Genomic DNA, 215193 nt, shown 5'->3' with positions numbered 1-215193 from the left:
TTGGATCTTTTACTTCTTAATTTATTTCTGTTCCCATTTTCCTGCCTCTAATTGCCAGAGGGGGGTTAGCTAGGCGCAACTGTCGTTCCTGGGCCCCCTCCAGGGACCTGGACTCTGTTTGTACGTTTTGATGTAATACCCCATTTTGCCTGCCTCAAATCGCCGGCAGAGGGTGAGCTGGACCAAACTATGTCGTTACCGAGCCCAGCAACCAGGACTAAAGCTTTTTCTCAAGACCCCATGTCTCTGATCCACTCTCTATATGCTCTTCTTCTTTCTCTGTTAGAATGTCCCTTGCCAGTTTTTTAATTGCCTTCCATACAATAGTATCAGGGGAGACATCCCTCAGATGTGTTATCTCTCTGATTTCCTCCCATCTTGAATATTCAAGGAAAGTATGCTGAGTGGAGTCTAAAGCCCACAATACACACAGTTGTGTAACTCTTCTTCAGAATTTACTTACAGTCACCAGATTCTCCATGACCAGAGAGGAGCTGGGAGGTGTAATATTCCACCTCCCCATTCTCTCTCCCCAGCCATGGCCCCAGTTTGGGTATCAAGCGGCACATCCAGGCGCTTGTCTGCACAGAGTCCCATATTTCTTGCCATTCTTGGATTAAAAGTTTCTCACACAAAAGAAGTCCCCTTCATTGTCCATTCCTTCATAAATACGCTCTTATTGGAGGGCCAGTAGCTGGATCAGTGGGACTCCCACCGCTGCAGTGGAGACCATTTGATACACTGTAGTGATTTTCAAGTTGGCTCTTCTTTGGAGTGCATTTAAGTTCCTCACATTTTTCTGGCTATTGAAAACGGCAAACCAAGCAGGGACGGCATAAAGAACCACCGAGGTTACAGCAGACAGCAGCAGCCTCCACTTTGCTGCCTGCAGTCCCCATGTGCCACCCATCAGCCATCCCAGGGAGTTGACTACTTTCTCTGCTTTCAGAAATTTCCTGAAGGTGCTTTTGGTGTAATCCTGACTTTTGAAACCACAAACCTAAGTATTTCATAAATGGTATCGTTCCTACTTGGTGACTGTCTACCAAAATGTCGATCCATTGAATTCTGTGCCGTCCAACTACTGCAAGCACCTAGGTCTTTTTGGGCTCAAGATACAGTCATTGTGACTTTAACCATCTGCTCACATGATTTATAGCTCTATTACCCGAGCTCTCCACTTCATCCTCCATTCATCCTGACATCAACATCGCCAGGTTGTCGGTGTAGGCGATTAATTTAACTTTTTCAGCGAATTCCATCCTCAGAATCCCATCGAAGGTAAGGTTCCAAAGGAGAGGGCTAAGAACAGATCCCTGTGGCACGCCCCCTCATCTGGAACCTGACTTCACCCTCCTCTGTTATCACAAGTAGTTCTCTGTCAGAGTAGAAATCTCTTATAGTCACTCTCAGATATGAACTGTTTCTGTTGTGCTATTCTTTCAGCACCACCTCCCAAGGGATGCTAATAAAATCATTGCAGACATCCAGGAAGACCATCAAGGGAATCTTTCTGGTCCCCACCCAGCTCATCTCCATCCAGCTCACCACTCTACGAAGGGCATCCACAATGGATCTGCCCTTTATATACCCATATTGGGCTGGCAAAAGACTCCCTGTCTCATTTACTTTGGTCCAGATTCTCTCAGCTAATAACCTTTCGTACAGTTTGCCCAAAGTGGGCAGAAGACAGTTTGATTGATACGTCCAGGTATAGTCAGTCGACTTTGATTTAGGAATGAGCAGTAGTCTGCCTTCTTTCCACATCTTCGGGAAACAACCCATACTCAGAGCTCTGTTTAGAGCCTCTAGTACCAAGGGTGAGTTTCCATTAGACCTTAGAGAAGTAGGCTCACCGTGCCATCTGGCCTAGGACTTTCCTTAGTGGTGATACGAGTGATCACCCAGTGCAGTTCATGTATGGAGAATCGTCAAACCTGTTCCCTTGCTGATCAATGGTTGTCCTGTCAGTAAGTTGAGGGTCATTATGTTGAGAGAGCAGCTAACTTATACCCTGTTTAGGTTGATCTTGTCCCTGCTAACTCAAGGGACTCAGCATTAAAACCGCCTGTAAGTACCATCGGCTGATTCATTGTACGGATCAAATTTCCTAGATCTGCTAAAAATTCATCAAACCTGTGTCTTCTTCACACTTTGGCAAAATGTATCCACTAACCGGGGGTCAAGGCATTAAGGACACTGCTACAAAACCTCTTCTGGCCTTCACATCAAGAATTGCAAAGCAGTTAGTAACATTCACTACCGCCGCATCTCCTGTCTCTTCCAACTTCCAGAGATTACTCTGTGATTAGGTTCTGAGATTAACATAAAATATATTCCATGATTTATCACTGCTCCCAAACCAGATCATTCGCTCATGATCTATTTACATTGATTCTATTTACATGATATGAAGACACTTCATGGTCGGAACTTCACACATTCTCGGCCTTCAGTCTGGTGTCCACATGCGCCACATTCAAGGCATTTCATGGGTTTAACACATTCCCCATCCTGTGTCCTGCATCTCTGCAGTTGACACAAATCTGAGTGATTAGGTCCGTGACAATCCTTCGGCCAGTTCCCCAAGTTCCAACACCTATAACACTTCCTATCATTTGTTCTGGCTTCTGTATGGCAAGAATGCCAGCCAATTTTTAATCTATGTTTGTCTGGCATCACAGGCCGAGAGGAGCACCGTCGCTTTTTGTGTTTTTATTCCAAACACCACCCCCATCGATGCTGCTCGAATGGAATTATCAGTTCCCAACTCTTTCTTGATAGCATCCATTACCTTGTCAGGGGTGGCATCCATATCCAGATCTTTAACATGGAATGCTTTCAGACTACTATCTTGTGACCATTCCCCAACGACCACATCAGCTACCTGTGATGTGGTTCATCACAATGTCCTCATGTTTATTTGATGAATCAACAACCCTAATCTCGATTGTATCGGGTCTGCCTTTTTTCACAGAAAAAATATCTTCAGGAAGGTCCTCTCTCAAACTGCCTTTTACTTGTTTCAGTAATTCGGCATAAGTCATCCCATTCTTCTTGACTGTTAGAATTGAAGAACCCAGTTCCTGGGGTATCTTCTTTTTATGCTCCTAGTCAATAAGAAAAAGTGGACATGTATCTTCTATCCTTACTTCTCTTCTGGCCCAATATATTGTCACCTTACAGAAAAAATATCCAGTCATGCCATTTAAGACATAAAATGACAGCTTTCCTGTTATGGTATTTCCAACTTTACGAAGCAAATTTATGACTTAACTAAGTATTAATTCAGAGTTCGAGGAGTAAACATCGGGAGCGATTAGTGTGTTGGTGTTTGTTAAGTGGTGAAATGCGGAGTCTTATTTTCGCGGTAGTGATTGATGGTAATTGTATAATGAAACGGAACAGTATTTTTAGGGAAACTTAACTTTGTGTTCGATGTGAATACATATCAACAGAGGATCTATACGCCGTCTATTATTCAAAATTTATTATCGGTTTATTATGCTTCATACATTGTTCTTTACGCCAACATCATGCCTAAATGTGGAGTTTGTAATAAAAATATAACCACTAAACATAGTAAAATAGCTTGCATTGACTGCAAGACATTATTTCATGCAAGCTGTGAAAATATGAGCAAAGATGACATTGAATTGTTGATATTCAATAATGAAATTTGGAGATGTGAACATTGTGCCTTAAGCAAAAGAAAAGACCTTCAACTAGAAACTGCTGTACAAAGAAACAACTTTACACTTGATGACGTGATGTCCGCTATAAATGAATTAAAGAGAGCCCAAAAACGTATGATAAGTGATATGAATGAATCGTCAGACCTCCTACACAAAAAGATTGATGATAATTCAAAAATAATTGCTGACCAGACACTAAAATTAGTAGAGTATGTTCAAAAAATTGAGAATTTGACAGCTAAAAACCATAATCTCCGTCAACAAGTTAAACAGCTTGAGTTCAGACTTGAGGATGTGGAGCAATATAGTCGTAAAAGTATGATAGAAATTCATGGTATCCCCAAAAAAGATGATGAAGATGTTGTTGATACAATTAAAAAAGTGGGAGACGTAATTGGTTTCCAAATTACGGATGAGATGATCGATGCTTGTCACAGGTTGCCAGGGAAAAATAATATGTCCGACGGAATCATTGTCAAGTTCGTCAGAAGGCGGGATAAGGAAAATTTCATGAAGAAGAAACGAGATAAAAAATTGATCACTACATTAAACATGGGATTTACAACTGATACTCCGGTGTACATAAATGAGTCGCTCTGTCCACCAAGGAGACGGCTATATGCGCTCGCTCGGCAGGCAAAAAAGTATAAAGGTTACAAGTACATCTGGCTACGAGATGGGAAAATACTTATGCGGAAGAATGAAAAAGACAAAATTGTGCAGATTAGGAATGAAGAGGACTTAAACAAATTACCGTAAGCATACTTATTTATGTTAAAATAAATTTTTATTTCTAATGATCTCTACCAATTTTAATAAATTAATAAACTGTGAATTTAAAATTCTGCATCAAAACATTAGTAGTCTGCGAAAGAACTTTGATGAATTATTAGTTAATTTATCTAAATTTAAAAACATGCCAGATTTAATTGTTTTATCGGAAATTTGGATAATGTCAAATGAAGTATCTTTATACGAAATTAAAAATTATGATATGATAGCTAATTGCAATAAAGATTATAGATCAGGTGGAATAATTGTTTATATCAATTCTAAATTGAACTACTGAAGGGTTTCTTTATCTCTGTCTGCATCTGATGCAATACTTATCGACCTAGTGCACAATGGTATTGAATATACAATACTTGCACTATATAGGTTACATAATAAGGATAAGAGGCACTTCTTAAATTAATTTAATGATGTGCTGTCTAAAATTAATTCTAATAACTGCATAATAATTGGTGACTTTAACTTAAACCTACTTTCCGAATCCCACTTAATAGATGAATATAAAACTATTTATAACTGCCATGGATTTGAATCATTAGTCAATGAACCCACACGACTTACAAGTGGAACATGCATTGATCACTTATTGTTAAGAATAGAAAATAAAAATAATTATGAAATAGTTTCAACTGTGAGTCATTTGCAGATAACAGATCATAGTCTTATAGGTGCCGGGATATTGCATATCTTTAATGTGAAACATTCCAATACTATTAAAAATGAGAATGATAAGAATGCTATTAAAATTGATTATCATAAATTCATTTCCCTTATCGCTAAAGTAGACTGCCGGGATGTTTATATACATAACGATGCGTCAGCAGCTTTTGATATTTTCATAAGAAAATTTACTGAAATTATAAACGAATCTAAAACTCAATTAGTCATACAGGGTAAGCAATTCAAAAAATTAAAACCGTGGATAACAGATAAACTGTGTGAAATATCAATACGCAATTCATTATACAAAAAAACAACAGCGCACCCTAATAATGTACATTTAATTAAACATTATAAAACATATAGGAATAAACATAAAATTAAGATTACATCGGCTAAACAAAATTACTATGATAACGTGTTTGACAGATGTAAAGGAAATTCTAAAAAGGAGTGGGAAGTAATTAATTCCTTAACCGGTCAAAAAAGAAAAGATAAAGTTATTGAACTAAATAATGGAAATAATAAAAATATCTCTGAACCATTTCAAGTAGCCAACATATTTAACTATTATTTCATAAATGTTGTAAGTGACTTACGTAAACAATTAAATGAAAGTTGTAACGATACAAATAATGATCTGGCAAATATAAAATGTGAAGCGTCATCAATGTTCGTTGAACCTGTCCTTAATGCTGAGATTGAAAATATTATCAAAAATCTCAAAAACAATAAATCCCCTGGTATCGATGGAATAAGCTCAAAAATTGTTAAATTAGCGGTAGATCATATATCACATGTCTTAACCTTTCTTGTAAATATAAGCCTCCAATCTTAAAAATTCCCGGATGCTTTAAAAAAAGCAGTAGTAATACCTGTCTTTAAAAAAGGAGATAAAAACTCTGTTACTCAATATAGACCAATATCTCTATTCTCTATCTTCTCTAAATTCTATGAGAAATGTATGAAGAACAGATTAATATCGTACCTCAATAAAACTTCTTTTTTTAGTAAAAACCAATATGGATTCATGGCTGGGAGCAATACTGAAAAGGCGCTCTTAAATTTTACTACCCAAGTATTTAAGGGCATAAATGATAAGAAATGTGTGAGTGGTCTATTTTTAGACATAACAAAAGCTTTTGACTGTAGACCACAATGTCCTTCTACGCATTCTGTGGCTGAATGGCATTAGAGGTGTTTCATTTGATTTGTTTGAGACCTATCTGATCAACAGGCGACAGTGCATGAGAATAAAAGGGTGTTTAAGTAACTTTGCTGGGGTACAATATGGAGTCCCACAAGGATCCGTATTGGGAGCCATACTATTCATAATATATGTAAATAGTGTCTGTTCGGCCCCGCTTAAAGGTAATGTATATGCGTTTGCAGATGATACTGCCTTGTTTTATGTCCGCAACACCTGGATAGAAGTGACTGAGGACATGCAATCAGATTTGGACGCACTGCGGTTATGCTTTTCAAATCATTATATGAACATGAGCGTTGAAAAAACTTTGTATATCAACTTCTGCTTAAAGGGGAAAATAAAATTGCCACTTACAATAAAATATAAATGAAAAAAATATGAGATAAATAAATCCGACTGTTTAGAATTTAGTGAGATCGAACAACGTGATATTTGTAAATACTTGGGCATTGTGTTAGATAGTGGTCTAACCTGGAAGAATCATATTGCGCTATTAAAGCAAAAACTTTTAAGCTATCTTAGGATATTTTATTTTTTAAACAAACTATCCCCAAAAATAACCACGAGAAAACTTTATTTTGCTATTGTGCATAGTCGACTAGACTACAGCATCAGCTGTTGGGGAGGAACTTATATTACAAATTCAGATTCCATAATTAAAATCCAAAAAAGATTCGTTAGAATGATAAGTAAAAAAAGAACTACGGATCATTCTTTGCCAATATTTAGGGAATTGTCTATATTACTGCTACGTTATTTATATGTTTATAAAGTAATGAAAATTTTTTTTATCAGAAGTATGATAACCGAGTACGAACTTAGAAGTAAAAGGAATGTATATGTCCCCAGAGCAAATAAAACGAGTTATATGAAGTTCTTTTCAAGTACTGCTCCTAGATTGTATAACATACTTCCTAATCATATAAAGACCAGTAGGAACCTAAACACTTTTTTAAAGCTACTAAGACGATGGCTAATTAATATTGATGACGCTGAAAGTATGTTCCATGTAATTACATGATTTATGATTACATATATAATTAATTATAATGCTTTATACTATTAGTCTTAACATAGTAATAGATTTTTTACATGTATAACTTAACGAGTAGCACTGGATGAAGTGTTTATTAGTAAACATAAATATTTGACGACGATTGATCTTCTCTATACTTAACTGCAGAAAAGATGAGTTTCCACCAGAGTAAATCATGAATTGAACCAAAACTAATCCTCCTATATAAGATAAAACTGTTTACTTTTCCCCTTACTTTAACTAAAAACATTAATAGAAAAGGGATGGTGCCACAAAACAGGCAAGACCCTTGTAGACACCTAATCTTTCATCTTTTACAAATAATATAAATTAAGTTAAGTTAAGTAACAAATATTAAATTGTATTATAAAACAATGTTAAATTAAGTATGATTAAGTTAAGTAATATTATAATTAGTATTAGGATTACTCCATTAATTATTAATTCTGTAAAAGTGAGAGAAATAAAAGAAATTAAAAAAAAAAATAAAAAAAGTCAAGTCATCGCTGTTCTGATCTACGACGATTGTGAAGACTGTAAATTTGTTTTTGTCTGCATGTTCTGGATAAAATATTTCTGTACTTCTACAGTCCTTAAATATCATGCCACTTGTACAAATTACCCTTAGGTACTAAGAAAACTCGGGATCCACACATCATCTTAACTTCTCTCAGTACATCGTTTTGCCAATGGATCCTTATGACCTCTGCTAGATCATTCTACTTTTTCTCATTAGGATATTCTTATTTGTTTGCCTCTAGATCTGGATCGATCTGTACATCCTTGTTGTGTGTAACTTTCAGAAATGATAGCTCATATAGGCTACTAGAATATGGGCTCATGTCATGATCTCGACCTCTCTTGCTCTATCAAGGATTCGGTATGCACATTTCTTCAATTCTCTTGACAACTAGATATATCTTGACAACAATAGATATATATCCTGCAGCAAATGATCCATATCAGTGCCATCGGTCTGGTCACCATCACTACTATCTTCAGTCACATGTACCTTCATTTTTAGCACCCACCCATTAGGGTCCTCTGTTACCTCTATGGTGACTCTTGTTTCGCTTTTAGCAGAATGGCAGGGATCAATACTCATCAAGCTTGCTCTTCTTGACTGTCTTGCATCACCGTCTCCACTTGGGAAGCGTGCCAGTTCCTTCTAGGTCTAAAGGTTTGTTCCTCCATTCATCTCTGAACTGGTATATGGTATTGAAAAAATAGCAAATTCTTCTTCAGTGTTGTAAAACCCAAGTAAATGACATCCTCACTAGCATAATATACAAAAACAGGCACCTGCCTCACAAATAACTCTGTATGTAGTACAAAATAAATTTATATTAATAATAGTGAAGTAAAATTTACTTATCTTTGTATGAAAATAAAATCAAATAAAATGAAAATTAAACTTATTAAGAATGTTTAGATAACAAATAATAATGTTATCAACCAAGATAACAGCCACCTGTCTTCCTTCAACAAGTAAACAACAAAGTTAATGACACACAATTACAGCCCTTATTACCAACTGGCAATAAGGGTAAAAAACCACACGCACTATAAATACAAAACGATATCCAAAACTATATAATAAAAAACAACACGTCCAAAGTAACGAACCAACAATTCCCGTTGCACAATCCAAACTGGAAAACCAACCAGAAAATAAGAAAAACACGGAGTGCAAAAAGAAGATCCACACTCAACGAAAACTCCCACTCATTTTCTCCTTCAATATTGGTGCATTCTTACAGACAGTGCATAAAATTTGTCATTTTGTGGCAAATTTTCTCTTTCACGTCATTAATGTGTGAAGCCTGGTGGAAAAAACTTGACTTTTGAGATATCTCCATAGAAAAAGTCATTGGCTTAGAGAACTGGCCATGAAATATATCTTTATAATGGGAGATGACTGGAAGCAGGTTACATAAATAAACAAGCTCTGTTGAGCATGTAGCTGTACAGCCATCTTGCTGAACAGTAGCTGTTGAAAGTTCTCCATTTCTTTAAATTTCCTGACATTTCACAGTAACGACTGTGCTGTAACAGTTATTGTTACCCATCATCATCTTCAAAGAAATATGGGCGTACAATTTTAAATGCTGAAATCATCTGTCGTACTATGACCAGGGTCATAGTATAAGGTGAGCGGGCATGAACATTTTTTTAGAAATATGTGAAATAATTTTTCAGCTCAAAGAATTTTCTGTAAAAATCTAGGTAGTTATTTTGTATCATGATAGCTGAATACTTGAGTGCTTGCTATCTTCTAAGGATGCAGTTTAAAATCATGTAACTTATATTGAACCCTAGGCTCTGATAAATACACAAAGAGTGTTTGAAAAGTTTTCACATTTCAGTTTGAGGAGTCTTCCAGGAAGTTTGTCATCTAGAACTGAGCCAGAAGAATGATTTTACTCTAAAAGAATTGAGTTACAACTCTTTGCACTGTAGCTATTAAAATTCACTGTAATTCGCCTTTGTATTATTATAATAATTTACATTTTTTGAAAAACTCAATACAAGGGACAAAATGATTCACATTCCACTAATCCATTTCAGTGACTGTCAATATATATACTATATGTTTATGTAACCACCATATCTGTGGTTTTATCCCCACTACATTTCAGAAAGAAATGTATCTGTTCTTTTTAACTGGTTAACAAAATGCTAAAGTTTAATTTCTTTTGGCCAAAAACTTAAGTGAATGAAAATGTACAGTTTTACAAGATGTTCCCTTTCTTTTAAAATAATACATGTATGAAAAACATAATTTATTTGGTAATAAAAATGACTGATTAACCTTATTGGAGACAAAAAATAATTATTTGTTAACAGCAGAATTAGGTATAGTATAAACTGATATGACCTAACAATAGTTTCTCTATGTTATTGAGAGTTTGTTACCATATTTTCTCCGTCAAAAATTGGTATCTTAGCTTGAAAATGAAAAAATAAAACATAAACTATATTTGTATTTTTTTTTGAGAAAGTAACTTATTTTTCTCAACTTCCTCTATATTAAAAAGTCAGATGTGCTCAGAAGAATGTTTCCAAAAGTTTTTTTATTGTATTAGTAGACAAATATAAAATTCTGTGAATTTAATTGTGAATGCATTTATGAAAGGAAAATAGAATTAGTAAGAAAATGTTAAATGTATGAAAGTTTTGAGTATTATTTAAGGGGGTTATCAATTTATTGTTATTTTATTTTACTTAATGAATTTTGTTTTTTATTTATAGTTACCACATCTCGACTTATATTGTGAATTAAAGGAAAAATTATTTCTCTGTCTGTTGGAAAGAATTATTATATAATATTAATTTAAATTTTAATCTTCTAACTAAAATTTAGAAATAAGAAAATTATGCATAAAAATGATGGATGGAGAGTGTTAATGGAGAATAATGAAGTATTAATCTGATTAATATTTGTTAGAAAAAAAAATTAAGATAAACAAAAATAAATAATTGTAAAAATTTAATAATTTTTAAATATTTGGGTGGATTGTTGTATCAAAGATTGGTAAATATCAATAAATACTTTAATTTTTATACTTAAAAAATTGTTTATGCAGAATAAAAAGATGTTCAAAATGCAGCAAAGTACATCAAATTGTTTTTGACAATAATAGATAGTACCCTAGCATTATTCTTACAAGTAAAAATATGAAAGAATATAAAAGTGTAGAATAATTGACCAAACCATTCAATTTGTGATAAGAAAAAATAAATTGAAAGAACAAATGAATTTTCATTATTTGAATTTTAAGAAAAGGTTTTTCTGCTGCCATTATAAATTATTATAATTTTATCTTAAATTTTACCACTCCCAATATTATTTTAATTTTTTAGCATTTATTTATAACTGATATTATTCCTATCTATTTATTTATTGTAATTGTATTAGTGTTTACATGGCTGCATTCACATGTGATGGTTAGAGGAAAACAGTTTAGAATCCCATTTTTATAATTTTCTACTTTTCATAATATTGTAATAATAATTCTTTTTTTTAATTAATTTATTAGTTTTATAAAATATATTATAAGTTTGTATTTAAAGTAAGGTACAATGGAAAAATAGTTATTGTAATACTTAGTAATAACTTACATATTGATTGTATTTACATATGTATTATTTATTACAGAACTTTATATATTGTATGAAATGATCCAAAATCATGTATCCTGCAAATAAACGATTATGAAAAATACAGGATTTTGAAAGGAAACCATCCGCAAACTTTTCAATAATTTACAATCATACACTTGTATGTTTCTTAATCTTATTTAGTTCATTACAAATTTTGAGATGATTCCAGTTTAAATATTATTTTGTATTATTATTCTATTAAAGCATTTACGTCATCTGTTACAAGAGTTGAAACATACTTAACTGCATCAGTCCTTTCTTGTTTGATCATAGATCATGTAACACATAACATTTTACTAATATTCTCCTCCATTTCTTTATACACATCATTTTATAATGAGCATTGCACTTTCAGAACATTCCAATATAAAGTGTATACTACTTTTCTATATATTTTGTGTAGGAAACAATTCACTACAACTACATTCTTTATTTAAGACTTACTTCCAGCAGAGATGAACAAATTTTAATATAATTTTTTAATTTTATGTTATTTGCTAAAGTGGTAGTAGAATTAAGTGTTCCATTACATATCTTTTATTGCAGATTACTTAGTTGGAACAAAATAGATATATGTCTTATTTCGTAAAAGTAAAGAGTAGGACTAATAGATCTTAAACCTACTGTTTGTGTAGTCTGTAATATACTACAGAATAAGACTTCCTAATATTTATCATATTTAATTTCTAGTTACTAAAATGTAGTAATAAGATTTGATTTTTAAAAAAATTATATTTACAGTATCTGCATTTTTTCCACTTCTTTTTGAGTCATTACTGCAGACAGATTATGCATTTATATGTATGTGTAAAATGTGCTTATCTCATTATGACTTATATAATAAGTGATAATGAGTATAACATTACTTATATTAATATTAGTAAGATAATATATAAGATAATAAATTACTTATATAATAAGTAATAATATACAATAAATAATATATTATTATTCATATATGTACATAATTATTCATTAAGCAGATTTTTGTCAAAAATAAATAGGTTTGCTAAATAATAGTAGGTTCAGAGTTAAAAATAGGAATGGCCCAACATTTGCATAGAAAAACCTTGCATAGGAAGACTTTGATCAAAACAGCACCAAAAAAGAAGATATTTAGGCAGTTACAGTCAAAAGCTATGATACAAAGGGCACTAGGAAAGTTTCGCAAAATAACTTTATTTTTTATAATTTTTAAAAATAATGTCACCATACATTATACTCTTCTCCATGCTTTGAAACCAGTCTTTAAAAGAAGCCTTGCCATGTTTCATCAGAGATCTGGGCAAATTTATTGTCCCAAGCCCTTAGGAAGTTATCATCACTTGTAAAATGCCTTCCTTTAATTTGGGGGAATAGCTCAAAGTCAGGACTGTAAGGAGGGTGCTCTAACAACTTTATTCCAGTGATGGCCAAATACTCAAAGCTGACTAGAGTGGTGCACTGAAGCATTATGTGGTGAAGAAACCATGTGTCCATTCTTGAGTTTGGACACAGAGTTTTGACAATTTTAGGCAGACATTCCTCTGTATACCACTTTTCTGTAACTGTCTTCCAAGTTTCCAGCATGACTCTAATCTAAGGGTGCTCACACACTAAAAAATACATAATTCTCGTCTTCACTGATCTGGATTTTCGAACAGCCACGGGAGTTTTCCCATCTTCTAACACCCACACTTTGTTCTGAGCCTTAGTCGGGATATAATAATAGTACAGCCAAGTTTTGTCACCTGCCACAATACTGTTCACATAGGGAGATCCCATTTTCAAACATTTCATCGCACCATGAAACACAACCTACCATCTGATCATCGTCAAGTTAATGCACCATCCAAAGCATACAAAGCTTTCTAATGTAAAGGTGATTCACAGAATAACATGAACTGCTAGTGCATTATTGGTGGTAGGTTACATGCCTACCTGTCTCAAGTATTTTTCATACTGCAGTAACATTTCCCTCAGTCACATATGAAGACAGTCAACCTGAACTTGGAGCATCCTCAAGGCTAAGATTTTCTCTTTCAAACTCTCAGTACCATGTAAATATTGTTGAACAATGTGGACAATTGTCTCTAAGCACAGGAGTCATTTCCTCTAAATCTGATAACTCTTAATGTACTTGCAAAATTGCCTGGTATTCAGTTTTCGACCATGACGACATCACTACTTCTTTCCATAACCCAGCTTAAAAGCAAACAACTAGAGCAGCAACACTGCAGACTGGAACCTATCTAAACACAGGCTAACTTGTAACTGCTCGTGATGATCCGTTCCGTCATATTGCCAATCTTTCCTAGTTAATACTACGCATTGTACTTTTAATACTATTAGTGGTATTGTAATATTATTTACATTATATTTATTAAAAATAACAAACTTTAAAAAATAATTGTATCAATACTCCCTATTTACCAATAAGTAATACTTCTGTTTAGTAATACGATTCTTTATAAATTTTTGCTTCTCATTTATCACAAATAAAAAACATATGACAATATGAAACGGTTTTCTCCGTGAAGTTACATTTATTTTATTGAAAGTGATTTGACTAATCACTTAAAGCTTTATATTTTAAGTTAATTTATTGAGTCTTCTTCTCTCAGTTAAAATATGCTGCCTTCTTTTCCTGATAATTTTATTTTTTAACATCACAATTTCCTTTCATCTTTTATTAGGCAATTTTCTTTTCTTTTTCAAAAATTGGGTTGCATATGGTGATTAATTCTGGAATTTCTTGAATAAGCATAACTTTTTGATATCAGTCTATCTCTTTATTTAAGTGGAAATCCTGCTATCAGTCTTAAGACCTGTTCTTCAGTAATGTGTTCTTCCAAAAAAACTTTCTTTACAAACTGCTAATGCTTCTCTTAGTACAACAGTTTGGTTGTGATCACACTAGTCCATATTTTTTGCAATACTGCATCAATAGAAATATAAAAACAAATTTAAATTGTCTTCATTTTTTCTATTATAATTCAGTTTTCAGTCTGTTGCATGGAAGCATATTATTACAAGCATTACTCGTAAAAGTATTACAAATGTTGTATTCAAACATATTATTTGTTAAGCAGATAATTATAAAATGATATTCAGAAAAGATGGTTTGAAATCATTGAAATATACATTAAATATTGAAAAATGATATATTGAATATATCAAGCCATGATGGCAGGAAAATAGACAAAATAAACAAATAGAGATTGTGATTTAAACATAGAAGCAACACAACTGTGGCAAGCAACTGGCTTTTGGAAGTGTTAAGCATTCAAGCTTGTTAATATGTTAATCATGTACAAAAAGACTTATACTTCTTTATGACTAACAGTACGTCAATAAAATTAACATGATCGTAGGCATACCAACAAGTTTCAAAAAGGAATATTTCCTCAAATTTGTTTGTGTCCATAGACTTGAACAAAATGTATCCGCTACAAATGTTTTACTTATGCATAAGATGTAAGACTAACTTTTATTTCTCTTGTACATACTTAACTATATAATTTTTTTTTTAAATATAAAAAAGTCAATAACAGATGTAACATCACTAAACACATTTTGTTGAGAGCCATACCTGTGTAAATAAACAATTATTGTTTCTTTTCTTTTGAAGTTTTCCTTCAAAAATATAAAAAAACATTAACATGGATTGGATGCATCTGCATTGATACATATCCACACCTATTTTTACATGCACAGATATGTATGCATGAACAGAGTTTATGAAAATAAAAATTATTTTAAAAAAAGTAATTATAAATGCTAATTGTTAGAATAAAATTGATTAGCAATTCAGTCTCTGTTGTGGTTACCTTTTAAACAAAAGAATAATTAATACCATCACATTACAAAAATTTGAATTAAACCACTACTAGTTCTTGCATTGTCTTTATATGATACAAAAAGGTTTTTACACTAAAAATTAAATCACCAAATAAAAATGTTCACAAACTGAAGGAGACATAATTGAAGTAATCATTGCAATCATCTTTGATTTAGCCATACACACCTTACACTTTGTTCATCTTTTACATTTTGTTCTTTCTTGGTTACTCTATGCAAAGTGGCTTCGCCATAAACCCTTCTGAATTCTTCTTCCCTTAGGAAGAATTCAGAAGGGGTGGAGATACTCTACCTTGGCTTTTCTAGAGCACTTAATACCAAATTAATACTTTCAATTTAAACCATAATTTTGCTGGTTTCAAAACCAAATACTTAACTGGCCTCAAAACAAATGCTTAACAGCTAGTGAAGTATTCTAACCACCATTTTACCTCCAGCCTTTTCTTTTACTTAGTATCATATATTTCTTCCAACTGCTTTATTGGTTGTTCATCGCACCTAGGACTTCATCTACTAAAATTTCCCAGCAACCATCAAAGGACTCAAGCGTGGTCTTACTTTAACCTCTGATCACCTTTTTTGTTAATCCATGTATTTTATTTCATTACTGAGATTTTTCTGTAAAGAACACTAAAAATTCCTTTGTTTTTAGTGATTTTTAATTCAACTTGACTTTAAATGTATACAAAAAAAAAAAAATAAAAAAATCTGCCCTATAGTAGTTTAATAAGTAATATTTTCTCATTGGCAATTTAGACATTTCTGAATAAACAGATGTCTAGCTAGTAAGCAGTGTCCAAGAAACAGCTATTTTATCTATAAATGGATATTTTATAAATTAAAAACATTGGTAAGTTCACTTTGAAAAACAGAATAAAATAAAAACTGGATTTTATTTATTATTATTAACTAAGATTATTAATAGATGGATAAATAAAAATATGATTTTAATATTTTGTGCTAAAGTGGGTGATGTGCAATAACACTCAGAAGAAAATGGTTAATCTATGGCAGCATTAAACAATAGCAGTTACAAAATTACAATGTTATGTTGTGATCATTACAGTATAGTACTTTCCTCTCATCATCTGTAAGTGTAGTAATCTTTAAAATAATGTTTTTCTTTAAATGTAATTTTGTTCCTGTTTTAATAATGAAATTATTTTTTAAATCAGCATATTAAATGAATGGACCAGCTTTTTTTTTAATTAGAAAAAAATAGCTACTACTAGCTGAAATAAGCATTAGTTGAAAAATGACCATAATTAGAAAACCACCAGTAAAAACACTTCCAAACTGGGCAAGAACAATGGGAAAAGATAAAATAATAACTATATGACAATTTTAATGGGACACGTTTTTAAATTTTTTTTACTTTCCAGTGGGTGTTCAGTTGTAAAAACTGCAAAACGTTTTGTAAACAGAATTTTTTTCTTTAATTTTTCTGGAGTAAAATCTCAGTAATAAAATGAAATATAATAAGGCTACATAGTAGTTGAGTGGTAAGTTAAATCACCCTAAAAGTTTTTAAATTCCCTTTAAAAAGTTAATTTTGTAAGCTTCAAACTCATCGGCAAAAATATTGTGTGCCAAATGTAGTGTCTAAAAAAGCCATTATTGTGATACAGAATTTTTGTAACATTATTACTTATTAAATGTGCGTTTTTATTTAGTTATTTTTGTTTATGTACATGAATTCAATATTTTTATGTTAAACTTTGATAATAAATATTCAATAAATTTTTCATTGCATTATTTTATTTTTTTTTATCATTACAGCATTACTCCTGTTTATCATTGGTTTTGTTTTTCTAATTACATCCAAAAATATACTTTGTTCATGCACAAAAAAATTATTTAAGATCACCTTACAAAGAAATATTTAATTACACCTTAAAAAAAAATTACTTTAATTTGTTAATAATTTCATATGAAAAAAATGATGGGTTTTAACTCTGCTCTAAAGAATGCATTCTTTGCTGTGCTGTGTTTGTTTCTTTTTTTTGAATGAACATTACTTTGTCAGTGTACTAAACTTTACAAGTAACAAGATAAATGATTCGCAAAATACTGTGCTAACATTTAGGACACAGCTTGCATGCAGAAACATTTTCTCCATTAAGATTTCATCTGGAACAGTATGTAACACACACTGTTGTATATTGTAAAACCGGAAATGAACAAATCTGGCTAATTCTGTTAGAACATCTGTGGTCATTACATACACGAGTAAGTTGTGCATATTTAAAACATGTTATGTCACCACACACTCAATATTTGTACAAAGTTATCCATTGAGGCTATTGTTGCTAAGTGCAGCAGGCCGTTTGTAAACATGTTTACAGACACAATTTAATCTTACAGGAATCTACGTCCATGTCCCCTTAATCTGAATCAGGTCCAAGACCAAATTAACAGTAGCTTAACAGACAAACAGATTTTTTAGTTATTGGTAGAACTTTAATGCCTACAATCCTACAGTTTTAATACTAGACTAATTATAAAAATTCCTGATATATATATATAATTTTTTCTGTGATACTTCTCTAATGACAAATTTTTTTGCCCAAAATAGTATTGTATCTTGATATTGTAATTCTTTTAAAGCTATTTGTAACGAAGAAAAGGGTCTTAAATAATTAGTAAAAGAGTAAATTAATTACCTAAAAATATAGTAATTAGCGAGTATAAAGTAAATAATGAAAGAAAAGTGACTTTATTTGTTAGTATAGTTCTTTTAGATCTAACTAGATTTTACGTCTTGGGTTTAAAATCCACCAGGTTGGTCTACTCGGAGTCGAGTTGGAGACTCTGCCGTGAGTAGACGTGCTTAGTACCACTCTGCGATTTCGTTATTTTTGATCTGGTTTTTTGTTGATTTTTATTGATTTGTCGATTGGGATTATTAGAGTTTTGGATACTGATTGCGGACCATCATATAAGAAGATTTTTAGACACGGACTGATTGTGTTTTTTAAGAGTTTTTGATAATTAACAAGTGACCTAGTTAATTGGTGTTTTTATACCTTTTTACTATTTTATAGTAGAGGGTATCAGTGAAATAATACATTTGGATTAGTGAAGTGTGGTATTATGTACTAAAACTGTAAGTAGAAGTGCTTTTTTAACTCTTTTTTTAGAGTGAGGTAGGGTTATAAATACACTTATTTTTGCGAATTATTTTAAGTCGAAAGACAGGAATTCAATTAGTAGTAAACAAGGACTTGTAAATTTTTTAAGTTTAGTTCTAGTAGTAATAGAGGTCATTTTTCTCTAAGTCCTGAGAGTCGCTTTAATAGGGGAACAGTTTTTTCCTAATATCTCCTGTACTATAATTCCTACATCCAAATTTCCTAGTAATAAATCCGTTTCATAACTTTTTCTATCTCCTGACCCCCCAGAAAAACACCCCCCCAAAAATTTTTGACACCTTTTTTGGATTGATACATTTTACCTCCTCCCCGATCACCACCAAAATTTTGGGGCCCCTATTTTGGCGAGTGGGTACTCATTGGATGCGGAATTGTCCCCTGAGTGCAACAGTGTACAATGCGTAGAAGAGGGTGCGCTTCCAACGGAAGATATGTCCACGCAAAGAGCTGGAACTTCCAGAAATGTTGGTACGAAAAAGGCGACGGAACCAAAAAGCAAGAAGAGAGTAAGACAAGGCTCCTCAGAGGAGGAGGAATCAAACCCGAATAGTCTGGGTAATATTACTTACCAGTTAGGTCTGTTAATGATGACATTGAAACAACACATGGGACCTGGCCTCTCCAGATATATCGGAGAGCATGAACAGGAGTTGAAGAAGATTTATATAGGGCTGAAGGCTTTGACGGAGATGTCTCCCCCATTAAACGTAATAACCCAAGCTACCCAGACGGACTTGGAAGTAACTGAGGATAACGTTGAAACAATACTTTCAGGGAAAGATACTGATGATCAATTGATAAATCTGCTGCCTCAATGCACTGAAAGATAAAATATATTATTAAAATTCAAGGAATTATCTTTTAACTTCATATGCAGTTGAATTATACCTTCCGATCGTTAGAAACAACTTTATTCGACTTTTTAAAAACCAGACCCCTTTTGGTAATGAGATAACTGGTATTGAGCAACTGATTTAAAATTCAGTAGTTTAGTAGCTCTTCTAGAAATTCATGAATTTCTTCTGTAGCTATACAGTAGAAGGACCAAGATCCAAAAAAAAGTTTTTCCTTTTCTGTAAAGGATATATGAAAAAAACGAAACGATATTTTTTTGACCGTACTAGTTGAAACTACGATAACCGCCAGACACATTCATTTAGTCTAGTACCACTTGGTGCTTTGTTTTCTTATAAATAATATTTTTTGTTATCGACGTATTTTGACGTATAAAGAAACATTTTTAACTGGATTAGCAATATTATTTTTGTGAGATTTGAGAGGGGTCGATAATGATTGGTGAATTATGTTTCTGATGTAAAATTTGAATTCGTTTCTATCGAGCTTTTTTTTAATTTAAAACTCAAGACTCCATGTCCCATATAATGAAAATTGAGTGGTTTCCTTGCCATTTACTTTTATCTCTTAGTTTGTATTTAATTACTAAAACTTAATGAAGACTAAATCCCGCAAAATCTGAATGCACATCTGTCAGAAAATATTTTTGAAAATGTACCTTTTTTTTAACCTCCGGATCCACCGTTAGGCATTCTTCAGAGGATGAGAGGAATGATTTGTAGCGTGTGTGAATGTCATACCTGACCGGGATTCGAACCCGGGATCTAAAAATGTACCTGGAGCTCAAATGTTTCCTGATTTTTCAGTTTTATAAGATTTATGAGTTAACGATAAATATAATACGTTTTTTTAAAACGTATATTTATAACATTATAATAATATGGTTCTTAACTCTGATGTTTACCAGACTGGAAGGATTACCGGACCGGAAAAAGAACTTACAGAAAAACGTCAGGGCACGGACAATGAAAATTATTACGCTTCAACAATCAAAAGGACGGTCGGGTACTGGTTCTTCAGGCCAGGAGATGTAAATAGTGCAGAGGACCAACAGACAGAGTCAGTAGTTTCGTAAGCTCGTGTTCGGTGCGGTTGCGATAATAGTAAAGCGTTCGGAAACAACGAGTAAAGAGTAAGTCACGAGTCCATTGTGGACAGTCGTTGAATGCAAGAAGTTTTTCGGCGAGTTATTGATAAACAGCAGTGAAAGTGACAGAGTTCTACACATTCATAAAGCGTAGGGTTCTTTAAACAGTAAAAGTAATAATACTTGCAAATGTGAATTGGATGAATTTCAGTTTTTTCTATTTTTATCTTATTGTTTGTGCTATATTAGTATCTATTAGTCATTATTACGGTTTTAGTAAATTGGATCGTATTTTGATATTTATAATTTAATTGTCAGTAAATCAATTTTGTATTTTTATTTGAGTTACAATTTTGTATGTTATATCTATTTATTACTGCTTTTATTATTATTTAATTTATTTTATATATTTGTAGAGTAAAAAATTGTATTTACAAGAAATGTTTACGTTTGTTAGTCCCTCAATATACTTGTCTCAGCAAACACGTGGTGTCAGAAGTGGGATATTGAGAGCGCTAGAGTGTCAATGGTAGTTTTTATTTGTTTAAGTGTATACTGGTCAAAATCTATTTTAATTATTTGTTTGTAATTGTACCTGCTTGCTTACTTTACTTTTTATGTTATTTATTTTTAAAAACAGTATTATTTAACTCATTAAGTTACTGATAAGGGTTTTCTCCCAATTTTTTGTTTTTGTATTTATAAATGTAATTTATTAATAATAAGATGGTTGTTACAAGTAAGGACATAATTGCATTACTAACCCAAATAAGTGAAAGGATGAATGTGGAAATATGTCCCGAATGGAATGGAATATGAAATAAAATATAGATAAAAATGTGAATAAACTAAAAGAGAATATGGACGAAAATGTGAATAAAATGAATGAAAAATGGAAAATTATATGTCTCATATTGAGGATAAATTATGTAGCTGTTGAGGGTAAATTAGTTAGATGGATGATGTGCTGTCTTGCATAAGTCTCACCTTTGAAGAATGAGTCAACTGCAACGAGGAGTCAGCAAATGACATCAAATTTATCTGTTTGTCTAGCTTTAAGATAGATATTATATGAATTTCAGTATTACAAATCTAGCCCACACATAAAATCAGCAATTTGTTATGTTGAAATTTTTTTCTTCAGTTTTTTCTAACTTTCTGAATATTTAGATGAGAAATGCCATTACCATCATTAATGTTAGCAGGGCAGGATAACATTATGTTCAAAAAGAAAACTGTTATTATGTCAATTGGGTGTACCAGGCATATTAAAAACAATTATTTTTTTTAGTTAGTTATGATTCATAATCTGATTTTTTATTTACAGTAATAACATTAACTTCAGTTAGATTTTAATCATGGAAGATCAGTAAAGAAGTTAAGGGGAAAAAGTTTTCCACAGACTTTAACTGACAAGGGTTTGCCCAGAATAGCTTTACCACAGGAATTTAGATCCAGTGTATGATCAAGTGCTACATTAGAGTTACATTCAGATCACTAATGAAAGAGAAAGTCAAAACTTTTTCAAAAAAGTTATGATAATAAGGATGTAAAACCTTAGTATTTTGACTAAGGAAAATATTGCTGAAATAAAAAAATTTAAATTAGATCATTTATAATAAACTAGAGTGCTTGTCTGTCTGTGGGCTTGTTTGTAACAGCATCATGCAAGAACCAACTGACTGATTGCTTTTAAATTTGTCAGGTACATTCATGTTATCCCCGGGAAGGTTTTACGCCATACCAAGGATCTAGCTCCCTTGGGGGTGAAGTTGTGAATTAAAGGTGAATTAAAGAAAAAAAAATTAATCTTTTTATTTCATTATTATATTTCTGTCACCATGGCAACAGAAATAAGTTATGAATTTTTTGTCATCGATGGTGTGTACTTTAGTTACCATAGTTACTAATACTGTGTCTTGTAATTTAGTTTCTTAAAGCCTCAACACTTTAACTGTTATTTATTAGTATTGTTCCCACAACTATGCAAGGGTAATGAACACTGCGAGGGGACAAGGCGAAGCCCTCTGACTGGACAGGAATGGTGACAGAAGTGAGCTCTGTTACCATGGGGTGAGCCCTGTGGTGCCCCTGGGTTGTCTGGGGTTGGAGCTCCGACCGGCTAGTATTATTATAAACCAAGGCTAGATAGTTTTTCCACCGCAAATTATTTTGTCACCACTCAGTGGCTTATTTTTCTGATCACACTTTTGAGGAAGGAGATGGCAGAGTGTAAGGGGACCTTGCACTAAAAAAATTATAACTTATATTAATCATCCTTCATAGACAAGCCACTAACAGAAAATTTTTGCTGATTCTTAATTCATTGTTCATCCAGTGGGCCTACTTTTAAACTTTTATTGTTTTTTATTATAAATTTAAACAAACTTTTTTTATTAAAAACCATTATTACAAAACACAGTTCCACTTTAATAGATAGCAGCACACTGAATATGATGGAACATTTTACAGCTTTATCTGACCTTGATGAGAATTGTTTTGCTTTATATTTATTTATGTTTTATTTATTATAAAATAAAAAAATATATATATATATAATTTTTTTTTTTTTTTTATTTATGGTGTAAATTTGTTTTATAAACAAAATCCATATAATGTATATTACCATCATAAATATGAGTACAACTTTTGTTTTTCAGATGTTCTATATTAATCTTGACTACAGGTATCACTAAACAATATTTTTTAAGCTAATGTGTTATCATTAGCAGTTCAAAACATTTTTACTGGTTAGAATGTAATCATGTAACTTAAAATATGAATAAAACCATTACATTGTGCTTCTAGGTAGTTGTAACATATTTCTGATCACATAGATAAAATTCCCATTAATGTTAAGGCTAATATTTCCCATAGGTTACTTTAAGACTTTAGTTACCCATAAGACAAAATTTCTGTTTATTTTATTAGATGTCAAGTTGTCTTCAGATGATCAAATTCAAAATATTTTGTAATAGTACAGTTTGATTTTGTTTGCAACAAAATACTATTTTGCTTTGAAGTGCCTTAATGAAATGCTAAACTAGTCATTACAATTAAACATCCAAATTAAACAACAGGCTTAGAATTTCTTAGTTCACATACTAAGAAATTATTAATTTCGATATTACTTTTAACTTTTTTTATTTCTTTTAAGATTTCTATTTTCACAGAAATTGATATATTTTATTTGGTAATCAATATACATTTAATATCTAAAAGACATTGATCAACTATCTTAATCTTAAGTGGTTTTGAGAATTTGGTGAAACCAGGCAAACATCTCATTATTTAATTCATTAATTATTCTCTTGATAATAGCATAAAGCTGAAAGCACTCACGTATTTATCTAGATATATTATTTTCATGTAACCAACCTATATTTATTTTTAATATTTAATTGATACAATGGACAATGCCTGAGTTAATGCCATAAGTGTTTTTTCTTCATCTTACAGCAATGTTCTGGTCCTTTTGAAACTCCCAAAGGTTGTTCAAAGTACTTGGCATCGATAATCGCTTCACTATTACAGGATTGCTGAATCATTTCAAGAGTTTCAATTGTACATTTTCTGAGTTTGATGCTGAATTTAATATTACCTTTGCAGAATTTGAAAATCACAGGTGCATCTCTACTCATGATCACAAAACCACATAATACAGAACTTAATGTGTGTGGAATGAGGGTCAATACTAACTACTGATTGTAATCTCTCTATTTGTTTTATATACTACACTCACCTTATTTTTAGCCATAACTTTTCCTTTAAAATGTGTTTAAAGTGAGAGTAAAGATGAAAATAGTACTCCAATATTATTGTATTTTTTATTTTCTCATTTATTTCTACCAGCTAGCCCCAGCAATATAATATTACTCTGTTTAAGAACTAAAGTCTATCATTGATATCATCAAAGTAAAAGAACTTGTATATTTGATTCTTGTAATCACACTCTTCTTAACATTAAGTAAATTTATTAGGCATAGCATGACTACTGTTTTGCTGAGATATGGAAATAAATAAATGAAAAAAAATGAAACAATATAATATTATGAAAAGAACAAATTAATAAAAGTAGAGATATAACTGTGGTTTCTGCCCACAGTTTTTTTTACTTAAAAGTGTTTAATTATAATATTTTATACTGAGCTTGATATTTTACCAAACTATCTCATATTTTGTCATCATTATTCAGTTTAATTAATGGGATTTCAACATTGAATTCCTTGTTTAAATTCTAATTCATGGAGAGTTTTCTTAGCAAGTGTTCTCATTACTGATCCAGGAGAATTCATAGGTTCATATTTCAATATATTTGCAGTTTGTGTTAACAGAGATTTGGCTTCTTCTATAGCATTTGATGTTTTGCGATTTGTAAGTTCTACAATAGCTGACTGTAATTCGTACATTAACACTGCTGAATAAAGACACAGGCGACCGTAACCTCGATCCAATATTTTGTTTATTGAAAGTAGTTCTCGGCAGATACCTATATTAACAATACACTAAATACTATACAATATACAATACTAACAATACAATATACATACATAATAAAACATAATATATATAATATATTGTATATATATATATATTCAATATATATATATAGTATACATTATACTATACTAACAATATTACTAAAAACATAATTTATCTGTAATAAATAAAAATTTAAGCTAATATAGTAGTAGTTATAATAATTATTAACATTTTTTTTAATTGGCATTGTATCATATTTAAAAAAAATTAAAACTTGAAATTAATTTGAGAACTGTAAAGGAAATATGTTTTATTACATTAATCAAGTCTACTATTTTGTTTTGTAACTGCATCAGTGGAACTTGTCTCAACAATAAAAGAGAATTTATGGGGTAACTACTGCATAATAAAAAAAAAAAAAATTGGAAGTGAAATTCAACTTTTCAATAGTCACAATCTCTAATCTTGTTATGGTTGTTTGCAATAGTGGAAAGTTGCTGCAGACGGATCCTTTGACACTGACACAGAACCATAAGAAAAATAATATGGGCATATACCTCACTTTTGTATAGTTTAAATAAAATGATTTCTTGTACCAAATAGTTGCAGGAACTGAAATATGAGTTCATAGTGTGAAAGCTTTCAGGGTTGCCCTATTGTCAAAAAACTTATGAGCTGTGGATTTAAAAACAGTTATAATAGTATAACAGTAGGTAAGAACTGCTACTGGCAAAAAAGTTACTTAAGATTACATTTTTTTTAAAAATATTGTAAAATATTATCATTTGAGGGGATTTTTGCCCACGAAAGGTCATACATACCCTATAGATTTTTTCTTGTTTAATGCATTAGTGTGAATTTATTACGAGAAAGGACTAATCTTGATATCCTGCCCTAATACCTTTTACTCCATCTTAAATTTAGAGTGGTAATAATTTTCTAGTTATCATATGATGTTGTTTCAGTGTGCAACACAGTTTTTTAAACTGCTGTGGTTTATGTTTAAGATCAAATCATTTTTCTAATCAAACCTGAAAATTTCTCCACATGTGTTATTTTGTGATATATTTTAGTAAGTTTGTAAATTTTATTTTGAACTTGCAAGTTCTGCTCATAACATTATTGAAAAGAAAGTGAAAGAAGGAAATTTGCAATTTGTAAGTTCTACAATAGCTGACTGTAATTCGTACATTAACACTGCTGAATAGACACAGGCGACCGTAACCTGGATCTAATATTTTGTTTATTGAAAGTAGTTCTTGGCAGATGACTACTGTTTTGCTGAGATATGGAAATAAATAAATGAAAAAAAATGAAACAATATAATATTATGAAAAGAACAAATTAATAAAAGTAGAGATATAACTGTGGTTCATTTTATTTTATTTTTTTTCATTTTATTTTTAATTAACAATATTACTAAAAACATAACTGATCTATAATAAATAAAAATTTAAACTAATATAGTAGGAGTTATAATAATCATTAACATTTGGTGAAATTCAAAAGAAGTTCTTTTCAGAAAGACGATTACAGTTAATTGTTAATACTGATGATTCAATAATGTTGGTGAATTACATCATAGTAATCATGATATTAATTCAATAAATATCTGGAAAGGAATTTGACTGTGTTAACATAAAGCCTTCAAACAGACTGAAAATAATAACTGAACATATTTATTTTATATTTGTCTGGCTGGCTTAAAAAAGATTTCATAGGAAACATTCATGCCAAAAATAGTATGATCCATGACAAGTTAATTATAATGTGACTGAATAACGTGGCACAGAATTTAATTTTTGCAAATTTATATACTTTTTCTTATTTACCACATCAGTTTAATATGCTTTTATTATTATTTTAAGAAAATAACATCATAAGTAATGTTGTATATGTAAGGAGGGATTAAATTTTTAATTTATGCAAGTTTTGTGCTGGGAAAGTTCAGCAATATTAATATCAGATTAAAAAAAAAATAATCTTTATGGTTTATATTAAGATAGTTTTTTAATCAATTCTTTACTACAAATATGAATTGACTGAATCATCATTTTCTATTTCAATCACACTAAACTCTGTTTCTCAGTGGACTTGCTGGATTCAAATATCAATCTACCCAGGTCTCCATGTAATATCTGACAATGTCTGTCAAACTCAAAAAAATGCCAAAGAGTATTGATAAAGAATAACTTTGTTTAATCTAAATCTTGAGAAAAATCCTTCAAAAATATTTAAGATGCTGATCTCCATGGTAGTGTAGTAGCATCTCCCTTTCATTTGGAAGATTCTGGGTCCATATTATAATCAGAATTGGAATTTTTCATATGCTACAAATTATGTCAATGTAAACACGGCTATAATTGGGTATAAGCCTGTTATTGCTTTTGGAACAAATAAATTAAGTAGTTTCTAAAAATTAGTATTAGTTTGTTCAATTATGTGTTACAGTTTGTTCCATTTAGAGTTACCATAGTTAGTATGATGAGTGTATTATATTTATTTTGTTTAATAGAGTCCGTTGGTATATATATTATGTAGAATTATAAATTATAAAACCATGATAATTGTTGGTAAGCAGTTTTATAACTTATAATTATAATTCTATTTATTATCACACTTAACAAAATCTGGTATATATGTTTAAGAAAACTGATAAAAAATATTTAATCACCCTTATGGAAAAGTATGTATTATAGTACGCTATAATAAAAATTTTAAAGTAAATATTAAAAGTGTGAGCTTTTTTTATTATTACTTTCCAGGCAATAGTAGAGCTAAATTAAACTATGTTCAATACGTTTTTGAAAATTACAATATTTCAAGATCTCCCTTAGAGTAAAAAACAAAAAAAAATTGTAGAAATTTATAGAAAATATATGTATGTGTCTTGGCCTGTATTTTTATTAATATCTCTGGACTGGCTCAACACAAATTCTTAAAAATTACTCTATTCGGGGCACTGATGATATTAAATTTTGGACAAAATTTAAAAAAGGGAGGAATGGCTTTTGCCATTTTTAATTTTTTGGTTAATGTCATAGAAAATTTATTTTTCATATGATGAAAGTACTGAAAAGTTATTTAAAAGTTTTTTTTTCAATTTGTGGCTGTTATTAAAAATGTATGAAATAGCTGTCAAGCAAAGTGGTCAAATGGAACCTAAATTTTTTTACTAAAAAGTTTTACTTATTTTTAGCAATTATATCCCAAATTTGGTAATTTTGGCTATAAAAAAGATATCAAGTCAAAGGGGTCAAATGGAATCCAAAATCTTTTACTAAATTGTTGATTTTTTTTCTTTCAGTTATATTTTTAATATTAGATAATTTTAAGGTAAAAATGCCAAGGGGTCAAATCAGACTAAAATTTTCTAACTAAACATTTTTAATCTTTTTCACAATTTTACTCTAAATATTGCACAATTAGGTTGTGCAACCCTTTGCCAGCTTTTTTTTTAAAGCTTATCTAACAGCCAAAGGAAATATGTTGAATGGACTGATAATTTATTTCTGACAATGCAATTTTCTACTTGATAGCAAATTTTTATTGTGATTTACTTAATGATTATTTTATAATTCCTTAAACTGATATAACAAATGAAAAATTTGGAGTAATTTTTTTAATGAACATTAGTAAAATTGTTGGTAAACAGTTTTATAACTTATAATTATAATTCTATTTATTATCACACTTAACAAAATCTGGTATATATGTTTAAGAAAACTGATAAAAAATATTTTATCAGAATATATTTTTATATATATTTTTTATCAGAATAACAGAAAGCGTTATTAAAAATCTATTTTTTTAAATTTGTTTCAAGTGTTTCTAGATTTAAATAACTTTTACTGTTGATAATCATGGAAATATACATCACTAGTTTTAAGTCATCATTTATAGTTTTTAAGTTATCAGTTTGCAAATTTATTGAAAGTAGTAATATGAGAAAACTACATCTTAGTAATTTAAAATTTATTGTAGTCATAATTATGTTGTTAAATAAAGATCACAAGAAATTATCATATACAGGAATGGAATAAATGTTAATAAGTATAATACTAGCAAACATGTAGTACTGTTCAGAGCATTGTACATTTTCATAATGTAAAACTTTGGTCTACTCATTGTGTAATGGTTAATTCATGATTTATAAAAATTTTCAAAGAAATGTGAATTGTACTTAATTTAAATGCTAAATACAACTTAGCATATCAATGTTTTTAAAAATAAAAAATGGAGAATTACAAGAAATAGTAAGCTATGTAATTTGTTTGGTGTAATCATTGTATCTAAAACATAACTTAAAATAAAATCAACAGTTGTGTATTTAAACATAAAAAAATGAACATTTATAACTATGTTACCTTCTTTATTTTGTAGTTGTTCTACTGTAAGTTCATGATGAAGAAAACCAGGCTGATGTCCATAAAGTTGAATCAGAAGGTGCTTTGTTTCATAGCACAGATAATGATGTGGATGTAAAAAATATTTTAGTTTCTTTAATAAATCTGTGACTTGTCCAACTGGTGGTTTAATCTTTACAAAAAAAGATTTGATTTAAAAAACATGAAAGAAATAATCATCATTAATTTATAGTCTAATATACTTCAAAATAGAATGAAAGATAAATGTTTTAGTAAATTACGAGTGTTAGTAAATTATTATGTTTTATAATAATTTAATATAACTTTAACTTTTTTTAACTTGTTTTATAATATTTATAAACTTTAAAAAAGCTTATTTCTGCTTTAATAAGAACTTTAAAAAATAAACAGTCTAGCCTCAACCAAACTTTAGTATTTAATATGGACAAACTTTCTCATAAATTAATGTAAACTTTATAGTGTGTATATGGCATAAAAATAGTTAGTTAATAAGTAAATCTTTTATTCTGATGGGTATAGAATAATACATTTCATAGATCACATTTAGATTTACAGTTAATTATAAGATAAAAAATAGGCAAGATTAAAATCTGTATTGATAAATAAATTAAATATATGAAGATGTTAATTATAAAAAAATAGCTACAAAATAATTCACAATTATAAAGGAGTTATTGAAAATTACTTACACACATGGATGCAGAAAATTCAAGATTTTTAATATAATTAATTTGTATTATTTAAAAATTCATAACAGAACATGTACAGTCGCAGGGATGTGAGACTGCAATGGAATTTGCAAAATCATTCATGGAGGGCATTTCAGTGGAGATCCAACTTCACCAGTTGTCATGAAATTTAATAGAAAAAAACAAAAAAGCATTGTCCTCAATTGTTTTTTGCATCATTTTTTCCAGCACACATGATTTAGTTCTCAGAGGCAAAAGTCTGGATGAACACATCATACTAATCACCTGCCAACCAAAATAAAATAATTGACCTATGGTGCTAAAATTAGGCAACAGATCATTACAAGGGTTAAAAAAACTTGCGTTTACAGCACTATTGCTTAATTGCTTTCATATCACATTTTGAAGACATTTTTGAATGCTTTTGTTTTTTAAGCATTCACTGACAAAGGGGTTTTCGCTAAAAAGGAGCAATTAGTTAAAGATGTAGTTAGGCAATTTTCATCTAATCCTTGCAAACTATTGTCCCAAAACTAGTTTTCTTTTTAATAAATAGTTTATTCTTCCTTTTGTTATTGTGTATTATTGCATAGCATCCACCTCATGGACTACTCTTCTCCCACAAGAGGTTAAATTCACAAAGGTTCCCCCCTTCTGTATTGAGTTGGTTACACCCTTGGTGTAATATCTAAATATTTTTTTGAGTTCAATCATTTGACTGGTTTGATGCAACTCTCCAAGATTCCATATGTAGTGCCAGTCATTTCATTTCAGTATACCTCCTACATCCTACATCCCTAAAAATTTGTTTTACATATTTCAAATGTTGTGTGCCTGCATGATTTTTCCCATCTATCTGTCACACCAGTATCGAAGCAACTATTCCTGAATGCCTTAATATGTAGCCTATAAGTCTGTCTGTTCTGTTAGCTATATTTTTCCAAATACTTCTTTCTTCATCAATTTGCCGCAAAACCTCTTCATTTGTTACTTTGTCCACCATCTGATTTTAACATTTTCCTATAGCATCACATTTCAAAAAATTTTCTAATCTATTTTTCTCAGGTACTCCGATCATCCAAATTTCACTTCCATATAAAGCTACACATACTTTCAAAAATTTTTTCCTGATGTTTAAATTAATTTTGCCGTAAGAAAATTATATTTTTGACTGAAAGCTCATTTTCACCTGTGCTATTCATCATTTTATACCACTCCTCCATATTTAGTAATTCTACTTTCCAAATAACAGAATTCTTCTACCTCCACAATCTTTTCTTTTCCTATTTTTATATTCAGTGGTCCATCTAAATTATTTCTACTACATTTCATTACTTTAGTTTTGTTGTTGTTTATTTTCATGCGGTAGGTATTGTGTAGGACTTAATCCATGCCATTCATTGTTCCTTCTAAATCTTTTTTACTCCCGGCTAGAATTACTGCACCATCAGCAAATCATAGGATCATTATCTTTTCGCATTGCACTCTTACTCTGGATCTAAATTGTTCTTCAACATCATTAATGGCTAATTCTGTATAATGATTAAAAATTACAGGTATACCCTGTCACACTCCCTTTTTTATTACTGCTTCTTTCTTATGTTTTTCGATTATTATTGTTGCAGTTTGGTTCCTGTAAATATTAGCAATTATTCTTCTATTTCTATACCTGAACCCTAAATTTTTTAAAATGCTGAACATTTTATTCCAGTCTACATTATCAAATGCCTTTTCTAAGTCTACAACTGCTATGAATGTTGATTTGTTTTCTTTAATCGTCCTTCTACTATTAATCTGAGAGCTAAAATTGCTTCCCTTGTCCTTATAGTTTTCCTGAAACCAAATTGGTCTTCTCCTAGCACTTCTTCCACTCTCCTTTCTATTCTTTTGTACAGAATTCTAGTTAAGATTTTTGCTTTGTGAGTAGTTAAGCTGATTGTTCTGCATTCTTCACATTTATCTGCTCCTGCTTTCTTTGGTTTCATGACAATAACACTCTTTTTGAAGTCTGACAGAACTTCCCCTTTTTTGTAAATATTACACCATCCAGTATAACCTATCTATGCTTCCTCACCTGCACTGCTCGGTAATTCTGCAGGTATCCCATCTATCCCAAGAGTCTTTCTGCCATTCAAATTTTTTAATGCTCTATTAAATTCAGATTTCAATTTTGTATCTCCCTTTTCATCCTCTTTGACTTCCTCTAAAACATCAGTTTCTAATTCATTTCCTCCGTATAACTCTTCAATATATTACACCCACCTATCAACCTTTTATTTCATATTATAAATAAGTATATCATCTTTATTTAACACATTATTAGATTTTAATTTATGTACCAAAAAATTGTCCTTAACTTTCTTGTGTCCTTTGTCTACTTTACTAATGATCATTTCTCTTTCCATTTCTTAACACTTTTCTTTAATCCACTCTTCTTTCGCTAATTTGCACTTCTTGTTTATAGTACTCCTTAATTGTCGATAGCTCCTTTTTTATCTTCTTCATCACTAGCATTCTATACTTTCTCTGGTATACAAGGTTTTCTACCAGTTCTCTTTATTCCACCTAAATTCATTTCTGCTAATTTAAGAATTTAGTTTTTAAGATTCTCCCATTCTTCTTCTATATTTTCTATCTAATTGTTTTTACTCAACCTCTTGTGATGGCCTCTTCAAAAATCTTCTTTACTCCTTCCTCAAGCTTCTTTAAATTCCATCGATTCATCTAACACCTTTTCATCAGGTTTTTAAAGCCCAATCTACATTTCATTATCACTAAATTATGGTTGCTATCAATGTCTGCTCCAGGATATGCTTTGCAATTGAGAAGTTGATTTCTAAATTTTTGTTTAACCATGATATAATCTATCTGATACCTTGCAGTATCTCCAGGCTTTTTCCATGTGTATACTCTTCTATTATGATTTTTAAACTGGGTGTTGGCAGTTACTAAATTATACTTTGTACAAAACTCAATAAGTTGATTCCCTCTTTCATTCCTTTGGCCAGCCCATATTCACTCACAATATTTCCTTACTTGCCTTTTCCGATGCCTGCATTCCAATCTCCAACTATTATTAAATTTTCATCCCTTTTAATGTGTTTAATTGCTTTGACAATTTCTTTGTATACACACTATACCTCATCATCATAATGGGTACTTGAAGGCATACAGACGTTAACAATCATTGTTGGCTTAGGTTTTGATTTTATCCTTATTACAATGATTCTGTCATTAAGCTTTTTGAAATACTCTACTCTCTTCCCTGTCTTCTTGTTCATTACAAAACCTACTCCCACCTGCCCTTTATTTGATGTTGAGTTAATTATTTTAAAATCACCTGACCAAAAGTCATTTTCCTCTTCCCATCGAACCTCGCTAATTCCTATTTTATCTACAGTTAAGCTATTGGTAGATTTTAGAGCGAGGTTGGACTGTATTTTCATAGGTGATGAATGAAGACAACGCCTTGTTGCTTGTTGAATAATGATTTAATGAATTGTCATCTTGACAGTTAATGAAATGAATTGTAACATAATGAATAACTTGACATATAAAAATAAAAAATGTAAAATTAAATAAAACATTAAAGCTAACGTTCATTTGGACAAAGGATGGAGTCCATCCTGACTAAGCGTATGACGTCTACCACTCTGATCCAATATGATCCTTGGATCAGATTTGATCGCCGAATGCTAGTAACTATGAGTAACACTAATTGACCATCTAGATGAAATGAAAATGCGACTGCACTGTGCAGGATTCTAACATAGAATGCTTTCTTTTCTTTTTCCTGTTTAGCCTCTGGTAACTACCATTCAGGTAATACTTCAGAGGATGAATGAGGATGATATGTATGAGTGTAAATGAAGTGTAGTCTTGTACATTCTCAATTCGACTATTCCTGAGATATGTGGTTAATTGAAACCCAACCACCAAAGAACACCGGTATCCATGATCTAGTATTCAAATCCGTGTAAAAATAACTGGCTTTACTAGGACTTGAACGCTGGAACTCTCGGCTTCCAAATCAGCTGATTTGGGAAGACGCGTTCACCACTAGACCAACCCGGTGGGTCAACTTAGAATGCTAGTAAGATTTAACTTTCCGGTGATTGTTAGCACCCACTAGATCGCAGTACCGGACGGCTCAATGTGGAATGGAACACCTATCCATTTCCTTCTTTAAATTTTCTAACCTACCAACCTTTTTGGACTTCTAACATTCCACATTTCAACTCGTAGAATATTATTTTTTTTATTTTCTGGTGATCACTTCCTTAGTAGTCCCCACCCAGAGATCCAAACAGGGGACCTCCAGAATATTTTACCAAGGATGGTGCCTCCAACTTTGCTACATGAAAATGCAGAGATCTACATTTTCTTGGGAAAAAACAGCCATAGTTTTCCATTGCTTTCAGCTACACAGAACTCTGAGTGATGTTGATATGGCTGTTTAAGACCTCCTGACCTACGCCCTTAACAACTACTTAAAAAGCTACTACCCTCTTTCAGGAATCACTCCTTAGTCTGGCTCTCAACAGATACCCCTCCGATGTGGTTGCACCTTCAGTCCAGCTACTCTGTATCACTGAGCACTCAAGCTCCCTCACCATCGGCAAGGTCTCATGATTCATAGAAGGAGATAACTGCAAAATGTACTGGAAAATCCTTTTCTGTGATTTTAAAGTTTCTTTACATCATATACAACTGGTCAATATTATCAGATTCTGGAATATGAGTCTGCAATAAACAGTTAATACCCAACATCAAAACTCATTGCAGTTATTCATTTTCCTTTTCCAGAGCTTTTTCACAGCGCATAAAAAATGCCGTAACTGACTGGGATTTGAACCTAGGACCTTCTGGATGAAAGGCTGATATGCTATCATTCCACCACTGAAATCAGAAGCTTTTATTAGCAGTTTTCAATTGTATCAACTGCTTATGTAATTTTAACTATGTACATTGTATCTAATACAATTTTGGTCATTAGCTAGCAATAAAAAAAAGTTTGCATATTACCTGTTTAATTGTTGTGTCTGTCTCCATTGAAAGCATGGATACTAAATTTTTAGCCTCATCAGACTTGAGTGTTACTGGACATTTATCACATTTCCATTCAGAATCTTCAAGTGGTGCTATTGGTAACTGCCATCCACTGCAGGTGTTATCCTGTTGGCATTTACTATCATTAATAATTATTTATTTAAGAAAACCTAAATTTGTATTATTACTTCTGCAGCTCTAGTATAACCAGTTAGAATTCTTTTTAATACTTGTACTGCATAATAAACATATTACCAGTCAGAACTTGCTATTATTATTGAAATCTTGATTAGTCTTCTCATTTTTTACAATAATTTGATCATTTTTGAACTGTTTATGTCACTTGTAAAGATTTGTACAAATTTATCATATTTCTTATCCATCAAACAGAAAAATATCATACGGTTTTAAAATCTCTCATGTTATAAATCTTATCACTGAATGGTGTTCTTGAGAAGTGAACTTTTCAATGAGAGAAGAAGTGACAACAATAAAAATTTTTTAATATTGACCATGTCTTGCATATTAAAATCACTACCCTCAACTGTTTTAACCTGATGAGAATGTCCCACTTCTTATTTAATTTTTTTTTAACTGCATTTAAAAAATTTTTTTTTATGTTTGCTTTTTAATTATTGAATGATTCAAAAGAATTTGGCTGAATTGAGAGATTAGAATAAAATTTGTTATGATTAGAGTGATATACTCTTCTTAGGTTAAGTGGCCATTAAAAGAAAAAAAATTGCTTTACTTTTCCTTCCAGTAGTAATCAGTAACTATTTTTTTATTAATTTAAACAATATAAATTAAAAACAAAAGATAAATAAATAATTCATAATATATAAAAGTTTAGCAGTTTTTTGCTAAAATTTTTAATGATTAAATAGGAATACTAAGATAAAATGGGTAATTTTTGAGTAAATCATTGAAAATATATTAAAAAACTCTTTAATTAGATAATGACATTGATCAATTTATTTAACTGATTATAAATAATTATAACAACTTTTGTGTAACAGACGATTTATGATTAAGTATCAATTATCTAAACACTTTCTTACTTAGTACCAACCCCACATTGTCTAAGGATGAGGGTGAAGGATTGATCTTTGAGTTCTGATATGTGAACTGATGTCAAGTATGTACTGCCCTGAAATATCTGTAGTATTTTTCTGGTGTCATAGACAAGCAAGATTGACAATCTTGCCTGTCTATGACAGCAGAAAAATGTAACTTAAACATAGAATATAAATGTAGACCTAAAAGAGGAAATTCCCTAATAGAATATTCCTGGTTTCGCAGGTTATCAGCTCAATACTTAAAAAACTTGTTATGAAAACAATCAGTAAACCTTGAATAGGAGTGACCTAAATGGAAAGCAAAATCATACATGTAGGAAAGAGTTAAATTTAAGTTCATTTGAAAATAAGGAGCACATCAAAATTTCTCATTATTTTAAAAATAAAATAATAAGAAAGATCTTTGGGCTAGCTTTGGAAGATGAAAAGAAGGAATAAGAAAGAGTAGAGAGCTAAGAGAAACCTACAGTGACGTTGATATAATCAGAAATCTAAAGAATAGAAGATTGTGTTGGGCTGACAATATCCTCAAAAGAGCAAAGAATGACAAAATAAATGTAGTGACAGATAACAAGATTAAAAAAGGGAGATTTTTGGGATAACCATTGGTTAGTGTGAGAGATTACAAAAGCTGAATGTTTGGGAAGATGCATTAGACTTGAAGATTTAGTGGTAACTGTAGATGAGATCATTCCATTACAGTTTGAGACGCATTTATGTAAGTGTGAATTCTATATCTCTCTTTAATTATATATTTTCCTCATCACTTGATTAATCTGCAGAGTTAACATCAGTATTAAAGATTTTGTATGTTAGAGTACACTAGAAAAATTAACATTAATGATTATAAGTTTTCCTGTTTGGCTTTTATTCTCCAGTATGCTGTTACTTAAGATGTTCCAGTTGATAGGCACTGGAAGAATTAATTAGTCATCTGGGAACGCTTAGGCAGAAGCATTCTGGAAAATAAAAGTGTATAAAGGAAGGAATATAACCAAAGACAAAGCCAGTTTAATAAACTGATTCATAAATTAGTCAGTTAAACAAGTTGGCCATGGATTCCATGGTTTCAATAACTAAAAACATTAAAATTTTGTCCGGTGACTTTATCCATTGTCTCTTTTAAAAAGTAAATGCTTCTTAATTTAAGTCTGCTAATAGAGAGAAAATTTTGAGAACCAAAAATCTGTTATAAAAGAAATGTATTAAGATTGAAAGATTAAAGTGGAAATAGAAAAGTTTGTAGACTAGTCAGAAAAGTAGTAACATAAAAGTAATAATTTAGTATTAAAAACCAAAATATACTTATCTAATACCAGTAAGTTTTCTTATAACAAAGGTTTGATTAGTGTGTATATTTAGAATCAATGTAACTATTTGATACTTACTTGTAATAAACCATGACATTTTAAAGCGCTAATATAACTACCTAGTTCAGTTGGATCGCTACATCTTTCACATTTACAGTCAAAATATTTATTTTGCTTTAGATGTTCTCTTCTATCTTGAGTTCCCCAAAGAACATGGGTATATGATGTTGACAAATGTTCACCTCTGAAAAATTCATCAAAATTGAATAAACTATTCTTTTCAATCTGAAATTAATAACTACAAAAACAATAATTATAAAAAAGAAGGTTATGTATAATATTAGTATTTATGGTATTTATTTTATGATTAATACTATTCTATTAAGGAAAACATTTTAATTATATTCAGAGACAGTAAAGGGCTGTACTTATTGTGGAGTATGACGTTGTCAGCGATGAATTCAGAAGTGTAAATGAAAGAAATATAGTATACTATATAATTGTAGAAATAAATTCAAAATAGAAAACAATGAAAAAAAAATGTAAAAATTACAATCTAAATATCAAATTAAATGACCTTTTCAATTATTAAACAAATTCCTTGTAATTTTTGAAAACATTTGGCCAACTATGTTAAAAAAAAAATAAATAAATAAACTGTATAATAAACGCTAAGAAATATCTAAACAGAAAATAAAGTTATCTATATGATCTAAAAAATGAAACAAAGAATGGTGCAAGAGAAAATACATTGATTAAATTTTTAAGCTCATCTTAGAGAGTTTTAAAATTGTGTTCAAATAAGGAAACATCTCAGATTTATGAAAAACATTTTATCTAAAAATGATTTTGTACTGGTATGTTGAGAGTTTTAAAAAACACTAATTAGATAAAACTGAATATTTTGTGTACTTGTTTAACATGTTCTTAAGTATTCAAATATTTTCCAATTAATACATTTAATTATTCTCTTTTTAACGTGAATTGATTTTATTTATTTAATATCTCACAATTGCATTTCATTTCTCATTGATTTCATTTATAAACTACCCTGATTACTAAAAACTATCAGCTTAATTTAAGATGTATTTCATGTATTGTTTCTGAGAGATATTATGAAATATATCCTCATAAGAAATTATGTTAGTTCAATGGTTTTTGAGAAGTAATTATGAATATTTGAGTATTTGGAAAATTATGTTATTTTCTTTAAAACAGTAATCTTTTAGTTAAAGACACATATTTTAGTTACCTTAAAGACACACAGTCTTTTTTACTTTCATGTACGAAGTAAAGGAAGTATCGTGATCGCAAAAAATTTCAGATTTCAACGGAAATATCCATTTTGACCATCCCTGAATCCTTGTTGACTAATTTCAGCATGACCTCTGTATATATGTACATACGTTTGTATCTCACATAACTCAAAAACGATTAGCAGTAGGATGTTGAAATTTTAGATTTAAAACTGTTGTAACATCTAGTTGTGCACCTCCCCTTTTGATTGCAATTCACTGAATCAAAAACGTCCAAAAAAGCCCAAAATCAATCCAAAAAAATTTGGGTTTTGGACTTTTTCTTAACTGCAGTAAAATAGAGCTTTTCTAGAATATATCATAAGTGGTACTTATTTTCACTGGTTCCAGAGTTACAGCCAAATAAAATTGTAATTAATGAAATATTTGGATCTTACAATGGAAAGGCACATCGGTTCAAATCCAACTTCATTTCCTTTTTTTTAACTTTCTTTTTAATTTAAATAATATATTGATTTATTAATAATTATTAACCTCTGATTGTAAAAAAAATCTTTATGATAAATAATAATTCAACAATAACAATAAAAAAATGTGAACAAATATCAGAACTTATTAATGAAATAAGATTCTATGTACTTTTCATTTTAAAAATGGGTGTATATGCAGTTTAATAGGCATACAAGGAAGTCATGTGGTGTCTATGTCAGATTTTTTTATTAAAGCTTTACTATTTTTAGGAAATTTTAAGACAAATTTTTTATTTTGGTATTTTTATTAGAACAGTATTGGAATTGGAATTTTGCTATTCTTCATAAAGGTAATCTTATTTTTTTTTATTAATAGTAATTTTTATAATTATATGTATGAACTCAATTCTTTAGAATGGATTGAAATGATTAAGTAGTGATATGGTATTATATGACAGTGCACATTATTATAGATCCAGTTAATCAGTTTTAATCATAAGTTATTACATATCTGGCTGATGTTTAGAAGACCAGATTATTTTCACATAATTTTGAATGATTAAACACAAACTAAATGAATTATACATTCACTAATACATTTACTAATACACTAATACATTTACTAATACATTGCATTTTATTTTTTTTTTTAGTTTATTAGCTGACTTAAAAATTTGAAACAAACGTTAATTTTCATATGATCATGATGGATTATACTTTAATTTAGTAAGATCAAATTCTGTTTGATTTCATTAAATTTTCAGAATCATGCAGTTTTTAAAAATATATGTGAACAACATTTTTATCTGTACTCAGATATGAAATTTTTCATGCTTTTAGAATTTTTGATAATTCAAATAATCATTTACCATTTTGATAGTAGATGTGTGCAGAGTACATGCATTGATAAATCAGCACACATAAGTTGATACATAGAATATATACCATATAAAAAGTTGTTTTATAAAGAAATGTGTAAAATATTATACTCTTACTTTTTTATGTTTGCAATTGGCGATAAAGTAATCTTGAACTCTGGACTATAATGGTAAATTGTGTTAGGAAGGCAGTTATGTTCCAATAGACAAATAGTAGGATAAAGGGCAAGCAGCCCTATATCACCTGCACCTCTTATTTCTAATGCATTGACATCTAATACTCCACAAATTCTTTGTAGAAGTTCTTTTGAATAATTTAATCCTTCTTCTAACTGTTTTAGATAGTTTTCGATTAAATAATTCACAACCAGATCTTCGAGTTCTCTAAAAAAAAAATTTGAATTAACAATTTTCAATAAAATCTCATTTAATCTTTATTTGGTTGATTATTATTATTTATTACTTGCATTTCATGGAATGATGGTTCAATGAATTGTATAGCATGGTACAAACATGCTCCAGTACAGGAGGAGGCTTGCATTTTGTGACACTTTATATATTATTTGAGACAATAACTATGAAGAGAAAGAAAAAATTACAACATAATTAACAGGAAAATAGTAGGTGAATGATAACATATGTAAACACAAAAGTAATATAACTTTCAAAATATTTTTGTTTTATTCATTTAAAAGGAAATAAAATTTTGATAGTTCATAACTAAATTGTTGTAGTAATGACTTTAGTATCGAACTCATTATTTCGATTGTAAAATATATATTAAAAACCCCTTTTTGTGTAAGAAATGTATATTACTGTTTTAAATAAAATTTCAAAACACTTAAAAAGTAAAACTATTGAAATGGTCAAGTTTTTCAGGTATACTTTCTACACTGATAGATTTTAAATAAAAGTTATAAATAACAAATATTTTTTTAACATTCCTTGAACGAGTAAGGGGAAATCTACAAATGCAGCACTTATTTTTCTTACTGGAATCAGTGGATTAATGAGAAAACTGTATGATAAAGAGAAAAAAAATATTCATCCATCAACCTAGATAGTTTTTCTTTATACAATTCAAACTAATATGTGAGTGATATTTTTATCAACTTTCTCTACAAAAACTTTTCATTCAAATATTATTTAATTTTTAACTAATTGGGAGAAGGGACCAAAAGTGGACATTTTTAAAAATGTTGCTTGTTGATACGTTAATGAACTTCAATGTAAATCAGTTTGCTTTTTAAATTTTATAGAAATATTGGTCTAATAGTTTCAGAGAATATATTATCACAGTTGGAGTGATATTTTGGTGACATAGAAATTACTAAATTTATGTTATTTTAAAATAATTAGGATAATTACAAGCAATCAGTTTGAATGAATGATTTGTGAATATTTCATTATTTGTGTCTTACATCTAAAACAATGGGGCTTATCTTTAAGTGGGTTGAGTATGTATTATCATTATTTCATTACTTAATAAAAGGAATTCTTTAATTACTTAATACGGTCCAATTAATGACAATGGCACTGGTAACTCCTTGAAGAAGAAGCTATATAATTAGCTCAAAAAAGTGCTAATTAATTAATTATTTATAATTAATAAATATAATAATTTAAATAAATATAATTTATAATAATAATTATATTATTATTATTTAATAATTTAATTATTGATATTAATTATAATTATCTGTTAATAATTCTTTTAAAATCATATGTATTTAAAATTTATAAAACAATTTCATGAGTAATACAGAAGCAGTATGGAAAAACTAAAGATTATTTTAAATTCTGTGTTAGTCTTTTCATATGTGATATCAAATTTCTATAATAAAACCTAGATGGATTAAACAGCCTAACCAGTAAATAATGTGCCAGGATAACTACTTAAATCTTCACTGCTATAAACTACCAACACCATTAGTTCAGTTTGTGCATTGTCCTGCTTATATCTTATTTCAATAGTTTTGATTGTATATCTGTTACATTCATTTGTAACAAGTTATTTATCCACTACTATAGGACTTAAGAGTATTATTATTACAGATTACATACAGATTTGTTTTTAATTTTTGCCAAATCTGTGAATATTCAAACCCTAAAGTTAATTATTAAGTAAAACTAGGTAAGAATATAAATTTTTACCTATCTACATTGAATTAAGATAAAATTTGATTAAATTTAATAAAATTAAATGTTAATGATTTGAAATCTAGTTGATATATTTAATAAAAAAACATCAGTTGTACTATTATTTGAAGAAAAAAGCACTACTTACAATTTTAAAAAGTTATAGTTCCTAAGCCATAAAATTTTTAATAATTAATTTTGGTCCATTATAATACAAAACATTTTTATTATCAGATAACTAACTATACATAGTTATCAATTGCTATTATGATATAGTTATCAATTATTATAATTATCAAAATTATTCAATTGTGTTCACAAAGACAATAAAGGTTCACTGAGCATACATATACGAGGTCTGTAAATAAAGCAATGAGACTGGTTCAGAAAAACTTTTTATTTACAATCCAATTACACATGGACTCTATCACCTTCGAAATAGTTCCCTTAGGAAGCCACGCAATGCTTCAAACAGTTTTCCCACTCTTCATAGAAGTGCTGGAACTCAGAAACCAGAATATCTTTCAGATGGTCAATTACATTTCTTTTTATATTTTCTACTGTTCCAAAATGGTGTCCTTTGAGGAGGTGTTTTTTTAAAGTCGGGAACAGGAAAAAGTAGCAAGGACTCAAGTAAGGTGAATAAGGTGGTTGAGGAATTGCAGGAATGTTTTTCTTTGCCAGAAAATCATTAATTGAGAGTACAGTGTGACAAGGTGCATTGTCATGATGCAGCATCAAGTTGTCTTTGATGGCTGGTCTGACACAGGCAACTTTTTTTCGCAGTCTTTCAAGAATTTCTCAGTAAACATATTGATTTACAGTCTGTCCAGGAGACAAAAAATCCTTATGTACAATGCCATTACTATCAAAGAAACAAATTGACATGGTTTTGATTTTTGATTTGCTCATTTTTTCTTTTTTGGGACATGGTGAGTTTGAAGTGTGCCACTCCTTGCTCTGGCGTTCTGTTTCTGGGTCATACTCAAATATACAAGATTCATCACCAGTAATAACATTTTTTTAGAAAATCAGGATCAGTTTCAATTCACTGTAGAAAATTGTGGCACACTTCCACTCTGTTATTTTTCTGTTCAACAGTGACATTTTTTGGGACCAATTTTGCACAAACGTTTTTGACGTCCAATTCCTTTGTCAAAATTTGATGGACTGTGTGGTGTGGTTCAAATTCAATTGTTTTGGAGTAATTCTGACAGTTAATTGCTGGTCGTACCGTATCAAGTCTCTGATTCGGTCAACATTGTTGTCACTTTTTGACGTTAACGGTCTTCCAGAGCATGGATCATTTGCAACTGATTCCCGGCCATCTGAAAATTCTTTAAACCGCCTAAAAACTTGGGCTCATGACAGAATGTCATCTCCATATGCCCTTTTCAATTTTGAAAAAGTTTCAAAAGTATTCTTATCAAGTTTAACACAAAACTTGATTGTACAACTTTGCTCATAATTAGCATCACTCATTTTTATAATGCACAACAAAATTCATTTCACAAAAAGTTTGTTTACGTCTCATGTGGTAACAATAGACTAAAAATATTAATATGTAATATAAATGAACTGTTCATATAACCATATGTTTACTAGTAACTTTACAGTTTTGCTGCTTTGGCTGCCAAAAAACTAGTCTCATTACTTTATTTATGACCTCGTATCTGTCTATGTAATATTAGAAATTTATTATTAACTGTCATACAGTATACCTGGCATTGCCCAGGATCATAATTTCTTATAAGCCCATCAAAAATTTATATAATGTTCTAGATTGCTCCAAAATGCAATTACCTTTAAAAAATATTCTAGAATTCTCTAGAAACTTTTAGAGAATTCTACAAATTTGCAAATTGTAATAATGTTTGAAAATATTCTAGCATATTTCCAAATGTTCCAGAATTTAACATTTTATAATGTTCTCATCTGTCTCACAGTGTTTGCAGTAGAGATGTCTGACACCTAGTATTTTTGCTCAGTTAATTTTTTACAGTAATTTTTGCTCAGTTTGGTTAAAATTAGTCGTGTGATTTAGAAGGATATGAAGAACAAACATACATACATACATACATAAAATGACTTTTATTTGTATTAAGATGACATACTTGTATATTTCTGTTTCTGGGCCTCTAGAATTACTGTGCGCTTCCATTGTCATAATCTGCTGCCATTTTTTTTTATTCCTTTTTTGAAGTAACAAACATCTCAAAGGAGTAATGATTTCATACCTGCAACAAAGAAATAATAGTTTTAAATTGTTATCAGAGTTTAGATAATAAAGCATTAGATGCTAGCTTTCAAATTTCAAACAATTACTATCAGAATAATTTTCAGGATAATTTTGATTATTGTTATAGGTAGTATTATCTGTTATAGCTATTAGTCATAAAAAAATGTCAACAGCATGAAGTTATCTGCACCTAGCATTCAGCTATCTATTAACTAAATGTTAATATTAACTGAAGGGAAAAATAATTACTTATTAACTTCACTTATCTATGGATAAGTGAACAATTCACATGGCTCAATTTTCATGATGTTACTCGCTGAGATACTTCAGAATTGTGGAACTATTCAGTTTACCTTCTTACTGAGGATCCCAGAATTATAATACGTTGGGCTAATTGAGATAAGAAATTGTGACTAGTAATAATAACAATCATAATTGTTTCAATTCTAATAAATCTATTAGTTAATTTTCTTGCTGAGTTCCAGTATCACAAACACTGAGATACACCCAACATATTCTAGAATTAATATATACATTGCAGCCAGCTTCCTAATATTTTAAGATTATCTGTTCTTCAATGTTTTTGTTATCTAGCCTGCTTTTCTAGAATAATGAACTGACCACATCTTTTTGAAATTAATCTATATGCACTGAACTAATTATTTTTTATTATATTTAATCATTTTATGTTAAACTTAATCATTTTTTGCATATTTTACAAAGATGGTGGGATGTAAGTTAGATCCTTTTGGGTTTACTCAAATTTTAAAGAAACAAAAATGTAAGCTTTATCTTACAGACACAAATAAATATAATATATTATGTGTAATTCTAGACCTAAGGTATGCCTAGGATAATCCAATATGTGCCAGTGTTGCCTAGGCATACTATAATATAGGCTAATATATTGGTACGTAAGCTAATTTTTGCACCTACTAGTAAGAGTAAAATAAACTTTTAACCAGATAGATTATTTTTATGAAAACCCAAATTATAATTAATCTCTGTTTATCGTATATCAAATATCCTTAAATTAAAAAATATTAAATTAGTTATGTCATAATAAATGCATTTTTCCTTTCATTATTCATTTTCCTTCTCTGTTCTTTAGAGCCAAAGGATTCAAATATACATATATTATGATTTTTATTGCTATTAATTGCACTAAAAAGTCCTGTTAATCCACAAGGTATTTCTTTCATATTTTTAACTTGATACAAAATAAGTAATATCATATTGAGGTTAACAAATATATTTATGTTTCATATTTCCAAATCATCACTTATGAATTCATTATCAGTAAATTGTATTTATTGACGATGTAATACAATAAAAAATTTTAAAGCAAACACTATCCTTGGAATTTGGATTTCATAAAAATAAAAAGAGGGGTTGGAATCCTCCATACCTTTTAATCACAATACTTAATAAAGACTTACCAATAAAAAATAATTTTTTTAGTCCTACCTCAAAATTCCAGGTTGTAACGCAAGTGATTTTCCCAATGATAAAATAAAACATTCAACAGAATGATGATGGGGATCTGTTAATCCAGGACATTGTGGATGGCAAAATGGCCATAAACAATTAGGACATCTTACACCCGGAGTAGGAGGACGATAACATCCGAGACAGAGAGGAGTTGGTTCAAACATTTTTGGACCCAGTATTAGTGGTGATTCAGAAATAATTTTGTCGTTAGTTGATAAATCACGGCTTGCAATAAGGTAGCGTCCAAGTTGATTGTTCAATTTAACCTAGTAAATAGATAAAAAAAGGTTTCAGAATAATAATAATAATAATTATAAAATTTTTTTTTTTTTTATTATACAAAATAAGCGCTAATATCAGAGAATCAAATATGAGAAAACAGATTCAGACAAAACATATTTTTGCTGAACTCTCAACAGTAATTAAATTATAACCATTTAAATTTCTATATTAAACCATTTAAATTTGTTTACTTTAATTAATAAATAAAATTCTGTATCATTGCTTGGAATTATTATTTAACCTTAGTGCACTTTAAATGTAAGCAGACAAAAATTAGATATACATATACAATTCACAAAAAATTCACTAAAATAGAGAAAATTCTATTGTTGATGCACTCTTTTCATAACACTAGTATATATTACTTTGTAGCAATATTATTCTGTATTTCAAACAGAAAATGTTATTTATTTAATTTTTTTTAGAGTTTATTTTTTTTTATATTTTAAAGTATTAATATTTTTATGATCAAATAGTTTTCTTAATAACGATGCTTAAAACAGTCACTAATTTACTTACCTACAGTTTTCAATTACATATTTAAAAAAATCCCTTTCGGCACACCAGAAGGCAGAGATAGATTTCACCAGTGCTAAGTAAGGGATAAAAAAGATTTCCACCTTAAAGTTAAGAAAAACTTAAAATCTACTCAATACGACAATGGTTGCATGTGAAAAAAAGTTTCACATGTTAGCATATGACATGCCCCATTTTCTTACAATTCCAGTAATATTTTGGTCATTCTTTGCCGTAAGGGTTGGTCATATTAAAAATTGTTTCAGATAAAAGTTCTAGTTTATGTTTACAGGACAACTTTAAACTGATCACTTTAAACTGATTCGATACTGTGCCTATTAAGGGAGGTATGATTTTATTTTTTTATCTTCAAAATCCCATTTTTTCCACTGCTGATATCAAAATCTTTACTTAGATAAGTTTTAGGTCCTTACCCAAAGAAAAGTATGAACTTTAAACGAATTTGATATTTTACTTAATAAGAAAGTTATAGTGATATTTTGTTTTTTCAAAAAAGCCCCCCCAAATTCAATTTGAAAGTGATTGGCGCAAAATTACAGCAGTTATCGTGTCCACAAGAAAGTGAAATATATATGTATAAATGTATGTATAAACGTTTGAACTGATGTTGGTTTTGGGGTCTGGGGGATGTGAATCCAAAATTTTCTGGAAGTCAATTCATGATAACTATTACAATAGATAGCTTTCTTGTAAAATCTACCTAAAAAGTGTATTGATACATGAGTATTATCTTATCATTAATAATTTTTTTTAATATTAATTTAATATTATATATCTATATTAAATATTATATACGGTATATGAATAATTTTAATTTAATTAATTAGCATAATCTAATTATAAATAATTTTATCATTTACTAAAAGTAGGAAATTTTTTAAAAGTATAAATATTAAATTTTCTATTCTATCGAAAATAAAAATTCATTATTTTTGAGAAAAGTGTTTTGTTAAGTAATAAATTACTAATAAGATTTTCTTCATAAGTCTTTTTATTTAGTGCATAAGAAATGACATACAACTGCACTTTGTATTTGTTATAAATTTATTTAATTTCAAAAGAGTAGAAGTATGGGAGTTTATATAGATAAAAATTATACTTTTTAGATTTTGAAATAATCACTTAAAAATTCATGTGAAATAATAACAGCACAACAATATTAAATGCACTATAAAACTCTTCAATCAGCCGTGGTGAAAATTTAGTACAAATCATACAATAATATTTTACACAATCTGTAAAAGAACATTCATGTTTGTCTCCACATTTTCATATTTAATTGCTATACCTTTAGTAGAAGGAGAATTGGTAATATTTTATTACAGCATATAAAAATGAGCATTCCAAAACTGTTTTTGGAATTTGGTTTAGTCAGATTTAGATTTGAGGCATTCCTGAGACTGAACATATGATATAAACCAAACAGCTAGAACACACGGGTAACACTAGTAATTAAAATTTACTTCATTTAGTAAAATAAGATAAATTATATAGAATGGAAAAATGTTGATGGGTAAGTTCTGTTTAAATTACAAACAACTTGCTTTTAAATTATTGGAACTTATTTTTTTAAAACTGAAATAACTTGTTTTCTAACTAAAATAAGAGTATTAAAATGTTTTTATATAAAATGAAAAATATTTTATCTCTAAAAACATTTTAATACTATTATTACAGCTCCCTAACCATAAGAAATCAGACATATTTTCATATTATACTTAATATTTGTTCCTCATTAATCAACACTGACTACTTCACCATGCTGAATAAAATATGCCCATTGATTGCTTCATAAATTCTCTCTCTTAAAGCAACAACAAAGTAATCTCAACAATACTTCATTATTAAATACATGAAAGCTGCATAATTGAAAATACAATAATAATTATTACGGTAATAATTTATGATTTTAATATATTACTTTTTTATAATCATCTATTGTTTTTAAAGATTTTACTTATTTTTAGCTGATTTTTTCTTTTTTTCAATTCTATTGATCAATACTGCAAGTTATAAAAAAAAATTAATAAAAAGTAGTTTAATATACTCTTCTCTTAATGTTCTATAAAAAAATGTTATATAAATTATAAACTTATACTAACCTCATAAGAGTTACAAATTAATTTATGTTGCTTCCAATGCTGCTTTTGATGTTCTTTGCTACAGTAAGAAACAGCTCTGCAAACACTACACATGTGAGGTGCTTTTTCATTACAAACAGCACAATTTTTTTTTTCATTTTCTGTATCAATTTCTTTTATGTTAGGCATCTATAATTTATGATGATAATAATAACAACAAAAATGATTGTGTAATTATTCTTTAATGTCACCAACCAAATTATAAAATAAAACTGAACTTATACGTATGTTGTGATGAAGACTGTAATGAAAGTTGTTCAAATTAAAAAAGTAGTCCACTTATCTATTTTTAGACTATCTTGTTTCAAAAATAGAGTATTACAAACAAGTGAGATGCCTTTTATTCTTAATATTCTTATAACACATCTCCTCTATTCATATACACATACACACAATTAAATGATTGCTATTGAAGATTACTATTTTTTTACAAGGCATGCAGATGGATATTACTTCCAAATAATGGAAGGATAAATAAGATAAACAATGGATTATAAGTAATAATAACTCTCACACATTTATAAATAATTCTATCATTTACCAAAGTAAGACATTTTTTTTTAAGTATATAAATGTTAAATTTTTTATTTGTATTAAAAAATAAAAATAAATTATTTTTGAGAAAAATATTTTAAGAAATAAATTATTAATAGAGTTTTCTTCGCAAATGCTTTATTTTCTGCATAAGAAATAACATGTAACTGCACTTGGTGTTTGATGTCAATTTATTTAAATTAAAAAGAGTAAACATATGGTAGTTTATTTAAATAAAAATGATATATTTTTATATTTTGAATAAGCACTTAAAGATTCATATTAAATAATAATATACCACAACAGCACTAAATGCAATATAAAAATTCTTCAGTCAGCCATGGTGAAAATGGTAGTAGTACAAATCATACAACAATATTTGACAATGCTGTAAACGACATTAATGTTTGTAAGAGTACAATCTTATCATTATTACTTTTTGTTATTATTTGAAATTAAATATAGTATTATTATATATTATATGTATTTTTTAGCAGCCTCTTTCACATTTTCTTTTTTGTCATGCATGAGCTATACATATCTGAGTATATTTAAGTACTTATTTACTCTTGACAACTTGATGTTCAAGCTGCTTCTCTTTTTATGGTAAAAATTAAAAATTATTTTTAAAATGTGTAAAAAATGTTAAACCTGACTGGAATTTGTACATAGAATCTTCTTTTGAATGAAAGACAAACTCAACTACAGAATTGTGAGTACTACACATTTACAGAAATACCAAAATTCAACTATAACTCTGTATTGGTTATTTCTATTTAGAATTTTGATTTATGTATTTGGATGTGTGCTACAATTTTTTACCTATTTTTTCAGTACTGTTGTACATATGGAACTGATAAGGAATATAAATGTGAAACTATATGTTATACTGATTAACAAAAAGAAAAAAGTGATCGGATAAGGTGCTTTCTTTCTTTTTCCTGTTTAGCCTCCGGTAACTACCGTTTAGATAATACTTCAGAGGATGAATGAGGATGATATGTACGAGTGTGAATGAAGTGTAGTCTTGTACATTCTCAGTTCGATCATACCTGAGATGTGTGGTTAATTGAAACCCAACCACCAAAGAACACCGGTATCCACGATTTAGTATTCAAGTCCATGTAAAAATAGCTGGCTTTACTAGGACTTGAACGCTGGAACTCTCGACTTCCAAATCAGCTGATTTGGGGAGACGCGTTCACCACTAGACCAACCCGATGGGTCAGATAAGGTGCTATTTGTTTATGAGTTTCCTGATATGAGCCTTGCTATAGATTATCCTGATATTATGTGATATTTCGTAAGACAGATTATTCCATATTATGAATAAATAAATACTCTTTATTCAGTATTTAAGAAATAATACAGATCTACATATGCTCATATACTTCAAAAATGCATTAATGTGATAAAAGGAAAGTAATAATAAAAATTATAATTTTTAATAACTATGTAAATAATAAGAGTAATAATTATTTTTTAGTCTAGTCTATTTAAAAATAGTTTATTAGTTATCTGATATTTCTACTTTATAGCAGTCCATTTTAAACATATGATTTGGCCAGTTTTAAATAATGATAAAATAGTACATCAGATTTATTTATTCAATATATATCAAAAAGTAGGATATAAATATATATCAGAAGAGGACAGGCGACCATTGATGAGATATCTAGAGGTCATAGCTTTCATTAAAAAAATTTGGCAAAATCAATCCAGTGGCTGAGACTGGGGGACTCTGTCAAAGTTTTTGCCAATTATTTTAAATATATAGAAGTTATATAATTATTACTTTACCCTAAAACAATAACTGTGAGTAAATTTTGTCATTTTCTTTTTTTTCAATAATACTAATCTGACTTGGAAAAATTTCTGTTTTGCAGTAGTTGTCAATAATTCTGATTGTGATTTTGTATGATTAATATGTTTACCAGTCCATCTCAGTGTATTATTATGAACTGTATCAAAATCAGTAAGTATATTTTATTTAAAATTAACATTAATTAAAAACTCAATGTCAGAAAATTAGAAGATAAACATTTTGTTTATGTGTATAATTTAATATTTTTTTAAAAAGTTTTTTATAAAAATATTGTATAATAATATTATGAATTACATAAATAATTATCGTAGATAAACAAAAAAGGCCACTGTTGACTCATTGAACGAGCTGTACCCAATATTTGAATTTTCCCATAAAATGTGTTGGTGACAACTATAAAATTAATTTACTGGCCCACAGAGAATTTAGAAATATCCATTTGAAACTCTAAGCCAGAACTAAAAGACTACTATAAAAAATGTTCGAAGACCCCATTGAAGAACAATTATTGCAAACAACCAATCATAGGAAAAAGAAAATATTGCAATATTATTTTTATGTGTTGTATAACTACTTGTAAAATCCTCTGCTTGCATGGATGGAAAAGAGAAGGAGCTGTCTGTGTGTGTGTGCGTGCGCGGGTGTACATGCATATGCACAATTTTGTCAATAATAATCATTTTTAACTTGAACTTGATTGTAAAAAAGCTGGCTGTACAAAGGAGGTTGTCTGCAATATGCTTCTAGCGCATCCTTCCCTTTTTTGGCTATGTAGTCTATAGGCCCATCTAAAATCTTGAGAAGCTAGGCATACAGAGAAAAATCTAGGGCAGCAGGTCTCCATCTTTTCAGCAGAAAATTGCCATAAAGATGGCTGGACCAAATTGAAGAGGCGACTGGAGAAATGTTAGGCACATTGATTCAAATGGCAGAAGACCATGAAGTATGGTGAGAAATTGTCAGGAGGATATGAATCAGGTCACCAGCTAAGGATCGCTGATGAGACACAGTAAAATCACGATTTTATGTTATACACAGTATGCAGCTAAAAAGGTGTTAGCTTTATTATGAAAATAATATTCTTTTGTATTAAGTAATTCTTTACTGTTTCAGTCCTTAAGAATTTTGTACAGTTTTCAACTATATTGTAAATATATGTCTGCTTAACTCAATAAAACTACTAGCAATGACATAAGCTGACTCCAGGGTAAAGGCAGCAGTATCAATCAGTAAAGATCCAATAGCAACTAAAAATGTAATGACATTAGTTTTAAAAATTGTGTATTTAATAATTTTGTTTGGTTTATCATTCAAAAAGTTGATAGTTTTTAAATAATATATTGAAAAATTTTTATGAGCTCTAGTTTTTTTTGTCTTCAGTCATTTAACTCTCTCTTTTTCCTGTTTAGCCTCCGGTAACTACCATTTAGATAATACTTCAGAGGATGAATGAGGATGATATGCATGAGTGTAAATGAGGTGTAGTCTTGTACATTCTCAGTTCGACTATTCCTGAGATATGTGGTTAATTGAAACCCAACCACCAAAGAACACCGGTATCCACGATCTAGTATTCAAATCCATGTAAAAATAACTGGCTTTACTAGGACTTGAACGCTGGAACTCTCGGCTTCCAAATCAGCTGATTTGGGAAGACGCGTTCACCACTAGACCAACCCGGTGGATTTAACTGGTTTGGCAACTCTACAAGATTCCCTATCTAGTGCCAGTCGTTTCATTTCGGTATACCCCCTATATCCTACATCCCTAACAATTTGTTTTACATATTCCAAACATTGCCTGCCTGCACGATTTTTCCTGTCACTCCAATATCAAAACGACTATTCCAAGGTGCCTTAATATGTGGCCTATAAGTCTGTCTCTTCATTTAGCTATATTTTCCAAATGCTTCTTTTTTCATCAATTTGCTGCAACATCTCTTCATTTTTTACTTTATCCACCCATCTGATTTTTAACATTCTTTTATAGTACCACATTCCAAAAGCTTCTAATCTTCTAATCTTTTCTTCTCAGGTACACCGATCGTCCAAGTTTCACTTCCATATAAAGCGACACTCCAAACATATACTTTCAAAAATGTTTTCCTGATATTTAAATTAATTTTTGATGTAAGAAAATTATATTTTTGACTGAAAGCTCATTTTCACCTGTGCTATTTAGTGTTTTAAATTGCTCCTTCTTTGTCCATATTTAGTAATTCTACTTTCCAAATAACAAAATTCTTCTACCTCCATAATCTTTTCTCATCCTATTTTTATATTCAGTGGTTCATGTACATTATTTCTACTACATTTCATTACTTCATTTTGTTCTTGTTTATTTTCATGTAGTAGTTCTTGAGTAGGATTTCATCCATGCCATTCATTATTCCTTCTAAATCTTTTTTACTCTCAGCTAGAATTGCTAAATCATCAGTAAATTGTAGGATCATTATCTTTTCCCCTTACACTGTTACTCTGGATTTAAACTATTCTTGAACATCATTTACAGCTAGTTCAATAAAAAGATTAAAAAGTAATGGGGATAGGGAAGATCCTTGTTGGACTCCCTTTTTTATTACTGCTTCTTTCTTATTTTCTTCAGTTATTACTGTTGCAGTTTGGTTCCTGTAAATGTTAGCAATTATTCTTGAACCCTGAATTTTTTTAAATGCTGAACATTTTATTCTAGTCTACATTATCAAATGCCTTTTCTAAGCCTACAAGTGCTATGTATGTTGGTTTGTTTTTCTTTAATCTTCCTTCTACTATTAATCTGAGTGTTAAAATTGCTTCCCTAGCCCCTATACTTTTCCTGAAACCAAATTAATCTTCTCCTAACATTTCTTTCACTCTCCTCTCAATTCTTCTGTACAGAAGAAAATAACATTTTTTTGCATGATTAGCTAAGCTTATTATTATGTATTCTTTACATTTATCTGCTTCTGTTTTCTTTGGTATCATGACAATAACACTCTTTTTGAAGTCTGATGGAACTTCTCCTTTTTCCATAAATATTACACACCAGTTTGCATAATCTATCTATTAATTTCTCACCTGCACTGCATAGTAATTCTGCAGGCCTCCTGTCTATCCCATGAGCTTTCTCCCCTTCAAGTCCTTTAAATACCGTATTAAATTCAGATTTCAGTTTTGTATCTCCCTTTTCATCCTCTTCGATATCCTCTTCTTCCTCTATAACATCAGTTTCTAATTCATTTCTTCCATATAACTCTTCAATGTACCCCACACACTTTTCAACCTATTCTTTCATATTACAAGTCGATGTACCATCTTTATTTAACACATTTGAGCCCTAGTATCAGAAAATAAAAATAGATGCAAACCCTAAAATTATTTTACAGTTATTTTTTTTACTGGAATTTATTTAATTTGATTGTAGTTTATTATGATCTTGGACATATTATAAATATATTTTAATAAGGAAGATGAACTGGATAAAAATATACAAGAAAATATGTCATCCTTATCAGTAATCAAAACCAATACCATGTCTACCATGACTATGTCAGAAACTGACCAATTGACCAGTTTAATTATGTAAACAAAACCACTGAAATCATATAATTTAATTAATATTAAAAATAATTCCCTCTTAAACTTTTTCTAACTTCTTATTTGAGTAATTATATAATTACAATTTAAATTTTGTTTGTTTTATTTATACTAGCAGAGATGCCAAATTTAGTTGTTTGGCACTAATCTCTTATGTAACAGTGTAATATCAGCAAAAAATGTATCTGCTCCAATTGAGTTTAATAATCTGTAGTATAAAAATATATAATTAATTACTGAGATAAGGTTAACTGATTGTGTAAATTTATTGGTAAATTTATTTAGATATCTGGAAAATATTATATTTGATAAAAGTTACTAAAAGTAAAAAAAAGGTATTAATGATTTTAATATTAGAAGTAATGGATTGTTGAGTATTAATATTCATAAAAATTTTTATATTACATTTAAAAAATTAGTATTCGCTAAAAAAAAAAAAATAAAACTGTGATAAAAGAAAATAGTTTTGAGAACTGTCATCTAACCAATCATTTCTGAGTACTCTTTGCAGGCTATTTTTTTAATTGTTGCCACTGAAAAACAAGTCAGAAAATGAAAAAAAATTCAAATGTTCATATTGTTATATTAAATTATTTTTCTTAACTGTTTGTTATCCTACTTCATATATAAAAAATATTATATGGACACCACATGACTTCCTTGTACGCCTATGAAATTACATGCACACATTTTTTTTAAATGAAAAGAACATAAAATTTTATTTCACTAATAACTTCTGATTTATTTTCATATTTTCTTTGTTGTTGTTATTACTGAATTATTATTTATTGTAAAAAAAATGTTATAATCAGAGGTTAATAATTATTAATAAATCAGTATATTTAAATTTAAAAAAAAAAAGTTAAAAAAAGGAAATAAAGTTGGATTTGAACCGGTGTGCCTTCCCCTTCTCTGGAACCAATGAAAATAAGTACACTTATGATATATTGTTGAAAAGCGCTCAATGAGAGCTTATTACTGCAGTTAAGAAAAAGTCCAAAATCTAAATTTTTTTGGATTTTGGACATTTTTGGTCAAGCCGATTGCAATCAAAAGGGGAGGTACACAACTAGATGTTACAACAGTCCTAAATCTATCTAGATGGTCAAAATGGGTATTTCCATTGATATCTGAAAATCAAAATTTTACACATTTATACTACTTCCTTGTACAAGGAAGTAAAAAATGTCAATTTTATTGGGGAAAAAATAGTGTGAATTTTATCAGTCATTTCTCATCCTTTTGGAATGCATTTGCCTAATAAGCAATATTTCAATATTATAACCACAAGAATTATCTAAATGGACTCTTGATATGAAGCTCTTGCTCTAGATGATTACTATTCCAAGATAGTAATTTCTTACTTTTTCATAAAGTTACAGGTCTTATTTATTGATTTTGGCATTGGGGTTAGTAAACATCTCTAGCTGACATACTTAATACTGAGTTTTAATTACGAAAATGAAAGCTTTTCTACTGAAACTCACCTGGCTGGCCTTATTCACTTAAGATAATAAAATGATGGATTGATGAAAAATTACATAATGCATTTTTATAGTATTATACAATTTTCTCTTAAAAAACAATAACACATTTTTAATTCTTAATATGGATAAAAATAATTTCAGTATTTTTAATTTGTTTATCTTTATATTTATATAGTAGCAGTCATCCTAATGTATGATCCAAATCACTAACAAAAAATAACACAATAATTGTTAAGAACAATAAGCTCCTACGATAGGGTTAATAGGGAAAACAAAGGATAAAATTGTTTCTCATTATCTTCTTCATTGAACTGATTATACCATTGAAAGTCAATATGGTAAGATTACAAAAAAGTAGGTGTTACTACAGGACTGGCTATAGAATGAAATACATTGCTTAATTCGTAAGAGCAAGCAACCCGGACTGGTACTTTTACACATTAATCAGATGCTTTATATGCCATAGCCATAAGAAAGATTATAACAAACGGTGTAAAGCAACAAAAATAATGTACATTCGTTTTATCAAGGAACTATGTGTCATTCATCCCATAAAATATACAACACAACAGTAAACAGAATGTACAAATAAAAAATATATTTATTAATAATTATTAGAATGTACGGTATTTCCTTAGACATTGCAGAGACTTATCAGTATCATGAAAAATGTAGGTTCTGTAAACTGACTTATGAAAGAACTTTGATAATAATTAAATAAGTTTTCACATATTAGCATTTTTTAAAACATTTTTCTTAAAATCTTTTGTCTGTGTGTTCATAAACTAAAATAAAAATAAGAAGATACAATATAAAATAATGAAACCATTAGTTTTCTTTTTATTTATCCATAAGTACATTCTTTAATATTATTAGTAGGAACACCAATTATGAGAAGACTGATCTAAGAATTCTTTTTGAAATTATTTATACAAATAATCTGTTCATTTCTTTAAGAATAGTATAAATTCTATTTTTTTATGTTTATTAATATAGTGTAACGATTACAGTTTTTAAATCTAATTAAACAGTTATTCATTACTTTCAGTAACTAATTAATAATGCAGTTAGAAATTGTTAATAAATTTACAACAGTTTAAACAGTTGGTCATAAACACATCAGAAGGCTGTGTTATTTCATTATATTTTCTATCTAGGATTATGATTCCAGTTTTTAAATACATTTCACCTGATATTTAAATCAAGTTGACACATAAGGTCTTCTCAGTTTATTGCCACTAACTAAAAAAAAATATTTTAAAGCACTTGAAAGAAGTTGTTGACTGATAGAACCAATAAGAACGAGCAAAAAATTATAAGGAAAGCCATAGGATCTCAGCTTGTTTAATTAGGTAGATCAGGGCTGTAGTTTTTCTTTTTGTAGATGGGTCAGTAGAAATGTAAATAATCATTAAAATTGTAAAATATTAAACATTCACTTTCAAATTAATGGAAAATTCTCTTAAGGTTTTTTGGAGCTTATTCTCAGCACCTTTTTTACTGGAGTAATCCTAGTAATACTGATGTTCATGATATATAAAGGAAACTCCTTAAGTATATAATCAAATATAATCAGTTTAATTAATTATATCAAATAAATCTAATATGGTGTGCCTAATATGAATTAAAATAAATTTAATACAAATATTACTTCTTATATTCTATTAGATTTATAAATTATATAATTTGAATACATAATTAATGATTTTCATAAACTTCTTAACATAGTTTCATTAAAAATAGTGCTTTAAATAATACATTGTAGAAAATGTTGTCAATTAGCTCTTTGATAAGGAATTTGGAAAAATGAGTTTCACTAATCTGAAAACAAGCCGTTCATTTACATTCATAATTTTTAATATGTAACATTAACACATGATGACTGTCCTCATAAAAAATAACAGTGAGTTCTATTCTATTAGGAAATCTTTTATTCCATGTTTTTAAAATGATATAGTTCAAATAATTGGAGACATTTCACAGGCATATTAGTATAATGAGGTGAGCTTACATTAATCTATAAACTAAGCTGAAATTCTGAAGCACTTCTTCAGCATATCTTTAATTAAAAACACCTTCAGCAGTCATAATCAGTATGGTTTTAAATGAATATTTCTGGTTGACAATGTCAACTTGAAAGCAATAATCAAACAATAATAAACACACACACACACATATATATATATATACATAAAACTCTCTATTCATAATAAATGCAGTAATTAGGCAGTTAAAGAAGTATAAAATGAATTTTAAACTTAGAAATTATTAAAGTAATTGTCATAAGATTATATAAAGTTATGCAGAAAAAGATCTGGAGTTCTGATTTATTCAAAGGCATAATGATTTATTCAATATGTATATGAGAAATTCAAGCATTCTGTTTTTCTGATACTTACTTTAACATAAAAACCAAATGAAAGCACTACATTTGATGTGTTTAAAGAAAGATTACTTTTAGTTCAGTGTATTCTTTTTAATTTTATTGCCAATCCAGCATTCATCATATCAGGCAATCATTTCCAGAAAAATTATGACTAAGTTGAAATAAACTAAATGAAGCAAACTAAATGAAATAAAAATTGTAGCATTCAATAGAGAATTAATTTAAATAAAGTTATTTATTTATTTATTTATATAATAACAACAGGGCTTACGTCCACTTTCAGTTACCGATATTTGATCAGCAACTGTAATCCATTAATGCATTAATCCATTAATATGATGCAGAAATACTTAATACTTTTTTTATAGTTTTTGTACCTGAATTTTGTAATGTGCAAAATATGCTATGTCTGATCGGGATTTGAACCTCAGATCTCTGGATGAAAAGCCGAGACACTACCACTTTCCCATGTAGATTGACGAAGTTATTATAATAACAAAGATAGTCAATCAATAAGAAATATTAGATTTTTAGGTAAAATAAGTACGATTAATTTTTATTCATGCTTTATAATACATGCAGAAATACAGCCTTACATTAATTTTTCTTACCAATAGTTATCATTAAAACTCAATTGTAAAACACATTTTATTGAATTAAAAAATGTTTTTTTTTTTTATGATTGGTACCATGTTAATATAATAATACTTAGAAAAATTTTAAGTAAAGTTTGTGAAATAATATTATATTTACAAGTTTTTTGTGTTTTTTTAAAAATATATTTTGCTCATATTGTAAACACATAATATAAATATTTTTATACAATAAATATGTAATAATAAATAAATAAATAAATAAATTAATTAAATAATAATCTATACAATAATGTACATGAACTTATATATATGTATATATATAAGTTAGTTAATAGACTATTTTTTTTTACAGTATATGAGATAAGACAGTTTTTTCTATTAATCTCTCTAATTATTCTACATGGTCAATAATTGATTTAACCATAGCTTTAACAGCAGCAAATGTTTCTCTTCCAGTGGGTATTATTTGTGATGATGGAAGTAGAAAACCATACCTTCCTTTGTCTCTTAATTCAACTGTGTAACTGTATTTAATTCCTGCTTTACCCTTGGCCCAGTCATCAGAACTACCTGGAAATAAAATAAATAATTAATTGTCAAGTTGTAATAATATTATTTTTTAATGAATAATAAGTTATGCTGATATGTTGTGATATGTTCATTTTTTATAGTAACAATAATTTATTTACCATATTAAGTTTTTTAGTGTTTACTTGTTAGATAAATTGCATTGAATTCAAACCCACGTATATACAATAATATCACATACAGTATTAATACCTGGTACAACAGACTGCAGTCATTGCAAAATTATATCTGAATATGCTTATTATAATGAAATAAGGTTGTATATTATGTCTACAACCTTTATATAATTCATGAATAATAGTTGAAGCAGTTTATTAAAGTGCTCCATTTAGTTTGAATTTTTTTCTGGGGTTGATTAATAAAATTCACCACAGAATTTTAAAGCTTGTATGTGGGTATATGGAAATGAAAATTTTGTAGCATATGAAAAATGGCTTGCCTAACCGGGATTCAAATCCGGGACCTCCGACTGAATTAAAGGCCAAGATCTACCACTCCACCAGACAGACTGGAAAATTCTTGGAACTATGCATCGTACAAATTCAACAAGTCATTTCTGACTTGTTGAATTTGGTACCTTCTATCTGTTTACTTTTTTTATCTAGTCTTAATTTCATTAATTTACTTTTTATTCTTCTGACAATTTTTTGTTTTTGCTTTCATTAATTTCTGCTTTATTTTACTATCATGAACTTTTTAGGCTTATTTTAAAGTCTTATTATTTACATAACCAATTTTCTTAGAGTTATGTTATGTTATATTTATAATATTATATACTAATTAATTACTTATTCTAATAAATTAGATTAAGGCATAAATTAGCGTAGATTCACTAAATTGGAATGAATTCAATAATGCTGAAAGCAATTCCAATACAAATTTCCAATAATAAGAATACTAGTGTGAGAGATATCTCATGGTAATAATTGCATCATTGAACAAACATGTTTAATATTTTTATGTAGTTTTAGAAATCCTGACTGTCCATAGAATAGATCTAAATTTTTTTGACAGGTGTGTTTATATATATAAAATGGGTTTATTTAAAGAATAATTACATTTATGACAGACAATACAACTAATTTATAATAAAAGACCTTGGTTGATAACAAGATCATCTACTCTGTAGGGAGGCAATGAACGTGCATTTTCAGAATGAGATGATCGCATTTTTGGGATGAGGTGGATGAAACTTACATCCCCTTCATGACATTAGGCGGTATCTCAAAAATTTAAAAAATGGGACCAATGGTCATTTTTTTTTTTTTTTGCTTGATGATATCGCCACTAAGCTTGAAACTTTTGCGTGGGATATGGAAATGTAGCGTATGAAAAATGCCGTGCCTGACCTGGATTCGAACCCAAGACCTCCAGATGAAAGGCTGAGATGCTACTACTTATGCTACAGACACTGGCATTTGATATATCATTTTAAAGAGCTCGATGTTAAGAAAAATGATACAATTAAAACTAAATTCTGTTCGCCCAGTCCAAAATGGCGGCCAACAGTGTGTTTGTTTCAGATAGTTAGAACTGCGATTGTATGCTTCCCTTTAATTTTTTTGTTATTTGAATTATTCCAATTCTCTCATTTTAAAAATCTTCTCCAATAAGAGAGGCTAACTCAGCAAGCCCCAATTTAGAGTATTCAGCCTTCTGAAGGGGGAGGGGAGCAGGGGTTGCTTAAAAGTTTTAAATGGGACATGTGGTCATGAGATGGCTTGTTTGGTCTTGAGTGGTCTTGAGACCTTTGCAAGACAAGTAAAATGGTATCAAAATAAATAAATTCTGACTATTTAAACCAAAATAGCGACCACAAGCATCATTATGGTTATTAAAAATTGAAAAATTTATTATTAGATTTTTTTCAAATACTTCTTTTAATTAAACTTACAATCTCGAATTGAAAAATAATAAAATAATAATTTACTCATTTTTTAGCATTAAAATTTTTATTTCATAAGGTACTTTTAAGAAAGTAATTTTTTTTTCATAAGGTTGCATTGTCAGCAGCTGATCAACGATTACACAAAGGTAAGTTACATTTTTCAAAAATAATATTCATTGTTGTTTTTGTGATAAGTGGTTAACGTATGTTGATGTGTAACTGTATTAGTGTTATTTTGGATGAAGTTTTGGGTTTTTTTGCTAGTAAACTTAAAAAAGTTTAAATTATAATGGTCAAAAAATAAAAAAAGGTTAAAGAAATCAAAGTTTAAAAAAAACTTAATCTAGATTAAAAAAAGTTTAATCCTGTAGTGGTAATGCCATTTCCCCACACATAAATGGTAATGCGAATTCTCCCAGACTACTCTAGGGAAGGTACATGAAAACAATGTAAAAATGAAGTATAACTTTATTTTGAATACGTGCACTATAGAGAATACAATGTTTTACATACATTTTAATAGTTTTAGTCTTTTTTATACATTTTGGCACACTCCAAAATACACGCACAATACACGCAATGCTCCTCGATGCTCCATGCAAATGTGCTTCTTACATTTTATACCCTGGAATCAAGTCATTCTTATCTTTCTAGCTGAGCAAATTGCACAAATCTTTCTTGTTCCTGCTTCTTTAATATTTTCTGGCTGAGAAGTTAATGGACCAGCAACATCTTCTTTTGTGTTTCATATTTCTGGATAGGTTTGTCATCTTTTGTCTTTCCTGAATATGTACTGTTCTAAGTTCTACATAGATTTCCTTTGCGAACACCCTTCTTGTCATTGGTTTTATCTTCCTTGAGACTGCTTGATGTTTCTTGGTTTGTAAATTGTAATATCTGTTGTAAAATATTATCATTTAAAAATAAGGTAAATGCTGCTATTGGTCTTGTTACTCTCGTTCCTTCATTTTTGGGCTTCTGGGTAAAATTAACTACATTTTGAGCTGGTGAGCATGTTCTTGAAGGCTCTGGAGGTTTGGCTGACCACTTATGATGATTTTTACCTCTCAAATTAGTTCTTGGGACTTTGCAATGTTTGGATAGTGGCCTGTTCAATTTCAGTTGACTGGACATCGTCACTTTCACTGTTACTCTCATGATAATTTGGGTGTACTATATTTGTTGGCCTACCTTGAAAATTGGTTATTTCTTCATTGGAGGGATTGTAGTCAAAGTCAATATCAGTATTGTCAGCTTCAGTATCTGTATTGTGATGAGAAACTTCATCCTCTTCCTCTCCTTCACCAACCATTTCATCATAATCATTCTCTTGTTTTTCATTGTCATCCCTTTCTAATTGAGATAGTACATAATTTATTTCAAAATTAGAGTTCTATATATCACCCATGATAACTTATATAATTTTTATATTCAGAACAATAAAAATCACTACACAACTAATAATATATATTTAAAAAAACAACTATTGAAATTTTGATAAACAGAGGAAAAATAATTTTTATGGCAATGTGTAGTCTGACAGATGACAAAGGGCTCACTGGACTCAACTATGCCTATTAAGAAATGTGGAATGCTGAATGATATTGTCCTTGACTAGAAAGTGTAAGGTACTGTTGGTGGGGTTGTGGTCATTACTCCCCTTCCATTCTTACATCGGTTTTTGAGGGACCGTTGTCTGAGAGCCTACGCATTACCATTCTTGAGTTAAACTGACTTAGAAACCTGGCTTTGTTTTTTAATTTAGTTAAAAAACCATAATTTGCAAAAAAAATTCTTGGGTAAAGAACAGTATTTTTTTTTCAATTCAAGAAAGAGTAGAAAAGTACTATTTTTATCTGGAGAAATAAAAACATACAGAGGAACAGCCAATGAATGCATTTAATGTGTGGCATCTTATTCGTACAATTTCCAGGATTACAGTCACAAATTTAATAGAAAAATTTCAACGCACTAGTAGTATTTAAGATAATAAAAAATCTGGTTGATCCAGTGCAGATGAAATTATTGAAGAAGGAATATCAGCAGAAGTTTCTGTTAATAATCAACAATTGGTAGAAGCGATTCATACAAGATTCAATTGGTACAAGAACTGTTTTTAGATTAGTTTGTTAGGATAGCTGAATTCAGTGAAGTTTTGACACAGCGATTAACAGCAAGAGCTATTTCTTGCTACAACATGTTATTCACTGATGAAGCCTCATCTTCTTTATATGGGGCTGTTGACAGACGTAACAATAGGTACTGGTCCCAAGAAAACTGGTATTGTGAAACTCATACCATCATCCAGAGCCAATAAACTTATACGACAGGTTTTAAGCTTGATTTCAACACAGCACTGCGTCTTGTCTTAGGCAAACCCTTGTGGTTGGTGCTATTGGATTAAACTTTTACAAAAGCACATTGAATATAACATCAAGTGTTCAAATTCAGTTAAAAATAACAATTTTTTTTGTTGAATTTTATTTTCAATCTTGGGCATCACAAAATAACTGTAATGGCTGACAATGTTTATTTCTCATCCAAAACGGGTTTAATAATGTATATCCTCGAGTGACTCATTTTTTCTTTAATAAAAGTAAACTTCTTTTTTTTTGTTAATTGAATATCATTAAAAAATTATAAAACATAAACTATTGCCTTAATTTGAAATAATTTCTACATCAAATGAAGTCAGTAAGGAAAAAAGTATAAAGGTTGAAAAAAACAAAAAAGGTTTCTTATTACATTCTATATTTTGTGAAAACTTCACAACCAAAAATTACAATATTCATTTCCTATATTGTTAAATCATTCTTGCACATTTTAGATTCATTTAGAAAAATAGTCTGACGATTCTACAGATTTAATCAGGTAAAAACATTTCTTTTTTGAATTACGGTGTTGTACTTAGCCAAATATTTGTCAAGGAATATCAACAGCTTCAATTGTTTCCCAAGAGAAGGATTTTTGACTTTCCAAATAGATTTTTATATTTCTATCTGCTGAGTCCCAAATATTTAATTTTTGGTTATAAAATTCTGTGTGTGTGTGTACATATCTATTTCACTGTTTATCTCAGATATTTTTTAACAAAAAATCATGAAATTTTTATGTTATTACTTGTGTATTAGGAAATTCATTTTAATAAATTAAAAAAAAATTGATGTCTAAAGGTGTTTATTTTGGAGGACTTCATATAAATTTTACTTTATTGAGTTTTTACCTAATCAAAGAGTATTATTATTGAAAATACAAATTAAATATTTTTGAAAAAGGACATAATAGAAGTTTATATGTATATTTTAGAGGGGGTTAAATTTTATTGTTCATTCTATTAACTTTAATTATTTTTATTTTTCTCTAAAAAGAAGTGGGTTAAACCTTTGCGTTCTTTCCTTCGTTATATTTTTTTCTTTTTTTTCAGGATGTTATAGTAGTAGTTATAGTATGTAATAGTTTTTCAACATTTATCGCAAGGACAATAATTAAAATTTTAAATCCTTTTTAAAAAGGCACTGTCTACTTCAAATTTTTTTTAAACATTGTTATGCAAGGTGTTAAATTTTATAAAGTTTTACTATGTAGTAGATCAATGTACAATGTATTTATTATCTTTTATCGCACACAAAATGTTGTAACAGTAACAAATTTTTTTTACTTCTTCATTTTAGAAGTAAAGTGATAGATTACTTTTCATGCTAATACTTGAAAACTTCAGTAACACAGTAGCCAGCTTGAAAAACTCTTTATTTCTGCTACAGTAAAATATTTAATAGAAGTAGTTTTTGGTTTATTATTGCAACACATTGCAATACATTTTTTTCTGGGTTCTAAAAAATTCTCCGGATAATTTTTGTGATTTATTAAATTAATCAATTGACCAAATTAATTAAATTCATATAATATATACCTGCAATTGGGTAGAGAAGAGAAGGAGATGTACCCAAATGAAATTCAGTTCCATACATTTTTTGCAGTGCATTAACTGCACGCCGACCCATATACATTAGTTCATCATAGTCCTTAACTCTAGCTCTGGTGTAACTCCAAGGAATAAGCCACATTTGCGAATAAGCATGTAGCGTCAAATATATTTTAAGTTGGTCCTTAATATCCATAATGAAATTTGATACGGCTCTTGTTTCTGGTTCGCTGAACGGTTGTATACCGGCATAAGTCTCTCTGCAGGGATTATCACTCGATCCGACTTCGCCCCAATGGAATGCCCAGTTCCGATTAAGATCAACTCCATAGCATCTAGACCCACCCGAGAAGAAAAATCTGAAAAGTCACATTCTTCAAAATCATTTACTTATACTAAAACTTAAGACTATAAACCTTCCCAAGTGCTTTTCAAATCATCTGTGAAATATTTTTTATAAAATTTAGCAACTTACCTTTGATCCATTAATCCACACATTAAAATATCAAACTGATTGTGGCAGTTATCTGTTCCAGTTCCAGTATTTAATAAGTAGATGAGTTAAGAGGGGTTGAATAAAAATATAACAAATTTGATTCATGAAATCCATGTCCACTGGTAACTAAGAATTAATGGTTACTTTTAATTATTATCACTTTATAATATTAATAATAATAATTAACTATAATATTAACTTGTGTTTTATGAATTTTATTTCCATGCACCTGAGGAAAATCTAATATTTTTTTTGCAAATGAAACCAGAAAACCAACAGTCATTTTTGTTCATGACTATTGTGACTTATTATTGTCTGTTAAAATATTTACTATAAAACCCATTTTAATATGATGTGATATTTGTTAAAAATATCTACAAGTGTAATGAAAAGTAATGGACACGTCTAGTTATTTGAGTAATGAATGAAGTAGATCGAGGTGAGTACCGTTTCTATCTAGTTGAATTTCTCCATGATAACATGCCTAGTTATATATTTTTATTACAGCTGAATTGGCTAAATAATACCATCATATCATTTAAGAAGGTATCGCGATTAAATTTGCAATATTGAAAGATTGTGTTAATTTGATAATTAATAAAATCGATTTTCAAAAATTTTGTATCGAAGGGTACCACAAATATTATCAAAAGAAAACAAAAAAGGAGAGTATAAAATTTAGTATAACACTTGTGTTGGTGTTACAAAAAAGAGGATGGATTCATTTTTAATTCTGATGGAGCAAATCCATTAATATCATCTTACAGAAATAAGCATGAAATATCATCTTCTATCATTCCCTAGATAAAAAAAAAAAAACTTAAAATGCTACGTTCAGCCAAGAAGATTGTTTGAATGTTTTTTTTTTAGGGGAATAATTAATTGATAATACACTTATCTGGCTAATTATTTGAAGCAGTGTTTTGAATTATGCTCGATATATTTTAAACTTTCAATCACCTAAGAGAACATATTTGTTTTTTTCAAAAATGAATGACCCCATAAGTGGTGCTTCAGTACAATGTTAAAAAATACTTCAAGCTAACAAGAAAAAAGATGTTCTTAAAAAAATTATATTTTACCTCTTGCGATTTGGTGCTTTGAGATTTCCAACTAATTCTTAATTAAATATGAAGATCGAGAAAATTTATTTTGTTGAAGATGATGACATAAGAAAGCAATACATTTTGGCCTATATTTTAAGAATATAGATGAATTGAACCTTCTAACTTAAGTACGGATAAAATAGTTTCATTATGATTCACAGGTAGATGTAATACTGCTAATTGCTTGGATAGAAATTCCATTATGATAACAATAGTAGTTCTGTTGTCCACAGTATGAATTTCTTCGTTGTTAGATGTCAAATTCTAATTAGTTTAATTTTTTTTTAAACAAAAATACTTTACTGTTTTGCATTGAGGCATCTTAATAAAAAGTTATGCTTTTCATAATTATTAAATATTTATTTTCCGTATTTTTACTCCTGTCTAAAATATATCATATCTTTGGGCTTCTTAAAAGAGTCAGAAAGATTTTTCAAAATATAAAAATAAGATACAAGATAACTGTTTGGCACCCTTAAATGTAATCATATAAATATTCTACTTTATTTTATTTATTAAATTTTTATGATAGGAGGAGGCAGACAAGTACAGAAAAGCATCTATATTTTGATAAATTATAATAAATGTTCATCTAATTTAATCTCAATTATTTAATAAATAAATAAACTGGCGTTCAGTTAATTAAAACTTTTAACTTTTCCAGTAGCTTATATTTTTTTTTAATATAAAACTTTACTGAAGGTAATGGTCATTTATTCTTAGAAAATAACAATATCCATCTATATCAAACTGCACAAAAAAAAACTGTTTTTATATTACACAAAATACTTTTTACAAGAAAGTCACATTATAATTTTTTTGCCATTTTTAATAAATTATCAATCCATTTAAAAGGTTTACACATTTGTAATACAATTTTAATAATATTTAGACAAATAATTTTCATTAACACCTCTGGATTGTTATTTATTTTTAAGTTATTTTAATTATTAATTATCTTAAAAAATGTAATTTTTATATTATTTAATTAAATGTTTTAAATTATTAATGTATGCTCTTTAATTATTAATGTTTGCACTTTATTTAATTTATTTTTTGTTATAAGTTTTAGCATGGTTTCTTTCCACTTATCTAAATGCTGGGGCAATTCTTGTTTTCTGTCTATGGATTAGCATAAAATATACACACTTTTGATGTGATTTGTATAATTTATTATTAACCAATCGGAATAAAATATTTATTTTTTAATAGGTTACATGAATTTTTCATTATTGGAGAGCAAAAACATGTTACACATTGGGAGAAATGAATATATTATAATCTTAATTATTTCAAAAAATATACACATTATTTAAATTAAAAAATTAAAAACTGGGAGAGTTTTTTTTTTACTAAAGTGCAAAATCTAGGATTGTTGTATGGTCTGAAATATAGAAAGATCAGTTTATCAAGCCACTTCTTTGAAAAATTACTGAAAAGAAAAATAACTAGATTTGCTATAAAATTACTTAATAGATTTTATATATGATTTTTTGAAACATCACCACATTTTTCTAATTGTGAAGGATTTTCTAAGTAGAAAATAGTTTGGACACATCGGTCTTGCAAAATGAACACTCAATCACTGAAATTTTTGTCATAACAGTAAATATTTTATTCACATCAGTACATATACATTATGTATATATACCTGTGTGTCCTGTGTATCAGGAATGGGTAGATGTACTATTTCTGGGATTAATAAAGAATGTAAAAAAGGTAAGCAATCTATAGATTATTTTTTTGTGAAGCCATTTGAAGTTTGTTGTCTCCCAAACATGCCTACGAAATATTCTAAAACCTAATGAAAGAATTACAAAGAAATGCATTAAAAATAAACTGTAAATGATGTAATTCAGGAATGATGAAGTTACAAAATTAAAATGTGTTTACTTGTTGAAAGGAGTAGTAAACAGAAGTAAAACGTTTTTAAATAATAAAATATAACTATTATTATTGTTATTTCTTTTACCGTCTATTCATGGCTACGATCCATTCATGACTATTGGCTGCAATGCTTAATAATATAGCCAGTACAAAGCACCCACATAAACTGTCAAGTTATGTCGCATAACACACTTACAAATAATGATCACACATCATTTCTGTTTACACACGTCCACATTTCTATTAAAAAAAAAAAATTGATTCAGTGCAACAGGACAGGAGATTTCAATCCAGGATGACGGACAAAAATTTCAAATACATCATAAGTAGTAATTTTGCTACTATATAGATCTGCACTGTTTCTATCTCTAAGTATTCCTCAGTTTTGAAATATGAAGCCACTTCTATACTTTAATATGACTGCATAATTTGTATTCAACTATATATATATTTTTTTAAATTTACATTACTCTACTCTTTTATAGTTTATATAATTTTATTATATTTAACAAAAATGTATAACCTTATCAACTGGGGGAAGAGAGATGACTTATCCAATGTTCAGAGGAAGGTACAAAAGAACAGTATAGAAGATCCTTTATATAGATTTGAATACTAGATCATGGATACCGGTGTTCTTTGGTGGTTGGGTTTCAATTAACCACACATCTCAGGAATGATCGACCTGAGACTATACAAGATTCTATACTCATTTACATTCATACATACTTCTCTCATTCATCCTCTAAAGGAATACCTTACAGTGGTTCCAAAGGCTAAACAAAAAAAAAGAGAGAAGATCCTTAGTGTAATGCACACTATCTAACCAGAAACAGGAAGGGGAATAATTTGAAACAAACTACCTTAAACCATTGTTGAATTAGTTGTATATCTTAAACTAATCCAGTAATAGTGCTTATAGTGAGTATATCTTATAATCCAACACCAAGTGCTTCATATAACTTTATTTATTTTTATTATAATTTCTTTCTTCTATTATTTCTTTTTAAACACTTTAATTGATTTATGTCACGTATAATTTAAAAAATATCTTTTTGAAGAAATTCATCAAAAATAAAAACTAATCAATATAATTAAAATCAATTCTTAACTGCCACATAACTTCATGCCTTTAAGTCTATTTTTAAAAATGGATAGCCTTTGGTCAAAAATGTCTACATCCGTGCATTTTTTGACCTTGTTTAAATTCAATACATCTTGCAATAAGGCGACAATGTATCTCACCTTTGATTTACGAATAACTTGTCCCTCCAACTAATTACATAAGGCACTCTTACTCCCACTACAGAAACATCAATATCCATAAGTCTGTGCAGCTGCCTTGTAAGTAAACATTACATCATGAAGGCACCTCTTCCTCCAAGAGCTTTTAAACCAAGTAATTCACATTGTTCTTCATATGCTTGTCCTCTGTTACATAAACCTTGCAGGTGAAATTTGAATAGGAATTTTTTTTTAACTCTTTTATCTTCTGGTGTTATTAGCTTTATTATTATAATTTCAGATCATTCTGACCAATATTCTAAAACTGCTCTAACCATGTTTTGGTACAGCATCAAGATGGGCATCAATTCGCTGAAAGTGCCAGTTCATCCAAAGAAGCAGTCCAAGATTTCACTTTAGATGTTAACTCCTCTACATGGTGGCTATACAAGGCAGCTTCATATCCAAAATAACTCCCAGATCATGAACTTTCTCCACATGATGAATTACCATATCAAGAATTAAATAGCAGTACTTAACCATTAAAGTTTTCCTGACGTAAGGGATCACAACTGTTTTGTCCAAATTAATATAATTTCATTACATTTGGACCATACAGAAGTTTTATCAATATCCTTTTGAAGGGCTAAAAACTCCTATTAATTTTAGAATATAATTTGATATCATCAGCAAACATTAAAACATTTGACTCAACACCTTTCCCAATGTCATTAACATACAATATAAATAATAGAGGACCAAGAATAGATCTTGAGGAATGCCAGACATTGTAATCTATTCACTTGAGATTTTATTTGATACTTTGCCTTGAAAAATTCTATTTGTCAGGTAAGCTTTTATCCATTGTAACATTTTACCTTGAAAACCATATAGTTTTAACTTACAAATAAGTAACGTCAATGGGAACAGAGTCGAAGGCCTTAAAAAAATCAAAGTATATTGCGTCAACCTGTCCCTGATTTTATACTTCTGGCACCACATAGGACAGCATATCATTTAAATTTATGGCTGTGGATCTTCTTGGCATAAAATCATGCAACCGAAAATCTATGTATTTTTCTACATTGACATAAATTTGTGTAGAATTATCTCTCCAAAACCTTAGAAATTGTATTTAATACAGAAACAGGTCTATAATAGCATATTTCAAGCAAGTTGTTCTTATTTGGAATCGGTGATGCCAGAGCTTTCTCCCAATATTCTGGAAAAGTTGCAGATCGCAAACTAAAATGGCCAAGGTCAAGACTGATGCTATTAGTTCGACCCATATCTCACTAGCGTGTTCATTTAAAGACCTTTTACTCACTACAGGCTTTACAATTGATTGGTAATATTTACTAAATTCTTTACTTATTATTTTATCATCTGTTACAACACTATTTCCAATCTTAAGAGAACGAATCCCGTCAGATTCCTTCATGAACGATTTGTTGGATCTAAACAAATTAGCAGGTTTTATCTTCAGTTCATTCTCAATGTTCAATACTCTAGACTAAGTAACCTGTCTAAGCAGGGATTTGGCTTCTCTTGTAAGCTTGACAAAATCATTATAACCTTCATCACACCCAGTCTTCTAAAATTTCCTACAAGCAGCCCTTTTCATTTTGAGACGTCCTATGAGTGCTCGTGAGAACCAATTAGGAAAACACTTTGGGCTTGTTTACAGGCAAAACCCTTCCTGTTTATATGCACAAACTGAGTAATTTCAGATTCTAAAATCTGAGTAAAGTAACTAGCTGCTTCTTCACTGTTGAAGGAAGTACAGACCAAGCTGCAGTCTGTCTCTCCAATAGCGTCACACAGGTCAAGATAGTCACCTATGGCATAATTAAGTGCTTGTCTATCTACGAATGAAGATGTTAACTCATCAATTATTACCTGCAACTCAAGGTCGTCGTGTGGCCGATTGGGATGAAGAGATAATCAATTTTCAACCCCATATTTATGTTAGAGTTTGATATAATCAGATCTAAGATTGACTTCCTGCCCTGAGGAAGATGGAAATTATATTGCCACATGTTTAGATCACCGATGAACTCAAAAAGAGCCTCAGTTCTTCCTAGCGTAAAAACATGCATGCTCATTAAATGTACAATCATCCCAATTTATTCCAGGAATATTATATTAAACTATAATCTCTGGTATCTAACCTTTGTTGCCAAACAATCTAAAATACTTAATTAAAACATCGGGGCGTGATTCTGGACTGAAGTAATGATTTTCAATTAAAATCTTTAAACTATCCTTCATTGGCAGCTGAATCCATAAACATTCATTTGTAAACTCTAGGTCATCCATCCTCTAGCACAGGAGCCGATTATTTACAGTAATCAGAACGTCTCCATCTCTAGTAATTCCAGTTTCATAATGTTTATAATAACCCATTTATCTGTAAAATAATCTTCATTTATAAAATATTCATTAAACGCCCTATGTCACTGATTGCAATAACATCACGAGCTGTGCCAGCCACAGTTGCAGAAAGTCTGCCTTTGTCCTCAAGTCTCGAACATATTGATAAATAATACTTAATGTTGTAAGGCCCATTTCTGTTCTTTGTTTGTAACTTTCTCTGCTTGCTTCTTCAAAATTATCTACATTCTTAAAAAGTTGATCCGCTTTTAGTTTTCCATAAAAAGACAGTACCAAAATCCCTTTGGACCATGACTCAGAAGAGATCAATTTTAGTTTTTCAAACATGGCACCGTTTTATGATCAATTTGCTTTAATCCTCATCAACAAACTTCACATGAAAGAACCTGCAACCCTCTCTTTTTGTATATAGTTTAGTACGACGGATATTCTCGTCACTTGTAGCGGCTTTTATTAATTCCACAACATTTTCTTCAGTAGCCGTCAGCACAAATGAGTAACAAACAAAGCTCTCATTTTTGGCTTCTCGAGCTATCCATTCAATGCTAACGACAAGGAGACAGTCCCAGACATCGCGGAGTCTTCTGAATTGAAGAAGTTTGAGGTCAAGGTGGACCCGAAGCGAAAGCGTAGGCCTCGGATGATTGTCTACGACATTGACCGGCGGCTATCTGACGAGGTTGTTCTGTCCCTTATTACGGACCAGAACATTGAGTTAGATGAGACCGCGTTTAAGAAAGAGTGTAGGCTACTCTTCAAGACTGGAAAGCGTGGTGCCAACCGGAATCACGGTGTTTTTGAACTTGGTGCTGGTCTCTTCAAGAAGTTTATGTCCGAGGGTAGGTTGTATCTCGATCTCACGTCCTGTCGAGTCAGGGAGTACATCGATCTACAAAGGTGCTTTAAGTGCTGTCGTTTGGACCACAGAGCCAAATTCTGTAAGTATGCGTCAGTCTGCGCGCATTGTAGCGAGAAGGATCACAAGCGTGACGAACGTCAGCAGAAAGCCGAGGTTCCATCCTGCGTCAACTGTAAACGGTTGCACAAAGTGCAGACATTCGGTCAACAGTAAGGACTGTGGCTGTTATTTACGAGCGGTATAACTGAACTTCAATTCCCTGGAAAGTTAGGACTTCTTATTGATGCTTGATGTCTGTGTCTAGTGAAAGGTGAACTGTTGTTATGAGTCTCGGGGTTGCTTTTTTGAAGCGCCCATTACTAGCAAGGTGATCTACCAGGTCATGCGGTTTTTATGCGGTTAATGGTTTCTTCATATGCGTGATGATTTGCCCACTCCCCGATGCAGGAGGCTATTGGTTAAGGTCTATTGCGATTGCCAAATTGTTTCTTTGGCACGAGTTATAGTTGGAAAAATCGCAGAGAATGATTAATAGTGGGCTGGCTTTCTCAGTTTTCTCACGGTGAATAGATCATCTGAGGGGATCTGATTAGAGTAGTACCACGGATGGCTAGGGCGGAACCCTAGCCATCCTTCACCGGATACCATCGCACGGTAGTGCGGATGGTGTCCGCACTACCGTGAGGTGTGGGCTCCGCCTTGCCCAGGGCAGGCTGGTGTGAATGTGACGAAGAATAAATGTCACGCTGGACTCCACGATGGAGCTGAATGGAAGCCAGAGGTCTGTCCTCGATTCCCTAGTAGACCAGACCGGAGTCCATTAATTTGCATTAAAGAGTCTCTGCGATCAACAAATTTTTGAGGTATGCTTTAATGCTGAATTAACTCATGAATTACCGAAGTCTGGAACATTTACAGTCTCTAGTAGTTAGATATAAAGTATTGGACTAGACGTCGTGCCTTCGTGAACTCGGTTAGCTAGTTCATAGGGCAACAAAGTATGACAACAGAGAGAAGATGTCCAAAAGACGCCTGCAGCGAAGGCAAAGGTTAAAATTCACTAATGTAAATGTCTACCGAGGCATTTACATTGGTGGCAACCAAACTGAGGGCTGGCTGATGACTGTAAGATGTAAACAGTTAGAGGATCAAAAGACGTCCCTTCGTTAAATACCATAAGACTAGGAACGGGGGAGGTGGTGTGGCGACAGGAATCGCCACAAGGTGGGTGTTTCCCCTATGGGGGTTGGGATGTCCACTTAATGCACCGCTACCGATAATTCCTTTCTTACCACGTCTCGGCTGTTAGTTCTGGTTTAATTGATTGAGTGGCTCCATCTTTTCGACTCTCTATATTTAAGTTTAGTTTTCTATATTTAGTTTTCCAGTCATCAGGGGCACGTACTTGCTGGCAGTATTCTGTTCAAAAGCGATGACAATCAAAATTAAATATTCATCAGATTATAAAGAGATTTTTATGTTTGTCATTTTAGATGACTAAAATTTATTTAGGAATCTATTCCAAAAATATTAGCCAGTCGCAAAAAATGTATTACTTAATGCTATTTGTTGCCAAAATATGATAGATAACAAAAACTACTTAGAAAGTGACTAAAAACTCAATTTAGTTTTAAAATTAATGGTCTCCAGGTTTTTATTTGTACTTTTGTTGAGATACGAGTAATTCAAATACGAGTAAGTTTCAAATAAGGAGACAGGTGATTTTTGTAATTATATGCTTTCATAGTATTATTAAATATATCTATTTTATTTTTCTTAATGTTAATTTAATTAGTGTAGATCCTCTAAAAACTTTTACGGGTATGAATTGCTTAAAAAAATGTTTCACCTTGCTTGTCTGGATAATATACCGCGTAATGTTCCCGAGGCGCCACTCGGGGACTTGTTTTTACGCCAGAATCTATCAGTTGTGTGTGTATACTCGTAACCATCTGGGTTAACCAGCGGCATGATGTACCAGTCCATGTTATTCACTAGTTTCTTGTTGCCCTCATAACCTTGCACCAGTTGTTTTACAAGGAACAAGGCCACAGCCGGTGTGATCCATTCCCTACCGTGTGCTCCTGTGACAACAAAAAAAATATTATACAAAATTATAGCACAGAGTTAAAGATTATATTAAATAAGGCTAAATTTCTATAAATAAATTTATTTCAAATTAAGGAATGTTTATATTGTTGAAATATATAACACTGCTCCAATCTTGTAAACAATGATGTTAGTTTAACATTTAGAAAGTTTATTTTCAAATACCTTATATGACTGTCTCACAAGTATTCTTTCACAAATCCATGGTATGAAATTAGCTGACGAATAATCCTTATAGTTTTAATTTAATTTTTTACTTCCTTGTACGAAGTAAAGGACTATTGTGATCGTGAATCCGAAAAAATTTGAATTTTGGACTTTTTCTTAACTGCAGTAATAATCCCTCATTGAGAGTTTTTCAACGATATATCATAAACTGTACTTATAGCCAAATGAAATTTTAATTAATGAAATATTGGAATCATACAAAGGAAGGCACATCGGTTCGAATTAAATTTCATCTCCTTTTCTTTTTCTTAACTTTTTTTTAATTTAAATATATTGATTTTTTGGTAATTATTAACCTGTGATTGTAAAAAGAAACATTACAATAAATAATTATTCAATAATAACAATAAAAATTTTAAAAAATGAAAAAATCAGAAGTTATTAGTGAAAAAATTTTTATGTACTTTTAAAAATGTGTATATGTAATTTATAGGCATTTTTACATATATGTGTAATAGATTTGGTGAAACATCTGATTATTTAATATTAATTGAAAATTATAATTTAGAATCGTATTATTTTTGGATTTTCTACTTTAATTTTATTTAATTATTCTGGAATTCTGTTTAATTTTATCTAAATGACGTTTCATTTTTTCTTTTTATAATTTTGATCGTATTTTTTTCTAAAATATTTAATTTTTTTGTTTTGTAATATTGGAAATTTTGTTTCGTTTAATACCTAGTTAAAATCTATCAAATTTTGATATGTTATTAAACTTGAATGTTATTATAAATTACATTTTATTGAATGTTAAATTACATTTTGAATGTTATGTTGTTGAATATTATTGTATGTTATTATAGAGTCTTTATGTTAGTATTTAGTTTCTGTTGACTGGATTCATACCATTTTACTCATAATCAAATTCTGATTAAAAATTGTATTTTATTGCGCACTTAACAAAATTGTTATTTTACTTTGTTTACCAACACAAAATTCTTATGTTCTTCGATTCCAATCTTTTGTATTTTACCGCAGGTTTCTCGAAAACTATTAAAAGTACAGTCGTGGGACTTATCTGTTTTTCAATTTTTCACGTCAGATTTCATATAAAACAATTAAATTTACTTCTTAATTTGGGTCTCAAGAATTGCAGTCTGGCTTAATTTTACCGAAGGCCCAGAAATCGAGGCAAAATCTTTTCCCAGTTGACATTCGCTAACGAAGCATTTTTGAACCGATATTTGAATGAACTTTCTTATTTATTTTCACCAGTTTATTACTGAAAGTTTATTATATTTTTTATAATCATTCTGTACTTAAGACTTTTTCGGATTTTTTTAGCTATTAACGATACGGATTCATTCATTACTCTTGTATCAGAAAATAGTACACGAGTGGATTTTTTTTATCCTCCGGGACCATCGTTAGGTATTGCTTCAGAAGATGAGATGAAATGACAATTTTGTAGCTTGTGAAAATGCCATGCCTGACGGGATTCGAACCTTGGACCTCCGGGTGAAAGACAGAGTCGCTCGCTACGACTCACGCAACGGAGGCCGACACGTGAGTAGATGCTGAACCGAAAGAAAGTGTACTATTGTTAACTCAGACAAATTTTTAATTATTAAAAAAATGTTTCGATACAACATTTTTACTTTTAATAATGAAATAATATTTGTCAAGAGTTACATTAATTCCGTATAAATTTGATAGAAAGTAGGAAAATTAATTTCAAACTTTTTAAATAGATAACTTTAAAAATGTCATTATAAGGAATATTTTCCTTTGTTTAATTTACGGTAAATTTTTTATTTTTTCCTCTGTTTTTCATGCTACCTTTCACGCTTGCATAACAGATGGTAATGAAGCATGAAAACAAAATAAATGCGGTAAGAGTATTTAAATTATTTAAATTTGAAAAAATTATGTTAATATTTTCAACAATTGCGATGGGATAATTTTCGATTTAATATGCATTATATTAAAAAAATTAAACTAAGAGTTCCGACTTAGTAAAAAAGAAAAATTATAACAACCAGGGTGTCCCATATAAAACGCAACCCAACCTTATATTGGTAGGTATTGAAATAATAAAAAGGCATGTGTAAATGTAAATGTAATTTTTATTATTACCATCCATTACCTTACATTTAGAGTAAATGTTGGAAGTAGCCGCCATATTCTTGAATACAAGCTTCAATTCTTTTTACAGCGTTTCTTGCAACTTTTTTCAAAGTTTGTGGCTGGATATTTAATACAGCTGATTCAATATTAACTTTCAGCTGTTCAAGTGTTCATGGTTTGTTGCTGTAGGCTTTTTCTTTGAGGTAAGCCCATAGAAAAAAATCCGCCGCAGTCAAATCTGGAGATCTTGGTAGCCACAAGCCTCGACCGGTAACACGATTACCAAAGAATTCCTCAACGAAATCAGAAGTTGAACCTGCGTAGTGCGATGTCGCGCCGACATGTTGTAGCCAGCAGTATCTGTCTTCCTCTTCCAAGAATGCAATGAATTGAAATAAAATATCCTGATATCGTTCTGCATTAATGGTGTACTCGAAAAAAATAGGACCTATTATTTTCTTCCGCGATATCGCGCACCACACGCCCAACTTCTGCGGGTGTAATTGTTTTTCGTGATAAACGTGGGGATTTTCAGCACTCCAAATTCTACTGTTTTGGCTGTTTACTAGCCATCCAAATAAATCCGTGCTTCATCTGTGAAAAATAACGAATCCATAACATTAATTCCGTCACGCAGAAATCGACGGAACTATTGACAATATTGTAGCCGTTTTTCTTTGTCGGGCTCAAGAAGTTGATGAACCGTTTGAATGCGATAAGGTCGTAATTGTAATTGTTTGGTCGCCCGATGAACAGTTGATTTAGACAAATAAATTTCAGCAGACAAACGTCTGATCGATTTATTTAGCGAGGCGAGTAATCGGTCTTTGATTTCAGTGACTGTATCTGTATTCAACACTGACGCAGATCTTTTGTGTTCCTTGTTATTAACAGAACCAGACTCTCTAAATTTTGCAACTAACCTTAATACTGATGTTTTGTTAGGAGCTGGTTTATCTGGGTACTTATGGCGAAACAAATCTTACACTGCAATCACTGATTTCGTACTGAAGTACGACTCAACAATGAAAACACGTTCATCTAGCGAAAACGCCATCTTGTCTCTAGCAATACACTGAACGTTATGATTGCATTGTTGTTACTATCGGTAGTGTTCTATTGCGTCGCCGCGATGTTCAGATGTTGGACGAGTCCATTTCAGTAACATTACTTTTACGTAGAATTCCGATTTTCAGGAGTTGAGTATTAAATAAACTTTGCTGTAAATTCACACTAGTATTTCTTTTCATATGAAGTCTTTTGATTCATCGATCAGCGCTAAAATATAGCACTCCAACAAAAATACGGAAAATCCAACCAATTATTCCGTTAATCGCAAAGACAGATATTCGAATTAAATGTAAGAGCATATTCTTTAAATCATAAATTAAGAAATATATAGTAATAACAGCTTATCAAACGGATAGAGATAAATCTGCCTGTAAAGATTTGTCGGAATTCGATTCTTTGAAAAAAATAAACATAAAAAATATAAACGTTTATTTCAGTTATGACAAATACTTATTTAACGATCTATAGACATACGAGTAAATAGTGTGCAGGTTTATGCTAAAGTTTCAGAAGTATATTACATTAGAAAATAAAAGAAATCAGTTTACAATTATTCTGATTTTAGATATATTTATCCAATGAACATGGCTGACTGATAATTTGATACAAAACTAGTCTTACCATCTGATATCATTGATTCAAAAATTACATTAAAACTACAAAGATAAATATGATATATGTCTTTAATAATTTCCACTTATCTACACAACTGTGATCCAAAAAAAGGATTAATGGAATGTATACAAAATATAATAATTCTTGTTTTGGTTAAAATAATAATATTTCCTGTCACGTTTCGTAATTAGTTTTTTTAAGTTCAATTGACGTTACTTAAATATATTTTTTCCGAATTCAATTTTCTACTAATTTGCATAATTCTATTTGATTACTTGCAATTTATCAAAGTTATTGTACATCAAATCTAAAAAAATTGTGTTGTTAGACACCAGTTTTTTGTGTTTTGCAATAATTTTCTCAATAACTAGAGATACAATTGTGGAACCTGTTTTTTAAATTTATAAAATAATCATGTTATATGTTAATAGAAGTTTCACGAATTTTAGTATGGCTTTATTTTACCCTAGGAGCAAAAATCAGGAGCAATAATTGATTTCGTATGCTACAATTCGAAAACATCCAGGTTTAAATAAACTATTTTCTTTATTTTCGTTTGTAGAACATATCTTGAAATTCATTTCGTTTCTTCAGGAGACACTCTGCATATTTTATATACACATTTATACAATTAAATAAGGTAGTTATCCGCCAAATTATACAGGAATTAGTACAGAGCTTTTACTTAAATGTAAAAGTAATAAATATTTTCTTTTTAAAACTCAAATGCGTGCTGGATAAAAATAATTTGCTTTATAAATTTTTAAAAACACTTCTGAAAGGCAACTTAATTTGCTAAAAATTAATTCATATAACTGAAGAAAAGGTTGACATTCATAATAAAGAGTGTTTATAAAGAACTCCTCTGATTCAAGTACTATTTAAACAGCATTATATTTAAAGTATTACATGAGTATATGTTCTGAAGTTTGTTTTGGTGTTTAATGCACTTCGATGTATGCACTATTCGTTGCCCTGCACTTCTCCAGACGGTAATCTAGCTCTTCCCACGTACTCGCCAGCATGTTGGGTGTAATGGATGCTACTGCCGTAACAATCTTCTCCCGTGGGTGGTAGATATCACGAATTTTCTTCGAATATGCTATGTTTTTTCATAAGCCCCACAAGAAGAAATCTAGTGGGTCACGTCTGGGCTCCTTGGTGGCCATATGATCGGCCCTCCTCTTCCAATTCACCTGCTTTAAACCGATTGTTTAATGCAACAGGGAGATGGTTGCTGTAATCCAACGAAGCGCCGTCTAGCTGATAGAAAATTAATTATTTTTCTTTTGAATATCATTAATCTGTGGAAAGACCTAAAGTTCGAGCATATCACATAAAATATACCTATTACTTGTGCTTTCTAAAAAAATGAACGGGTCCACAATACGGTGATTCATCAGTTCGCATCAAACATTGACTTTGAAAGAGCAACGCCGATGTTCGATAATTTCATGCGGTGGCTCTGATCATCAAATCCTGTAATCGTGTCGATTTACTGACCCGCTAATGTGGAATGTCGCCTAAACTTAAATAATGACATTTTTGAAGTAGTCCGAATTTTCATCAATTTTGTTAAGCATCAAAGCTGCAAACTCCAATCTTTTCTCTTTGTCATTGAGCTTCGATTTCTTGTAAAAGTTTTATCTTATACGCACGTAGTCTAAGCTTCTTACGCACCACTTATACACTGTAGATTTAGGTATTCCTAACTCTAATCTGCTGCTCGCTAATAATTTCCTACGCGTTTAAGATGCTCGAATTCGTTCCACATTCTGTTCAGATATGGACGGTCTTCCTGGCGACTTCCTCTTTAGAACATTGCCTGTTTCTTTAAATAGATTAAACCACTAGAGTATTGTTTTATTCGTTTGCGCGGGGCACCACCATATTCACGTCCATAATTACATTGAACTGTGATAACCGTTTCGGTTAAATCACGCACTGAGCGTTTAGCTTCGGTGTCGTCATGACAGAGTGAACTGCCGACTGGATACGCAGTGAAGGTCACACAATGATGCCAACCGCAATAAATATTTGCGATGAAAAAATTAATAATATAACGAACAAAAATATGAAAACCAAATGCTTTTAACTGATTCCATTATTTCATTACGATTTTTTGGAACCAAGGTGTTCTTTTATAAACACTCCGTATAATGTAGGAAGTCCTACTAAGGACTTTGCAAAGTATTTCATCCGCTTCAGTTTTATTGGTTCTGAAAATTATTTAAAACTTAAAATCTATTCAGTCAAATACATAGTTTTTATCTAGTATTAAAAGCTAACATAATCAAAAATATTATTCCAACAAAGATAATAGTTATTAAAATTTAGGATATTTTGTATTGGGTGTTCCTAAAATAATTATGCACCTAAATAAAAACATCTGGATTGTATGCAGTAAAAAACGGATTAACTTGTTCTTTCATATTATTTTTATTATATTATTGAAAGTAACAGCTGGTTTCTATGGTTCAATGTTAACGATACTTTTTATTTTCATAACTTTTGAAACTTTTTACTTTTTTGAAAATTTTGTGAATTTTTGTGATAATTGTTTTAACATTTCAACTGGCATTTTTTTTTTTGAAAACGTGTTTCGATGTGGTTGTAAGAACACAGAATACGCCAAGGAAATATCTCTCAAAGGTTCTCAGAGATGAGTGCGATCAAGTTTCGTGAAAATGGATTTGTCAAAGACACGACCGAATCAAGACGACATCTATCCTGACAGAGGAAAGGGTGGATGATATTTCTGATTCCATAGCTTAAATTTCCAAAAGAATCTAACAGAAATAAGATAAAACCAGCAGAAATCTCAAGGTGTAGTACTCACAGATCATTGAAAAATCATTTAAAACTGCACCCGTACCAAATAACTGCTATGCATCACTTACATAATTTCAATTTTCCTAAACGTGTTGAATAATGCCAGCGATTTTTGGATTATATAAATTAAAAATTCATTCTCGATGTAACGTATATCAGGTGAAACGTTTTGTCAGCTATCGAGCCATGTCAACAGCCAAAACAGTGTGGTCAGTGAATAATCCATGAGAGATCTTGAAACAACCATTACATGACGAAAAAATTGGAGTTTGGTGAGTAATATCACGTAAGCGGATAATCATTTAGTTTTCCAAAACACAGTAAACTTAGAACGTTGTTACAATGAAATTATCTATCCTTTCATCGTTTAACTAAATGAGGAAGAAATTGCTGAAGCGTACTTCTAACGAGATGGAATAGAGGCACACATCACCAATATTTCGATAAATTTGCTGCGTGAAATCTTCGAGGGTAGGTTCATTTCAAAACACATCTAGTCAAACAGATCTCCAGACATCCTAAAACCTAAAGATTTTTATTTATGGGGAGCAATGAAAGGATTTTTTTTACAAGAACAAGCCTCATACTCTGGATGAACTGAAAAATAATATAACTGAATTTGTAAAAATAATCAATCTTTTTGTGTGTTTCACCATGTATTATCAAACATTTCAAACGTGTTCAGGAAAGCCTAGAGGATGCCTACGAGTATAAATAAAAAATTCATTGTAATATTATTCGTTTCAACAATTTGTCAACTGAATATAATAAATTAAACATTGGTGCACTGTTTCATTTTGAATATCCTAAATAATTGGTCTAAATTCGATATAATACTAGTATAACGTTGCATTTTGGGTAACACGACAAGAAAGGAAATGATTAAACAATTCTTCCACTGTGTTTTTACTCTAAGAGTTAAATCTTAATTGTTTACGTTCTTTCAATTCAAACATCACGAGAGTTCGTATAGTTTACAACGTACAGAGGTTATTTCATAATAAGGAATTATTTCAGATACTAAAAAAAGATTTCATACCATAAAATCTCCCAAAATTTCATGATATTTTCTGATATGCGGAGTAGATTAGTATTATCTCTGCTCGTATGGCTGTTCATGAGTTCGAATACCAGCCAGGTTTGGTATGTTTCGCACACCAGAAAAATCTCTCACAAGTAAGTAAAATCGGACATTAACCTATAGTTATTGAAAGGAAATGATTAATTTGAAATTTTTTAACGTGAGATAACTTTTTTTAAGAACATTAGATCGATATTTTACAGGAAAATATCCAAAACTGATTTATCTAAATCAGCGTTTCTCAACCAGGGTGTCGCGGTGATATGAAAGGGGAGTCGAGAAATTAACCTACAACGTTACACGAATACAATAATGAAATCATTTCATGAGAAAAAAGAATCATTTATTATAACCATTTTACTTACATTTATAAGAACACATGTAAAGAAAATGAGATCGTTACGTTTGTTTTTCATTGAAAAGTTTCTCCGTACGTGGGTCTATGTTAGAAACTACCAAATTCTGAAATTGAAAAAGACGATTCATATATTTAGTTTATAGTGCAACCATGAACGAAAAACCCTTTTCATAGAGGTAAGACGTGGCGAGGGAAGGCGTGGTAAGTTATTAATATTTTCAGTGTTTCCGGGACTAAATTTCCATATTCACTTCGACGAGCAAACCTAAACGGATCTAGATGTGAATTGTAGATGTAACGTTTTATCGGCAGACATTTCGATCAGCTGGTCGTGAGTTTCAACCGGCAACTTAGCAGCTGCAATAACGTTTTCAATTAATGGATTCATTACCTGTCTTTTCGAGAAATCATTCTCATCTTCCCGGAAATACTCCGCCAACTGAATTTTTAGCTCAGAAAATTTACCTTCATGCTACCCAAACTGTAGCGAATAATAGTCTCTTCTTCATTCAAATTTTTCTAAATACAATCGAAAATGAGTGGAAACATATAAAAATTGTTACTTTGAAGACGAATAATCCAGATATCTTTCATTAATAAAACGTTTTTATCACGTCCTTGTAAATTTATATTCAAGTCGTTTAAATGCAAAAATATATCAGTTAAGTAAGCCAACAGCAACATATACTCATTATTCTGTAAAAACATTGAGAATGGCGATTTATTTGTCCCGGAAAAATACTACATATTCATCTCACAATTCCAGTAACCGGAATAAATTTTCCCCTGCGATAATCACCTGACTTCTGTATGTAAAAGAAGAGATTTTTTTCTTTTCGCCCATTTCATCGCTTAGTTTAGAAAGCAATCGATTCTGTAACAGTCGACATTAATAAAATTAAAGTTTTACAAAGAAGTTTTTTGAGATTTTTCGGCATATTTTTTTGTCTGTGAAAGAAGCAGTGTATCCATTCCGCCCTTGGTATGACGATCTTTTAAAATTTTCTCAGAAATTCAGTGTTCTTTCCTATTATCGCCTTTGCATTATCACGATATATTGCAATTCATCCCGTCCAACTTTTGTTATAGTTTTTAGTAGCTTCATAAATAAACATCAAAAAGACATTGTCCTGTTGGATGAACAGGTATCGATGTGCAAAATAACATATTCTCTTTGATTGATCGTCCTTATCGCGTTCACATCTTACAAACAGAACTGAGAATTGTTTGCCCCATCTGATGAGTCATTAAATTCTATGCTGAAAAATTCACTTTAACTCACTTGCTGAATTAACTGATTGCTAATTATCTTACCATAGATTGTACTGTGACGTTAGAAAGCGGGATATTTTTCAACTTTTTTGCTTTTTCCACGCTTATTAAAACACTGACCTTATCAACTGCAGCAGGCAGTATGAGGTTTTTGCTATTGTACTGAGTTTGGACATCTCAGCTATTCTTAATGCTATGAGATAAGATGCTTCACAAGTAAAGTAAAGTGTAATTTTATCAGAATGGCTATATTTACAAATAGAAGCTTGTTGGCTTTTCAAATTATAAAATTTTCTTTCGAAAAATTCCAAGGGTTTGCTTTTATGATCCGGATGTTCATTCTCCAAGTGTCAAATTAATTTTGATGGCTTCATGCTTTTATCGGAGAGGACTTAAAAGCAAACAACGCACTATGGTTTTCCATCCAATGAGGTAAAACCATAAAATAACTATAATCGTACAATCTTGTCTTTTTACCGATCAATTGACTGGATGTAGATGGCTCACTTCGATTTTTCACAAATCCATCCATTTTGCATAAGAATCTAATTGAAAAAAAAAACAGTTACACTTTTTGACTGCTCATTAAAAACCGAAATCTCAATTTTCACCGAAACTACTCTTTTAAAAACTTAAAGAAAGGTACCAGACGCACGCTTCGTATTCGAAACTAATCTGATTCTGCAATCCTTTACCCCTCTTTTAGACTACTGACAGCATGACATGTTCAAACGTATCATATACATGTTCTCTCATAGCGAATATTATGCAAGCAGACCAAATTACAAGGTGTACGTACACATCAAGTTGGAATTTGTAAATTATCCATGTTTGTACACTTCAAACATGCATGTTCATACCTGTCGTTATCAACGCAGTAAAATATTTTTAACTAGATTTCATTGGGTTTGTGGTTGGGGGATCGCGGTATATTCATTATATATATTTTTTTTTACTTTTTGGGGATCGTAGAGCTCAACCAGAAAAGTTGAGAATCACTGATCTAAATATTAGGCTATATTTATAAAATATTTTAACATAAATTTTGATCAAAACTACCTGCATCAATCCATATAGCTGGTTTTTCTTTTTTTTCTTTACTTTTCTTTGCTGGTTCAGATATTTTAATCACTTTTAAACTTCTACCTTCAGCTGATGTTCCTATTGTTTTTATCTCAACTATATCAGGATAATTTTCTTCTAAATATGATAAGTAATCCATAATATCTGAAACAGTAAGTTTAAATTTTAAACTACTTTTAATAGTCTGATTATAAATAACATTATATAATTACTATTTACATCTGAAACAATTCTTTAACTCTATATTTATTTTTTTTTTTTGTAATTTTTTTCTGCTTTCAGAACATACATATACTAGCACACATTTTAATCTAACCCTCTACTAAGTTGAAACATTTTCATTACCGGAAGGTAAGATGATACATTAATTTATTGAAATATTAGCTGCTGTTGCATATGACCCATATGTCTTTCTTACTGATGAATATGATATATGTAAAATGCCTGAATCATAGAATTACCAATCATAACTACTTTCTTTCAGAGTACGTTTATTTATATTATCAGTTTGTGTAGTGAATATAAAAAATTATAAACAATTGTAAAGTCAGATTAATAAATCTGTATTTTGGTATAAATGATTTGCTGAAGTACATTCGGCTACAGTAAATTCGGAGAAACCAGTGGAAAACCACTATATTTCTCAAATTTCCTATTTATCCAGAGAAATATTGGTTAATTTTAAAAATAATTATATTTATTTATCGGTAGTACTTTTTCCATATCAACTGGCATAAAAAGATTACTATGATAGATTTTTATCGTTTCCGAATATGGAGTGTAACACAATCAAATTAGATTTTCTAAAGAAAGTAATACATTTTTTAAATGAGTAAATTTCGTGTGCATAAGGGAAATATTGCAAATTTAGTAAATATCTAAACAATTTCGTTAACTTTAAAAAGAATATCGTTAAGTTAAAAAAAGCCTCTCTAAAACGTTCATTGCAGTCTAATTTTTCACAATTAATTTATAAAAGAGCATAATGTAAAAGCTTTTCTCTAATATCAGATTAAAAAATAAATAAAATAAAATATTTTATTAAGAAGTTTTCATTTAGAGATATTTTGTATGCAATTGACAACATAAATGGTAATTAACAAGAAGTTTTCTATCGTTTCATTTTCTGACATTAAAAAAGTAATTTTTTTATCGTTTCTCATTAAAATCTATGTATAAACTGAGAACATCCGAGCATGTCTTATTCAGAAATCTCTTGGCCGGTTTCAAAATAAAATGTGAATAATATTTTAGCTTTATTCTTATTTAAATTTAAAGAAGATTTTCGTCATTAATTAATTTATTTTCTTGTTTACAATCACAGTTTAAGCAACTTGCCAGTTCCAACTCCAGAAAACTACAATATACACGAAGAAAACAGTATAGGGTGTCAAACAAAGAAACTTTCAGGAGCTGTTCTCCTGGCTAATAAAATGAAAAAAGTTCATATAAACATAGGTCTGTAAACGCTTTGTTTTCAAGTTGCGGCTAGCGAAAGATTTTTCTCGGATTTCAGCTCTTCTAATAAAAAGTAACTTTTATTAGAGTTATTCTAATTAAAATAATCTATATAAATAAAAATGTAAATGTTTCTTTGTTCAAAATCTTAAATCTCCGAAAGTTCTTCAACGATTGCTTTGAAATTTTGACACAACGTTGCATTCGATTACGCGTGTGTTTTTATATACCTACTCTTATATAGATGTCGTATCTGCAACAGGTAAAAAAATGCTATTTTTTTAAAAATAGCGCTATCTGTTGGACGTAAAAGCAATTCACGCTGTACTAAATATTTTACGATTCCATTTCAATGTTTCTGTTATGTGTGTCCGCCGTAGACTAAAAAACTACTGGACCGATTTACGCGCGGGGAAAGAGAAAGAAAGGGAAAAATTGAAAAGCTAAAAGGGAAGAAGGGTAAAATGGAAAAAAGAAAAAAGGGGAAAACGGGAAAAAGGAAAAACGGGATAAGAAAATGGAAACGGTTAAAAGAAAAGGGGAAAGGGAAAGAGAAAGAGAAACGGGGAAAGAAAATGGGATTAAAATAGGGGAATAAAGGAAGGGAAAGGGAATATTGTAAAATTGAAATTGAAAAAAGGAATTGGAAAAAGGGAAAGGTTAAATTTTGTGAAATTCCATAATGTTCATTTTGTTAATGTTTTATCATACTTTCAATTGTGTTCATTTAATCTAGATATATATATATACTCAAATCTAGCAATAGCAAAGCATTGCCGAGTCTGCTAGTTATAAATATTTTATTAAAATTATGGGTCCCTACTGTAATTTTTTGGACTCCAATCAAAGAGTACAGTTTGTAGTTTCTTATGTAATTTGAGGTGGGAAATTGGATAAAACAAATCCCAGAACTATAACTCCAGTAGTTTTTATGATATCCGACGTAAAACAAAATTCGGTTTCGAAAAACAATTTTTTTAGATTTGTAGTACAATATGTTAAATGATTAATAAATGCGGAAGATTTGCTGACAAAATTTGTAGAAAACTTAATTCTGAGAAAATTGATGTAAATATGTCCAATAAAAAGTAAATAAAAGCTTTTAAAAACCGGTTTTTTATTGAAGCAAAATAGACGAAAATAGACAGAAAATCGTATTATTCTTTCTCTACCTAAAAAATATTCTTTTTAATAGCAAAACAAAAAAATAAAATACATGACATGATAAATGGTAACAAAATAACAAACCTCAGTTACAATAACTGTTCAAAATTCCCATCTTCACAATGTACACAGCACTCTGCCCGACGTAAAATATTTTCAGTGGCTTTCTATAACATTCAGAATCGTTTCGTATAAATTTAATAGAATTTCGTATTTAAAAGAGTAACTATTCTTTACTATTAACGGTTTTTGTAGGTATACTATCGTTTTTATACGATCCCAAATGAAGTAATCTAGTGGCGTTAAATCAGGTGATCGTGGTGGCCAATTGATTGGTCCACCACGTCCAATCCAGTTTAAGAAATTCGCATTCAAGTGATTTCTAGCTACTAAAGAAAAATGTGACGTTGCACCATCGTACTGGAAAATCATTTGCAATCTAGTTTGTAAAGGTTCATCCTCCAAAAGAGGCGGCAAACTAATTTTCAAGAAATGAACGTAGGTACCTCCCGTAAGGTTTTCATTGAAAACAAATGCCAATCTCCTTGACGGAGTGGCAGCATCTCGGCTTTACATTCGGAGGTCCTGGGTTCGAATCCCGGTCTGGCATGGCATTTTTCATATCCTAAAAAATTCCATTTCCATATCCCACGCACAAGCTTCAAACTTATGTGGTAATATCAACAAGCTATAAAAAAAATGGTCCCATAAATAATGCAAATACCAAAAATTAATGTGAAATATATGCTGGAAACTAGTTTCCATAGTACCATAAGGAGTGTCTTCACTCCATAAATGAATACATTTAGAACTGGAAACTCCGTTTCTCATAAAAGTGGCTTATTCAGTAAATAAAACTGAATTTACCTGATCAGCGTTGTCTAGAAACCAATGAGAGGGGTAATTTGTTGGCCACAAATTTTGAATCTTCTACAGACGGAAAAGGTAAATTCTTTCCGTAGAATGCGCCACACTTTGTTTTTTGACAAACCAGTGCTAAATGAAATTCGCCCAGTACTAGTGCTTGGACTACGCTGAATATGTTGAATCACATGACGTTCATCATTAACACGATGTTTTACTTGGCGTTCAACAAAGAATGAACACGTTAGAAATGACCCTTTTGTTCGTAAATTCTGATACCGAAGAATGTTTAAAGACGATGCTTAAAAGAAAGCTTTAAAAATAATGTTAATTAGGTACAGAAAGAATAATATGATTTTCTATTTTTCGTCTGTTTTGCTTCAATAAAACCCGGATTTTTTAAAGTTCTTATTTACTTTTTATTGGTTATATTTACATTAATTTTCTCAGAATTAGATTCTCTACAAGTTTTGTTAAAATCTTCCGCATTTATGAATCGTTTAAAAAAGCTATTATACTACAAACCTAAAAAAACTTGTTTTTGACACCGAATTTCGTATTTTACGTCGGATACCTTAAAACTATTGGAGTTACAGTTCTAAAACCTTGTTAACCTTTTTTTCAGATCAAATTACATAAGAAACTACCAACTTTACTCCTTAATTCTGGTCCAAAAAATTTCAGTAGGGCTTTTTTTTATTAGAAGAAGTGAAATCCAGGGGAAATCTTTCGCTAGCTTGAAAACGAAGCGTTTCCAGACCTATGTTTATATGAACGTTTTTCATTATTTTCACCAGTAAAACATGTCCTGAAAGTTTCTCTGTTTATTTGTGGGACACTGTATAAAGTTTACAATGTTTCCGAGGTCTACCTATATTCTCCGACCAGAATTATAAAATATAGCCATCTTTGAAATTTATCCTTTATCATCCCACCCAGGTGTTGTCTCCATTGATTTTTGTTTTTCTCAATCGTATACAGCACAGCCATAACATTTAATAAATTTCTAATGATCATTATACAGCCTATTCTCTCTTGAGCAACTTTTAACTGTTCGTAAAAATTTCATTTCGGGAGCTTGAATCCTACATAGTTCTCTTTTCCGTGTCACGCAGATTTTGATTCCAGATTAAACAACGCGTACTGTCATCATTTTTTAAAACTATGAATTTATTCAGGGAACTTTATTGTTGGTTAAGCAGAGTATATAATATTTTATAACATAACTTCTCATGTAGTATGCATTTGGAATTGCTACAATTGCTAACATTCAGATTACGTTATTTAAAAGATACGGTTTCCGCTATGAATGAAATTTCGAGAAAAGAAGATTGGATTTCATTTTGATATTTATATTATTAAAGTCGAATTTATTGTTCTCAAGATATCAGAATAATAATCTTTTAGTGTTATTGTTATACAATTTTCTAGGTAAACGAAGATTTAATTTTTAAAAAAAATCTAAATAAAACAAAGTAATAGTTTTTCTTTCTTAATAGAAAGCATATTTTTAACAAGGAAATTTTGTACAAGTATTATTACAACAAATATCAACTATTTAAATGCAAGTAAAACGGTTAACTGCCACGGTATTTATATATTAAGTTTTAAAATACATTTTTAAACCTTTTATATGTAAAACCTACATCTAAAATTACAGTCGTATATTGAAAAAAAGTTTTTATAAAAAATAAATTAAAAGAAAAAGTGTCAATTTCATAAAAAAATTCTAAAAACAAATGATTTCTTATTTTTTATAAGCTTACCGAAATATGGGTATTAAAATTTGCCTTTTATTATTAAATTAATAACCGCAGATAGTATTTTAATTGAAGTATATGATTTTATAGTATTTTTCTCTGGTACTTGAAGTTGAAAAGTTTCAGGTAATTTATGCACTAAAATGACGTAAGAAGCCGACTTTCACCCATCCACTGAGATGGTAAGCATAACGGTAAATCTTTTGTTTCTCGTAACCTTAAACTATATGTACGTAGGTTATTAACGTCACTCCTTCTTTTTTCAATACACAATATATATGTGTATTTATGTATATGCTAATAATGCATTGGCTTTGATGACTGCGTTCCGTTTCGTAGAGCACGTATAGTAATCGGTTTCAAGTCATATTTTATTTTAAATCCATAGAAAGAGTAATTTAATCCTTGTAAATTGTCTAGTAAAATGTAAGTTAATTGATATCTTTTTAAAATAGAAAAACCAGATTTATATAAAATCGTACATATAGTACCGTTTGGTTCTGGCCTGGTCAGATTATAAGCAGCTTCATGTGTAAAAGCCCATGAATAATTTCTGCGCTTTAGTTTGAATAACTTCATTAGTAACTACGAAGCCCAAAATAAATTTATAAATTATTTAAGTTGTTAAGTTTTTTTAAGTTGTATTTAAGTTGTTACTCCCCCCCCCCCCATTGAAGTTCAGGACAATTGAGCGTCAATCGGGGGGAGTACGAAGCAATGTGACGCGTTATGGAAATTCCAAACTCCATTTCCACAGACATAAGGCCGAATTTTTAATTAAAAGGAAGTATTGTGATTATAAAACACGATTTCACCATTTATGACAAATTATAAGAGAGATACACAAAATTTTACGCGTGTTATTTTTATCACTATGTAAATGTTTACTAATTTTCTATTTTCCGACACCTAAAATACATCATTGAATGAATAAATATTAATTTTGAATAAATTTGATATGTTTTTGTGATTTCGAGGTGAAGCACCTCAACTAAACAATTATCTTTAAAAAAATCTACCTTGTGATGAGTTTTTAATTTTTGCCCGGCATCTTGGATCCGCCATATTGAATCAAACTTAATCTTTTTTAAATAGGAAGATAGACATATGACAGATGATTTCAGTTTAAAATTTTACAAGAAAAACAATGGTGAAACCCGTTTTTCTGATAATGCCTTCGTTGTCGAGTTATAAACATTCAAAAATGCAATGACGTGAATGCAAATATCGTGTTAACAATAAAACGAGGTAAAACGTGCTGCATGGACAATTTTATTGCATTTTACATTCATAATGCATAACAAACTTGAAACAGCGCTGTAATACTGATGATGATAATAATAAACAATAACTAATAATTAACAACAATTTAAACAGCTATATCAACTGATATGATTTTCTGATCTGCAATACATCTAATGACTTTTTATCAGTTGTAACAGTTTTTGGTCTACTGGTGCGAATATGATTCTTTACAGTACTGGTTTCTTCAAATCGTTGTACTGTCTTCATCACAGTTGATTTATTTATTGGTTCTTTGTTTGAAAATCTATTATTAAATAAATCATCACGCACTTCTTGTAAATGCCAAACTCTGTCATCATACCCGTACATCATCAATAGAGTTATTCTTTCAGTTACACTTAAAGAAGGCATTGTTCTTAGAAGCTTTAATATTTAAAACTATATAAATAAACGAGAAAACTAAGAAAACTTTCACAAAAAAACAAATTTAAACCGCTAGGCCTACAACTTAATTTTTACTAGCACTGTCAAATTTTACCGTTACAAATATACTGAAGTAAAAAGGTGAAATGAGGAGTTAATAAGCTGCATTGTAATTAATAGCTGATAAGTAATAAATATGAGCTGGAAGTAATATTATTTCATAGCTTTTAACATCACCCACAAATTTGTTGTGTTGTTAATTATCAGTAATTTTTTATCATTATAGTACTATTTAAAGTTCGTTATTGTATGTTTATGAATGTAAAATATAATAAAATTGTTCACGTAGCGCGTTTTACCTCGTTTTATTTTTAATAAATTTTTTCCGTCATTGCAATTTTGAATGCTTATAACTCGATAACGAAGGTATTAACAGAAAAGCGAGTTTCACCATTCTTTTTATTGTAAAATTTTAAATCGAAATCATGTGTCATATGTTCACCTTCCTGTTTAAAAAAATTTGATTCAATATGGCGGACAAAAATTAAAAACTTATCATAATGTAAATTTTTTTTTATTATGTAGAACCCTATTTTTTCTGCCTCCAAATATCTCTCAGATATACAGTATAAAGTTGTTTCCATACTTAAATATCATCCGGTATATACACACCACACATCCAGGGTATTAATAAAGTATAGAAACCCTTAGGTAACTCTTCAAATATTAAACATACAGTAATGAAATTTGGGAAAAAATTCTACCTTGAAATTTCCAATTTTTTTGTACATTCGCATGCGCTTCAGCCTATAATTTTCAGTACCATAGTGCATTCCTCGCATATTCGTACAATATTAAAAATAGACATTAAAAACATAAAATAATGTAATAGTATAAACAGAATTTGTTATTAGTATGAAAAATAATTATAAAAAACTTATATTTTTATTCCGTGACCATTGTAATAACATTCTTGTTAATGAATTACTAATCAAAATTAATAAATTATCCGAGTCGTTCGACCCTACAACACCCCAAGTCCCCATAGGTGTAATATAAACTTTTTAAATGGAAAAGTTAGGATTGTGAAAAATTATTTTAAAGAGCATTCAAAAACAAATATTTTGATATAAATAGCATCTGACCAAAACAACCCTAACCAAAATTACAGCCATCATAGTTTTTCACAGCAAGTTTCAAAAGTGGCCTTCAGTATTTCAAAAGTGGCCTTCAGTACACCGCAAGTAGTGGTCTCATACCATTTTTGAATATTTGATTTCTTTTTTTTAATGTTTTAAAACTAGCTATAAAAAGCATTAATGGTTGCAATTTTGGTAAGAATTGTCCGAACCCGATTTTTTTTTCATCAAAGGTTTTTTATCAATGATCTTTAAAATGATGTCACAATCCCACCCTTCCCATTTAAAAGGTTGAGTTTTACCCCTCCTTGGTACTTGAGTATGGTAGTCTCATACCAAAAAAGGAGCATTTGCTAAATATAATTTCTATATCCTTAATGAATAAAATGTTATTAAAGGATTGTCATACTTTATCAATCGGTATGTGCATATATATATATATAAATTAATTCCATAACTATATTATCCATATAGTTACTGCTTTTAATTATTTAAATTATTTGTAGTCTTAAATATATATATATTATTTTTTAAACCTCCGGGACCACCGTTAGGTATTGCTTCAGAAGATGAGATGAACGACAATTTTTGTAGCGTGTGAAAAATGCCATGCCTGACAGGGATTCAAACCCGGGACCTCCGGATAAAAGGCCGAGACGCTATCACTCGTGCCACGAAGGCCGGCAAATATTACTTATTATAACTGAAATATATATTTATTTAAATATATCAAAAATCAAGAAATATTGAGGGGGATTTATTCAGTTATTCCCTGTTATGAAGTCTTTTTTGTAAAAGGCCCGATTTTCAGAATCAGACATATTTCTAAAACTGATAATTATTATTAAATTTCAAACTCCTGAATGCAGGTAATTTTTTTCTTTTTGTAAAATCTCGTACATGATAACTCAAAACATTTTTCGAAATTCTATTTAGGTTATAAACAGTTTTTTTAAACCATAAAATACATTTTTCGGCCTCAAATAACAGATTTTTATAGGTTTAGGCTTAACTTATTACTCGTCCTATACTTAGTTCAGAGTTAAAAGGAAACGGCTACCGCATTTAAAATTATAAATAAATACGCTTATGGAACCGACTTTTAAGGTATATAAAAATTCTTTCCTTCAATCCTTCAAGTATAAACTGGAAATATATGCTGATCTAAAATTAAATAAATAAAATAAATTATTTTATTTAGATATAATAATAACAAATGTATTATAATTTTAAACGTATTTTAATAAGATATATGTATTCCGGGTGCACTGTAGTGATCCACTTGTAATATACAGATATATATTACAGATTATATATATTATATACATTTTATTTCCTAATAAGTATCACAACCATTTTATAAAATATGTTCTTAAAATTTAATAAAGATTTATGAGATAAACTTTATATGTCAATGTAGTCGCTTGTAGGTTATGGTTATAGCAGAGTTATATGACCTAACTGGCTTCCGTAGTAAATAATTAAAACGACGTTATGATATTGACACACATAATCATTCTCTGTATGACATTAGTGAATAGAAATGTCACATTATGACAAATACAAGAACAAAAAAAAAATTAAAAAAGACGAATTTGACACTTTAATAAAATAAAAAATAATAATGTCAAGTTATAAAAAAATGTTTCCTATTATTTTTCTAATAAGCCTAAATATAAATTGAGATAGTAAATTTAATAAAGTAATAATTAATTTAACAAAGCTAAGACAAAAAGAATGTATTTACTTTGTTTATATTTGTATAATAATATTTACATTCATATTACTCAAATGTGTGGATACAAAATGAGAAAATACGTTTTGTCCAATATCTTATCGATTTTTATAGAATCTAATAAATCTGGCTCGTAAATTGGAAAGTCTTCTTTGCTTTTTTTGTATGGATATAATAAAGGAAATAAAACATAGAAACTAGAAGATATAAAAATTTTAAAGAAGTGCAACAATCGACTCCCACATTTGCGCTTTACAATAATCATCTGTGAATACAATGTCTAAAAAGAATTAAAATTTATATTGTCTTAAACAATGCGTGTGTATACAACACAATTTTTAAAAGTTGCTAACATTTAACTTTGCAACAATATTACAGATCGGTTAAATTTTTAAGCCCGTTGACCTGAGCATGCGCACTTATTAAACGCTCGTATGCGCCTCTTGGGCAGTAATATTCAGTATATTCCGTGTAATATTAAAATAAAAATGACATTAAAAATAATGTAATACTTTACTTCATACACAATCTGTTATTAGTAAGTATTATAAAATAAGTATAAAAAGACTTAGTATATTTTTATTGCGAGACCGTTGTAATAATAACATTGTTCTTAATGTTCTTAATCTAATGTTCTTAATGTTCTTAAACTAATCAGAATTAATAAAAATTATATGGATGGTTTAAAAATATCTCGGCTTGTTAAAGAAAATACAAGATTTTTTCAGGAAATTTTATTCAGTTTAATCTTCTTGCAATCTGATACGTTTAGACCAACGACTTAACAAAATTTTAATACTCTCAGTATAATGCGATTTGCCCAAATTCGCAAAATAAGCGACAGTCTCAATTTTAACCTCATCATTTAAGTTGATCTTCGTCCTGAGGACTATTTCTTCAAGTTTGGAAAGAGAAAGTAATTTCTGAGAGCTAAATCCAGTGAATACGCCCATGTGGAAGCACTTCGAAGCATAAGCCGAGGAGTTTTACAGCAAAATCCGAGAGACGCGTATGTAGTCACATTATCATAGTGAAAGAGCACTATTTTTGGCCAAATGTGGATTTTTAGCCGGAATAGCACCCTTCAATCGGTCTAATGGTGAGGCGTAATGTTTCCCAGTGCTACTCCATCCTTTTTCCAGGTAGTTTTTGAGTACTATCACGAGAATTTAAAAAAAAAATACAGCCATGACGTTTTCTGCAAATGAAACCGTTTTTACTTCATTGGTGTATTTGCCCCCACTCATGGTTTTGTCAGCCGTTTGGTCTCTGGCATATAGTGGTGAATCCATGTCTCATTTCGTGTTATAAAACGTCGAAGAAGCTCAACGAATTGCGTTTAAATAAGTTTAAACACTAATGAGAATTATTCAGTCGAATGCGTTTTTGGTTGACTGTTAACAAATATGGTATCCATCGGGCGAAAAGCTTTTCCACGCCTAAAATATCTGTAAAATGTAGTGGACATGGTCACTCGAGATGGTTACAATGTCAGCAACCGAGCGTACCTTCACACGGCAATCAATTAATACAGGATTGTGGATTTTTGTTACACTTTCGTCGGCCGTACCGGTTTTTAGGCGTTCATCAACTTGAATGGGTGTATGACTACATTTAAATTCAGCTAGCCACTCCTCTTACCTTTAAAACGAAGAGAAGAATCCTTTAAAGTGGAATCTAACTCTTTTTTTATGTCCATTGGAATTAAAACCGTTAAATGAAAGTACTTTTTAAAACAGCTCAAACTTCAATTTATCCATTTTTTTTTTAATTTCAGAACTTATCAAAAACAAGCAACTAAATGCAGACTTCTAAAAATACATGCCATATTAAGGATTACACTTAATAAATATTACAATCATTTGTCACAAGTGTGACATCTGTGTGACACGCTGAGAATTTTCCGAACGACCTTCTCTCCTTTTTCTGTTTAGCCCTCGGAACCACCATAAGTTATTACTTCAGAGGGTGAATGAGGATGACATGTAAATTAAATGTAGTCTTGTACAGTCTCAGGTCAATCATTCCTGAGATGTGAGGTTAATTGAAACCCAACCACCAAAGAACACCGGTAACCACGATCTAATATTCAAATTCGTATAAAAGTAACTGCCTTTAGTAGGATGTGAACCCTAGAAGTATCGACTTCGAATTCGCTGATTTGCAATGACGATTTCACCACCAGACCAACCCGATGGGTTTCCGAACGACCATGGTATGTTTTAAAAGATCTGTATCTACCTATTCAGATGCAGAACACATGTTTCGCATGATTCCAAACTTCTTCATCATTCTACAACCGATTTTCATGAAATAAAAACATTTTTATAAAGAAAGGTTTGGCTTATTAAATTTCCTTTTTAAAAGTTTATTATCAATATCCGAAAATTATTTATTTATAGTCAAACTTGATAAAGTTTAAATCTAATTTACGTTAGATGTAATAAAAATATCCAAATTTGGATAGGTAAATCTAATATGAATCTTTTAAATTATATTAGTGAAAACCACAGTGTTGTATAATGTTTTATAAGACCGTAATTTGGGACAGCATAAATGCTTACAACTCGTTCAACAATAAATTTGTGAATAGAAATTGGAAGAGGGGGAGGAACACTAGACAGCGCCTTTGATAGAAAGATTTTCGGAAAGTAGTTTGATTTTTGCGAAGAAATACTATAATTTTATTGACCTGAGGTATTCGGTATCCAATGTACTTCAGCATTTTGCCACTACACTCGCAGGAATACGAGAATATCCTAGGAGCATAACACTCTTAATATACAAAGCTTAACGCTAGGATGCTACTTTTTGACGATTTATTTATTTTTTATTTTTTTCAACACCAGCTTTTTTACACAGAGAATTATTTACGTCGTAATGCGTACATCTTATCAATAAAGTTATAAAAGTTATTCAGTGATTGATTAACATAAAAAAATGTTAAATTGCATAACGCTGAATCATTTATACGAGTATTACTCACGTATACAATTTAAAATCAAGAAAACACAATGCACTAAAATTAATAAAAAATAATCACACTGAAGTTAATGCTCTGTAACCACGCCAGTTCTTGAGCCCGTCGCCTCAAGAAACGAAAATACAAGTGCAGCATAATGGCTTGCCATCTCACTTCCAGAAACATAAATTATTTGTAATACAGCAGTATTTATTATTTAGTTGTTATTTAAAGCTCCTGGTGTTTTGTTTAATCCTCCGTACATTATTACTTTAGATTATTTTGGTGGATATTCTTTTTTATCTAAGTGCATATTAGTTGTTAATTCGTACTTCATACCGTATATTATTATTTTTTAAAACTTTAATTAATTTTGATTCTATTTTAATTTAAAATGTCTTCTTGAAAAAATAAAAAAAATAATTCATTTTGAAGGCTGTGAAATAATTTCGTCAATTATTAAAAATTGTGATGGAGAACCGAGGAAAGGACTAAATCAAAATTCCATTAAAAAGGAATCACATTATTCCGGCGTTTCCGAATACATTTCTCATTTGTGTAATTGAAAGCCTACAAAAATATAAATTATCTGAACAATAGCATTTTATTATTAGTACACAGTAATTAAAAAAACTAAGAAATGAATAAAATATGTTATAAGAAGACATATTTATGTTAAAACGTTAAAACAGAAATAATAAGATTGTAAATAGCAGTGCAAAGGGTTTTTTTAAAAGAATAATGCTACCGGAATGTTTCGTTTTACAGTAGTGTTAAATGCATGACATCACACATTTCTCGAGGACTCATGAACTGGTAGGATGATAGTATTTATTTCGATATGACTATAAAATTTAGTTTCTATTTGAGCGGTACTTCAGTTGCATCATCGCAAGACCGTTTGTTTATTTTGTGTCTTGTAGACCAATCGGGGCTTTTTGAAATGGAAATTACTAAGATATAAGATATAAGAAATATTTGTAAATTTATCCGTTATTAATTTTTATACTAATGAATATTTTATCTTATCATTTCTATTTTTTTAACTGTAAAATTTTGAATTATTTTTTTTAAGTTTCTCGTCTGATTAGAGAGGTTTTATAAGTTTTTGAAACATAAATTAGTTATTTGTTTTTCCAGATAATATTATTAAAACACATAATTTGTCTCTTTATTTAATAATGATGCCATAACAAATTATTAAAAATATTTATTATGGTTCTTTTCAAGAATCGAATCTGTAATCAGTTGATTGAAAATCTAATATTGTTAACTAGAACACTCCAAAATATTTGCACAATCGAAATTAACAAAGGTCAGTTCTACATCATGTAGTGCTAATCCACAACGAACAAACAAATATGTGTCTAAGTACAGATCTAAAAATAAATTTAATAATTACTAAGGTTTAGATTATACCAAGATTCGCTCATTTGTTGCATTAAAAGTATTACCTTGGTAACGATGATATTTTTGCCATGTTAAAGGATGCTCTCGTTTCAGTTTGTTCTCTTTACCGTCTTTTGGATTCTGTTGATTTATTATTTTCTGTAAAAGAAGTATCGTTTTTTTAAAAACACAAAACAGAAAAAAAATTAAATTTATAAAATCTAATATTGTTTTTTTGCTATATAATTAGTTACAAGTATTATCTTAATATTTTATTGTTGATACCACTATAAAAAAAATAACTAAAAAAAAAATTATTATCATAAATTCTGCAAAATAAAACAACTTCCTACATTTTTAACTTCATTGATCTGTTTTATAACCAGTAATACTTGATTCTTTCAATTTTCGTACGGCAATCACTTTACTGCTGTAACAGTATTGAAATGATATAGTGATATAGTGATCAGAAAAAATGTTAGGACCTGAATTTTGCAGATTTTCTAGATCACCTTAGCTTCAAAAACACAAAAGAATTTAGAAAGACCTATTACGTAAGCAAGCACGTATGTTAGCCTATATTTTTATTAATATCTCGGCCGGGCTCAATATAAATATTTTAAAGATTGCTTAAAAAGTTCTATGTATTGTAGTAATATAAAATTTTACTTAAATCGCTGGTGATAAATCGGGTCCAATTTTTTTTATTGAACGTTTAATCTTTTTCGCAATAGAACTTTAAATATTGCCTAATAAAGTCATTATCATTTAAAAACCTTATGGTGTAATTGAAATAAAAATTTTTTGTGGGCAAACTGAATCATTATGAAATTGTTTTCTGACTTTTTTAAAAATTTTTTTAATAAGCATTGTAACTTATCATTTTATTTGTCCTCTTTCATTTTTTTAAAGTTATTTATTAAGTTATATTAGTGATATAAAAGAGGTGTAAATATACACAATTTTATGATATATCCTATTTTAACAATGATTTTTTAATAGTTACTTTTTATTTAAAAAACTCACAAATAATACAGGTTCACACTCATTGTAATTATTATTGTTAAAACGACTTTATTTATAATGATTCATCTTTGTAAATTCAACCTTTATAATATTTTAGGTGGTACTGCATGAAAGTAAGCAGTGGATTTCATAAACGTTTTATTGGTACTATTTTTTTTTTTGTAAGCAAAGGAACGTTATAAGATGAAAAATAGCGTTCATGAGTCTTCATGATTATATACAAAGTAATATTATAATAATAAAATACATAACTTTATATAAATGACGAATTCTTTTATTTTAACAATTATGACAATTGTGAATCTATTTACTCCGATTTGTAAAATAAAACGATTTTTAAAATAATTAAACCAAATTAAGATATATTTTTATGTAAAAAAAAAAAAAAACTTAAAAAATTATAAAAATTCGAAAAGTAAATATTTAAAGAACTGATCATTATATTCCACTTTTTGCAGTGCTTTTCTCGAGTTCAGCTGTAATATTTTATTTAAAATTAATTAATTTATCATGTTTAGTATTATTTTTATTTAAAAATAAACTAATCTGTAAAAAAAAAATTGCCATTAATATTAATATATTATTAATGGCAATATAATTATTAATTAATGGCCATTAATATATTATTATATAATATATATATATATATATATATATATGTTAAATCATAATTTTGAAAAAAACGTATATCCTCATTATTATTACAGTAAAATATAAAAATTTATTTTTTTATAAAATGTAAAATAAGTAAATTCTGAATAACAGTTAACTAAATTTAGGTATTAGCAATTTATTCTTTAAACTGGTTTTGATAGAAAATAAAAACCGTTAATTTTGTTGGCAAAAGAAACACATGTTTCATATAGGCACATTAAAATACAAGTTAAATGAACTTTTCTTTTACATAGAAAATATTACCTTAATTTTGGAATATACCCAATACAATAAATAAATGTATATATATATATATAAGATATATAAAATGTTATCATATAATGACATATTTTTTCTTAATGAAAATTCCCGGAAATATATTATTACTTCCTTGTACGAAATAAAGGAAGTATTGTGATCGCGAAAATTTTCGGTTTTCAGATTTCAACGGAAATATCCATTTTGACCATCACTGAATCCATTTTGACTAATTTCAGCGTGACGTCTGTACGTACGTAAGTATGCATCTCGCATAACTCAAAAACGATTAGCCGTAGGATATTGAAATTTTGGATTTAGGACTGTTGTAACATCTAGTTGTGCACCTCCCTTTTTGATTGCAATCGACTGAACCAAAAGTGTCCAAAAAAACCCAAAATCCAAAAAAATTGTATTTTGGACTTTTTCTTAACTTTAGTTATAAGCCCTCATTGAGAGCTTTTCAACGATATATCATAAATGGTACTTATTTTCATTGGTTCCAGAGCTGCAGCCAAATTAATTTGTAATTAATGAAATGTTTGGATCTTACAAAGGCAGGCACATCGGTTCGAATCAAACTTCATCTACTTTTCTTTCTTTAATTTTTTTTAAAATTTAAATATATTGATTTATACTGATTTATTTATATTGATTTTATTATTTTTTTATAATTATTAACTTCTGATTGTAAAAATCTGTTACGATAAATAATATTCAATAATAGCAATAAAATAAAAATTAAGAAAAAATATCAGAAGTTATTAATGAAATAAAATTTTATATACTTTTCATGTAAAAAAAAAGTGTATATGTAATTTAATAAGCGTACTAGGAAGTCATGTGTGGTCCACATCAGATTTTTTTATCGGTAAACATAATTATAAAAAAATTAAAAACTTCTTTCCTACATATTTAAATATTTTAGTGATAATTCCTTGATAGCATCTTTGAATTAAACTACAGATGTTGAGACATGAACTTTTCTAAAAATAACTTACAAACACACGAGGGCTGATAATTTAGAAATAATTTTTTTAATTTTAAAGAATCGGGTGGCCAAAACGAAACACGAAATTACATCATCTGGGAAAAGTAAGATAGTTATTGATACAAATTTCTGAGTGGATTATTACAACTTGGACAGAAATACCGGATAATTTGATTAAAAATGTTGTTTAAGAAATCTGAATTTTGTACGTTTTCGATGGAAGTGAGGACGGTTATTCGTGGTTAAATGATTATTAAAATAATTTACCATTTTACTGATGACGGAACTCTAGCGTTGATGTCAGTAATTAAGGTAAATACCTACATCTATAATTTCTATACTTCTAATTAAATACAGTATAGACTGATATATTGACATTATGCAAATAACAAATACTGTTTGTTATACGTTCAATCAATCTTCTATGGTGATTTTGTTAATAAATTCAAAAAAATAACAATATTTTTTTTTACTTTTTTCAATTTTCAATACCTTGGGGCCCGTAGTACGTGGACAAATGCGGTATATATTTTTTATTTAATTCGTATTTTGAATTAATTATTTACCACAGCAGTTAAAATCTAGCTCAATTTAACACTATTTCTATAATTACGGAGATAAATCTATACATTTTTTTAATCTTTACGCCTTTTTGAATGCCTTTGCTTTATCAGAAAAAGTTGATTAACCATTCTTAACCCACACTTGTTTTTTTCATGGAAATTTGCTTTAAGATCTATAATGCTCAGTCACTACTTTTTTTAATGTAACGTTTGTGAATATTTTTTTATAAATTTTTTTTTTGTTGTTGTTTTCTTGATTTTTTAATGTCTTTTATTTTTAATTAAAGGTAATGTTTATGGTTATGTATGTAATGATTTAAATTTAGTTCACTCTGGCGCCAGGGAGGTGGACATATTAACAGCCAGGCGGTAAGGCAAGATGGAGTACTTATATCCTAGGGACCGGGAGCTAGGGTACGGAAATTGGGAATAATGAAGGGGATACAAGGAATGTATAAAAAGAAACGAAACGTGGTCGTCGTGTAGGGTCAGGGAGGCAGCCTCTATGCCTAGGGTGTTCGGGCCTACTCATGCGCAAGAGTGAGTGGGTCGGAGCTTCCCGATGATGGCATAAGGGTGACCCTCGAGGTGTACATGGAGGGACGCGTAACTGTGAAAGGCAAGCGAAATGCGTATCTGGATCAGGAATGTTAGGGATGTGAAGGGTAACTCCCTTGCGGAGAAACATTCTGATCACCGGGAGAGGTGATTAGTATGTTTTCGAGGAGGCACAGGAGACCACGATGGGATGTCCGAGTACGGACGAGCTAGGGAGGGTAAACTGCGCTGCCACGACACCCTAAGGCGTCTGGTGTAAAGCTTTTTAGCGTAAGCTGGTCGTCTTCGGGGTGTTTAAAAAAAAAATTAGTTCACTACTATTATTTGGTTTATTAATCTATTTTGAGAATTTATTTGTATATTTTATACCTGATTTAATTCTTTGCTTTCAGACCCCCACGCGCGGGTGCAAAATTAGCAGTAAAAATATACACTTACTCCGTACTTTTGACTACAAAGTTCGTATGTATGCGGTTTGTTTGCTGTACCCGTCGTCTTCGTGACGACAGATGAGAGACAGCCAGCCTTGAGTTCGTAACTTCCGTTTTTCATCAATATTCCTAACCCCATTTACCGCTACGCATATTAGCCGGTAAAGGCTAACGCTTAGAACAGAAAGTTATGGGCAGTCAAGGAATGCAGTATATGTTAATACCTCGTTTGTACGTTTCATTCATTAATTTTCAAAGTATAATACAGTAGCTTGCCAGATGTTTTATCATGCAAAGTAAGTGTCTATTTTAGGTTTTTCTTTTTTAAATTATAGTTAAAAAAGTATATGAAATAATCATTTTAAAATGTAAATAATTCTCTTTGAAAATGAATGACCATCCAATTATTGATATCTTCGAACACGAAGAAGAAGTTACTGATGCTCAACGTATTGTTATCGACTCTTGACCAAATTCTGAAGAAGTTAATAAAAATAATATCGATACACTGTTACGTATATATAATCAAGTACATGTTCACCGTCTCAGAAGAAATTGAAGAAATCCTCAATCGTCAAGAAAACCTCCAATCGACAGAGAACTCTTTCATTTCACAACTCAATATCGAGGAATTTGAAAAAATACTCAACCCAGAAAAAAAATTGTAACACTCATGTAAATGGATGAATATAAATAACAAAATTACTAAATTATTTTTGCTAATAGCTTACTACACACTGATATAACTGAGCTATGCAAACGCCATTTGTTTTTCATCGCGTTTATAGATGACAAATTCAAAACGGACACTCTAAAAATGCGCTTCGTATTTTCATAGGTATATGATTTACATTGATAAGAGAATCTTTTGAGCAAAAATAAACGGACAAATTAATTTTTAAAACATATCTTTTAGGTTTTGAATTTTTGACTTCATATATTTTTTGTGTGTTGTTTAATTTAAAATTGCTGTATTTTACTAGCGCCTTGAATTATTTATATCTATCACGTCTTGTATTTATGAATTTATTATGTACATTTGTTGATAAAAAATTAAATTAAAATATTCTGTTCTTTTTGTATATGAAAACCAGTTTTCATGAGGTAAAAGCTTGATAAATTTGAAGACTATTTGTATTAAATTTTTTTGTTCGCTTCAACAATGAAGTTTATTATCACACTACCAGACAGGAAGCAACAGTCACCGAGCAGGTCCATAGACAGGCCATATTCTTCTAATACACCATATTAAGGATGAAATATCAGGTCCTTATATATCTATCAAACAGTCTTAAATTAGTTATTTCTATTACGTTATATATTTAAACATTTATTACGTATACGTGTTGATAAGCTGAGTTAACGTATTAAGTTTTACGTTTATTTTTTTAATAACTGGTTTTTGTTAGGTAATAATGACATAAACGTACAATACCGTATTTAGATATTGCGTTAAATTAAAATATTTGAATGAACTACTGCATTATGAATTTATTATAAATAATTCTAATAAATTATAATTCAGTTAAATAATTGAATTATTATGAAGCAGATCGTTCTTTATTTATAATTCTTATAAATTTATAATTCTTTTGTACATAATTACTTTATTACTAACGATTAATATTATTATAAAATATGATTTTGCTTTATGATTTTTAGATTATGTACTTTTATGGTATTGGAGTATAGACGAATGAAATGATAAAAATATAAAGAGGAAATAATTTTGAAATTTGAAGTTAAAAGAAAATTTTGAAAATTAGTTGGTGAAATTAGGATGAATTATTAGAAAAGAGATAGGATTTTGGTACATTATTATTTAGAGTAACAAAGATTAATTTTGCTTACTTTAAGATATTAATGATTAATTAATTTGGTAACATAAGCGCAGAATTAAGATGTACGGAGCATTTAATTAATTATTAATGTTTTATATATACATAAATGTATATATGAATATTAACTTAAATGTAATTCATTTAAGTTTATTTTCTGCTTGTTTGGATAGAATTAAATATAATAACAAGACATATTTTACTTTAAAATATTATCTTTATTAATCTCTTGGGTTAACCAATCAACAACGGGAACTTATAAATTAAATTCACTATGTTTCACTTAAAATTCGCTAAGCTTCCTCAGTTGACAATACACATTCATACACACCTCATACAAAATTCTCTTGCATACTAAGAAATTATAATAATATATTATTGTAATTTAAATAATATATTATAGTCTTGCAAACTATAATAATATATCAGCCAACCATCCTAATAAAAATAATAAGTTTGAGAATTATGTTGCATTACCATACGTTGCAGATCTGTCTGAAAAGATTACAACATTGCTAAAAAAGGATTTCTTAATAGCCCCTTCAAAATTGCACAAAAACTGAAAAGTATGTTTTCTAAATTAAAATCACCTATAGCAAAAAAATCAACAAGCCAACGTAGTATACAGCATTCCATGTAAAGATTGTAACGCGTTGTACATTGGATAACATCTTAATACCTTAAAAAAAGAATAGACGTCAATAAATATTGAAAAAAGGAAGTGACAGCGCTCACAAAACATACAACAGAACAAAAACACTCGTTTGATTTCGATAGCACCAAATATTAAACAAAGACAAAATACACATAAAAGAACCACTCTGGAAATAGCTGTACATCGAGGAAAATACAAACGCTGTCAATAATAGAACGGACATAGCCGGATTAAGTAACATATACGTTAATTTACTTTTTTTTTAAATCACATATTTATTTTATAAATTTATTTTTAGGAAAAATTATGTTTAATGTTTGTAATATTTGAGAAAAATATGTGCATTGTAAAGGTTTCAATACACATGAAATAGCAATCAAGTTATGTAAAGAGATACATATAATTATCTAAAGATAAGATGTGTCATATGTGAGTAGTGGGATCTATTACAATAAAGGTTGGGGGGAAAATATTGTTATCTAGGGTGGGTAGATCGGTTAATTTCTTAATATGCAACAGAATTCTGTATGACGTGTGCATGTATCATGTGAAACAGTGAATTTAATTTATAAGTTTGTATAGTTGGTTCGTTAACCCAAGAGATTAATAATCTCTTGGGTTAACTTAAGATATTTGTAATATTTTAAAGTAAAACATGTCTTATTATGTCTACATAATAAGACATGTATATATATATATATATATATATATACGAGGTGCGACAATAAAGTTATGAGACTGATTTTTCTTTTCTTTGCAAAATGTGGCAACCCTGCAGCTTGCGTAGGCACACCATCTTTGACCTTGGTCTATAAGCTACTTCTAGTCCAAGGGGCACATTGATGCAACTGCTCAGTCATGAGTTGTGCTGTAATAAGTGAACACGTGTTTGTGTCTCTCGTCACAGAAATGAAACCGCAAAATATTGCGCAACGGTATGCCATTTCTTTTTGCGTTAAATTGGGTTTCACACAATTTAACGCAACTTATGGTAAGCTTCAGAAGGCTTTTGGTGAGGAGGTTATGTCAAGAGCTCAAGTTTATCGGTGACATAAAGTTTTTTGTGAAGGCAAAACGAATGTTGAAGATGAAGACCGCAGTGGATGACCATCAACCTCACGGACAGATGTCAACTTGACAAGGGTGCGTGAAATCGTACGATCTGATCGAAGATTATCCGTGAAAATGATTGCAGAAGAACCCAACATCAATCGAGAAACGGTTCGTCTAATATTAACTGAAGATCTTGGTATGAGAAAGATTTGTGGAAAAATGGTCCCCAAAAATCTCACACAACAACAGCGAGAAACACGGAAAAATGTGGCAGCCGATCTGTTAGAGCAAACGGAAATCAATCCAGATTTGTTGAGCCGTGTTATCACTGGTGATGAAGGTTGGTTTTTTCAATACGATCCAGAGACAAAACGCCAAAGTTCGCAATGGTGCTCAAAGGGATCACCCAGACCAAAAAAAGCTCGCATGTTAAAGTCAAAAATGAAATGCATGCTTCTGTGCTTCTTCGATTCCAAGGGAATTGTTCATAAAGAGTGGGTGCCTCCTGGACAAACAGTTAACCAATATTTCTACAAAGAAATTTTAGAAAGACTTCGTAAACGAGTTCTTCGTGTCCGTACCAACATTGCTGATCATTGGATTCTGCATCACGATAATGCGCTATCCCATACTGATCTGTCAGTACAGCAATTTTTAACCTCAAAACAAATTTCAGTACTACCACAGCCACCTTATTCACCAGATATCGCTCCGTGCGACGTTTTTCTATTTCCAAGAATCAAAATGGCGGACAACGGACACCATTTTCAAACAACACAAGATGTCCAAAAAGCTGTGACGAGGGTCTTGGAGGATATTACAGAAGATGAGTTCCAGAAATGTTACCATCAATGGCAGAAGCGCTGCAATAAGTGTGTGCAATCAAAGAGGAACTACTTTGAAGGAGATCACACTAAACATGACTAAAATGGTAAGCAACATTTTTTTTCACATCAGTCTCATTACTTTATTGTCGCACCTCGTATATATATATATATACCTCTGTACCCCGCCCTAGATGGAACTTCAAAAACACTAATTGGGAAAATTTTTCTACGGATCTGGATAAATGCCTAGGCTGGATACCACCAATCAGCAAAAACTATAGCAGACTTATTGGAGCAGTAACAAGTACCGCTAAGAAGTGCATCTCTAAAGGGTTTTGCAGAGAATATATCCCAGGGAGGTCCCAAAATAGCGAAGTTCTCTACCGAAGCTTCCTCGAGACGGGCGATCAAGAGGTGGCAGACGAGCTTCTCCACAGCCTTGATGCTGCAAGACAACAGAAATGGTCAGAAACGGTGGTAAGCCTGAATTTTCAGACCTCGAGTCGTCATGCATCGACTCTGCTAAGAAAATTAGGAAGCGGATCTCCTAATCAGAGACCAAAAGGAGGTGTCTTCCTAAACACCGTGGCATCCCACATAGTGGCAACATCCAGAGCACCAAGCGACAGGGTGCACACAATTGAGATGAAAGGCAAACTAAGAAACTTGAGGAGGAAGGCAGGAGAGACTGAGTACGCTCACCCTTTTACACTTGAAGAGATATTTACGCTCATAGATATTGCTCCAGGGAAACCAGGGTTCGATGGTATCAATCCGGAATTTTTATTAAACTGCGGAAAATACGCAAAACTTTGGCTGGCCAGATTCTTTACTGACATAATGCAGACCGGTAGCGTGCCTAGAGAGTTCAAGCGATGGAAGGTAGTAGCCATTTTAAAACCAGGGAAACCAGCAAACTTACCTAAGAGCTACAGGCCTATAGCATTGCTATTAGTGACATATAAATTACTAGAAAGGCTTATCTACTACAGAATCTGTCAGAGGATATATGATGTTATACCAATTGAACAAGAGGGCTTTAGGCCAAAATGAAGTTGCACCGACCAGGTTCTCTTGCTCACGACTTACATTGAAGCGGGGTTCCAAAAAAATCTTAAAACCTCTGCTGCATTCGTTGATTTATCAGCCGCTTACGACACTGTCTGGAAAGAAGGCATGATTTGTAAGTTCCTCCGTGTAATCTCATGCAAACTAACAGCTCGCCTCCTTAATAACATGTTGAACGACAGAATGTTCCAAGTTATCATGGGATCCGATATAAGCTCATCGAGGAAACTCAAGAACGGCCTCCCACAAGGGTCGGTACTTGCGCCTCTCCTTTTCAGCCTCTATGTTACGGACATGCCAGAGACAAGATCTAAAAAGCATGGCTATGCTGATGACTGGGTGCTAACAATAAAATATAGATTATCTGAAGAGTCGGTGAAGGTCCTGATGGCTGACCTGGAGAAACTGGGAAGGTACTTCCGGAAATGGCGCCTCCAACCGAATGCTAATAAAACAGAGGTGTCATGCTTCCATCTGAGTAACAAGTTTGCTAATAGGGAGCTTAAAATTCTATTCGAGGATACATGGCTCTTTCACAATAAGACACCAAAATACTTAGTCGTGGCATTTGATAGAACGCTTTCATTTAAGGAGCACCTAATGAAAGCTGCAGGGAAATTGAGAGCGACAAACAACATCATACATAAGCTCTGTGGAACGACGTGGGGAGCATCGGCTTCCACTTTGCGCACATCGGCTCTGAACCTGGTCTTCTCGGCTGCTGAATATTGTGCGCCAGTGTGGCTTAACAGCCCTTATGTTCATAGAATTGATGCTCAACTTAATATAACACTATGAGAATGATTGCCGGGGTTATCAGATCTACTCCCGTGGAAAGGCACCCGATATTGAGCCACATAACACCCCGGAATCTGCGCTGTATGAACACTCTTATAAGAGAGTACAGGAAGATTATGGATAATAGAAACCTGCCAATACATGAGAACATTGAGGATGCCAATCGTGGTCGCCTTCGATCTAGAAAGCCACCTATCAAAACAACAATTGCTGCCACAGAGAATGGATTTAACCTAACTGATGCCTGAGGTCGAGAATGGACCACAAAGCAGAATAACCAAATCCCATGTATTACTCAAAGGCGCCGGGTTTTGATTTGCCACGTAAGACATAGTCAACGATTACAGAATACAGACTCAGCATGGTAGGTGCGCCTATTTCCTGTATAAATAGGGTAAAACACAGACGCCCTTTTGTGAGTGTGGTGAAAATCAAACTGTCAGACACATCACAGAAGTTTGCCCTAGCTTATCTGTTTGTTAACGTATCTGTTTTGAATGAATATAGCTCCAAGAGAGAATCAGGAGGAATTCCTCACTCTTGTACCTCTTCTGTCATTTTTATCTGGATAATCTTAACCAATACACCGTGTGCTACGATTGCTCGGACTGCACAATAGTCACAATGATATTCCTTGTGGTAAACACGCCAAATTTTAGTGTGCAAACTCTGGTTTGCTTCTCTACGTTGCAGGAACCGATCACGCACGAACACCGTGTGTTCTGCGGTATCCTCCTTTCACAGTGCAATAGTTGCACTCTGTGGAGGGTCTCAGCGTCCGCGCGTACATATATGCCTTAAAACACCCGTCACCTGTAAGGAACTGGGTCAGCTCATATCCCTGTTTCTTGTATTTGCGGGTCAGCCATCTCTGGAAGACTGGTATTAGTGTGGGGGTCTATTTGCCCTTCGTCGACAGATCCCATATTTCACTGGTACTGTAGACAACTTCTGCAACTATCTATGAAAATATTAAATGACCCAAAATTTGATTTTATATTTTGTGAAAAATTTTAATTTGCATGAAAATAGGAAGAAAACTGTCACACAGCATCATTTTTACGATCTATTTTATAAATTTCAACCACATTTCAGCTGTTTATCAAACTATTTGAAAAAATAAAATTGTCAGTTTTGTTCACATTAATTAACTTAACATTTTATCTAATGAAATCTAATTCGATAAAATTAGTATTTATAGAGCTATTTTTTAATTATTAAAAATATGAATGGCTGCTGTTTTGGAATTTTTAAAGGTAAAATTTTTAAACTTATATATTTTATGGAAAGTTTTGTTGGATATATGGTCACTAAAGGTCATTAAAATATCTCAATTAATTCTTTCAAAAAAAAAATATATATATATACACACACATAAAATCATGTGGACAAAAAACGTTTGTGAAAAAAAAAACAATAAACGTTCAGTGTACACTGAAAAAACAAAAAACGTCATTTGTCCACATGATTTTTTTTTTGTTTATTTTGATGCCAAAATTATTTCTTTTAGTTTGCCCAACACATCCCGGAATCCGTTTCTTAATGGAGAAATACTTCCACGAAATATCGGTTCAAAATCAGTATATCTAACTTCAAATAAGAATAAATTCCTGGCAAAATTTCGGAACAATTTTAAAATATACATTATCGGGTTGGAACAAAAGTTGTGTTAGTTTTTTCAAACATGAGAGCTTTAATTAAATGGATCTTTAATATTACCTAATTTAATTTAAAAACGTTTTTAAAATTAAAAGTTCCATAATATTATAATTAAAGCAACTGGACTGAAACTAGCAGTACTGGTCACTACATATTAAGGTGTGCTTAAGAATGTTGCATCTGAAATGAGAATTCTAAGAAGACGGAACGAGCTTCACATGCAACTAGGTTAAATAATTAAAAGTTGTTTGTTGTATTTTATATATACTCATTCACAAAGAAAACACAAACTCACACACATACACATATATATATATATGCATAATGATACGTTTTGTGAATCCACAGTTTAAACAATACAAAACACCGATGTAAATTATACGTGACATTTTTACTTATTGTAAATAATTTTTTAGACTTTTATTCTTTAAATTATATTCTAACGGTATAAGGAAAACTCTCCATGAATTATTAACTGTACTAATTTGTATACTTCAATGCAATGACATGAAGAACAGCGAAATATGTAACTGGTTATAAACATATTTAGCCTATTTATATAGTTTAACTGCGTAAGGCCTACAGTCAAAATATTATGTACCTTTATAATAAAATCTGCTGATCGTGTATTTAAAAACTTTAATAATGAAAAAAAATATTTAATTGGATCCATTTACTTTGTGTGCCAAACATTTTAAAATTTTAATAGTTCAATTTATGATATTTTAGTGTCAAATTTTATTTTATAAACTTTTTTGTTTAATGAACATAATTTTAACAACAAAATTGGAATTCTCTACTTAATTTTTTTTCTCTGTTTACATGTTCAGTTTAATAACAATAAGTACATCTGAAAAAAAAAAACTTTACATTCTACAGACTGTCTAATGAACTTATTATGCATACTCGTACTTGTTAATTAATTATATCAATTAATAAATGTTACCATAACATACGTGCATTTATTTTATGTTTATTCCCAAAAGGCATTAATAAATATAAAAAAACGTCTTTTTTTGTTATAATGTTCTCCTAAATAATGAAACTATAAGTAAATTGTACAGAGTAATAATGATATGAAAGAAAGGCATCCAGTGAGACCTCCTAAAGTAATACAATAAAAGTTGGAGCAAGTACATTAAAACAAAATTATAGCGAATAAAACTATACCTAACGATGCACACAAAATCCGTAAAAAGTACACATAATTCAACAAGTAATTATAGAGATCAACAAGAAAAAATGGAAAATATAACATAGCAATAAAGAACAAAGAGTTAAATTGTTAATAAAACAGAGCAAGTAAATGAGTTTAATAAATAGTCACAAGTCACATATGAGAAGAAACAAAGTTAAAACCACGAAACAAGATAATTCAGTAAACTTAAATATTTCATAAACAAAAGAAATCATATTACTAAACTAAAATAATCTATGATCAGCAATCTGTAAAACTTCACAAATAAAAGGACGATATTCACCACACAACAGTATCTAGATCCAATACATGGATATATCCATATATTTTTCAGTCGTCTTACATTTTCACTATTATCCAAAAGTTTAACACCCGATGATTTTCATCCGTGTTAAGCTTAAGTGTATACTTTGAACTTAGCTGGTGAATATCTTCGCGAATAGATGCCATACCTAGGTAATCGTGGACCTACTTGTTCTTTACAAATCACGGCTCTTCAGCACTTTCGATATGCTCTCCGATATGCTCTTCAGCACTTTCTTCTGGAGCCGTTGGATGATGTTAATATTGCTATTGCTTGCCGTACCCCAAAGTTGTATCCTTTAGGCCCATATTGGTTTTAAAAACGCCTTACATAACAGCAGTTTGTTACTTAACGACAACACGGACCTCAAAATCTAGGTCCTAGTAACCAGGTATTCATCTTAGTTTAATATTTAATTGCTTCCTCTTTTCCTTCACGTGATTCTTCCATGTTAGGCAGCGATCCAAATGAAAGGTTAGGTATCGTATGTTGTCTGTATGAGGGATGTAAACATCATCTAGACAGAACGATGGGTAGACTTCCCTCCTCATCGCAAAGATTACATGACTCGACTTTGCAGTATTAACCTGTATCTTCCATTTAGCTAGCCATTTACTAGCCGTTTAACTACGTCAACCATCATAGTCGTCTTGTCGTCAGCAAAAGAAGCAAGAGTGACATACAAGACAAACAAAGGAAGCAAGAGTTATCTTTCTAGTCCGTGCTAGAAAGATCACCATTGTAGATGGATACAAAACCGACCCCAAGACAAAATCCTGCGGAACCCCTGATCTGGTATCAAAAGGTCTGAAAACCACCCAATCAGGTAGTTACGTAATACCAAATAATATGGTTGAGGCAGGTTCATCTTAAGCTTGTTCAGCAGATCAGGCACAACTTATTGAAAGTCGGTCGGATATCCATAAAAACCGCTAAGCAGTAGTATCCCTTCCTTTCTAAACAATTGCTTATGACATCAACAATTCTAGGAATTTGTTCAGTGGTGGAGCAACCACTCCGGAAACAAAATTGTGGTCAGAAATAACAGCCTTTTTTACTAAAATACATCTAATTTGCCCGAGGAAGACTATCTGAAAAATCTAAGAGAAATTCAGCAAAACGCTGATAGAGCGTTCACATAAATTTATTATTTTCAAATGAATTTAATACGAACCCCGTCAATATTTATTAAGTGATATCACAAAAATCAATTACTCCATAAACAAAAGACATACTACGTTAATATATCTCCTGATCAATAAAAAATATAATATAATAAATTCATAGATATTAGTATAATAGATATAAATAATTGAAATCACATGTAAAACACATTTATAAACTAAAGAACATATAAAATAATATTTAAAAGAAATAAACATAATTTAAAATACAAATTCATAACCTGAAAGAAAAGGACTATCTATCGAAAAAAAGGACTATCTATCTTTTAATTATAACGGAAAGATTCTATTATTAATACAAATCATATTTTTATGGAAATAATTTAAATAAAATCTGTGAATTTTCTTTAATTTGTGACTGATATTACTTAATAAAAATCTAAAAAATATTTATATTATGGATCAGTTTACATTAAAATAACTTTGATTAATAAATATTAACTTAATTCCCTATTATTCTTAAAAATAATGTAAAAAAAATAGCATTTATTCAAAAGGTAACGGACTTTTGGTTCATTTTATCTTAAAGTATAACATACTAAACACGATAAATTATAAGTGGAATCTCCTCCATTCTCCTTGAATCATTATGTATGGTTCACGATTAGTTAAAGATAATAAAAAGAGATTAGTTATTAATTCACAGATTCTTTCTACCTTCTTTCCTGTAGATCGCCTAACGGTATAGATCCTTTTTAGGAACGCTTACCAATATGAAATTTTAACGACTGTTTGCAATTAAAAATAAACGTTTTTTAAAGACTTTAAGGGCTGAATAGCTTTCTGGGTTCTACTGAAATTTTGTATCCATTATCTAGATCCTACCTTGACCTCTTAAAGTAAGTTACTTATATTTAAAAAATAATAATTCGTTGATAAACAACCCTTGTTAAGATACTGGTTTGACAAAAATACTCCAATTAATAACACTCAGTTGCTTTATCAGTAAGTGATTTTAAACTATGTTGCTGTTTCTGTATTTATTGGTTAATCTTTGCTAATAATACAGGGCCAAAGTATTATTTTGAAGAAAGTTTTTCAGGAGATTCCCTTTATCCTTCCATCTAAATGGGTAGAAGAATTCAATTTTATTATCCGTGGAATACTATATCTATCATTTCTGATTTGATTTATTATTTGTATTTATTTACGTATTTATACATTGTGGGCAGACATTTTATACATGTCCGTTCAGTGGCAGACATATTACATAATATTATTTAAAATATAAATAATCGCAAAATCATAAAAAAGGAGCTGTACGTTAGAGCTATACTAGCGGTCCTTGTTGGGGGAGAAGATACTAACTAATGACAGTATATCTACTTAGCCACTAGTTTATTTCGAGTATTTTGTGGGGTAGTAGTGTGATTTTGCAAAACGTTTTTTTGCACAGTTGTTTCTGATGCACAGCTTACACACAATTTAAAATATTTATCATTTTACTTAGATATAATTTTTTCGTTTATTTAATTCAATGATTCTAACTAAATCGCACCGGCATACCGTATTTAATTCGCATGGATGTGGCGGGCCTAGCGGCGACAGTCGGCACTAAATAAACTAATGTAATTTCTTTTATAACTTACATAAAACAAATTTCGTTTGTACAGTCGGCAGACTGATGTATCCGTGAGGCTTAGCGCACCAGTACCGAGTCAACAGGCGATCGAGTTCGAGACCCAGTCAGACCGAGTTACCTTTTTACACTTTAAATATTATTAATTTATTTAATTCTGGATGGAGGCGCCTTCCTTGGTAAAATATTCCGGAGGTAAACTAGTCCCCCGTTCGGATCTCTGGGTGGGGACTACTAAAGAAGGGGTCACCAGAAAATTAAAAAATAACATTCTACGAGTCGGAGCATGGAATGTTAGAAGTTTAAAAAAGGTTTGTAGGCTAGAAAATTTAAAAAGGGAAATGGATAGGATAAATGTGGATGTAGTAGGAATTAGTGAGGTTCGGTGGGAAGAGGAAGGCGACTTTTGGTCAGGTGATTTTAGAATAATTAACTCAGCTTCAAATAATGGGCAGGGAGGAGTAGGTTTCATAATGAACAAGAAGATAGGGAAGAGAGTAGAATATTTCAAAACGCATAGCGATAGAATCATTGTAATAAGGATAAAATCAAAACCTAAACCGACAACGATTGATAACGTTTATATGCCTACAAGCGCCCATGATGATGATGAGGTAGAGTGTGTATACGAAGAGATTGATGAAGCAATTAAACACGTAAAAGGAGATGAAAATTTAATAATATTTGGAGATTGGAATGCAAGCATTGGAAAAAGCAAGGAAGGAAATATAGTGGGTGAATACGGGCTGGGCAAAAGGAATGAAAGAGGGGACCGACTTATAGAGTTTTGCACGAAGTATAATTTAGTAATTGCCAAGGAAATTACTGGCCAAGGCATCCTGGAATAGTCGCTTTAATATTGGAAGGACAGGTAGAAGGAAAAAATTGTGTAGGCAGGCCACTTTTGGAATATGTAAAACAAATTGTTAGGGATGTAGGATGTAGAGGGTATACTAAAATGAAACGACTAGCACTAAATAGGGAATCTTAGAGAGCTGCATCAAACCAGTCAAATGACTGAAGACAAAAAAAAAAAATTTAATTCTACCGCTAACCTGAGACGTCACAACTCAGCAGATGACTACAACAGCATTCTTTGGGGTGGGGAGTGATTTTACAAATGTTTTTTGCAAATATTGTTATTTTTTAATTGTTAACAAATGTGCCTAAGAAAAATATGACCTCAATTAGGCGAAATCTCGTGATACTGAGGGTGACCTTGCTCTACAACCTCACTCCCTTAATCTTTTAAGTTGAAAATTGAATGGCATCAGTTATGCCATTATAGAAGTAATCTGATCAAGTTTGATAAAAATCGGTCCAATAGTTCTGGAAGTATAAGATGATTTACAAGCCAACACTGACCGAACACACATACAGTCGAACATTAACATCAGGAAAAATTTCCATGAGGGTTTTTGGATTCCTAGCTGTTAAAACGTCAAGATCTGGTGAAAACCACATATGTCCAAATACGACTGATTACAGTATTTTCCCTTTTAGAGTTATAGCTATGCTATAAAATATTTGGACATATGTGGTTTTCACATATGTATATATATATATATATATATATATATATGAATGAGCTAATCTCTATTTGGCGAGATAGAGTTAATTCCAATGTACATCTTGGACAAGGAGTTTTTCTCAATTTTTAGTGTTTGCTTATGATGCAGTGATTATACAGGAAAGTGAAGGCAAGCTGCAAGTGACAACTCCTCAGCTCCATCTCCTCAGTAAAGAATTCAACATGAAAATTTCGCAGTAGAAATCTAAAGTTATGGCTTTTTGCGGAAAATGGCCCTTACATTCCAAGATAGTCCTCGATGGGGAAATTCTTGAACAAATGGGAAACTTAAAAAATCTGGAGTGTGACCTGTCCTTCGATCTCAAACTAGGTATAAATGAAAATTGGCTAAATTCTGGTGCCGTTTGTGGATCGATATGTCGTACTCTGAAAGTTCAAACCAGGAAGGAATCCAAATTAGATTTTATAAAACAATGGCCATTCGTTTACTTACATATGATAGTGAAGTGTGGGCCAAGATCGGATCGGATGATTCCCGTATAGAAGCGGCGGAGATGAGGTTCCTGCGGTGCGTTAAGGATTGTATGAGAAAGGATCGTATTAAAAATGTGGTCATTCGTGAAGAGAATAAGATACAATCAATCAACGAAACGATCAGACGATATCGAGAAAGATGGACGCGTCACCTGTTACGAATGCCTCAACATAGGTTGCCATTGCGTGTGTGGTATTACCATAAGCCGGATGGAAGGAGAAGTGTAGAGGATCGACACGTCGATAGGCACCGGAACAGGATAATGAAGCCTAAACTGTGAAGGAAGAGGAAGAAGAAGAAGAAGAAGAAGACAATATTTTTATAAGGAAAGAAAAGTCCAAATATAAGAAAGAATATATTTAAATACGATAAATTTATTAAAATTTACTTTTACCAGGCTTACGTCCATTTTTACTGTATTGAGAAGTTAGCATATGTAATTTTTTATAACTAAATTTTTCGAAATTTTTTTATTTTATATTTTAGAAATTTGTTCAAAAAAAAAGATATTCTAACATATTCAATTGGAAAAAAAAAGTCTTCTACTATATATGCAAAAAGAAATTGCAATATCACTTCCTGAATATCTTATATGAGTATATCTTACTAATTAAATCTTATTGGTTTTTTGTAAAACTGTATTAATTTAATACAGCGTTTCTCAATCTTTCAGTATTTGCGACCCAATTTTCAATCATAATTTTCATCGCGCCCCCTTCTCATACAATATCAATGTATACAATAGTAATATATTTTGAGTATTTTGACGCTAAAGCTACACTACGACCTTAATTACAAACCTTACAAATTACCAAGAAAAAGTAAATTTATTGATATTTGGCAACACCGACCCGCTGCATTGAAAAAACCAGAATCGATGCCTCTCCGTTGCTCTCTGTCTTAAATTCACCGTATCGGATGTTCTCGCGCCTTCACGAGAAGTTCCGATTTGTCTCGAACATTTTGGAACGTCTACCCAAACATGTATAAATACTGCACTTCGTTCAATTCCAGTCAGTCTCAGTCGAGTCGATCTTCTATCGTTATCGAATTTATCGTGAATGTGTAATTGCGGGTGCTATGTTGTAATTTGCATGTTAATTTCAATTCACGGTATTAAATATTCATGGCAATAGATTTATACAGAATCATGGCTGAATTTTTAAGTAGGCGAAAACGAGCATTAGACGATAGTGAAGCATCAAGAACTGCACAGATGAGCGTGGTTCCGAAAAAAAATGAACAAAATATTCTCAAAAATACTTAAATTTTGGGTCCATCAGTACTGAAATAAATGAAGAAGAAAGGCCCCTGTGCCTCAAAAGGTTTGGCAGCAGACAACATGAACCTAATAAACTTAAATGATATTTGGAAACGCTTCATAGTGACTACTTTAACAAACCCCGAGAATTCTTCGAATTAAAATTAAAACCATTTGAAAAGCAAAAATCATTTTAAAAAAATTTTATGAATGAAAAAGCTACTTGCCTCTTACAAAGTTTCATATAAAATAGCCAAATGTAAAAAGCCTCACACCATTGGTGAAGTGCTTATCTTACTTGCTGCAATTGAGATTGTAGAAACTATGTTTGGAGATAATTTTGCCAAACAATTGCAGTCCATACCTCTATGAAATGATACTGTTGCCCGTCGAATTGGTAATTTAGCTGAAGATATATAGCAAAGAGATTTTCGGGAAGTTGCGTGACAAATTATTTTCAATTCAGCTTGATGAGGCAACAGATAGCAACAAAGATGTTAATTTCATTGCCTATGTTCAATTTTGTGATGGTATGTCAGTAGTAGAAACTTTCAGTAGGTACTTTTCTGCAAACCAATAGAACTCAAAGCAACAGTATTCGCATTATTTTCTATCTTAAATGTTTTTATAAACGAGGCAAACATAGAGTGAAAAAATTGCGTCGGAATATGCACCGATGGTGTTCGTTCAATTCTGGAAGATTCCAAATTATACAAGCACTTGTGAAACAGAAATCTCCACAGTGTGTCTGGAAACTTTGCATGATCCACAGAGAAACTCTGGCTTCCAAAGAATGAGTGCTGGTCTGAATATAGTACTAACGACGGTTGTAACCGTAGTAAATTATATAAAAATGAGACCCCTAAAACCAAGAATCTTTCTGCACTTGTAAAGCCATGGATGTAGTACATTCAGCGTTACTATTTTATTGCGAGGAAAGATAGTTATCACGCGGGAAATTTTTGCAACATGCTTATGAATTAAGAAATCGAAATTTTTTAGAAGCGGAAAACCGACCGGAAGCCGAGAATTTTCGTGATGTTTTATTTGTAATGGAATTGAGCTACTTGGTCGATATCTTCAACTCCAAGGAGCAAATACACATATGTTGGATACGAGTGATAAAGTTATTTTTTTTGTAGAAAATTGGAATTGTGGAGCAGAAATTTAAAGCAAAAAAAAACTAGAAATGTTTGCAAATGTGGATGAATGTGTTAAAATTTATAAGGCTGAAGAACAAAATGTGAGAGTTGTTCTTGTAACCACTGAAAATCATTTAGCCGTTCTGGCAAAGAATTTTAAAAAGTATTTTCTTGCTGGCGACAATTTTGTAGCAAGTTACGAGGGGGTTAGGGATCCATTTCAAAATACTCCGGAAGGACTCTCAACTGTCGAAGAAGAAATCATCATAGAAACCAAAAGACAATTTAGTAAAAAATTACTCTTTTAATTTTGGGCAGGGGTGGATGATGAGTTTTCTGCACTGAAAATAAGAGCATTTCGTATACTATTACCATTTTCAACATCCTACCTTTGCGAAACCGGATTTTCTGCGATGGCTGTTTTGAAGTCAAAATATAGATCTCAGCTAAATATAGAAAAACAACTCAGAGTGTCTATTTTTAATATTAAACCTTAAAAAACTTTGCTCCGCAGGACAGGCCCAAGAAGTCACTATTAATTATTAAACTTGTTTTTAATTTAGTATTGATAATTTTTTAATACATTGTGCAATATTGATACAATCCTCTTAATAAGTGTATTAAATCAGTCTAAATGTGAATTTTATTATTTATTATGTCAGGATGTACTTTGTTTTGCTCTCCTTTCAGTAAAATAAATTCTTTTAATAACTTTTTTCGATATGCTCGCGCCTCCCATTTAATGTTGTCACGCCCCGCTACGGGAGCGCTCCCTACAGGTTGAGAAACACTGATTTAATAGCAAGATTAATATATTCATAAATAAAAAATAATTTTCATCGTACAGGTTTATGTGCACACCATAATTACACAGTTCAGTGCATTGTATTTGCTTGTATCTCTTAAAGCGTAACTCTGAAACCACAACAACAATGACATCAGAATAAGTAGCACGAATAAACATAGGGTATCGAATGCACTGATAAACAAAAAGTACATTAAAGTACTCGTATTATTACATTAACGGGAATAAATTACTAGTTCACAAAGGAGATATTTATAAAAGTAATTTCTATTACACATGTAAACAAATAATATATAATCAGTTACTTAAATATTACAACAAATACGAGTAAAAGCAAACATTGATGTATTCATAAATTTTAAAAACTAATCTAAACAATCGGTAACAAGTATAACTTAGAATGATGGACTTAGATTTATAATTATTTTATGAATTAAAAAGGCGCATATAGAACGACAGTATTCTGTTTCAAGAATCTGGCTGCCATACATTATGAATCTGCAATTGGTTAATAACTTGTAGACTATATTTATAAATAGTGATAAAGATTTATTTACGGTATTAAATTTATTGATATTTTTTAAATCTACATTTCATAATTAAATAAAAGCCTATTAAGTAGAAAACAAAAATTAATGTTTTACTATTTCCAGTTGAACTGCCATTCTGCGGGTGCTACTTTAATTCATTAAATAATTTAAATTGTACGTCCATCTCGCCTCTCTATAATTTGGTTTGGATTTTAAATTTTAAAATTGAATTCTTTTTGCGTTGACGATTTTAACATTACAATATTTATCACGAAACCCCATCAGATTCCGTGACATGTTTCGTTTGAAAAAGTGATGGACGTTTAAAATATCTTTTAATCAAATTATTACTCGGTAGAATGATAAATGACGTATTAGAGGGAGGAGTAATATGTTGAAATATCAAATCTTTATTGATGTCTCTTATTCTTTTATAGCTATCTAGATTTTATTTTTGGTATTAGTAAATAGTGCTTAGTATGCTTACACACACATATATATATATTATGTGTGTGTGTGTGTATGTGTGTGTCTCATGACTTAGGGACCCCAAAAAACAAAATAGGGAGTAATGTTCATGCGAACTTACGTATGTACGTCCATCTATGTGTATTGGCGTGTTTGAAGCTTAAAACTTTTGATTGGATTAACCAATTTTGATGAAATTTTGTACAGAGCCTAGTTTGTATGGGTCTATTTTTTGGTAAATGTTTGGAATCAGTATCTCCACGGGGGAAGGTAAATAATTTTTTGGGGTAAATTTTCTCAAAATGTTTCATACATATATTGTGTATGTGTATTTATGTGTACAATAAAATTAGAACTTAACTGTAACTATGTTGCAATATAAATTAATCAAATATCACATATAGAACCCAATGCTGAAATAACACAATACAAAAATATTTTATTTAATTTCCTTATACGTATACGGAATATAGACAACTACTTCAAATTTTACAAGTTATTTTTGTAGTAGCTATTATAATTAATGATTTTATTTGTAAAATTAAATTTATACTCATTATTTCAGAATACACACATTCTAATAATGATCCACAATCATACTGTTCCCATTACAAAATACTAATACTTATTCCCTAATTTGTATTTAAAGTTTTATTTTTGTATTATCCATAGCTGCACAATTAATAATAACTGCTGTATTTAATTAAATAAAACTAGCCAAATGAATCTTACATACAAGATGTTATTGAAATGAATTGGCTCAATTGCAAATCTAAAAAAATTATTTTATAAAAAAATGTATTTTTATTTTCCACTCCCACCATGAGTCCGAAAGTAATACCGTACTTTTCTTCGAAAAGTCGGTAAAATATTTACGCTTAAAATTAATAAAAGATGACTTGGTGTATGATATATCTGGGGAAGAAGTGCATAATGGGCACTAAGGTCTAAGTTGAACATATAATTTTTGTTTTCTTAGGGAAGGTTTTAGAAAAGTCTTGTGACAAATGAGTACTTTCCATTTATATTATATTATTATTAAGATAATATAAAGGCAAAGGAATCCTTTTTCAGAAAGAAAAACCTACTCCGCAGGAAGATGGATTTAAACCTGAGAAAGTAATTGATAAAATGCTTTGTTTGGAGTATTCTTCTGTACGGTAGTGAAATATTGACACTGAGGAAAAAGGGAAAAGATAAGGTCGAGGCTTTTAAGATATGGGTTTGGTGGAGAATGGAGAAGACAAAATGGGTGGACAGAATAATTAACATAGAAGTATAAAGATGAATTAATGAAGATTGAACAATATTGGTGACTATCAGAAGAAGAAAAGGAAACTGGATCGGGCGTATAATTAGGGTAAAAGGAAAATAACAAATACAGTTCTTGAAGGCTCCGTTAAAGGTGAAAAAAGAAGAGGAAGGAAGAGGTTGAAGTTAACAACTGACATAAAGGATAATGAAGGTTATGTTGAGACGAAAAGAAAAACATAGGACAGAAACAGATGGAACAGCGGTGGTGCCAGGTACATCCCCGTTAAAGCCCATCAGTGTTAGGAACATGGAGGAGGTGTGGTGACCGGAAGCCACGGGGCAGATGGATGATGGATCCCCTACGAGATTGGGATGGTGCCAGGTACCTGTCAACAGTCAGAACACCACATGATGATGATTATTAAGAGTTTTATCCATTTATTCTGTAAAATACTGGCGTTAAGAACATTTACTAAAAGAGTAAAACGGTCTTTTGCTTTATTCTACATGGGGGAGGTTTTAATTTTTTAAATATCTTTATACAGAAAAGTTTTTAAAATAAAAATTGTTGAAGATTTCCATAAAATTATTTTATTCTCGTTTATGTTTGCGTATTTTATCAATCATCAAACGTTCTTTCTACATAAAGGAATTTCAGTTATTTGAATTATTTGAAATTCTCCCGCTTAAGCCTATGATTTAGGTTTTATTTTAAAAGACACACTTGAAATAATAAGCCTAAAATAGAAAACAATCGTTAATATTAATAAGTAACAAGGGTGGTTAATTAGTATCAGATAATAATGATAATTACAGATAATTTATTTTTATTACTTACATTAAGATTTGAAATAAGTATTGTGTATTCAATTCCCTGTTCTTTTAAATATCCTTTAACATCGTCTACCATGTCAGGAGGTAATAAAACATCAGTGGTATGATTTTTTAATGGTGGAGTCCAGAATTGTACTCCCTCTTCATCTTCCAGCATATCTTGTAACTCATCTACGTGATCTTCTGTACGTGGATAAACTCTAAATAATTGGTAACCTTTGTACATTACAATATCTTCTGTTTTTCGTCCTGAAATATCAGAAAAACGTTTTAATTAAAGCAATATAGATGTAGTTATTTAAAAATACCTTTTTCCTATGTTACAAAATAAATGTCATAAATTTAAAAAAAAAATAATACTAAACCAACCTTTAAAAAACCGCAATGAAAAAAGAGTGTTTTTTATTCTTCTTTAAATTGAATCTTTTGAAATTGGGTGATAGATAAACACTAACAAAATAACGAACAGTAAGTTAGTTTTAACATGTATTTTGGTTCCTATTTCTTCAAAAAATTGAGTTATAATAACTCAATAAATATAAATATTATAACTGAAAAAGCTTTACTTTTTGCACTTTTTTTTTATCACAATTGAAAAAATCCTTTATCCGTTCTGGATGGAGTCAGTGTGTATAATACATTCTTTTCAATAGAGAAAGTACTTTATTATTATACTATATCCCAAACCCCGAGACGGCTTTCATGATGAGCAACTAGAAAATTTGAATGACAAGAGATAAATATTAAAAATTAAAAAAACTGCCAAAAAACTATATGACATCCAGATACTTCTGAACAGTGACATACCTAATCGGAAGGCCATCCATCAGGACCCGCGAGTGACGGATCGCGACTAGACGACCTTTAAGAAACATTATAGTGGTTTTCTCCACACTGAAATCCATTTTATGCTGAAAACTCGACAACCGTAGTACCTTACATGCTTATGTCGCCCTGAGGTCTACCTCAACACGCAAGTTACCCTCGACTAGCAGCAACCCATCGTCGCGATAAGCCACGATGCGGTAGCCACTGGGCATTCGCAACCGCATTAGAGAGTCAAACTTAACGACCCAGACGAGGGGATCTAAAACACTGCCCTGTGGACAACCTTTTTTGAAGTAGGGTCTTTCCTACTTCCGAGCCGCCGTCACGGACGACGGTTCTGTTGCTGAAATAGGTCGAGAGAATCTCAATCTCATTTTGCATGCAACCACGCTGCTGCAACTGAAACGAGGCAGAGGGCCACCAAAGTTATTGAAGGTCCCGGATACGTCAAAAAGACGCCGAGTACATATTTTCACTCACTGGTCAAAACTAAATCCATTACCCTAAGAATAGCGTCCTCTTTGCCCTTTCCAGGGCGAAAACCGGCAATCAGCAAATGGTTAGAAGTTAACCTACTCTTGATGAGGAGGTACAAGACCTTCTCGAAAACCTTATATACTACAGGCAAGAACATCAGAGAACGGTAAGAAGAAATTACAGTGGGGTCCTTGTCGCCACCTTTGAAGAGTAGTTTCAACTCACCACGTTTCCAACACGCTGAGAAATAGCCAGCAAACAGCATCCTATTAAAAACCCTACTCAGGGGACCAAGAATCACTGGCAACGTGCGAACAAGGAGTTCCACTGTGATACAATTATATCTGGGGGCTTTATTCCTAGCCATGCTAGCCACAAATTACTTGGCGGACTTCTGTCTCAGTAATCTCAGAAAACAAATTCTCAGAGCGAAAACCTACAACTTCCCTTCGGACACATCGATGATAAGAGGTTTCATCGATGATACTTAGGGTGTATCTTCTGGAAGCAGAAGAGTGAGGACACGATCTTTGTTTATTACAACACCATCCTGTTCAAGACAGCCGACAGAAGAATGTCTTTTTTCTTCTTATGACTACGTTAAGACACCCTATGGGTCTTTATTTCCCTACTCTTGTACAAAAGAGCGCCAGGAGTCACGCTTAGAAGACTTAACCTTCTGAAAATACTCGATCCTTTTCCGAGAATAGTCCGCAAGCAAGGCTGCACGCTGATCAGGATCACCCTCAAGGTCTTTTTTTTTCTTTTTCCTGTTTAGCCTCCGGTAACTACCGTTCAGATAATACTTCAGAGGATGAATGACGATGATATGTATGAGTGTAAATGAAGTGTAGTCTTGTACATTCTCAGTTCGATCACTCCTGAGATTGTGGTTAATTGAAACCCAACCACCAAAAAACACCGGTATCCACGATCTGGTATTCAAATCCGTGTAAAAATAACTGGCTTTACGAGGACTTGAACGCTGGAACTCTCGACTTCCAAATCGCTGATTTGGGAAGACGCGTTCACCACTAGACCAACCAGGTGGGTTAAAGGATCACCCTCAAGCTGGTCGGCTCTCCTGAACCGGCCCATAGTCCACTTTATCGAGGTCAACTCCCAAGTCCACCATCCAGCTGCTCTCTCTCGACCCGAACCTCTGGGAATCGACTGATCAGCGGCTTCAACTACCACAGAAGAAAGATTTTCTGCCAGGTCATGTAACGGGAGATCGTCCGGTCTTCGAGCAAAACCTCAAAGCCTGGCCACAAGAATATTAGAAAACTTAGGCCTATCCGCCCGCCTGTGCAGGAAGTGCCCCTGTTGAACAGGGACGTACCCCCTATAGACATCGTGTAGCAGTTTTTTGTCAGCAGTTTTTTTTGGGAATTTTTATAATTTTTAATATTTATCTCTGGTTCATTCAAATTTTCTAATTGCTCATCATGAGAGCCATCTCGGGGTTTGGGATAGAGTATCATATAAATAAGACAGGTCATGAGGAGGGGAGATTTGCTAAATTTTATTTTTTTATGTATAACTGTTAAAACGTTTTTAGGGGTTCCTATACATTAAAACACTCTTTATACATGAACATAAATATTAAATATTAGAAATAAACAAAAAAAATTATTTTCAGTTTACTGTTAAAAATATATGATTCCTTATGAATAAAAAAAAAAAACAAATATGAACAAATTATCTACCGTGCTTTTTATCTTGTATAAAAGAACATAGATGACGCGTGACAGTTGAAAATGTGAATCGACACGTGATATATGAATAAACGAAAGGTTAATCCGTAACGTATTAGTGTATTCAGTCTGATCGTACTTGAGGATACGGTTAAATAGATTTCTTTTCTATTTTAGTGTAACAAAGTAACTGAATAAATACTCAGAGATGTAAAAAAATTAATTTAAAAAATAAAAATTACTTTTTTGCCGATCAGTGTATCAAAGCTACTTACATACCGACGTTAAAATATGTTCTATAAAGTTTTTATTTAATATAAATTCTGCAATGCAGTAAGAGCATTACAATAGAGCAGAAAGTTCCAGAACATTCAAAATCATTGTTTATAAATATCAACTATTTACATGATTACTTTCTTCGTTTGTTCATTTTTAATTGTTTTTTAAAGAGTTTTTCGATAAAGAGTTGTTTTGAAAAAGTGGTTTATCTAATTTGAGAGCAATAGTCTTTTTTAAGTAAAATTTGTCAACAAATTCCATTAATACTTTGTATGTTCAAATAACGTATCAGTTCGAAGGCTAGTTTGATCTGGTATAATTCTACCTAGTGACACATAAAGCATAGAATTATTAGTAAGGCGAACAAAGCAAAAAGTTAAGTATTGAAATAAATTTCAAAATTATGTTTTACAAAATATAATAGTGTATTAGAAATGCCAACGAAAAGGTACTATAAAAACATTAACATCATGAATAAAATAGAAAAAACTAACGTTTTCAAAGAGTAAACACAAGAAGAGCATGGCGTGGTGGAAAGTTTTGTTCGAGCGTTTAAGCGATATAGACTATATTGTAAAGTAACATTTTAAATTGTTTTGTTCACAACGAGATTGCATTACATAATGTATTTGTGTATTAATGTTCACAATTACACACTGCCTCCTTATTAACATTAACGTAATTTTTTTGAATGAGAGATAACTATTTCTGCCTATGAAAAATGTCAACCTTAATCGAAATTTGAACTCAGAACCTTTTACAAAGAAAAGACTGGAATGTTTCAATTCGTCCTACGGTCGCCGTTTTCAGTTTTCCTTTTCCGTCAGATTTTTTAATCTGTATATCGTTATACAGTGTACTCTATATAAAGTAAATTATAGTAATCGAATCAAATTTTGCAAATTACGGTTTAGCAGATCTTGACGTTTCATGACTCCCTTTAACCAAACAAAAAACACAATTTTAGCATTGAAAGATTTCAGAAGGATGTTGACCCAATTTTTTTAATTGATATCTCCAGACCGGATGTACCGATTTACATGAAATTTGACTCAATGATTTCTTTATATAGGGTATTGATGCCACTTAAGTTTGATCTCAATCGGTCAAGGGGACAGGAAGATACGAACCTTAAGGTTCTTGTATCTCAAAAGTTTACTCAAAGGATAACTAATGTGTTTTTAAATAATTTAATCCCCTTTGGTAACTAAGATATTTTATGATACTGTTTTTATGATAGTGTCTTATTGAAACCCGCATAAAGGTAGGAAAGTAAAAAATACTTTTTTAAATTATACTTTTAAGAAGATTTAACTTCTTAAAATAAATTTTTTAATTGTTATTTGTTTGGTTACTAAGTAGTACTATAACCATAGTTAGTAAATTACACTATTAGTTTAAATCTTTCTTTTTACCACTAGCCTTCATTTATATATTGTGATTCCCTTTCATTTTAGAAAAATAGAATAAATATCCGGGTTAACTTCCAAAGATTTTTTTTATATTTTGACTTCAACATTGCTTGGTATTGAATTTTAAACACATGGAAAATTTATGATAAGATAATAATAGTTATTTCCAACAAGTTTCTGTGAGCCTTAGCTCATGTTTGGTAGCAGTCTCTTTATGTTTTTGTTTTTTACCAAGACTTCAGTTTTTTGCTTTACAACATCTTGTGAACGGCTTTCCTTATAATTTTTAATCTTGCTATATTTTAAATAAAAAATTAATAAAATTAAATAAATCAACTTTGTTATGGTGTTTGGTCTTACTCAAACCTCCATAAATGAGTGGAGGGTAAGATCTCTCCCCCCCCCCCCAAATAATTTATGTGTCCTTACTTAAAGTCACATTCTTTTATTTAAATGATTCTATTATATTAGTCACTTTAGATATGTATTTGGGAAATCTCATAGAGGGGTATTGAATAATATACCTATTTTTTTTTTGTCAGTTACCTTTTTTTCTTAATGTCTTTATTTTGATTCATATTACAGAATAGTTATAAAATTTTGTGCTATGATTTCCGAATATTGGTCATTGCTTCCATTTAATTTTACACAAAGTACATATATTTTTTTTAATAATTAAATATATCTTAAGCAGGTAAGTTACTTTTTGATGGTGTTTTTTTATCTTTTCCATATCCTTATAAAGAGAGGGAGACAAAAAATATTTTTTATTCCTTTTTGGCGTTTCTGGACTCAAAATCATATTCCTGTACTACTTAGATAATTTCATAAAATTAATATACGACATAATAAATTTTATTTCGGGTATCTCACTCAGGGGTGGGAAACAATACGCCTAATTTTTTTTTTTTGTTTTAGTCATCAGTTATCGTTTTGCTTAATAGCGTCAGACAGAATTAACCGATTTTAATGAAATTCTGTACTATGAATTCTGAATATAAGTTATTGATGTCATTTATTTTTGGTTACGGATTATTCAAAGATACGGGAATATATTATCATGAGTCTAGTATCTCTACATTTTATTTAAAGATTAGGATAATCTTTTTATGTAATTCAATATTTTTATGGGATTTTTATGGCTTAATATTCTTTTATCAGCAGAGAAAATGTTTACTCTATACTAATCCAGACAACATTTGTACGAAATAAACTATGTTGTTTATGTATATAAATTAGCTGATGAAGTTATTGAAGGAAGGTCTTATTAATAATTTTCCTCCTAAATAATACGTTGAGGGCGAGCCCTAAGTAGCCAGAGTTGCATAACTTTCCTAACTTCCTAAATATAGAACAATTTTCCGGATGCATTAATTAAATTTTCCAAATAGAATTCGTAAATAATATTCATGTGAAATTTCATTGAGTATCATGATATCAAAATATTTATAATTATTTAATCCAACACTAAGCAACGAAAATTATAATAAATGAAAAACGTCAGTATAAACAAGTAATTTTGTTACTTAAGTTATCTAAAAAAAAAAAAAAATATTTCTAGACTGCCAGAGGAACTGAAATTTTTTTATGAAACTTGTTAAAAATAATTAATTTGCGTTCTATTTATATAAATTTCTACTTTAAATTACCGTTAAAAAATAAAAATTAAAATCAGATTTATTTATTAGTACAGCCGGTGTTTTTTTTTTTTTTTTTTTTTTTACCAATTTAATGAAATATTAAGATGATTAAAAGATTAAAGTTGTTTACGATAAATATATTAAATTTAAAAAAGAATTTGAATTTAAGGACAAATAACAAGCTTATTTTTTCTTATAAATTTATGTTTGCTGAATTTATAAGTGAAAGTTGTAGTAAGTTAGTAGACGTTGTTTCCCTTCAATTCTCGTAAAATAAATGTGTTTGGCCTTAAAACATTTTGTTATACAGTCTGTTATTTTTCCTCTGTATTTTTTTATAATTTTTTTTTTTTTTTTTTTAGTTATTTACTCTTCATAAGTTATTAAGGAAGTTAATGTATTTAATTGGAGGATTTAAAAATGAACATACATTTTATACTTATTTATAATCTTTATTTAAATAGAGCAATAACAAAAACTCTCGCACTTACTAAAATGGAATTTAATTACGTTATAATGATAAATTATCGTAACATTTAATGTTATGACAAATAAATTAATGTAAGTTTTCAAAACATTTAAAACTAATTACAAAAATAATAAAGTTGCCTTTATAAAAAGAAATAATGTTCACCTTCTTTTGTTCCTTTTTTTATTTATTTTTATTTTTACATGTTTCTATAGAAAAGAAAGTATTTCAAAACAGCAGAAAATTTGAATGATTTGAGAAAATAACTGAATGATCTTTTAAAGTACTCATACATTAAAGTAATGTTATTTTAGCTTCATTAACTTCATTATGTATATTTGCATATCACTGTACCGACTTTAAAGTGAACTGTATTATAAATATAACAATATATTTTCATTGATTTTTTCTTTTTTCATCATGATAATCTCTAATTGAAGCCTTATAATTATTATTAAAATTATTTTGCCTATTATTTTTTTTCAAGTTTACAACAGGATGTATACCTAATAATAATTCGAAAGCTATATAGCTACAGAGAGAGCGAGTTTGAGGGAGAAAGGAAGGGAGAGACAGGCAGATAAACTGTGTGAATTCAATTAATTTAATCTGAAAGACTAATAAACATTTAAGCACAAATAAGAGACAAAAAAACTATTTTTTGAGGATAGCAAGACAAATAACCTGCAGACTATTATCTCTCTTAACACACCTATCAAAATAAATACAAGTAAAAATAATCAAGAGCATTTTGGAAAAATATGTTATGAAAAGATGGAAACCAAAAAATTAAATACTGAAAAAACACATTGCAAAGGGGTTCCCTGCTCATAATATAAATTAATAGGAATTTATTAGTAGTTATAATTAAAAAAAGAGATAAAATATTGATCTTTATTACGATAATGTGTCCCAACTCACCGCAAATAAACTTCATAAAAACACAAAAAGTAGTGACTGGATAGTTATCGTTTAAATATTTGAATAATAACAAATAAATATTCGCGTAAAAATTATAAGTTGGTTAAACAAAAAAATAAAGGAGACCCTACTGGAAAATAAAATCTTCACCATGAATACAAAAAATACTCGGTGTAAAAACTCTTAGATAATAATCTTTCAACAGTTAAACATAGAAAAATTAATTTTATCAAATGATCCTATCGAAATAATAAATTTTTAGATGTAAAATTACCAAATTTTAAGCCCAATTTGAGAAGACGACTCAGATATATTAAACGGAAAAGGGAGGATTGTGACACATTATTTTAAAGGAAATTGTAAAACAATTTTGACTTAACTTCAGACGACGAAAACCAAACAAAACGGTGGCCATTTAACATTTTTCATAGATAGTTCCAAAGGTGTTTTACCACCGCTCTTAAGTCTTCAATAGTGAAATATCAAAAATATAAAATTTATCAAATGCCTCTACCTCAAAATTATCTATTTCTCCATATGAAATTTCATTTGTAGTGTACTGTAGGCCTCTTTTAAAACTAGGTGTGAAAAATATTAAATTGAGCTATTTTGATTAGGCCTGAATATTTTTGAATTATTAGGCCTGAATTATTTTTGATACGGCCTGAATATTTTAATAGAAAATGTTTAATCAACTTCAAAAAAGGAGATTACGTATTCGTCCCATATATATATAGTGTGTTCTTTAACTGAGGCCAAACTTTAGGAAGTGATTCTACTTAACATACTGAAAAAAAATTCCAGTGAACATAAGTCCGAAAACGCATATTTTTCTGTCAGTCCGCCATTTTGTGTTTTTTAAGAAAAAAAAGTATCTTGCAAAAACGGTTGGAGATAACTCAATCAAATTTTGTATTTTATCTTAAACTAACATTTTTTAGTAGGAAAAAAATAACGATACTCTTTGCTGAAAATTTTCAAATGGCGATCGTTTCAATTTTTCAATCTTAAACATCTTAGGAATTATTAGATATATCAAATTGTGTTTTATTATAAACATTATGAAGCATTTTTTTTTTTTTATGAACAAAACAACACTTAACTCGTAAAAATCCGACGACAACAGTTATTGAAAAAAGTAGGCCTCAAACGATATGGCGGCTATCTTGATTTTTTATTATCGTGACTTTGATAAATGTTTGTTGACTCTGATAAATGTTTGTTTTTTTATTATTGTCAACGATGATAATAAAAAAACAAAATGGCCGACATATCAGTTTAGACACTTTTTGCAATAACTCTATTGTTTGTCGTCGGATTTTTACAACTAAGGTGTTCGGTTAAAAAAAAAATGCTTCATAATTTTTATAACACAACACAATTTGGTATTTCTAATAATTCCTATGATACTTAAGATTGAAAAATTGAAAAGACCGCCATTTTGAAATTTATCAACGAAGTGTATCGTTATTTTTTTGCTATTAAAGAATGACAGTTTAAAATGAATTGCTATTAAAGAATGACAGTTAAAAGTACAACATTTTATTGCGTTATCTCCAAGCGTTCTTGAAAAATAATTTTTTTTAAAAAACACGAAATGGCAGACAGACAGAAAAATATGCGTTTTCGGACCTGTGTTCACTGGACATTTTTTTCAGTATGTTAAGTAGAATCACTTCCTAGAGTTTTGCCTCACAGTTAAAGGACATCAAGTATATTTTTTTTGTTTGTTCGCGCATAACGTTTTTCCTATTTATCCGATTCAAATAAATCTTATTGCAATCGACTCAACTGCTTTTTTCGGTTGTAAAATGTTGTTGAAAAAATATTTTTTATAAAAAAAATCGGTTTGAAAATTGATAAAATACTTTTTCGCCGTCGGGCAGGTACGTAGGAACATTGGAAATCTATTCTGTATGTATTAATTACGTTAGATCATGTTATATGGTCTTGTACGGCAGGTAATGTGAGTCTCTGTACAAGATATGTAGGATCGTTAATAAAATCATCAAGAATCGAGATACCTTAAACCTTTCAGATCCAATATACATTATATGTATTACAATATACATTGCATATATATATATATATGCAATGTATATATATAATATACAGCATCGGTAAGTGCAATGAGAATCTTATAAATGGTCTTGATGTCGGTTCCATTTTTAAAAAAAAATAATAATTATTATTATTCATTGTTCTTTCCTAACCTAGTCTGCTAAATTTTATTTACTTAGTATTCCAGTATCGAGCAGTTATTTTACAGGTATGTAGGACACTTTTCAAACCATCTGTGAAAAACATTAATTACCGTAAAATTTAAATATTGTGAGTGAAAACAGACACAAAATTGTCAGACTGCATTATTTTTGTGATTTACTTTAACAATATTACCCATATTTTAGCAGTTTATCAAATTATTTGAACAAATAAGATGTCAATTTAGTCGCAAAAAAATGCTTAAAATTTCATCTGATAATACATTATTCGATAAAAATAATATTTACGGAGGTTCAAACTTAATTTTTTTTTTTTAGGAGTTGTTTTTTGGTATGTACGAAGTTTGTCTCGAAAGTAAATGTACTGATTTTTTATTTAATTTTCTATTGGACTTACTTGAAATTACAAGTTATCTCCTTCGAAGTATGATCCTTGGGAAGTTACACAGCGGTTCCAACGTTTCTTCCATTGTTCATACCGAAGGAATTTTCCTTAATTATGTGTAGCTCATCGGTTACGATTTTTTATATTTTCCATCGCCCCAAAATGATGACCCTTCAACTGCAATTTCAGCTTAGGGTAGAGGTTGAAATCGCACGGAGCTAGATCTGGGCTGTAGAGAGGCTGTGGAAATAGAGGAATATTTTCCTTCGCCAGAAAATTTTGAACTGAAAGCGAAATTTGAGCTGGGTCGTTACTAGGATTTGAACCTTTGGACTCGCTGGACCCGTTTTTGAAGTCTTTCCAAAAAATCTTTGTAAAAGGCACTATTAACTGTTTGTCCTGGAGGTAAAAAATGTTTTTGCACAATGCCACAGCCGTCGAACAAAACAATAATCATTGTTTTCACCTTCCAGAAGGAAGGTCATCTTCAACATTTTTTCGGTCCACTTTGAAAGCTTTGTGGCACTTAAAAACCATAGTTCTCGATAGAGTGGCACCTCCATAAGATTTGGTTAAAGAATCAATGTTTCTGTGGCAGACTTGTTGAGTTTCACACAATATTTGATAGCGTAACGTTATTCAATATTTTCCTCCATCGCAAACGTAACGAGGTTATAAAACGCGACCACACACGAACAGCAGCAGCGCGCGACTGACTCAACCGATCCAGTTAAAACAAGTATTCACGTGCAGCCATTGTCACTATCTACGCGTTGTTATATATCAAGGACGTTTTACATTATCTGTTCTTTCGAAGGAAAATCAGTACACTTACTTTTGGGGCAAACCTCTCTCACACTCTCTCACTCTCTCTCTATCTATATATATATATATATATATTATCCTTCTAATTTAAATTGTTTTATCTTCTCTTACCGAAAGAGTAGTTGGTGTGATGGTCGCCTACAAAAATGTAGATCGTTTTCGAGGTAGGTAAATTTGCCAAACTTAATTTTTCTATGTTTAACTGTTGAAAAGTTATTTATGGGTCTCCATAATTATTAAAACTGGTTTTTTATATATATATAAAATCAATCAGTTTGGTACATTAAAATAATTTTTTTTCATAGTCTTTTTTCTACAGACTGTCATGCTGATTGGTAAAAATTACTTTAATCATTAGAAAACAATTAGAATGCGAAGTACTATTCACGATAAATTTGCGAAAAAATAAAAGTGAGCATTACCCCAACAATCCATGTGTTAGCCAAATTTTCTCACTTACATTGATTAAAAATTAAATAAAGTAACAGTAGAAAATAAATAAATTCAGAGCATGCCTGTTTATTTTAGTAGATGTGTTAAATTTGGTATGGCACGTTGTCTTGAAAAAAAACTCGTTTTACATTACAAACATGTATTTTTATATATAAATGTAGAATAAATTTAAACAATTTTATATTAATAAGCCAACAATTTTAGATAAAGAAATCCATCTGCAGATTAGAAAATTGTTATTTAAACAAAATAAACTTGGCATTTGTACTTAATTAGGTAATAACCTACAAATTAATTTTATTAAATGATGCGTTTCAGACTTGTGTTATTGATTAGTCCATGAAAAAAATGTAGTAAGGTTAAATAAGGACCTCAAGTAGGTAAGAAAGACATTTATTTACCTTATTAAACAATTTACTAATTATCTAAGGGGCTTAGATATCCAAACCGTGCACTAATACATACTAGTAGCCCAGAAAGTTTAACAACTCATTTCATATTAAAGTTAAAAACCGCTTTCCCTTTTTTCCTGTTTAGCCTCCGGAACCACTGTAAGTTAATACTTCAGAGGATGAATGAGGATGATATGTATTAATATAAATGAAGTTTAGTCTTGTACAGTCACAGGTCGACCGTTTCTGAGATGTGTGGTTAATTGAAACCCGACCACTAAAGAACACCGGAATCCACAATCTAGTATTCAAATCTGTATAAAAGTAACTGCCTTTACTAGGATTTGAACCTTCGAACTCTCGACTTTGAAATCAGCTGCTTTGCAATGACGAGTTCACTACTAGACCAGCCCGGTGTGTTAAAGTTAAAAACCTGAGGATGGACTTATTTTTTTTTTTGTCTTCAGTCATTTGACTGGTTTGATGCAGCTCTCCAAGATTCCCTATCTAGTGCTAGTCGTTTCATTTCAGTATACCCCCTACATCCTACATCCCTAACAATTTGTTTTACATACTCCAAACGTGGCCTGCCTACACAATTTTTCCCTTCTACCTGTCCTTCCAATATTAAAGCGACTATTCCAGGATGCCTTATTATGTGGCCTATAAGTCTGTCTCTTCTTTTAACTATATTTTTCCAAATGCTTCTTTCTTTATCTATTTGCCGCAATACCTCTTCATTTGTCACTTTATCCACCCATCTGATTTTTAACATTCTCCTATAGCACCACATTTCAAAAGCTTCTAATCTTTTCTTCTCAGATACTCCGATTCTCCAAGTTTCACTTCCATATAAAGCGACACTCCAAACATACACTTTCAAAAATCTTATCCTGACATTTAAATTAATTTTTGATGTAAACAAATTATACTTCTTACTGAAGTCTCGTTTAGCTTGTGCTATTCGGCATTTTATATCGCTCCTGCTTCGTCCATATTTAGTAATTCTACTTCCCAAATAACAAAATTCTTCTACCTCCATAATCTTTTCTCCTCCTATTTTCACATTCAGTGGTCCATCTTTGTTATTTTACTACATTTCATTACTTTTGTTTTGTTCTTGTTTATTTTCATGCGATAGTTCTTGCGTAGGACTTCATCTATGCCGTTCATTGTTTCTTCTAAATCCTTTTTACTCTCGACTAGAATTACTATATCATCAGCAAATCGTAGCATCTTTATCTTTTCACCTTGTACTGTTACTCCGAATCTAAATTGTTCTTTAACATCATTAACTGCTAGTTCCATGTAAAGATTAAAAAGTAACGGAGATAGGGAACATCCTTGTCGGACTCCCTTTCTTATTACGGCTTCTTTCTTATTCTTCAATTGTTACTGTTGCTGTTTGGTTCCTGTACATGTTAGCAATTGTTCTTCTATCTCTGTATTTGAACCCTAATTTTTTTTTAAATGCTGAACATTTTATTCCAGTCTACCTTATCGAATGCCTTTTCTAGGTCTATAAACCCCAAGTGTGTTGGTTTGTTTTTCTTTAATCTTCCTTCTACTATTAATCTGAGGCCTAAAATTGCTTCCATTGTCCCTATACTTTTCCTGAAACCAAATTGGTCTTCTCCTAACACTTCCTCCACTCTCCTCTCAATTTTTCTGTATAGAATTCTAGTTAAAATTTTTGATGCATGACTAGTTAAACTAATTGCTCTGTATTCTTCACATTTATCTGCCCCTGCTTTCTTTGGTATCATTACTATAACACTTTTTTTGAAGTCTGACGGAAATTCCCCCTTTTCATAAATATTACACACCAGTTTGTATAATCTATCAATCGCTTCCTCACCTGCACTGCGCAGTAATTCTACAGGTATTCCGTCTATTCCAGGAGCCTTTCTGCTATTTAAATCTTTTAATGCTCTCTTAAATTCAGATCTCAGTATTGTTTCATTTCATCCTCCTCAACTTCCTCTTCTTCCTCTATAACACCATTTTCTAATTCATTTCCTCCGTATAACTCTTCAATATATTCCACCCATCTATTGACTTTACCTTTCGTATTATATATTGGTGTACCATCTTTGTTTAACACATTATTAGATTTTAATTTGTGTACCCCAAAATTTTCCTTAACTTTCCTGTATGCTCCGTCTATTTTACCAATGTTCATTTCTCTTTCCACTTCTGAACACTTTTCTTTAATCCACTCTTCTTTCGCCAGTTTGCACTTCCTGTTTATAGCATTTCTTAATTGCCGATAGTTCCTTTTACTTTCTTCATCACTATCATTCTTATATTTTCTACGTTCATCCATCAGCTGCAATATATCGTCTGAAACCGAAGGTTTTCTACCAGTTCTCTTTATTCCGCCTAAGTTTGCTTCTGCTGATTTAAGAACTTCCTTTTTAACATTCTCCCATTCTTCTTCTACATTTTCTACCTTATCTTTTTTACTCAGACCTCTTGTGATGTCCTCCTCAAAAATCTTCTTTACCTTCTCTTCCTCAAGCTTCTCTAAATTCCACCGATTCATCTGACACCTTTTCTTCAGGTTTTTAAACCCCAATCTACATTTCATTATCATCAAATTATGGTCGCTATCAATGTCTGCTCCAGGGTAAGTTTTGCAGTCAACGAGTTGATTTCTAATTCTTTGCTTAACCATGATATAATCTATCTGATACCTTGTAGTATCGCCTGGCCTTTTCCAAGTGTATATTCTTCTATTATGATTTTTAAATTGGGTGTTGGCAATTACTTAATTATACTTCGTGCAAAACTCTATAAGTCGGTCCCCTCTTTCATTCCTTTTGCCCAGCCTGTATTCACCCACTATATTTCCTTCCTTGCTTTTTCCAATGCTTGCATTCCAATCTCCAACTACTATTAAATTTTCATCTCCTTTTACGTGTTTAATTGCTTCATCAATCTCTTCGTATACACACTCTACCTCATCATCATCATGGGCGCTTGTAGGCATATAGACGTTAACAATCGTTGTCGGTTTAGGTTTTGATTTTATCCTTATTACAATGATTCTATCGCTATGCGTCTTGAAATTCTCCACTCTCCTCCCTATCTTCTTGTTCATCCTGCCTGCCCATTATTTGACGCTGAGTTAATTTTTATTTTACTCTTATTTTACTTATTTTACTCTCCAATATTTTTCAGTTATTCTACGTAATTTTTTCTCATTACTTCCTTTTGCCTTGAAATAACAAAACTAACTAAAACTAAAACTAAGAAAGGTATCGTTTTTTGATTGATTGGTTTAAAATAACCTGCAGCACGTTTAGAGTAGTTACAGAGAAGACATTAGTACAAGATATATACCATGTATAAGGTACATGGTAAAATTCAGGTAACCGGCTCGTACCCTTTAAAAACAAATATTTTAATAGATATTCTAATTGTATGCTGTATTATTTGTGATTTGATTTTTTGGATGTTTACGAATGTTTTTTTATCTTACGAAAGTTTTTTCGAGTAATTAAAAATGTATTGAACTAGAATATATTATTTTGTGGATATTTTCATAAACGGCATATGAAGAGAAATAGAAAACTACGCATACATCCGATTACTGATTGTAAGCTCCAGAAAGAAGAATTTTATCATTTAAATAAGGAGCATCCGAAACTTTTAACTGATGAAAAGAGATTTTTTAAATTATTTTACTATTTATTGAGAATCATTTCAACAAATATCTCTGTATCAAAATTTTGTAGTTTTTTTATTTTTTAAATGAGTATCAATTTTTTTTTTTATTATTATTATTTTATATTTGTTAAAATATGTCTAATATTATAAATTAAATAAAAATTTACACTACATAAATTTTAATTAAATATGAAAAATAAAAATAAAGTACATATAAAATAAAACGAAAAAATTTATTTCAAAAATAATATTGCGTAGCAACCGTTGTATTGTCTGTTGGTTTTCATTAAACTGAATATTTTAACGAAATTCTGTAGACTGGTGAACCAGCTTCTGATGATGGAGACCCCGAAGGCCAAATGATTTGGTAGAACGGTACTTGGAATTTCCATCTGTTTAACACCAGTTTAATTCTTAGTATAATCAGTGGCCTGTACACCGGTGTCTTGTCTGCTGTTACCCTTGAAAGTCTGAACTTATTCTTACTTTGTCGTGTAGAACAATTTTTTAAATCATTCCGTTATATGGATTCATAAATTCTTCCAAAATATATTTGCCCTCATCACAAAATAAGACTGATTAATCTTTTAAAGAATATTTGAAATTAAAAGTTATTTACTAATTTCTCGAAAAAGTAAGATAGAATCCGTTTTTAAATTTATTTTGTGATAAACAATTAGATTACAAGTGATGAAATTAAAAATTTTATAAAATCCACGAAGCCGTTTTGAAGAAACATATTTACTACAGCGCCCCCTGGTGGCTTTTAACCGTAAAACTAATCTAAGAACCTGCTCTAAGGTGATACCTATGTACTGCAGAAAACCGCATCAAAATCGGCTCAACCGTTTTAGATAAACTCATTTACTGCAGTGTCCCCAGGTGGCCTGTAACCGTAAACATGTCTGTCTAAGAACCTGCTCTGAAGTGATAGCTATGTAATGCAAAAATCCGCATCGAAATTGGCCCAGTAGATTTTGAGAAAAATGGTAACAGATATACACACACACACACACACACACACACACACACACACACACACAACCTCTTAACCCAAACGCATATACTGTCTCCGTTCTGTTGTGGGTAAAAAAAATATGAATGGAAAATAAAAATATATAATTTCTATGTTTGCTGTACGAAATTTTGCTGTACGAAGAAATAATGATGGTTATTAAAATCAAAATTTATCAGTTATATTATTAAAAAAATATTATAAATCAATTATCAAACTAAATAGATTTATGCTCTTACCGTAGAATGGACTGAAAATTAAATCAATTGCAGATTCAACTAATTTAACAAATTCACCAAAAAAACTATAAGTTGTTGTCTCCTGGCTACGGCAACTTGCCGCAAGGAGCGCTACCTGAAGAACGACCCATCCAACACCCATCCCGTTATCAGCTACGTTTCATCTGTCTGCCGATCTGAAACAAAAAAATTCCCATCAAATAAAAGAAAGATTTAAATTAAGGTAATCAATTTTGTTTTGTTTTTTTACATATAATAGGTTAAAAGCAACATCTAAAGTAAAAACAAAATTCAATTCAACAGAAATTAAGTTTTAATTAGCAGTAAATCGAGAGTATGGAGGTAGATAAAAGAAAAGAATATTCATGAGAATCAGGTCTTTTCATTGAATTTTCAATCTACTGGATGAAATAAAATAAAGTTAAATTGTATGAAAATTTCACCAAAATGTTAAAATTTAGTTTTCAAATCCATGGAATGTGCTATTAGGGGGGAAAAAATGTATTTTATTGGTGGAAAAAAGATGATTTCAAGACCACAGGCCTTTGCATACTAAAACTAAACTGAGATTGAAGATGTAGAATTTAATTATCAATTCTATTTGCAGTTATTTAACTGTTATCCATATTGAATATTAATGATTTTTAATCAATGCGTGATCGAATCACGTCATATTTTGCCCATTAAATTCTACGGATAAAACTGGTCGTATGGAAAGGTTTATATTGTACAGATTAAAGAAAGATAAATTTAACTTTACTGTTGGTATCGTGTTACAAATAAATAAGCCTTTTATTTAATTTTAAATTTACATTTTATATACAGAGTGTATCACGAAGTTCTCCCGGGTCATTCATAACCTATTCTAGTCTTGAAAATAATGGAAAAAGTTCATATAAACATTTGTCCTAAAATGATTCATTTGTGAGTTATGGCTAGTGAAAATTTTCGCTCGGATTCCAGCTACCCCTATGAAATATAAACTGAATCAGATTTCGTGTAAAGACAACAGTGGTCTTTTTGTGTTGTGCTGAAAAGAAATAGTCTTATAAAATGTCGTATACGTAAAGTTTACTTTCCGATATTACTTTCCGTCGTATGGTGCGAGTGGGGAGGGAAAAAATGAATTTTCTTTAAGTTTTGAGAAATGTAAATTACTAAAATAGCATTCATGTGCAAAATCTTGTGGCTCGAAAATCTTAAAAATAAAATTCATCTATAGAGTTTTGTGGCTCGAAAATCTTCAAAACTATTTGATCAATTTCACTGAAAATTAATTATGCTGCAGTAGGGTATCTTAAGTTGTGCATGTAAAAATTTGATGAAGTTGACCGAGTCGTTTTTAAGTTACGCTCAATTTAAGGTCAAATAAATTTGATCGGGGCAAGTTAGAAACGAGGTTCGTCGTGCAAGTTGAAATGTTGGCCGGCCTCCGTGGCACGAGTGGTAGCGTCTCGTCCTTTCATCTGGAGGTCGCGGGTTCGAATCCCGGTCAGGCATGGCATTTTCACACATGCTCATCCTCTTAAGCAATGTCTAACGGTGGTCTCGGAGGTTAAACAAAAAAAAAGAAAAAAACCTTGAATTGAAACGTTTCTTTATCTTTGGTATTTACTATTAACAATATTGTTCGGCGTATTCAGGTAACGTTACCTACTGTGAGGATCATGATGATTGTGTGTGTGTGTGTTTGAGCGCGACAAAAAGAAACAAAATAAAATAATGAAAAGTCGACATTCTTGCGCAGAACTGCACAATGGATTTTTTTACTTATTTTTATTAATTGATTTTGTTTCTAATAAGTGTTTTCCAATATCGAAATGATTCTTGATTTGATTTAAAATTATAATGTATTATTTCTCAGCCATGTTTCGGCCTGTTTTATTTTTAATAAAAGTGAAATTTCTTAAACTTTTATTTACGTGTAGTCAACAATACTTATATAGATTTTCTCAGAATAAAATTCTCTAGAAATCTTGTTACAAAACTTTACCTCTTTAATGACAATTTAACAAAGCTATTTACGTCAAACTTAATTGTGTTTTGCAATAATTTTCTAAAATATTGTTAGAGATACAGTTCTAAGAACTGTGTTATTCAATTTTTTAGGTAAAAAATTTGATGTGGACACCACATTACTCCCTTGTACGCCTATTAAATTATATATACACATTTAAAAAAAAAATGAAAAGTACATAAAATTTTATTTCAGTAGTAACTTCTGATATTTTTTCATATTTTTTTTATTGCTATTATTGAATTATTATTTATTGTAAAGATTTTTATACAATCAGAAGTTAATAATTATTAATAAATCAATATAATCTATATATTTAAATTAAAAAAAATGAGATGAAGTCGGACTTGAAGCGATGTCCCTTCCCCTTATAAGACCCAAATAGGGGTTTATTTATTAAAATTTTATTTAGCTGTAACTCTGGAACCTATGAAAATAAGTACCACTTATGATATACCGTTGAAAAGTTCTCAATGCTCTCAATGACTGCAGTTAATAAAAAGTTAAAATCCAAATTCATTGAATTTTGGGCTTTTTTGGTTACTTTTGGTCCGGTCGATTGCAATCAAAAGGGGAGGTGCACAACTAGATGTTACAACAGTCCTAAATCCAAAATTTCAACACCGTACAGCTAATCGTTTTCGAATAATGCGAGATAAATACCTACGTACATACGTCACGCCGAAACTAGTCAAAATGGATTCAGGGATGTTCAAAAATCCGTTGAAATCTGGAAACCGAAATATTTCGCGATCACATTACTTCCTTTACTTCGTAGAAGGAAGTAAAAATCATTTGAAACCATCAAACTTATACCACTATATCAGTTAAAAGAATCTAAGTGTGGCTTTATTTTTATCCTAGAAGCAGAAATCACAGAAAAATCTTTTACAAGCTATAATTAAATTCAAAGTTATTTCGGACCTGTGTTTATATGAACCTTTTTCTTTATTTACACTTTTAGAACATGTCTTGAATTTTTTCGTTTCTTCTAAGATACCCATTGAGTTAAATATTTTATTCAAATCAAAATTTGTTCAAAGTGATATTTTTATTATAATAGTGTGCCTAAGTGGAAAATTTTGAAGTTCGAATCCTAGTAAACGTAAGTTGCTTTTGTACGGATTTGCCATACTAGACTGTGGGTATCGGTATACTTTGGTGACTGGAGTTTAATTAATCACACAACTCAGGAATAGACGGCCTGAGTCTTTACAAGATTACACCTCTTTAACACGTCATAAATGTCATCCTCATCTCATTAGGCCGTGGAGGGGTGGTTTATTGTTTGCTATTTGAACAGATTGCAACCTACACATTACATTATTAACAATAATAATTATAATAATGCAAATAGTTTTTTATATATTATCAAATTCATTTTATTTATATTTTTTTAAAGATTATTAAATATAAATTAGACCTATTTTTTTTATTTTTTATTTTATTTTTGTTCATCTAATCTTCTCATAATACCACTAATCTTAGAGGACGAACCCTACTTCCTTTCAAACTTAATATAAACAACTTTGTAAATGAATGATATGAAAATGTTTTTCTACTTTTCCAAATTCTTTATAAGAATTTTTTTTTTAGTACAAAGAGAACGTTCCACAATTACTTCAAAACACCTGAATGAGCTCGATATACTAGTTCCATCCGACCCTTTTTTCTTCACAGCTGAATGTAAATATCAGTGGTTAGTAACATTTATTTTCTAATCTGATAACTTTCACCAATATGTTATATAGAAATTAATTCGTACATCTAATATTTTCAAAACTAAAGATCATGGTTTAAACCACACCAGAACGCATGCAATATTAATTATTATTATTATTATATATTAATATTTATATTAGATATAAAATTTTAATTTAATTAAGTAGAATATAAGAGCATTAAGTTAAGTTTCATCTTATCATATTTTTTTAATTATTACGTTGAAGTTCATGTACGTGCGTTCATAAATATAGAACTAATTTCTCTCATACATTTTCCTTCCTTCTTTGTTTGTTTTCCTAGTTCATTTTTTTAAATTTAATTACAAATTAATTAGTTTTTATTGATTTTACAATGTATTTTTATCTTAAATCAAATATAGAACATTTTTACATCCTTTGTTCTCATATATAAGAACATGTTGATTTTTATCTGACCTTGTTTCCATTTTAGTTTCTTAGGATATGTAGCACACACATTACTGCAAGTTAAATATGAAAAGTCATATACTGTGCATTCAATAAATATTTAAGACGATTTACTTTATAAGTCAGTTAAAGGATCTTAGACTAAAATAACACAGTCATTACAATACCTTACAATTATTAATTTATTTATTTAAATATAAATATTTATGTATGTAAATATAATTCATAAATTGATTAATTTTAAGTTAAAAATTTATTCGTGGGAATTATTTAAAAAATGTTTACTTTCCCTTTTATATAAGGGAAAGAATTTAATAGGATCAAATTTTGCATAAGGAGTATGTTACAGATAATGTTTCATAACATTGATGGGATTTAATTTTGGTCACAATTTGTCAAGTAGAGAAAAAATACGGATCTTATGGGCCCCTGATCTCAGAATTTTATTTAAAGGAACGATAAATATTTTCACATAATTTAATGCACCTTAAAAGATACTTTCTCGTGGTATTCCGTCTTCAAACACCTATAAAAGGGGTTTTCTATAAAGAGCAAACGGTTAAATAGACAAACAATTTTTTATTAAAAATTTTGATTTTTTTTTTTGTTGCAATTGTACCCTAAGTACAGTCAAACTTTGATGATAAAAACGACATTTGGATAAGGTAATCAACTGAGACTTAAATTTGTTTACTAAGAAATTTTGTTTTTTCTTATTTTTCTTAATTTTTTTTTAATTTTATTTTTAATACTGCATAACTTTTAGTCACACTTGTATGTTTACACTTACGTATTTACGTTTATATTTCAGTAGATAACAGGAAGAAAAACATTACAACATTTTTCTAAAAAAAATTAAGTATATTCTTTAGTAAACAAAATGAAGAAAAAAATAATCATACATATTTGGATTGCATTTATTTAAAAAAAATGTATATATAAATATATTTTATTCAGATTAATTATATGTTACAGCGATCATGTACAGTGAGCTCTTCCGTGGACAAGAAAAAGGAAAGTTCAAGAACTTGCTTGGAATAATCAAGGGAAACTGGTGAAACTGATTAAGAAAAGAATGAATATAGTTTATACTATTATTTTATAATAAGCTTTATCGTTTTTTAATTAAGGCCTTCTTAAAAAAAATCTTAATTTTACAATTGTTTATATTTAAATTTTCAGAAGTTGAAACTAAATTAAAACTAAAGTAGTGAAGTCCTCAATTGTGGGAATGAGATTTGTTTTTTATTTTACATTTCTCTATTCATTGTTTTTAAAGTTTTTGCTAAAATATTTTTAATATCAGTATGATATCACAATATATGAGAGCCGTTCAGTAATTAAATACACAAATAACTGTGGTAGCAAAATAGTTGGTAAGAGGATTATCACACTTTAAGAACATTAAGTTGATAACCCTGTAATAACTTTTGATCAGCTGTTTGAGTAAAATTATTTTTTTATAACCTCAAAATTAAATTTTACGATAGCGAGTCCTTTTCAAGTTTGCGAATTAGTTGAACTGTTTAACATGAACGTTATGATCGGTAATTTTTGCTTTCTGAAGGTAAAAAATCTGATTTGGGCAACCCATGACTTCCTTGTACGCCTATTAAATTACATATACACATTTGTTTTAAATGAAAAGTACATAAAATTTTATTTCATTAAAAACTTCTGATATTTTTTTTTTTCATTATTATTCATCATAAAATTATTTTACAATGAGATGTTAATAATTATGAATAAATCAATATATTTAAATTAAAAAAAAAAAAATTTAAAGCGATTAAGTCTGATTCGAACCGATGTGCCTTCCCCTTCTAAGATCCAAATATTTCATTAATTAAAATTCTATTTGTCTATAACTCTGGATCCAGTGAAAATAAGTACTACTTATTACATCGTTGAAAAGCTCTCAGTAAGGGCTTATTACTGCAATTAAGATAAAGTCCAAAATCCAATTTTTGGGGGATTGTGAGCTTTTTGGACACTAATGGTTCAGTCGATTACAATCAATAGGTGAGATGCACAACTAGATGTTACAACAGTCCTAAATCCAAAATTCCAACATCTGCGGTTAATCGTTTATGCGAGATACGTACGTACACACATGCATGCATACATACGTACGTACAAACGTCACGCCGAACTACTCAAAATGGATATTTATGCAGAAATCTGGAAACCGAAATTTTTCGCTATCACAATACTTACTTTACTTCGTACAAGGAAGTAAAAATCGGTTAACATTTACTCTCGCGTAACCAAACAGTACGAACAAAGTTGTATGAACCGTAGACATTTTTACAAGCGGGTAGAAAGTTTAAACACGAACTTCAGTGACTGACGGGCACGTTCTGAACGTGCAATCGAAGTTCAACTCCAGCACTTGAAACTCATAAACTCTTTGGTATGTGTCGACATTCACCCGGCGAATAGCAGCTACATTTTCTAATTTTGGCCTTTCCGGAAACATATACAAATTTTTATCAATTTATCTTCACTAGTTCTTGCTGGGCGTTGATTTTGAATCACTCACGTCGTATTGTTTTTTGTAATATATATTCTTTTTTTTTTATCAGCTATCGTTTTATTTCCGGAAGATTGCAGTTGCTATTATAGCTGAAAAATTACAAGGAAGTGTCAGTATAATTCATTTCATTATTACCAACAAGCTCAAATACTAAAACAAGCGAAGAAGGTTTCCAAGAGGGTTGACAGATCTTGAATAAGGATTGAAGACTTCGCGCGTGCACAGAGCCAAAACAACGCAGCAGATATTTACATACCTGCTTTTTGCATAGTGTTCTAACCTGTGATGAGACATTCATTTGCCATTATAAACCGGGATCAAAACGTTTCCAGCATGAAGTAGAGGCAAACGAGTTAACCAGTAAGTAAAAAATTCCGTATCAGACCAGCAGGAAAAATCATGATGATAATCTTTTGGGATGCATAAGGCCCAGTTTTTGTCGATTTTCATGAAAATCAACGAATACAGAACATACTAATGTGCTTTCCTTAACAACAAAGTAAAGCTAGCAGTGTTGAAAAACCGCTCTAGATCTCAGCGCAAAGGTAACATTTTGCTTCATGATAACACCCAGCCTCACACAGTTCAGATAATTCGAAAAACCATCGACAAATTGAATTGGGAATTATTACCTCACCCACCAGATAGTCCTGACTTGGTGCCACAGGACTTCCGTTTTTTTTTTTTTTGTTCCATTCAAGGAAGGGTATGTAATAAGAAATTATGGAAATGACAACGTCAAAGAAAACTTGCTGAGTTGGCTCCAACATCATGACGAAGATTTCTTTACAGCAGGCAAAAATAAATTGAAACAGAGATGTGACAAGTGATTAATGTTGATGGACATTATGTTGAAAAGTGAAAAAAATATCACATTGATTAAATAGACCGTTTTACTTCCAGAGCAACAGAAAAACTTGTATCATTAATTATTAAATGACTCTCGCATATCATTACCTTAAAATAATAGAATATTAAGCAATGCCGATCTCCGTAGAAGAACCGTAGATCTCTACCTTTCATCCGAAAGATTCTGAGTTCCCTATCGGGATGGGATTTCTTGTCGCTACAAAATTCATCTTTCGTCTAAAATAAGTATGGTAATTAGACATCCGGCTTGTAATTTCAAGGTTGAATAAATAGAAAAATATCTTCAAATCTTTCATTAAGGCAATATAATTATTCACTGTTTTAAAAAATATTTATTTTATGTTATTCTGATAAAGCTTACAATCTTTAAAATAGTTTTCTGTACAAAATAATAAAAGATTATTGAAATTTAACCATAAGGTGGAAAATTAAGGATTGGACACCATAAAAAAACGGATACAAGTTGAATTAAGAAATTCCTATTTAAATCAGTTAAATTAATTATTAAAAGTATTAATTAATGCAGTAATAAAAGTAATAATAATTGATTTTTAAATTTCAAGCATTTGTTACGAAGGGTTTCGTCCTCGACAGATTACAAACGGGAAGAAAATTAAGTGGAACATTAATGTATGTAAGTACTTAAAGAATTATGTAAAAAATATAATTCATATTTTCATTCAGAGTAGAATTTTTTACGTAAAATCATTCTACTCTGAGAAATATTTCAAGATATGGGACCCATGGTGACCGTATCCGAATACCCACCGAAAATGATTGTAACCAAAAATAAATGGTATCACTGAACCATGTTCAGAAAACATCGTGAAAAATTTCATAAAAATCTGTTGATCCAGCCTGAAGATACCAAATAAAACGATAGCTGATAAAAAAAAGAATATATATAAAAAAACAATACGACGTGAGTGATTCAAAATCAACGCCCAGCATGACCTACTGAAGATAAATTGATGAAAATTTGTATATGTTACCGGAAAGGCCAAAATTAGAAAATGTAGATATTCTCCGGGTGAATGTCGACATTCAAATACGTGAAAAGAACAGTCATGACTAAAGCCAAATTTAAAAACAATAATCAAACTTCAAAATTAAAAAAAAAGAAAACTAAAGGACCAGAAAACTCCCTAAAAGCTAAACCATTATAGTGAAATCATCAAAAAAACACATTAATCCCTTCTTAATGTTTACTTATGCACTTACACCGTAAGAAGAATGTATACAAATTTTTATCAATTTATCTTCATCTAGTTTTTTCTAGTGGTTGATTATGAATCACTCACGACATTATATATATATATATATATATATATATATATATATATATATATATATAGAAGATATACACTTTTTTCTTTATTTTTTATCGTTTTATTTGGTAGCTAGATACAGCTGATGATTTAAATTTAGTTCAGTATATTTTTGTTTATTTTAAGAATGATTTTTTTTATTTTAATGTCTGCTTTGATTTTTTTATTGTTAGGTTGAGATGGATTGGGTTTAGTTTATTACTACTATTTAGTTATTCATTTTCAGAATAGAATTTCTCTTTTTTAAATATTTCAGTATTTGTCAATTTTTTTTCTGCTTTATTCGTTTCTTTGATGCAAAGAATAAATTAAATTTATATATTTTATTAATAAAATATAAATCTGGGTTTCTTTTATTTTAACTTCAACATATTTAATTCAAATATATAGGATGAAATATTTGCTCATTTAATATAATTCAAAGAATAGATTTCCAGTACATACCGGTGAGATATATCATAACTTTAATTAACTCTTGCAATAAGAAACCTGTAATAGTGGTCTTAATTTTCAGAAGATTTGTTTACTCAGTATGAAATTATTTCTTGTAACCAGAGTATTAAACGGTAATTCCAGGGAATTCCTAATATGATGTAAAAACCAGTCGTTAAAATGTTTTATGAAGGAGGATCTCAGTAAAACGGATAATCGGTTACTAAATCGAGACTTGGTAGAATTAAATTTGAGTTGGCGTTTTGTTTCATGAAAGATGTTTTCATTACATATAAAACAGGTTTTTTTAAATTAATGTAGATAATAGGTTTTCTTTTTACTTCCGAAGAAATGACTCACGCGTTCCCGTAAAGAAACAATATTTACTTATAAAATAGTTTTTAACTTAATAAAATGAGGGAATTTTTTCCTTTTATTTTAATAATAAAGATTCTTTCTTATGTTGTTTTTATTTATTTATTTACAAATGGAAGATTTTTTTATATTTTAATATAGCATAAAATAAGTAAAATTAAATAAAATAATAAATAAATATTATTTAATTAAATATTAATTAATAATATATACATATTAATATTAATTATATTATATTAAGTAAAATTCAAATTGAAGAGTTAAATCACACAACAACTTCAAATCGTTAACACGTAAACATAATCCAACCGACTTTTTGCTTTTAACTAAGGCGTTCATATATTTAATGTACATGAAATCATTTTCATGTACAACTTTCATTAATGGTTAACGATTTTGACATGTTTTAAAGGTTATGTTATAGATTAGGTTATTGACATAGTTACAAAGAAATTGTGTTCGGCTATTCTGTCTGCAGTTCTTGTAGTTCCTTATCGTCGATTAAATTGTGTAATCATATTTTATTTTTTAATTAACTTAGTACAAGTACTTAAATACTTGTACTAAGTATTTAATTATGGACAATTATTACCATTAATTATCACTACCAAAAAAAAATAAATAAATTAATTTAAAATATATATATATATATATATATATATATATCTGCAACATTTAAATTAATTTAAGAACAGTAAAAAAATGTATTATTTGTAATGAAAATGAATGATTTATTTTTTAATTTTCTGCATAATTTCTTTTTTTCTTTTTGTTTAATACTTTTATTTATAATCGCATCAACAATTAAAAGTTATTAACGACTTATCAGTGTAATGTAATTATACCGGTAAACGTGCAGTCTTGAACAAACTCAGGCCGACTACTCCTGAGACGTGTGATTAATTGAAACCCAACCGCCAAAGAACACCAGTATCCACAATCTAGTATTCAAATCCGAATAAAAGCCTTCGTTACCTAATGTAGGTTAAAAACCTTCATTAGGATTTGAACCTGAGAACTCGATTTCAAAGTCAGCTGATTAAGTCCACGAGTTTACTACTAGACCACCAACCCGGTGGATTAATTTCCTTTTCCTTTATTTTGTTTAATTAGTTTTTGTCATATTTATACCAGGGTGTCATAAATAAAGTGCTCTTCATCTCAATCAATAAATCCTACTGTATTCTATCAACGAAGTATATTTAAACTTGTTTTTTTATAATGCCAGCAGTGAAACTAAAGCTGACTTATTTACAATTGATTTCCGCGTTTCGTTGTTTAAATGCCGTTTTATGCTTGATCACACTTCTGATCGCATAGCTCAGAGTACAAAAAGGTTTATCAGAAAACTGAAGCGAACTTCTAACAAGATGAACAACATCACATACCGCCAATGTTTCGATAAAATTGCTTCGTAAAGTTTTCGATGGTAGTTCATTTCAAAGTACATCTGGTCACCGAGATACCCAGATCTTACACCGGATTTTTTTATTTACGGGAAAGAATTAAAGGATCTGTTTATAATAACAGTCCTCATACCCTAGATGAACTGAAAAATAAATTGTTAACTGAATTTGTAAATGCAGTCACTCCTTTGATACTTCAGCGTGTACTTTCAAACATACTGAAACCAATTCCGGCATGCCTAGAGGGAAATGGTGGCCATATTCAGCACCTCCTGTAAATAAAAATTAAATTATTATTATTCCTCATTCTATCATTGTTTTTTTAATATAATAAATTGAATTTTTGCAAGCTCTGATGCACAGTTTTATTTAGAACATTCTTTATATTTCATTATTAATACACAAACATGTCTTCAGGTAACTTCCCACAAATATTCTTAAACAATTAATCCAATACAAAATTGTACATATTTATAAGAAATTAAAACTTTTGAAAAAATAAAGCAATTATGTTTTGTGCATAATTATTTTTAAAAACTTGTTGAAAATTTCTAAGATCTTATCAATTACAACATAACGTGTTTTTCATTTTTTAATTCCGGTGTGTTTTAAAAAAATCACATCTATAGATCTTATTCATTAGTGGTTGTTAAGTAAAAATAAAACCATTCAATTTAAAAACAATACGAAGTGAAAATGAAACTATACGAGGTTTGTTAAAAAAATAACCAAACCTTTTTAATTACGCTCCAACGAAAGATATTTAGTGACGTGGGAATGACAGAATTGTGTTCAGCATAACCTCCCCTGCAACGGCATGTTCTTGGATTGTTAATATCTCGTTTAGTTTCGTGTTATTGTTATTTGAGTGCAACGTGTTTAATTGTTTGTAGCTTTTTTTGTAACGTGTGATTTTTTGCTGATTGAACTTTTGTCTCAATGTCGTAGCCGTAAAGCCAGCTTTCGTCTTCCGTTATGATCCGTTACGGATAAGTGTTTCATCGTCATCGGCTTGTTCAAGGAGTTGCAAGTAATTGCCTAATTGATGTTCTTTCTGCTATTCAGTCATCAAAACTCACAAACTTTGCTGCAACTCGATAAATGTTCAGTTTTTCAGTCAAAATGTCATGATATGATCCAATCGAGATGTTAACCCTTACTGCAAGTTCTCTGACAGTCAATCGGTGATTTGCACGTACCAGACCATTGGTTTTCTGAACGTGTGCGTCATCAGTTGTAGTCGAAGGCCTTCTTGGTCGAGGGTCATCTTTAATTGACTGATGACCACTTTTAAATCGTGATAACCATTCGCATCATTGCCTACGACCCAGAGAATCATCACCGTAAGTTTGCTTCAAATCTCGAAAAGTTTCTTGAGGTTTTTCCCCAGTTTCACCCAAAATTTTACGTTATATCGTTGCTCCCGAAAATCGCACATTACAAAAATCGCTACTAACACTTAAACATGTTGCACTCAAATAACAATAACACGAAACCTAAACGAGATATCAACAATTCAAGAACAAGTGGTTACAGAGGTGGTTATGCGGAACACAATGCTGCCAACCTCACATCACTAAATACCTCCGTTGGCGCGTAATAAAAAGTTCGGTTACTTTTTGAACAGACCTCGGATACTGTCCTACAAAGCAAAGAAATTATGAGATTTTCATGTACAGTTCGTAAATTTCGGTGTTGTTTTCGGTCAAAATGAAGTACCATGCTGTACAACAACTGTAAAACTATAGCTAAATTTGAGAAAATTTGCGAAGTTAATCATTTGCCCACCGGTTCTAGTGGTTAATTCATCATCGAAAATCAGCTGATTTCAAAGTCGGGAGTTTCAAGATTCAAATCCTAGTAAAGGTTTAGTCTTTTATACGGATTTGAATACTAGATTGTAGATATCGGTGTTCTTTGGTTCAATTTACCACAGATCTTAGGAACGGTCGATCTGAGATTGTACAAGACTACATTTATAGGAATCATCCTCATTCATTCTCTGAAATAATACCTTACGGTTTTCCCGGAGGCTAAACAGAATCATATGAAGACGTAAGGGAGAGGTTAACAAAAAAACATTACTGCTGTTGCTGAAAGTGTCACTGGAAGTTTAGGTTTGCCAATTCCAAAGACGTTAACAACAACAATTAGCAATCTCAAAAGCTAGGCTGCCTCTTTAGGCAATTTATATAAAGTTTTTGGAAGACATGCTTACAAAGTGCAACTAATGCAACAATTGCAGCCATAATACCTATTTCAATGTAATTGATTAGTTATTAAACATACAGGCAGCTACGCCAATTTTTTTTTAAAGAAATTTATCGTTAATGATGAGACCCATTTCCTATTCAATGGGTTCGTGAATAAAGAGAACTGCCGCATGTGAGGCTCAAAAACAGTAAAATAATTGTCAGAAAATATCTCTATTCACAAAGACTGTTTGGTGCGACTTATGCTCCGGTGGTGTGATGGGCTAAATTTTTTTGGGAACGATGAAAGTATTGCGGTTACAGTCAACATAGAGCTCTGTTGTATGATACTAGTTGACCTTTATTTGTCTAAATCGGATGAAGTGGATGTGCCCGATATTTGTATCAGTAAGATGGCGCTAATAGTCACACCAACTGTTAAACTACTGCATTTTTGCGTGAGAAGTTATCAAGATGGATTATCTTATGAAACGAAGACATCGATTGACCGTATGTCTAGATTGTGCCAATTAAAATCTCTTGACTTTTTCCTTCGGTGCTTTGTATAGGAGCAAATCTATACTAATAAGCCAAAAACAGTTCAAGAATTAAAATAGAATATTCAAGCTGTTGTTGGCAGAATATTTATCGGATATCGTGTTCCACATTTAATCACGCCTTTTTTTTACAATGAAATAGAAATAATAATCTTTCAAAATAATATGTTTCATTATTAATTTAAAATGACATCTCTTAACGGATATAAGACATAAATATTAATAAATCATAAATCTTTCTAATGCGTAAGCGGAAATCCATTTTTTACATTTACTTCTATAAAACGCAAATGAAGTAAAACATGTTGAAAAAATAAGAGAATGAAAAATTAATATACGTTAAGGCAGCGGAAGATAATTCATTCCTATCCTTGCTGGTAACAATTTGACAACGGCATTAACTTTTTTCTAATAGCGTAGAATTTTGAAATGAATAAAAAATAGTATATAAAAATATCATGTTTCTGACCTTCAATTTCATTCTGGAATTTTATCCTAAAGTAAACAAATAAATACCCCGTAAATTAAATTGCATCTTCTTGTTAAATAATACACGTCTTGTATTCTGGTGATATGTATTACACTGTTTTTCGTCATTATGTCCAACACTTTAATTATGTTAACGTACCTTTTTTGTGACTTACCAGAGCAAAAGTATAAAACACATTTTATAAACACGTAGCTTTTTATTACCTTTTGTATTTTATTTATTGAATTTTATTATTAATATAATAATAATTATTATTTTTTAATTCTCGATATGTTGTAAATAGATTTAAAACATTAATTCTGAATGAAAAACTAGCCTATTAACAGTGATTTATAATAAATACAAATTTCCTATCGAACAGTTAATTTTTAAATATTATTACAATAAATATACATCTTAAAAAAGAAGTAAAGATAATTTTTATATTGTTAAATGGAAAAAAAATGACAAAGTAAACGAATGATTTTCGACAATAATAAAAATAATCATGCATTTTGGGAATAGGTAAGTGTAAGTAAGAAATGCCTATTTAAGAACCAATTATTAAAGTTCAAGATTTTTAGTAGAGTATATTACAGGAACTTGAAGTTGAAGCATGTATTGTTAATTTGAATGCTTAAAAAGAAGTCATAAAATTATAGTCAAATCTTTGGCGAGGGTAATGAGATTTATTGTAATATCAAATTATTGTTCCTGGTTGAAGATGTGTGTGTGGGTGTATGTATATGTGTGTGTGTGTTTGTGTGTGTGTGTGCGTGCGTGCGTGCGTGCGTGTGTGTGTGTGTGTGTGTGTGTGTGTGTGTGTGTGTCTGTGTCTGTGTAGAGAGAGACTGAGGGGAGGAGAGAGTCCGTAAATAATGAAATAATGGTGGAGTTTCAAGCAGTCATAATTTTCGAACAAACCATGACAGAGATATGAAATATAGTCAAAATAAAGAGAAACTATCTTAATTTTCGTTACTTAAACTAGTTCTAGTTGGGAACCAAAGGAAACCATATTGAAATCTACTAAACAGGTAAGATTCTTGTAAAACTTTTCTTCATTTTGATTTTTCATAATTTTTGTCATATTTTTTCTAAAACAATGTTTTTTTTGAAAACCCACATTATTTTATATACACATTGCATATTATATACATATATGTACTGTGCATATTTACATATATACAATACGGATGAAGCTGGGTAATTCTTCAAATTTATGTCGTCAAAACCTCTGATTAACTTAGTCAAAGGTTATGACTTTTAGTAGGTATGTAGGCGATAATTTAGTAATCTATTTCCTATCTTTGTTTCCTTTTTTAAGGTCAAAGCAATTTTTTTAATATTGTAATTTAATTTTATTAGAAAATCTCTAACAATAAACTGATTAAACCATAGTAATATGTAACTTTTTCATAATACTATTTACATGGAACGATCTCTTTTTAATTGGAAACTTGCTAACTTACATTTTTTTATGTCCGAATGATTTCCGCTTTTTGTTTTACTGCATTAAGTTTTCTTGTAATGAATCCAAACCTTTCCCTTATTTTGTAATATTAATACGTTTTCTCTTTTCTATTTTTTCTTCTATAACCGTTTTGTTTCAGCTTTATATTTAGTTTTAAGATAAATGGTACATAATATTCCGGCCTCCGTGGTGCGAGTGTCTCGGCCTTTCATCCGAAGGCCTCAGGTTCGAATCCCGATCAGTCATGGTAATTTCACAAGCTTTAAAAATGTCACTTCATCTCATCCTGTGAAGCAATACCTAACGTTGGTCCCGGAGGCTTAAAAAAGAAAAGAAAGGAAATAGTACATAATATAACGAGTGAAATGTTACAAAACAACTGTAGCTAAAGAAGTTTTTAAATGATATAAATCTTTGTATAACAAACAAAATTACTTATTCTTAACAAAATCGAAAGTTGAATACGAGTAAAATTTTACTTTTTATTTGAAATAAAACATTCATACAAAAAAATTGAGTATTAATATTTTTTTTTTTTAAATTATTTTTTTCTTTTTAAAGGGAACATATGCTCATGATTTCAATTTATTGGGTATAAGTTTTAAAGATGAAAATTGATTTCCTTTTGTACACAGTCAAATCAAACTCGTTAATCTGCAAACGTAAACTACAAAAACAAAATTACCCTATTTATAAACGTACTGAATTTTCCTAAAAGTATTATCATTTTTGTCTTCTCTTATTGGTAAAAGATAAAGAATGAAGTTAGTAATGTTTTAAAGAAAAATAAATAAATTACGTATGTTGTTATTGTAACTGAATTGTTATTCATAAAAAAAAAAATAATCAATCTATTATTTAATTGAAAGTCAATAATATTTTAATGATCCACTAATTTAAAGTACATCAAGCGGAAGAAGACAAACCTTAACGAAACTGGTCATACAAATTTCGATAATAATACTACGTGTCCCAAAATGGATCATCCTCTTTGAATTATTTATATTTAGGAAAATATTGAATATAAAAACTGAAGATTAATTTTATATTAAAGGTTTATTTATGAAGTTTATTTTACATACCAAGTCATAGGCGCCCAATACGCCCCCCTTGGGATGCACAGCATACGGTACGTCCAAACAGTTGTAATCGAATTGATCCCATATCTTAGTAAGCGTTTCTTTATTCACTGCTGCCACAGTTGCTGGTATGCGGTTGCGCAGTTCAATCACTGTAACCGGAAGGGGTGGCACATAGATGGAATCTTTTACAAAACCCCACAAGTAAAAATCGGACACAGTGAAGTCTGGCGGTCTTGGAGGCCAGTAATGCAAAGCTGAATCGTTAGATCACTCTCATACGGCCGATCAATCGTTGAGAAATCCTATCGTTAAAAAATTCTCGAACGTAACAGACTTCAGTGAGGTTATGCTACGTCCTTCTGAAAAATGAAACCTTCCAAATCGGTCTCTAATTGAGGGAAAAGCCAGTTTTCAAGCATATCGGGATATTCTCGATAACAGTGTTACCGTAACATTGGTCTCTAAGGAAAAAAGGGACCACGCACCTTTTCCCGAGAAATTGCAGAAAAACCATTAAATTTGTAAAAGTCTCTCGTTGTACAAATTCATGTGGCTTCTTCGTACCCAATATTGTAACATTGTAGCGGTTTACTTTTCCACTTAAATGAAAAGTAGTCTTGTTACTAAACACTAAGCGTGTTACGCTATATTGTTAAAAGCAGTTCAAAAGAGATAAAATTAATTCTGTAATTTCATTCCGAATTAAGGTTAAAAAAAATATATATTTAATTATAAATAATACTTCTATATGGTACATGTATAAATTTAAGTTTTAAATTAATAATTTTCTACAAATATAAATTTTTAATAATTTTTGTTAAATTATATCATAATGTCCAAGTTATTATAATAATGTGTGTTTAACCGTTATTACATACATCCTATTAAACTAAGTAAAGCATATAATCATCGTTGGCAACATACACGGTTAGCGGTTTTTATGGTCAGTTGGCGCAATTAACGTTAGGTTAAAATGTAGTCATCGTATAGCCTATTAAATAACATTTATTCATCGTGAACTAGTTTCATAAACAGTTATCAAATAAACAGTAGACCTAATATTTTTTTTATATTTGATTATATCAAATTTTTACCGTTTATTTCTTAAGTAAATACGTCTATATGTTTGAAATAATAGTAAACTTAAATTTTTTAAATTAATTGAAATGTAAAATATATATTTTATTAATACTAACATTTAAAAAGATGAATTAAAAAAAATTTTAAACCAATTATTTTGTAAATGTAAATTTTTTCAAGTGATTTCCAAACTATGTGTTTTTTAGTAGCCGTAAGTGTTGGCATTTGTTTGTTTATAATTTGGCTCGGTCTTCAGGAATAGAAATTTTAAAGAGAGATAGAAAACGTACATATACTAACATATATACACAGTGTTAATAAAGAACATTAAAATAACTTTTCAAAGGTTAAAAATAAAAAAAATAAAATTTAGTAAATAATCCCACCTGGAAACGATCAATTTTTTTGGTATGGAGACCAACATATACCCGAGCCCCCCCCCCTCCACCCCCATGGGAAGTAACTAATAATTTTAAATAGAAAGAATAGTGTTATAACAAATAATTTTAAAAGGCGTTGAAAAAATATTTGAAATAAAAGACATACTACAAATTCTAATCAAAATATTTGCAATTTAAGGTTTTTACAGCTAATTTCGGAAGTTATCTTATTATCTCTTAAATAACTACTCAAAAGTGAAATGTTAAAAAAAATAAGATTTAGCAAATACTACTACCTCAGAACATTCTATTTTTTTGGTACGAGACAATTACTTGCAGTGTATTGTAGGCCACCTTTGAAACTCAATTGTATAAAAAAATCTTGAATCGCTGCCATTTCAGTTAGGGTTGTAGAAACCTGAGCTGTTTTGCATCAGATCTTTTGTTTTACATTCCCTATAAAATGACTAGTTTCAACACTATTTCCATTTCAAATTTTTGAGTTACTTCTCCACCGAGGACGTTGGATGTGATGGTTTCATATCGAAAAATAGGTCGTTTCGAGGCAAAGGAATTTGATAGATTTAATTTTTCTGTTTAATTGATATTTAAGGGTTTCCATATTTGTTAATTCTCGGTACATAAGAGGGAAAGGAGTGCTTTCAAAATAAGGCTCTTTTGAATTTGTAGTCTACATACGCATTGTAAAGAGATGGCGCTTGCGTAGTAGTTATTTCGATTAATAATCAGTAATAATAGTTATTTTGTTGTTATTTTTGTATGTTCATCCATTTACAATGAGTTCTACAATTCGTGATCCCACCAAGTGTGAAGTACGAGGAGTAATCTGATTTTTGATGGCAGCTGCTGAAATTCACAGGCAAATCTGTGATGTTTATGAGCCGAATATTATGAGTGACGCTAGAGAAAGTCGATGGTGCCGTTCATTTTGTAAAGGGCTAAAAAATGTTGATAATGAAAAACGTAGCGGCCCGCCAGAAGTAATAACAGATTATTTGATTAAAAAAGTTGACAAAAAATTCAAGAAAACCGGTGCTTTACCTTGTCATATGTTTTTGATATTTCCTAATATTTCATAATCTTTGATTTATGAAGTCTTATCTGTAAAGTTGGGCTCTAAAAATTTTGTGCCAGATGGGTTCCGATCACGTTAACCGACAGAGAGGAAAACTTTCTTGCTACAGCTCTTAAAGTTTTATTGCGTTACGAAAACGAAGCTGTAAAGTGTTTAATCGCATTATTACCGGAAATGAAATCTAGTATTTTATTCGAATGTCAAGACAAAACAGCTGTCAAGCAATGGCAGCATCTTCTAAACCGAAAAAGTTCAAATAAGAACGTTCGGTAAAGAAGCTCATGGCTGCTGTTATTTCTTTATTTTTTTGGAGAGAAAAAAAATATGTTTTGCTTGTCAAATTTAGTGATCACAGGGCTACTGTGAATGTCGAAACGTTAAAAATGTTAGAAGTGCTATAACAGAAAAACGACGTGAAACGTTATCCTGGGGAATTCTATTTTTGTATGACAATGCCTGGCTACACACGGCAAAATGTGCGTTAAATTGAAACCCAACCACCAAAGAATACCTCTATCCACAATCTAGCATTCAAATCCATATAAAAGCAAATGCCTTTACAAAGGGCTCAATCCCTAAAACTCTTGACTTCGAAAATCAGTTGATAATTTATAGTATTTTTACTACAAGCCCACCCTTGCGATCTATATATGGTAAAATTAGTTTTTATTTCCAAGCCTTCTGGTAGAGAAATCATGTTATAAAAGTTCAGATCAAAAACAATTTTCACTGTGAATCTATAGGTCTATAAATAACTTAGACTTAGGTAAGTCTAAGTAGGTAAAGAATTTATTTAATTTTGTTTATTAAATTTAAATATATTAGAATTAATTAAAATCTCATAAAAAAGTTTTCAGTCACATTTAAGCGGTTAAATAATTAAAAAAAAATTATTAATGAGATGTTAGATTTTTTTTGATTTTTTATTAAATTAAAGCATCCATATATTTTAATTTAAAAAAAAAAAATAATTTAATTGAACCCGTTTTATAGATATCCAGTGGTAATTTTTCAGTTATTTAATTCTTTCACCAGTTGTATAGGAATGTTAATGAACACAACCGAAGAAGGAACTAGTAAGTAGTTTCGAAAAGAACTTCTCGTAGTAAAGGTAAAAAAATTAAATCGTACTTTTATAAAATCGTACTTAAAATAATAAAAAATCGTACTTATAATAAATCGTACTTTTAAAAATCGTACTTTTAAGTAATCGTACTTTTATTAAATGATGGGTTATTAAAAAATAATAAAATGTTTTTAAGTTATTAAATTGTGTTATATCACTATGATGTTTATTAACTGTTGGCTATGTGATTGATTATTTAAACAATGCATTGACTACTTTAATTTTATCATTAGTTTAAGTTTTCTGTTTATACATTCAAGTAGTAACATCCGATTTTTGTGTAAAATTAGTACGTACAAAAATGATGGTAACTTAGAAACATTGGAGAAGTTTTGAAAAAAAAAAATTCATGTATATTTATATATATATATATATATTAGATGAAATTATCTCATTAATCTAATAAATTAAATTAAGGGATCTAGTATTTTGAACACTTCTTACGTTGCGGATCCAAAAAGCCAAAGCAGAAGCTGTTGTGATATCTTACATACTAGGAAGGCACACACTCACGAGTTCCATCTGTATGATAATTTCAAAAAGAACGCTGCTTATCTACATTGTAAAATAAGAATAATAAATATATCAGATAGTTGTAAAAAAATTTCTCCTTTTTTCTAGTAAGCAGTAGTTTACATATTATAAAATTCTGATTTAAAGTTTTCCATGTTAGATGATAATATTTTATATACTTTTCTAAAAAATTTCTTCTTTGTGGGAGAAGATCACCTATTAACACGTAATATCTTTATTTATGTAGATTCAGTTAAGTATGGGAATTCTTAAAAATATTGCAACAGTTAAACATAGAAAGATGAAACTTAGCTTAGGTTCTATATCTAAATGATTTATTTTTCAGTTAAGACCATTATCCCTTTAAGTTACATGGTTACGTGGTGAAAACTAACAAATTTGAAATGGAAATGGTAGTAATTTGACGTATAACTTTAAAGAGCATAGAGAAACAAAGATTATGACAAAAAATCTTGAGCTATGATGACCCTAAGCAAAATAAAGGCCATTTAATCGTTATTTTACAGCTAGTTTAAAAAGTCTGATGTGGACACTGCATGACTTCCTTTTATGCCTATTAAATTACCTACACACATTATTTTAAAATGAAACTACATAAAATTTGATTTCATTAATAACTTCTGATATTTTTCTTTTTCTTTTTTTTTGTTATTGAATTACTATGTATCGTAAAAGTTTTTACAATCAGAGGTTAATAATTATTAATAAATCAAAAAATACACAGGCATAAACACTAGTCCTAATTGAGGACTAAAGTTGAATATCGTACATGTTTGGTTCATGGTTAATAGATAAGATAGATAAATATTCATCCAATTGTGCTAACATAATTTTGATACACTCTGTATATATAATAAATAAACAAACAAAAAAGTACCTTTAGACGATAAAAAAAATCACATTTAAAAAACACAAAATAAGTTTCAAGAGAGAAATTTCGTAAACTTTCAATGAAGTTTGCTGATATTTAGAAGATTTTTAACTAAATAAAATTGCAAAAGATCGATGTTACCGAGTGTAAGTACGCTAAGCCGCAGAATTTGATAGGTTCGTTTTCATTGATGATGTTTCTTTAAAAATAACAATAACTAAGTTAAAACATGTTGGGCTTTGATAAACTAAAATAAACTTCAAAAGGAACGAGTCGATTTATTATAATCATATTACTACACAGTATGTATGAAATGTATAAAACCTATTCTACATCGTGTTAATAAAGTAAGGAAACTCTTAAGTAAAATTTCAACAATTAAATTTAGAAAGATGAAATTTGGCAGATGCTCCGACTTTAAATCAAACAAATTTGGATTTTGGACTTTTTATTAACTGCACTAATAAGCCCTCATTGAGAACTTTTCAACGATATATCATAAATGATACTTACTTTCATCGGTCCCAAAGTTATAGCAAAATACTTTTGATTAATGAAATATTTGGATCTTAGAAGGGAAAGGCACATCGGTTCGAATCAGACTTCATTTCTTTTTTTTTAACTTTTTTTTTAATTTAAATATACTGATTTATTAATAATTATTAACATCTGATTGTAAAAAAAAAAAGTATAATAAATTATAAATCAATAACAAAAAAAATTAAAAAATATCAGAAGTTATTAATGAAATAAATTTTATGTACTTTTCATTTTAAAAAATGTGAATTTGTAATTTAGTAGACGTACAAGGAACTCATGTGTTGTCCACCTAGCTGTAAAAAAAAATAAATGGCCTTCATTTTGGCTAGGGACATCATAGCTCAAGATTTTTTGTAATGATCTTTGTTTCTATATGGTCTTTAAAGTGATACGTCACAGTACTACCATTTCCATTTCAAATTTGTTAGTTTTCACCATGTAACCATGTAACTTAAAGGAGTAACGGTCTTACCCGAAAAATAAATCGTTTTGATATAGAACCTAAGCTTAGTTTCATCTTTCTGTGTTTAACTGTTGTAATGTTTTTAAGAATTCCCATACTTAATAAAAACTGCATAAATAAAAATATTACGGTTTACATACATGATATTCTCCCACGGAGAAGAAAATTGTTTATGTGATACGATTTTACATGGTGTCCCACGAATAAAGGAAGAAATTTTCAAGACATGTACTGGTAAAAATAATGAAAACAGCTTATATAAACATAGGTCTGGAAACGTTTTGTTTTCGAGTTACAACTAGCGAAATATTTCGCCCGGATTTCAGCTTTCTAATAAAAAGAAATCCTACTGTAATTTTTTTACTGTTTTTTCAAATAAAAACGGTAATTATTGAAAATAATTTTAAAAGAAATATAAAATTTATAAAACAATATTTTAGCTGTGTGTATTCAATTATTTACACAGGTAAAACGAAATAATTCCATAAAAGCTTTCTTATGTTATATTCTTTTTTAAATAAGAGTATACATTATCTGATAAATGATTGTATGTAAACCAAACTGCCAAATATTTGAACCAAACACACAGTAAAATTAACGATAAAAATTTAGCCTGATCAATCATTTTGGTATTTTTTATTCGACATTATTATCAATGCGGGAATCTTAATTTTGATAAATTTTATTGTTTTTCGGGAAAAAGTCTTAAAAACAAAAATAAAACGATCAGTTTTTTAAAGACAAATTTAATTAATAAAGTATGTACACATAAAACTGATTTGGTAATAAAATAAGCAAATTACCGATTACTTACCGCTGTCATAAAAGGAGTAATTAATTAATTTTCAAACTCATAGGAAAATATATAACACGACTGGTACAATATTGTAACACAGAACGAAATTTTAATTTCAATAGTAAAATTAAAACTTTTCATTTAAAATCAACATCTATTTTATAATTTAATATTTTTTTATGTAATCTAATTCATTTTTAATTATGTATTACTTACTAAATAAAATAAAAAAGTTTGAATTACTATTAATATTAGAAGATAAATAAAAAAGGTATTATTATAAAAAAGTGTGTGTGTGTGTGTGTGGTGAAATTTATGTCAAGTAAAACCGGAAATATTAGAATATATACGGACGTTATAAAACTAGCGAATTAGTTTTTCTTCTAATACAAACATTAATATTTGCGGAAGTAGACCACCTATAACAAAAAATGACCTACTCAAACACTTTCTTCTTCTTTTTCTTAATTTAATAAATAGGGTTGTAAGATTAAAATCTATTATCAAAAAACGATCAAGAGAATCTAAAAACATTCATTCATTAAATTATAATATTCAAAGAAAAATTTACATACCTTATTTTTCATCTAGATATTTCTTTATTTCATTTTAAAATATGCATTTTTTTCTTTCAAATACCACTTTTATAAATATATACATCAGTTGCAATCTATTTTATTTGTAAAAAAAAATGGTATTTGTCAAACAAATTAAAACATTAAAGAAAAATAAAACTGGTTCACAAAAACCCAGTATAGATCTGCATAAACATCATTTTTGCAATCAAACTTTAAAAATCTCAAAAAATATATAAAATAAAACAATTTTTCATAAACTACTGTAATTAAACTGAACAAAAAACCAAAAAATTTCGTGACTTTTCCTGCTATAAATAATAAACATTAAAGAATTATAGCCAAAAAAATAGAATGTATATGTTTTACAGGGTAGGGAATAAATTTTAAGAAAGTTTTTTAAAAATATTCATATATAGCTTAAGTTTAACAAATTTAAGTAAAGTTTTCTCTAAAAACAAGAGATAAATATTAAAAATTAAAATAGACATTGCTATTTGATATAGAATAATTACTAATATAAGATAATTAAAGAGCGTGCGGGTGACAATTTTGTATATAATATTTTTATTTTTTTTAAATTTATTTAATACGTATATACATAAATATAAAGCATATGACCCTCCCGGTAACGTAAGGGATTCCAATGCGAGGTCATACATCTTAATCGGTTCAGCCGTTGAGCTGCTGTTGTGGAAAAAACATACATACACACACCCTAAATACATTACACTCTTTTTTGTGTAGTCGTGTAATAACACCCGCTTCAATAAAAGCTAAAATAAGAAAAAGGAAATTTTCAGAAAACTTTTCTGCATTCCGGGGTCTTTAATTTAAAGATATTGTAGACATTTCTTGATAGCTTTATATATAAAGTATAAACTTCCAAAAACCGAAAGGAGATAAAGAAAAAGAACAAAAAACATTAGCTCCATTTTAAACGTGGGGGGTTGATTTTTTAATTTTTTTTTTTTTTATTGATGGTAATGAATTTACTTTAATAAAGTTTTCTTTAGAGACTGAAAAAAAATCAAGACTTAGTTTTTCGCAATACCCGCTCCCCTTAACGAATTTCGAAAAAAATTTAATATGATCAATGTCTCGTATATAAAAATATTTGCTTTTTTCTCTCTCTTAAATACCACTTTTTTTAAAGATATGCATATACAGAGCCAACTCTATGATATATCTATATATTATATATTTATCTGTATATTACATATTTGAAGAAACAAATCGAGGAGTCGATATTTGAAGAAAGTCGGTTTGGTTACTCCTGCGATATAAAGCCAAAAGCAGTATGACACATACATTCGAGAATGTACATACATTCATATGTACATATGTACACACACGTATTATTGATCTAGATGATCTAGTTGGGCCCTAAAACATAAAGATTTGCAAAAAATCCGAAATCTCTTTTTTTACACGATCACCGTACATCCGTTCTGTAATATAGCTATTTTACTATATTCACCGGGAAAGTAAAAATATATGTATAAATTATTTATGAAATTAAAAGTCAACCTAAAATTATATGTCTTTCACGCTTATATACATAGTAAATATGAAAATATTTAAGTCTGGATCAGATTTCTGGGCTAATGCTACTGTTTGGAAATTCAGTAGCATATTTTTAAAAAAATGTTCTACTGGTGAAAATAAAAGATATTTAATATAAACATAGGTTCAGAGACGCTTCGTTGTGTGCTGGTTTGCCTGATTTCGGTAAAATTATTTCGGACTGTAATTCTTGGAACCAAATTAAGGAGAAAATTTATATGAAATCTGACTTGAAAAATTAAAAAAAGTACTATTTTTAGTAGTTTTCGAGAAATTTGGAGTAAAAGACAAAAGATTGGGGTTGAAAAAACTATTTTATGTTAAGCGTAAATAATTTTGTTAAATAGGTAATAAACACGCAAAAATTTTAAACAGAACTTGTACAGAATTTGATTCTAAAAAACCGTATTTAATAAAGACCGTAGAAACTTAATTGAAACGTAATAATATCGAAGTTTATTGAAAAGAAAACGTAATTTTAACAAAACAAAATTTTCAATTTTACAAAAGAAAAGAATTTAAATATTTTAGAAAAATTAACAATCAAAATTTTAAAAAACGATTAAAAATCAAATAAAACAACTCATCAATAAAAAAATTTATTAAAAGTTTTTATACGAGTAGCTAATTATTTATTTTCCTAATGTATACTAATTAACTAATGAATAATAAGCAACCCCCCTCACGACCATATGGTCGTGTGGGGGTATATAACCGGGGTGTCTTTCTGGCCGACCATTTCTAATACCTGTAGTTATTGAACCCCAACGACCAAAGTATACCAAATTACTAGACGGTATCCACTGTCTAGTATTTAAATCCGTATAAAAGCAATTAAATTTTATTAGAATTTGAACCTCAGAACCTTCCAATTCGAAAATCAACTGTTAAATAATGATTTTCGAGACGAGTTAATCATCAGAACAGACCGGTGGACAAAGGGTAATTAAAAATTAATTTTCTCTAAATTTGTTTGAAAAAATTTATTTCATAAGTTGGTAATGCTAATAGTTTATTCCAACAACTAAGTTGATTCTAACATTGATTCTATTTTAGTATTTTTACGCTAACGAAACGCTTCCGAACCTATATTTATATGTACTTTCTTCTTTATTTTTACCAGTAGAACATGTTTTGAAAGTTTGCTACATTTTATTGAAACACTCTGTATAATTTCAGTATAATTTTTCTGCGTTTTTTTAACGTTTAAGTGGTTCATAATTTATTCAGTTATTTAAATATTTCTTAATTGAATTTCGGAGAAATAGTATTAGTGAAGCAGTTTGATGTATCTCATGTATTAGAATTCTCACGGCAAATATAAACCTCAGAGAAAATACTTGTATAATCGTTATATAATTTTTTCTGAGTCAAACTAATTTTAGGTCGAAAACTTTTTGAATATAAGAAATGTTATGATAGTATATATTATAATAATACAATTCTAAGCGATAATATGACTAACAAAATTACTACGTATTGGTTCTTGACGGTCGTCAGCGACACTAATTTAAAAAAATAAAAACTTTTCCATCTATAAACCGTCAATATTAACAATAAAAATTAAGCAAATTATACATATTAATAATGATAAACAAAGACCCGGAAAAAATAGCACTAAAATTTAATAAAATCCTCAAAAAAATAAAGAAAACAAAACAAATCATTACAAACAGAAGGCACATTATTCAACAGTCAAAGGGATGTATTTCAAACAACGGTACTACGGACACTTAAAAGCTCTCGACAGCAATGTAGATTCCATATCTATTAATCGCCTCATTGGTAATTACAGATCCAGCTATACTGATAATAACTTTGATATAATAGAGCTACAAAAGAAAGATCGAATCTTCATAATACTTGAACATTATAAAATGGAGATACGATTCAAATCCCACACTCTTTTTGCTCTCATTTTAAATACGTTACTGTCTAATAAAGAAAAAAAAACCATTAGCTGTTACCAATGTGAGAACAACAGCATCAGTTACTTAGGGCGTTCGTAAAAGCAACTTAAAAGTTTTAAATTAAGTTTTGACTTAAACACGTCTGATGAACTGTCACAAGAGTAAAGATGTAGCATTAAATCTCGATGAAATAAAATCATTGTAGGCGAGTCGGAAATCTAAACATGAGACTAAACTTTAGAAAAACAAATTGGATATAGTTTTAGAGATGAATATATGATTTATGAAACCAGTTTCGTACCTACTTCTCCACAATGCTCCCCCCACCCACTGTTAGTTACGTTATTATTTATTTTTTTTATTTTTGAGGTTTTTTGGGGGATTGACTACTTTGGTCATTAGCCCCATCCCACTTAAAAAAAAAAAAAAAAAAAAAAAAAAAAAGGTTCAGTAATTCATTTTCATGAATCGAAAATGTTCAAAATTTTACATTCTTCTACAGCTTATATCCAACAAATTACTTCCTAGGCTTTCCTTTCAGCCATCCTTTCTTGCACCGTTTTTCCATCCTGCGAACGGCCTCAACTTCTGACGAGAGAGTGTCTGAGGCCTCGGACATGGCATCATCCTCTCTATCTGATGCCAATGACGTTCGCCGACTTACATCAGGTGATGAAAGTTTCGTCGGTGCTGTTAGCATCGTTGATAAGGAAACTAAACTAGCAAGCGATGCACTCTCCGCGGCTGATGAGCTGGATTCTATCTCTACTGCAGTACTGGGTCCAGTTGAAATAGATGCTCTCACTGAAGCTGATCTTTGCGCTTTTGGAGGCTCTATTGGTACAGGTTTTATATTCTCTACGTCTGGTGGTTTCTCAATAATAACTTACACCTCCATTTCCGTAGATTCAGGTTTTCTTGTCACAATTTCTTTAAGCTTGTGACTAGACGACAGAATGATCTGTTTCTCTTTGCTAGAAAAGTCAAGATTTTTTATTCTTACTTCAGTTGGTGGCTTAATAATCGCAGGTTTGGCTGGTATTTTAAACTGCGCTGGTGCGTCTCTCATGTCAACGGCGTCAGACCGAGAGTGAGCCTTCTCATGTTTAGTTTGTTCCATCCGATGAGTCGACTCAATCTTTGAATCAATGATTCTTTCAATCATCGTCGCAACACTTGGAGCCATCGTGTTAAGCAACTTATCCACGTTAATTTTAGATGTGGAAGGGGCAGCCGCTGCTTCTGCATAAGAAGTCGATGGTCGAGGTGTACGCTGACCAACAATTTTCTTCGCTTCAGGATAACTGACCTTTTGAAGCGTTTTAACTTCCTGAATTGCCGTTTCTAATTTATATGTAGGGCAGTTCCTTGAACGACAGTTGTGGTGCCCTTTACAGTTAACGCAGATTGGAGGGTCTTTATATAGGTCACCCTCATGTTTTTTCACTCCACATATACATATTTCCTGCGCTTCACATCCAGCTGCTGTGCGTCCGAATCGTTGACACTTAAAACATCTCATCGGCTGCGGAATGAATGCTCGTACATGAAGCCAATGACTGCTAGCTCGCCCCTTTTCAGGAAGTTTCGGCCTAATAAATGTTAAAACATGCGAGGCCGAAGGTAGAACTTCACCGTTTCTTCACATGGTTAGTCTGCGACACTGAGTCACTCCCTGACTCGACATTTCTTGTACAATTTCTTCTTCTGTACAATTTAGAAGATCGCGACAAACAACAACTCCTCTGGATGAGTTAAGTGTGCTATGCGGTTGGACAGAAACCGCAAATTCACCGATCTTCTTCAACGCCTGGACTTTCTGACTTTACACGTCGTTGATAGTTTCGACGTGCAATCCATTAAAAGTCTTTCGGATTTCTTTAACGGGACCACCAGCACAATTAGTAATCTCTCTAGCGATTAAGAATGAACTAACTTTTTGGAAGTTTCCATTCTCCTTTGTAATAATTAAAAATCTTGGATTAGGTACGCTATAACCAAATAAACTTTTCTTTAAGTCTTTACTGATTCTATCAGCATCTTTCTTTATCCTATCAGATTCCTTACTTTTTTTCCTCTTCGCTTGTGGCGAATCGGATGTTTCTAAACGAGACTGTTTACGTGCACCCTCTGCCACGTTAGTTTGTTCAAGAATATTCATGAACATATATCCCTTCTGTAGCAAGGCTAGCCGCCGGGGTACACCCCCACTCCAGGACTACTAACCTTGGAGGTCCGATCCGGTACTCCGGTGGAACCGGCAAATGTTCTGGCAGAGAGCGGATGCGCAGTCTCTGCACTGACTTCAGGCTCCTACTCACCGAAGCTTTCAGAGCTCCCATGCACCGACATACATGGGCACCATTGCTACATGTTTCCCATCGCAGGGGGCATATGGACAACGGAAGGGTCTCCGTTACACCTGCAATAACATTGACCCTGGCCGCCACATCGCCAGCTCTAAGTTTGGTATGTGTCCACTTCCTAATCAATAAATTGTTCATATGCTGCAGGTAGCCGAAAAATCCAATCCGTCTGTTGACCTGAAGATGGAGACAGGTCAATAAAGTAATTCATCCGAGGAATTTACTCGGAGCCCCGTTAGCCAGCTATATGTATTGTACATAAGTACAGCTGTTGCCGCCCTGGACGTGGAACGTAGATGTGTTCCGGACGTGGTGATTACCTACCTCAATATTATTATTATTATTATTTTTTTTTTTTTTATTATTGTTGAGGCAATTAGACCTTTCCAGGTTATCTGGTAGAAGAACGTACGTTGACTTGGTTTTCTTTTATAAACCTCTGCACAATAAACTTCCGACACGTTACCATGTTGTCTTGCGGAACCAGGCCAGGTCAGTGAGGTCTTTTAGGCAATTTGTGACGCCGGTTGGTTCCACCGTGTCTCCGATTGAGCGGTGTACCAGTGTTGCAGTGGAGTTCCAGGATAAGCTAAGCTTTTGGGAAGATGAGGCAACCTTCATTAAAAATTTGAGAGGTTTACGTGGCGATGGATTATTGTCCTTGGTGTAATGCTCACTTTCATGATTTTAGAATTATTGTTTTTTTTTAAGGATTATTGCTTATAACTTGTTTTATTTGGAATGTGTTAGTAATATTGTGTTTTTGTTTTTGTATGTTTTCATATATGTGTTTTTATTATCACTCCATAGCTACCGTTTTTGAAGTTCTAATTATTTTTTGTATTTGACTTTTTAATTGTTATTGTTATTATTATTGTGTTTTGAATGTTGTATTTTTATATGTGGGTTGTTGACTTGTGGCTGTTCTTTTGTGACTTTATGTGATATTGTGCAGCATACAAAAGTTTTGTGACTGTTCTGTTGCACAAACAAAGCAACATCATCATCATCATCATAATTATTAATATAGAAATTGTATTATTATATGCTCCGAAATAAAGTTACTTGATTTAAAAAATAAAAGATCTAGCCAGAGATTCGCATGAACTCATAGAAGAGAGTTTTAATTTATTGATAACATAAGTTTAAATTAATACATCAGTTGGCTATGGTTACTTTAACAAGCTTACCTTTAATAAGATTTTATAGAAAATTATAATTTGATAGATTGGTTCAGTTAATGAAACTAGCTACTGAAAACAAGATTACCGATAATTTATACTTTCAACGGAAAACAGCCTTTTGGGAAGCAATAAAACTAACTTAGCTTTAAGTTTTAAATAAGTAAAATCTTAAAATAGAAGTAACGATCAATATTTCTATTGCATATTTAATTGGTGGAATTCTCATTTTTATGATAAATTTTCGATGTAATTGATTACATTTTTTCAATAATTGAATCTTAATCCCAAACTGACCATGTATTTCATAATTTCATTTTTTCTTGATTATTGAGCTTTAAGATTTATAAAAGCTGAAACGCCTTGAATAATACTAACAATAAAATACCTTTTTTTAGAATTATTAACAAATAAGAGAAGCAGGTCATTATTGACTCGCGAAATAAACAAAATGTAATGCTATTTCAATGCTTTAGCTAAATTAGCTAATTACATTATTTTTAACTAAATTATGTAATAAATACTACATTATAAATGATATTACACTAGGACCCCGATAATTCGTCACCCGTTAATTCGCCTCATTTAATAATTCATCAACCCTCTGGTAAATATGTGATTTTTATTTTAGAGGTGCAATACTGATACATAAAAGTAAATTAAACTTTTAATTACTAATAAAAAGTACTCTATCTCTTTAGGCCTACAGCATAAAAATCCACTTAATTGCGACCGATGTTTTTATACGAGCCTACTGTACGATATGTATAAATTAATTTAATCGCGTGAGAAAAGAACTGATAAAATTACTTTACATATCTTTCATTCGTACAAACATTTTCATTTGGGCACTATTATCTAATCACTGTTTTCATATTTCTTACCCACTATACTACTTTATTATCAAAAAACACAGTATTATGTCATTTCCTTTCCGTTTTTGAAATTCATTACAACAGCGAACTTTGCGTCGTGTGAGTTAGTTGTTCGTACTAGTGTCGTACCTATTACTGTATGCTGTACTTACGGAGCAAAAATGTCCAGCAAACGTGTAAGTTATAAAAGTTTGAGATTCCTCAACACCTGCCTAACGGTGAAAGTGCCGTTAAACTATCATAGGAGTTCGAAATCCCTCATGTGTCAGTAAACGATATTAAAAATAAATCTGATAAAATAGAACAATTTATGAGTAAAATGGAAGTTACGGACGGTGATGTAACAACCAGAACGAGAATGAAAACAACAGGAAATGCTGAACTTAATGAGGCAGTGTACATTTGGTTCGCACAGCATCGTAGTCAAGGCCTACCTTTAAGTGGCTCATTAATTATTGAGGCATTATTAAATTACATATATACATTTTTTTTTTTTTTAATAGAAAGTACATAAAATTGTATTTCATTAATAAATTCTGATATTTTTTCATCTTTTTTTCTTATTGAATTATTATGTATCGTAAATTTTTTTTAACTGTTACTGCAGTTAAGAAAAAATCCAATTTTTTTTGGATTTTGGACTTTTTTGGTTCAGTTGATTGCAATCAAAAAGGGAAGTGCACAACTAGATGTTACAACAGTCCTAAATCCAAAATTTCAACATCCTATGGCTAATCGTTTTTGAGTTTTGCAAGATACATACGTACGTACAGATGTCACGCCGAAACTAGTCAAAATGGATTCAGGTATGGTCAATATGGATATTTCCGTTGAAATCTGGAAACCGAAATTTTTCGCGATCACATTACTTCTTTACTTCGTACAAGGAATTAAAAATAGCAAAAATTATAAAAAAAAGCATAACTATATTCTAAGTATCTTCTTATACTTTTCCTTATTCATAAGTTATCTGTACATTAAGATAAGTTCAATGACATTTACTGTTAGCTAAGACTTTTTTCTTTCTAGCCTCCGGGAATTACCGTTCAGGTATTACAAGGATGATATGTAAGAGTGTAAATGAAGTATAGTTTTGTACAATCATTTTTTTAAGTTACTAAAAAGAAAAAAGTATTTGTCTCATGAGTTTTAACTTTCATTTAATAAAATGAATGATTTGTAATGTAAAAAACTGCCCCGGGTGAGGATCGAACTCACGACCTTAAGATTATGAGACTTACGCGCTGCCTACTGCGCTACCGAGGCTTGATATCGGGCAAATTTTGGATTACTTGTTTTAAACATTTTAGAGTAGAAACATTATGTTTATACGCAAAAAATTCTATCATTAATGTATTGTAGGTAATATACAAGGGAAAATTTTAAAAAATTTAGTGTATGAATACTAAATTTTTATAAAAAAAAAAAGATTTACATCTAAAACTATAAAATTAAGAAGAAAGTAGTGTTACTGAAAAAAAAAACTCATCGTTAATTAACACTAATTTCATTTTTTTTTTTTTTTTTTTAATAAATAGATACATAATTTATAATGATGATTACTATGAAAAAAGAAAACAGTAACCTAGTAGACCATGAATCTTAGAAACTTTGTCAGTTATTTATTACGATGTTATTAATTATATTATTACTAAAGTAGCATGAAAATTTTATTATGAGCATTACGATTATTGCTAATATGCAACATTCTCATTCGTAATTAGAATTTTATAATTATCATAACTTTTACAAAGTTAGAAATACAGTACTTATATATTGAAAAAAGAAGGTTATTTATTCATTTTTTTTTTTTTTAGATGTTATGGTGCAATAATTTCACTGTAATGTTATTTATAATTATTGTTTCTTATCTTCTTATATCTTTTATAATATTCTAATTCAAAGAAAAAAGGAAGAAGAAAGTCTAGAAATTTTCTTTCCTAAATAGATTATTAATAATTACGCACTACTTTTTTTTAACTCTACCTTATACATAGTTATATTGTTTATATGTTACTACGAAAGATCGATATCTGGTAAATGTCGATATTCTGCGGTGAATGGCGACACACACCAAATACGTCGTTGAAAGAACGAAATATTTGCTAATTCGGGACCTTCCCCGGTACATGTCGACAACCATAGATAAGCTGTGGTGGCGGTCGAAACGATAACCAGAAATTTAAAAAAATATCACCCGATACCACTTTCTGAAGTAAATAAATTACGAGAAACCCTCGTAAATAAAAAGAAATTTAAATTTAAGCAAACATAACCTACATCGCTAACCTCGTATTAACGTTAAATATACAAATTAAATATGTTATTCTAGAACACTGGAGGCGATTAATCAAATTCACCGCATTTACAAAAAAATTTAATCAAATTTTCAGCATTTTACAAATTGAAAGAGCCGATCAGGATATACAGAATATGTTAACTGTATGTATGAAAAATAACGATACAAATGAATGGTCAGAGGTTTGCCCTTCGTTAAATTATTTTTTTATAAAAATATTTTTATTCAACTTTCACCATCAGTGCATGCGACTGATATAGATACTATGGGTACTGCATGCATAGAATTTGGTATTAAGTGATTTTTTTTTTAATTTCTTGTTATCCTTTCGACCCCCACCAGAGTTTATCTGTGTTCGTCGACATATACCGGCGAAGGTCCGAATAAGCAAACATTTCGGTCTTTCATGACGTATTTGTTATGTATCGACATTCATCAGTGAATATCGACATTTGCCAGATATCGGTCTTTCACTGTAACATACATTGTACTATATAAGGGAAAATATGTTGATCAGATGAAATTTTAAATGTCGGGGTTTTTACAGATCTTGAAAGTCATGACACCCTCTCAACCAAAAACACAATTTTATCATTGGAAAATTATGGAAGGATGTATGTATGTTGCTCTGTTTTTAGTTGATATTTCCTGACTGGTTTGACTAATTTGGGTGAATTTTGGTAATATGATTTCTGTATATGACCCATTGATTCAATTTAATTTTGATAAAAATTAGTCTAAGATTTCTTCAGACCGGTTAAACCGATTATTATGAAATTTTGTAAGACGTCTGAATATACATATATATATATATATATAAATCTTTTTTTACAAAAAAGATTATTTAGAAGCAAGTATGACCTTATAGTCCGCACTACTTTCTGGATTAAACTTTCATTCGATAATTTGCCTACCACATAATGTTTCTTTTTTATTTCAATATAAGACATTTTTGTTAATTCTACATGGAACTCTATTGACAATTCCATCTTCAACTCTATGCAAAAAATTAAATCAAAACACGTTCTGTCAAGCTTAAACTTTCATTCGATCATTTTTCTACTATATGAAGTTTCTTTTATAGACTTATTGTTTCTTTCAATATGACTTTTTTTCTACATACGACTAACTCAATGCCTAAACATATTTATGTTGAGTTAATGTTTTTTGCAAACTACTACTTATGTACAAGATCTCAACGAAAGAGATGTGATGAACAAAGTGAATCACAACTTATTTTTAAATAGTATTCTAGTAGTGTTCTAATATTATTCTAAATTGAATTTATCCTGTAGAATTCGTTATAGGATAAAAACATGTCTCGTATTAAAATGGCATCCGTATAAAAAAAAAAATGAAATCCACCAAGAAATCCAAATCGTTAACTCATTTATTTTCAATGGAAAACACATGGGACTTTGACCATACTTGACCTGTCACTGTCATACTTGCCAGAGGGAGCGCTAGAGACACCACTCGCTTGATGCCGTTTAATTTTGGTTATAATTAGACAAAGACCCTGTCATCTTGACCTCAAAATGTTTTTCTAAGAGTAGTATATTTTTTAATGTGAATCTCCTTACATACTTTAAATTTTCATTTAATTTTGCTGAGAAGTAAAATAGTTTGTCGAGTAACTACAGTTAGCTTTTTTTTTTTAATTTATAAAAAAAAATGGTTAAAAACTTTTTCATTATTTAAAAAAATTGATGAGAATGAAAATTAAAAGAATAAAAATTGAAATAGAACGTAAAAAAAACAAGGAGTATGTAATGACAAATCAATAATTAAATTCTTTTTGGAAATTTTTTTATACATTTTAGCATCAATTTAAAATATTATCATATTCTGAAATAATAGTTATCTTTTTTAGTATTCAAAATTAAAAACTTTTTTTGGAGAGGATGAAATTCTTACAGCTCTGCATACCCTCAATTTTAACCTTTCTTATATTGTTATTGAGGTGTATGAATCGCACAAGAGTATACTTTTACAAATGTCTTTTCAATAGATTTCCTTTTACATTACGGTATTATACCACAATAATAAAAAAGCAGGAAAAAAGACTTAAAGAAATAATTGTTAGCAGCATGTAGATAGTAGTTTGTTCGCATTACTCTCAATCGATATAGATAAAAGAAAAATTAACTAAAACTTGCGATTATTTTTTAATACATGTAAAAAATATATTTTTTAAATCAACCTGCTTTATTTTACTTCTTATCTAATTTAATATAATTATTCATGAAATGCACTGAAATGTATTAAAGAGAGAATAAATTTCAATTTTTTGTATACAAATTTTTCAAATTGGCTGGAAACTTCGTAATATTTATAACCAAAACCAATTTTGTTAGCCTTCCAAATATTTAAACTCCAGTAAGATTTAAAATTGTGGTCTATTGGAGAACCTATAAATCAGGTCCGGCAATTTTATTAGGTTGCAAAGTTTCTTTTTTATATATTACCAGCATCCCCGTTGCGGCTTCACCCTTGCTTTATGGTTATTTACGTTTCCCGTCGTGGTCAGGGAATACTTGGCCGGTCAGGAATCTGCCCCCTGGACACCCTGTGTTCATTCAACTTACGCTTGTGCGAATAATAATTTTTTCCTATAAAAGAGGATGGTGCATGGGTTTGTTTGTTTTACGTGCTCAGATTTTTATTTTAGCTGCTATTGGCGTAGAGCGGACCAATGGTGGCGCGCCACCATTTATTACACTTCTCGAACGATTTATACTTCTTGATACAAACGATTTATCTAAAATTATATTTACGTTTTGGGGATAGAAAAGGAAAACATTGGGGTTAGAGCTGTGTTAAAAAAATCACAATTCAAGAAACAACTAAAAATGTTCAGGATTTTGAAGCTTTTCGTTGTAAAAGTTTTTGTTTACTGTTGTGTTAGTACGCTAAGTTCATGAACGTTATTTAATTGCAATTGGCAAAAAAATGTAACAAAATAATGTGTAATGAAACATAAACAACTAAAAATATTCAGGATTTTGAAGCTTTTCGTTGTAAAATTTTTTGTTTACTGTTGTGTTAGTACGCTAAGTTCATGAACGTTATTTAATTGCAATTGGCAAAAAAATGTAACAAAATAATGTGTAATGAAACATAAGCCATGTAACATTTTTGCGGCGTTTTTCCTACTCTATATAAATAAAGCACATGTTTATCACAGTTAAAAACTCACCAATCTCACTACTATATAAATAATAAAAAAGTATAAATAGCCTAAAAACTTGTTTTATTAAACTTAATGTCATTGCATACATCGAGAGATATCTCTATATCGATTGTCATTGTCTAGATCGTTTTCAATGTCGATATCGACTTACAGTAATGCGGCTCATGGTCGGACTAACTTGTGGACGTGTCAAGAAGGTAAGTGAATTTAATTTGTTATAACTCAGGTTCTTTTTAACATATCGATATCAAACAAAGTGGAAAATCTTCTGCTCAGCGTCTTGTATGAGCATGAAACCTTTTATTGAAATCGGTTTGGTAGTCTTTGAGTTTTAGGGCTTACACAAAACGAAAATTGTCTTTTATCTTTTACCGCGGTATATAGATAATGTTTAAAAAAATAAATAAATTTAAGAGCATTTGTGATTTTATTGAACAATAGATGAAAATTAGACTCGTGTTTTGGTCAAATTAAATTGCATAAAATAATGATTGTTTAATATTAATGTGTGGCAGTGAACAGGAAAGCGCTTTTTCTGAGCTGTATTAAAAAAAATAACCCGATATGATGAGAAACGAAATATTTAGAGAATTTTTAATCATTTATCCTATATACAATAAGAATATAGGTAGGTAATGCGTAAACATTTTCACCCAATGGATGGTAACAAATATCGAAAAATAATTTTGAATTATGCATCAAAAGAAAAAAGTTGAGTAGAGGCACTGAGAAAAAACTGGGAATCGGAACTGGCCAATGACTTATACCTGATGCAAAAGAGGAATTCTATACGAGTCTGAGCATTTTTTTCACTCTCTATAAATCCAGCTTATGTACGCTAACCGGTATTCTATCTGATAAAAAATACTACTTACTTCTGAAGATGGAATAAGCATTTCTTAGAATATCTGTCTCAGTAAAGTAGGGGAAGAGTAAAGTGATTTCCCTTTCCTTTTTCACCCTTTCACATTTTTTTCACTAGGTTATTATTGTTCCATATATTAACTTGCCAAATCTACGGAAATACTTTCTAAGAGCAATTCAACCCTACTAATAACAAACCCCTTTTTCTCTATCTACTACACGAAGTGGCTAAATAACAATATAATTAATTACTGTGCTACACTCATTTCCAATGTTTTTATCCCTGAAGACTCGAATTGAAACCAATGTGTAATATGTGAAGAAATTTAAAAAATATATTTTATTTATTTTTGGCTTGATGATATCACCATATAAGCTTGAAGGTTTTGCGTGGATATGAAAATGGAATTTTTAAGCGTATGAAACATATTACACCTGATCGGGACTCCGGATGAAAGGCTGAGACGCTACCACTCCACCACGAAGACCGGTTTATTGACAAAACTCGAATTGATATCCATGTGTAATATGTGAAAAACTGTTTTAAAAATATTTAACTAGTTACTAACCACCATATCTTTCTCTATTAGCTTAATATATTATTAATCATTTTTTCTTGCTGTTTCCTACTAATTAATGTGTGTTTCAATCAATATTATTCCAGTTATCACTAATTTTTCAAATAACAGCCGTTTCAGAAACATAATTTTTCTTTAAATTTAAATGGTTGTTCGATTTTATAAGAAGAATAAGAAACATTATAATATTAATACAAAAATAACAATTATTACGATTAGAATATCTTTTTTTTTATTTTCCTAGTGTACATTGTAATCTACTTAACTAGTGAACAATAAGAACCCCTCCACGGCCCATTGAGATGAGGATGAAATGTATGGCATGTAAATGAGGTGTAGTCTTGTACAGACTCAGGCCGACCATTCCTGAGACGTGTGATTAATTGAACCCCAACCACCAAAGTACACCGGTATCCATTGCCTAGCTTTCAAATCCGTAAAAAACTAGTTTTTACTAGAATTCGAACCTCGAAACCTTCGACTTCGTAAATCAAATACATATTAAAAAACATTTATTTTAATATAATTAATGCATTAATTACTTTTGAGAGGAATAACATAGATTACGAACACATTACTTTGTCGATCGCTAATAAAAAATACCGTCAGTTTTGCTTCATAAATTATTTTTGGGCATATTTAAAAATGTCAATATTTTAATGTTTTTGCCCTTACCATTCGTACGTAAAATTGAGTAAAGTTAAAAAAAGTATCGTAAAATGTATTTTTCATTAATTTTTTCTTATTTATGCGAAAAAAAGTTTTTATTGATGAAGTAAATTTTTGTAGGTTTAAAAGAAAACCCACCAGGTTGGTCTAGTGGTGAACTCTTCATCGCAAATCAGCTGATTTCGAAGTAGAGATTTCTAAGGTTTAAATCCTAGCAAAGGCAGTTACTTTTAAACGGATTTGAACACTCGATCAAGGATACCAGTGTTTTCTGGTGGTTGCATTTCAATTAACCACACATTTCAGGAATGGTTGACCATGTACTATACAAGACTACACTTAATTTGCATGCAATCCTCTTCATTCTCTGAAGTAATACCTTACGGTTGTTCCGGAAGCTAAACAGAAGAAAGAGGTTTAAATAAAAGTTATTAAGGGTTAATTTAGAACTCAGTGGAGTTTTAATTTCCCGGCTATAACTACTCTGCTGCTACAGAAGCACAGCTATAACGAGAAAGTATAGCGATTGGCAAAAAATTTGGGAATCGGGGATTTTGTAAAAATCAACAATCAAGAACCCATTATTCAAAAACAGAAAGTATAGAAATTTCCAGAAGATGTTTTTATTTACATAAATGTGTTGGCCTGAATTTTGATTAATATTTGCGGACTGGCAAATTCTTTTAAAATGTCTCAAAATGTTCACGTGTAGCATATTGATATGATTAAATTTTGAACAAAATGAAGAAATTAAAAAAAGGAGGGCTGGTTTTCACCATTTTTAATTTTTAACTTTCTGTATAGTGTTCGTGGTAAAATTAAGATTTAGTACGGTGAAAGTACTTAACGGTTTTTTTGTCATATTTCAAAAACCGTTAACTAAAAAGATGAAATTTTGCATAAATATTTAATTTTATATGTTTCATCTTTTTTATTTAATTTTCGATTCCGTTCAGAAAGAGGGCATTCCAGTATCCACATTTGTTTTTTAGTAAACGGTAATTTTTTTAGCATTGTTAAATAATATTTCACCAGACTGAACAGTTTTATTGAAATAAATAATTACTCCAATAAATAAACTTTAAAGACATAAAAACAAAGGGACGGTATGAGGGCCATACTTAAAATATCAGTTTTTTTAACTTTAATTTTCAAGATCGAAAACCTATCTGTATTAGTATTAATATAAAAGACATGAGATTTTTTTTTTAAGAAAGTCTTATGAGATCTAACTTATAAATTTAAAAAGTTATTTAAATTATAATACTTTATCTATTTTTCAAGTTGTATCTATTACGAGTATTAAAAGTATTACATGTAGTAGTTGCAAGGGTCTGAAGTGGGAGTCAAGTTTGGTTTTTCTTAACAATCATACTCTAAATATTGTAAACATACATCATTTGGTCGAATAACTTACGTTACTGATGACATACGTCATCAATAATATTGATGATAATACGTTTTCTGATCGATGGGATCAACTGTGAACCAAGATTTTTTACTAAGAAATTTGATTTTTTCTCAAATACACTTATAATATTGATTGCATAGTTTACAGTAAAAACATCATTTGATCAAAGGAGTCATTTGATCAGTTGCGAAAAAAGCGAAAAATTCCTTGTATTAAAAGTGGTAGATCATTTAAAATTTAAAAGAACACATTCGTTTGCCGATGTCCGTGGCGGAGTGGTTGCGTTTCGGCGTTTTATTCGGAGGTCCTGGGTTGAAATCCCAGTCAGGCATAGCATTTTTCATACGTTACAAAATACCAGTGGGCTAAATCACCAAAGCAGTCGATGCCCGTAATTACATTGAAGAATATTCGCATAAAAATAATGTGGAATATATTACTATTGATTTGAATTTTTGATAATTTTTTGGTATCTTGTAAAAAATACTTCGTAAGAATAACTTTTTTCATACGAAAAAAGTGAAACGTTAATTCCAAAGTTTAAAAAATGTTTTGAAAATAAAAATTTCAAAACATTCTCATAAAAAAAAAAAATAGAAGATTCACCAGATTTAAAAAACCTAAGTGTAAACATTTGGCATAAAGTGTAGTAAATTTTATGAACTTTATTTTTTAAATTTCACGCAGTTTTTCCTCAAATGAAATATAAATAAGAAAATAAAAATAAAATTCCCCTTAAGAATAACGCTTCTTAATCCTTAGTGAATCTTTAAATTAGAATATTGTCTAAGTAGTTCCTTGGAATAAAATGATCATCTGATTATGTTGCAGAAATATTAAAATTTTTGATAAAACATTTTATGTATGGTTACATAAATTTTCATAAGAAAAAGTTATCGATTTTGACATGATGGCAAGAAGGGATATAATAATGAAAGTTGGAAACTCATAATTATACGTAAACAGACATCACTCAATAAAAAATAATCAGTATATGGTAATACAGTTTTATTTAAATAAGATTATAAGATTCTTTTAAAGCATAAAATATTAAAGATAAAGTAATTCAAGTCGGTTTAATTTTATGATAGCAGTTTTTAAAAATTAGGACAATAGTAAAAAGACAATTAAAAATTTAATTTCTTTAGTGACCTTTATTTTAAAAGCCTTAAAGTTACAGCATAGTATATTTATTCTGATGAACTGAAAAATAGAGTAACAAACTTAATTACCATTAGGGACGAAGCGATATTTGAAAAAGATTATGTAAATTCTACATTAAAATAATGTAAAGAGAATTTATGACAACGGACACGTGACTGCATACCGGAGGGCCGCCGTGTCCTAGCAGCGGCATCTTAGAGACATCTGCCGAGAGGATCCTATACTATAGGGCGTAAGGACTAGGCCTCACGTACTGTTAGACTAAACACCGTGAATGGCGGATGTGGAGTCGAGTAATGATAAACCAGGCCGGGAGGCTCTTTGAGGGGTCCGAGATTACTTGTCAAATAGTCTTAGTTCATCATTAATTTGTATGTCCTTTCAAATTATTAATTAAGGCCGGGAACCTCTATATCGCGTAATCCTCAGAGCTAGCCGTGGCCATAAAAAAAAAGAAAAGAAAAATTCGATATAATGTATCGTTTTGTACTTTTTATACAAAAATAGTTTATTTTGTAAATTCTAGCCCTTTATACAAGGACGGGCATACTTTTAACGTTGAATGACAAACGTAAAGAAAAGAAGCTTAAAGAAGACTGCTTGCGGAACAGCCATCTCTGGAAGTCCGGGATCAGTCTGTAAGTCCACCCGCCCTTCTTCGACAGATCCCATCCATCTAAAGCACCTTCACATATAGAACAATATTTTTACGCCATGTGCCCGAGGGCTACTGTTGAATGATCAAGTTGGAGCAGCATTTCAGATGAAACTACTATCGTCTCGGCTTCTGTATATTCCTCGAATTTATTTAATCATGAGTTTGACCGATCGACAAACTCTCTGTCGCATAATTCGATTCAAGGGGAGTTTGACTGGATCAATAAATCTGTCAAATAATATCGTAATTATCTAGCTCAGCGAGGACAGAAATCTCGCGTGCAGCAAAATAAAAATTCTTTTTTGATTCCAATACCTAATACTCGTAGAGATTATGAAATATCTTCCCTTCAACCCTTTTGGTTTGAAAGGTTTCAGAAAAGGTACCGAGGGGGCTGATGGCGGTCAAGCGTTCATAATATATATATTTTTTTTCACTCCTGTTACCGTGAAATAGAATTTACTAAGCGTCGAATTGTTCAAAGGGTAAACAATTCGACGCTTCATTTCCGCATATTCAACGCTTTTTTTATAGAAAATATTAAATACAATAATTTATTAATATTAAACGGATGCATAAAATTAATCGATTTTATGTGATTATAGAATTGTATAATATTTTATTTCTGTATATCTAATAAAACAATTAAGTTAAATAATTACTAAAGCAATCTTAGCAGTAATCATCAAAATTTATGGAAATTATTATCAATAATGTTATATCTGTAAAGACGTGAATGATAATTAACAGACTACAAGAGGTTAAAACAATATCAAGCCACAACCATTGTATTTACTAATTAGGGAACATGGATATGTCAACTAACGACTTGACACACTTCTTTTAATTTATGATGATGTAGCTTACTAATCAGAGGTAAGATTTAATTTTTAAAAACATACTAAAATTTATTTTAAAAACGAATACAACCTTTCGATTTTTTGTTTAAAAATATCTTATTAAAATTACAATATTTAATGTTTTAGATAATACAGAAATTAGTCTACATATTAGTTTATTTACTTTCAGTAATGATCTAACATAAAATAATCATGATACTGTTGTTTATTAAGTCGATAACTTAATAAATAAACTAGATATTTACATATATTAATTATCGAATTTTTCTGGAAGTTTGTAAAAGTACTTTCCTTAGCTCGTCATGTAATTAAAAAAAAATCATTTATAAATCAAACTAAACAAGATTTTGTAAAGAGTCAAAGAAAATAAACATTATTAATTAAAATATTAAATATTATAGTTTTTTCTGGCTGCGAGAATTCAATAAAATTCCTTCTAAAAAATTATCTTCATCTTTAATTAAATATATAAATCATTTTTGATTTTCATATAATAATGAATTATATAGATCACATCAGTAATGGGTAGATGCTTCCCCATGGATAAAAAAAAGAACTGCCCCAAAACTTAGTTTTTTTTTGTCTCTGGGACCACCATTATGTATTTCTTCAAAGAATGAAATGAAATAACAATTTTGTAGGGTGTGTAAATGCCATGCCTGACCGGGATTCGATCCCGGGACCTCCGGATAAAAGACCGATACGCTACCACTCACGCTAAGGAGGCCGACCCAAAATTTACCTGGATGGATTAAGGAAAATAACGGCTAAACCATGATCAGAGCAGCATCACAAAATACGTAATTAATTATAAAACAAAAATTAGATTTGATTAAAATCCATATTAATTATATTTTTTTTAATACAGCATATGAAATAATAATGGTAAGGTAAATACATGAAGATTTAATTATTAAAAAATAATTCAAATTAAGATATTAATAAAGTTATTTGCATATAACTATATGCATGTTGAACAGGAGACATAAAATTTAAGGTTTTCTTTAAATTGTTTAATTAGTATCATTTAAAAATTAATTGTTTCTATAAAAGACATTTTTTTAAATTCTATTTTAAGTAGATTGTTACGCAGATATTTTTGAGTGGTTTGATAACATTTATTAAAAAAGTAATGGAAATATAATAAGGTTCTTCTTTCTCATAAGTCGAAATATTGTGTTGAGTTTAACAACAGTTCTGTAGTCTGGTTTTGTAGTGTAGATTTCGTGTTTGATTACAACTTAATTTTTCAATGATCGTTTTGTCTCTAATAATTTTATTCACTAAAAAATAAATATTTGCTAGCTGTTAAATCTTTGTAGTAAATTAATAATATTATTAATTTATATTTACGAATAATACGTAAATCAGCTGATTTCGAAGTCGAGAATTCTCAATAAAAGTAACTACCTTTATTAGGATTCGAATACTAGATCTTATCTCGGTGTTCTTTGATGGTTGGCTTTCAATTAACCACACGTCTCAGGAGTAGTCGACCTGAGTTTATTCAAGACTACAAATTTACCAGTACAGTTACATTACATTGATAAGTCGCTAATAAAGTGTTGATGCGAATATAGATAAAATTATTTTAAAAAAAGGTAATAATAAAAGAAAAATTAATACTTTCAGTACTTCAGACAACGTGTATAAACATTTTTTAATTAAAAAAAAAAATATTAATCACCTTACTAATTTTGAGTCGAATTCAAACATAGTAACACCTATTCGTTTATTTAAAAAAATAAAGTAATTTTTGTTTAAGTGGCTATACCATAAGTAAACTTAAATGATATTATTCTTGCACGATTCATTTTATTTGTATTACTACATACAGTTTAAACAAAAATAAAATTTCAAGTAATTTAGAGAAACATTTTTTTTTTAAATATCCGACTAAGATAATTTTTCACTGTAAAAGATTTAAATAACGAATTTAATTTTTTGTTCATTTATCATAAATTAAGAATATTAATTTTATTTAAGCATCTATTTTTTTAATTTTTATTATTATTTTTTTTAATTCATTCAATTATTTAATAACTCATAATAAACAAAAATAATTATTTAACATTTTTTTAAAATTATATTCACATTTGCAAACGTAACCATCTGTTATACATTAGTTCACTTATTATTCCAAAACTGGTTTAAATTTTTTAAATTCTTCAGTAACTTTAAAACGGTATTTATACATAAACGTCATTATAAAAATAAACGTCATTAAATTAACTGTCCTACTTCTTTCCGGCAAAGGTCAGTTAAAAACATTGCAAAAAAAATTACAATCGCTTTAAAGATGATAAAACTAAAAAAATAAATAAAATAAAAATTAAATTATATTTTATGAATTTTTATCTACAAAAATAAAGTAATAAGTAGAATCCTTTAATCAATAGTTTATTGCTAAATAATTTATACAATATTCAAACTATAACTTTTTCATTAATGTAATACTAAAGAAGAATTATTATTTGGGTAATTATTTATTAATATAATGTTCATACATATGTACTAATACTCACCCGGAGACGTAACGGTATAAGGAGACGAGGGCACACGAAACGAACCGATGGACACAGACACTTCTCGCCGTCTGCTAGCCTCGGACACTTGTCCTTGAATAGTGGAAGGACTCGGTCAGGGACAGAAGCAGAGCCAGTGAACCACAAGTTGAGAGGTTCAGGGTAGCAGTATTTAGGAGGGAAGAGGCTTGGAGGGGATTCTGCAAACTTCTGCTACAATGACTGAGTTACTACTATTACTACATGACAGCCAATTATGGAACTCGTTTGTATATTATTTATAGTTAACATCTTCTAGTATCGGTAACAAAATGCAAAGTGCCCCAGATAATTACTTTGTCATTGTTATAGGTATGTATTCTATGAATTAAACAAAATAGAAAGTTCATCAAAGAACAAAAATTTGAATAAATTGTTGCTTAAAATAAGTTTTTATTTTCATAACTTTCATATTCGACCCTTATTTTATTAGATTAATTACTGAAAAAATAATACGTAATTTAAAAGTCATCTATTATAACGTATTCTGTTTATTATCCTGTGCAATAGTGTATACATAGACGAGTACGTGCCCATAAGCAAACACCACGTATTCATCTTACTAAAAGAAACCTCTCTTAAGTAAACAGCAATTATTTTTACTTTCCTGGAATCATAGCTCTATAGCTATGCCGCAAGAAGGTATGGTAATCAGTTAAATAATAACGTATGAGCTTTTTTTGCATTTCTTGATGTTTGAGGGCAATATCAATGGTGGGGGAGCCGATTAAATTTTTAAAGTATAGATTTTTTTATATTAATAAAAGTTTTTTTTTGGTTAATTTAAATTTTTAATAATAATATTACAATAAAATGCCTTCATAATTCACTCCCACTCCAAAAAAAAAAATAAAACTTAGGTAACTTTTTATTAGTTGTCATTTTTCAATGGAATTTTTTTTTAGTTTCTTCCATCTAATATAGTAAGCTTAGATAAATCAGAACATCTTCTTGGACTGTGATTTTGGAGAAAAAACTTTTGAAAAAGAAAGATTTATTGATTTTTTTTAAATTTTTCTCACGTATTCTTTTTCCACTAAATAAGAATAATCAACCAATTGCAGGAAAATATTACAACTTTGTTGTCAGATTTGTTTTGAGACTGGTTCTTTCTGTAATTCTAAAAATAGAGGTTTTAATTAAGCAAACATTAATTTCATTAGTAAAACTTATATTAAGGGATTCGGTATATTTGAAAATCAGAAAAAAATACAATTATTTAGAAGAAAAATTTAGAGTATATAGGTTACATTAATTTTTTGTTTTTGGATATTTTATTTTGATTTTTTTTTTCAATCTGTATCTAATAATATTTTTTTTTTTTTTAATATAGCTCTTAATTATGTATGTATCGCTCGTCGTTCTCATAAACTGAGATAAGTCGTAACAAAGAGCATTAATATATAGGGACATTAGACTGAAGAAAATAAATCTAAAGTCAACCAAAATTAAATTTATATAAAGCAAAATAGTTTTAAAGATAGTACCTATTTTGTAAATAAAAAATGTATTGATAATACATTAATTAAATCAATCTTTCTTAAAATCAAAAGATAATGCGCAGAGAAGTAAATATAATTTAATTTCGACTAAAATTAAGAATAAATAAATCCTCATACTCATAAATTAATTAATATAAATTAATTGAAATTAAAAAGAAGCAACCTAATTGCTTCTTAATGTTTTAGAAGTTCAGTTTATTTTAATATTTATAATTTCCATTATTTTTTGTTTGATAACTAGATTAATTTTAAGAATAGAACAAGTGAACTAGGTAAAAAGTAATTCCATTTCAGTTAAAAAAGAAGTTAGAAATACACGAAAAAAATATAATTCTCGTATTCACTTTATAAAATAGATTTTATAAAACAAGCATATCTATATATATAAATAAAATTTACAGGTTTTGAAAGATATGTTTGATAATTGTGAGTAAAGAAGAATATTAAACGAAAAACAGAATTGAAATACAGAGAAATATTGAATTATTAGAATAGAGAATGTGGTAAGACAACTAGCAAAAAAAAGACAGGAATATTGCTGCTATTTTCTTTTTAACTTTTATATGAAATCAGCAGTAAAAGAACTAGAAACATTTTGACAAACAATTTATTGACAAAAAGTTAATAAAATAAACTTTTAAAAAATATTTATTAGAATTAAATAAACACTAAGAAAGTGTAGCGTTTCATTTTGGTTTGCCCTCCTTCTTAACTATTTTTTTTATAACTTTACTTATACTTGGATTTTATTTCAATAGTACGATTTTATTTTCATTATTTAATTTTATTTTCATTTAATAAATAACTTTATAAAGGTATTTTAGTTCAATTAAAATTAAGCCAAAATATCTTGGGTGTTTGTTTTCAAACGCAACCCAAGAAAAATACTTTTTAGAAGATTTAATACAATAATTTCGGGTGAAGAGGTTGGCAACACTACCTATTGTTGTTTTATAATCAGCTGACATAATTTTTACTTTTTTATGAACTGTTTCATAAATCCTTTCAGAAGAAAGGAATTTTATTATGGAAAATTATTTAACAACTAAATCTTTTGTTTTGTGCCAAAAAGCTTTTCAATTGCAGTTGCCGGGTAAGAATGTACGAAATAAATCTTCAATTCATCGTTTTATAAAGAAATACGGAAGAACTGGTCCTGTTTGCAATTAGAGATTTAGCCGGAAACGTTCAGTACTTAATGACGAAACATTAGAAGATGTTAGGGTAAGCTTTTTAAGTGGCGTGTGGTGTGCAATTTCAAGGCGAAGAATAACTGGCCCCATATTCTTTGAAAACACTACCAATGCAGGCTCTACAAGAAATTGCAAATCAATTTATTGTAAATCTAGAATTAAATTAGAGAGATTCGTGGTTTCCACAAGATGGGAACCAAATGTCAAACGGTAAGAGCAACATTGGATTTTTTGAGAAATTTCTTTGGTAAAAGAGTAATATCGACTGGGTTGTGGCCAGCTAGGTTACCTGATCTTTCTCCTGCAGATTTATTTCTTAGGGGATATCAAAAATAATCCATACACCATTGAAGATATGAAAGCCAACATAACTCAAAAATTATGAGAAATTGGAAGAGTTATACTTCGAAAGGTTGCACGGAATATGAAAAAGAGTGTAATGGCTTGCATTGATGAAAATGGTGGACACTTTCAACATTTACAAAAAAAATTTGGATTCAATGTTGTTTTGCACAAACAATTGTAATATTTATAACTAATGGCAATAATTCATCAGATTATTTTTCTTTAAATCGGGTTGCTTTTTTGTGTTGTATTTTAAAGCAAATAACCGGTGTCACATTTTTTAAATTGTCATAATTGAATTCGTGGTCCGATTTTCAAAAGTCAAGGTTGTTTTTTTTTAGGTAGACCATTTGTTAATAAATTTCCAACTCCGGTTTGTTGAAAATATTCATTTATTCATTAAAAATGGGATGGCCGAGTTTGTAATTTTTAAGTAGTTTCAATTTTTTTTATTTTTGCTGGAAACAGAAAGATATGGAATTGAGAAACCAACATAGATGATAGGATTATAGAATACAAAGAACGCATCGTCTGACTAAGAATATAACAAAAAAATGCTAAAATTACGTATTACAACACTAATTACGACAGGCGTCGTAATTACGAAAGGCGTTAATGAAAATTATTTGAGCATATATTTATTTATGTTCCTTAAGTCTACCAACCACTTATTCCAACCCTACTCTTTCCACTCACAACTTTTGAGTTGCTCCTCATGGGGTGTGGAGGTCTCTTACTAAAAAATTTATCATTTTTTGATATTCTAAGAGCATTTACAACATTTGGTTTTTTGTATGTTTAACTGCTGAAAATTTTTATTTAGTAGTTGTCATACTTTGTTAACAATCTGTATAGCTACTAAAAGCTAGTCATAACAGGTTTAGCCCCAGCTTTTTTTTTCTGTTACATGATTGTAATGTAATGAAAACAGAATAAACTTCTGATACTAGCATTGCGTATGTAATTTTTTACATTAATAGGTAGCTTTTTGTTATTAATTTATTCATTTTTTTTTTAATTAAATGTAAAGTATGAAGCTTGTACGCGGTATAAATACGATACAGAGATACTGATCCAGGTAATCTCCAAATATATAATCCAGATTTCTTGATAGGTCCCTTGGTGGGATTGTACGAACAAGGGACTATTTACACGAGAAAATACAAATCATTTATAAATTATATTGCATCAGTGGATAAACAGGCCGGAATATATTATTAATTCGATTTCTACAATGAATGGTGGCCAGACATCAATCTCAATATGTTATCGTTAAAATATAGAGGATGTGCCCGGGTTTCGAATAAATCACTTCGACGCACGAAGAGGTATAGAACACTCACAGCCTATGAAAAAAGTTAAGTCTGATCGGGATTCATACCCAGAATCTCCGAATAAAAGATTGAAAAAATATCCCTCCGCCATATAGGTCGGTGAGTGGTAGAAAAATTTTAATAGCTAAATTTCTAACCTATTAATTTTATACAAATTCAATGAAAGATAAGGCTTTCATCAACGGTGTCAGGTAGTTTATATTTATAAAGAAATATAAGAAAATAAATTTAATTTTATATAGACCATAAGGATTATGTGACTTCCGTTTAGAATCTATATTGTATATCATTACCAGGTTTGTTACAAACATTTTATAATTAGAAGAAAGAAAAAAATGACTAACATTACTTAGGGTTACTGTAAATTAAGGTGAAAGTTCATCAGTGATGTGATTTTAACTATTTTAACCTCAATTGCTTATGTCAGAAAGATATTGTTAGAAAACATTCATTTTCTAAAATGAGAATCTGTATAATGTAATTAAAGAAAACTTTTTAAAAATTTGAAATTTTTTTTTACGTTAATACTTTTTTATATTTTGTATTAGATATTTGTATTTTTTTTAAATTAATAACCTGCTTGAAACAAAAAAAAGGAAATCAAACATACATAGTAACAACTTACTTTAAGAAAAAATTCCCTAATAACTGGAAAAAGATATTCTTTTTCTTAAAATAATTATAATTTTACCTTCAATAATAATTTTAACTTATTTCAATAAAAAAAAATAGCGTTTAAAATAACTTATTTTAGATTAAATGAATATTAATTCATTTTGTTGTAAAATTATTAAATAATTCCTTCTAAAATAAAAATCACGACCCGTCCAGTTCCACACATATTGATGTATAAGGAATTCATGTTTACATATGACGGTCACCACCGTCGTCTCACATCCGTTACCTAAAGCTAAAATTACCTAAAGCCGTTACCTAAAGCCTTAACGGATATATTTTACCTTAACGGATATTTTGTTTTTTAGATTTACATAAATATAAAATAATATTTAAAAATAACTATTTTCAGATTAAAGAGAGAATATTTAAAATGTCCTTTCATCCTCTTCTGTAGATCAATGGTTGTTATTCGCATGATTGTAAAATAACGAAGAATATTTTGGTATAGTTTTCATGAAATAATAGGAAAAAATATCTTGGAATTACAGGAATACATAAATTTACAAATATAATAAAATATTGATGATAAATATTTTTCACGTCGACCTAGTTGAAACCTTCTTCTCAATCAGTCTTTCTCTCACTTACGACGGTCGTTCGGAACGTTATCGGCCACACAAAGAAAACCAAACGTTTTTAAGGATTTTTATTTTTTAATTTTTCAATTCGATACATTTAGAAGAACTTTTTAATACCCACCAATATTTCTGATTTTTCAATACCCTCAGTATAATGAGATTTAACCAACATCACAAAATAAGCATTGTCTCAGCTTTGACCTCGTCATTTGAAGTGAATCTTCTTCGAGTAAACCATATATTTAGATTTGCAAAGAAGTAATTCTAGGAGCCAATTGCGGCGAATACGGCGCATGTGAACGCACTTTGAAGCATAGGTCATGGAGTTTTACACCAATAATCGGAGGTGTGTGAGCAGGCGCATTATCGTGGTGAACGAGCACTTTATTTTTAGCTGGATGTGGACTTTTAGCCTGAATAGCACCCTTCAATCGGTCCAACACTGAAGCATAATACTCCCCGATGAGTGGTCCTCTCTTTTTTCAGATAGTCTATGGGCACCTCATCAGAAGAATTCGAATAAAACCGTAACCATGAATTTCTGTGATGAAACAAGTTTTCGCAAATTTGACGCATTTTCACCTGCTCCCATCCACTGTACAGTCTCTGGTATGTAATAATGCTAAATCACTGTTTCACCTCCTGTTATAAAACACTGAAAAACTCAGAGGAATCGCGTTTAACAAACACGATACCCACCATCATCTATCGAGTTGTTTGAGATATCAAAAAGCTGAGGTACCTTCTTCACCCGGCAATCATTTAATATGGCATTGTGAATTTTTGGGACGATTTCTACGGTGTAGCAGTTTCGGGCGTCCCGACCGTTCGTTATCTTGAATGGGTCTGACAACTTTTAAATTCAGCAGCACTTTTTTTTACCGTCGAAATCGAAGGGGAAGAAATTATATAAGTGCAACTCTTTTAATATGTCCGCCGGGGTTTAACTTTTTAAAACTATAGGCAAGATCCTTTAAAGTGGAATCACTCTCTTTTTGTATGTCCGTCGAAATTAAAATTTTTAAATGAAAGTTCTTCATTACAGCTCAATTTATCTGTTTTTTCAAAAAATTTCAAAAAACTAATTTTCTTTACTTGATTACCACAAATAATTAAACGCACGCGTTCGAAACTTTGTAGCACGCCATAAATTATATTTGACAAATATCATAGTCAATTGGTCATATTTTGGGCCATATTTCTTTCAGGCCGAGAATTTTCCTAAAGACTGAAACTTTTGATAAAATCGCTACTTCATTTCTCCTTCCACTACAAAATCTTACATTATACTTCATTCCACATTATTCTTTAAAGCAGAAGTTCGTTTTTGTTTTTATACTTCAGTAAGCTATCAGAGTAACTAGTTACAAAATACATAACATCCCAACAAAAAATTTACTGATAAATTTTTCCTTTATTCAATTACGACAAATAAGTATAACCAATATATTACCTACGTGATGAGCATTTTATATATATATAAAGTGATACATTATATATATATATGGAACTCACCTAGCAGCATCAAACCTGCATATATATATATATATATATATACGAGGATTAATTATTATCCGCAATGTAGTTATAAATGTTATTGCAATACAAATAGGAAACTTACATGTACGTCATTTTTCAACATAGTCCCCTTGCATTTCAACGCACTTGGTCCATCGTTGCACAAGCTTCCTGATGCCCTCATAAAAGAAGGTTTTCGGTTGAGGTGCGAGCTAGGAATGCACCGCTTCTTTCACTGTTTCGTCCGAGATAAATTGACAGCCCCTTAATGCCTCTTTGACCAGAACAAACAAGTGGTAGTCAGAAAGGGCAAGATCAGGACTACACGGAGGATGAGCCAGTACTTCAAAGTTGAGTTTCTGGAGCGTTTCAGCAGTGTGGGCAGCAGTATGTGGACGGGCATTCTCGTACAACACAACACCTTTCGACAGCAGTCCTCGGCGTTTGCTTTGAATTGTAGGCTTCAGCTTAGCAGTAAGCATCTCACTATAACGCCCACTGCTTATTGTCGTGCCTCTTTCCTCATAATGTTCTGGTACTGGGCCTTGTGAGTCCCAAAAAACCCTAAGCATCAGTTTTCCTGCGGAACGGTTGGGTCTTGAATTTTTTTTTCAGGGCGAATTTGGATGTTTCCATTCCATACTCTTCCGTTTACTCTCCGGCTCGTAATGATGGATCCATGTTTCGTCACCGGTGATGATTCTGTCTAAGAAGATGTCCCGTTTGTTACCATAGCGATCCAAATGTTTTTGGCAGATGTCCAAACGCGTTTGTTTACGCGACTGCGTGAGTTGTTTTTGGACCCATCTTGCACAAAGTTTAAGAAACCCAAGTCTGTTGTGGATTATTTCGTAGGCAGAACCGTGACTAATTTGCAGACGATATGCCACTTCATCGGTAGTTACTCGTCTGTCTAAGAAAACCATGTCACGTGCACGCTCAATGTTTTCTTCATTTGTGGCGATAAACGGTCGTCCGGCTCCTTCGTCGTGCGTAACACTTGTGCGACCACTTTTTCAATCCATTCGTAGACACTCCGTTGCGGCAACACACTGTTCCTGTACTGTACCGCAAATCTTCGATGAATTTCGGCCCCTGATACACCTTCCGACCACAAAAAACTGATCGCTGAACGTTGCTCTTTGGTGAAAAACAGAAAGCAGGAAACTACGCGTAAAATAAATCTAAACCAACTGTAAGTGAGAAGTGAAAAAGTAATACACCACATTAAAATCAGATTGTAATATTCTTTCATCAATTTGAATGTTGGCTTTTTTGAAGTTAGCGCCAACTATATGTCATCGCGTTTTATTTTTTGAAGCCGATTTATTATTTTTTTAAGTTTATTTTATATAACAGATTCCAAGAATACAGTCCTCAAATCATATTTTTTATAATATAAGAGAAACAGACGAATATATTTATATTTACATATACGAGAAAGAATAGAAACTTTTTTTTTTTTTAAATTATCCATTTCCATTAACCAGTATATGTAGAAAGGAGCCGTTTTTCTGTTTTTTTTTATTGTATAAAAAATAATCTGTGAAAGATTGTACGGAGATATGTTTGTCTTTTATTTCAAACTTATTTTATATATATATATATATATATATATATATATATATATATATATAGAGAGAGAGAGAGAGAGAGAGAGAGAGTTAATTTAAGGAGGTCAATATACTACACATTTCTTCAAAAATAGAAGAAAATGATTACATATAATGTTAATACAATATGGAAGGAAACCCTTAAACAATTTTTCAACTGTTTTTTCAACCTGTTCAAAACACTATATTTTAACTGTTTATTGTTCCTGTCTCAAAACAAACTATTTTTTGATGTGGGACCCTTACCTTTTTTTAACCTCCAGGACCACCGTTAGGTATTGCTTCAGAAGATGAGACGAAATGAAAATTTTGTAGCGTGTGAATATGCCATTCCTGACCAGGATTCGAACTTGGGACCAACGGGTAAAAAGGCCATTTGCGTTACGAAGGCCGACAGTGGAACGACTAGCTGGAATGTACTTATTTGATGTTTTTCACATTAAATTTTTTTTCAATGGCTCTTACAATTCTGGATTTTGCTTTAAAGGTTTTTAGTTATTTTCTCCTCTCCTCTTTGGGGCTTGAAGATGTATTAGTGAACTTCAATGTAAACAACCCCAGTAGTGAATTATCTTAGTCCTGTCAACATTATTTTTTTTAATCACTATTTTTATTTTTTTTATATATACTTTTTATAAATATTATTTAATATCAAATGCTACTGTCATTATCCATTAATATACCAACAACATTTAGTCAAGTGTTGTTTACTTCAGTTACCTACTGTTTCTGGTTTATTAGGTATGACTTTTGATTGTTAGAATTTTAGTTCACTTCACACTCTTCAATTTCTACGAAGCTACTCTGTGAGACATTTCAGAAGTCCTCTAAAAGTAAGAAAGTTTTTTCATGATAAAAAATGTGTCGTCAAATCATTGATTGATGCACATAAATATGAATAATGTAGGCCGGTACTTAAAAAATAAAAAATGGTAAATTATCCTTATGTTTATAAAAGTGCAATATTTGCTAGAAAGAATAGTTACTTATTCTTAAAAAAAAAAAATAATATCCATTTCCATTAACCAATAAAATACTTCTTTTTTCTGTTTAGTCTCTGGAAGCACCATAAAGTATTACTTCAGATGAATGACAATGATTTGTACGAATGTAAATGAAGTGTAGTCTTGTTCAGTCTCAGGTCAACCATTTCTGAGATATGTGGTTAATTGAAACCAAGACAATAAAACTGTTTTTGTGTAACACTACACAATATTTGGCTTACCTTATTATTATGACATATACATTTTTAATTAAATTACCGAATCATTTGAAAAATCTTCTCACCAGTTTATTTAAAAACAGTTAAAAATTTTTCTTTTCATAAATAATGTTTATCTATGAATTTTCAGGTAATACATTTTTTTTTTAAAATCATTAATTTTCTGCATCCCATTCAACATGTACATAAATATGTACTAAAATATTTTTATTAGTGCCTTCTGAATAGTAAATTATTTTGCAGTTTATATTAGGTATTTTCCTTAACATTATTTCACATATTTATAATTTAGATTATTATTATAACTTGATTCGCATTTATTTTTTTTATTTTATAATTAATTGTGTATTTTGCAATGCTCTAAAAAAAATTTTACCATGGTTTCCTTTGATCCATCCGGGGCCATTCCTTTATTCATCCATGGGATAGCATATCTATCCCCCCCCCTCATTCTTCATTTGATCTTTGTAATTTACTATTATGTACCCATCAGAATAAAAAATATTCACTAGAATATTATGCTTAATATAATAATTTTCATTACTCGAAACGTTTTCTTTTCTATCAAACGTGTTATTGTATTAATTTGGTGATGAGGTTGAGTCCACATCTTTTGTTAGTCCTACTTGATTAGGCAATTAAACCTTGATTATTCAGGTGCAAATTAAAAAAATAAATTTTTAAAAATTATCCTTTTGTTCAAGAATAATGATTAGTACGAGTATTTTAATGGTAGTAGTTGAAAAATTAAAATTGTTCTCTATACAAAAGCTTATTGAAGGTAATACTTAAACATTTATTTTATAACTATATTCATTCATTTCAATGTATCATAACGGTTCAGCCTTGATTAGTAATTTAGTGAGAAAGAAGGTATAATCTGTTGGCATACGGTTTTATGTCATTAAACTTTTGCCGGATATAGTTGTCTTTTATTCTTCACGCCCATTAAACAATTTTTGTTTTTTATGGTCATCTTAAGTACTTTAGTATTATGACTTGAGTGTATATGGAAACAAAAATTATTAATGATGTCTCCCAAAATCTTATATTAGGAAAAGATTAATTGTCTGTTTCAAATTGAGGTTAAGGTTGAGTTTAAATTAAAGTAATGTTTAAGCTATCTAAAGTGATAGTTAAAATATGCTTATAATTAAATCTAATTAATCTATATTTAGTTAAAAATCATTATAATTCTTTCAATATTGAGAACTATTTCATAAAGAATAATTTTAACAGTTCATTCATAATTCATTTTTTTTTTTTTTAAACTCAGTAGTGGATAATTAACTCAGTGAAATTTTAGTAAAACATGATAGTTTTATTATAAATAGTTTTTATTTTTAATGTCATTCTCATTAAGCAACAAATAATACAATTGTACTGCAAAACAATACTCTGTTTTTACTTGCCCATTATGCATACTACTCTTTATAACTTTTTAAAAAAATAATTACTCTTAATTTAAGCTCACACTATTTAGAGCTGAAGAAAGTAGATTTTTCACCCTGATTAAAATTACAAAAAAGGTTTTAAAAAATATTTGTATAGATAAAAAGAATACACTATTAGTTAATAACAGGCCTGACCAATAAAGAAGAAAAAACTTATTTTTAAGTATTTTTTCATACTCCTCCATATAACTGAATCCTTAAACAAATTAATGTAATTTTCTGAAAATTTTTAGGTTAAATATAAATGTTTATCAATGACATCATTGATAAATAAGCGTAAGTAAGGGAGATTGAAAGCAAAAGGTCTTTATAAAATTTATAATAATTTACAAGTACAGAACGAAGAAAATATTTATTTTACTCTCTCTTAAATGGCATAATATTTTTCTTTTCAAATAAACTAAATTTTTTTAAAAAATAAAACTTTTATTTGAAAAAACATGTTTTAATACATATTTGGTTCTATTGCATTACAGTGAAATAATGTCAAGTATGATATTATTGCACAGTAGTAACACCAAAAGTTCTGTATGCAATAGAACGCCATTCTCTGAATGCCAGTGGGCATTTTCAAAGGAAAAGAATATTAAGGGTAGATTACTAGCTACAATTTTGGGACCCAAAGTGAATGAAAGGGAGGAGTACAGATTGAGACTTGCAGAGAACTGAATCGAACTTAATTTGAAGAAATGAACAAAATAGAAGATGCAATGATAAAAAGAAGGCTCAACTACTCTGGACACTTACATTAATGAGGATGGAGGAAGGTTAATTAAAAGTTATCTTCAATTATTTATGTAGCAAAAAAAAAACCAGTGATGGAGAGAATTAAGAAAATTGAGGAGATTAAAAATTATGAAAAAACAATTTTGAATAGAGAAAGAGGTTTGAATAAAATAGAGGTTGAATAAAATAGAGGAATAAGAAAGAGGTTCAAATAATCAAAAGGTTTGAAGACTTTCAGGATAGTAACAGAAGAAGAGTGGACAACTCAGACAAAACAGAAGGAAACAACAGAAATTAGACTGAAGACGTATTGGGAGGATGATTGGGAAGTAGAGTGAGAAGACTAAATAAAGAATATTACACGAAATCCATACATAAATGGCCTGAATGAAAAAATAAAAAAGTTGTTTTTTTAAACAAACTCTTTTAAAAATAGCTTTAAAAATTATAGCCAACTTTTCTAGCTCTTATTTAAATTAACTTCAACTTCAGACTTTGGTACCAAGTTGCCAGTAAGTAAAACTAATCATTAACCTTGGATTAAACTTATCATTTGCCTTGGGTTTGATTTCAGAAAATCTAATTTTAAAGACTATTTGAAAATGTATTATTTTTTAATTATTAGTATTGGTCTTTCAAGATTATTTTTTTTATTTAAAAATACCTACAAAAAAATACTCTTTTAGAAAAAAATTGCATAAAAAAATAATACAGAAAAATATTGTAAAGACCAAATATGAGTCAAGGTTCACAGGAAAATATATCAATGTGTATTAATTTTTTTACTGTCTCATTAAAAATCAGGAAAAGAATACAAATAATTTTAAGATACTGCTATCGCTGACAAGTACAGGCTTGCTGAAAAGAGGGAAATGTATTTTTTTTTACTTTAAGTTTCCCATAAAAATATATTATATAGATCACATCAGTATAAGATAAATTACAAATATAAAAACAGATTTTAAAATAAATAATAGATGTGATTAAATTTCATAAGTATTTAAATGCAAAAACATGAAATAAAGTTAAAGAAAATACATAAAAAATTACTACAAAAATTTACAATTCTGAAGGCACTGTTGAAGAACACATATTTATGTACACCATCAAACAGGATGTAAAACAATTTTTCTGTTATTATTGATACCTAAAAATTCATTAACAGAATAATATTGTTTCATAAAAGAAAATCTTTAATTGTATTTTAAATAAATTGGTGAGAAGATTTTTCAGATGTTTGGTAATTTATTAAAAATGGTATTACAAGTATAATAAGGCTCTTTCTCGTAACTAAAATATTGTGTTGAATGATATGAAAACAGTTAAACAGTTTCGTTGGCTGGTAAACAACACAAGAGTAAGTCAACATGTTTAACTTTCTAAATACCAGTCTACAAGAATTGTACATTTGGACACCAGATAATGATCTGACAGCCCATTTTTGTATCTTAAAACTAGTTCTGATCTACTGAGAGAACCCCATGATGTGACATTATACTTTATATGAGAATATATGTAGGCATAATAAATATTTAATAATTATGACAAACTTAATTTTTTATTAAACAGTATGGTTTGATATTGTTATGAATTAAATCAATTTGATCATCCCATGAGATATTGCAATGTAATAAAACTCCCATAAATGTTTCTTTAAGGGCAACAAACAGTTTATTTAAAGACTGTAATTTCATTAATGGGAATTGTATCCATATGATCTGCAATGTTACATGTACTTGAGAAGTACAATGCAAAAGTTTTATCCACATATAAAGTTAGTTGTTTACAAACCATCCAGTGAATGCTATAATTTGAATACTAGGTCATGGATAGCGGTGTTCTTTGGTAGTTGGGTTTCAATTAACCACACATCTCAGGAATGGTCAAACTGAGTATGTACAAGACTAAATTTCATTTACACTCATTATATCGTCCTCATTCATTCTCTGAAGTATTATCTGAACGATAGTTACTGGAGGCTAAACAGGAAAAAGAAAAAAAACCATCCAGTGAATAAAATTTTTAGAACCGTTATCATAGAACTTTTAATTTCTTTTAAAATTAGGCATCTGCATAGAGGATAACAATGAATCTTTAAGATTTTGTGGCAAATCAATAGCAAACAAGAAATGTAAGGAATTGAGGATAGCCTAAAAATTGTGAATTGCATTGGCAATTCTGTGAATGATGCAATTTTCTGCTGTCTAAAATCAATGAGAATGCTAAATTTATTGAAAATCTTTGGATGTCTCAATAATATGTCGACATACTAGAGACATCTTTTGCTTCTAGGCTTCATTCTCTTCCAAATCTTGACCTTCAGCAAACTTGGTTTCTACAGGACAGAGACACTTCACACACTGCCCGACAGTCTATGACAGCAGCGAGATGTTTGGGGATTGCATAATTTCAAGGACTGCTAAAATCGCTTTGCCACTGGCTTCCAAACCTTTCGGACTGCGACTTCTTTTTTGGGGACATCTGAAGAGTGTTATGTACCAGACTAGACTAAGAAACCTCACTCAGCTCAAAACACAGATTGAAGAGGAAATTGCCAGATCCTGGAGAACACACTGCACCACACTATGGAAAATCTTTAGAATTGATTTACTGAATGTGTATGCAAAAATGGACGCACTTAAGTGAAGCAATTTTTAAAAAATAATGTATATATTAAAATTTCCACTCTAGTAGAACATATTTACAACATCAAATAAAGGTTAGTAACTTTATTTAATTTTTTCTAATTATTTAAAATTTTCCCTTTTCTTTGCACCACCCTTACGTGTATTCTTATCAGAAGATGAAATTTTGACTATTTGTTTATAGTTTGTGCCATAAAATATTTCTGTATGGTATGACTTTAAGCAATTATAAGCAGCTCCTTTGACAGCATAGCTACTAAGTTTTTATCAGTATAAAATGGAGAACTAAATTGAATGCTTTACTGAGATCACAAACAATTAAAAATGGAATCTCTTTGTTATTTACACAATATAATTTTTTATTTATTTAAAAACTGGGAAATGAATGGTCAGTAGACAATTTTTTCCTAAAACCATGCTGAAATTACGTTTTGATTTTCAATAAATGTACTTAACTTTTAACTTTCTGTGTATCAACGGGAAATAAAAGTACTAATTCATCAACAAAATCATTCAATATGAATGGCTACTACCAAATTTCAAAAGAATGTTGCCAAAATAAAAATTGAAATAGGAATGGAGAATAAGTTTCAGAAGAAATAATAAAAGAATACACATATTGTATTAAATACTATATTTACATAACAAATTAATGAATATAGTAAACAGCATTAAAAAAACATGTTTATATGAATTTCAAAAATATTAACTGGTATCACACTGTATAAAACTACGTCATAAGTAAAATACAAAGAGAGTCAAAATAATGAAATCAACATAAACCTTTATGCAAAATATTTTGTTTAAAAACCATCTAAAATTATTTTATAACAACTTATAAAAATTGATTTCAGTAGCTTAGACTCATTTCAATGATTTATAGTAAAGGATAAAAACATCTATCTGCAGAAATACAGAAAATATAAAAAAATTAACACAATTTATTTAGCAAATTCATGACACCAACACAGAAAGATTCACTGTGGTGTAATATCTGCTAATATTCTGCACATAAATTTCCAAATTAAATTAAACAAATTGTACAATAAAAAAAAAAAAATTTACATGTCACTGAAATATTCAACATCATAGGTAAACAAAGGTTTATAGTCACAGAGCTCATCTATTAATTCCCTGAGTTCATGAAAATCTTAAATAAATCAGCTGGTAAATTTTCATACTGATTAACATATTAGCTTCTAAAATAGGTTTTGGATATAGTTCCTGGCAAGAGTAAGTAATTTTTCAGTAATTACTTCACCCATTTTATCTTCCTCAATAAAATATGTGTGTTAATGTATGTATTTGGTCAAATTAAGAAAATGTATCAATGATCAATAAAAATATCTAATAATAAAACCGTTGATACCCTTCAGAGAGGTACTGGGAGCTGAAGTGCACCTAGATATAAAGATAAAATGTGTTTTATAAATACAACAATTTTCTGAAGAAGTGTGATCATTTTTTTAAGTTCCAATTACAAAAATGCTGTAATAAATATAGATTTTTTTTAAAAATATGAATGGTAAAACTGAATTAATAATTAGTATTTCTGTAATTTTTTTTAATATAAAATAAATTATTTAATATCTAACAGTTTAAATAAAAGTCCTATACACCAGTTTTTCTTCTCCAAAATCTTGTATTCTAAAATCATAGAAACAGCTGACCTAAATCAAATAAAGGATGACCTGATCAGAATTAGCCTGTTTTGGTGGGTGTATGTAAATCATCATTGACTTAAATAACAAAATTGATCAACCTCTGAAAATCTATAACAACATTTTTCTACTTCAAGACTTAATTTTTCATAATTTTACTTCCTTTTGCCATACTTCTTAACTTTTATTTTATTTTTATTTATTTATCAACTTTCTTCCTTACTGTTAATCAATAGGCTTATCATTCATAATCTCTTTTATCTTATTTTTATTTTAAGTTGAAAAAACAAAATCAGTAGCAAATTATATAGTCTATTAATTTTGACTGAGAGAAGTAGTAAGGTACTGTTTGTAATTTAACCAGTTAGCATTTTATATCTATATATGTGCTTCTAATACAGTTTTGGCCAAACACAATTTTTATAAAATTTTTGCATTAACTTCTTTCTTATTAAGCAGGATAACATACTTTATTTTATTTTTTTTCAAATTCTACATTTCAGAACACTGGTTGCTAATTTCTTTTTTATAACTGAAAGGGTAAGGGATAGTGGAAAAATCTTCATCACTAAGACATCAAAATTTGTTCTCTCTTTCACTCCTGTAGCCATATGGCTACAAATGAATTATTAACACAAAACATTCAAAAAATGTTTACAAAAGGTAAAACTTCAACTATGTTTTAATTATTAAACAATCTTCATCAGTAGTTAAAAAGTAATTATCTAGCAAAGATAACAGTTTAATAAATAAATAATTATAAATTATCATCAGCAGCTTAGAAATGATTCAAAGCATTGCAACTTGGATGTACATGAACACACATTTTAACAATAAAGATAAGGTGAATGAAATGACATGAAAAATAACAGACCTGGTGGAAATTTAACTTACCAGCTTATTAGAAGCCAACAAAATATTAAATTAGCTTATATTAATGAAGAAGGAAACCCTCTTACATAACACTTTCCCAGAATAGTCGTAATAAATTAACTAATCAAAAATTATGTTTATTAAAGCACTGGAAACATAAAATCAATGAATGATAATAAATTTTGAACAGCTAATTCTTAATGAAACTCTACTTCAGAGCAGCTAATCAATATAAAATTCTGTAAATTTTCATTTTTTTTTTTTGTTTTACTTAATACTAGAAATAACAATATAAAGTTTTACAAGCAAAAGATAAGTAATTAACAAATACTTCTAAAGTCTTAATTCTCTAATCATACTTGTATATACAAAATACAAAAATACTACAAAAAAATGAAAATAGTTAACCTTTTACAATTTTATTGAAGGTTTATGAGTTTTTGTAATCATATTTTTTAGATTTTACCTAATTTACATAAAAAACTGAAACCAGTAAAATTTAAAATTAGTGATAAATAAGTAAAGAAAATCTGTTGATCAGGATGGTAACACTTTTCAAAACATTAACTAATTTCAACAGATGAAATTATATTTCCATTTAAAAGTAATTTTTCCTCTACATTAAATATTATACAATTTAATTATAAAAATATAAATAAAATTCGCAAAAAATAATTCTGATATAAAAAATAAGTTTCCCAGTGTGCTAATTTCATTTATATGTAAATTCTCTTTACTAACTCACAAATAATGATTTGAACTAAAAAAATTTTGTTTATTTTTAACAGAAATAAAAAAAAGAGTGGTTTAAAACAATTAAGAACCAGTCAATTTTGTTTATATTTCATTGTTATTTCTGAAGTTGAAAATTAATATTTTATATCATGAAGGAGCCAAAAACAAGTGCTTAATGATTAAAATAATGTAATTTTAGCTACTATAAAGTTCCATATATAATTATCAATATAAAACAATTTGCATCAAACGAAATGTTAACCAAAGCAATAAAAAAAAAAAATCATAAATTTTATTCAACTGTTTTCAGTTGACGCATCTTTTGTTTCTTGCTTTTTCCCCTTCCTTTTGTCAAAGAAAATAACAATCTTTAATTGCTTTTTTACACACCAGTTTTAAAATAATGAAATATAATACTAACAGAACAATTATTTTAAAGGATGAATAATGTTTGGTTAAGGAATGAAACATCAAAAACCTTCAATAATATCCAATTTTCTTAATTACCTTAAAAAATATATATATGCATATATATATATATATATATATATATATATATATATATATATATACATTTATATAAAGTATATTTGGACAACAGAAAGGAAAAACTAAAATAATAACCAACAAAACTAAATACTTGTAGCAAAAGTATTCTATCTTTGGTCTTAACTACAATAAAATCCTTAACAATAATAATATTAATAACACAAAAGAATAAAAAAAGATTCTAATATAATTCTAAAAGTGATTTTAGACTACAGTTAATAATTAAATATTGATAGAAACCTTCTGTTTACAATTAGCATACAACATAAATAAAAACACAAAATAAATGAAACCTTGAGCACTGTATATATCATGAAACAAGAAAATATGCAAATCAATAATATACTGATTTATATATATATATAAGTTAATCTTACTGCATACAAGTTAAAATTTCATTAAAATGTTTTAAGAACATTTCTGTTATTATAAAAATAAAATAAAAATTATAAACTTATAAAAAATTTTATTTTTTAGATGATGAATATATGGAATGAAAGAAAGATTATTTAAAAACTTTTAAAGGTTTTTTATTCTAATGAAAATACTTAGTTTCTATCACAATTTTTTGAATGTGTTCAGTAGTTAATGAATGAAGTAAGTAAATAAATTTTTACTTAAAGATATAAAACAATGTTTATTATTATTATTTTTTTAATAACTCAGAAGAAAAGATAGTTTTATGAAGTGATTTATCCAAACCCTGGGTTGAATTTTAAACTTAGATGTGATGTCCTCTCTATAAATAAAGCTGCAGTCAATTTAAAATTTCATAAATTAATTAGTCCTTTTTTAAAAATTGCATTTTATGTTTCATTCAGCAAGACAGTACATGTGCATATGTGATCATGCACCCATTTTCTGGATCTACTCCTGATTTATGTTATTAATTAAAATGTAGATATCTCATTTTCTTTGGCAAAACTAATCACAAAATATAAATTTACAATTTAGAATAAATCATAAAATTAAATTAAATTATTTTTACATACTGCAATAACTAAATATTATATATATATATATATAAATTATCAAGGTACATAGTTTTTTATAGGTTGTAAGAGTTAACAGAAGAGGTTCTGCAAATTAAGATGTGGATGAATGAACTATATTGCAGTAGCACAAGAATGGGATGAAATAAACAAATGCGTTCAAATGAGTATGTAAGGGTTGTGTGCTCATTTCTTTCTACAGACAGCAGAAACTTGTCTCAGTCTTCTTCCCCATTTAAATACTCCCACTACACTCTCTCAATAGCATCCGAGAGGCAAGCAAAATGAATTACTGTGCATCAACTAATTATGCTTACAAAACCTTAACTTACTGTACTTTTCATTTGTAACATTTATTAGAGAATAGTTAACAAAACATTTATTTTAATTAGCAGTTACCAATTATTTCTGCTTTCTTCTCATTATTAGTTTCCATTACAACTTCACAAGTACATCTTCATATCACATTTTTATAATTCTGCTAAAGAAATTTTTAATTAGCAAAAATAAAATTTGTTTATGTAAAATTTAACGTATCTGAAAAATTATTAAAAAATTTACACTAGGTTTACATAATCAGATGAATATGAAATAATGTTTTCTGTTTTCTCAAGTACATAATTATTTGATGTATTTCTTTAGATTTCCATTTCCTTATTCCTTAGTTTTTGGTTTTAAGAAAATTTAAAAAAAATAAAAATAGTGTAAAGTAAACAATCATTACAAAAATGATATTTGTTATTTTTACTGGTGTAATATAATTTCATAAAAAGTTGCCTTTATTAAACAAATAACTTCTATTTCATTAAATATTAGAACTTAGTTGTTTTTGCTGGATTCAATAGGAAATTCAGATGCAGACAAGAAATATGTAATACCAAATTGCAATAGAGTACGTGTACCTCAAGTGGTAACTGTGTGAGTACATCAGTGTGGATAATTTACACACTCAAGTGTGTGAGAATCTTACTATTCTCAGACTAGCTGTAGATATAATGTTGCTGTTACATGTTTTACACAAGGACGTAAATTAAAAATTGAATTATAGTATATAAATATGAGAAATTGAGGTTGAAAAGTATACCAGTAAATATAGTTTCTTCTCTTTTAACTTTTGACTAGCCTGTAGGCTGAACTCCTGGATGGGTTTTTAAGGATGATATATTTTAGTGTTTTTCTTAAAGCTAAAGCTAAAATACCTATTGAACAAAATATAAATTAGATATAAATGTTTTATAACTTTCATTTACATTTTCATTATTGTTCATATTTATTACAATAAAGTAAATTTATAAACTGTTCGTATGCTATTGTAAATAGATATTTTTTTTAAAAACTATAAAAATCTTACTGACCAATTACTCATTAAAAAAAAAAAATAATATTACAAATGTTATAACATTCATTAAAAATATAGTTAAATTCAGCAATAAAACTTCCAAAAAATTTTGTAAGCACAAAAATGACTAAAATCACACTGTATAAAGCCTACATACAAAAAGCTACTTATAATAATAGTAATACATACATGCTTTCTATATAAACTACATATACAAAAATGTTATGTACTAACAACCGCAGTATTAAATAATATACATAAAAATTTTTTTGACTTTTTTTAGTCAATACAATAAACTATTTTTAATGTAAGTAATCGTACACACGTAAAATAATTGCAAATACATCTCAAACATTTCATAGCATAGAGCATGATAATCAAAACATATATTGGAATAATACATTAAGTAATAATAATTTTAATCTTATTAGTTAATCTTAAAGTGTATTATCAGATACATATATATACACAAAAAAATAATACATTTTACTAGACACATAATAAATATAAATTAACAAGAATAAAAAAAATGTCCTAAATGACAAATGTTTCACAACCTTTTACTATACAGCCTTAATAGTTCAATGAGAATGGGATAAATTCAACTTTTGTAAAGATTTAGCATAAAGAATATAATGAAAACTTATGAAAAAACATTTTAAAAACTTAGTTTTTGGTACAGTTATTTATTATAAACATAATCATTATTTAGTTATTTAAAACTGTGTATGATAAAATGAGTTTTATGCATTATTGCAAAACATACTATGATAGGAGTTATATCCTATCATGATATCATAGGAGATAACTTGCTGAATATATCATAAATTTAAGATAATTAATTTTCATTTAAAATTATTTATTACAAAATAATTAAACACTAATACCATTGTGTTATTTTTGATCAAACTATAAAAAACCTTCTTAAGGTATAAAACATGTCTTATTTTAAAAGGCATTTAAAATAAAAGTATTGTTCATTTTCTATGATTGTCAATAAGCAGCAGATTATCATAAAAAAATTATAGCATAATATATTATGCTATAATATAGTTATCAATAGAAAAACATGTTTGTTTATATTATTAGTAATAAATATATATTAAATTATATTTAAAATAGATGTTAAATCTTAAATAATGTTATGTTTTATTATATTTATTTTACTTTCTTTAATAACTTACCAAACATGCTTATTTTTATATCTCTGTAAAACACAAATTGGGAATTTCCTCACTTATATTACATAATTAAGATTATAAATGCGATAAGATTAAAATTTGATTTAATATTCTTTAGTAATTAAAGTTTGATGCAGTGGATTCAAATAGTATGACATTCAGGACTTAAGAACTGCTGGAATATTTAATAATATTAAATAATATTTAATAATCATTTATTCTTTATTGAAATATTTAGTTTTGCATCTACCAGACCACATCCCAACATAAATAAACTAAGAAAGTTTGTAACAAAATCAGTATTGGATGCTGTATGAAATAATGTATTGATCAGCTTGACAGAATGTGGTTTATTTTTTTTTAAACTAACTCTAAATATGATTTAATTTCTGAGAATGTTTTCAGAAGATTTTTTTGGAATTATTCTCTTTTTCTTAATAGCAGTGTAATAAATTTTTAAAATGACATGGAAAACTACCTTACACAGACATAAAATGAATAAAAATATAAAGTGAGGCAAGTCAATGTGTACTTGTTGCCATTAATAATAAAAGTGAAAGCAGCAGGTGGGATATTATCATTGAAACAGGATGTTTTTGAATTTATTACTTTTTACCTTTTTCCAAAATTTCATAATCTATCAGATTTGGGCAGTTAACAAAAGAGAAATTTTTAATAATTATTTTCAGCCAAAAGTGCAAAGAATCTCATTGATTTAATTTCTCAATATGCTAATCGATGAATATCTGTCATCTTCATACATCTGATACCTCCCCACTAAACTGTATAATTTATGGGAATTATAAAAGATCAGTAAAGACTATTATTTAAGGGGACAGTGGCAATTTAAAACCCAATACAATCTTCAAGTTGCATTACTAATATAGTGCAAACATTCTTGCAGCTACAGTTTCTCTGGTCTTTGATAACATGAAAAAATTGTAAAAAATCTTATATAATGTGATCAATATTCTGGCACTTTTTATAATAAAACTTGTGAACTAGTAATAAAATTATAGTTTTTTTCCATTTGTGCAGTGAATTTGTCTCATTCTAAATAGATGTTCTGAAGTATTTGTTTTGTACTCAAGTTATTTTAATCAACACAAAATTAGTAAGATAATGAATTTAAACAATTCTAACCTGATTCAATAAATTAATTTATTTCAGTACCTGATGTAAAACCAGATAGGTAAAAAATACCTTAAAATTTTCTACCTGCATCAACGTATTAGAATAATACTTATAGAAGCAATGGAAAAGGAGATCTTTAAATGAATTTTTCTGAATGACCACCTTAATCACCTGATTTTGCATCTCTACTCAAAAGAGAGAGAATCCCTTCTTTTTCAGAAGGGATAGTATTGGCATCTTTTTTTTAACAAGAAACTAAAATCTATAGAAAAGTGGAAGAGAAATACAGCAAATAATATATAGTAATTAATCAAGTTTATCTTCTATAGGAATGGAACCTGTCCCTTACAGGACAACAAAAATACTACATTAAAGGCATTAAACCTTTTGTTCTTTAAGTAGGGAATCACCATAATTAGGAAAACGAGAATTTAATAAAAAGTTTAACTATTATCATAATTTTAAAAATAAGAAATAATTTTGTTTTGTTTTGCTTCAGGTATTCTTCATAATTCTATTCTTATATTAATTCTTTATAATTTATTTTTAGATAACTTTAATCGTTTTTTTTTTTTTAAGTTTTTAATACTTTTTAAAGATTACAAACTACTGGACAAAATTATCTTATCTACTTTATAATTTACAATTTTTTTTTTATTTTTTATTTTAACTTGTTTGACAAAAGAATATCTCCTTGTATACATTAATATAATAATCCTGTTCTTCTGGACTAGACAGGACCAGATGTGGTACAGATGAATGAAAGCCGACATAATCCGGAATGATATGTTGCCTACTGAGATCATATGTGAAGTCCAAAACAAAGAAATTTTTTTGAAATCTTTCTAATATATTAATTTACACTGGTAAATAAATTTATTTTTGGTAAAATTGTTTTTCTAACAAAACATTATATGCTGAATTCAAAAAGGTTATCAGTATTTTTCTATCATACACATTTTTTATACAGTAAAACTTCTTATTTATGCTTTATTTTTATATTTCAGATAATTTTAGTAATAAATAATGTATGTAATGTAATATTTAAATGATTTTGAATAGAGGATGGGAAACAAACTTGCAGTTATGAAGGCAACAACTTCATGTACAGGATTACCTATTTGCTGAAGTGTTGTAACATGATGCCACACAGTAGTCAGCTTAGTCATACATAGCTTTTCATAAATAAATCAGTATTGCTCAGACATTCACTGGATAATACTCCTATTGGGAATTCATTCTGGTTGTTTTCCAGTAATCTACAGCTACTGTGTGAAGTGTGTTGTGTTAAATAGAGGATAAATATGCCAAAAATAAGTGAAAATCTGTTAGATATATGGGGATTTGATGTTTAAAGATCAACAACAAGATTTGGCTCTACTAGTAAATAAAGGTTTACTTTGGTTGTAAAGATGGAAAACTTAGTAAGACTACATCCCTCATATATGCTGTTCAAGCAATATGAAATGTCTGGCAGGCTGGGATCTAACGATTCTCAGCACATGAGTTTTGCCATACTGATGGTGGTATTGTGTGAACTACTAGTTCATATTTCATACTGTTTCATTTATATTACAAAGAAGAAAGGAATAAGTAATAAATTCAAACCTTTAATAAGAAACCCAAATTTTCCATCTACTATAAGGCCAGTGCCTCACAGTGAGGACTTAGTTGTACCACATTCTCCAACACATCAACTTTTAGAAGATGAATTGGAAGAAAGGCAGGTACCTAAGTTAAAATAAAAAGCAAGGTGATCCTTCTTTTGAAATAAGTACCCCTTCCTGGGAACCTCATATGATAACTCAAGACAAATTAAATAGCCTTTCTCGGGATTTGAAATTGTTCAAAAAAACTAGCTTAACTTTTAGGTCCTTGGATGAAGGAGTGGAATCTCCTTCAGAATGAAAATAAAGTAATTATTTTAACTTGCCAGAAAATGTTTCAAGAATTCTACTCTAAAGAAAATTATTTTGTTCACTTTCAGATGCCAAGCACAGGAGGAAACAACAATTATCACATTTTAGATATGATGAGCAGTAACATATATGTGTGTGTAAATACACACATTTCTTTCATATTTAATATATATGTTACAAAAAGCCATGGGTGGAGAAAAAAATATTTATGTATTTGAATTCAGTGCAAAAAGGTTTATTAATTTCAGGTACTTCCTTCTTGTGCCAAAAAAGTTTTAATTTTGTTCCAGAGTATTGCTTGTATTTTTACATTGAAAATGTAACAGCACATTTTTAATGTAAAAAATATTTCTATTATTAATAGAGTTTAATAACAAAATTAAATCTACACTACAAACTCACATTTCTTTGAACAAAGAATGGATGAGTTTATTGGACTATTGTAGTCTCAATGGCTATGTTTGTTTATATAAACATATCAATTAGATGTATTTATAATCAAATTTATTTATTTTAAAAAACTAATAGATTAAATTCATTCTATTGTCTGTACTTCAACCAACTTGAAATTTTAAAAATTGTGCTAAAATTACAACAAAAAAGTTATAGTGTTCTAAAATTCTACAAAAAAAATAATTTTATATATATATTTAAAAAGTCCTGATACTGAACTGGTTCAGATAATCCTAATGTCTAGATAAACAAGATCCCCAGATACTCATAAGCATTTCAATACTACAATACAATCAGGAAAAGTAAGAAAAGAATTTGTGTTTTATCATGGAAAAACAATACTTTAGAATATTTCTATTATCGGCTTTTTTGAAAAAAGAAATTGCACTTGCATAAAGCAGATTTGTATAAATTTTGCCAAGGTAATATCAATTTGAAACATTTCCATAGTATAAAAAGGTCAACTACCTTTACTTAAAACTGTGATCTGACTTTAAAACAGTTGCGCCAAAATCCCCAGCACATTATTCTCAGAGTAATTCGTTTTTATTGATGAATTTTTTATT

At 29.9% G+C, this 215193-nt stretch overlaps 3 protein-coding genes and 1 non-coding gene across 4 annotated transcripts; 1 reads left to right on the top strand and 3 right to left on the bottom strand.

Annotated features, from left to right (window-relative positions):
* Positions 1 to 1496: 1496 nt before the first annotated feature.
* On the top strand, positions 1497 to 4491 carry LOC142318134 (uncharacterized). Its single transcript, XM_075354673.1, has one exon. It carries the CDS (start codon positions 3537 to 3539, stop codon positions 4452 to 4454), a length of 918 nt encoding a protein of 305 aa, XP_075210788.1. The 5' UTR covers positions 1497 to 3536; the 3' UTR covers positions 4455 to 4491.
* Positions 4492 to 24304: 19813 nt separating this feature from the next.
* On the bottom strand, positions 24305 to 49176 carry LOC142319626 (SET domain-containing protein SmydA-8-like). The gene is made up of 8 exons (XM_075357126.1): positions 48883 to 49176; positions 45938 to 46227; positions 44346 to 44468; positions 40210 to 40476; positions 37567 to 37732; positions 35076 to 35225; positions 29341 to 29512; positions 24305 to 24980 (listed from the first exon to the last, which is right to left on the bottom strand). Exons 1-8 carry the CDS (start codon positions 49048 to 49050, stop codon positions 24703 to 24705), a joined length of 1614 nt encoding a protein of 537 aa, XP_075213241.1. The 5' UTR covers positions 49051 to 49176; the 3' UTR covers positions 24305 to 24702.
* Positions 49177 to 59715: 10539 nt separating this feature from the next.
* LOC142317546 (carboxypeptidase B-like) lies at positions 59716 to 189009 on the bottom strand. Its single transcript, XM_075354105.1, has 8 exons — positions 188945 to 189009; positions 142477 to 142652; positions 125555 to 125799; positions 100612 to 100705; positions 86384 to 86551; positions 75538 to 75772; positions 65711 to 66081; positions 59716 to 59894 (listed from the first exon to the last, which is right to left on the bottom strand). Exons 2-8 carry the CDS (start codon positions 142616 to 142618, stop codon positions 59716 to 59718), a joined length of 1434 nt encoding a protein of 477 aa, XP_075210220.1. The 5' UTR covers positions 142619 to 142652; positions 188945 to 189009.
* Positions 175917 to 175989, bottom strand: TRNAM-CAU (transfer RNA methionine (anticodon CAU)). The gene has a single exon. It is a non-coding gene; the product is annotated as a tRNA-Met (tRNA).
* Positions 189010 to 215193: the final 26184 nt, after the last annotated feature.

The sequence above is a fragment of the Lycorma delicatula genome, chromosome 1 (genome assembly GCF_047948215.1).
Source record: "Lycorma delicatula isolate Av1 chromosome 1, ASM4794821v1, whole genome shotgun sequence".
In the NCBI taxonomy this organism is placed as follows: Eukaryota; Metazoa; Arthropoda; class Insecta; order Hemiptera; family Fulgoridae; genus Lycorma; species Lycorma delicatula.
This window is presented reverse-complemented; position numbering and strand designations above follow the sequence as displayed.

What these genes read in the sequence shown, in the direction of transcription:
- LOC142318134 (XM_075354673.1), top strand. Translation starts at nt 3,537, where the DNA reads ATGCCTAAATGTGGAGTTTGTAATAAAAATATAACCACTAAACATAGT.
- LOC142319626 (XM_075357126.1), bottom strand. Translation starts at nt 49,050, where the DNA reads ATGCCTAACATAAAAGAAATTGATACAGAAAATGAAAAAAAAAATTGT. An exon ending in AATGTCATGGTTTATTACAA is followed by an intron (nt 35,226 to 37,566) that starts GTAAGTATCAAA and finishes AAATGCCAACAG; the next exon opens with GATAACACCTGCAGTGGATG. An exon ending in CAGACACAACAATTAAACAG is followed by an intron (nt 29,513 to 35,075) that starts GTAATATGCAAA and finishes TTTTTTGTAAAG; the next exon opens with ATTAAACCACCAGTTGGACA.
- LOC142317546 (XM_075354105.1), bottom strand. Translation starts at nt 142,618, where the DNA reads ATGGGTGTTGGATGGGTCGTTCTTCAGGTAGCGCTCCTTGCGGCAAGT. An exon ending in AAAATATCATCGTTACCAAG is followed by an intron (nt 86,552 to 100,611) that starts GTAATACTTTTA and finishes TTACTGTTTCAG; the next exon opens with ATATTATGGATTACTTATCA. An exon ending in TCTTCTCTACCCAATTGCAG is followed by an intron (nt 59,895 to 65,710) that starts GTATATATTATA and finishes TTTTATTTCCAG; the next exon opens with GTAGTTCTGATGACTGGGCC.